We start from the raw sequence: 257,168 nt of genomic DNA on the forward strand, positions 1-257,168 counted from the left end.
ACCCCAGAAGACATAGATATTGATATGTGACCCTAGACAAATCGAAACCTCTCTGTACCTCAGTTAATATATTTGTAAGCCAAGGATAAAAAGATCTATAGCACTTATTTCACACAATCCTTGCAAGGATCAGATGAGATAATACATGTAAGGCATTTGGCCAGCCTTCAAGCAATAGGGCAGCTAGGTGGTACAGTGCACAGAGTTCTGGGCCTGGAGTCAGGAAGACCTGAGTTCAAATCCAGCCTCAGATACTAGCTTTGTGACCCTGGGCAAGTCACTTCACCCTGTTTGCCTCCGTTTCCTCATCTATAAAATGAACTGGAGAAGGAAATGGAAAACCAATATCTCTGCCAAGAAAACCCCAAATGGGACGATGGAAAATTGGACATGACTGAACAAAGCAATATCAAAATCACAGGATCAGGGACCTCAGAGACGTTCTAGAACAGCTTCTTCATTTTAAAGACGTTGAGGTCTGGGGAGGCAGAACACCTGGACTGAGGTCCCACAGGGAATAAACAGAGGAGAAATTCAAACCCAAGTCCTCACACTAAGAGCAAGGATAAGTTCCAGAGTAGCAGAGAACCATGGAATAGTAAGGAGGAGAAAAGGGTGAGAAAGGACCAGAGTGGGAGGTATTTGAGAACCCTCATAAGAAGACCCATATGCTGATCATGATGCTGGGATGATTTATTAGCACATTTGTTGTTGTTGTTCAGTCATGTCTGACTCTTTGTGAGCCCATTTGGGGTTTTCTTGGTAGAGATACTGGAGTGGTTTGTCATTTCTTTCTCCAGGAAAACAAGATTAAGTGACTTGCCCAGGATCACACAGCTAGTTTCTGAGGCCAGATCTGAACTCAGTTCTTCTTGACACCAGGCTTGGTGCTTTCTCTGGTCCATATCCAGATGTTCCTCATCAGCACATAGTAGCTGCTTAATAATGTCTATGGTTTGCTGACTATAGGAGCCTAGAATGTCAGAGCTAGGAGGGACGTTAGAGCGGAGAGGATGAGAGATTGATAGCTGAAAGGGCTCTTACAAGTCATGCAGTCCAATGGGGTCAAACACAAATAGAAATGGAGGGGCCACTAAACTGAACATAAAGACCCCTCCCAGCTGCAGGTTGACTTAGAAAGCCTCATATGTTTATTAACCTCTCAATATGGCAAAATAAGATAGGAACGACATTTTCACCTGTTTAGGGCTCCACTTGGGAGTGGTGTGACCTTCGTGAGTCTTTGACATCTATGATGTAGTCCAACCTCTCCATTTTACATATGACTCAACTGAGGTCTAGAGAAAGTGATTTGCCCAGGGTGATAAATCTAGTAAGTTTCGAGTCTTCGGAGTGAAGCCCATTTCCCTTCTCACTAAACCAGGCTGCTTTTATTAGAAGTCAATACACATCTGTGAATTTACTACTGAGGGTGAGGGGGTCAGGGAAGGGGTTAATTCTGCCCTTCCATAGAGGAATTCCTGCTCTTTCAAAGTCCCTCAAATTTGGATAATGTACTTTAACCTCTCTGACCCCATCTCCCCATATTTTACTATACTCTCTCTTTTGTCTCTCGGGCAAGGGGGAAATGCCTATAGACTCCAAGAACAATTGCATCCTTTTAGGCATAGACCTAAAGAAGGGAGACCACCCTCCTTGAAAGGCTAGTAGGAGCACGACAAAGTCTGAGTGAGCTGCCCAGGGCGCATATGCTTGCCTAATACGACGTACCGGCAGTCCTCCATTGACCAGAAGACTATTTCTCCACCGCGGGTTGGTGACCTTCAAGCCCAGGGGTTACCCAGGGAGGACCAGCTTTCATAGAGGAGAATTCTCTGGGATAACTTCCTTCCTGGGATTTTCTTCACTGTAACTGTAAGGAAAGAAAGATGTTCCTGCCTCCTTTTTCTTCCTTTCAAAATAGCAATGACACACACACACACACACACACACACACAGAGAGAGAGAGAGAGAGAGAGAGAGAGAGAGAGAGAGAAATCATAAATCATGTCTGTGGTGGCAGCATGATGTAGAGGAAAGGAGAGCTGAATGTGAATTCAGAGTTTTGGGTTCCTCACTTTTCTACCAGTGTGACCTTGGACCAGTCACTTAACCAAAGCCGGGCTGTTTGCTCATCTGTAACACAAGGCGATAACACTAGATAACCTCTGAGATCCTTTTCAGTCCTAAAGATATTATCCTACAAACTAGCCTAGGGCACACACCCTTTCTTTTCTTTCTTTTTTTAATCGTGGGCTTCACACTTTTCCCACTCCCTTTTAGTTTTTTTCAATAGTAATCCACAGAGCTCTTCTGAAGTTGTCCATGGGAAGGAAATCAGGTCGATTTCTCTCCACGGTCACCACGGGTGGTGGTGGTGGTGGTGGTGGGGAACAAACAAACAAACGAATGAACAAACAAAACAAAAAGCCTACATGGGACACTAGCAGGTACGCCCTCAGGTGACGAGGCTAGAAACACAAAAACCTCAAGAAGTTGACGTTCTAGAGGAAGGGGCAAAGTGCGCGAAGATGAGCAAATACAAAAGAGAATACCGGAGCCTCATTTTCTCCATCTGGAAACTTGAGGGAATACCTGCCCTGTTCCCAGGCTGTCTGTACAAACTACTTTGCACATTTCGGAGTTCCCGGAAGGACCTTAGGAGGTTGCAAAAGTTAATATGCAAAGAAACTGGCTGTCATGGTCGAGATTATTGAGTTTCCAGAGTTCAGTACAACACTAGGCGCTTCATAAATGCCTACTTAAGTGGTGTCTGTCAGTGCTTCAGTTTTCCCATCCACAGGTCGGACTAATTTAAAGTCCCGCTGTGTGAGACCTGGGAGGGCCACAGGACGCAATTTACCCTCTCGGCTCCTGCTCACTTTAGTGCTAACACTAGCTCGAATTTTTCTGGGTCAGTCCAACGCAGGGCTAAAAGCTGGGAGTCAGGAGCCTGTAGGGATGCACTGAGCCCCACTTCCACTGCCCCCCCCCCTTACATAGAAGTCTCGGGTGGCTCTCTCTCTCTCTGGCCGAGGGTCTGCCTCGGGCTCCTCCAGCCCTCCTCCCCAGCTGGGGCCAGGCCAGGCCACAGGAGGAGAAGTGGCCGCGGCCGCAGCTCCGGCGGAATCTGCCTGGGGGAGCGGGGGGCGGGGAGAAGCAAAGAGCCAGCTCGAATTCTTAGTTCTGGGGTCGGGGGAGCCTTGGAGAAGGGGGACACGGAGGAGCGGAGAGGTCAGTGGGAAAAGACCGCGCAGGATCTCCCAGAAGAGGGGGGAGCTGCGCGGAGGAGTAGAGGGGAAGAGGCGCGGGGGCCCACAGGGGCGGAAGAGAGGACCCGCGGGGGGCGGGCGGGAGGGCGGAGGAGGGCCGGGCCAGGGCCAGCGCTGGGCGGCTCGAGCTCCGGCAGCGGCCGCCCCGAGGGGTGGGGCGGCCCGGCAGGAGGCGTGTCTGCTGCTCTGGGGCTAGCGGAGAGGGAAGGAGTGAATGACCCGGCCCCCACCCGCCCGGCTACCGGGGGTGGGGCATAGGAGTGGCTGCAGCGCCTGCTAGCAGGTGACCCTGGGGGTGGCCCCGGGGCTGTCCGGCTGCAGGCAGGCACCCGGCTGGCTGGCCCAGAGCGAGGCACCGAGAGACAGACCTGCGAACGGACTGACCGACCGGCCGATCGCACGGAGGGCGGGAGGGCGGAGGAGGGGCGTGCCACCCGAAGTTGGCCCCGGGCAGAGCGAGCGAGCAAAGTTTGCGTCCAGAGCTCCCGGGCGGCCGGGAACATGGCGGCAGAGCCCGGAGCCCCGGCGAGTGTGGCGGGCGGCCGGCGGCTACTGCAGGGGTGGCTGGATCTGCGCTCAGAGGATTAGGGGAGCCCAGAGGAAGAGACGCACGCCCCCTTCCCTCCACTCCCCCCCCCCCCCAGCACACCATGGCTCGCTGGATCCCCACCAAGAGACAGAAATACGGAGTCGGTAAGTGAGGATCCTCGGTCCACTGCTCTCTGTCTCCCATGGGCTCCCCGGAGATCGCGAGGCGCACGGGGAGGGTGGGCAAGGAGGGGCGATCCCGGGGCAGCCCGAACTTCAAGCCCTGGAGTCGGTTGACCCGCAGGGGAGGGGGTGCTGCTGTTGGCTTGGGGAGAGCAGACTTGTAGTCTTCGGTCCTTTCGGGGCCGAGCGCAGTTCCGGTTCTGGACCGTGGCTTTTGCAAGCTGGGACCGAGCTGAGTGGATCGCCCCGGGCTAGGGAGATGTTGAGGAGAACACACCCGACTTCAGTCTTCAGGGTTTGGACTGCTGGGGTTCTGGCTTTGAGTTCCCTGCTCGCAGTGGCCCAGTGGAAGGCAGTGGGGATGATGACTTGGGGAGAGCAGGCGTGGGACTTGAATTCCAGGACGTAGCTGGGGTTCACTTGATCAGTAGTTAGACTGGACCTCAGGGACCCCATGCAGTCCCACCCTTTCATTTGACAGACAAGGAAAGTCAATCAGGGGACGTGCCCAAGTTTACAAACCGGCGGCAGTCCGAGTCAGAGGGAGAATTTGAATCCAACACCTCTGACTCCGGATGAGCCAAGGAGGGTTCCCCTCCTCCATTGGGTTGGAGTCCTCCCATTCAGTTGCCCTCACCTGTTCGGTGTTATCCACGCGACTATCACTAACTGAGCTTGGCACGTTTGAAGTAGGATCATGTGTCCCAGCTTTCAGGAGGCTTTGGAGTTTTCAGCACAGTCTCGGCTTTGCTTTTAATCCCCCTGGAGTTGGGGATTTGGGTTTGGAAACTTACACTCCCTGGGTCGGGGGTTCTTGGGCTTTTATGGGTTCCGGTCCTCTGTGGACCCCTTCTCACAATAATGTTTGGAAATGCATAACATAAAATACACGCGTCGCAGAGGGAATTGATTATATGGAAACGCAGTTGTCAAAATGTAAGGATTTTTTAAACGTTCGTGGACCCAGGGTTTGGAACCGTACATGGAAGACAATTGCTCTCCTAGGGATTTTTAAGTGGGGCGGGAAAAGCAAGGGAGGTGAGGAGAGAGACAAGAAGTGTGTATGGGGTGTGAAGGGCGTGTGACTGGGCACCGGGGTCCTGATTCTAAGGCAGTCCCGACCAGCGCTTAGCGACACGAACACCTCTGAGCCCATATGGCTATCTCGGGCTGTTGTGTGCTCAGGGTGGGGATTAGAAGCGTCCTCTGAACTTTGACTGCATCACCGGCTCCCAAACCCTAGCAGTGAACACCTAGGCTCTCCCTCATCACTCCCAGGTGTGGATTTTATCTTTAAAGAAAAAATAAAGTTACCGACTTAATAATTTTGTTGTATCTTAGATCTCTGGAAACCGCTTCCCACCCCCTCTAACAAAGCAAAACAGTTCAACAAAACAAGTTTACTCCCTCCCCGGGGGAGGACGGGGAGTGCTTGTTTCACCCAGTATTGAGATGATCTGAGCATCAGAAAGCTGGAAACGACCTTAGATATTATCTAGCCCAACCCCCTCATTTTAAAGACGAAGACACTAAGGTTCTCTGGGAGGAAGAAACTTGCCCAAGGTGGCATAATCTTCGGAAATCAGCACTGGTCATTACATTCATCAGATGGCCCATGGCTTTTGTCGGCAGGCATTTTAGTCGTGTCCTACTCTTTGTCACCCCTCTTGGAGATTTCTTGCAAAGATACAGGAGTGGTTTGTCATTCTCTTTTCCAGCTCATTTTACAGATGAGGAAACTGAGGCAAACAGGGTGAAGTTGACTCACCCAGGGTCACACAGCTAGTAAGTGTCTGAGTCTGGATTTGAACTAAGTCCTCCCTGCCTCCAGGCTCAGTGCTCCATCTTAGCTTTCTTTTCCAAAGTTGTAGTCATTGTATATATCTAGTTCTCTTGTATGTGTGTGTGTATGCATATATATATATATATAAATATATATATATATATATATATGTTTCTTGCTTCTCCTCCCTTCATTTTGTGTCAGCTGTGTCAGTTCCCACAAGTTTTCCCTAGTTTTTCTCATCATTTCATATCATCATAGACTTAGTGGTTAAATGTGAGGGAGTTAAGCATAGAAGTCCTTGAATCTCTCTTATTTTAGAGATGAGGAAAATGAGGCACAGTAATTTACCAAGGGTCACACAGCCATAGTAGTAGTTGTATGATGAGAGCTGAGCCCAGGTCCAGTATTGTGGCCACTACATGAAGCTATTTCTGATGGGACAAGCATCTTCTCTTCCCTAGTCTGTGGGCAATCACTTGATTTCCATGCTTTGTTTTGTTTTTTTTTTTGCTACCACACAAAGAAAATGCTGTTATTATTATTTTTTTTAACGTAGGAGGCCTTTGCTGTCATTTGGGATTTTCATGAGGGTGTATGTTCAGTAGTAGGATCATTGGGTTAAAGGGCATGACCCATTTGGTAACTGTTCCCTCTTAATCCCAAATTGTTTTCCAGATCAATTGGACTGACTCAGCTTTGCCAACAGTATATTAGTTGGACTCCTGGCTTCTCACATTTACTATTGTCAATGTTGGACTCACTGGCCAACATTGACTATTCCCCTTCATCAATTTGATGGTTATAAGGTAAAAACCTCAGAGTTGTCCTCATTGGGGGTTCCTCATATTAGTTTCTTGGAGCATTTAAAAAAATGATTGTTACTAGCTTTCATTTCTTTGGAAAACTCTTAGCAGCCTAAGGTCATATATTTAGAGCTTTTAAAATTCAATCATTTTATAGAAGTGAGAGTTGGGAATAGCTAGTTTAAGTCACTAGCCTAGGGTCACACAGCTAGTTAGGGTCCAAGGTGGGACTGGAACCCAGGTCTTCCTGACTCCAAGTCTAGTGCCCTAAACTTGTAGGCAGCTTGGTGGTACAATAGATAGGGTGCTGAGCCTGGAGTCAGGAAGACTTTAGTACAGTTCCTGTCTTAGATACTAACTAGCTTTGTGCCTTTGGGCCAGTCACTTAGCCTCTGTCAACCTCAGTTTCCTCAACTTTAAAAGGAGGCTCATAATAGCACCTACCTCAAAGAATTGTTGTAAGGATTAAATAAAATATTTGTTTTTAAAAATACTTAGTACAGTGCTTGGCACATAGTAGGTGCTCTCTAAGTGTTTATTTCCTTTGTTCTTTCCTCTATACCTTAAACATTTAAATCTTTAAAATGATAATGATGAAAAAGAAGCATCAGCTTTCTTTTTCAATGGGGGATCGGATTTACTCTTACCCATAAATTGTGTGTGCTTTTCAGCTTGGGAGAAAACCAGGGTGGTGGAATATGTATTATTAGAGTCGGATTTTTTCTTTTGAGGGGTGAGAGTTTAGGGCATTTGCTTTAGGCTGGTATAATTAGTCCTTCAGTTAATACTCTAAATAATTCTTTAATATAAATACTGTGTGTGTGTGTGTGTGTGTGTGTGTGTGTGTGTGTGTGTGTGTGTGTGTGTGTGTGTGTAAAAGAATTTACCACTTCCTCTTCTGCCCATTCATCTCATCTCAGCCTTCTTGGTAACTGCTCTTTTTACTCATGGAGGGAAGAGGCTGTCTTCTATGAGGCTGTGCTGGGTGGAGACTGAAGAACTCACAGAGCCTGTGTCAGACCCTTAGGATGTGGGGGACCCCAGTCAAACCACCCTCTTGTCCTCAGATTCTTCATCTATAAAAATGGGGGAATTGGACTTAACACCCTTTGAGGTCCTTTTCAACTCTAAACCTTTGATCTGGTGGTCCTAGAAAGAGTGTTGGGTCTGGAGTTGGGAAGACCCAAGTTCCATTTCAAGCCTCAGATTTTTACTAGCTGAGTGACCCTGGGCAAGTCACTTAACCTCATGGCCTCAGTTTCCTCATCTGTAAAATGAGTGTAACAATAGCACTTCTTAGCATCATTGTGAGGATCAAATGAGATTGATTACATATGTGTGGGTGATGCTTCACACCCCTTAAAGCTCTCTTTAAAAGTTAATGCTTGGGACAGCTAGGTGGCACAGTGGATAAAGCACCGGCCCTGGATTCAGAGGACCTGAGTTCAAATCTGGCCTCAAACACTTGACACTTACTAGCTGTGTGACCTTGGGCAAGTCACTTAACCCTCATTGCCCTGCAAAAAACTCCCACAAAAAAAAAATAAAATAAAAGTTAACTCTTATTATTACTATTAATGAGGTGATTAAGTTCAAAAAGCAGGTATTATGCACCAGGCTCTGTGCATAAAGACCAATGAAACTGCCCCAGGCTCAGGGAATTTACATTTAGTGTGCACACCTCATATATAGATAAACCTATCTATATATATGCATACTTGTGTGTATGTGTACATATTGTATGTGTATATAAATATATACATACATACATGTAACTCCTCTGGAATAATGTTCTACAACTTGCCAAGGAAGGGTCCAGAAAGGCTTAATGTGAGGATACTAGGCTGGAAAGTATCTCTGCATTTTAACTGGGGGGAAGTAAGAAGGAAGAGCTCTCAGCACCAGAGGCAATCTGTGCCAAATTTAGGGAAAAGGGCACTACTAGCAGGAAGGGCTTCTTTGGGGGAAAGGGCCTTTGAACAGAGTTTTAAAGGAAACTGGGAATTCTAAGAGACAGTCATGAGGAAAGAACATTCTAGGCACAGTTAAGACAAAAGCATGGAGTCAGGAGACGTTTTTGTTTCCTACAGGGAAATAGCCAACAGGTCAATTATTCTAGAACTTGAAATATATGTGAGGGAGAGATTTGAAACCTATCTCGAATTTGATTAGAAAAATACATTGTTTTTTTCTTTCCTCTTCTACCAGAATCTAGTAGAGGAGCGCATAGTAGGACAACAAATAATCGATTGATTCCATTCACCTGTGTCTCTCATGCCTGCCAACCACTGCACTAAGGCAGTGGGGGAAATAGAAAAATCAAGATGTGTCCTGTGCCCTCAAAGAATTTATCATCCAGTAGCCCATGTGTGAAGGAATCAGTATCAGAGCCACCAATTTCTTTATTGCAGATGTGGTAAGATAATGGAATTTGTCAGGCTAATTGGGATGGGCCACACCTGTCCTGTCCTGAGTGATGTTTGCTGTTGATGTCAACAGGAGAAACCACTCTCCACAGACAGTTTGAAGGACCTCCCCTTTTGGGGGAGGGAGAGTAAATGCTCGCTGAGAGGAGCTCAGTTTTTTCCGGAGTCACTTTCTTTCTGGTGGGGTGAGCTGAAGGAGTGGACTACAAAGAGGTTCTTTCTTAGCACTTTTGTCCTGTGGGCCCTGGCTGTTTCCCATTGAAGCTACAGATCCCAGGTGGTGAGTTAACATATGAGCCCTGCTCTTTTGAATTAGCTGAACTGGACGCAAGTTTGGGGATTGTATAAACTTAGGTTAGAGTTAGGGGGATTATCCGTATTGCTTTTTCCCTATTCCCTTGTCTTCGATTTTATTAACTTCACCTTTGCTGTTTATTTTATTCCCATTAATAAAACCTGATTTGTTTGTGGAAAAGAGGCCGTCAGACTCCTTTCTTATTGGCCTGGGAGAAATATCTAAAAAAGCAGTTCAGAGGGGAGGGAGCTTTGGACCTAGAGGTCCCTCATTATTTCTGGGACCCCAACATTATGGCAAGCCACTCAATTAACTCTCCCTATATTAAATTTGGCCCCCACACAGAAGTTGCATATTTGATGTTCTTTAGTCTTTATCTTTTAATGAATATGTATATTATAGGTAGAGAAAAAAGAAAATTAGGTTACAATCAGGTTAGAAAAGGCTCTAAGTGACTAGAAGAGATTTGGGGGAGACAGGGATCTAGTCAAATTCTCTTTAAGAACAACAACAACAACTACAATAATATAATAATAGAGGATGCTTTCTCAGAGAGAGGAAGGAAGTCACTTGCCTGCAAAAGTAGCTGAGTCAGGATTTGAACCCAGGTCAACAGATCATAGATTTAAAAGGGACAATTGGAGGTCATCTAATCTTAAACTGTGGGTTGCAACACCATATGAGGTTGCATAACTGAAATTGGGGGGGTCATGAAAATGTTGGTAGTAAATGTTGGATTTGTATGCCTATTTTATATAGCTATATACCCAGGGTGGCATAAACATTTCTCAGGACAAAAGGTGTCAAGAGTGGAAAAAGTTTAAGAAGCCCTGATCTAGTCCATCCCCACCCCCACCCCCACCTCCTCATTTTAACCCAGGAAGTAGGATCTCACCTCAGACACTATCTTTGTGACTCTGGACAAATCACTTAACCCCAATTGCCTTAAAAAAAAAACCCAACAAAACAAAAACAGAGAAGTTATCTAGTTAAATGACTTAGCTAAGTAAATGGCTGAGCAGGGATTTGAATTTGGATCCATTGACTCTTTTTGCTTCAGTAAGAACATCTTCTACCAATACTGGCTAGAGAGTTAGGAAAACTTGACCTGGACTCATTTTCCACTTTTGACCTTGGGGGAGAGTGACTTAACTACTGAGTTCTTAATGCAGTGGATAGAGTATCAGGTCTGGAGTCAGGAGGACCTGAGTTCAAATTCAGCCTCAGACACTTACTAGCTATGCAACTCAGCAGGTCAATCAGCATTTTCCTTTGTAAAATGATTGGGTTAGACAGTGTGGCCTTTGAGTTCCTTTCAACTCTGGAATTCTGAGATACTTGATGCATGCTGGGCATGCTGTTCAAGTCAGATAAAACAAGTCATTAACTTTTTAAGCACTGCTGTGTACTCAGTTTGAGAATACAAAGATAACAAACAATCCTTGCCCTCCAGGAACTTACTTTCTAGGCAGGTGCTGTTCTAGGTGCTGAAGACAGACAAAATTGAAAGGTTCTCTGCCCTTAAAGACCTTATATCTGATTGGGAAAACAACAAGTTTTTAGAAAAGTAAGAAATATATACAAAGTACTTTCTTGGCAGTCCAGGAGGCTAGGGACTAGTATAAGGGGGGAGGTGAAGTCAGGAAGAAAATCACTTGAGCTGACTCTTGAAGGCCCTTAGAGATTTCAGGGGTAGAGGTGAGCAAGGAGCACCTCTGAGCAATCCAAGAACAGGGCTGTGGTGGACTTTGAACCCTTTCTTTGATACTATAGTCATCCATTCAAGTTATATTCTGTTGTTCAGAGCCACCCATGGTTGGGAAGGAGAGCTGTTCTCTACATGTAGGCCTTTCTTGCTAGTCATGAAAGTGTTTTTGCTGGACAAAGTGTGAGAGGGTGGAAACATGTTTTTTGTGCTTTCTTTGGAAAAGTCTCAGTTACCAACTGTCCACTTAATATTTGTGGTGCTGAAAGATTTATTTTAAGCCAGCTTTCAAATAGGCCATTTGCATCAAGATTGGGTTTGGGAAATTACTGATTTATGGAGGCTTTGCCGTATAATTCAATGTCTGTGTACCACTGTCAGAAATGTCTCCTAGAGGGTGGTAGAGACAGTCTGGAAAATATTTGCTTCTTTCCCAGTTGTATACCATTCATCTGTCATAGTCCCATTGATCTACTCTGGCTTAGTCTTATGAAATAGTTGTTTAGTCATTTTCAGTTGTATCCCACTATTTCTTGGCAAAGATGCTGGAGTGGTTTGCCATTTCCTTCTCCACCTCATTTTACAGATGAGGAAACTGAGGCAAACAGGGTCAAGTGACTTGTCTAGGGTCATACAGCTAATAAGTGTCTGGGGTCAGATTTGAACTCAGATTTTCCTGACTCTGTGCCCAGCACTCTGTTCATAGGACCACTTAGTTGCTAGTCTTATGGAAAGGATACTATAATTGCTGTCCCATAGGACTAAACATGACTAGAATCACTGCAGGGGTGAAAAATCACCCCAAATGAATTTGACTGTATCTTAATAAACAGGAAACAATGATGTGCGACTTATTTCAGAGTCAGGTAGCTGTGCACGGTCAGACCGTTCCCTAGCTAAAGCAAAGGTCAAAGTCAGTAGCAGATTAGAAGGTTAAAAGAAAAGGCACTTCAGGTTATTAAAATTAATCCACTGGGGGGGCGGCTAGGTGGCGCAGTGGATAAAGCACCGGCCCTGGATTCAGGAGTTCTTGAGTTCAAATCCGGCCTCAGACATTTGACACTTACTGGCTATGTGACCCTGGGCAAGTCACTTAACCCCCATTGCCCTGCAAAAACAAAACAAAACAAAAAAATTAATCCACATTGGCACATTCTAGCAAGCCATTGATGCTGACCAATTGGAAATATGGACAAAAGGTAAAGACATGGACTTGGGTTATCACTGCTAGAAGTTTAATCACTATGTGGCACCACCTCAGCCAGCAAACACTTTCTCTTTGCCCAGAAGAAATACAAGCCAACCAAGGGCAATAGTGGCTTAGACAGGTGGTGTCAAACTCAAATAGAAAAATGACTCTAAGCTACCCATAAGGAATCTTTTGGGACACATATTGATTCAGAACACTACAAATTAACATGATCTATGTCCTATTATATTTTGGGCAGCTAGGTAGTGTAGTGCCAAGTCTAGAGTCAAGAAGACTCTTCTTCCTGAGTTCAAATCTGATCTCAGATACTTACAAGCTGTGTGATCCTGGGCAAGTCACTTCACCCTGTTTTCCTCAGTTCCCTCATCTGTAAAATGAGCTAGAGAAGGAAATTGCAAAACACTCCAGTATCTTTGCCAAGAAAACCCCAAATGAGGTCACAAACAGTCAGATGCAACTGAAACAACTGAACAATTGCATTTTTGTTTATTTTATTAAACGTGTCTTAATTACATTTTAATCTGGTTCAGTTATACTCTAAATGTTATGGGCCTGGATGCCTCTGGCTTAAATTATAAGTGGATAACAGGAGATTTAGAGTATCAGTAACTCATAAAACAAAAATATGCTAGGTTAATAAGTCAATAATTAAGTCATATCATCCCAGGAGGTCATATAGAAGAAATTAGGGCAACAAATAGAATGAAAGTGGGACAAATTATGCACTGTTTCTATGTATCTGTAGTGATATTTTCTTAACTTGGAAAAACAATTCAGCCAACTGCACTTGGATTCTAGCTCAGTCTCCAGTATATTATATAAGGAAATCAAAATGACACTTAAGATAATGTCAACAAGATTGTTCAGATGAAACTGGGTGTGCATTAACAAATACATGCTGGAGACTATGCTTGTATTTTTTTTTTACTGTACTTCTATCATTTTAAATTTATTTATTTATTTGCTAGCGTTCTTTTCTTTTTAAGTTTTGAGTTCCAGATTCTCTCTTCCTCCTACCCCTCCCCCACTCACGGAGAAAGTAAATAATACAATATCAAATTATACATGTGAAATCATGCAGAACATTTCCATATTAACAATACAGCAAAAAAAAAGTGAGAAAATTATACTTCAATTTGTACTCAGGGTTCATCAGCTTTCCCTCTGGAGGTGGACAGCATTTTTTCATCATGAGTCTTTTGGAATTATCCTAGATCACTGTATTGATTAGAGCAGCCAAGTCTTTCACAGCTGATCATCATTACAGCATTGTTGTTACTGTGCACAATGATCCTCCAGTTCTTGTCAGTTCATTTTGCATCATTTCATATAGGTCTTGCCATGTTTTTCTGAAACCACTGTAGCTTTTTACAGTCAAAGTATTTGTTTGTTCATTTGCTCATTTATCAGCCTCTGCTCACCCTGGAGTAGGGAAGCAATGTTTTAAGCTCCAGGATTTCTCATGCTGTTGTTTTTAGAGCTAGTTCTGGAGGTCTGCTAGTTTTCAGTACTTTCAAAGTGGTGTGTTCCTGGCAAAGCTATGGTCACTGCTCTCCTGGTCTATGCTCTGGTCTTTACCCAGGAAGGGCTCCTACTCCCTTGCAGCAATAAGTGTTAATGCTCCTCTTGACCCTGGAACTATGACCATGGCCCCTGCTCCCTTCTGACCAAACATAAGCACTCTTCTCCACCCAAAAGCTACAACCTAAAACTGCTTTCAAATAATAGAGTTGCCAATTAATGCCAGCTTCACCAAGTGCCAGCAAAGGGTCCCCCGTAATCTCTTTCTGATCTGACCCCCTAACTGTCTTTGGGCTGAGCTCCTGAAGCTGCTGCTGCTGCTGCCACTGTGAAGGCCACCTCCAAGACCCACCGCTGGTCCTGTTGCCACACTCTGGGCTGAATCCCACGCTGGTGTCACAGACCTTCCCTGCTGACCTCTCATGTTATCTTAGGCTGGAAAAATGTCCCATTCTGACCTTTTGTTGGCTCTGTGGCTCCAAAACTTGATTTGAGGCATTAATTTAAAGTTGTTTGGAGGGGAATGTTGGGAGAGTTCAGCTGGATTGCTGCCTGTTCTTTGTCATCTTGGCTCCCAATTACCAAGGCTATGATTTTAAAAGCAATCAGGGAATCACTTTATCAATAATTACCAACCCCAGACTCTACTTTCTCAGCTCCATAAAATCTACTTTCTCAGCTCCATAAAATCATTATAAGAATTCTCTGCATATATCAAGGGTATGTGTGGTAAAAAAAACATAAGAGGAAAATAGGTTTTTTTACACTGGACCACAGGAAAGGAAAGGGCTGGAGGCAGCTAGGTGGCACAGTGGATAGAGCATCGACCCTGGAGTCAGGAGGACCTGAGTTTAAATCTGGCCTCAGACACTTGACACTTCCTATCTGTGTGACCCTGGGCAAGTCACTTAACCCCAATTGCCACACACACACACACACACACACACACACACACACACACACACACAGAAAAAACAAAGGGAAAGGGCTAGTCCTTTTGCATGCCTTCTGGAGGTATTTGGCTCATGAATTCTATAAAGAGATATAGACATGCAAATTACTACTAATTTTGTCATCATAACAATGACTTGGGACACTTTGGTGATGTCTTTGCTGGCTGTGTAACCAGAGGTGAGTCATTTCACTTTTATGAGCTTTTTTTAGATAAGTTCCTTTATCTAAAAAAAATGGGGATAAAAATGACTGAACTAGGATCTAGTGAGGTGATATGTATGATGCTCCCTACAAATTTTCAAGCCTTTTATATAGGCAGGCCAGTAAATACAGTATTGATATTGGAATCAGGAAGATGTGACTTCAAATCACTTACTAGTTAGGTGACCTTGGGCAAATCACTTAACCTCTAGCTGCCTCAGCTTCTTCAACTGTAAAATGGGAAAAAGCTCCCCAGAGTTCTTGTGAGGATCAAATGAGATAATATTTATAAAAAGTGCAGTGCCTGGCACATAGTAGGCACTATAAAAATGCTTATTTCCTTCCCTTCCCCTTTTCTCCCTATGCCATGTCTCTTAGCTGTTGCTATCATAAGAGGCAAAATGGTGTAGTCCACAGAGAGCTGGTCTTGGAGCCAGAAAGACCTGGGTTCAAGCCTTGCCTCTGATATATGCAGGCTTTTGGACCTAGTCCATTAAACTCCTTGGTGGTCCCCAGGCAATCCTCTTAGACTGTAAATGGCCAAGAAGATGCAGCAGTGTATAGGCAGGAGTTTCTACACCAAGAGTCCAGTGAAAGTCTCAGGTCCAGTTTTAAAAGGTCACCCATGTCATTTTAAATCTCCCAGTTCCATGTTGGAGCCTCTTGGGCAGTGACCACAACGCCCAACACCCAATTCACATCATACTATAGGAATGACTCTCATTTTCCAAAGTTCAATCCAAAGGACTTTTGTTGACTGTGTTTTGGGAAGCAAAGAGGCAGACTAGAGAGGAAGATCAGTGTTGTGCTAATTGTTCATGGATTTTTTCAGAGTAATGTATGGGCCATGTCCCCTTGTATCCTTGGCCCTTTTCCAGGTCTCATGCTATTGTCAGGATGGTTGGCACCCAGCTCCCAAATCAAGGGACAAAAGCTGGTTTTGTCTTTCCCCAGAGCCCCGTGCCATCCCAGCGTTTTTTTTTTTATGGTCCTGTTGTTCAAATGGCCTCCTGTTATTCCTACTTTTCTACTTGTGCTGTTTTCAACTGTTTTTCCACATTGGATTAAACTTCCTGCCTGGACATGGCAGATGTTGTGAGTGTTCCATCTTGGGCTGCCTTCTTCAGGAGGCCAGGGACAAGCCTTTGATCACTTCAAGCTCTGTTTAACAGGGAAGAAAATGAAGATGAAAATTACTTCAACCTTGAAAATAGCTTTTCTCAGCTAAAGTGAATAAGGATATGTACCAGATGGCTAGAAGAACACGGATGGTCTTGAAGTAGACAGGAGACAACGGGTGGGATCATAGACCACAGCCTGGAGTTGACCTTAGGTTTTATATATTCCAACCCCCTCCTTTTTACAGATTGAGAAATGGAGGCCACAGAGAGGACATTTCTTGCTCAGAGCTACCCTAGTAAACTACAGCAGAGCTGGAATTCAGACCCACATCCTCTGTCTCCAAGTCCAGGCTCTCATATTTTGTTCAATGGATGTTCTCCAGTGTCACTTCTTTGGCTCTTATGCCATTCATGAGACGCGGAAGGGACACAAGATCATGATTTTAGATATCTGAAAGGAGCATGGTATTCCCTTTGTCCAGCCCTATTATTGTGCAGAATATGAAACTTGAGACCCAGAAAGGAGACATGACTTTTCTGTGGCCTCTCAAGTAATAAGTCGGGGAGCCAGGACTGGAACCCAGGTTATCTGGCTCCAAATACAGGGCTCTCTTGATTATTTCCTGCTGACTACCAGTGTACTCATCCCAGGATGAACTGTGCTTTTCTCAAGACTGAAATGATGTGGGCAATCTTGTTGATTTGGAGCATTTATTTTTCTTATTTAAAAAATCTTTCAATGATGCTTTTTTTCTTTTTTGGCTATCACCGTCACCAACCCTCCTACTTTCCCTCCGATCCTCTTTGACTAACCAAAACCACATAGAAAATAAGTATAATTAAGCAAAATGGATTTGCAGTTCTTTCTGAACATGTGGGTCTTATTCTTCACATACAATTCATTGCCATTCCACCAAGAGGGGAAGAGTGCTTCATTATTTGCCTTGAGTATTGATTGGTGACTGCCTTGATCAGTCAGTAAGCACAGAAAGCTTTGATAAAGAACTTTCTTTGTGTCAGGCCCAGTGCCAAGCACTGGGCTACAAATAAAGGAAAAAGATAATCTTGCTCTCAAGGAGCTCACATATGATAGATCGGAGTTCATAAGTCTTTGAAAGTTATGATCCATTATGCTGTTAGGGTCACTGTCTAGAACTTCTAATGTTTCTGATGACTTCACTCTACATCACTTCATACAAGTCTTCCCAGGTTACTATTTCATCATTTCAACTTAATAGGGGTTTCATTGGGTGGGGACCTTCTGAATGAGGAAGCTCATTGCCAGTGAAGATTGACAACTTCTCTACCATTTATTTACCATTTGTTGTTCAGTTGTGTGCAACTCTTTGTGACCCCAGTTTGGGGTTTTCTTGGCAGAGATACTGGAGTAGTCTGCCATGTCCTTCTCCAGCTCATTTTACAAGATGAGGAAACTGAGACAATCAAGATAAAGTGATTTGCCCAGGGTCACACAGCTAGTCTCTGAGGCCGGATTTGAACTCAGGTCTTCCTGACTCCAGACCTGGTGCTCTATCTACTGTGCCATCTAACTGTCCACAACCATTGATGACATCAGAGGTTTACCAAGAGCTTTGAAAACTTAAATGACTTGTCCAGTCAGTATGTATTAGAGGGAGGACTTGAATTCATGTCTTCTTGGCTCCAAGTCCAGTTCTCTCATGCTGCTCTTCCCTCTCATTTCTTAGAGCACAATAATATTCAATTATATTAATATACCATACATTGTTTAAGCCATTGACAAATGATGGGCAGCCACTCATTTTCTAGTTATTTGCGATAACATAAAGTCTTGTTGCAAATGATTTTTGTACATATGAGTCCTTTCCCTTTGTCATTGATCCTTTGGGGATAGAGGCCAAGTAGTGGTCTTGTGAGGCCTAAGGACATCCATATATTGGTCTCTTTGGGTGTTTGGTTCCGAACTGCTTTCCAGAATGGTTGGACCAGTTCACAGTTCCACCACTAGTGCATTAGTGTGCCTGTCAGTCAGTCATCCAGCTAGCCAACAAGCATTTGTTGAGGGCCTAGTGTGTACCAACTATGGTAAATGATTGGGGAACAAAGAAAGGCAAACCCATAATTCTTGCTTTCAAGGAGCTCACCTTCTAATGGTGGAGACAACACACACACAAACAAGATATATACATTGTAAATGGATGTAACCTTCATTGGAAGGTGCTAGCAGTGAAGGAAGGGGCATGAGAAAGGAAGAAAGGCCTCCTGTAGAAGGTGGGGAATTGAGCTGAGTCTTGAGAAGCCAAAGAAGCTGGGAGATAAAGGTGAGGAGGGAGGACATTCCAGGCATGGGGGAGCCAGGGCAAAGTTACAGATTCATGAGCCAGAGATAAGCAGGGAGTCTGTGAATCTGGATTATTGATTACCTGAAGCAGGAGGGGAGTGTAAGAAGACTGGAAAGGTAGGAGGAGGTCAGGTTGTGAAGGACTTAAAAGCCAAACAGAAGATCTCATAGATGATCCTGAAGTATCAAGGAGCCATGGGACTTTATTGAAAAGGAGGTGACAAGGTCACACCAGAGCCTTGGGAAGATCACTGTGACAGCTGAGGAGAGGACGGACTGGAGAGGGAAGCAACTTTAGGCTGAAAGCCCATTGCAATTCTCCAGGCATGAGATGACGAAAGCCCACACCAGGGTGGGGGCAGTGTCAGAGGAGATGAAGGGGAGTATTGGAGAGATGTTTTAAAGGTCAGATCCATAGGACACTGCTACGGATTGGATAAGGTGGGTGGGTGAGAGTGAGGAGTCAGTCAAGGATGACACCTTGGCTGTGAGCCTGGAGGACTGAGAGGCTGGTACTGCCCTCAGACGGGAATTGGGAAGCTGAAAGAGGAAGAGGTTTGAGGAAAGAGAATAAGTTCTATTTTGGACATCTTTGTCAGTTTGATGTGGATGAAGTAGAACCTCAGGGTTGCTTTATGTTAATTTATCTTGTTAACGATTTGGAGCATTTTTTTTCTTATCATTGTTGATGGCTTTGATCTCCTTTGACCTTCAAGACACTTTTTCTGCATCAGTGCTTCTATTATCATGGAATTTTAAGTCTGAATGAGACCTTAGGAATTACATAGTCCACTTCCCTTCCCCCTCATTTTATTTATTTGTTTGTCTGCTCATTTATTTATTAATTTGTTCATTCATTCACTCATTAACTCTCTCTTTCTTTATCTGTGTCTCCATCTTTGTGTTTGGGTGTGTGTCTCTATCCACCTTAGTGTCTGTTTATCTGTGCATTTCTGTGTGTGTGTGTGTGTGTGTGAGTGAGTGAGAGAGAGAGAGAGAGAGAGAGAGAGAGAGAGAGAGAGAGAGAGAGAGATGTTCAGGAAGACAAATGCTTTTCTGCTAATCTCACAGAAAATGTCCATTATCTCACCAGAACAATTAATTACATCTAAGATGCAGTTCCTCTTTATTTTAGAGCCTTTCTGAGAAGGACAGTGTGGGGCCTGGAGGTTGGAACAAGTAAACTGGAACTAGAGAGTTGTGGGTTCTCTCACTGGACCACTAGCTTTTTTGTGGCCCTAGTCTTCACCTCAAGGCCCAGCAGCCTCTGGGGCTGAGCCTTCTGCTATCAGAACATCATTGGTTTGCAAAATGAGAATGTTGTAACTTTGACCACAAAACACCGTGAAGACAAATGACATTTTGAAAGGTGCTGGGAAACCCTTTGCAAAGGTTGGAGACAGGGGATATTATAGAGTGACAACTAGACAGTGAAAAAAATCCTACATTTCACAACTGGGGGAGCAACCCTTTGAGCCCTTCAAATCCAGCCCCTTCGTTTTACAGAGAAGGAAACTGAGGCTTAGGGAGAGTATTTTGCTTTTTCCTCCATTTTTAAATCACAAGACTTGTCTTACTTCTATCCAAGTGAATGGGAACTCCAAGACAGAAATTATTTAATGATGGTTCCTAATTATTACTCCCTTGAATTTATTTTGTATCTAGTCTGCATATATTTGGATGTAGATGTACCTGTTGTCTCCTTACCCATGGATTATAGTCTTGAGTCTGAGAAGCCTGTGAGACATTCTTCTCCTTTTCAAGATGTTCACTAGGTAATTGTTTTGGGTGTTGTCTCCCCCATTAGACTGTGAGCTGCTTGAAAACTAGGATAGCCTTTTGACTCAGTGTCCCTAGCAATTAGCACATACTAGGCCTTTAATAAATGATGGGCGACTTGCTGACACTGAGAAGACTCAGCTCAGCAGAGAGGCTAAATCTGGCTATATAGACCTGAGAACTAACTAACCAAGTCCTGGGTAAACAGAGAAAGGAAGGAAAAAGGCAGTTCCTATCCTAAGCAATTCACAGTATAATGAAATAATATGCAAGCAATGATATACACATCCGATATATAAAGATACATTTTAGATAATCTCAGAGACAAGGCACTAACATTAAAGGCTTCTTCCCATAGAAAGTAGGATTCTAGCTGAGGAATTTTGAAGGGAGCCAGGGAACCCAAGAGATGGAGGGGAGGAGATTGAGAGTTCCAGGATGTCAGATATCCAATGAAGGTATGCAGAGTTGGAAGCTGGAATGTCTTGATTTAGGAACAGCAAGGAGGCTGTTGTCATTGGATCTCAGAGGGGAATAAGGATCAAGAAGAGTGGAATGGGGCACCTAGGTGGCATAGTGGATAGAACACCGGCCCTGGATTCAGGAGGACCTGAGTTCAAATTCGGCCTCAGACACTTAACACTTACTAGCTGTGTGACCCTGGGGAAATCACTTAACCCCAATTGCCTCCCCCCCCCAAAAAGGCATGGAATGGAAAGGTAGGAGGGAGGCAGCATATGAAAGGTTTTAAGTCCCCCATGGCAATAAATTCCCACGAGGCTGAACCAAGATAAAACCCTCAGCAAGAAACTATTTATTATGCTTTTGTTTGGAGTTTCAACTGAAGATAGAACATTTTTAACTTAACTCAGGTCACCCAGGAAACTCATATCAGATTTGGGAATAGATCTAGGGTCTTCTCAAGCCATTTATATACTGGGTGTCATTCGTACTTATAAAAAAGAAAAATCTAACCATAAATGTATGGTTATGCTTGATGTCAGTATACTCCAACGCATCCTTTAATCATTCATTCATTCATGCATTTTTATCTTTTCTTAGTCCAGACTTATGATTCCTGTGGGTATCTCCTGGTAGGGAAAACCACTCAAGTCATTCAGACTTGGAGAGTGACTGGAGGAATGGAGAAGCTGCATGTATCAGAGATAGGACTAGAACCCAGTTCTTCCTGATGATGCAACCTCAAAGTAGTAATAAAAGCTCCCATTTTTGTTTATTGTTGTCATTCAGTCATCTCTGACTCTGTGGCCCAATTTCAAGTTTTCTTAGCAGAGATACTGGAGTGGTTTGCCATTTCTCTCTCCAGCTCATTTTACAAATGAGGAAACAAATGAGGAAAGAGGGTTAAGTGACTTGCCCAGGATCACACAGCTAGTGAGTGTCTGAGGCCAGATTTCAACTCAGGAAGAAGAATGAGGCTTCTTGACTCCAGGCCCAGCACTCTATCCACATGCCACCTAAGTAAATAACCTAATTTTATACAATTATAAGCTAATGCAATTCTTCCTTTCTGGTCAGAAACCCAACCCAGGTTTGTATTTCTCTGTAGTTAGTATTCAAATAAGATTCTGGAAGTTCATGTTATTCTTCTATATTTCAAAAACTTGTGATTTCTTTCATAAGGTTACTCCCTCCACACGTGCTGATTGTAGTTCATTTATGACTTTATGGTTTTTGAAAGTGTTGTCGCCAAAAAAAAAAAATCATTCTCCTGTGGCCAACCTGTCAATGAACCTCTTTCAACTTAAGTGGTCCTGGGGCAGCACCCAGTCCATACTTAAAGCTCTTCTGCCTTGTCTAGGACCTGCTAGAGTTTTACCAGTTTAGCCTTAGAAATCTCAGAGTGTCACTTCCACTGAGCAAGGAATTTAGCAAGGCCAGCGTGGTGTGGTGGAAAGAGCTCTGTGATGATAGCTGTTATGTGGAGGGGGGATTGGATTTGTCTGGTCTCTTCAGAAGGCAGAATTTAGAGATGGGGAAAAGCTACAGAGGTAACATTTGGCTTGATTATAAAAGAAAGCTCCCCCAAATCAGAATTGTCCCCACGTGGATTGGTTTGTCTCCAAATATGTGCTGTGTTTCTCTTTGGAAATCTTTAAGGAGAGCCTTGAAAAGAACAGGTTTCATCATCAGTTCTCCAGAATTGTGGTTCATCATTGTGCGTATTAAAGTTTCTAAGTCATTCCAAGTCATTTGCTTTTGCCATATTGTTTTCCTTGTATAATACGTTTCCTGTTTCCAATTCATTTCACTTTGTGTCAGTTTATACAAGTTTTCCAAGATTTCTCTGAAATAATTTCTGTCATTTCTTACATCACAATAGTGTTCCATCACATTTATGTACCAAACTTGGTCAGCCATTCCCTATTTGATGGATGTCCCCTCCATTTCTAACTCTTTGCTATTGCAAAAAAAAAAAAGAATATTATTATACATCTTTAGAGTTTGTTTGCCTTAGTACTGACCCTTTCATTAATCTATCCTCCCTCTAATTTATGCCTTTCTCTTTTCCCTTTCCCTCCTATTTTCCTGTTGAGTGAAATGTATTTTTTGTACTCAACTCTGTGTGTGTGTGTGTGTGTGTGTGCATTCTTCCTTCCTTTGACCAGTTCAGATGAGAGATGTCAACCATTCTTCCTTCCCTTTCCTCCTTGTTTGTATAGCTGTCAAATTGTACAACCTGATTATGTAAGAAAATATTTCCTAACTTAAAATTTTAATATTTTGTTTTCCCCAACTACATGAATTTGTTTTCTAAAATTTTGAATTCCAAATTCTCTCCCTCCCTCCTTTCTGTACTCCCTCATTTAGAAGGCATGCAATTAGATAAAGGTTTTACGTGTGTAGTCATGCAAAACATTTCCATAATAGTCATGTTATGAAAGAAAACACAGGCCCCCAAAAATAAAAGCATGAAAAATAAATGTGTTTTTTTTTTAAAAGAGTATGCTTTGATCTGCATTCAGACCCAATTAATCAGTTCTTTCTCTGGAGATGGATAGCACTTTTCATCATAAGTCTTTCAGAATTGTCTTAGATCATTATATTGCTGAGAATAGCTAAATCCTTCACAATTGATACAATATTGCAGTTACTGTATACTATGCTCTCCTGATTCTGCTCATTTCATTTTGCTTCAGTTCATTAAGTCTTTCCAGGTTTTTCTGAGAGCATCCTGCTCATCATTTCTTATAGGACAATAGTATTCCATCACAATCATATAGCACACTTTGTTCAGCTGTTCCCCAAGAGATGGGCATTCCCTCAACTTTCAATTCTTTACCATCACCAAAAGGGCTACTATAAATAAGTTTTGGCATATATAGGTCCTTTTCCTTTTTGTTTTTTATCTCTTTGGGATACAGATCTAGTACTGGTATTTCCCTAACTTTTCTCTCTTTTTGTACCACTGATACATTCCTCTTCTTCTTTTCCATTTTTCTTTTAAGATCATTAAGACATAACACAACCACTCCCAGGGCTTCCATCTAATTAGGATCCCTTTGTGACCCCTGTTGATGATAGGGTTCAGAGGGGACCCATATAGCATCTCTTCATGTTAGAATGCAAGCAGTTTGTACTTGCTTAGTCCCTTATGATTGTTTGTTAATGTCTACATTTTTATGTCCCTCTTGACTACTGTGTTGGCATTTCACAGTTCTTACACAGTTCTGGTCTTTTCATCAAGAATGCTCAGAAGTCCTCTTTTTTCATTAAAGGTCCTTTTTCCCCAGTGGGATTATACTCATTTTCTTCTGAGTAAGTTATTTTTGGTTGAAATCTTATATCCTTAACCTTCTGGAATATCATATTCCAAGACCTCTGCTCCTTTATTGTAGTGGTTATTCAATCATGTGTGATCCTGACTGACTTGTCGCAACTTCAATTCTTCTTTTCTGACTACTTGCACTATTTGCACTATTTTTTCTTTGTCCTAGAATCTTTGAATTTGGGTTCCTGTGAGTTTTCATTTGGGGGTTTCTTTCAGGAATGACTGGTAGATTCTTTTTTTTCCCTCCACTTTACCCTCTGGTTCTAAAAGATCTGGGAGGTTGGTTTTTTGGGTTTTTTAATGATTTCTTGAAATATGATAGCTAGATTCTTTTTTTGGTCATTGCTTTCATGTAGTCTAGTGGTTCTTAAGTTTTTTCTTAATCTATTTTCCAGTTAAGTTTTTTTTTCCCATGAGATACTTTCTTCTATTTTTCCAGTGTTTTGACTTTATTTTAATATTGTTTTCTTATGGAATCATCAGCTTCTATTTAATCTATTCTAACTTTCAGAGAGTTTGTTGCTTTTCTCCTTTGTGCTAAGATGTTAATTCTTTTTCCGATTCTTTTCCCCCACCATAACTCCCATTCCTTTTCTAACTCTCATTTTTTTCTTTTCATCTTCTCATTTCATTTATTTATTTTTTAACTTTGAAATCATCTTGCTTCATGTTTTTCAGAAATATTAGTTGAATTTTTTTTTTGCAAGCTGTGTCCTACTTGGAGGCTTTGCTCATAGATGTTTTGGAGTAATTTTCTTCTGCTGGTTTTGTGTCTTTAACATCCTTGACAACATAAAAGCTTTTTATGGTGAGAATCTTTTTTTTGCTTGCTCATTCTTCCAGCCTATCTCCTGACTTCAAATATTATATTAGGGCTGGGTTCTTCATACTTCTTGAGGGGATATCTGGGCTGTTCTTGCTGTTTTTTCTTAGTGTATTGAACATTATGTTATTCCAGGATTTCAGGAATCTTTGGTAGGCTTCAGACTTTTATGGACATTGGTTTAGAGACCTAGTTCTGCTCCTGGGTCTGAGAGACATAGTTGCTGATTTCTCCTGAACTTGTTTTTCTCTTAATATACAGACTAGGGAACAAGTCCTGTCCAAACACAGCTCTCCTCCTCAGTCTACCCTGAAACTGTAACTTGGAACTTGGTAGTGAGTGATAGAACTGTCAGTTGGCATCAGTTCCTATACCCTATGCCAGTTTAGACTCCCCTATGCTGGATTTGGGACTCTGCTTACCCTTATGCACAGCCTCTTCCTGTACTGGAGTACTGTATAGAAATGAACCCTGTCCAGGACATAATCTCAATGTCAACAGGCCTCTCTGTCTACCTCTGCTGACCTGGGCTGGAAAAAATGACTCAGATTTTATTTTTTTTGGATTTCCTGATCAGGTTTCAGTCTGGTGCATTTTCGAGCTCTGTTTGGAGGGTTTGGTGAGGTTTTTTTACTTTTCTTTTTAGGGAGGGGGTGGAGCTCACTGTCCCCCTTTCTTTTATTCTGACATCTTGGCTCTGCCCATCTCTTATTCTTTCTTAAAGGAGTCATTTCATCTTTCGCATGATAACTGAGGTTCAGAGATGTTAGGAATCACAAGTCATTGCCTTTCTTTATCTTATTGACATCCTTGGGGATAGGCTTAGCACTGAAATCGCTGAGTCAAAAGCTATGGACATGTTAGTCACACTCTTTGCTTAAATCTGAATCACTTTCCAGAGTGTTTGGACCAATGACTCCACCAATAGTGAAGTCATGTGCCTAGCTTTCTACAGTACCTCCACCATTGACCATCACTATCTTTAGTTACCTTTTATGTTTCCCTCATACGTGATTTAGAGCAATCTTTTCATATGGCAATTCCTCCTTTGCAGTTTCTCCTTCGAGAATAATTTGTTTTTGTATCTTTTCATCAATCTTCTTGATTTCTGACAGCCATTAAAAGGTTAATAAACTGTCAGGAGAGGGTAATACTCTTCCATCAATCCCTTCACAGCATCAGTTAACCATTGGTGTTCACCCTTAACTTGGTGGAGGAGGAAGGTTTTTTGTTTTGTTTTGTTTTTGAGTTGATAGCATCTTCATCAGGGTAGTTTTCTTTTTTTTTCTTTTTTTCTTTTTTTTTTTTTGCAGGCAATGGGGGTTAAGTGACTTGCCCAGGGTCACACAGCTAGTAAGTGTCAAGTGTCTGAGGCCGGATTTGAACTCAGGTACTCCTGAATTCAGGGCCAGTGCTTTAACCACTGTGCCATCTAGCTGCCCCATCAGGGTAGTTTTCTTAAGCATCTGCATGGCAGATATCAATGATAGCTTCAGGAAGGGGAGATAAGTAAGAGGGGCCCCTCAGTGAGAGCATGGCACAGGTGCTAGGGAACTGGACTTAGAGTCAGGAGGATCTGGGTTCAAATCTCACCCTCAGACCCTTACTATGGTGTGACCCTGGACAATTCACTTCATTTCTCTGTGCCTCAGTTTTGTCATCTGCAAAATGGACTTGGGACTTGATGACTTCCAAGGTCTCTGCTGGTTTTAAATCTATGATCCTTGAACCTGTCTGAGATAATTTGTTTCCTATATTCATAATTTAAAGAAGTTCCAAGTTTCAGTTTGAGGTCAGTGAAGGCAAAACTATAATTTGTTTTTCTCATGAAAGTTCACAGACCCCGCTCCCCCCCCCCCCCGAAATCCATCCATGGACTGCCAAGAAGTCCCTAAGTTAAGAATATCTGGTTTAGGAGAAAAGACTAACTTGACTTTTTTTTTTTTAGTGAGGCAATTGGGGTTAAGTGACTTGCCCAGGGTCACACAGCTAGTTAAGTATTAAGTGTCTGAGGCCGGATTTGAACTCAGGTCCCACTGAATCCAGGGCCAGTGCTCTATCCACTGCACCATCTAGCTGCCCCAACTAACTTGACTTTCTCCTTGAGTCCTATTATTATCTGTGGAATACCATGGTTTCAGAGGAATTTTCAACCACTGGTTCTAGGGCCACACTAAGTCATCTTAACTATTCAGAATTGATCTCTCAGGAAGCTTAGAAGGCATAAGGACTATGAAGACACATGTTGGAAACAGCCAGAGTCCTCTGGGATTTACCTGCATTTTTCCTGTTCAGGGTAGTTGAAAACTCAATGAATGGGTCTTGCCTCTGACAGAGACCTGGGAAAGACCTTGACTTCAAAAGGCCAAGATCTCCTGTTGCAGCCAGGGCCATCTCCAGTCATCTTGGTCTATGTCTTGGTACTGGACCCAGATGACTCTGGAGGAGGGAGTGAGGCTGAGAATTTGCACACCCCTGCCTCATTTCAATTCAATTCACTTGTAACTTAAGACATCACTTCCCTGATGTCATTGGTCCCCTTTGAAAATGAAGGACAAACAACAACAAGCAATCAAAGTAGTCACCTTAAAACCACGCCCAGGTATCTTGGCCTACAGGACAGAGGTCTTGGGCTTGCTGGTATTTGTAGCAAATGTCACTGACCCAGCCTTGTCGGTCCTGTGGAGTAGGACTGCCTGGAACAGAACCCAAAGTAGCAATCTACCAAGGGGTAATTCCCCAAATAATCCTTCTTTGAATCTGTAGCCTGGGCCCAGTGACAGGGGCAGCCTGCTGCCCACAGGGGAGCATACCCAAGAGTTTTTCTCCCTGAGGATTTGAGAAGCTATGATGTTTCTAGCCATGGTCCAGATGACATGATGATCTCTCATCGTGGGTCCTCATTGCCCACTCAAAACCTTTTTAAAAAATGCTTAGTAGCTGGCAGAGAGATCCCTTTCTCTAGCTGGGTGAGTGATGTCATCTGTCTTCTCAGAAAAGAATAACTTTGGTTTCTGAGCTCTAATCTAAACCAAGAGACATGCCCTTTTATTTTAATTCACCTCTTAATTTAATTTTTTCTTTTCTTTTTTTTTGGGGGGGGGGGATTTTGGAGGTGGGACAATGAGGGTTAAGTGACTTGCCCCGGGTCACTGAGCTAGTAAGTGTCAGGTGTCTGAGATCAGATTTGAACTCAGGTTCTCCTGAATTTAGGGCCAGTGCTCTATCCACTGCAGTGCCCCCTAGCTGCCCCCTGGTCACTTCTTTTTGATATAATGGGCTTGCTATAGAGAGGAATGAGTGTTTTTTGCCTTTCTTTGTAGCCTTAGTACTTAGCACAGTTCCTGACACACTAGGCACTTAAATGCTTATTGGCTCATAGAGCCCTCATTGTTAGGAAGGTAGATGTTAAAAGGACCTGGTTTCAAATCCTGACTCAGTTTACATAATACAGATGTGACCCTGGGCAAGTCACTTAATTTCTATTTACCTGTCTTTCCTCCTCTCTAAAATGGGTGTTATAATAATAGCACTTAACCTTCCAAGGTTGTTGTGAGGATTAAATGAGATAATAATTGTCAAGTCCTTAGCACAGGGCCTGGCACATTCTAGTCGCTCTATAAATATTAGCTGTTATTATCTAGTTCAGGTCTTTTCTCCTGAAACCCAATGCTTTCCCCCATCAGGTAGTAAAGAAAGTACTTTATCAATTTTAGAGCATCATAGAAATGCAAGCTACCCATTGACTTGGCAGTGACACTTGAATCCAACTTTTCAAGAGGAAACCAAAAACCTCCCCTTAGATGTTGCCTTCAAAGGCTCTGCTTTGGGCGGGGCAGGGAGGGGGAGATCAGTTAGAGAGAGTTTTTGTTTTGTCTTTTTAGGGGGGTGGGGTGGACAAGGTGATTCCTATTTTCAGTTTGCCATCTTAGGCTGAAAAGCCTCACTGGGAAGGCTTTCATCCAGTTGCACAATCTCCATGTGTGAAATAGTGTATCTGTGGTTCAGTGTTCCTGAGTGTGGAGCCCCGAGCTGTAGCCAAAGGAAGTGGAAGGGCTATCTCAGACAGAGCAGGCTCGCTACTTGCCATAATGCCTGGTTTATCTTCCTGCCTCAATCAACAGCAGCGCTGCTGGGTGATGGAGGCCGCTCATTTCTAGCCATCTGAGCTTGTGTGCTTGCGGAAATGCTCTCTCCACCAGGGCTCCCATGACTGCCTTCCTTTGAAGAGCTCTTGTCCCACCCCGTGATTATCACGTGTTTGAACTGAGATACGGGATTTGGGGTTCCCAGCAAGGTACGGCCCCCACCCCAGGATTATTTGTATTTTTGCATCTAGGGAGGGAAAACAAAGCTATTGAGGAGATATCTCTTGATATTAGAAATCAGAAAGTCTGTGCCGCAAACATTTATTAAACACCTACTATGGGCAAGGAGAGAGACAGCACTGTGCCTAGAATCATGAAGATATGGGTTCAGATCCAGCCTCAGACATTTCTTAGCTTTCTTAGCTTGGACAAGTCACTTTAATTCTGTTTGCCTCAGTTTCCTCACTTATAAAATGAAGGTGCTGTTATCATCATCATTAGCTAGCCTTGAAGTCAGGAGCACGCATTCAAATCCTGCCTTTGACACATACTGACGAGGTGACTGTGGACAGACCCCTGCAGGTCTCAGTGCCCACAGATAATTCTGTAATTCTGTTTGTCAGATGCTACAAGTAATTCACAAGCAGATATCGTTTCTTTTTTGGCCAGGCAATAAGGGTTAAGTGACTTGCCCAGGGTAAGGCAGCTACAAAGTGTCAAGTGTCTGAGGCTGGATTTGAACTCAGGTCCTCCTGAATCCAGGGCCAGTGCTTTATCCACTGTGCCACCTAGCTGCCCCCAGACATGTTTTTTTTTTTAAATGACGACATTTCCCTTTGATTACTTATTAAGCAGCCATTAAATCTTATTAATCAAGTATTTATTGATATCATTAATTAATTATAATCAATGAATCAATTTTGAGCATACATATTAATCGATACTTATTAATCAATTTATTAAAGTTCCAATGATGTGTCAGGCCCTGTGGTAAGTGCTAAGCATACAAAGACAATGTTGAAGACAGTCTCCAGCCTGGAGGAGCTTACTTTGTCCCGCTGGAGAAAGCATGTACATAAAAGGTTTTTAAAAGAACACCAAGTAACCTTCGGGAGGGCAGCATTAGCAGCAGGGAGTGGAGAAGGCGGAGAACTGGGGAAGGCTTCATCTCTTCCCAGAGGTGATGGTTAAACCGAGTCTTGAAAGATTACCAGGCATTCCACAAGCTGGAAGGGAGGAGGAAGAGTGTGCCACGCATTGGGCATAGCCAATGCCCGGGTGTAGAAAAAGCAGATGGAGTCCCAAGTGGGCCAATGGGGCTGAAACAGGGGGTCCAAAGGAGAGAAGTAGCAAGGAAGAGAGTGGGAAAGGTAGCAAGGACCCAGCAGGAAAACAGCTTTGAATGCCCAATAGAGGGATCTAGAGTCGGTCCTAGAGGTGTAGGGAACCACTGGGATTTCTTTTAATGGCAGTTGGGGGGGGATCTACCAGTACCGTTAAGGGTCTTCTCAGACTATATCCTAATCCTAATTTAGAAACATTTGTAAGAGGCATTATTGCAGAGTGAAAGCTTTGTATTCAAGAAGAGCAGGGTTCAAATCCTCCATTCCACGCATACTGGCTAAATGACTGTGGACAAGTCAGTTAACTTTTCAGTGTCCCTCCAGGTCATTAGTGAGTTAAGAGACAGCTAGGCGGTGCAGTGGACAGAGTACTGGCCCTGAAGTTGGGAGGACCTGAGTTCAAATCTCACCTCAGACACTGACTAGCTGTGTGACCCTGGGCAAGTCACTTAACCCCAATTGCTTTAAACATCCACAGCCATCTCTAGTCATCCTGATGTATATCTTGCCACTGGATCCAGATGGCTCTGGAGGAGAGAGCGAGGTTGGTGACTACACACAGCCCTCCCTCACTTAAATCCAATTCACTGCAAATCATGACATCACCCTGACGTCATCGTCCTCTTCAAGAACAAAGAGCAAACTATAATATGTGTAATATAATATAAGTGAGTTAATAAGTCCTGGAAGGGTATAAACCACAGACAGGACACTTACTTGTATGGGCGGAGTTCTGCCAGAGGTCTCTACAGAGATTTTATCAGAGAGAATGGTGGTGTTTAGGAGTTACATATGTTGTGTGTTAGACCATGTGCTGGATGCTGGAGAGACAAAGACAGGACCTAGACAGCTCCAGGCTTTTGGGGAGCTTATGTTGGGAATATTGTGAAGATAAAACATGTTCAAGGATAAGTTAATGTAAAGTCTACAATAATATTAAGACCAGTCCCTTTTGTTACATTATTTCATTTGATTCTCCCAACAATCCTATGAGATAGGTGATGTTATTATGTTCATTTTGCAGATGTGGAAACTGAGGCTGAGAGGAATTAAGTGACTTGCCCAGGGTCATAGAGCTAGCAAGTGTCTGAAATAGGATTTGAACTCATATTGGAGCCCTCAATTTCTGTCCCAGAGCTTTATCCATTGTGCTACCAAGGTGCCTCTAATGCCAAGCAATTTGGAAAGGAAGAGAGCATTGACAACAAGGGGGATAGTGTGGGAGGTACTTGCTAGCCTGTGTTTTAATGAAGCCTTGTATGAGGAGATGTTGATGAGGGAGTCACTTCCAGGGAGTGCTGGCCATGTGTGTAAAGACCTGACTCCATGGGTGTCCCCTTCCTGGATGACTTCCCCTTCCACTGGCATTCCATCTTTAATGCTAGGTGTGGGCATCATTTCTACTAGCTACTTATTTCAGGTTCAGTCACTGATTCAGCGAAGTCACTTTAAGCTGTATGATCCCTTTAAGCTCAAGCTCCCTTTACATATATATAGGTAAACCAAAATGCCTTGGTTTACCTATATGTAAAGGGGGCTCAGGACCCCATTTCCTTTTTGCCCTCCCCTCCCATTCTCATCTCTGTTTCAGAACATTGGAAGGGAATTTTTAGTTTTAAAACAAGGCAGAACATTCCAGAAACTTAATTAGGAAATGTTGATGAGCCAGCCTTGGCTAAGAACTCTTAAACCTTAACATTAAGATGCCAGCAACTTGGGCCAGCCAAAGACTAGCACATTGTGGCCTCCTCTATGCCACTCAAATTACAACTAGATACTTCATACTTGCTGGCAAATGCTAGGCCTTCTTAGCCTGGGCACTTAGCCTTCACCGGAATTGAGCCCCCGATTTTGGCCCATCTGGCTCTCCACCATAGGTTTCTCTTCTAACCCTTGCTCAGATCACATCAATGGCTCAATTTCAGCTCTGGAAGGGATGGAATAAGGAGGAGGAATTTGGTTCATTCTTGGCCATGCCGGTTCTGGCTTCCCCTGGCAGTTTAAGCCCGAGCCCTAGCCCTTCCAACCTCCGTTTCCAGTTAGTGTCATTTGGAACAAATGAAATCCAAATGCCTACCACAGATCATTCACAGAGCCTGCTGGTTTCCCAGAATTCTCTTATTCCTTACCATACCATTCCATACCATAGCAGTATCTACTCTAGCCCCCCATTTTTACAGATTCAGTCCAACAAATATTTATTAAGCACCTACAATGTGCTATGATGGGCATAAAAAATAAGCAGTATCTATCCTCAAAGAGCTTACATTTTATTGGGAGGAATTGACTAGCACATAAAGAATATATGCACAAATTAATTTCTGGGGGGAGTAGATACACTAACAACTTGCGGATAAGAGAATGAATTTTAAAAAGCAAACTTTCTTTCTTTTTTATTTTTTTCAAATTAACAAGCATTTCTTTTCTCTCTCTTACCTCCCTGCCCTACTGGAGAAAGCAAAGCAAAGAAAACCAATTCTCATATTGGCCATGGCTAAAAATGAATGGCTCTCTCTGCCTGTTTAGACCTCTCTGTTAGTAAATGAGTAACATTTTTCATTGGTCCTCAGGAGTTACGGCTTGGTTTTAGGGTGATTGGAGTTCTTTAATCTTTTGAAATTGATTTTTTAATAGGAAATGCCTTTTGTAGCAGGTCAGTCAGCCAGCTAATAAGGATTTATTAAGCTCTTACTGTATACTGTATATGAAGGGAGCTAGAAATTTTGAGGAGCAGAGATAAAAGAGCATTCCAGGTATGGGGTAGGGGAATATTTTAATGGCACGGTGGGGAAATTAAACAACACATAATCTGGTTTGACTGGACTGTAGAATGTATGAAATGTGTTTGTTGCTGATGTTTGTCCTTTGTTTTCGAAGAAGACTGTTGATATTATAAGGGCGACGAGTTGCATTTTAGCGAGGCAGAGTTGTAGCTTCACCCTTTCTTCCAGAGTCGCTGTAATGGCCTAGGCTGCAGTGGGTGATCTTGTCCTTTTACAATAATGTGAAGTCAGTCTCTAAAGATTGGTTGGAACTAGACTATGAAGGGCTTTAAATGGCCAATGAAAGAATCTGGACGTTACTCCAGAAGCAATGGAGAGCCCTCAGAACTTCTTGGGCAGGAGGGTGACATGTTAAGTGCAAATTTAGGAATATCATTTTGTCCTGTTTGGAAAATGGGTTGGAGAGGGGAGAGATTGGAGGCTTGGAGCTCATTTAGGAGGTTATTGCATTCATTAGTCTATGTGAGAGTTGATGAGAGGCTGAATTGTAGTAGATACTATAAGTACTGGGCCTGGAGTCCAGAAGACTCATCTTTGTGAGTTCAAATCCAGCCTCAGTCACTTAATAGCCTTGTGACCTTGGGTAAGTCACTTCACCCTGTTCGCCTCAGTTTCCTCAACTGTAAAATGAGCTGGAGAAGGAAAAGGCAAACCACTCCAGCATCTTTGCCAAGAAAACCCCAAATTGGGTCACAAACAGTTGGACATGACTGAAATGACTGAACAACCACAGCTTTAAGTATTGTCAAGGTAGAATTAACAGGAGTTGGCACTTGATTAGATTTGTGTATGTGTCCTTTTGGGGGACAAAGGATCATGGACAGAGAATGGATGACTCCAGAGTTATAAGACTGGGTGAATGGAAAGATAGTGGTGCAATGAATAAAAATGGAGAAGTTTGGAGGAGGTTCTTGGTATCCTCAGAATGAGTTCCTTGTTTGGGACTGGTTGAATTTGACATGCCAAAAGGCTGGTCCACAGGAGTTTAGTGACTCGTCCTACATCACACAGGTGGCATAGCAGGATATGAACTCAGATCTCTTCCTCCTACATCAGGGTGTTGTCCAGGGCAGAGATTAGCCTTACGTTTCTGATTGTAGGTGCTAGAAGAATGAGATATGCTTCACTGACTGGCTTATGGCCATAGCTTTTTGAGCATTTTTCTTCCTTCCTCTTTAACCATTACAGGCCTGGCCTTGGGGTCAGCAGTCATTGCATTGCCTTTTCTCAGGGATGTTACTTAGAGTGACCTCCTTACTCACTCTAGTTGAATGCAACAAGAAGCTAAAGACTCAGAGCCAAAGGGAGAAAAGAAATGGGGTGCAACCATCAAGGGCTATGTTTGTTCCAGTCTCTTCCCCCATCCCATTAAGAGAAATTTTCCTTTCTTTTTAAAAACTTGTTAGTCTAGAAGTCACTCTGTTGAAAGTCAATTATTAAGTGCCTCCTATACATCAGGGTTGCTGATATATTTCCAACCTCTCAAGAGTGAGGTGGGGAACTACAGGAGCAGAATGTTGCATACTTTATGTTGTTTGGGGTTTTTTTTTTGGGGGGGTGAGGTTTAACTGTTTTTTTTTCTTATTATAAGGGTTTATTGTGTATGGGGGGGATGGATGTCAGGAAATGACTGTGCTGTAAAAAAATCAATAAAACTTTTAAAGAATGAAAAGAAAAGTTCTGTAGAAAGAAGTCAGAAGGGTGTGTTCAGGGTATGGTTGTTTTTTTGTGGACCTTCATTCTGATAAAAATCAGTGGGAGAAGAGGATTTGTAATTTATGATGGGGAAGGAAAATGAGCTCTTTATTTGACCAGAGCATCTGGGAGAGGAAGGGATGTGAAGATGCCCTGGACTGTATCTGGTCCCCAGTGCCTTGTCCAAGAAGCCCTAGCCTGACTTGGGCAGCCGCTCCACCCCAATGGTCTCACCACACCCAGAGGGGAAATAATGGAGTGGTTTTTCCTTGCTGGAAAAGGGAAAAGTCATTCATGGTTGTATTTGCCTGTGGCCTGGTCACATGAACGATGAATTAAATGGTAGAGTCAGGCCTCTTAGTGGAGGAGTAACTGACATTTATAGAGCATGGAATTTATAGTTTGTGAATCATTTTGCATTCCTCATCTCCTTTGTTGATACTCACCCCAGGGATCTCAGCCCCATCAATTGTGGTGTAGTGGGTTCAAATCCTGAGGCTGACACAAGCTGGTTTTATGACCCTGGACAGCCCACTTATCCTCTCAATGTTCAGAGCAAATCGAAGAGCAGGCATTAAGCTACATTGGTTGGGGAATTCCTTCATCTAGAGTTTCTTATCCCAACACAGTTACAAGTCTGGGCCAGATCCAAACTTGAACATAAGAAAATTGAGAGTTGAGGTGGTCACTGCCTATCCCCAAGGCCCAGAGTGCTCTTCCCCCTCATCTCGACCTCCAAAGGCCTTTTCTGGTCCCTTCACTGCCAGGGTCTTTCCTCGGATATTGCCTCTGATTTACGCTGTATGGATGTCACATATGTACGGTTGTTTGCAGGATGTCTCCCCCACTAGATTGGAAGATCCTTAAGGGAAGGGGCTGGGTTTTTGTCTTTCTTGGTATCCCCAACACTTGGCATGTGGCCTGGTACATAGTAGGCGCTTCATCAATGCTTGATAATTGGTTGATTCCAAGGCCAGCATACTCTACATTTTCCCCACAAGCCTTTTGCTATAAGGTTGTACTAGTCCATAAAGACCTAGGGGTGGATTATATGCCCATTGTCTGAGTACTAGCCTAGCTAATTTTGGAAAAAGGCAGATAAAAGAGGTGATAATAATTGCAGTCATGGTGGCGACTGACTCATTCAATACCAAATTGCATGATATATAGAGTTCAAGGCCAAATTGCATGATATATAGAGTTCCTCTTTGGACCCTCTCGACCCTATGAGATGGGCTTCCTAGGCATTATTATTGTTGTTTAAGAGATGAGAATATGGAATCTCAGGGAGGCTAAGTGACCACCCCCCACCAGAGTCACACAGAAGCCAAATTTGAACCCAAATCTGCCTGACCCAAGATCCATCTCACCATCAGCTCTGCCCTGCTGTCTCCTAAGTGGACCAGCAGGGAAGTAATTATTTTTGTCACAACAACTCTGGAAGACTCTGCATTAGTGGGTAGTATGGCTACAATGTTCCTAAGCAGAAGGATGGTAGAGCGGGGAGGGACCTCCCAACCAATCAGTCCAACTGTCTCATTTCAAAGAGAAGGAAACTGAAGCTGAGAGAGATGAAATAACTTACCTAGGCTCATTTGGTTGGCATCTGAGACAGGATTGCTACCCAAGTCTTACCAGGCTAGCATTTTCTCCCTGACCATGCTGCTTCTACTGGTAAACACCATGAAGGTAGGGACGTGCCTTAGCTAAACTCTTCAGCTCTCCCAGAACCTAGCATGGTGCTCCACATATAGTAGGTGCTTAATTAATGCTTGTTGTGCTGAATTGTCCATTCCACATCTGTAATTCTATAGAGGGTTAGAAAGGATCTCTAGGGTTCAAATCCATCCTTTTCTCTCCTTCCACTTATTTCCTGCCTCCCAAGCCAGACCACACCTAAACCACTGCTACTTTTGTTCCCTCAAGGAATGAGGACTGATGAAAATGAACTTGGAAGCTGATATTATCTTGTACACTTATTAACTAATAGTTACTAATTCATCAATATACTTATTATTTCATAGGCATTTTTATTCCTCTCCTTATTCTTACTGTTCCATGAATTTTCCTTCAGAAGGACTGTGGGTATCTGTGTAGGGCCTTTACTAGCTAACTGACCCTAGGCAAGTTAACCTTTCTGGGCCTTTGGGAGGACAGGACTTGAAAGATCTGTTGATTCCAGATAGCTGAGATTGGGAGGAGGGCTAACCAATGTAGACAGCCACCTATACTACAGTGTACAGGGAGATGGGACTCAAGTAACTTTCTATTTTATTTTTAAGAATTTTTAAGCATTTTCATTTAAAGCTCCAAATTCTCTCCCTCCCTTTCCTTCCCCCCTCCCTGAGATGACAAGCAATCAGATAAAGGTTATACTTGCAGAATTATGTAAAACATCTCAGGCAACTTGTTTTGTTTTGTTTTGTTTTGTTTTGTTTTGTTTTGAACTTTGTGTGTGTGTGTGTGTGTGAGGCAATTGGGGTTAAGTGACTTGCCCAGGGTCACACAGCTAGTAAGTGTCAAGTGTCTGAGGTCAGATTTGAACTCAGGTACTCCTGAATCCAGGGCTGGTGCTTTATCCACTGCGCCACCTAGCTGCCCCTCAGGCAACTTTTGAAAAGACCTTTGAAAGAATAAAATCCACATGTTTAAATCCAGTAAATTCTACTGTCTGTGGAATGAAAGTATTTCTTTTGCAATAAATCACAGGATCAGACCTGGAAAGGACTTTAGCAACAATCTAGTTCAATCTAGACCTGAGAATTAACTATTTCTAGATACACAAATATATATATATATGTATATATGTATATGTATATATATATATATATATATATATACATATGTGTGTATATATACTTATGTGTATGTCTGTGGGTAGCATGGTGTGGGACCCTATCATCCAAGAAAATTATCTGAATCATTGGGTAGAATAGATATGGGATATTATGTTGTTAAGTCTCCCTGGGCCTCAGTTTCCTTATCCATAATGTAAGGGAGCTCACCTGGATGGCCCAAGGTCCCTTCCAGCTTTGTCTACGATCTCATGAAACTCATTTTACTGTGGTCCTGTTCTTTCACCCTTCCAGAAGCTGCCTGTGTCCTTACCGCCACCTTCCCTATCCTTCTGCCTGGTAACTTAGTTCCTCCTTCCCCTTTCCTGGAAACCCCCTTTCCTGCATCATCTGTGTCCTGGAAACTTCCAGGATAGGTAGAAATTTCCAGCTCTCTCATAACTCCTTTAGGTTCTTCTTGGACATGGGAAGCCAATCAGACCCCCTTGAGCTGGAGCCAGCCCATGCCCATTAGACACCTGAGCCAGCAGCTGCCCCAACACAAGAGCTGCCAAGGTGCCCTGATGCATGGGATGGAGATGGTGGAATCCCAAGGAGAGCTTGGTGCGATGATTCTTGCCCTATACCATGTGGATCCCTCTTCTTGACCCAACCTGAAGGCCGCTGGTGACAGTCTTAATTTTATTTCTTTCCTTGCCTTGTTTTGGAAGGGTCAGCCTTGACCTCAGAGTGAGGCGCTCAGTGGACTTGCTTAGCTTGGAGGTAGGAAGTGTCCTAGCCCCAGCAGGGGAGGGAAGGGGAAAGAGTGAATGGACTATCCTATCCTCGGAAATTTACCTTATTGCCTCTCCCTGTTTCTGCTTGTCTCCTTGGTCTTTGGATTCTCCTGAAAGACCACTTTAGTCCATGGCCTTTATTCAGAAGAGCTGAGCCTCAGGGCCCTCCTTCTTAAGGCAAAGGGAAGCACTGAGAGGTCACTGCGTTTTTAAGTAACCCCATCTGGCTGGTGCTGGTGATAAGAACTGAAATTTCTATAAGCCTTTGGAGTTTGCAAAGCTTTGCCTTATAACCCTATGATGAGAAAGGCGGTGCTAATCTTAGCCCCATTTTGTAGATGAACAAACTGAGGTACATAGAATCATAGCTTCTGAGCTGGAAAGGACCTTAGAGGCTCTTCAGTCTCACGGCCCAAAGATGGGGAGGGACTTGCCTGAGTCAGATGGGAGAATTGAACCTAGACCTTCTTGACCCCAACACTGTTAACACTGCACTACACTACACGGCAGATCAATGCAATTCCAACAAACAAATATTTATGGGTGCCTGACTATGTGCTACTTTGTGCTCCATACTGAGCCTGCCCTCAACAAGCTTCCATTCTATCGCTCTTGTAAACTCAGATAGATTGTAAACTCCTCGAGGGCAGGGACTGTGATTTTAGCCGACATTTGTCTGGTCTCTCCACAACCTTTCACATCCTAAAACCAATCTGACCAGTTAATCCCATGATTCCCTCTTTCCTCCAGGATCAGATGGGAACTTCTCTGTGTATTTGTCTTTTACGCCTTGGTCCAATCTACCTTTCTAGCTTGGAGCATTCCTCAGTTCTGCCAAATTAGCCTTCTCATTAATCTCTACCCATCTGCATGCCTTTGCACAGGCTGTCACCCATGCCTGGAACACACACACATACTCCCGTCTTATTTCTGCCACTACCTTCCATCAAAAAGCAGCTCAAATTCAACTTCCTCCAGTAGACCTTTCCTGCTCCACCCCCAGCTACGAGTGCCTTTCCATTCATGAATGATCATATATTTATTGTGTTTATTTATTTAGGTGGGGGCTCACTAAATGTGGTTTTCCCCCTAATTGAAGTGAATCATAAGTCCTAAAGATGTTTATCCAGCTTCAAACACTGCTTAGTTGTGTGGCCCTGGGAAAGTCATTTAACCTCCACCTGCCTCAGTTGCCTTATCTGTAAATTGGGGATAATAACAGCACCTACCTCCCAGGGTTTTCGTGAGGATCAAATAAAATAATGTTTGTAAAGTGTTTTGTAAACCTTAAAGTGATACCCAAATGCCAGATGTTACCAAAACACTTTAGCCATCGATGGCTTCTAGTCATCTTTTATGATGTGCACCTCAATTTTAACTGCAAAAGGCTCTTCACCAGTGGTCAGCTGGTTGGGTACCTCAGGGATATACTTTGGCTCTTTCTGAGATCCCTCGGTGCTTAGTTCGGGGAAGGGCTGATTCTCTAAACCAGGCTGTTGGATCTGCCGAGACTTGTGGGTGGGCAAGTTTGTTTGAAAAGATCTGTGACACAGGGCGTGGGGCGGGGGGAGGGAGTGCGGGGCTCAGTGGCTGAGTGTGTGGGATAGGAATGAGAGCAGGCAAGCCAAACGCCAGACTCTATGGGAGGTTAATGAAGAGCAGAGACCCAAAAGGCGAGAGGTTTCCCCTGCTTCCCGGACTGAAATCGAATATGAACGTGGAAAGCCAGGTTTAGGTTACAAGTAGCTTCCCTAGGGTGTCTTCTCTCTTCCAAAGTCCGCATCTCGATTATGTTGTTTATTTCTCTTGAAAAAAAAAAAAAAAAAGGAGGCCCAAAGAAAGAAGTTCCTGTAACAAAGTGAGGCCTATAATCTCAGGGTTTTCTAATCTCCGGGCTGGTGAAATGGCTCTTGGTGATTTTTCTCCCCATGTTTTGGCTATTTAAGGCTTTTCCTCTTCCCTAAAGGTTTTCAGAATGTGGAAAACTGGGGAACATTCAGTGGGGGAAGAATTACTTGTTTGCCCTTGAACTTGATCTCTCCTCTTTTGTCCCAACTGGGTCTCATCTCTCCTTGAGTATTCAATGAGAACCCCAGCCTTCAGAGAAACTGTCTTTCATTTTATTTCCCTCCTTCCCCATCCCCTTCTCCCACCATGAGTTAAAATAATATCCAGAATTAGAACCACCCTAATCCTCAAATCATAAACACATCTGTCTTTTTAAATTGCTGGATTGGGGCTGGACTCTTTATGCCTCCCAGCACACTGTGGTGGTGCATGGTGAGGAGACCTCAAGAGTTTTCATAAAGATGAGCCAAGTTTTATGCTTTGGCCAGCAAACCTTTTCCCCAGCCCCCAAATACCCTGATCTTTGGGGAACGGATTTTTTAGGACTTTGCTCCTTCCTCTTTTGATTTTCACAGTTGGGACAGGAAGAGGGCCCTGAATACAAGCCTGAAAAGAGTAGAAGGACTCCATCAATCAACTAGTATTGCCTAAGTACCTACTCTGTGCTAGGCTCTGGAAATACAAAGACAAAAATGAAACTGTCTCTGCCCTCAAAGGGCTTACATTCTATTGAAGATTCAACATATAACAGAAAAGGGTATATGTAAAGACAAAGGAAATGATCATGAAGCACTTATTAAGCACCTACTATGTGTTAGACACTATGCTAAGGGTTGGGGAGACCAATAGAAAAAGGAAACAGTTCTGGCCCTCCAGAAATTTACATTGTATTGGGGAAAACAACACATACACAGATAAGCATATAAAAATAAAGGCAAAGTAAATAGTCAACTAGCATTTATTAAGCACCCACTGTGTGTCAGGCACTGGGCAAGGCTATAGGGATATTAAAAAACTAAATAATGCATATTCTCAAGTACTTGTAAGACTGCTTCTAAAGGACACAGAGAGAGAGACAGAGACAGAGACAAAGAGAGAAGGGTGGGGTAGAAATTGTTGACCAGAATTCCATCATGTCTTTTGGTATCAGTACTGATAAGCTTTTCTCCTACCATTTCATTCTTTCCAGGAAGAAGGAAGGACAGACAGACAGACCAGGGTTAAAGAATCAGGGTGGGTCCAGAACAGAGGGGCATTCCCCTTGTAAGCTCATACTTTAACAAGAAAGTGTCCCTTACATGGCCATTTTCTGCATATGGATTATGTCCTTTAGCAAACTTGATGAGAACAAAATCCCTTGGGGGTATCATGGAGATAGATTAAAGAAGCTTCAGATGTTTAACCTGGAGAAGAGAAGGATGGGATGGACCTGATAACAAAAGATGGCTTAGATTTCTTTGGTTTGATTCCACCAAGCCAAAACCAAAGAGCCAAATTTCCACACAATGGGCCATCCCTAGAGGTTCTAATTTCTCCTTCTTTGAAGGTCTAGATGACTTCTGAGATGAACTACTACAGTCTGTGAAAAGCTGGGCCCCATTTCTAGCCTCTTTTCTCTTTATCCAGAGAAGGACAGGACACATTAAAAAAACCCAAAACAAAACAAAATAAAAAAAAAAACACCAACCTCCTAGTGATTTTTCTGGTCTGAGACATGATCAAAAGCAGATTTTCTTCCTTCCTGGAAAGAATGAAGTAGTAGGAGGAAGGCTTATCAAGTGATGCCCTTCTCTAACCAGACAGTCTTCTTAGCAAAAGACACATGATAGAATTCTGGTCACCAATTCCACCCCATCCCCCTTTCTCTCTCCATCTAGTGCTTGATGTTACTCCCAGAAAAGCTACCCCAATTTCTATAGCCTTAGTCTTGGTGACTAAGTCCAACTGGGTCTTGAGCTCATAATTCAGTCATGTGCAATTGACAAAATGAATATGCAAAAGTCCCTTCTTGTTTCAGGATTCCAGAATCTCAGGGGCCAAGTGGTCCAGCCCACTCCTCAGTAAGAATCCTCTTTATAATGTTCCCAAAAGGTGGTTTCCCATTGCTGGCTTAAAGACCTCCAGGGATGAGAAGAACCCATCTCCTCTCTAGGCAGTACATTCTCTTTGGGATATGCAGAATTGTTATGAATTTGTTTGTTTGGGTTTTTTTCCTGCTATCAAACATACATTTGCCTCTTCATAACTTGCAAATAATTAATGCAAATAATTGCATCTAGCTCTTTCCTCTGGGACTATTTCAATTCAACAACTTTAAAATGAAGGTTATAGAGTAAAGGATCTCTGTGGTCCTTTCCAAATCTAAGTCTATGATCTTATTTCTTGAACATCCTCAAGAAGAGGCTACTCTCTTTTATTGAAATATCTCTTAAAGGGAAGGTAGGAACTAAGCAGAGGGTCATAGGAGTAGGGGTTGGGAGGAAGGCAAGAAACCTTAAAGGCCATCTAGTGCACCCCTGATGTACCTGAGGATGTTCAGTCCCCCAAAGGTTAAATAATTTTCCCCAGGTCACATAAGTAGGCAGTGACAGAATTGAGGTCCAAACCCTGGTTGCCTTGATTGTTTAGAAATATCAGTATCGGTTTATCATAAGCTCTTAGAATGTCAGAGCTAGAAGAGAATGTTGGATGATCCAGGGCAGGTGGGATCAGTTTTTATATGTGTAAACACATAGGAGGAGGTAGGGTGACTTCCCCAAATACCCAGGGGCAGTCTATAGAAGAAGTGAGGCTTACTGGGGTCCATTGGCATATCTCAGCATCCTTTTTACTATACTGTAATAAGAAAGGGATTTGCTTAGTCTCAAATGGGAAAACAATGTTAAAACTCTATTAAGTGAGGGGGGAGGGAGGGGAGGGAGGGAGGGAGAAAAATCTGAAATTGGAAAGCTTGTATTAAACAAAAGTTGATAACTATCTTTACATGTAATGGGAAAAAATAAAATACTTTATTAATTAAAAAAATCTGTTAAGTGGAGTTTTTTATGTCTTATGGTGTTGCTGAAAGACCTTGGGTCATCTGTGATCAAGGGCTCGAAGGGACCTCCCAGCCCACAAAGATCGACTCCAGCTCAGACGACTTCATCTCCAGAGGCAGGCAGATAATTTGGGTCCAGCCCTCTCGTTTTTCCAATGAGGAACTTGAAGCTAAGCTCAGTGAGCTAATGTGACTTCATGGTGACCACAGAAATAGTAAACACTGGGCCATGATCACTTGCATCCCTCCCAATGCACTGCTCATTTAGCCACCATGTCCTTCCTGGAGCAGATGAGGGACATGACAGCAGATGACATGGGAATGAATGAAGGATGATGATAGTCCTTCTTAGGTACTTTATAGGATTGTGACTGTCAGATGAAATAAAGGAAAATAACCTGTTTGGGGGGAGCCGGGACGAAATCCGGTAAACTGAAGATCTACAGTTCTCTGGCTTGATTCTGATTTCTGTGGGGCCATGTGGTACAAATAGCTGGAACACTGAACTGCAGGTCAATAGACCTGGGTTCAAGGATCAGCCCTGTCCCCAGCTCGCCCTTGTAACCTTAGTCATTTCTTTGCACAGGCCTCAGTTTGCTCATCTTTGGAATAGAGTGACCAATACTGGCTGGCTCTAAGAGCATTTATTACACTATGTTACACTATGTTCCAAGCACTGTCCTAATGCCAGAGGATTCTTGTGTGGATTGACTGAGATAATCTATACAGAAGGATGTTCTAAGTTGTACAATAGTACAGAAATATAGAGGCAGGGGAGATCAGTGGTTAGCGTGTCAGACTTGGCATCAGGAGGACCTGAGTTAAAATCCTGCCTCAGGTGCTATGTCACTGTGGGAAAGTTGTTGAACATCTCCAAGCCTGACTGATTTTTCTTCTTTATAAAATGGAGATAATAATAGCACTTCCCTCAGAGGGTTCCTGTAACCATCAAATGATTTAATGAATGTAAAACGTTTTATAAACCTTAAGGTATCATATAAATGTAGATTGTTATTTTTATTGAAGGAGATTTATTAGTTATGGTTTCCTGATGCTGTTACAGAAATGTGGCAATGGCTGAATTAGTAGCTATAAGGAAGGGAGGAGAGAATAAACACTGTGCTAGGCATTGTATTAAGCACTTTTTACAAATATTCTCATTTAATCCTCACAACAACCCTGGGAGGCAAGTGCTATTATCATGGCCATCTTACAGTTGAGGAAACTGAGGAAAGACAGAGTTAAGTGACTTGCCCAGGGGCACGCAGCTAGTAAGTGTCTAAGGCTGGGTTTTGACTCCAGGCCCAAAGCATCTTTAGCTTTTTAGTGTATATAACTCCAGTAACAGGAAACATGGAGAAGTAGAGAAAGAGTTGACTTTGGGAGCAGGAAGACCTGGGTTCAGATCCAGCCTGAGACGTTGACTAGCAGTGTGATTCTGCACGTCACTAAACACCTCTTGGCCTCAGACTGGGCAAAAGAATAAGACAGTATATACTACCATACTCAGAGGGATCTGTGATCTCTTTCCCTCCATTGATGTTCTGTCCATGTCTGCCCATCTTGTGTCACTCTGGTCCGTGTGTCCATACCTTTGCACCTAGGGATCTACCCAACATATTGGGACTTTCCATACTTTCTTCTGACTTAGAGCAGATATCAGAGAAGCACAGGGATGGTGCATTAGGCATTTCTAAATCTTGCTTAATCAGTGGCCCATCTTTTTTTTTCCAGTCATATATTTCCTTGGTGACATCCCTCACACTGTTTCCCTTTTGTAATTCCTTGTTTGTCATCGTCCTATTCATATCCTTCTCATTGGCCTTTGGTTGATCCTCATTCAAGTCTCATGCTCTGTATTTGTGGCTACATATGCACATAGACACACATATGATTGTGACATGGGAGCATTTCCACTTGATCGAAGTGAAGATTGGTTGCAATAAACATGAGAGAGAGAAAAAGGGGAAAACCAATTATGGGTATTTTCCCTCATGTTAAAAATTTAGGTTTCATTCTATATGTGGTATCTGTAAGCACTCTGTCAAGAGATGGGTAGGCTGATTTATCACTGATCCATAGAGTTGGGTGGCTTTGCTGTTTTTAAGGCTTTCAAAGTTAATCTATAATTATTATCATTATTATATTGTCCTGGTTCTGCTCATTTTACTCTTATCAGTTTATTTCAGTCTTTCCAGAATTCTGGGAGTCTTTCACATCGTTTCTCAAAGCACATGTGTATTCCATTACATTCACATACATACCGACCAAAATTTGTTTAGCCTTTCCCCCAAATGATGGACACTCGCTTAGTTTTCAGTTCTTTATCACAACAACAACAACAACAAAATGTTGCTACAAATATTTTATACAGGTGGGTCCTTTCCCTCTGCCTGATCTCTTTGGGGTATGAGCCTAGTAGTGGGGATTGCTGAATCAAAGGTTAATTGACGTTGGGGCTGAGTTTGACATTGTTTTCCAGCATGGATGGATCAATTCACAGCTGCACAGTGGTGGGTTGCAGCCCTTCCAGCATTTGTCACTTTCCGGTTTTTGTCATCTTTGTCAGTATGGTGGATTTGACTTAGAATCTGGGTTGATTATTATTAGACTAGAGCAATCTTCCAATGTATCTGTCGATAGCTTGGATTTCTTCCTTTGAAAACAACCTGTTTTGGGGGCAGCCAGGTAGCACAGTGGATAAAGCACCTGCCCTGGATTCACAAGGACCTGAGTTCAAATCCAGCCTCAAACACTTGACACAGTAGCTGTGTGAACCTGGGCAGGTCACTTAACCCTCATTGCCCGGCAAAAAAAACCCGAACAAACAAACCAGAAATCCTGTTTTTATCCTGAGCATTTTATCTATTGGGGAAAGGCTCTTAATTCTTCTAGATAATTAAATGAACAGTTTTTATTACTTAAAGTAAAAATTCAGAGGGAGGGAAAAAACCTTATGTTGTTTCTCTGACAAAGGTCTGATATCTCATATCTTATTCAAATATATAACAAGAGCTGTTCATTCTCCCAAAGATTGAATTAAACTTAATTAAATTAATCGATTGAAATAAACTTTTCTTAAAAGAAGAAAACCAACCTATTTGCATATGATAAAATGTCCCAAATCATTAATAATTAGAAACATGCAAATTAAAACAATTTTGAATATTCAGCTTACATCTATCAGATTGGCAAAGATAAAAGAAAAGAAAATGACAATTTTTGGAGGGGTTATGGGAGGACAGGCACAACTAATGTACTTTTTTTTTAAGGCAGTAAAGGTTAAGTGACTTGCCCAAGGTCACACAGCAAGTTAGTGTCTGACACCAAATTTAAACTCAGTTCCTCCTGAATCCAGGGCCAGTACTCTATCTACTTCATCACCTATATTCCCCCAGCTAATGCACTTTTTTTTTGGGGGGGGGGTCAATGAGGGTTAAGTGATTTGCCCAGGGTCATGCAGCTAGTAAGTGGCAAGTTTCTGAGGGCACATTTGAACTCAGGTCCTCCTGACTCCAGGGCCGGTGCTCTATCCACTGCGCCATCTAGCTGCCCCTCCTAATGCACTTTTAATGGAGCTGTGAATGCGTCCCATCATGCTGGAAAACAATTTAGAAGTATCCCTGCAAAAGTCACAGTTTTAGACATGGCCACTGTGTAGATTTGCCTCACTTGACTATTCATTGCTGCTGTTGTTATAAGGAAGATTTAAACTGTTTTTTTTTTTATTGGGGAAATGGTAAGATGGGGTGGAAAGAGTGACTAAGAGACTCAGTGAAGCTTTTTTTTTTTTTTTAAGTGAGGCAATTGGGGTTAAGTGACTTGCTCAGGGTCACACAGCTACTAAGTGTTAAGTGTCTGAGGCCGGATTTGAACTCAGGTACTCCTGACTCCAGGGCTGGTGCTCTATCCACTGCGCCACCTAGCTGCCCCCTCAGTGAAGCTTTTAAAAAATGTACAGAAGAGAAAAGAAGCAGAGGATCAGAGTGAAACAGGCAAAGAAAAAAAAAAGAAACAAAGGAACAGAGTGAAACATGCAAGTGGAGCAACTTTGGGTGATAAGAAGAAAACAAATTCAGGCCCTCCCAAATGGGGGCTCATGATTTCATGAACAATCCTCCTTTTCTGGTCATTGTCTTTGGAAGTGCTCATATTTGTTTGTGTCGGTCAAGTTCAATAACGAATAGTAATTTTGTTTATTAATAAACTTTTTTGAGAAATGAAAGCCGCTTGTGCACATTGGTCCTGGGTATAGGACTATATCTTCTAGAACCACATTAAGGAACCTCAGAGGCCATTTTTATCTGAAGAAAAGTCCCCCCCGCTATGCCACCTCTTACTTGAGTACGTCTAGTGAGAGAGAACTCATCACCTCTCAAGGCTTCCTCTTTCCACATTCAGCTGGATAAGTTTTAAATTTTCCCTTAGATCAAACCTAAATCTACCCCTTTGCCCTTTCCCCTGTTGTTCCTCATTCTGCTTTCTGGGCGAATCCAGTGAATCTAATTTCCTGTTCAGACATCTTATGACCCTTTCCCCTAGGCCACACAACCTCCCCTAGATTTCTCAGTGGATGCCTTCTGCTGTGGACATATTTCTGGATTCTGGAAGGCTATGCTAGTGCAAGAATTATCTTTTTTGCAGAATAACCCTTCAGATAACAAAGGACAAGCATCATCGACTCTCTACTGTGAACCTGAAATCCAGCCTAGGGAGAGGCTTGGGAGGACAATAATGTTCTTTCTCTTTTGCTTCCAGTTATTATTTCACCTCGTTACAGGAAGGTCATTACCTTTCCCCTTACTGTTATGAGCCAAGGAACAGAAGGGGTATTAGAGGCCTTGAAATAAGCCTAGCAAATCCTATTTCACTTCTGAATAAACTTGTCCAAATACAGGATGAAGAGTTTTATTAAATTCCTGCTGTCTTGGAGGAATGAGAATTTGGCCATGCCTATAGACACATTTTCCCGAGGCTGATGATTGCAGAACTCCAGGAGGCTCAGAGCAGTATGCCTGTTTCCCAGAGCCTTTGCTGGAAGCCAGTTGTATTCACAAAATATCAAATTTCCAAATGACTGCCTCAGCCCCTGTCCCTTCTCTCTCCCCAACCCATTTATCCTAACATATGATACCAACTCCTGCATTTAAGCCTCCACCATCTGGCTCAGACTTCCTTTCCCAGCCTCATTTAATAAACTTTAAAGCACCCTCTGTCCTAGCAAAACTGGACTACTCTTTGAACTGGACACCACATCTCCCACCTCTCTGTATTTGTATTTCCGATTCTGGAAAGCACTCCTTCCTCATCTCATAAGATCATAATTTTAGAGCCTGAAGGGACCTTAGATGTTAGTGAATCCAACAGACACCTGCCAGAGTCACATGGTAAAGTGTATGTGAGAAGATTTGAACCCAGATATTCTTAACCAAGTTGTCCCGAGTCTTATCCACTAAACTAAGCTGCCTCAAATCTCCCTTTCTTTGGATGTTGTCAAGAAGATGCTGGTTGTATATTTCTTGGCTGGATTGTGTTGATTATACCCTTTGGGGTATAATTTGGTCTAGATCGTTGGTGTCAAAGTCAAATAGAAATCAGGGCCATCAATCCATCCATAAGTATCCCTATGGGCTGTATATTGATTTAGGGTTTTTTTTAACTTTTTTTTTTTGGTGGGGCAATGAGGGTTAAGTGACTTGCCCAAGGTCACACAGCTAGTGTCAAGTGTCTGAGGTCAAATTTGAACTCAGGTCCTCCTAAATCTAGAGCCAGTGCTTTATCCACTGTACCACCTAGCTGCCTCCTTGATTTAATTCTAAAATGCAATTTACACACAACACACACACACACATATGTATATGTATACTTTGTTGTATTTTTATTTATTTTGTTAACTATTTCTAATTATATTTTAATCCTTTTCTGGCACTCAGGAAAGTTGTGGGCTCCACATAGTTGGATGCAACTAAGTTCTAAGTTGAAACAATCACTGAAGTCTAATCCAGATCTGAGATTCTGTCATTCTTCTTTCAAGACAGCCCAAGTGTCATATCCTTCATTGAAATCTCCCCTGCTTCTGCCTTGCAGGGCACCACTCGTCCTTGGTCAATCCTTCCCCCATGTATTGACTTTTCTAGTATTAGACTATAACTCTCTTGAGGGCAGGGACTGTCTTGCTTTTTGAATTTGGATCTCTGCACTCCGCACAGAGCTATTTCCCAGTAGAATAGAAACTCCTTGAGGGCAGAGACTTAAATTTTTGCTTTTGCACCTCCAGTAGCTAATATAGTCCTTGGCACATGGTAGGACTTTAGTAAATGTTTTTAGAATTAAATTGGATTGAAGATATCTTGTATCCTTTCTGGACGCTGTCTGCTTATTCCATCACACAGTTTGGCTCAATTTTGAATACTTTCTCTTCTCATGAGATAGTCAAAAGATTCAAATGGAAATTATTTTTTAGTTAAGTACATTGTAATCCTGTTGGGCCTGGAGAACAGTCATGAATGAAGCATAATTATACATTCTAGTCTATTTCGCTGTGCTTGGCTCAGAGCACACTTTCCCCATATTGTTTATAACAACAGTGTAGCCAAACTCCAGGTATAGGAGAAGAACCAACACTCTGAAGCCAATGCTTTTAATTCTCAGGTAGCCATAGAATCAGTTGCCATTTTGGTTAGAGAGGTTCATCCAGAGAGATGAATCAAGGGCACTGAAAACAGTGATACTCAGTCTCAGCAGAATGGTTTATCTTCTTTATCGTGGACTAATAAAGAGTGGTATTGACACTTTAGCCACAAAGAGAAATTGAAATAGTTGTGGTCAATTGGTGAAGCCATTGTCTTATAGCTGGCTAGCTGAGTTTTGACTTGCTTCCAACCTTGACCTGTAGCTGTTTCCCAATTAGCGACTCAGTTTATTTTGTTTTTTTGATTAAAAAGGGGAGAATTAATTCTTGGTTGGGATTAAGGAGACCCTAGGATAGAATAAATTGGAAGCTCCATGATAGTAGAAATCATGCAGCACTCATCTTAATATTCCTCACAACTCAATGTCCTGCCCCTAATAAGGACCCTTAAGATTATCTGGAGATGGGATCCTATGGATCTGAGAAGACATCTAACCCAACCCTCTCATTTTACAGCTGAAGAAACTGAGACCCAGAGAAGCACTTTGGGTCACCAAGGAAGCAAGTAGCCAAGTCGGGATTTGTACCTTGGGTCCCCTGGCTCTGAAATCTCATACTTTGTTCAAAGGATGAACCTATGGTCTCCAGTTTTAGTGCCTGGAGTATTATCTCATCTCATCATTTCAGAATTGGGGAAACTGAGGCAACATAGGTCTACAGCTGGACAGGAATGTTAGAAGACCTTCAGGCCAAGCCCCTCAATTTTCAGATGAGGAAGTAGGGCCCAGAGAGGTTATGTAGCTTGCCTAAAGTCACACAGCAAATACAGACCACATTTGGCCCTGGAACCCATGTCCTCTGCCAATCCAGGACTGTCTCTCTGAATTACATTACATTATTTGATGACTCTTACACCTAATTGTCACAGAAGGGGCAGCCAGATGGTGTAGTGGATAGAATGCCAGGTCTGGGGTCAAGAAGACCTGAGTTCGAATCCTCTCAGACCCTTGCAAATCATGAATTTATGGGAAACTCCTTTTGTGTTTCAGTGTCTTCGTCTGTAAAATGAGGGTAATACTGGGGCCAGCTAGGTGGCGCAGTAGATAAAGCACCAGCCCTGGATTCAGGAGGACCTGAGTTCAAATCTGGCCTCAGACACTTGAAACTTACTAGCTGTGTGACCCTGGGCAAGTCACTTAACACTCATTGCCCCACCCAAAAAAGGGGGAAAAATGAGGGTAATGCTAGCACCAGTGTCCCAGGGGCATTGTTACAATGATCAAATGAACTTTCTATAAACCTAAAATTGCTGTATAAATGCTGGCTATTATTATATCATTGTTGTTACTGGCCCTCCCAGGAGCCCCAAGATGAGGACAAAGAAGAAATTAAATTGAATTCAACAGATATTTCTTCTGTCTGATGCAGATAAAGAAACTGAGGCAGAGAGGCTGACTGATTGTATAAGTCTCCAGTGGAGACGGTAATTGAGCTGGGATGAGAATTCCGAACTCGTGGTTTTAGAAGCTCCGTGTTCTTTCTGCAAACAGACTGTAAAATTCTTCTTCTGCCATAAGTCCCCGCTGCTTCTTTCTTTTTCCTCTTTCCTCTCCCTTCTTTTGCCAGCTTTTCAGTCTCTCCCGTCCACTCCCTGCCCTCAGAACACACATGTCCACATCTCTTACTGTTCTGAAAGAAGCTTATGAAAATGGGTTGGCGAATCAGGCCTGAGACCAAGGACTGAAAACCCTCTGAATGCCAGTCATTGTTCAGGACAAACAAGGCAGAGATAGATGGCCATCGCGAAGCCGTTGGATAGAAAGGACTGCTGGGAAATCAGGCGTTTTCAGAGGCTGCTGCTATTATATCCTCAGCTTTAGGAAAACTTTTAAAATCAAGTGAGAAGCAGTTGGCCTGAGTGCATTGAATCTCTCCTTTTTAATTTTTTTAATTTTTAAAAATGTTATTTGTAATATATAATTAAATTTTATGCATATATCAAAAATAGATATAATATACACACATATGTGACATGTAATGTACGTTTTCTACGTTATTACATTTAGATATACCTAGATATATTCTAATACATATAACTTAGTATTTTAAATCCTTCCTCTTCCCTTTTTTTTAAACAGGCAGTTTTCTTTTTTTACAAATAACTATTTTTATAAATAATGTATACATATAATTTTATATAAATAATATATATGACAAATTTCTTTAAATATAATTACTATATAAATCATACCTAAATAATTCATATATGCATATATGCATAACATATATGTTTGTGTATATGTTATACATTTGTATATGTTATATATGTGTGTATGTGTGTATAGATACACATACACATCCTGTACCCTTCCCAGCATACCCTCCCCCACCTTTCTTTTTCCAGGTTAAACATTTTTACCTTTATTTTTCTGTTCCGATCTCTATCCCTTCTTCCCTCCCCCCTTCCTGAGGTGGCAAACAATCTGACATGGGTTATACTTATATGATCATGCAAAACATCACCACATTTGTCACTTAATGAAAGAATGTGAAAAATAGCATGCTTAGGTCTGTTCCATCAGTATCAGTTCTTTCTTTGGAGGTGGATAGTATGTTTCATCAATAATCCTTTGGGATTGTTTTTGATTAGTTACTTTTTTTTCTGTGAGGCAATTGGGGTTAAGTGACTTTCCCAGGGTCACACAGCTAATAAGTGTTAAGTGTCTGAGGCCAGATTTGAACTCAGGTCCTCTTGACTCCAGAGCCAGTGCTCTATCTACTGCGCCACCTAGCTGCCCCTGGATTAGTTACTTTTTAATTATATGTATATGCAAATTAAGAGGTGACTTTTGGTGACTTTTGACCAATGGGCAAGCCGTTAATAAATACTTGCTGTGTACAAAATTCAAATACAAATTCTAAAGTAAGACAATCCCTGCTCTCAGGGAGCTTACGTTCCTACTGTAGGAGAAACACATCATGTTCATACAGAAATAAATACAGAATAGATAAAAAATAAACAAAAAATGATTTAGGGTCAGTTGTGTGTGCTGTGAGGAAGCTAGGTGGTGCTGGGCCTGGAGTCAAAAAGACTTGAGTTCAAATCCAGCCCCAGACACTAGTTGTGTGACCCCAGGCAAGTCACTTAATCCCATTTACCTCAGTTTTCTCATCTGTCAAATGAGCCAGAGGAGGAAATGGTGAATCAATCCAGTATCTTTGCCAAGAAAACCCCAAACACCATCATGGAGAGTTAGATGCAACTGAAAACAACTGAAATGCAACAAGAAAACTGTGTGTGCTGATAATAGAACATCAATCAGTACAGAAGATATAAATACTAATTTGGATACACTGAGTGAAAGAAACGATCAGTAAGCATTTATTTTGCCTAACGAATGGCATTGTTCTGTGTTCTGAGGGTACAAAGACAAAAATGAAGGAGCCCCTGCTCTCAGGGTACTGCTGCTTCATAGGGACAGCAGCATGTACACAGATCAACATTCATACAAATATGCAATGTAATGGGGGGCACTAGTAGTTGGGGGTTGGAAAAGGCCTTATGCACCATGAGCCGAGCCTTGCCAACCTGAGTGACTGGAGGAATGGGGCTGCCCTGGGCAGAAAGAGAACTCAGGAGGAAGGGTGCGTTTTCCATCATTGAATGAGCCCCATGTAAATTCCAGTTTGGGACTCTATAGAGCCTCTGCATCTCCCCAGATTGTGGAACTCAGAGGCCACACAGACCCTCTGGTCTGTAAACTCCTTAAGGGCCTGGACTGCTTTACTTTTATCTTTGAACATAGTAGGCGCTTAATAAATGACTGTTGAAGTGCTATGATTTGAATTGTTGAAACTCCTCCTTTTCCAGTTGAAGAAACAGCAAGGGGAAGACCAAGGTCCTGTGAGCAGTCAGGATTCAACCCTAGAACCTCTGCCTTAAAGCCCAGTGCTCTGCCCATGGTGCCACCACATTATCTCCAGCCTCTGGTCATCTGGCCAAGAGTTTTGACTTTCTCTTGTCAGATTTCTACATATGATCTGAAGAACGAGGCCAGTTTTAGAACATCTCGACTCTGACACTTTTCTGTTGGACAAAAGGCCTTGGAACAGATGTTGAGATTTTAGCTAGGACTTGAATGAAGGCAGCCAAGGAACACCCCCCCCCCACGCTGGTCTACAGTGAGGAGACCAGGGCACAGAGAGCCTAGACAATGTGCCCACAGATGCACAGCTGGTCAGTGACCAACCCAGGGCAAGTCCTTAGTTCCTGACTCTCCATGGCTCTTCTCTTTCCATCTCACCAGTGAATACGGACTTTTAAAAAATAATAGTATCAATCTGTTTATCTTGGGTTCTCTAGAGTTACCAGGAAGAAGAATCAGGGCCTTGTGTGGGGCATTATGTGTGGAAAAGGCATAAACCGATGACCTAAAGAGATACTGCTTGTCACAGGCAGCAGAGGGCCGCTGTCCTGAAGCGTTAGATGGGTTTGGACACAGCCTGAATGATCATCCCAAAGCAATTTAAATGCTTTTAGCAGATTCTCAGTGCCTGGACTGGATGAGAAAATCTAGTGAAAGGGGTGAATAAAGAGACAAAGAATAGGCCTCCTTAACTTTGCCAAGACCTGATTGCAAAAGCCCTTGAGGGGAAGCCAAAATGAGAATAGTAACAATAACGACAATAGTAATTAACAACAATAATATCTCAATATCAACACCTCTATTGGGCAAAAACCCTGGAACAAAAGGTGAGATTTTAGCTGAAACTTGGAAGAAGTCAGGCAGTTGGACCCCTTTGGTTTTTAGACAAGAAATCTTGGGCCCGGGAGGGAAGGTGTCACCACCACAACATCACCACCACCCCACCACTACTACCATCATCATCATGGCAATGGTTAGCATTTATATGGCAAAGAGCTTCACAAACGTCTCAGTTTTATTTTTTTAAATGGCTTGCTTGGGGACAGCTAGGTGGCACAGTGGATAAAACACTGGCCCTGGATTCAGGAGGACTGAGTTCAAATCCAGCCTCCGACACTTGACACTTACTAGCTGTGTGACCCTGGGCAAGTCACTTAACCCTCAGTGCCCCGCAAAAACAAACAAACAAACAAATAAATAAATAAAACGGCTTGCTATCTAGTACTTATAGGTAGAAGAGAAGTCAACTAAAAGAAGCCTCACTGTTAGGAGACCTACATTTTTTTTTTTTCTCAGCGATACACAAGCCTAATTTAACATCACCAGGGGTAGTGAGTGGTTCTTACTTAGCTTCTTCCAAAAAAAAAAGAAAAATCCACTTATCCCATTGATTAAGCACCTACTACTTCAAGCCTTGTGCTAGCTGCAGGTCAATACAAATAAAGTGAATGTAGTAATGCCCACTCTCTGGGAAGCTACATTGTAATGTGGCACACTGTAAGTCTATCTCTTCTGATTGCTAAGTCTCTGGCCTGTGAGGTGCTCCAGCTAAGCTAACTTCATGCTAGGCTCCACTCCTTACTCTCTGAACTTCTCCAGCTCCTTCTGCCCCCTCCTTTCAAGTCCCCCTCTATGTGTTGTTTCCCCCTACTAGAATGTAGACACCTTGAAGGTAGGTATTGTCTTGAGTTTGTATCCCCAGCACCTGGTCCAACATCTGGCAAATAGTAAGTGCTTAATAATTTCTCTCTCTCTCCCTCTCTTTCTCTCTTTCTCTCCCTTTCTCTCCTTTTCTCTCTTTCTCTCTCACACATAAATGTGAATACGGTATGCACTAAATGCTTAAATAATAGATTTCGGAGGAAAGAAGAGAGCAGCTTTGCGGGGAGCAGGGCAGACTTCATGTAGAAGGTGATGCTTAAGCTGTGTCCTTAAGGAGCAGGATTCTGAGGCACAGAGGAGGGGCTATATTCCAGGCACGTGAGGAAACCCAGTGAAAAGGCACAAAGCCAGGAGATGATGGAGCACCATATTTGAGGAAGAAAGAAGCCAGTTTGGCAGGATAGGACGTCATGTCCAGTGAGGCTGGAAAGAAAAGATAAGCGGTGGCCACCTTGTGAAGGGCTTTTAAAACTCAGCAGATGATCATAGAGGTAATAGGGAGTCACTGGAGTTGATTGAGTAGGGCAGTTTCATGGTCAGCCACACTCAAGGAAAATGAATAAATAAAAGCATTTACTATGTCCCAAGTATTTTTTGTTGTTCGGTCACTTTTTAATTGTGTCTGACTCTTTGTGACCCCATTTAGGGTTTTCTTGGCAAAGATACAGGAGTGGTTTGCCATTTCCTTGTCTAGCTCATCTGACAGATGAGAAAACTGAGGCAGAGTTAATTGACTTGCCCAAGGTCACACAGTTTATAAATGTCTGAGGGCAGATTTGAACTCAGGAAAATGAGTCTTCCTGACTCCAGGTCCAGCACTCTACCCATTGTGCTACCTAGCTGCCCCATTTGTGCCAGAGGCACAAATCCAAGAATCCAGTCTCTCCTCTCAAGGTGCTTCCATGCTAACAGGAGCAAAGAACAGATAAAGCAGGGCTGGCTAAGTTGAGAAAGCTACAACTTGAGCTTTTTCTGTTCCCCTGATCGCTAGCATTCCTAACACTTCATCTTCATTTATATTTCTTCTCTTTATATTTACTCTGGATAGATAAAGTGTTCATTAATCACTTACAGTCTGTTGAGGGAAGATACAGAGAAGAAGGGAGGGATAACAGGCATGATGATATGGTTTGCAAATAGCTGGGTAGGGCTTAGCACAGTGTTTGGTATATAGTAGGAGCTTAATAAATGTTTATTGGTGGATTACTATTGGTTGAATGCTATGGAGAAAGCTGACCTATGGGAGCCCAGTAGGTCCCAGGCTCTGTTGGAAGGGGGTTAAGGAAGAGAAGGACCCAGGCAAATTGATTGGGGAGTGTGAAGGAAATCACTGTGGCACACTGTCAGGTGGATTGGCATAGAAGGAGACTTGAGGAGTCTGGGAACCTAAGGAGGAGGCTGGTGCAGTGCTCTGGGTCAGAGGCGATGAGGACTTGAGCTGAGTAGCAACTTCATCCCAGCACACTCCCAGCTCTTTCCTGTTGCTCACAGTGAAGCAGAGAGCAGGGGGATGCACCGTCCCCCAGACTTATCTGTTCCACCATGAAAACACAGATGGCATTCAACATCCTGGGCTCCCCTTCACCCAGGAGAACCAGAGCAAGTGGCTGATTGGTGGACTCTTGGAGGTAGTGAAGCACTTAGAGGCCACTGAGTCCAAACGCCTGCTTTTGTGGTCTAGAAAGTTTCAATGACTTTCCTAAACCCAGAAAAGCAGGAAGGAGCTGGTGAATTAAGGTGTCTCGGTGATGAGGCCAGTCTTCTTTCTAAGGCACCAGTGACCCTGAAGGGACCGAGTTTCTTACCACCAGGGGAGGACAGGCTACCCAGCCTCTTGTGGGTGAAGAGGTCACCAGGGGCAGCCTTGTATGAGCTTTGATCAAAGGCTTCTGAGAGCCATCCTGCTACAATGCCGAGGCAAGGGATCTGATCGAAATCAGATCACCAGCATCAGCATTCTTGCTGCTGGGGCTTATTTACCTAACTGGGCAGGCATTCTTTGTGGGATGTGCTGTCAGCTGATGAGCACTGCTTACTCTGGCTGTCTTAAGCACTGTAACTGCCTTCTCAGGTAGGATTGACAGGCACTAGGTGCATCGATTTATAACAGCAAGGGACCTCAATGGTCATCTTGTCCCCAGTTTCTTAAACTGTGGGTCACAACCTCATGTGGAGTCACATAACTGAATGTGTGAAAAATTTGGCTATAGTCAAAAGTTATGTATACTTAGTTTATATACCCAGGATCATGTACAAATTACTAGGGTGAAAAGGGGTCATGAGTAGAAAAAGTTTAAGAAGCTGTGATCTAGTCCAGCCCTCTCATTTTCCAGAGCATTTCCCAAGCAAATTTGCCCCAGGTCACATTGGTGTCAGAGTTGGGATTTGAATACTACTACAAATGTGTTGGCTACTTCTTTTCCATACCCCCACCTCTTGGAATTCCTAGCTCTCTTCAAGGCATCCAGGTGCCACCTCCTCCAGGAAGTCTTCCCTGATTCCTCTCAGTGGTTAGGACTCTTTTCCTATTAAAATTATTTTATAATTTGTTTCTGAATACCTGCTTTATTCTGTCAGTAGAGTGTAAGCTTCCTGAGGGCAGGGACTGTTTTGTTTTTTCCTCTTTCTTTGTTTCTCTGTTTCCCAGTGCCTAGAACCACAGCAAACATTAAATGAATGGTCTTTGAAGAGAATGACTTGCCCAGAATCCCATGGCTTTTCCATCTCAGGTATGGCCTCCTTTCCATCACCCTGTGCTGTGCCCTGCTGGGCCCTTTGGAGGAAGATGGGACTCTCTGTTTGTTCTGGTGCTGCACAATTCCTGATCTTCTTAGTTTGGAGTGGGGGGGGGGGATCACCCTCATCACACAGACACCGCATGTTTTCCCTTTTTTAGACTGTGTTTTTCTCTCCCAAATATTCAAGCCTTTAATTTTTTTTAAAGGTCAAATGAAAGGGGGAGGAGGGGAGGAGGTGGCGGCGAACAATTCTGCCCTGTGTAGATGTTCACTGTCTTTGTCATCTTGGCTCCCTGAGAAATGAGGCTTGAAGGATCAGAGCTGCAAGCCTGGAGGGAGGAATTCCAGCAACTGGTCTTTCGCAACTCCTCCCAGGCTAGCCTGGAGATTTATACTCCACGTGACTCCCTGCCCTTGTTTGATTTCTTCAGACCAAACAAGAGATTGTGATGGGGCCTGTGGCCCAAAGCTCCCCAAGTTGTTTCCTCTTCCCTAGGATCAACACTCAGTGAATCATCGAATGTCAGGGCTGGGCAGAAAGAATCATGAGCCCAGAATGTTAGCTAGAACTGGGTGGGACCTCAAGCCTAGAAAGTCGGAGCTATAACCTTAAATGCCAGGGGTGGGAGAAACCTCGGAACTGAGGATGGCAGAGCTGAGAGGGCCCTTCGAGATCACTCACAAGCTGTGGGAGTGTGAGCAAGTCACCTAACCTCGGTCCGTCTCACTTTCCTCATCTATAAAATGGGGATAAGAATAGCACCCACCTCCTCTATTGTGAGCACCAAATGAGACACTGTTTGTAAAACGCTTCGCACAGTGCCTGACACATGGTTGGTGCTACATAAATATTAGCTATTATTATTCTGGTCCGAGTCCTTTATTTTACAAGTGAGAAAACAGAGGCTAAGAATGTTCACATGACTTGTCTAAGGTCACACAGCTAAATTAGTGAAGAGCCAGGAGGGCAGCTGAAGACCCATCTTAGGTGAATCCTTTCCTGATTGCAGTTCATTTGTAGGTGTGTGTGTGTGTGTGTGTGTGTGTGTGTGTGTGTGTGTGTGGGTGGGTGGGTGTATGTAGTATATGTATCTATATCTATAGATATTTCTTAGGGCAGCTGTACATCTCCTTTTTTTTATTACAAACACAATCGTCCACAAGCACAAACATTCTGATATACAAAGATAGAGGGGAAAAAAGGATTGTAGGTGAATTCAGGAACTTCTGTTGTGAACGGTTTCTTTTTTTTTTTTTTTTTGGTGGGGCACTGAGGGTTAAGTGACTTGCCCAGGGTCACACAGCTAGTAACTGTTAATTGTATGAGGCTGGATTTGAACTCAGGTCCTCCTGAATCCAGGGCTGGTGCTTTATCTACTGCGTCACCTAGCTGCCCCCATGAACAGTTCTTTTTCAACAAAGTGTATATTAAAATGACCCTGATAGGAACAAAATCACCACGTTATTTTGTTTGTTTTTGAACTTTGGCTTCTGAGTATTTTTTTCAATGTTTTATTGGTGAGCTTTTCTTTCCCTGCATCTTTGTGGCTTCCCATTTAACTCACTCTGCCTTCCCACCATCTATTTGTTATTTGTAGTAAGAGAAGTCAGGAAAAACACATCAACATCTTGTGGCCTTGGATAAAGCACCGGCCCTGGACTCAGGAGGACCTGAGTTCAAATCTGGCCTCAGACACTTGACACTTACTAGCTGTGTGACCCCGGGCAAGTCATTTCACCCTCAGTGCCCCACTAAAAAAACCCCAAAACAAACAAACAACAACAAAAAAAAACCAACCACCTTCTTGTGGTCATACCTGAAAATGGGTGTGTCTCATTCCCACCTCCAGTTCATTTGCTCTCCTTTGGACTTTACTCTCTCTGATGTCATAGTTATCTGGATCCCTCTAGTTTCCCTAGTTGGGTCATAAAATCTTTAAGAGAAGGGTCTTTATCTTATCTTTCTTGGCATCCCTGTACTTAGCACAGTGCCTGGTATGTAGCAAGGCTTAATCAACATTGGTTCAGTGGATTTGAATTCAAGTCTCCTCATTGGTCCAATGTTCTTTCCACTACACAGTGAAACACCCATATAATCTGGTGCTTATTTCTCCCTCTATGAGCAAAGAAAGCAATACTTGGGGGGGGGGGTGAGGAGGAGTCTCTCTTTAGATGGAAAACAAAACCCAGCCCTTTTCCACATGGTTTATCAATTTAGTGGGATTCTAATATGGTGGTGGTCACTAGGATGGTGACATTTGTCTTACCCTGATGTGTTTTTTTTTGTTTGTTTTTTGTTTTTTTGTGGGGCAATTGGGGGTTAAGTGACTTGCCCAGGGTCACACAGCTAGCAAGTGTCAAGTGTCTGTGGCCAGATTTGAACTCAGGTACTCCTGAATCCAGGGCCAGTGCTTTATCCACTGTGTCATCTAGCTGCCCCCATCCTGATGTGCTTTTTCACAGGTGAGGTTAGAAGATGGTTCTGTTGGCTACCAGGGAATAGTTGTCAAACTAAGTAAGTTGCATTTTATAGTTTTTTTAAACTTATTAAAAGTCATATCTGTAGTCCAGAGCTCTAACAGAATAACAAGGAATATGAGAATGAATTTGATGGTGTTTTAAGAACAAGGTCACTTTTTTGGCTTTCAGAGCCAAATTGTGAGGCAACGAGGGTTAAGTGACTCACCCAGGGTCACACAGCTAGTGAGTTTCAAGTATTTGAGACCGGATTTGAACTCAGGTCCTCCTGAATCCAGGGCTGGTGTTCTATCCACTGCGCCACCTAGCTGCCCCTGGTCAGTGACTTCTTGCCAGATGTCCCAAGATCATGGATCTTGAGCTGAAGTGACCTCTAAGGCCATGAAGCCCAACTCTCTGACCCTGGGTGGCCCAAGGGGTCTGAGATTGTAGAAGGAGCATGGGTTTGGAGTCACAGGACCCAGGTTACTACCTGGGTTGTTTTAGGCACATCACAACCTTCTGGGTCTTAGATTCCTCGTTTATAAAAGGAGGAGATTGGCCCCAAAGTGCCCTGCTCATTTTTGTTTGCTTAATCCATGGGATGATGGGGATAGGAATGGGGAAGTTTGGAAGAAAATGGGAGTGTCATTTCCTGCGGCTCCACTCCAACTTCAGGAGCTCTGGAGGCTCCTTAAACCTCTGGGTTATACCAAGGCAGTGACCCACCTTCCACCCTTCCTAGTGGCACATCAGTATGGTGACTCTTCCCTTCAACAGCAAATGTCCAGGTGGACAGCAGTATCAGTCCTGGAACCCAATAACTTAATTACATGTTTGCTGTTCCACCCATTTCCTCTATTGGAAAGCCAGCCAGTTAATGGGTTAAATACATTAGCCACGTAACAGTGAGTAGCTTTGGGGGCAACCATAGAAATCGGAGAATCTGTTAATCCCCAGAATGCACAAACAAACTTGTCTGCATCAAATGCCCAGAGTGGCCACAGCAAGGCTTCATCTCAGAGCTGGAAAGGCCTCAAGTCAGCATCCACCTAACCCAACCTGTACCAAAACAAGAATTTCCTATTCAAATGCCCCACAGGGTGGGGGGAGGGGGGAGAGGCCATCCAGACGTGGCTTGAAGGTGTCCCTGGAGAGAGAAGCAGCCCCACCCCAAGGCAGCACTGGCCGCTTGGAGATAGCCCTCATTGTTGGGCAGTTCTTCCTGTATCCAACCTAAATCCCCCTCCTTGCAAACTCCTTGGATTGCCTCTTCCCTCGGCCATCAGACAGAACAAGTCAAATCTCTCTTCCAGATAACATCCCTGTAAATAATTCAGATCATACTTTTAGACCTGCAAGAGAGGCAGTGGGCTACGGTGAACTTTGAACTGAGGGGCACAGGCCGGATGCCAAATCCTAGCTGCACCGTTTATGATCTGTGTGACCTGGGACAAGACATTGAGCCAATCTGAGCCTCAGTTTGTCTGTAAAATGAGGACATTGGACTAGATGGCTTCCGAGATTCTATTTCTAGATCTGTGGACCTGAGACCCAATACGAAAGGGTTTGACTGGTATTGAATTGCTCAAGGATGAAGTGGGACCAGCTTCTAGATTAATCACCCAAAGAGCCATGAGCTGCCCTGTGGTAAGAAGGGGCCAAAGCCAAGTGAAATGATTTGCCCACGGCCACCAGGTCTCCCCGACTCCAGTTCTGTCTCTTTATATCCTCCTGTCACAGCTTCTCAAACATTTGAGCCTGCTCTAAATTCCTAGTTTCATGAATGACCCTGTCATTGCACCATGGCATAGAAGGAAGAGCACTACATTAGGAGTCAGGAAGTCCTGAGTGTGAATCCCGCCTCAGATGCCAATTAGATGCGTGACTGAGCAAGTTAACTAATTAGTCAATTCCGTGCAATCGGTTTTTCTTAAGTACCTACTGTGTCTGGGAGGAAATTGGGGATTCTTTGAGGAAGAAGCCAGAGAATTCCAGAGTGAGGGGAGAGCCTATGCACAAGTCAGGAAGGCTGGGGAGAGAATGTGGCTGTACAGGAAGGGCCATGTGCTACACAGCAAAGGATGCTGGATTTGAAGCCTGAGGGCTGAGTTCAAATCCCAACTGGGACGTTTATTAGCTGGGCAAGTCAATTGGCTTTCCTGGATTCAGTTTCCTTGATGGTAAAATGAGGAGTTTGGATCAGAGGACCATAATCCCAATTAGGTCAGTTTGGCTGGAACAAGAATAATCCCGAAAGCTGGGCTGAGACACCCTGGGAAGGGCTTTAAAAAAACACAAAGAGGGGCAGCTAGGTGGCGCAGTGGATAAAGCACTGGCCCCCTGGATTCAGGAGGACCTGAGTTCAAATCCGGCCTCAGACACTTAACACTTAGTAGCTGTGTGACCCTGGGCAAGTCACTTAACCCCAATTGCCTCACTAAAAAACAAAACAAAACAAAAACAAAAACAAAAAAACCCACAAAGAGGAGGAATTGGTATGTTTTCTCCCTCAAAGTAAGAGGGAGCCAACTAGAGCTTTTTGAACAGGGAGTGACATTTTGTTCAGTTGTTTTTCCATTGTGCCTGACTCTTCACGACCTCATTTGGGGTTTTCTTGGCAAATCTACTGGAGTGGTTTTGCCATTTCCTTCTCCAGCTCATTTGACAGATGAGGAAACTGAGGCAAACAGGGTGAAGTGACTTGCTCAGGGTCACACAGCTAGTAAGTGTGTGAGGTTGGATTTGAACTCAGGAAGAGGAGTCTTCCTGACTCCAGGCCAAGCACTCCATCCACTGTGCCACCCAGTTGCCCAGGAATGACATGGTCCTTTCCTAATCTAATTCTGTGACCCCTGGATCCTCATAATTCTGTAAACATACATCTTTTATATCTACTGTGATTCTCCTTTTCTTTCAGGCAATCAGCAAGCATTAGTTGAGCACCTACTATGATCCAGCATGGAGTTTGCTCCACTGCTCGGGCTAATTTGGGCAGTAGTGAGTCTCTTTCCTAGTTGTGTGACATCCTCTTTCTTTTTTTTTTTCCATTTCCAGCAATCTACAATTACAATGCATCCCAAGACGTGGAACTGTCTTTGCAGATTGGCGACACTGTCCACATTCTGGAGATGTATGAAGGTAAGACTGCCTGATGACAAAGAACTCTGGAAAGGACATTTACTGATTAATCTTTGGGGCTTGCAGAAGTCAACAGGCTCTTTTTCCTTCCTGAGATGTTGCAATCCCACAGCAGGAAGGATTGAGGTTGTAAGACTTCATGCCTCAAGGGCTTTTAGCTAGACAAGTTGAGCAATTGTAAGGATTTCTGATTCCCTCAGTGTGGCTGCTATATTTACTGTAGGTAGCAGCCCCTCCTAGCCTTTCGGAGGGTCCTGGGTTTCTGGGTAGAGGGAACAATTCATTAGAGGCCATCAGTCTGACTACTTTACAGCCTACGAAAGTGAGACCCAGTGAGCTGAAATGATTCAGTAGGTAGGAAGTGAAAGAGTTTGGATCTGAACCCAGTTCCTCTGCCCAGATAGAGCGGTCTTTTCATTGTACCATACTGTCTCCCTTCTTATGCCTGAAAAATGTATTACCTGGTGTTGGCCAGGCCTCTGGGGAGCTCAGCCAATGGATTCCCCAGCTTGTCCAAGACTCAAAACCTCTCCCACTTGGTAGGGTCTGTCAATGGAGCAGGAAGCTCTGAGAGAGAACCCGGAGCTATGTGCCATAATTAGGCATCTAAGGAATACTTGGGTTAAGGAGCCCACCCAGCCAAGTAAAAGATGTGATCACCAGGGTCCAGACTATGAGGGGGAGGAAGTTATCTGTCTCCTGACTCCTGGGTACATCACTGTTAATATCACATCTGGGAGTGGGTGAGAAATAGCCACAGGCTCATCAAATGCTGCAGGAAACTATTTTTAAGGGCTTAAGTGCCCCAGCTCCCCTCATTCACCCACCACAAGAGGCAGGGAGGTTTATAGTGGAGTGAGTCAGGAAAACTGAGGCTCACCTACTGGCTGTGGGATCCTGGGCAAATAAATGACTCCAAACCTCAGTTTTCTCATCTGCAAGATGGGCATCATAATACCCACTATATTGGGTCATTCTGGGGATAAAATGAAATTATGTCGTTTTAAAGTGCTTTGTAAACCTCAAGGTGCTATCTAAATAGTGCTCATTAATACTGTGATTATTGGAGGCAGCTGGTGCCACAGATACATTCAGATCCTTCCTCAGATACTCCTCTGTGTCACCATGTGCAAGTCATTTAATTTTGCAGAACCTCAGTTTCCTAATCTCTAAAATGAAGGGTTTGGACCCTCTTTCTTCTGAGCTCCCTGCCAGCTCCACAATCAATAATTTTGTTCTTTTCTTAGCTCAGCTAGAAAACATCCCAGGACAAGTTGGTAACCACAATGTCATTCTTTCACATTTCCTGTTTTCTGGCCTGTGGCACCGATGGAGAAAAATCACTGTTTTGTGAATGACTAAAATGATAGGGACATAAGCTCATTGAAAGCATCTCTGAGACAACTTTGGTCGGAGATGGAAAAATACTAATAGGGAGGATGATTATCCTAGTTCCAAAATACTGCAAGGCTGGAAAAGGAGGGAGAATGCCACCCATCTCTCTGTGGGCTTTGGATTTCCCCGGGGGAATCAGATTGGGCCTTCATTGGGTCCACAGAGTCCATAGGTACCCTGGAAAAAAGATCTCTCTTGCTTTTGGATATGAAGAGCTAATGGACAGGCAGAAAGACGTTAGCCATAAGATATACCTGAAAATCCTAATTGACTGAGGAGTTCCAGGTGTGATTTGCACCCCCCTGAGTCCTAGTTACGCTTCTGCAGCTCCAGAGAGGTGTGTCATAATATGAGGGGCACTGGCTTTGAAATCCGAAGTTTGGAGGTTGGATCCTAATTTTGGGTCTTCAGCAAATTGACTTACCTCATAGAAGCTTGAATTTCAGCATTTTAAAAATGATTCAGGGGGCAACTAGGTGGTACAGTAGATAAAGCACCAGCCCTGGATTCAGGAAGACCTGAGTTCAAATCCAGCCTCAGACACTTGACACTAGCTGTGTGACCCTGGGCAAGTCACTTAACCCTCATTGTCCTGCCCCAAAAAACAACCCTCCCCCCTCCCAAAAAAATGATTCAGTGGTCATTGAGGCCCTTTCCAAGTATAAACTCTGTGATCCCAGAACTGCCCTCTTCCTCAGTCATTCTCTTGCTCCAACCCAATGCCCAGGGGCACCTTGGGATAGGAATGACCTTTCCAAGCATTCCTCACCTCTGAGCTAGTAAGCCTCAAGACTCAAGGGAACCAACCCAGGCAGCCCTATAATTCTACCGCTGATCGGAAATCTAGCTGATCAATTGAAGCTCACGACAAAACTGAGGAAGCAAATTAGGTGATGGAGTGGTGAACCACACAGGAATATGAGATCAGCAGGAATATGTTGGAAAGAGGAGGTTGGTAATTAGAGTGAATCAGATACATTCTTCATGGAGATTGGATTCCTACTTGGGACCTTCACCCAGAGAATAGCTGAGGGGAGCTTGTATTTCCATTAAGGTTTGGTAGAAATCGGGTAACCACCAGTTAATGATTCTGTGGATGGGGAAAAGGAGGAGGAGTTCTAAAGACAAAGCTAAATACATATCGAGCAATTCAGATTTTAGGAAGATGCACATGTAAGATAAAAGCCAAGACGGGTAAAAAAGTACTATAAGAGAAGCTTTAAGTGCAATAAAGATCAGAATGAATTAAAGGTGACTCTAAAGGCAACATGAAAAGGGAGATTCACACACACATGCAATGTTGGCAACAAATGTTCCCTGTGCATAGGATGTTGATGATAACAAAAGGCCAAGAGGAAGCAGAACTACTCAGTTCTTATATTGCTCAAATTTTCTTTGCCAGCAAGATGCAGTGGAGATTGTACTCAATTGGCATTCAGCAGGCTTTGAGTTCAAATCCAGCCTTCATTGTTTAAAACCTCTGGGACCTTGGTCACTCCTTTGGACCTCTCTTTCATCATTTGGAAAAGGTGGGAGTTGGATTTGATGACCCCTAATATCTATTCCTACCCTGGATCTATTATCTTATAATCTTTGGACTTAGAATGAGAGGAATCCAAAAGGTTTAATAGAATTAAATCCCAAGAGAAATGAGGAGATAGAAAAATAACAACCAGCTTTCCTTGGTGAATTCAAATGACTAGGCCTGGATGAATTAGACCCTAGACTATGAAAACAACCACCATATGTAAGTGAATGTTGAGTCTCTGTATGTGATCTCTGAGGGATCATGGAGAAAGGAAGAGGAGCCATAGGACTGGAAAAGGACCAATGAACAAGTATTCAAAAAGCCGAAGAGGGTTGAATCTGAATATTATAAATTAGTGAACATGACTTGAATCTTGGTAAATTCTAGGACATATTATTAAAGGGATGCTTACTGAGCATGTCGAAAGGGAAGTAGCAACCAGAGAGCCCGCATGAGTTCATAATTGTCAGATTTATCATTTCCTTATCTGATAAAGTTACTAGAACAGGAAAATACTGTAAACACAGCAGAGCTAGATTGTAGCAGAACACCTGACAAAACTCCCATGTTGTCCTTTTGAAAAGCCTAGAGAGATATTGACTAACTGACAGTGCTGGAACTATATTTGAAACTGGTGAATGACTCAACCCAAAGAGCAGTTGTAATAGGTCAATGACTGCTTTGAATGTCTTAGTACCCCAGGGGTTTGTGTTGGCTAACATTCTTTGTAATGACTTAGACCAAAGCATAGCTAACATGTTTTCAGATAACATAGAGCTGTTGGATGGCACGGTTAACATCTACTCAATTTTGTATATCCCGGAATGACATGTTGAATAGAATTAAATTTAATAGCGATGGATCTAATAGGTTAAATTTAATAAAAATATACATAAATAAAGTCTTACGCTTCTGTTAAAAAAAAACATCAACCTCCCAAATACAAAATGGGGGAGGTATGACTAAGAAACCATCCTTAGGAAAAAGATTTGAGCATTTTAGGAGGCTGCATATTTAAGATGAGTCAGTGGCATGATAAGGCAGCCAAAAGAGCTACTGCAGTTTTAGGCTTGGTGTCTAGGAGGAGGGGGAAGAAGAGGTAATTTTTCCATTATCCTCTCCCCTGGTCAGACCACATCTAGAGAATTGTGTTCAATTCTAGGGGTCATCTTAGTGGCACAGTAGATAGAGTGCCAGGTCTGGAGTCAGGAAGACCTGGGTTCAAATCCAGTTTCAGACACTTACTATGTGACCCTGGGCAGGTTGCTTCACCCCCTTTGCCTCATTTTCCTAATCTGTAAAATAAGCTGGAGAAGTAATAGCAAACCACTCCAGTATCTTTTCTAAGAAAACCTCAAGTGGGGTCATAAAGAGTCAGACACAACTGAAATGACTCAACAACAACAACAATAACTACTACTCAATTCTAGATGCCATATTTTGGAAAGAACAGCAATGAGCTGCACAGTATTCAGGGGAAGTCAGCCACAATGCTAGCAATCCTTAAGTTCATGCCACTTGTATGGACTGAAGCATGTTCACTCCAGAGAAGAGAAGACTTGGAGAAGTAGGGAGGACAGGGCAGCCATCTTTTAATTGGTTTATGAAATTAACACCGACCAAATAAAATGGGTATTTCCACATACATGGGCTAGAAGGAGAGCAATGGCCACAAAGCGGTCAGTCTCTTTTTGTATGGTTCATTGGTCTTCTTAAGTACATGCCAAGGTCAACCTGTCGCTGTCCGCAAGTGTTTTAAGGAAAACAAGTGGAAGGAAGGGTAGGTTTCTTCTTGGCTCCACAATTCAGGAACAATGGAGAAAAGTGTTAGAAAGGAATATGTGGATTTACGGATGAAAGAAAAAGTTCCTCATAATTTGAACAATGGGAAAAGTGGGATGGGCTGCCTTTGGGTGGGGAGAACCTCCTCCACCACCACCAGCATGAAGGATTTTTGTGCAAAGGCTGACTGAAGCTCAATCTATAAACATTTATTAAGTGCCTATTATATGTCAGGCACCATGCTAAATTATGGGGATACAAATAATACAAAAAGACAGTACCTAATCTCAAAGATTTTATAATCTAACAGGAAGAAATCACACAAAAGGAAGCTGAAGGGAGGGGGCAGGAAGGGGGAAAGGTGGACGATGTGGGAACTTGGTGGAGAAGTCAGAACAAGAAGTCCTAAAGTAGTGGCTACAGGTGAGAAATGAGGTGTCTGAACAGGGCATCCTCCTTAAATTGAGGCTTGGAGTTCATGAACTCACCCTCCAACCAGAGAGATAGAGGGTGGTGATGAGGTGGAGTATCAAGGCTGATGAGATCCAACAGGTTATCCCAACAATGAGTGTTCTGGGCCATGGTGGAGAAGTCAGACTGGGGAGTCCCAAAGTAAGGTTGCCAAGTGAGAAATGAGGATTTTCCTGGATGTTGGACAGGGAATTCTGGATTGGACAACAGCCATTGAGGTCCCTTCTGACTCTGATGTACTGGGATTCTAAGAGTCCAGGATTTTTTGAAAAGCATTACAGCTTAAAGACCTCAGATGGAGCCATGATCACTAGGCATGGCCTTTAGCATCTCCCTCTGCCTTAATTTGCTCACCTGTAAAAGAGGCATGGCGTTATTCTGAGTACCCATATCATAGCTATGTTGAAGGGAATGCTTGGTAAGCTTGAAGGTGTCATCTAGAAGTGAGGCATTATTACCATCGAGGAACAGGGTCAAGAGCACTATCTCTGAAGTCCTTGCACCTGGGTTCAAATCCTGCTTCTGATGCTCAATGATTGTCTACCATTTATATGGTAATTTACCAATATTATCTCATTTTATCCTCATGACAAGCCTAGGAGGCAGGCACTCTTATGTTTGATCCCTACTTTACATATGAGAAAACTGAGGCAGACAGAGTTTAAGTGATCTGTCCAGGGTAACAAGGTTAGGAAATGTTTGAGGCTGGATTGGAACTTGAGTCTTCCTGACTCCACATTCGATGCTCTATCTACTATCTTACTAACTCTGTGGCAGGTCACTTAATCTCCCTCAGTTTCCTCATCTGTAAAGTGAGAGATACTGGCTATTACCTATTATAACGTGCTTGTGCCTCAGTTTGCCCATCTTCAAAGTATTTCCTCTTCTTATCTGCAAGTTTTAAGACATTTACAGAAGTAAGAAAGAATGGGGGGCGCATTTTTTAGCTCTCTGATGATTCCAGTGGGTTTTTTTGGACATTATATCCGGAGAACCATAAAAAGTATGTAAGGTAGACACTATCATACCCATCTTTCAGATGAGGAAACTGAGATTTGAAAGAAATTAAGTCATTTGCTAATAGTTATACATCCAACAAACGGTGGGGGCGGGATTCAGACCCAATTTTTCCTCACCCTTTGTGAGACAAAAGAGGGTTTTCCCAAGTAACAAAAGATACTCTGGAATCACATAGAAACACTGGGGTAGGGGTAGTGCTTTGGAATATTTAGCCATAGGAAGGCCAACAGCTCCCTTTGCAGAAGATAGAGGCTACCCTGGTGTTTTAGGCAGACTCACTCTGTGATATGGTGGGTGGATACTCTCTCCCCCAGGCAGAACATTACTCTGTCTCAGAGTAAAGACACATTGGCCACACATAACCAGCCTCTCCAGGGGATGTGACAAGTTTACAGAAAGCTTAGTGTCTGGGATTTGAAGGAAAGAGAGAGAAGCACCAGGCCTGTCTTCTCCAGCTGGGTGGGGCCAGGTGCTCGCCCTCAGCCCTCCGCCCTCTGCCATGGCTGGGCACTCACTGTTCTTGGCTCTGCTCTCCCTTCCTTTTATGACTGCAGGCTCTGTAGGAATACGTGATTTCAGGAGGACTTTGCACACACAAAAAGAACTCTAAAAATGCTGAGCCCAGGTTTGTTTGCAGTCTCTCCACCCAACCTGCTATTTTCTCTTTCCTTTTCTAAAACAGAAAAGTTGCTGAATGGAAACACAGAGAGCACTCAAATGGCCTTTGGGGGGAATCCTGGCTGACTCTCCCTGCTTCTTTCAGCTTCCTTTAAAACCTACCCCTGGGGCTTCTCACTCTGCACATGGCTCCACCCTTCCTTTGGAATTGGTGCATCATAGTTCTACCACTCCTCCCTGTGGTAATTCAATCCCCTCTTTTCAGGTCATCCCAAAGGAGACCTATCCCCCAGGCCAAAAAAGAATGCTGAATATGGAGCAGGTTCAAATTCTGGCTTGAATATTCCCTTACTGTGTGGCTTTGGGCAAGGAAATTCACCCCTCTGGGCCTCCATCTTTGCCTAGTTACACCAGAGTGTTTGGAGTAGATGACTTGGGGTCCCTTCTGGGTGTAAATCTGTGGCTAGGTAGTACAGTGGATAGGGTACCAGGCAGGGAATCAGGAAAATCCATGTCCAAATCTGACGTCAGATACTTAGAGGCTGTGGGATCCTGGGCAAGTCACTGAACCTCTCATTGCTTCAATTTTCTCAACTGCAAAATGGGAATAATAATATCACTTCCCTCCCAAGGTTGTTGTGAGGATCAATTGAGATAATAGTTGTAAAGATCTTGGCACGGTGCCTGTCACATAGTAGGTACTATGTACATGTTAGTTATTATCGAATAGTAGGCACCATATAAATGTTAGCAATCATCATTATTATTTGTTGTTGTTGTCATCTTGTAATAGGTTTATAGCAGAGAGGCCTGTGCTGTGCTGCAACATTTAACCAACAAGAAACTCTGAAGACTAGAAAGAGGAAGGATTTGTCAAAGAAACACATGAGCAAAAAACAAACAAACAAAACCAAGTTGGCTCCTTACCTAGTCTAATACATAGAATGGTGAACTTGGAGTCAGGAAGACCTGGGCTTAAATGCAGCCTCAGATGTTTACTTATTTATTAGCTACATGACTGTGGCTAAGTCATGTGACCTGACTACCTTAGTTTCCTCACCTGTACAATAAAGGCAATAACAGCATCTTTCTCCTCCTTATTGTAAGGATAAAATAATAATGTTTTTAAAACATTTTGCACAGTGCCTGGAACATAGTAGGTCCTTCATAAACATGTGTTTCCTTCTATCAGTCACCCCATCTCCCTTAGTGCTAGTGCCTTCTGGGATTATCCCCTGTTCATTCTTGTATACATCATATTTGTACATGGTCATTTGTCTGTTTTCTCCCTATTAGAATGGAAGTTCTTTGAGGGCAGGGACTGTTTGTCTTTCTTTGTATCTTCAAGGTTTAGCATTGGTCGTCTTAAGTATATACCTGCAGCTGGCACATAGTAGGCACTTTATATCCATGTTTGCTGACTTAACTCTACCATAGATTTTAAAGTCTTTTAATCTCTTCAAATTAGGGTGGTATACTGGATAGTGTTATAGATTTAAAATCAGGAGGACCTGAGTTTAAATCCTGCCTTAGAAAATTAGTAGCTGTGTGAACTAGGACAAGTCACTTCTCTGGGGCTCCATTTCCTCATCTGTTAAAGGAGGAGATTAGACTCTGACCCCAAAGGTCCCTTTCTGTTCTAAGTCTGTGATCCACAAATAATGTGTTGAGGGAGAAAGACCACAGGTGGTCGACCCACATACTCTACTATTATTTTTGTGATATCTTAAGAAATTGAAGAAGTCGCCAGAATGCAAATGGACTTCCCCACTGTGAATTTGTGGGTCATACATGATGGCCACACATCCTCAGTGAAGGAAACTTCTGAATGATCAGTGAGATCACAGATCTATTGGAACTTTCAAGGGTGTTTGGGCAGAAGAAGACAATACATCCATTTCTTGACAATATCACCCCCCCAACCACAGTCCTAATTCACCCAGGAAAGCTTGGCTCCAGTAGCAAGCTAATCTCCAGAAATCAGGATCAAGGGGAGCCAGTCTGCACCTGGCATCTCCCTTTCAGACCAACTTGGAAATGGATGCATTGTCTTCTTCTATCCAAACATCCTAGACTCCCTTGAAAGTGCCAACCTCGGGGCAGCTAGGCAGTGCAGTGGATAAAGCACTGGCCCTGGGTTCAGGAGGACCTGAGTTCAAATCCGGCCTCAGACACTTGACACTTACTAGCTGTGTGACCCTGGGCTTAACCCTCATTGCCCTGCAAAAAAAAAAAAAAAGTCCCAACCTCAGGCCTTGGGATTTTTGAGCACCACTTCCAATTACTAGAATGTTACCTCTGTGACAGAAGTTTCATTTTTTTTTCCTCCTCAGTGCCCAGCAAAGTGTTGAGCATATAGATGGTACTTAATAATTGCTGGATTCATTGGCCAATGTCTTAGGATCAGACTTTTCCCTGCCCTTTGGGCTGAGACTAGGTTAATACTCATTTTTTGGTTCCATCTTGGAAGACTCAAGTCCTAAGGGGAATTTTTTTTTTCCTGGCTGCCCTCTCCTCCTTTGACACTGAATGGTTCATTCATAAAGTGAATGGGTAAATCTGGGGAATAAGCACATACCTGACCTTTAAGAATGTCCTCAAGGACTTCCTTCCCTAGGAGCCTTTCTCAAGGAAATCAAAAGCCAAGAATGTAGAGAACATCCTTACCTCCCCCCCCACCCCTTATACTGAGTCATCTTTCCTGCCTTCAGCCAGGAGCACAGTACATTGCCCTGGGTAAGCTCTTCCTCACCTCTGACTCACTAGTAAGCTCATGGATCAGGAATTAGACAACCAGAGGTGGAATTCTTCCTTCCTTTTGCTAGCTCTGTAACTTTGGGTAGGGCACCTCACCCCTCCGTAGCATACAGTTTCTTTCTCTCTGAAATGAGAAAGTTGGACTAAATGGATGAATTGGGAGTCTTCCCCCTTACAAATTTTTTTTGACAGGATTACATCTCCAGCTCTTAGCACACAGTAGGCACTTCATAAATAATAATGCTTAATAAATTATTTCATTTGTAGATTTATTGATGGGTAGATGGCAGAATGAATGAAAAAGCATGACTCTATCCCCTTAGAATGTAAGGGTAAGGCCTTTTTCTATTTTGCCTAGCATATAGTAGGCACTTAATAAAAAATTCTTGTTGGGTTTTATTGTCTTCTTTGAAGGCTGTTGTAGCCAGGCCAGAAAGACTTCAAGTATAAATAGGAATCCACTTTCCAAGGTGCAGCCAAACTAATTTTGTCTACAAATTGTCTCTAAGATAACAAAGTCATGTCTTATGAGCCAAAAGCGACCTTGGGGGCCATCGAATGTCACATCACTCATTTTACCAAGGATGCAACTGAGAACTAGAGAGGTGAAGGGATTGACCCAGGGTCACGTGGCTAGTATGTGTTCTAGGTGAGATTTGAACCCAGCTCATCCCGACTACAAATCCAGAGTTTTATCCAAGATCGCCCTTTATTTTATGCCCTTATTTGGGGCACTGCAACTTGTGAAGACTCTCTGAGTTCTAGAGGAATTCACATTAGTATGAGTTGATAGACACTCTTACCCATGCAAAGATCATAGATTTTGGAGGTACAAAAGTTTAGGAAGAATTTTAACCTCCCAGAGGTAGGGTGGGGCAGTGGATAGAGTGCTGATTGAGAGGGATTCAGATCTGTCAACCTGAGAAAGAGGGTGTGTGGTTTGGTTTTGTGTGTGTTTTCATTGCATGTATTATTTGTACATATTTCAAGTAAATGCACGTGTATATTCTTCACATTATGTATCTAATATGTGAAAATAGACATTGTATATTATATATAATAAATTAGTACAATATATAATTATTTAGAAAAATAGATTTATCAGTTTCCTCTGATACAATGTAACTTCCTGAGAGTAGGGACTCTGTGTGTGTGTGTGTGTGTGTGTGTGTGTGTGTGTGTGAGTGTGTGCATGCAAAAAGCTTTTTCTGGGAGGGCAGGATTTCTGATTTCATTGGTATAGGAAACTCCAATGAGGAATAAAACAATAACAGCTAATATTTATGTAGAGTTTTAAGATTTGAAATGCACTATCTATCTTTATCTGTCAGACTGACTATATCTGGGTATCATCCATCATCTCTTTTGACACAACAACCTTGTACAATGGACCCTTTTGCTATCCCTATTTCACATAGAAGGAAACTGAGGCACAGAAAGATTAAGTGTCTTGGCCAAGGTCACCCAGCTAGTAATGGTCTAAGGCAAAGATTTGAACTCAGATCTTCGTGATGCCCAGTCCAACTTATTTCCCTTCCCCCCACACACACACACCAGCACCTGCTCTGCCTCTTAGAGTTTTGGAGAATAGCCTATGACATTGGTAGGATAAGTTTCCTGGGATCAGAAAGTGAGCATGTGTCCAAAGTGGGACTTAAATTCAGATCTTGCTTATTCCAAGGCAAGCTCACTGTCCACCAGGCTACATTACTCATCATCATCATTAGTAACTTAGAAGGTTCCATGCCATTTCCCCTAACAGGATGTCAGCCCCAGAAGGCACAAGCTCTTTCTTTCTTTGTTACGTGGTGCCCAGCACATAGTAGGCACCTAACAAATGCTTATTGATTTGAAAACAGTGTGGATTTTGTTGACAGCAAAAGCAAGACAAACTTTTTCCACCTCCCTTGAATACAGATCAACTTGTTATTCTGCACTTGGCTGGGCGGGGCTCGGGTACTTCCCACATCTGTCTGACCTTCACCTTGGGTCCCACTTGTCAGCTGGCTCTTGTCAAAACGGTTCAGATTGCTGATGTGGGTGTTCAGAAAGATGTGTGGGCCAGGGGGAGTATTTATAAGAGAGCTTAATAAAAAATGCCACCAGTATACTGCAGCCTCCCCTCAGAGCTGACCTTGGAAGGAGACAGTATGACCTAACTCTTCTGATCAGGATGCTGGGAACTGGCAAAGTACAGCTTCCCTTCCCAACTTAGAGAAGGAGAAAGACAGACAGAGATAGGTAAATAGAGACAGATAGAGATAGGTAGAAAATGACAGATAGAAAAAGAAAGAAAGAAGGAAGGAAGGAAAGGAGAAAGAAAGAAAGGAGGGGAGGAAGGAGGAAGGAAAGAAAGAAAGAAGGAAAGAAAGGAGGAAGGAAGGAAAGAAAGAAGGAAGGAAGGAAGGAAAGAAAGAGAAAAAAGAAAGGAAGGAAGGAAAGAAGGAAGGAAGGAAGGAAGAGGGGAGGAAGAGAGCACATTTGGGAGTATGGAGAAGTTGAATAATTTGCTTGACCAGGGTTACATTATCAATATATTCCAGAGCTAAGACTTGAAGCCAGCTTCTCCTGATTCTGAGGTCTTGTTCTGTCTCATATTTATTTATGTATTTGTTTGTTTATTTACTTTGTCATTCCCCCCACCCCCATAGAATGTAGGCTCCTGGAGGGCAGGGGTGGTTACATTTTTCTTTTCCTTCTATCCCCAGCAGCTTGTGCATTGTTTTTGTCTGTTTTTCTCTAGGTCTCATTGGTACAGTGGACTCCCAAGTGAGAAAATTCCCCTTACCAATACAGATTGGCATTTACTCGAAAACCTCTAGTCTTAGAGGATTTCTTGGAGTATAGCAGTGAAGTGACTTGCTCAAGGTCACATAGCCAGTATCTCTTAGAGGCAGGTCTTCTTGATTTCTGTTCCTTCTGCACTGTGCTCTGCTAGGCTGCCTCTCAATAGGTGTGGTGCAGAGTAGGTACTAAATACATAATTGTTGACTGATTTGAGCAAAATGTATCTGCTTGTGGTTGTTTGCTCTACATTCTGGAAGAGGACCATGGCAGATGTCATGGCTTGCAGTGAATTGGATTTAAGTGAGGTCACCAACCTTATCTTCTCCTCCAGAGCCATCTGGGACCAGTGGGCAAGATATACATCAGGACAGCTGGAGATGGCTCCAGATGTTTAAGGCAATTGAGGTTCGGTGACTTCACAGGGTCACACAGCTAGTGAGTGTCTGAGGTGAGATTTAAACTCAGGTCCTCCCCACTTCAGGACCAGTGCTCTATCCACTGCACCACCTACCTGCCCCTTGTATCTGCACAGTGCTTTACTAAAAGTAGGTATGGTGGGGGAGGGGTGGTGTTAGGGAATTAGATTTTTTTTTTTTTAGTGAGGCAGTTGGGGTTAAGTGACTTGCCCAGGGTCACACAGCTAGTAAGTGTTAAGTGTCTGAGGTCGGATTTGAACTCAGGTACTCCTGACTCCAGGGCCGGTGCTTTATCCACTGCGCCACCTAGCTGCCCCATGGGAATTAGATTTTTTTAAGGAAAGGTTATTAATTTTTTGTGTACCCTACACTCCACTGTTGTTCTGGTAAGGCCTATGGATTCTAATGTTTGTTAATACCTAAAATAAAATATATGGGATTATACACAAAGCCAGTTCTATTTATATTAATTAGTGAAGCCTGGATTAAAATCAATTTCCTTTGACTTGAAATCCAGCATTCTACTGTGTGGTTTAATGGAAAGTACTGGGTTTAGAGTCAGGAAGACCTGAGTTCAAATCCTGTCTCCCCCAACTTGGTCTCTATGTGACCTTGGGCATCAGATAGATCAGTTAAACTCTTTGATTTTTACAGATGAACAAACTAAGACACAGTCAGTCAACAAGCATTTATTAAGCCCTTACTGTATGTGTGTGCCAGATACCATGCTAAGCACTAGGGATACACAAATGGGGGTGGGGGGAATATGGTCCCTGCCATCAAGGATCTCTAATTCCATTAGGAAAGCTAACATATAAATGACTAGGTCCATATAAGCTATTCACAATGCAAAGGGAAAAGCTATCTCAGAGGGAAGGTAGGAGGTGGGATGGGATGGGGTGGGGTGGAGCACAGAGAGCTGGGAAAGACCTCTTGCCCAAGGTGGGTTTTGAGCCAAGAAGCCAAGATGGATTGATGACTTGTTGGGCCTCCAAGGACCCTCCCATCTCTATCCACTCCCCCCCCCCCCAGCACTGTGTTGCCTTTCTACTTCAGTTCGTCAACATTATTGAGCACTGTTGAAATGGCCAGGACAGGACGGGCTCACTGTTCAATAATAGAGGTTGAGCTCAATCCAAGGGAAGCCATGTTGGGTTTATATATTTTACATGTGGTTATAAAGCCATAATGCTCATCCCGATGTTTAAATCTACACAGGTCAATGCATACATTTAGGGAAGAACAACAATAGCAGTATAAACTAGGAAACAAAAATGTGGCAAGACTTCCAGCCGCCTCATTCATCTCCCCAGTAGCAGTATTCATTTTGTCCAAGGCTCTGTCCTTGAATCCTTTCTCAGTAAACCCAGGGTCTGGGAGTCATCTTTGAGACAGAATCAGAGGACACACAAGAAGGCTCTATTTCAGGGAGTAATCTCATTTCTAGATGAATCCCTCCCCTTGGAAATTCCCAGTCGGCTTTGAGATAATCGGCATCGGCCAGCTTTCTGAATCTTTATTAGTTTCTGTATTTAGTCTTCTTTTAAAGCTTCTCACCCATCAATATCTTCTCCCTGGAATTTCCTCCTGATTTCCTAGGCCCCACCATATGACCTTTCCCTCCTGTGGATGATTCCTTACTTTGAACTTTTTCATAGAGGCCTCTTTTTATAACAAATATATTTAAAATTTCCAATTAACAAGCAGTTATTTTTTCTTCCTCCCACATCCCCTGCCATTAAAAAAAAGATAAACAAAACACTTATAATGAATATGCATAGTCCAACAAAACAGATTCCAAATTTGGCCATGTTTAAAAAACTCCTTCCAGCCCTTCCCCCAAACCAGACCCCAAGTGGCTCTTGGCAAGAGATCCCTGGAGAGGACCTCATCCCACTGAAGAGGCAGCCCACTCGGATAATGAGAACACGTGAACCCTACCAGACCCAGCTGGGTTTTCTCTCCATGTCCACCTAACTGTGCTGCTTTTGGACTTTTCCACCATACACTGCATGAGTGATTTCCTCAGCACTCTTCTGTCCTCTTTTCTCAGATTATGAAGGGCTCTCAACACCAAACAGAGGAGTTTGCATTTTCTCTGGAATATACCAGAGAACCATTGAAGATTCTTGAGTGGAGAAGTGACTTCATCAGATCTGTGCTTTCCAAATATTAATGTAGCAGGTCTATGTAGGATAGCTTGGAGAGGGATGTAGGGAGGCCATTTAAAAGACTATTGTAGGGCAGCTAGGTGGTGCAGTGGATAAAGCACTGGTCCTGGATTCAGGAGGACCCGAGTTCAAATAAATCTGGATTCAGACACTTGACACTTACTAGCTGTGTGACCCTGGGCAAATCACTTAACTCTCATTGCCCCACAAAAAAAAATACTATTGTACCAGTCCAAGGTCTGAAGTACGGTGGTAGCTATCTGAGTGCTGAGAAGGGGACATATGTGGAGGTAGAATGGCCATCTATGACAGCTGATTCATGGGGAAGGGTGGTGAGGGAAAGGGTTAGGACAAAGACCCCAAAACTTTACACCCAGGTGGCATAATAGAGGAAGGAGGAACAAGTTTAGGGAGGAAAAAATCCATTCTCCTTTGCATCTGTTAAGTCTGAGAGGGATGGCTAGCTAAGTAGATTTGGGAATCATTTACCTAGAGAGGATAATTGAATCCATGGAAGCCAATGAGGCTATCCAGAAAAAAATTATAAAAAGAGAAGAAAAGGCCCAGGAGTTAGCCCTGGCCCACACTCGTACATACACGGGGAGTAAGGCATGAATGGGTGTCCACCAAAGGAGACTAGGAGAGGTCCCCATCTTTTCTTTTGACCAATGAAGTACCAAGAGAAATCAATGTCATGAGACCCCAAGCACCTAAGGTGTACGTATGTGTGTGTGTGTGTGGGGGGGGGGGAATGGTCAAACTCCCTTTACTAGAGCAGGTGAGCACTTGCTTTTTAATTTCTAGTCTTGGGGAGTTGCTTGGTTGTGCCACAAGGTTCAGTGACTGGCCCAGGGTCACATGTACAGCAAGTGGCAGAGTCACTCATGAGCTCGTCTTCCTGGCCCCAAGGTCAGATCTCCAGCCACCCCTTCAAGCTGCTTCTTACCAGTCAGACTCATACCCTCTCAAAATCTCCTTCTATACCATACCCCAACCTGGACATCTAGCATCTGCGGGAAGACTTTAGGGATGGAGAACCTGCTGCTTCCCAAGGCAAGCCATTCTGCTTTTGTAGAGTTCTAACCATTCTTCCTTATATCAAGTCTCAATTTGCTTCTCTGTTGATATCACTCATTTCCCAGGGTCCTTTTCTCAGGGACAAAGTGGAACACATATAATCCCTCTTCCATATGAAGGCCCTTCAAATACCTGAATTATATTCATTCTCCTTCTGAGCTTTCTCCAGGATAAATAGTCTCATTTTCTCCTACTAGGTCTCTTGTGTGCATCCCTGTAGGCTCTTCAACCTCTTCGTTGCCTTTCTTTGGACACCCTCCAGCATATCAATATCCCTCCTAAACTGTGGCATCTAGAACCAAACCCAGTATTCCAGATGGGGTCTTAACAGAGCAGAGGAGAGTGGAAGAATCAGCCCCCAATGTCAGGCAGTCTTCCCTCTTTCTCTGCTCATAGCCAACGAGTCCCTAAATCTTGCTGTTTGTATCTCTACATCTCTCATGTTTGCCCCTTTCTCTCTAGTTCCAAACTTCCCCTTCTTTTACTGGAAATGTTGCAGTAGGCTCCCGTGTGGCCCTTCTGCTCCAAGCTTCTTCTTCTTGGACTTAGTTCTAGACAGAGTTGCCACTGATGCATAGACCTGACCATATCACTCCTAAAAAATGCTTGGTGACTCCACTCCCTGCTTCCTCCAGTATAAAATACAAACTACTCAATTTAAAACCTTTTCTCATTTGGGTCCAGACTGTCTTTCCAACCAAGGCTGTGCCGTAACTCTTCCTGAACTTCAGCATTCTCTCTCAAGTCTTTGTGCCTCCATGCTTGGAAAGCAAACCCCCCTCACCTTCCTCTCAAATCTTAAACTTCTTTGGAGACTTAATGAACTATGGGCCCTCTATCCTGAGCCCTCTTCCATCTTGTGATCTTCCCTCCCGTGGTTTCCAATCTCCTCTCTATGCAGACGACTCCCAGATCTATACATACCACCCTAGTCTCTTCCCTGAACTCCCATCCCACAAGTTAATTCCCCCGATGATAGAAGTTTGGTGACATGTCTCCCGCCCCTGCCCCCACAACTGCAGCCCCTCCGGGTGAGGGGGCTCAGAGGATTACTTCAGTGGCTCCATGCCACCAGACCCCTTGAATATGTTTATCTTCCTTTCACTGGCTTGGGGAAGGATTGTTTAGAACATCCTTCAGCGACTTCTGCTCCAGCTGAGAATGCTGGATGGGAACGGCTGGGTTTTGTTGTTCTCAGGACGGTGTGACTGATCTGGGCTCTTCCTGCAGACATTACAGCCATCGTCCATATACATTTACCATCAGACCATGGGGCTGTTACCGAATCAGGTCAGCCAGGCACTTGGAGCACATTATCTCCTTTCTAATGCACAAGGACCCCGTGAAATAGTGACTGTCAAGATTATTATCTCTGTTTTGCAGAGGGGGAAGTGAGACACAGCAAAGGTGGGAGGGCTTCCCCTCTTCACACAGCTAGCGGTGTCCTTGATTCCCAAGCTCAGCCTTCTACCCATTAGGGTGCACTGTGTCTATACCAGACTTCATCAGAGCAATGAATGAAAAACTTCTTATTTATTAAGTGCTTGCTATGTGCTATGCACTTGAGATAAAAAAGAGAAAAAGAAAATAGTATCTACTCTCAAAGGACTTACAGTCTAAGTGGGGAAAACAAGACATAGGGGACCTTTCAGTTCCTAGGTAGATAGAAAGGTCTGGTCCCATTATCGGTCCCTCTATAATTCTTCCCTTGGTGATCTCATCAGTTCCCATAGATCTAATTATCATCTCAGTACAATTGATTCTCAAATCTACTTACTCAACCCAGCCCTAATCTCTCTGCTCTTTCATTTGCTAGATGTCCAGTAACAACAAACTCATTATCTCCCCCCCTCACCCTCCCTACTTTCAAACTTCCCTCTTATTGTTTTTTATTGTATTCTTTTACCTTCTTTTCTTTTCTTTTTTACAGTAGAATAGTATTACAGAATAATCCCTCCCCTCCCCTCCCCGCTCCTCCCTCCCCAAGGCAGCAAATAATCTGATATGGGCCATACATGTATGATCATGCAAAACATCACCATACTTGTCACTCTGTACAAACAAATTTAATCATAAAAAAGTAATAAAGTAACAACTAGCGTGCTTCAGTCTGTTCCATTAATATCAGTTCTTTGGAGATAGTATGTTTCATCAATAGTCCTTTGGGATCGTCTTGGATCATTGTATTGTTGAGAATAGTTAAGTCATTCCCAGTTCTTTATCAAACAATATTGCTGTCTCTGTGTACAGTGTTCTCTTGGTTCTGCTCACTTCCCAATACATCATTTCAAACATGTCTTTCCAAGTTTTTCTGAAGTCATCCTGCTTGACATTTTTTATGGCACAGGAATATTCCATCACCATCTTATACCACAGCTTGTTTAGCCATTCACCAATGGATGGGCATTCCTTTGATTTCCAATTCTTAGCCACCACAAAAAGAGCTGCTATAAATATTTTTGTACAAACAGCTCATTTTCTCTTTTTGGGTATGTCTTTGGGATATAAACCTAGCATTGATATTACTGGCTCAAAGGGTATGCACAGTTCTATAGCCCTTTGGGCATAGTTACAAATTGCTCTCCAGAATGGTTAGATCTTTTCACAACTCCACCAACAGTGGATTAGTGTCCCAGCTTTCACACATCCCCATCAACAACCAATATTTGCCATTTCTGTTATATTTGCCACTCTGATAGGTGTGAGGTGATACCTCTGAGTTGTTTTAATTTGCATTTCTCTGATCAATAGTGATCTAGAGCATTTTTCATATGATTACAGATAGCTTTGATTCCTTTGTCTGAAAACTGCCTGTTCGTATCCTTTGGCCATTTATCAATTGTAATATTCCCTCTTATTGTTGTAGGCACCCCTGTCCTTCAGGGGCTCCATGCTCCCACTCCCATGGCTCTCCACTTTTTTTTTTTTTTTGGTGTTGACTCTCTAAGCCCAGCCCCTCACATCCAAGCTGCTGCCAAAACCTGTTGATTTCACCTTTGCAACAACTCCTGAACTTGCCCCCTTCTCTCCTGATTCTGCCACTGCTCTGATCCTCCTCCCTTTATGCCTGGACTACTATAATAGCCTACTGTTTGGTCTACCTGCCACAAGTTCCCCACCCCCCACCCCCACTCCAGTCCATCTTCCATTCTGACCAAAGTGACTTTCCCAAAGCTCAGGTCCCATCATGCCCCACCCCCTACACCCACCCATGTACTCTTCAATCCAGTGACATTGCCTCCCTTGCCATTCCTCTAATAAGACTTTCTATGTCTGGATATTTTTTTTCTGGCTGATCTCTCTCCCCCACCCCCCAAAGAAGCTCTTTCTCCTCAACCCAACCTTCTGGCTTCCTTCAAGTTCCCACTAAATCTCACCTTGTACAGAAAGACTTTTTGCATCCCTCTTAGTTCTAGTGCCTTCTCTGTAGTGATTACTTCCCACTTGTTCTCTATGGAGCTTGTTTGTACACAGTTGTTTTCATGTTGTCTCCATTAGATAGTAAGGGGGCTGCCCTTTGCCTTTCTTTGTGTCCCCAGTAGTTGACACAGCGCCTGGCACACAATGGGCACTTAATAAATGCTTAATGACTGACTGACTACTAAGGGTACTGTACCATAATGGATGAAAAGCCCAGGAATCCTTAAGATACATTGGATATCTGCCCCCTCCTCAAAAGTAGGGTGCATGTAAGAGAGCAACCCCTACTGGGAAATGGAAAGTGGGTCTAATGGAGTACATATTCAAGGTATCTTTAACTAGAGAAGCATTGAGGCTTGTTGGGGCAGCTAGGTGGCACAGTGGATAGAGTTCTGACTCTGGAATCAGGAGGATCTGAGTTAAAATCTCACCCTAGACACTTATTAGCTGTGTGATCCTGGGCAAGTCACTTAACCCCAATTGTCTTAAATATCTGGGGCCATCTCCAGTCATCCTGATACATATCTTACCACTGGATACAGATGACTCTGGAGGAGAGAGTGAGGTTGGTGACCTTGTACAACTCTACCTCACTTAAATCCAATTCAGTGCAAGTCATGACATTATCCCGATGCCATGGTCGTCTTCCAGAATGAAAGACCACAAAAACAAAAAACAAACAAACAAAAAAAGAATGAAAGAACAACAACAACAATAATCTAATGGAGGGCTGTTGGCGAATGGAGCCAAGTTTGTGTCTAGTCAGGAGGATAAAAAGAAAGGGAAACATTGGGAGGAGGTTTAAGAACAGGCTCTGGATCAGCCTACCATCATCAGATCATAGATTATGGGCTGGAAGCAAACTCAAAAGTGCCTCTAGTCCAATCCCCTATTTTATAGAGGAGGAAATTGAGGCCAAAAGGTAACTTGCCTAAGGTCACACAGGTAATAAGGGAAAGGCCTGGGCCCCTATACTAGGCTGCTTTCTGTTCTCATCTGGTGCCAAGAAAGAGGAAGCCTGTCTAATGAATCAAGTATGGTAATATACCTGTATTTGAAAGGCATTGGGAGGTGGTAGATAAGGAGCTGACCTCAGAGTGAGGAATACCTGGAGTCTAGTACCACCTCCTGAGCATACTGGTTGTATGATTCTGGACAAGTGCCCAGAGCACTCACCTTTGAGTCACTCTTGACAACTCAATAAAAGTTGCCAAACAGTTGCTGTAACTGGGAATATTGAATGAATGAACGAATGAATGATCATTCATTAAGCACCTACCCTGTGCCAGGCACTCTGTTAGGTGCTGAAAATAGAAATACTAAATGAGGAAAATACTTTAGGTGCTTACATTCTAATGACCCTGGACAAGTCACTTAACCCCAAATGCTTCACACACACAAAAAAACCCAAAACATATATGGGAGAGGTGGCTGGGTAGGGAGGAGTTTTTGTATTTTGTTTTGTTTTTTAATTTTTAAAAATTTTTTGGGGGGCAATGAGGGTTAAGTGACTTGCCCAGGGTCACACAGCTAGTGTCAAGTGTCTGAGGCTGGATTTGAACTCAGGTTCTCCTGAACCCAAGGCTGGTTCTTTATCCACTGCACCACCTAGCTGCCCTGAGAGGAGTTTTTTGGTCCTAGCGTTCAGAGGGAGGGCCAGCGGAGCTACAGGATAATTAGTTGGTGTCTCTTTTTCAGAAGCAATGATGATTTTTATATGTTTAGTGTTTCCCAGAGCAAGAGGTAGAGAATGTAGGAGTGGAAGTGGGGTGAGAAGCATGATGCTGATGGGATATGTTGTCAGGGGCAGGGCAGATGGCAAGATGTGGAGGTTCTGAATGCTTCTGTTTTCTCTTCCAAGGACAATGATCCTTTCATAGGAAAGATTTTTTTAAAAAATGATTTTCAGGGAGTGGAAAGCACAGATAATATGCTAGAAGGTCAGGCAGCATCTGGCCGCCCTTATTGAGTTCAGGTCATGATCATGTTTTCATGCCAAGCCAGGATAGCCACATACTGGGTCTGATGTAGAAGGATCCTGTTCATGACTGAGTTGATGATGGCCAGTGAGATCCCTTCCAACTTGGAGATACTTTGTGACTCTTTGTGCCTTGTCTTAAGAAGGGAGAACCCAGTGTCTTCAGAGATTGTGGGCTCTGCTGAGGCAGTGTGGTGCATTGAATAGAGGCAGTGTGGTGAAGTAGATACAGAGAATAACTTCCTAGAAGACCTTGGAGCAAGTCACTTAGCTAAACTAGATGACCTCTAAGGTACCTTCTGGCTTTAAATCCTTGATTGGCTACAGCAAGAGATCTTGACGTGGGCTCTGTGAACTTATTCTTTTTTTTTTTTTTAGTGAGGCAATTGGGGTTAAGTGACTTGCCCAGGGTCACACAGCTAGTAAGTGTTAAGTGTCTAAGGCCGGATTTGAACTCAGGTACTCCTGACTCCAGGGCCGGTGCTCTATCCACTGCGCCACCTAGCTGCCCTGAACTTATTCTTAAAATAATTTGGTTTGGGGTTTTTTTTTGTGTGTGTGAGGCATTTGGGGTTAAGTGACTTGTCCAGGGTCACACAGCTAGTGTCAAGTGTCTGAAGCTGGATTTGAACTCAGGTCCTCCTGAATCCAGGGCCGGTGCCCTATCTACTGTGCCACCTAGCTGCCCCTGTTCTTAAAATAATTTGACAACTGTATTTCAAAATAATTTTGTGGGGTTTTTTAAGGTAAAAATATAATTTATTTTTTTAATGCATTTAAAAACATGATTCATAAAAGGAGTCCATAGGCTTCCCCAGATTCCTAATGGGCCCAGGACTCAAACATGGTTAAGAACTACTTCTGGGCTAGCCAAGAATTTGGAGTTCATCATGGCTCTCCTAGGCAATCAATGTCACCCTGGGATGGTTATTATTATCATTTTTATGATGATATTGTCTTACCTTCTTCATCTATAAAAGCCCTACTTCATTCCCCTCTTTTAATTTTTTTTTTACTCTGCCCTCAGCAAAGCCTAAGTACAGCACACCTTCCTCCATTCAGAGTAGAACAGAAAGAGAGAACCAATCTAGGAAGATGTCACTGAGATCTGCTCACTTTCCTTTTTATACATATAAGTCCCACCTGTGCTTGCCCAGCGGCTCTGCTTAGTTTTGGGATTCTTTCTGAATGCCTCTCCCTTCCTCTCTCCTCCCGTCCCCTCCCCTCCCCTCCCCTCCTCTTCCTCCTCTCCTCTTCTCCTTTTTCTCTTAAAAAAAAAGTCAAATTTTTTAGTAGACTATAATCACTTTGAGGACAGGGGCTGTATTGTATTTTGTCTTCAAATCCCCCATGCCTCACATAGTGCCTGGCACATAGCAGTGACTTAATTTTTTATTGAACTAGATGCAATGACTACAAGAATTTGCATGGAAAAAGTAACAACAAAGCACGGTAATTATAAAGACTGAGGTTGATTCTGGATAAGGAAGTGGAGCTCAACAAAGCAAAGGCAGAGAATTTGGGTTCAAACCTGCCCTGAACACTTATTTAAAGAATGAACTTGAAGTTACAGGGTCTGGGTTCAAATCCTTGTCTTACCTGGATGACCTCAGAGAAGTCACTTAACCTTTCTGAGCCTCAGTTTCCTTATCTGAAAAATGAAGGTAGACTAAATGATCTCGGAAGGCCCTTCCAGGGGTAGATCTCTGATTCCGGGATGCCTGGGCCTCAGTCAACTAATTGGCAAAGTGAGATTGGACCTTCTGGGGTTCCTTTCCTATTCAATTGCTATGAGATCCCATGATCCTTCTCTACCTACCTACATGATTAGAAAATCCCATCCCCCCACCCCTACAGAGACATAGGACTGTTGGTGTGTGGATTGCACCATAACGCTTGTTTGAGGAGACAGCTAGGTGGCTCAGTGGATAAAGCACCGGCCCTGGATTCAGGAGGACCTGAGTTCAAATCCGGCCTCAGACATTTGACACTTACTAGCTGTGTGACTCTGGGCAAGTCACTTAACCCTCATTGCCCCACTAAAAAACAAAAACAAAAACAAAAAAAGCTTGCTTGATGCATTGATAAGTTTCATTGACCTGCTCTTTTCCCCCATCCTCTTTCTTTTTTATTCTTTGTTATAAGTGGTGGCTTGCTGGGTAGGGGAAGAAGAAGGATAAATTCAGAAGTAAAGGTGATATGTAAAAAAAAGAAAAAAAAAACAGTGACATTTTTTAAAAAGTTTGTTGAATGTATTGGGAGGTTGTGAGTCCCCTGCACTTTCCCAAACCAAACCCCAGGGCATTTGGCAAGCTTCCAAAGTGAGAATGTAGAATAAGGTATGGGTATGGCAGTTTTTCTTAATAAGAATACTACTACTAATAATAATAAATGGAGATTTATTTGAATTTTCCAAAAATACATTGCGTATATTTTCTCATTTGAACCTCAGAACAGGTACGTAACATTTGGGTCAAAATCAGCATCAGCGGAGGGATTTCCCATACTAGGACTTCCCTCAGTAATGAGATCTTATATCCTTCATGTCCAGGTATGGTTCCAAGAAAAATGAGCCTTTCAAATTCAGTCCACTTTGTCCAATCAGCTGTTTTTTTGTCTGTGCTCCCTAGTTCTGTGTCAGTATTGGCAATGAAAGAACCAGAATGCTCCTTGCCAAGATTGGGGGATTGTCTTTGTTTGGATAAAGGATTGTGTGTTCTTTTGTGCCCTGACAGGTTGGTTCAGAGGATATACGCTGAGAAATAAGGCTAAAAAGGTATGGGTTTTTATTTGCCTTTTCTCCCCTTTTACCTGAATCTTTTCCTACTCTGCGTTGCTTGTGTTACAGATTGCATTATAAGCTGTCTAGTGAGACTATGGGCTCTGCTTTTTCTCTTCAGGGCTTTACATTATTTAAAAGCCAAAGCAGATTCCCAGATCTCAGTAAAGGCCACCCATAGGACAGCTAAACACAATTCTCATGGGAAGCATCAATTGATCAGCTAGTATTTATTAAGCACCTACTATGTGCCAAGCACTATGCTGAGCTGAGAATTTCCCTTTGTGTCCATCCAGCCAATTTGGGAGGGTGGCAGGAAGTCAGGCCAAGGGGTAAGACCAGGAGTCATTCAAGGCAGAAGATGCGAGGTGTCACTTCTTCCTCTCCATATCCCCTAGAAAAAAGAAAGTTTCAGTAAGAGTTGGAAGAGAGGGGATAAAAACCATAGGATTTTATATCTATGTATATGGAAGGGGCCTTAGCAGCCATTAAGTCTAACCCCCTTCATTTGACAGATAGGGAAACTGAGGCCTAGAGAAGTAAATGACTTGCCTAGGGTCACACAGAATGCAAGCCTTCCTGACTTCCCTCTCTTCCTCCATACCAAAGTGTCAACCTCATTTTTTAGTTTTAACTTTTATTCTCTCACTGACTTTGTACCAAAGCATCTGAACCATCTTTGGGCCCAGAAATGTCAAAATGTGACTGAGGAATCTCCAAAGAAAATACTGATCTTTAATTGGACTCTGAGCCTTGATGTTGGATGTGACACCTGATGTGCCAGGGAGGCTGGCCTGGCTTTCCAGCCACAAATGATGCTGCTGCTAGCTAAACAATGGTGGGGGTTTCAAAGGACAATTAAGATTTCACAGGTTTGGGGTTCTAAGCCTGCTAAGTAATGGGTGTTTCTGCTTCATTCATTTCCAGGTCTTCAAAGAAATTGACTTTTTAAAAAGCAAGCGCAGACAAGAATATATACATCCCAGAGATCCACAAAACTCTTGGCTTGCCATTTCATGTGTGTAGTGTTACCCAGGGAATGGGTCCCCAAAGGATGAAGTAGATAATAAGTGGCCATTTTAGATCATAGGGCAAAGACAGTGCAGGGGTCTTGGGAAGCAGGTGGCTGGGCTTCTAGTTCCAATTCTGCCACTGTCTTGCTGTGCAACCTTGGATAAGACACAGAGCTTCTCTGGGCCACAGTTTCTTAGTATCATGAATGAGTCGAATTAGAAGAAGGGGAATCCAGTTCTAATGTTTTATTTTCTGACACTGTGCTTTATTGCACCTTCTAGCTTTTATGTCTGTCCTAATGACCCCCCCCCTTGTAACTGTATATTCTAAGACCCTCTCCTAGCTGTAACCTTTTACCTTCAAGGGTCCCTTCCAGCTCAGACATTCCATGTTCTAAGGGCCCTTCCAATGGTGATATTCTCTGTTCTAAAGCCCTTCCTAACTCTGACATTCTCTGCTCTAAGGTCCCACCGAGCTCTGATATTTTGTGTTCTAAAGTCCTTCCCAGCTCTGACATTCTCTGTTCTAAAGCCCCTTCTAGTTCTGACACTCTCTGTTCTAAGGGTGCTCCAATCCCTGACATTTTCTATTCTAAGGTCCCTCCCAGCTCTGACATTCGATGATCCTGTGGCTAGTATAAAGTTCTTTTCCCCAAAGTATGGGAAATTAGGGAAACTGCAGAAGGCTGTTAATTTTAATGTACTTTTATTAAACTTTTAATGTTCACTTGCATGTCATTTTTATATTCTCTTCAAGGAAGAAGGGTTGATTTCTAAACCAGGATCAGAGGGAGACATTCTAGATAATTCTTGTTATTTTAGAAGTGTCCGTTTCTACCTTAAGGCCCATTGACTTCTTAAAGAAACTCTGCCAGGGGGAGGCTTTCTTGTTCCAAGGCTGTTTAAGGTGACCTTTCCCTCCCACTAAATTACTGTGACGAAGGGAAGTTCACACACTCCCTTCAGAGTCTTCTCCTGGGAGAGCTGATGCAGGAAAAACAAACTGACGTCCTGCCAACTTCCACTGACAAGATTTATCTGCTTCTACCTCTTCCTTGAGGGAGCGAACCCCTTTGAAATCCTTTTAAGCCCCACAGTGACCAATGCCCTGCCTTCCCAGGCTTTGAGAGCCCATTGGGATGGCCCATTATTTTAATGGGAACTTTGATGTCCTTAGAAGCAGGCCCACTCCATGTGGAGTGGGTGATAAAATGTGGCAGATGTGCCCATTTTGGGAGCAAAGAATAATTCAGGCCCTCATTATTGATCTGAGGTTGGATGGAAAGGATTGCTGGCCAATCTCTAGCTTAATATTTGATTCAAGTGAATGGGTGGCTTCAGCGGATGGGCGTTGAATTGAGATGAGGTAGGATGTAAATCAGAAATATGGCCTGGTTTACTCAGGATTTATGTGGCCCATAATGGCATTCTACAGGGCAGGCTTACCAAGGAGCTCCATAATTGGATGTATGACGCATACAAATGATGTTTTGGTAAGAGAATAAAATATTTTAAAATCCCTTTATGGCTTCCTATCTAGAAGACTGTGGTTTATGGCCTACTTCATCATTGTTGAAGTCACGATGTTGGTTTTAAATTGCCCCCTCCTCTTCCCTTGGCTTTCTCCAAACTAATTTAGGGAATGCAGCCATCAGATGTAAGATGCTTGGCCGAGTTTAATTGACCCAATTCCTTCCTGATATTGAATTTCCTTGGGTGAGAAAATGGACTTGCACTAAAGATGATTGTGTCTTGTTTAACCCCCCTCACCCCTAAGGGCTCCTCAGAGAGTGCGGATTATAAGAGCTAGTTATTGTTGTTGTTGGGTCATTTTCAGTCATGTTCGACTCTTTGTGACCCCATTTGGGGTCTTCTTGGCAAAGATACCAGAGTGGTTTGCCATTTCTTTCTTCAGCTTATTTTACAGATGACGAAACTGAGGCAAACTAGGTCTCCCAAGGACCTGGATGTTCTGCTGCCACAATATGGTGGCATGTCACAGTTGGGGCCATCACATCAGGATCTAATCTGTGTGTCCTCATCTTTAAAATGAGAGGGTTAGATGATGAAAGGCTCCATGTAGTGCTTGTGGGTACCTCATTATTAACCTCCCCCCTCCTTTAGGGGGTGACATACTTGAGGGTAGAGATTGTTTTGGTTTTCTTTTTATCTCCAATTCCTGGTACGGTAAGTGACCATTGATTAAGTGGCTACTGAGAACTTGAGTTTGCCATTTATCTCCTTGCCTCTAGGTAAGTCTTAGACCCAAGTGCCTCATCTATGGGGGCAATAGGTGGATAGGGCATTGGGCTTGTAATCAGGAAGACTCGTCTTCATCAGTTCAAATCCAGCCTCATACTCTTACTAGCTGTGGGACCCCAGGCAAGTCACTTCACCCTCTTTGCCTCAGTTTCCTCATCTGTAAAGTGAGCTGGAGAAGGAAATGGCAAACCCCTCCAGTATCTTAGCCAAGAAAACTCTAAATGGGGGTCATGAAAAGCCAGATATAACTGAAATGACTCAATGACAACAACCTCATTGATAAAATGAAGTATCGGACTCATTGATGCAGAAGGTCCCTTAGAGCATTATACCTGTGAGGCTGTGAACATGAGTTGATGCTCTCCTTTGCTACTGTGAACACGAATCCAAGATGACCAAGGGATGAGTTAGAAGCCTCTATTTTACTTGCATTGACCCATGAAGGATTCTCAGAGTGTGAAGCAAAGATGGGGAGCCTGGAAAGAACCTATCTGCAGCTTCTAGCCTCAGCCAAGCCAGTGAAAAAGGGCTCCTTCCCTCAGGTAGAAGAAAAAAGGGAAAACTTAGGGCTCCATTGCCTCATGTTGAAATTCTACAGAGGGGATTTGTGGGTGGGGGAGTGAAGGGAGTGAGGAGATTTCTGTAGGTCACGGGATATCTGTGTGGGACCCATCGATGAGTTTTCTTGCCAAATTGACCCACTACAAGGTACTGCCAGATCACCATTTGCCTTATTTTCTCCCATTCTCTGTGCTATAGATCTTGTCATATTCTTCACATTCTCTTCCCACCTCCACACCTTTGCACAAGGTTGCCACCATGCCTGGACTACACTCCCTTCTTACCTCTGTCTCTTGGCATCCCTAGCTTCCATGGAGGCTTAGCAAAAACACCACCTTCCTTGATCCCCTCCCACTAACCAATGCTTCTCCCCCACTACCCCACTCCCAGTTATCTTATTTTGGGTAGGAATGGGACTGTATCTTTGATTTCATTGCATAGGGAACTTCTCCATCAATTCACTACAAAAGTCAGAACCTTTTCTGCAACTTAAGAGTCTTAGAGAATTGCCAAGAGCTCTAATAGGTTAAGTTACTTGCCCAGGAGCACGCAGCAATTACATGGCAGAATTTGAATCTAGGGCTTTCCGTTTTCAAAGTTGGCTTTTCTTTTCACCGCATCTTAGCTGCCTTCTGGTTATTTTGTTTCACTTATACTTATATGTTGCCTCGCTGGATGGAATATTAGCTTCTTAATTGGTTTTGTTTTATATGGTTGTATCCCCAGGTCTTAGCACAATGCCTGCCACATAGTAGATTGGGGTTGTGTGTTTCAAGGCCAGGACTTTGCTACCTCTCATCTCATTTCTTCTCTTTGTAGGGGATTTTCCCTGAAACCTACATCCATTTGAAGGAGGCCACTGTGGAGGATCGAGGGTGAGTGTTGGCAAGAAAGCCTGAGAGGGTAGTGGCCATGGGCATGGTTGACCACTGGCAAGGGTTTTTACATCTGTGAGCCTCGCTTTCCTCATGAGTTAGAGGCCTTCTTTATGAGGTGATTGTGAAGGTGATGCACGGAGCCTTGCTTCAGTCCCTACCTCCGACCGGTGCCATGACCTGAGTGACCTCAGACAAGGCAGTTTACCTCCCTGGACCACTGGAAAATGTAGACATTGACTAGGTGACATTCAAGGTCCCTTTCAACTCTATGACTCTCATTCATAAAATGAGATAATATATGTAAAGAACTTTGTAAAACTTTAAATATAATATAAATGCCAAATATTAGAAATTTCTTATCCATTCCATTCTTCCCTCCCACCCCCCCCACCCCCAACCCCATTTCCCTAGTTGAGGAGGGAAATATATAAAGCAGGCAGCCAGGTAGCACACTGGATAGAGCACTGGGCCTACAATAAGGAAGACCTGAGTTCAAATCTGCCCTCAGACACTTACTAGATGGTTGACTTTGAGTGGATCATTTAACCTTTGTCTGCCTCAGTAAATGGGGGTGATGATAATATCACCCACCTCCCAGGGTTATTGATAGGCTTAAATGGGATATTTCTAAAGCACTTAGCACATGACTTGGTATATTGTAGGTACTATACAAATGCATATTCTCTTCTCCTATTCTCCTTTCCCCATGTCCCCTTTGATAATAACCTAGTTAATACAATTTGGTATTCAAGAACTTCAGAGTGGAGAACCTTGGCTATGGATTCTTTTTCTCTCACAGGCTGGGCCATGTTTGGGCCTTTCCTGAGATCTGAGTGAGGTGAGATTTTCTCCAAATGTCAAAGGTTCAGTCGAGTTTCCTACTAGACGTCCCGCAGGGTCCAAGTTTTGTTTCATCCTACCCTAGAAACAAGACCCTTACCAGCTTCCGCTGGCCAGGCCTCCTTCAAGGAAACCCACGACTCAGGAAGGGATCTGTTTCTCTCTCCAGGCAACATGAGACTGTGATTCCCAGTGAGGTGCCACTGGTACAGGAGCTCACGTGTACCCTTCGAGAATGGGCAGTCATCTGGCACAAGCTCTACGTGGTGAGTCTTTTCTCAGAGCAACACTGACATTGTATGCAGTGTTGCACATCCATAGACCCCCACCTCTGCAAAGAAGTTTGGGGAGATGCCATATCAGATCTTCCCTTTGACCCTATACTTGGTTGTTATAATTTTACTATGTTCCATTTCAGCTGTTTTTCAACTTAGAAAATTCCCTGGGATCCCCCATCTCATGCATACCAAAAGTGGAACTAGAACCCTAAAGCAGGTATCTTTAGGTTCCAGACAGTCAAATTTGGGCTTGAACGGCATTAGAGCATCGCAAGTATGGAATGCCTTAAAATGCTACTTACCGTTTTATTTGTACATGTCTTACTTTGCCTTGACTAGAGCATAAGCCCTGGGAAGTCTGGGAGCATGTCTTATACAAACCACATATTTGATGCAGAATGTGGCAGTGTTCTGCATTGAGGTGCTGAGTGACTGTTGTTGTTGGCATTCAGTCATGTCTGACGCTTAGTGATCCCATGGACCACAGAGCACCGGGCCTTTCTGTCCTCCACTGTCTCCTGAAGTCTGTCCCAGCCCATGTTCACTGCTTCCATGACACTTCCTAGCCATCTCATCCTCTTCCGTCCCCTCTGCAAGGTCTTTTCCAATGAGTCTCATCTTGTCCTATGTGACTAAGGTATTTAAGCTTCAGATTCAGTATTTGACCTTCCACCAAATAGTTTGAGTTAGTTTCATGTAAGTACTGACTGTGATTGGACCTCTTTGCTGTCCAGGTAACTCTCAAAAGTCTTTTCCTTGAACAAATGAATGATAAATCAATTAAAGCTTCACTGTGTCTACTAGATAAACATGCGCTACCAGTCAGAGTAGGCAGCAACACAAGCTGATAGGGGTCAGTGGTTCATAATTGTTATAGAATCAAGACAGATCTGGAAGGCACTTTATGGATCATCTTGTTCGCAGTCATAGAGGGGCTGTGGTTTGCCTTTAGTAACACAGCTTATAAGGGTCTATGGTGGGATTCGAATCTGAGTCTTTCTGACTCCCAGCATTCTATCTGTTCTTGGATTGTGAGGCCAGAGTCCGTCCCAGTTGATAAGATGGCAAAAAGCTATAAAACTGTAGGACCAAAATCCCTTCCCATCTAGTCTAGCTCCCTCATTTTACAGAGGCCTAGAGGGACCCACTCACTTGCCTAAAGTTCCTTGGGCAGTAAGAGGGGTTTGAATCCAGGCCATAGAATCGTGAGATCCTAAGGCCTCTGACTCCCAAATGCATCCTCTGTCCTCTGTAGCACACGACCTCTCTACCTACTCAGTTGAGGGTAGATATTAATATTCTGAACTAAAAATGCCCCTGCTAGAAGTTCCCCTTTCCATGAGTCGCGCTGTGTCTGGTAGGAAATGAAATGCCCAGAGATCCCTGGCTCTCCGTGGGGCCTCTTTTTCTTGAAAGGGAACAAGGTGCTTCATGACCTGTCGATATTTCAAAGTGTCTCTTGCCTGCTCTTGATGGACTTATCTCTTGGCTGCTCTCAATGGACTCAATGGAGATAAGCCAGGGAAACTCTTTTAAACCATTACGAAGGACCTGCAGCCTGCTCCTGCTCTTGACACAGGCTCATAAATTAAGCAGGAAACCACGAACGAATGGTGTCCTCCATCTTCCTCGCTCCTTGATGGGATCCTGCCATTTCCATTATCTCATAGAATTATCTCATGGAGTTACAGATTCTTAGGGCTAGAAGATTTTCGGTCAATGGCTAGGCCAAAGCCCTCATCAGACAGGTGACCAAGAACACAATACCAGTTAGTAGCAGACCCGGACCAGACCCCAGAGATTTATATGATCCTGGGCTGCCTCTGTTGCTTGATGATAGAATTCCTTGGCCCTGACACGGCATTAGTCTCCCTTTTTCTCTCGGTTCCATTAGGAGCGCTTTACTCAGAGATACCATACCCAACTCGTACGCCTCATGTTCGAAGTTTCGTCTGAAATTTAATTTAATTTCCCGGTTCACAGCCGCCCATGATGGTTACTCCCTGTGTGACCCCAGGCAACTCTCTTGGCCTCCCTGAGCCTACGTTTCCTCAACTGCCAAACAAGGGGGATCAAGAGGCAGCATCGATCTGGCCTTGGGGTTGTGGGTTCAAATTCTGCCTCCATCTCTCAGCTCCTGGCATTTTCTCTGGCTGTTCTCTGTGTCTGGGTTGCTCTCCTCACTTCTGCCTTCCTTTCAGTCTCAGTTAAAATCCCTCCTTCTATAGGAAATCTTTCGCAATTCCTCTTAATTCTAGTGCCTTCCCTCTGTAGATTATTTACTATTTATGCTGTATGGAGCTTGTTTTTCCATATCTGTTTATGTTGTATGTAGCTTGTTTTTCCATATCTGTTTGCTCATCGTCTCTCTCCCCTTAGACTGAGCTCTTTGAAGGAAGGGGTGGTCTTTTGCCTCTTTTTGTATTCCCATCACTTAGCACAGTGCCTGGCACATAGTAGGCACTTAATAAATGTTCTCTAACTGACTGACTGACCTTAAGTTCTTTGGACCTCAGTTTCTGATAAGGAAACTGAGGCCCAATGATCTAACCAAGGGTACAGAGGTGATCAGTGTCAGAGGCAAGATTTAAGCCTGCTCCTCTACATCCTGAGTCCTTTCCACTGTGCCACACTTCTTCAAGCCAAAGTGGAAGCTCTTACCACCTGATAGGCTTGTCTTAGTCTCAGTGTGACTTGACTCCCTCTCAAGAGGGGCCCAAATTTCTCTCCTAAGTCATCTTCTTATTCAAGGCTGTGTCCCTTGTCTTTAGTAAGCATGACAGTCTCGGTGGCCTTGGGCTTCCAGTAGGAAGGTCAAGCATTCGTCTCTACAGATAGCCTCTTGAGTTTGGGCTCTGGTCCAGGAGATGCTGGTCGAGTTCTCTGCAGGAGAGGCAGGAGATGAGATTCCAGAGTGAAGGGCATTTTTAGAACTAGAGGGTGTCCTGTGTGACCATCCTGGCTGTTTTCCCTCAGCGGCGGCCCCACCATTGTTTGTGGGCATGTTCAGCTGCTGGGGAAGAAACCGGAAATGTTTTGAGATAAGTCTGGCGCATGCCTCCCTTCTTTTGATGGGAAACCTTGAGCTTAAGAAATGTTTGTTGAAGGAAAATGGAGAGAGCCCTTTGGAGCAGAGTATGACTTAAGGGCTCTGGGTGTGTCCTCCACTGTCCACTCCCAACTCCCCCCCTTCCGTGTTTGCTTTGGAGGAGGACCTGATGATAGGAAAGGTGGTTAGGTAATGTCCAAGGATAGGTTGGGAATTTTTTTTTATTGCCCTAGAGATACTTGAGAGCAAATTCCACCCTTCCTTCCTACCTCTCCTTGTAAGAGGCTAGCCTCAGCTCTGCCCAGCAACACAGAACCAGAAAATCTCAGAGCTGAAAGGAAACTGGGCATCCTTCTGTAACCCAATTTGAGTCTGAACAAGAACCCATGAATCCCCTCTGCAACATGATGAGAATGAGATTCCTGCAGGAGATTTAATTTACTTCAACAAATTTCCATTATCAGTGGATTTTTTTTTATCAAAATAAGACTATTTCCAGAGAAACCCTTGACCTATCTGCATAGAACTATAGATTCAATAAGTTGAAGCTGATGAGGTTACTAAGTTACGAGAGTATAAACAGGGGAGGGGGCCCAAGACAAAGCCCTGAGGTTCAGTCACACTTAGGGTATATGGCACAGAGAATGACCTAGCATGGAGACCAAGCTTATAGGTGAGAAGGAGAACCAAGTGAGAACACTATCATGGTATTCCAGAGAAGAGTATCCAGGGGAGAAGGATCAACAAGGGAGATCAAGAGGGATGAGCATGGAGAAGAGATGAGTCACTGGGTGTTTTGGAGAGAGCATTTCCAGTTGAGTGATGACCGTGGGGGTAGGGGTGCAAAATGTTAGGAAGAGAGAGAGAGGAGGGGAAGTCAGGGTGCACTGATGTTTTCTTTTTTGTTTTTTTTAGTGAGGCAATTGGGGTTAAGTGACTTGCCCAGGGTCACATAGCTAGTAAGTGTTAAGTGTCTGAGGCCGGATTTGAACTCAGGTACTCCTGACTCCAGGGCCAGTGCTCTATCCACTGCGCCATCTAGCTGCCCCTCACTGATGGTTTTCTGAAGGAGTTCTGAAGAATAATCAGCAGGGAAGTTTGCCTTTGGTGACTTCCTTTTTAAAAGGAGGAGTCACAGAGACATGGGTGTGTTTGGAGATGATAGAGAAGAAACCAACAGAAAGGAAGAGATTGAAAAATGGGGTGGGGGCGGAGGAGAGAGGTGATTGTGGAGGGAATCTTCTGGAAATGTCCCCAGACTCCCAATCTGGTGTTCTTTTCACTAAATTTCAGGAAGGTTGTTGAGAAGCTGGGCTATGCCCTGTTCCAACAGGAGGGTGACTGAGATGGTGAAGGAACTCATAGACATGGTTTTGATGATTGATTGAACTAAGAATGCTTCAACTGAAGAAGAAATTTAGAGCTCACAAGATAACAGAATCTTATGTTATAGATGAGAAACTGAGGATCAGCAAGAGGAAGTGGCTCACCCACTGTCACACTGATAATAAGTAGTAGAGTCCAGTTTCCAACCCAGATTGTCTGACTCCAGAGAAGGGGAAGTTAGTGAATCAGTGCCCAGGTATCCCAACCCCTCATTAGAGTGCTCTTACTACTTCAACAACCTAGCTGAAGAGTCCCTTCCATCATGGAGACCTAATAAGTTAGCCTTTGCTCTGTTATGGTAGGGGGACCATGCCCGGGTTTAGAGTGGATCAATCTCATACTCATACATTAATCTCATAGGGTGACTAGGTGGCACACTGGATAGAGAGTCAGCCCTGGAGTCAGGAAGACTCCTCTTTTTGAATTCAAATCTGACCTCACTTACTAGCTGTATGACCCTGGGCAAGTCACTTAACTCTGTTTGCCTAAGTTTTCTCCAGCTGTAAAATGAGCTTGAGAAGGAAACGGCCAACCAGTCCAGTATTTTTGCCAAGAAAACCCCAACTGGGATCAAGAAGAGTCAGACACAACTGAAAAACCACTGGCATCTACCAGGGCACTAATATAATTGTTATATGTTAATCCCTTTCACATCGCAGCTTTCCCCATCATGGTTTTGATATATCTTGGGTTGGCATAAGAAATTAAATAGGAATATTTTGGGATTTTTGTGGAAGCTGAAGATGACACAGAAAAAATTTAGAAACTCAGAAATGCATAAAATATATGTATAGTATTATATAATATCAACATATTTTATTTTTTAAAACCCAAATTTTACAATAAGGTACTGTAAATGCCCCATAAAAGAAAAGAAAAATCAGACTTCTCTGCTATGAAGGGAGGGCCAAAATCTTTTACACAAATATTCCAAATCTCAGGGGCAAGCATCCCTAATAACTGTGATGTGGAAGGGATAACTGTATTTGAAATGGAAAGAGAAAAGTTAGGAGGATTCTAAGAACCAGCTTGATCTGGGGTGGGAAGGGGGGAGGTACACCAGTGGTCAGTTTCTTGAGAAAGGGTTTTCCTTTTTATAAAGCTCTAAATGGGTGCTGGAATCAGTCCTAAACAGTTTTCTATTTATTTATTTATTCATTCATTAATTTATTTATGTATTCACTTATTTATTTTATTTATTTTCCTAAACAGTTTTTAAAAGGGAATTCCTAACAGCACCTCTGACAGTTCTCTGCTGTGGTTTCAGCATGACTGTCATTGAGTATCTCCTCTGTGCCTCAGTTTCTCCCTCTGTGAAATTAAGGGATTGGACAGGTTGATCAGTAAGGCTCCTTTGAGCTCTGTGTCTGTGACTTGGTGTGCCCTGTGTCTTCTCTCCATCAGACTCATCACTCCCAGTGATCAGTCATCTCATCCAAGTTACATGAGTTCCCATACCTCATTGCTTACCCTCCTCATTGTTATGTTTTCACTTTTTAAGAACTTTTTCAATAACTCCTAGTAGTTTTAGAGATTCTTTTCTCTCCTGACGTCTCATCTCCCTTTCTTCCAGGCTGGACATCCTCGGTGCTGTGATGTTTAAAATCTAAATATGTGGTAGCCTTAAATTAGAAGCTTTAGCACCAGTCTTTGGGCATTAAGCATTTATTAAAGCATACTAGGTATTAGGAAAAAGAGAACACGTGTAGTTCAGAAAGTTAAGAAAAGGCCTATCTAGCCCAGAGTTCCAGCCTGGTCTGGTTCTTCCTCATGTCCTCTGCCAGGAGCCTGCTTCAATCACAAACTCCCCTCAAACTGAGTGTGGAAGCTTTTTATAGGTCTGGAGCAGAGGCAGTCCTTACACACTGCTTCAAGCTGATTGCTTAGTGTCATCCAAATCCATTGGTTCACTGGACCTGAAGGTGGTCTGGAGTTGAATTCAAAGTCCTTAGCTTCTGAGAGCTATACGTTCTTAAGGGCCAGCCAGGTGTGGTTACAATCTAATTAACTTGAAGTAGGTTAATCAGCAGTCAATCACTCTCACTTAATTCAATCAGTTTATATTAGATTAATATCCAGGTGGGCCTTTGAGTATCTGCCAACTCCCATTATTTTCTCAAATGCCCTCAAAGAAATTCTCCTTTGGCGGGATTTTAAGCCCCCTCCTCATCTTGATTACTTTTGTGTGTGTGTGTGGGAAATGAGGGTTAAGTGACTTGCCCAGGGTCACACAGCTAGTAAGTGTCAAGTGTCTGAGGTCAGATTTGAACTCAGGTCCTCCTGAATCCAGGCCGGTACTTTATCCATTGCGCCCCCTAGCTATCTCCTGATTACCTTCTTATGTACCTTTTTCAGGCGGAGTCTCTCCAGGGCGGGGCCCAGCTCTACCTGTTAGGAAGTTTTTTCCCTGAAGTCAGAATTTAACCTGAAATCTGCCTCCATGCTCTTCCCACCCATTTCCTTCCTCTTCTGCTGCCCCTTAGGATACTTAAAGATGGCTGCCATGTCTACTTCAAGTCTTCATCTCTTTTTGAGGCTAAACAACCCAATGTCCTTGAGCCATTCATTCCTCCTAAGGCCTGACTTCCAGGCCTTTCACCTTCTTAGCCCCTGTCCCGGACAAGCACCTGTTGGCCAATCTCCTTCCTAGAATGAGTCACCCATGACCGAACATGAGACTTCAAAGGAATGTTCCACAGGGGTGGTTGTCACCTTGCAACCTCCAAAGTCAGTTTCTATTTTAAAAGAGGGAGGAACCTTCCTTCGAGAGATTTCAGTAGATAGATGGTGTCAAGAGAACCAGCATATAACAGCTAGAGTTTGAGGTCTTTTCTTTCTGAAAAGTTGCCAAGAAAGTAGACTGAAGGACCAGGTCATAGTTCCACAGAGATCTAGAGGAGAAACATTGGCTGTTGGGTTTGCCCCTCGCAAACACTTAGTAAAGGCTGTTTTGTTCATTTCATGCAAAAAGAAAGCCACAGTGGCAAGAAGAGTGTGATTGATACAGGGGAACGGGACTGGTTTGGGAGGCAGAGAGCCGCTCTGCTGCTTTAAATATCTCGGGGACCTCACTCCGCCTTCTTGGGTCTCACCTCTGCCAAATGACTGGTTTGAAGCAGATTGCCTCTAAAGTGCCCCCCTGCTCTTGATCCATGGCCCTATGAACTTGGAGACCATCATGATTTGTTCTTTCTTTGGTGGTCACATTTCCAGCAGAATTAATCACCCTCAAACTTGATGTTTTTTTAAGCTGATGGTGGTCACTGGAAGCCCAGGTCTATATTCCCAGCAGTAATTTCATCAGTTAAAGAGATCCAAATTAGTTCTGGTTCATGACTAGGAAAAGAACATTCCTATGGAAACCTTCACCCAGTTTTTCAAATATTTCACTTGAGATGTGCAGGCCCACAAGGACCCCCTCCCTCTCATTCCCCCTTCCAATTCTGAAGTTAATGAGAGGGGAGATGTGACATGGTAATTACTGTGTAAAGAGAAAAGTGATGGTTGGATTCCCATTCCCTCCCCCTCCAGTCTGACTTTTCTTGACAGACTTTTTCATATGTGAATAAAACGAGCCCTGCAGAAGTCCTGGGTTCAGATCTCACTTCTGAGGATTGCCATCTGTTTGACTTTGGGCAGATTGTGTGACCTCCTTGGACCTTAGTTTCCTTGTCCATAAATGAGGGAGGGTGCACTGCAAAGCTTCTAAAACCCTTTGAGCTCCAGATCTGTGCTCCAGATACCTCTCACCTCTCCAGGCCCCCAGATGTATTCATCTGTCAAAATGAAGGGATTAAAAGAAATGGCTTCTATGGTCAATTCTCATCCAGATCTAGGAACCAATAATCTTGACCCTGGATAAGCCTGGCCCTTAGTTTCCTCATTTTCAAAATGACTAACTGTTCACTAAAGTTCCTTCTCTATCTAGATCTGTGATCCATCCCAGAGCCTCACTGGACTTTCTCAGAAGTACAGCCTATGATATCTTCCATGTCTCTGGGCATCCTCTTCCAATGGCCCCTTCTTGATGGAACCTCCCTGGAACGAACTCTCTAAATTAATTTCTTTAAAGTAAAGGGGACAATTGAGGCCTTCAGCTCATTTGTTGGGATTTCTGATGGCAGGGGGAAATTAAACAGAGTGGCCGCCCTCACCCTCCTTTTGGGGAGGACTTGGCACACAGGGCTGGCATGCATAGGTCTTCATTAAAGTGCCTTTGACAGGCTCTAATTTAATTGAAAGTAGGGAGGGAGGAACACAGGGCAAGAACAAAGCAGACATTGCCACATGTTCCCAAGGCTTCTTGAACCCATGTTTTGTATATTAAAGAGATCATTCTTATCTAATCACCTTGGAAGAAATGGAGCAGGGGGATTCATATTTGGGCACAATATGGATGAGGTCCCTTTCATCTCAAAGAATCTGGGGTTTGATGAATAAAAAGATTGCCCTTTCTTATCAGCTAGGAATCTCAGATGGCACAAAGTAGGCTGCAGCCTTGATTTTTTTTCCCCCCTTCCAAGACTTCCCAGGAAAACTTCAGCTTGACACCAAAACTGCCCAGCTTTAGTGGGGCTGAATAAGAAGTCCAGATGGGTCTCTGCTTATCAGAAACAAGCTTAAGAAAAAAACAACAAAAATCCTCTTTTGTACTTTCTGGAGCCTGATTGTTGGGCAAGATCGAAAAGGGAAATGATCTGGAATTAGTCACAGAATAGGTCCTCAGAGAACACTGAGTCCAGTTCTTACCCAAATGAGAACCATCTCTCCCACGTGCCTGCCAAGTGCCTGTTCAATTTTGCTCAAAGCTGTCCAGTGGGGGGGGGGTTCACATCTCCCAAGTGGGTTCTTTTCCTTAGGTTGGGTTGGAATCTGCCTCCATCCACTGCTGCTCTCTGGGATCAATCAAAACAAACCTCAATCTTCTTTCATATAAAAACATCTTATGTCCTTGAGGAAATGATTATGACTCTCTTTCCCCCCAAGTCTTATTTAAGTCAAGTACCTCAGTTCCTTCGAATGATCTTTACAAACTGTGAAGATATGGCCTCTCACCATCCTGGTCTCCTACTTCTAGATCAACTAGGACTAATAGGTGTCCTTCCCCAAATATGGCACCCAGAGCTAAAGAGAATCCCCCCAGATGTCAGTCAATCAGTCAGTGAGCATTGACCATGTGCCAGGCTGTGCTAAGCTCTAGGCATGCAAAGAAGGGCAGAACCTATCTACATTGAGGGAAAAGGAAACAAATTCAGAAAAATTCAGTTACACACAACTAATGGGTATCAGAGATTAGACTTGAGTCAGGGCATCCTGACCCAAGTCAAAGGTTCTGGTCCCTCCATCACTCTCCACAAAATGAAGGCTCCTTGTGGGCAAAGATTTACCTCACATGATGTCAAGCACACAGTAGGTGCTTGATAAATAAAGAATGAAAGAATTAGTGAATAGCGACACTTTTTCCAAGCCAAGGGTCAAGTGATTATTGTATGTTATGCATCCCAAATAGCCAAGAGGACTCAGCCCAAGTGGAAGAGGATGATATGAGTCTCTTAAGACCTTAGCACTGTACCCAGCACATAATAAGTACTATGTAAATGCTAGGTATTATTATTATGATGATATTTTTGTTTTGGCCCTCCATATTACACTGCTTACTAGTATTGAGCTTAGAGGCCACTGAAACCTCCAGATTTGTTTTTTGAGAAGCTACTAATTCTACTTTCCTCATCTTTACTTGTGAAAGGTTTTTGTTTTGTTTCTTTTTACAAATGTTATTGATGTTTGCCTTCCTTCTGAGAGTCATTTGTTAATGGACAAACTTTCTAGATTCCTCCTTAGAAGAGTCAGAGTTGTGGAAAGAGCCCTGGGCCTTCTATAAGGTTCTGCCTCTTATCCATGAAACTGGAGGTGTTTTCCCTGTGGGTCTTTTATACTCGCCCTGTGTTCTACAAGGCATTGATTCTATGCAAGGCTTCACTTAAGACAAGAGAGGCCATACTGGTAGAGGTGGGTAGAGTTATGCCTACAGAGCTGACTACTGACTCAGGAAAATCTGGCTTCAAACCTGCCTCTGGAACCCACCAGCTTTGTGACAGTGGACAAGTGGCACACCTTGGAGTACTCTTTGTCAGCCAAGAGTTTGATTTTTACTGATATTTGAGGCCCTGGGAATACAAAGACAAAAGAGAAACAATCCCACCACAGCTGGATCAGAGATTTCAATTTGGAGCAGTCTGGGACCTCAGAGGCTAGCTAATCTAATCTGCTGGTTTTACAATGAGGCCCAGGGGGATCCTTAGGGATCACCTGACCTTGTGCCCAAGGTCACATAGATAAAAAACACCAGGGGAAAGATTAACTCACACTTGCTAATCTTCATTGGCAGCAGCAATTTCTATATTAGGGAATCCCTCCATGGAAGAAATCACAGGTGTGGACCCCCCCTCCCCAGCCCTGAAAAGAATCAACTATGAAGTTCATGCTCAAAACTTGGATCTACAATTCACGAAAGAGAGAGGCAGCATATGAATGGTGGATAGGTAGATTAGTAGATAGATATAAATAGATAGACAGACAGAGATAGATAGACTGATTGATTGATTGATAGAGGTAATTGGTAAATAGAAAGATAGATGATACATAGGTAGATGATAGATATGTAGGTAGATGGATGGATGGATGTTATATGGAGATATGATCTATCAATAGATGTATAGATAGCTAGATATATAGATGAATAGAGGGAGGGAGGGAGGGAGAGAGACTTATGAAGCACTTATTTTGTACCCAGCACCGTGCTAAGTTCCGGGACAGTTCCTGCTCTCTCGGAACTTCCGTTCCAATGGGTGAAAACCATACACAAAAGGTAGTTGAAGAGCTGGAGAAGGGCAGGAGGCTGCTAGGGTGGGCACAAGGTGGGAGAGGAGCCCAAGAAGTCCAGGGAGTTAGGGGCTGGGTGGAGTTGGAAGGGAGCATGGCTGATATAGGTATGACCTCAAGGGGAAGTTCCCAAGATGTACTCAGTAACTGGAGCAGAATGCCATGCAGGTCAAAGAGTTGCCAGGTCACTGGCACAGGGAGCACAGTTCAGGGACCAGGAAGACCTGGATGCAAATCTTACTCCATACACTTAGTAACTGTGTGACCATATGTCAGTCATTTAAACTCTCTATGCCTCAGTTTCTCCATCTGCAAAATATGGAGGATGGACTCAGTGACCTCCTTGTAGCACTGAATCTCTAATCCAGTGATGTGCTGCTAACTCCCAAAAGCAGACATGTCATTGGTCCCAAGGAATACCAGGTCAGAGTGTGGATGTATCAACACAAACCAATCCCCATCACCAGAAAGGAGGTGGTGGTGGGGGGGAGCTCAGAATTCCTGCCCCGCTCCCTGAAGGACAGAATGGCGATAAAGACCATCTCTGCCTCCTTGCCCAGAGTGATGCCAGCCTGGGATCCTCCGAATGCCTTTTTCTTTTCCTTCCTGCAGAACAATAAGGTCACCCTCTTCCGCCAGCTGCAGCAAATGACCTACAGCCTGATTGAGTGGCGGTCTCAGATCCTGTCAGGAACCCTCCCCAAGGATGAGCTGGCCGAGCTCAAGAAGAAGGTCACAGCCAAGATTGATCATGGCAACAGGTAAGCCACGGCGGAACCCCTCGCCGTGGCCACATTTCTGCCTGGGACCCTTCTGGGAGGGTAGTTGACCTTATTAGTGGTGAGTGAATAAGGCTGACAGCCCCACTTCCTTATAAAGTAACAGAAACCCTATTCCTCCTCCCTTCTGTAAGGCCTTAGAGTATTTAACTCAACCACAACTTCCTGCTCTGTAAAATGGGGCAGTAACACAGGTACTTACTCCTTCCTGGAATGGTTGTAAGGAAAGCATCAGGCTAAGCCTCCAGAGGTTCTGAGGTCCCTAAAGATGCCCTTCGTGCCAGGCAGAGTGGGTCCCTTTGGGCCAGACACTGTGCTAAACTCTGGGGCCACAAAGAACAGCAAAGATAGCCCCTGAGGGGATGGATGGTAGAAGCCACCCAGCCCAACCTCTCCTGGTTTTATAGCTGAGAACTGAAAGCCTAGAGAGGGTGAGTGACTTCACTGAGTGCTGACGACACTCCTCTTACTTCCCATCCATGGATCTTTCCATTGGGCCATCCTGTCTGCATCCTGGGGAGTCCTCCCAGTTTTTTCTGAGTGATTACTAAGAGTCCTTTAAGGCTTCAGAAGCACTTTGTTATTATTTGCAAATCATTTGACACATTATCTCATTGGATGGGGGTCCAACAGTGATTATTATCCACATCTTGCAGATAAGGAAACTGAGGCACGGGGCAAGAAAGTAACTGATAGTTGCTGCCAAGCTGGTAGACCCCAGAACTTCTGTCTTATATTAATTTCTGTTCTCCCCACGTATGTAGTGACTGGCATAGTATCCACATCCATAAAGGAAAAAAAGAAATGAATGACAAGGAGAAATAGCAAAACTCTAATAACTGGAGGACCCGAGTGTTACCTTTCAAAGCTATAAAAGCTACTAAAAAATAAAGAGAAAGAAGTTAACGTCCAGAATAAAAATGTTTTCCTACTTCGATTAGTTAATTAATTTTTCAGTCTGTCCTCTCTCCCATGGACTGGTTAAAAGAAAAATGAAAATCCCTGCAGGTTGTAAACCTACATCTTTGGCTTTTCAAAATATCTCATTTCTTACTCTCTCTCCTTCAGAGTGGTAGCTACTCAATTTTGTGTGAACTGCACCGTGGCCCTTCTGTGTTTGAATTCTTTCTTTTTGGCTGCTCAAAGCTTTCTCTTTAACCTGGAAGCCTGGCTTTGGGTTCTAATGTTCCTAGGAGGTAAATGGTCGATTGCTTCTGCCTCTACTTGGCTTTCTGGTTCTGGGAGAGCTGGACATTTTCTTTCATGATTTTGTGAGATTGTTATCTTGGCTCCCCCTTTTTTTTTTTTTTGATTGTAGCTCTCAGGTAGTCTAGCAATTCTTAAATAATCCCTCTTTGATCCATTTGACTGTTGAGTTGTTATAATTGCTTCTATTTTTAATTTTGTTTCTTTGTTGTAATATTTTTCATGGCGTCAACAGTTTTGATCCGTTCTAAATTTCAGCGAGTCTGTTACTTGGGTAATGTTTTGTACAGTTTGTGTCAAATTATTAAATCTCTTCCCAAGTCTCTCCATAAAACTTGTATTTCTTTCTTTCTTTCTTTTTGAAGCAGTTGGGGTTAAGTGACTTGCCCAGGGTCACACAGCTAGTAAGTGTCAAGTGTCTGAGGCTAGATTTGAACTCAGGTCCTCCTGACTTCAGGGCTGGTGCTCTATCCACTGTGCCACCTAACTGCCCCAAAACTTGTATTTCTTATCTACTTCTTTACCTCTATTATATTCAGTTGATTTATTTTACCATTTTAATTCATTTTTAACTCGAATTTTTTTTTCAAATTCTTACTGATCTTACAGTCAACTGTTTTACTTTGGAGCTTTGCTGTTTGTACTTAGTGCCTTGGGCAGCTCTGGCCTCATAATAACTCTTTTCCTCTTATTTGCTTTTTCTATTAATTCTTCCAGTGATATGCTTTGAGTAACCCAGCATTGCTGTGGCCTAATTGTGAACTCTAGGGACTGATTCTAAGATTCTTGCTCCTCTTGGAGATGCTCATCTACAGAAGACTGTGTCCACCTTATGCTTTGAGTAAGTTGTAGCTCAAGGCTCTGAGCTCTTAGGCCCAATTAAGTCAATCATCCAGGCCCTGGACTGTGAGGCTCAGGTGAGGCTGTGTCCGAGATCAGCTCTAGGCATCACTACAGGTCTATCTCTGAGCTCTGGACAGTCAGTGCAGGCTCCTGATCTCTCTGGAAGATCCCTAGCTGTTACTTTGGACCCAGAGAAGAATCTACCTGAATAAAATTTTCAAAAAAACTAGATAGGGTAGATATCTGGTGATTACTATATGGGAATAAAAATGAGTATAGATATTTTTCAACTGTGCATGGCACCTTGGCAAAAATTGACCATACATTAAGGCAGAAAAATGTCATAAGCAAATATAGAAAAACAGAAGTATTAAATGCATTTTTTACTGGTCATAGAGTAATAAAAATGACTACAAAAGGCTATTAATGAAAAGAGTAAAAATTAACTGGAGACTATATAACTGAATCTTATTTCAGTATACTCTCTATAAGGCAGGATCAAACTTTACCAAATGTGCTGCTATTATTCTATAGTAGTATTTGGGGTTTTGGGGTTTTTTTTTGCAGGGCAGTGAGGGTTAAGTGACTTGCCCAAGGTCACACAGCTAGTAAGTGTCAAGTGTCTGAGGTCAGATTTGAACTCAGGTCCTCCTGAATCTAGGACTGGTGCTTTATCCACTGTGTCACCTAGCTGCCCTCTAGTATTTGTTCTTAAACCCGAGGATCCTATCTAGCAATTTGAAATATTATAAAAGTATTAATTTTATGCATGCCTTTTGCTTTTGTATCATAATTATTTTAGTATCTCCTCCCACAGACACACATACAGCATACAAATACATACACATCTACCCAGTGAACATTTCCTTGAAGGAAAGAAGGACAGACAAACAAAACCAATTCACAGGGTGACGATTTTTGACAGTGTATACAACCTTCCCCATTTCTCTTTTTTTTTTTTTTTAGTGAGGCAATTGGGGTTAAGTGACTTGCCCAGGGTCACACAGCTAGTAAGTGTTAAGTGTCTGAGGCCAGATTTGAACTCAGGTCCTCCTGACTTCAGGGCCGGTACTCTATCCATTGCGCCACCTAGCTGCCCCTTTGTTTGACTTTTAAAGCCCTTCACAACAACCTTTCCGACCTTGTTATCCAATATTCCCTGTCCAACACTCTCCCATCTGGCCAAATGTCTCTTCTCTGTAGTCTTCACTGATGGTAGGCATCTCCCATCTCTGTGACTTTGCCCATGCTGTCCCCATGCCTTGGATACACTCTCTCCTCACCTCAGCCTCATAGACTCCCCCTTCAAGACTAAGCCTGCGGGGGCAGCTAGGTGGCGTAGTGGATAAAGCACCAGCCCTGGATTTAGGAGGACCTGAGTTCAAATCTGATCTCAGACACTTGACACTTACTAGCTGTGTGACCCTGAGCAAGTCACTTAACCCCCATTGCCCTGCAAAAAACAAAAACAAACAAACAAAAAAGACTAAGCCTGCCCCCACCCCCTTCCTTGTAGTTAGCCTGTATATACCTATACATGTATTATGTATGTATGTAGCATATGCATATATACACAGTGCATACATGCTGCCTTCCAGATAGATTATATTGGGAATTTGAGAGGTCTTGTTTCTGTGTCCCCCGTGGCTAGCCCAGAATGGATATTTAACAAGTGGTTGTTGGTTGGTTGATCGCTGTTACCTCTCTGTCCCTCACTCCTAGACTGTCTCGAACTTCATTGACAAAATGATTTTCCTAGAGTGTCAGTCTGACTCTGTCACCCCAACACTATTAATAAAGTCCACTACTTCCCTACAACTTCTGGGATAAAATAGAATCCATCTGGGCATTGAATGCTCTTCCCAACCTGACATTTACCAGTTCCTCCCCTCCATACCTCTTTCTTCCCTCCACAGTGGCCTGCTTGCACACAAGTCTCCATCTCTCATCTCTATCCATTTGTATTGACCACCGGCCATGCCCAGGATGCACTCCCTCCTCACTTCTTTCTCTTAGAGTCTCTCTTGCCTTAAAACTTCACCTCAGGTGCCAACTCCTCTGCTGTGCAGAGCTCCTAATTATCTCTCCTCCCCAGAGATCTTGTCTTTATTTCACATATTTTTAGGTACATGTGTTGTGCCCCACCATGGAATGTAAGCTTCTGGAGACCAGGGACTATCTAATTTTTGTCTTTTTATCTCCAGCACAGTGCGCGGCAGATAGAAGATGCCTAATCCATGCCTTTTGACCGATTAAGTGATTAAATAAATAGGGCCCCATTTGTTTTCAAATCCTTTGTGTTCTCTCGTATGTTTTTTCTTTCCTCAATGAGCCAGCTTTGTCCCCATTGTCCATCTTGGTGCTGTGGAAAGAGCATTGAACACAGGAGCAGAAGTGACCTGGAGTCAAATCTTGATTCTTGTACTTATCAACCGTGTTCTCTTAAGCACTTCACTTCTCTGAGACTCAGTTTCCTTATCTGTAAAGTGGATCTCTGACTCAGTGACCTCTAGTGCTCCATCCATGTCAAAAATCTATGCTGCTGTGATCCTTCTTCACTGAGTTATTGGGAGACCCAAAGGAATTCACATATGAGGAGGCTTTTACATACAAAAGAAGGCTCCCGGAAGGCCTGGAAGGATATTTTTTCACCCATTACTGAAGACTTTCGAGATGCCTGACGTATAATTCCAGGTTTCTGAGGCCATTCTGGCCCTGCCCATGACCAGCCCCATCTCCTTGGGCTTTTGACCACAGAGGGCCCGAGAACCTTGGCATCCTTCTCCCCGGCTTCCCTCCAGCCTGTGCCTGCCTGCCCTGGCCAGCCCTTGGATGCCAGTCAGGAAACGAAACTGCCCCGTCACCATGCCAGGGATCAGGCCTTCTGTGCAGCCAAGCCTCGCCATCGTGGGTTTGAGCAGAAATCAGGTGGCCTGTGGGGCCGGCTGACTCAGAGCAAAACCTGCCAAACCTCCTCTGGCTTCAAATAAATTAATGAAGATGCTTGGGCTCAGGAGGAGGCAAGCAAGAGGGTTTGTTTTCCAGCCTCGTTTTCCTTTCCTTCTGTTTGTCATCCATGTTTCCAATAGCCGGGGACCAGTGTATGGGAGGAGGCGGCTGAATTCTGGGGTCCTCTTTGTTCTCCCAGTCCCCAGGCTGCTGCAAGGAGTGGAACACATGATTGAACATCCCTACGGCCCTCATTTTTGGAAGGGGACATAGAACGCTCTCTAGGGTTATAAGGTGGTTTGCTTGGTTTGTGAAACCAAGATGATCTTTGTAGGCCAAAGCTTAAAAAAAAAAAAAAAAGGTGGGCCTGCTCATTGGCTGATCTTTGGAATTATCCTGAGAAGGGAATCATGTTTTGTAAGGTAATTATTAAGCATTTGAGCAGCAATTACATTTTAATCCTTAGAAAGATCTGTAATTGGTGTGAGCTCTCTACCAACATAGAGAGTCATGTCCCCAGATCCTTGTAGGTGGTCTCTTAGGAGGGCAATTATTATGATTTTGTAAGTTATCTCAATAAGGATACCACTCACTGGTATTTCTATTGGATGTCAATAGCTCTTGACATATGCTTGGTGCTTTAAAATTGTGAAATAACCCAGTAAGGAAGGATCAGAAGAGATAGCTAGAAGAGGCCATGGACTCTGAGCCCCTTATTTTATGGGGGGAGGAAACAGAGGCCCACTTGACCTGCCTAGTAAATTACTAAGGTAGGATTGGAATCCATGCTGTCTTCATTCCAAACTTGCAACTTTGTTCGCTATTCCCTTGGAGACTGGGCAAAACAGGTATTATCTCCATATGTGAAGGAGGATCTGAACCCAGGTCTTTCCAGCTCAGGCTCCAGGGCTCTAACCTATATTGTCATAGTTGCTGTTGGTGGTGATGAGTCATTTCCTGAGGCCAGATTTGAACTCTTGAAGAGGATTCTTCCTTATTCCCTACTTGCCTCAGTTCCTCATCTGTTAAATGGGGACACACTGGAGAAGGAAATGGCAAACACCCCTGCAGTATCTCTGCCAGAAAACCCCACGGACGGTCCACGTCAGACACAACTGAACAATTGAACAACAATAACAACAACGATGTGCCTGGGCTCAAGTCTTTCTCCACTCCATTGTGTCCACCACTAAATGGTAAAAGTGATCTTCCTTGACTGCAGATCTAATCCTGCCACTCCTTTACTGACTCAATTCCAATGGCTCCCTATTAGCTTTGGGATTAAATATTATTTTAATCTCCCATCTTTTTTTTTAATTGTGGGTTTCGTGTAAGGTATGAAAGGCCGTGTCTTTCAAAGCACAAACTGAAGCAAGGAGAAATAAAAGCCCTTTGCCCAAAGTCTAGCAGAAAATGTGTGGAAGGACTGGGAGCACACTTTGAGGTTCCTTACTGAGTCAGGACTCCGCCCCTTCTGGTTGAGTGACGGCCACAAGGCTGGCTATCATGGATTCATCTGAACAGATATCCCTTTTTTGAAGGGTCTTTCTCATGCAGGAACATCTGACCACACCAATTCTCCCTCTATCTCTTTCTAGAATGCTTGGGCTTGACCTTGTGGTACGAGATGACAATGGAAACATCTTGGACCCTGATATGACCAGCACGATTGCCCTGTTCAGGGCCCATGAAGTGGCCTCCCAGCGGATTGAAGAAAGGATCCAAGAAGAAAAGGTACATCCCCTGAGAAGGGGAGGGGGCTCTACCCTCCTTGGGCTCCTCCTCTGCATGTCAACTGTTGGTTCCAAAGATGGTCAAGAAAAGACCATTCACAGCATCTGCATCTTGAGCGGCTCAGTAGGACACAACTACAGATAACAAAATCATAGGTCCTATTATTGGATATTGGATCAGTAAATTAAAGGGGTGTGTGTGTGTGTATGTGTGTGTGATAATTACAAGCAGCCTTTATACAGATCTTAAAAGAAAAGCCTTTACATATATTATCTCATTTCATTCTCACAACAATCATGCGAAGTAGGTGCCGTGGTCACCCCTGTTTTACAGATGGGGAAACTGAGGCTGACAAACACCTGTCCACTATTTGCTAAGGAAGTGGGAGAAACAGGCATCCTTTTCCCCTTTTTCAAGAGGAGTTCAGTCACCCAGCTAAGAAGTATCTGGGGAAGGATTTGAACCCAAGCCTTCCTTCCTAGACTCATCTTCTCTCTTTTCTTCTGCTCTCAGTCCATCCTTCAGAATCTGGACTTGCGGGGTCAGTCAATCTTCAACACAATGCACACATACTGCCTCTATGTCAACTTCAAGAACTTTGTCTGCAATATTGGGGAGGACGCTGAGCTGCTTATGGCCCTCTACGACCCAGATCAGTCCAGATTCATCAGGTAACTTGAGTGTCTGAAGCCCCTTCTAAAGCACCCTGCACACCACGCCAAAATCCAATGGGCTTACTCCGACTTCTTCCTGAGGGAAACTTGAAAAGTAATTCTAGATAAAAGAACAGTGGTTTGGACAACAAATGGCTAGGCCCCCACACTGATTATTACTAAATTATAGGAAGGAAGCAAGGAAGGGGGGAAGGAAGGAAGGAAGGAAGGAAGGAAGGAAGGAAGGAAGGAAGGAAGGAAGGAAGGAAGGAAGGAAGGAAGGAAGGAAGGAAGGAAGGAAGGAAGGAAAGAAGAGAGGGAGGGAAGGAAGGAAGGAAGAGAGGGAGGGAAGGAAGGAAGGAAGAGAGGGAGGGAAGGAAGGAAGGAAGGAAGGAAGGAGGGAGGGAGGGAGTTCTTACAGTCTAATGAGGGAAGACCACACCCAAGAGCAGGGGCAGATGGTTTTGAAATCCAGAAAATGAGGAAGGGGCCAGAGAGGGAACTGATGTGTGGCAGGCCTGGCCCATTCCATAAGATGGAGACCCCAAAAGGAACTCCCAAATGGGGAAAAGGGCTAGGTCTTGCAGGGAGCTATTTCCAGCTGAAAAAACCACAAGGATGGCTAGATCTTCCAGGATTGGGCAGCAGCAGAGATGTGGTTCTGAAATCCAGAAAATCAGAAACAGGGCCCAGAGGGAAAAGCTTTTGTTAAAGTCCTATGTAGGGGCAGCGAGGTGACACAACGGATAAACCACTGGCCCTGAATTCAGGAGGACCTGAGTCCAAATCCAGCCTCAGATATGTGACACTTACTAGCTGTGTGACCCTGGGCAAGTCACTTAACTCTCATTGTCCCACAAAAAAAAAATAAAAAGTCCTATGTGCCCAGCACTGTGTTAAGCCCTGAGAATACTACTGCTATTGCTATTACAATGACTACTACTACAAATAGTAACAGTAGTAGTAGTAGTAGTAGTAGTAGTAGTAATAAAATAGCCAACATTATAAAGTTTAAGGTTTATAATATTCTTTCCATACATTATCTCATCTGATCCTCCCAGTCACCCTGGGAGGTAGGTCCTATTATTGTCTCCACTTTACAGATGACAAAACTGAGCCAAACAGAGGTTAGGTGACTTGCCCAAGGTCACACAGCTAGTACATATCTGAGGGCAGGTTTGAACCCAGGATTTCGTGACTTCTTTGGTCTCACACTCAATTTCCTGTGCCTTGCTTTCTTACAAAGACAAGTGAAACAGCCCCTGCCTTCAAGAAGCATATATTCTCTGAGGGACTAGGGAAATAAGGAAGGGTGACATGGTTATTTTTCCTGCTCCCCCTCCCGAGCTACCAATCCCCCTCCCCTTCCAGCCCACACAGTTTGGACCCTCCCAGATATTTCCCTGATGACAAGTCTTTTATTCCTCTGTTTAACATCGCCAGCGAGAACTACCTGATCCGGTGGGGCAGCAACGGAATGCCGAAAGAGATAGAGAAGCTGAATAACCTTCAGGCTGTCTTTACTGTGAGTCCCCCCCAGATTTCTTGGGTTTCCCCCTTTGTTATGTTTTCATTGGGTTCCATGTATTCCCACGGTGGGAATGACAGGCCTCCTGGGAGACTTTTGCCCAGATCCTCCCATCACTTCACTATGTGGCATCCCCCTGATGGACCACTTGATTTCTCTCCTTCCTCCCTTTCCCAATTTATTTACTTAGTTTTCATTTATTCACTTATTTGGGAGGCAATTGGGGGATGACTTGTCCAGGGATCATACAAGCTAGGCCAGATTTGAACTCAGGTCCTCCTGACTTCAGGTCTGGTGCTCTATCCACTGCCCTACCTAGCTGCTTTTCATTCATTTATTTTTGAGTTGGAGAAAGGTTTAAGTTTCACATTTTCTTCTTTTGAAAATAGTTATTATTGCTATTTGTTTTTGTATCAATCATTTCTGAATATTCCCCTTATTCAGTCAACCATTCAATCAATAAACTTTTTTTAAAGCACTTACTATGTGCAGGGAACTGTACTAAGCATTGGGGGTGTAGAAAGAAGCAAAAGACAGTGCCTGCCCTCAAGGACCTTACAATCTAGCGGGAGAGATAACATGCAAACAAATATGTACAAACAAGCTCATTGTAGAATAAGTAGGAAATAATTAACATTGGGAAGGCGCTGGAATTGAGGGGTTGGGGGAAGCTTCTTGTAGAGGGGATTTTGGTCAGGGCTTCCAGGAAGTCAGGGAGATCAGTAGTTGTAATAGGGGAGGAGAACATTCCAAGCATGGGAGACGGCCAGAGAAAATACCTGGGGCTGAGAGATGGGTTTGGGGCACAGCCAGGAGAATGGTGTCACTGGATCCAAGAATATGTACTGAGGAGTGAGGTATAAGAAGACCTGAAAGGCAGGAGGGGGCTGGGTCATGGAGGGCTTTGAAAGCCAAACAGAGTATTTTGTGTTGGATCCCAGAGGCCATAGGGAGCCACTGCAGTGTATTGAGTAGGGAAGGACATCACGGTTGGACCTGTGCTTTAGAAAGGGATATTAGAGGCTGAACAGAGGATAGACTGGAGTGGGGAGAGACCAGAGGCAGGCATACCCCTCAGCAAGCTATTGTAGTAAGCCAGGTGTGACATGACGAGTGTAGCAGACCCAGTGTGCCTTCATTTGTAATAAAAAAAAGTCAAGCAAAACTATCCACTTGATAGATAGTGTGTATGTAGTGTTACATCCCTGTGGTCTCCTACCTCTCTAGCTCCTGGACACCAGTGGGGTTCACTGGCTGTGTACTTTACTACACGGCTGACCCTTCTGTTTTTAGTCTCAACTCAAGAGACTCCTGGAGATATGTCCCTTAAAATTTAAAGTAGGAATGGAGAGGGAAGAAGCATGAGCAGTGAGCACCTGCCTAGGCCTTTGTACTGGGCTTCTCTGAAACCCCCTTTTCTTTCTTCACATCCAGATCAAGTTGGTTTGTATTGGGTTCAGACCCTCCAGGAAATGAATGCTGACACTCTCAACCCGGGTCTACCTTTGGTGATCTGTATTTGTCCTTCAGGTTACTTACTTAATGTAGAATATTAAGAAACAGCCCATCTTTGGCTTCGAGCTTTGCAAATCTCCTGATTTATAAGCATCCTGTTAGCAGGTGATATCAGCCTGATTGTCCCCATTTTACTGATGAGAAGCCTAAGTCTCAGAGACAGAAATGGCATGCTCAGGGTCACACAGCTCCTCCAAGTATTTGAGGGAGAGGGAGGGACCTGGCCTGTGGTGCCTCTGGTAAGGGGAACTATTTCTACCCACTCAGCTTCTCGGAAGCTTAGACTCTTCTGGAGTTTCCTCAGGCCCCAAGGAATTATGACTTATCTATAATCACACAGCTATTATGGGTCTTAGACAGGATTTGAACCCGGGTCTTCTGGCTTTGGGGTCAACTCTCTATCCATTAGGCCACACTGCCTCCAGTGTTGGAGTCAAGCTCACCTTGCCCAACTCCTGTACCCCCCTATTCTTCTTCAAGGCCCACTCGGGGGTCATAGAGATGAGAGCACGCTTTACCCCTGCACCCTGGTGCTTTGTGCCAACTACGAGGAGTGACTCATCTCCATTTAGAGTCTTGGAGAATGTTCTGAAGCTTAGTCACATTAAAGACCTTTATTCACCATAATAAATAATAGGGAGATCCAGGATCCGAACCTAGAATTTCTGCTTCCAAGGCCAAGTTGCCTTCTTGTGCTTAAAAAATAAAACTAGGGGGCAGCTAGGTGGTGCAGTGGATAAACCACCGGCCCTGGATTCAGGAGGACCTGATTTCAAATCCATTTTCATTTGACCCTGGTCAAGTCACTTAACCCCCATTGCCCTGCAAAAAATAAAATAAAGTAAAATAAGATAAAATAAAACTAAAACCAAGCCAGGTAAAATAATGAGGGGAGAATGCCTCAGGGTGGCTGTGACATACGTCCCTTGCTGAGGGGGCACCTTTGGGCCCCTGTGATGGGCCGGTGGGCATCCTGATAACTGCATCTCCCTAGACTCGGGTTTCCTCAGATTAAGGAGGATCAGTTGTTTTGCCTTCTGGTGATATTTGTTTTGTGAATTGGCATAGTAAAGAGAAGTAGTAATGAGTAGGGGTGGGGATTCTTCTTATTCCTGTGTACAAAGCTCTCCATTCTCGAATTCTTGGGTATGTGTGGGGAGGAGTGGGAGAGGAAGAAGCCATTCATTTCAGTTCAGCAGCAGAGGCAGCCACGTACCATGGAGAGAGACAGCGTCCAAAGCGAGAACATGAGCGAAGGAACCCAGTTCTGGAGCTGGAAGGGGCCTCAGAGGGTCTCTGGTACATCTCAAGGAGGCCGAGAGGCTTTCACAGGTTCACAGCTCCGGATCCTGAAGGGACCTTGGGGAGCATGGAGTCCATCCCCCTCAATAAACAGATGAGGAAAATGAGGGCTAGGGAAATGAGATGAGCACATGATTGCTGTGCTCCTTAGCAGGGTCCTTGGGGGAGAGGAAGGAACAGAACAGAAAGCAGAGCTTTCTGGACACCCCCGCCCCTCCTGCCCTGACACAGCTGTCCTCTGTCCCCCCAGGATCTCAGCAGCAGCGACCTCATCCGGCCCAAGATCAGCCTCGTGTGCCAGATCATCCGTGTGGGCCACATGGAGCTGAAGGAGGGAAAGAAGCATACCTGTGGCCTCCGGAGGCCTTTTGGGGTGGCAGGTATGAAGATGGGTGCTGGGAGGAGGAGACAGAAGTGGCTGAAACTGCCCGAGGTCTAGGTGACTGCTCTTTACACAACCTAAGATCAAGGTGCTGGATGAATCCTTTCTACCTAGTAATCACTGAATGAATGCATGTTAATGGTTTAACTCTTCAATTATCTAGTGCCTTGATCTTAGTTAATATAAATAATAGTCAGCTGGACTTTGGGTAGGTCAACCCAACTCTCTGAACTCAATTTCCTCACCTGGAATCAATCACTAGAAGTCTTCAATGAGCATTGATTGTTTCAAAATCACACACACACACACACACACACACACACACACACACACACACACATACACACACACAGTCTTGAAATGCTATACACATGCTCCCATACATGGAAACACACGTGCATGCACACATGAAAATACATGCAGATATATTTGCAGAAACACATGCATATATGTCATGGAAATATATGTACACACCTGTGTATATGGAAATCTATATGCATGTGCATAAGTCATGTGTGTGGTATGTGTATAAATTAGACACACACATGTTCTATTTAGGAGATTTTCAACACATTTCTACACTTTAAGAAGCTCTGATTTCATCAATGTCGGCATCAGATTTTGCTGATCAGAGAACACTCTGATTTCATTAATCAACTCTCATTGATGATAGATTTCTCTATGGATACAGCTCCCAGGTGCATTATTTCTTATGGCTTATAAGATGAGATGCTATATCCAAAAGCCACCTCACCTGGCACCCACCTCACATTGATGAGGATTTCCAAACTTAGCTCTCCTAGAACTTTAGGGACAGATGCTGCTCCATTGTCCTAGTCACGCACAGATCCAGCCACAAGCGCTTGTTCCCATTGTTCATTGTGATCAGGCATCTGGACTCACACAAGCATTCCGCGAGAGCACACGCTGGTGGGAGATGGAGTGAATGCGTCAGGATGTCTGCAGTCTGCTGCGGAGTAAGATTAGGCTGCCAAGAAAATGGCGGTGTCATGGTGGGGGCATTCAGTATGGCCCCTGAAAAGCCCTCTGTGTAAAATTGTGTTTGCGCTTACTGGCTACGGGACCTTCTCTCACTCTTCTATTTCCAATCTCGCCACGGCCTCTTTTACCTGGGTGACCTTGGACAAGACACTTCGCTTCCCTGGGCCTCGATTTCCTCATCTGTAAGATCAAGGCTGTTGGACTCGAGGGCTTTTGAAGTTCCTTCCAGCTCTAAGTCTACCGTGAGATCTTGTTGAGGAGTGTACGGGGGAGGCGACCGCCGAGCTCCCTTTGTGGAGCATCATAGTGTGAGAAGCAGAGAGTCTAGTCCATAGAGATGACCTCAGAGGAAGGCACTTTGGGTTTCGGTCCTGCTTGTGACACGTAGCGTCTTTGGGACCCTGGGCCAAGCATCTCTAAGGCTCTACATCGCTGATCAGGGTCGATTTGTGTTGTCAGAGGGAGCTCCTTATACTAATGGAATCAGAGGTCAAGACCAAGATACGTTTCCCTTCCATTTCAATTATTCTATGACTCTGTGAAGCTCCACCCAACTTCTGATACCAAGTCATTGAAAGGTTTGCACTTCTAGCATCATTGATAACGATGATAGTATGTGGTATCACTTTAAAGTTTGCTTTATAAATAACTCATTTTATCCTAACAATCCCAAGAGGTTAGGTGTTATCCCCATTTTAGAGATGAGGAAAATGAGGCAAATAAAGTTAATTGACTTGTCCAGGATCATATAGCTAGTAAGTATCTGAAGTCAGATTTGAACTCGGATCTTCCTGATTCCTGGTTCAGTATTCTGTACACCACAACACCCAGCTGCTTCTCTGAAGCAGTGACCAAGGGCTTGGCCCATCCTTGACTGTGTAATATGGCTAGAAATCCCATTACTAATGAAAGAAGAGGAAAATACTTGAAGCCAAGTATCTTTCCTTTCCGGTGTTGTGTGTTTGCAGGGAGGGCCGAGGGAAGGGATGAGATCATTTTCCACAGTAATTAATGGTGACATGAAGCAATTCGTCTCGTTAATTGCCCTTATCTCTCTCTTAGTGATGGACATTACCGATATCATACATGGGAAGGTTGATGACGAAGAAAAACAACATTTCATTCCATTTCAGCAGTAAGTACCTTGGCGCAGCTCCCGGCCGACTTGGGCCCTGTCTTAGCCCTTCAGTCATTGAGCCAGCACGGCTGGTGCTCCCTCCATGAAGGTAGGCAGCCCTTAGTCTGGCCAGGACACAGATAGGAAGCGTCACCCAGAGAAACACAAAGTCTTAGAGTTGGAAGGACCTCAGAGCCACTCTGGGCTTCAAGTCAAGAGGTCTCAGTTTCAATCAGCCACATTCCAGGCACTGATCTAGGCCCAGTGCTCTACCCACCTAAGCTGCCTCTAATTTATTTGGAATTCCTTGGTTTTGCTTTGGCACCAAAGTTCTAGAGCCAGAACTCTTTGCCTTCTTTCTGTATTTTATGCTTACTTACCGGTGCACGGGGGATGCCATTTCCCTCCCAGTAGAATTTCCCTCCTGGCTGAATCCCCAGGGCCCCACACCCTGCAGGTAGTAGCATTTAACAAACATTTGTTGAATGGAACTGAATCATGGATTTGGGTTCAGAATGCTACCTCCTGGCTCAGTTTCTTGCTACCTGGATGACTTTGGGCTCAGCCCAAGCTTTCTGTGGAGCCTCTAGGGGGAGGGGGTTGTGTTGAGTGACCTCAAGAGTCCCTTCCAAGTCTCATTTCTGAGAGTGACTCTTTTTCGGGGACTGGCTTTCATCCTCTGCAGCAGGAGAACAATGCCCTCCGTGATCCCTTTGCCTCGCTGTTGTTTTTTTCCGCCCGCTTGGTGTCTGAGCCAGCCATTCTCCCATGGTGAGGACTTTCTCCTCCGTGTCATAATGCAGTCATTGAGTTTCTGGGGAACTCGGCCCTAATCTGATTATTGCTCACCCTGCTCCCAGCGGCCACTGCAAATTGGTCACCAGGCAAATTGCAGTCTCTGGCATTTAACCCACTGACATTTTTGGCAGCGGCCTTCCAAACAGACCACAAAAGCCATACAGTATGCCAGCCTGTGAGAGGGGTCTCTCGGTGTCTTCTGCCAGCCCCTGGAAGCTTTGAAAAGGCCTTGTTCTCTGGGCACGGTTGAGATGGCAGCACTTTTTTGTGAATACCCTGTAGTTTGTTTCTTCTCCTGTTGTCAGACCTCAGCTTTGAGCCCTGCAAAGAAAGTTGGCATGGCTGGTGGCTGGAGAACAAAGCCTCCAGCGCAGAGGCCAGGGGCTGTCGAAGCATATTGGGCTGATGGGCCAGGCAGGGCCGATTGGGGGAGGGGCATTTCTTCACCCTGATGGGATAATTAAAGTGAAGCCTGCTTGCAGGCTGTTCCAGCTGTGTTGATGTCCTGTTCCCAATTGTAACAGCTGATGCAGGAAAGAGGGTTGAGGTTGTCATGACAGGGATGAGGGAATCTGAGAACAGTGATTGCAAACTCAAGAGAGCTCACAGTTATCTGTCATTTCCTAGCTGGCTGACCTTGGACAAGTCCCTTTGATGCTCTGAGATTCAGTTTCCCTATTTGTAAAATGGGGGGAGGGGGTGCCTCCGCATCATCTTCCATGACCATCCCAAGCATAGACATTCTATGTTCTAAGATTACTATAGCTCTGACATTCTATGTTCTAGTTCTCTCTCAGTTCTGCTAGTCAGTGTTCTAAGATTTCTCTAGCTTTGATAGGTTGTATTCTAAGGTCCCATCCAATGTAGCATTCTGGGTCCTAAGATCCTTCCCAGGTTTGATGTTCTGGCTTCCTTTTTCTTTTCTTTTCTTTTCTTTTCTTTTCTTTTCTTTTCTTTTCTTTTCTTTTCTTTTCTTTTCTTTTCTTTTCTTTTCTTTTCTTTTCTTTTCTTTTCTTTTCTTTTCTTTTCTTTTTTTGGGGGGAGGGGTGAGGCAATTGGGGTTAAGTGACTTGCCCAGGGTCACACAGCTAGTAAGTGTAGCTTCCTTTTTCATCCAAGTTGGATGGCCCTAGAGGTGGTATAAGGGATGGAATATGAAATTCAGATGCAGGTGGTTTGCGCTTCAGGCCCAGACTGGCTGGGACTGGGTTTGCCTTTCTTCGATTTCCCTATTGCGAAGCACGCTGTGAAGCTCATCGTGAGCTCTGGTCAGGCTTGTTGACTTGACCATGGACAAATCCCTTAACTCCTCCATGGTCGCCTTCCTCATCCACCAAATGAACTTAGTATGTTCCCTTGTTCTCACCTCTGATATTCTCTGTAAGGTCCCTTCTAACACAGACAGCTCATCCTCTGCTTCTGACATTCTCATCCTTAGGGTCGCTCTTAGCCTTAACATTCTTTGTGCTGAGATTCCTTTGGTATCTGACATTCTATATTTTAATGTCTCTCCTCCATTCTAGTGCCTTCCCTCTGTTCATTCTCTCCTATTTATTCCTCTCTGTGGCTAGTTTGTGCAGAGTTGTGTGCTCCTTGTCTTCCCCATTGGATTGTAAGCTCCCTGAGGGCAGGGAGCATTTTTGGTCTCTTTTTGTATTCTTAGCATTTATCCCAGTGCCTGAAATATAGTAGAGGCTTATTCATGAATGCTTATTGGCTGACTCTTGGCTCACATTTTCTATATTCTTTTTTTGGTCTCTCCGAGTAATGAATTTCTGTGTCTGTTCTAAGGTCCCTCCCAACTCTGATATTCTGAACTTATTCCCCAATATTTCCCCCTAAGCTACACACTGGTACACACAGGCCTAGCTCTAATGGTCTGTGTTCTGTGGGCTAAGGTCACACCCACTACCAGCATTCTTTGCTTTTCTGAGCTCAGGAAAACTTCTGCTTCTGGCTGGAGGTACTGCATTATTGCAAAGAACAGCTAATTCTGCAAAATTGGCCCCCAAGGGGTGGGAGTGCATAAGGGTTAAAGAAATAACAAGAAGATGACCATCCTTGGTTGGGGAGAGTGGGTGTGACCACATTGGTGTTTCCAGAAGTTCCCAGGAGGACTAGGTCTGGGTCAGGTTGGATTTTAGATTCATTCTTTCCTTACTTCTTCCCTTCCCTGTTGTTCTCTTTCTCAGGATTGCTATGGAAACCTACATCCGACAGAGGCAACTTATCATGTCACCCCTGATAACCTCCAATGTGATTGGGGAGAATGAACCCCTCACATCGGTCCTAAATAAAGTGATTGCAGCCAAGGAAGTGAATCATAAAGGACAAGGTACCACAGTGAAGGAGACTGGGCAGGGTGGGGTGGACAGAGGATCCGGGGGAAGTGGATGATGTTCTCAGAGATGGACCCTTGGACTACTTGCTTTCCATTATGTTGGCTTTTTGGTCAAAATGTAAACTATACAGCACAATGACGACCCATGTCTTAGCAACCACCCAGTGAAAAATGAGATTTCATTTATAGTTAAAAACCCCTCACTACCAAGAATGAACTTAAAACTTCCTTAATGCTCTTTTATGTGCTTAAGAATTATTGAGGACCCCTTTAAAAAAAAGCTCTTTAGCTTTTGTTTGTGGTTTATAGCTAGTGATATTTATTAGGTTAGAAATTTAATATCTTAGTATTATCATGACCTCACCAATCCACTTCAGCAGTTCTTGGGGACTCCCAAGAGTGCATTTGGAGAACCACTGAACTTGTGACTCACTTTGTTCAGGCCACTATACTGCAGAATTCAGGCTGGAAGGGAGCCCAGAATCCATCTAGTCCAACTTCTCTTTTTTACAGATGAGGAAACTGAGGCTCTTGAGGTTTTAGTAACTTACTCAAGGTCATCACATAAGCATCACTCTTACAGCATAATCTTGGTCCTTGTGTTTCTGCTTCCTCAGTGGTACCTCTGTGGAAATATGGAAAAGAATTCTAGAATCTTAGATATGGAGGTAGAAGTGACCTCAGGGGTCATCTATTCCGAAGTCCTCATTTTGTAGGTAAGGAAACTTGCCAAGGATCACACAGGAAGTCCAGGTTTCAAAGTGAGAACTGGATTCATGGATAGCAACATCTCAATTACTGGATTTCCACTACACTTGTTCTCTTCCTGGCTTGGAAATGACCCTGGCTTCTTGAAGGATATGCCATTGGCTCCCATCCCAGGAGTTCCTACTGAAATAGAAAGGTGCCTCTCTATGGGTTCTCCAAAGCCCCTTCTAGCTATGCTTGGAGAGACTCATTACCAGATTGACCACAAGGTGACACATTTTGGGGGCCACTACAGGTCTCAAAGACCATCTCTCCAATACCTGAGGGATAATGTACTAGAATGGCTACTTGTATATGAAGTCAGAAAGACCAGGGTTCAAATCCCACCTTAGATACTTACTAGTTATGTGACCCTGGACAAGGCCCCTTGTCCAAAGGAAAAAAATCTCTGTGCCTCAGTTTCCTCATATGTAAAGTGTAGGAGTTGAACTAAATGTCTCTTGTTCTATAATCATTCTGAAAGAGTTTTGACCTGAAAAACAATGGGGAGAATAAATGACCTGACAAATTACTGGGATCATATGCCAATAAAGTGTGATGTTTAAAATCTTTTTTTTTTTGTGGGGCAATAAAGGTTAAGTGACTTGCCCAGGGTCACACAGCTAGTAAGTATCAAGTGTCTGAGGCCAGATTTGAACTCAGATCCTCCTAAATCCAGGGCTGGTGCTCTATCCACTGCACCACCTAGCTGCCCCCTATGTTTAAAATCTAAATGTGTGGTTGTCTTAAATTTGAAGCTTTAGCACCAGTCTTTGGACATTAAGCATTTATTAAAGCATGCCAGGTATTCACATGGAGTTCAGAAAGTTAAGAAAAGGCCTATCTAGCCTAGAGTTTCAGCCTGGTCTGGTCCTCTGCCAGGAGCCTGCTTCAATCACAAACTCCCCTCAAACTGAGTGTGGAAGCTTTTTATAGGTCTGGAGAAGAGGCAGTCCTTACACACTGCTTCAAGCTGGATTAGTTAGCGTCATACAAACCCATTGGTTCACTGGAGTTGAAGATGGTCTCATGTTGAGTTCAAAGTCCTTAGCTTCTGAGAACAATAACTCCTTAAGGGCCAGCCAGGTATGGTTACAATCTAATTAACTTGAAATAGGCTAATCAGCAAAGTCAATCACTCTCACTTAATTCAATCAGTTTAGATTAATCTCCAGGTGATCCTTTGAGTATCTGCCAAATCCCCTTATTTCCTCACAAAGGGGATTGATCCTTGACTGTCCCCAACAGGTGAGAGGAATAGGGGTCATTGATATGCTCAAAATGAGGGCAGGCATAAGATAAATGGATTGATCTTGTATTTTAAAGTTTATAATAAAATTAACTTCCCAAATATAAATAGGAAGAGGCAGAATTAAACAACAGTTATTCTGAAAAAGATCCCGGTGGAATCAGCAGGGTGATGAGCAGTCCAAAAAAAAAAAAAAAAACTAATGTAGAAACTGAGGTCTAGAGATTATTAAGTGATTTTCTTTGTATAGCATAACTAATGTCCCAGGAAGGATTTGAACCCAATCTTTCTAACTCCAAGTCCAATGTTGTCCACAATGTTTTACCACGCAAACTCATGGAGACTGTAAGACAGGAGGGAAGAGTGATCTCCCATGTTGGAAGGTGAAATACTGGTCTGGAAACAGCCATAACAAGGGTGAGGTAACTGAAGCTTTGCTGCAGGGCACCAAAATTTAGAGCACTTGCAATACCTACAAAAAGTTGAAACCACTGAATTTAGCATCTAGTTAGTAAGAATCACTTTTTTTTAGGAGCAATGAAGGTTAAGTGACTTGCACAGGGTCACACAGCTAGTAAGTGTCAAGTGTCTGAGGCTGGATTTGAATTCAGGTCCTCCTGAATCCAAGGCCAGTGCTTTTTCCACTGCTCCACCTAGCCACCCATAAAATAGGAAGCTTCCTTAACTCCAGGTGAGCTCATTTTCTATCCAGCCCTGTCCTGCTCCCTTTACTGGATGCATCCTTCCCAAAAGCAACCTCTGGAGGTATACTCTACCAACAAAAACTCTGTGACTTTGGGATTTGGGCTTTACTGTCCAAATATTGTGTCCCAAGTAGATTTCTTCCCAAGGTCTCTCGACCTCCAACTAGATTTAAAAAAAAAAAGTTAATTTGAGGGAGCCAAGATGGCAGAGTAGAGAAAGCATTCAGCTGAACTCTCCTAACATTCCCCTCCAAGGAACTTTAAAATAATGCTTCAAATTGAATACTGGAGTGGCAGAGTCAAGAAAAGGTCAGAGTGAGACATTATTCCATTCCAAGACAACATAGGAGGTCAGAAAGAGAGATTTGTGAAATGGGTAAGGAGGCTAGCCTAGAGTCCACATGGGACTAGTTGGTGGTGACAGAAGCAGCAGAAGCTTTAGCACTCTCAAGCCAGAGATTGTGAGGGGAACATTCAATTGGTCAAAGAAGCATAAAAAAACACTGAAGAAAATAACACTTTAAAGACCAGAATTGACCAAATGGGAAAAGAGACAGAAAAGCTTACTGAAGAAAATAATACCTTAAAAATTAGAATTGGGCAGGTGAAGCTAATGACTCCATGAGACTTCAAGAAATAATAAAGACAAAGAAATGGGGAAAAAAGAAAATGTGAAATATAGGGGGGGAAACTGACTTGGAAAATAGATTGAGGAGAGATGATCAAAGATTTTTGACATCATATTTCAATAAATTACCAAGGAAAACTGCTTTGATATCTTAGAACCAGAGGATAAAATAGAAATTGAAAGAATCTACCAATCATCACCTAAAAAAGATCCCAAAATGAAAACTCCTGGGAATATTATAGTCAAATTCCAGAACTCCCAGGTCAGAGAGAAAATACTTCAAGAGCCAGAAAGAAACCATTCCAATACCATGGAGCCACAATAAGGTTAACACAAGATTTAGTAACTACCACATTAAAGGAACGGAGGGCTTGGAATATGATATTCCAGAAAGCAAAAGATTTGGGATTACAACCAAGAATAACTTGCTCTGAAAAACTGAATATAATCCTTCAAAAGAAAAAAAAGGAGTATTTAATGAAATAGATCAGAGCTGAAAGATGAAAAGATCAGAGCTGAGTAGAAAAATTTTATTTTCAAGACTCAAAAGAAGCATAAAAATTTAAACATGAAGGGGCGGCTAGGTGGCGCAGTGGATAAAGCACCGGCCCTGGATTCAGGAGTACCTGAGTTCAAATCTGGCCTCAGACACTTAACAATTACTAGCTGTGTGACCCTGGGCAAGTCACTTAACCCTAATTGCCTCACCAAAAAAAAAAATTTAAACATGAAAGAGAAATCATAAAAAACTCAACAAGGTTAAATTGTTTAACCTTTCTATACATCATATCTCCTAAAAATGTTGTCATTGTTAGGGCAGTTAGAAGAATTTTACATAAAATTTAGGTGTGGGAGTGAGTCATTTATGTTGGAATGATGTTAAAAAAATGGATAGATGAGAAAGAGGGATGTCCTGGGGAAAGGGGGAAGGGAGAGGAAGAATAAGGGAAATTATCTCCCATAAAAGAGGTATGCAAGGAAGAAAATTTATAGTGCTTTGGGAAATGGAGGCGGAAGTGGGTAATACTTGAACTTCAATCTAAATTGGTTCAAAGAGGGAAAATATATACACATACTCAATTGGTAATAGAAATCTATCATACCCTTTAGGGATTTAGGGATCAGAGAAAAGGCAGAGGTTTCTGATAAAAGAAGAAAAATAGACTTTAGACAAGGGAGAGGATAAATAGAGAAAAGGATAAAAAGAAGAAAATAGGGTAGAGGGAAGTGTGCAATTAGTAATCATAATTATGAATGTCTTTGAAATGAACTCACACACAAAATGGAACTAGATAGCAGAATAGATTAGAAACTAGAATGAAAAAATATATTGTTTATGAGAAACACATTTGAAACAGAGAAACTCACATAGAATTAAAATAAGGACATTGAGCAGAATCTATTATGCTTCAGATGAAGTAAAAAAGGCAAGTGTAGTAATCATGATCTCAGAGAAAGCAAAAGCAAAAAGTAGACCTAATTAAAAGGAATAAGAAAGGAAACTACATCTTGCTAAAAGAAACCATAGACAATTAAGTAATGTTAAAACTAAACATGTGCATCAAATGGTATAGCATGCAAATTCTCTCTCTCTCTCTCTCTCTCTCTCTCTCTCTCTCTCTCTCTCTCTCTCTTTTTTGGTGAGGCAACTGGGGTTAAGTGACTTGCCCAGAGTCACACAGCTAGTAAGTGTTAAGTGTCTGAGGCTGGATTTGAACTCAGGTCCTCCTGAATCCAGGGCCAGTGTTCTATCCACTGTGCCACCTAACTGCCCCATCCAAATTCTTAAAGGAAAAAGTTAAATGAATTACAGGCAAAAATAAACAGTAAAATCATCCTAGTAGGAAACCTCAAATTGTCCCTCTCAAATCTATATAATTCTAACAAAATAAATAAGACAGAAATCAAGGAGATTAGTAGAATCTTAGAAAAAATAAATATGACAGACCACTGGAGAAAACAGTGGGAATAGAAAAAAGTGTACCTTTTTCTCATTGTACATAATACCTTAACAAAAATTGACCGTGTATTAGGACATAAAAAACACAACCTAATGCAAAAGTGCTGCAGAAAAGAAATACTAAACACACCCTTTCCAGACCATAATGCAATAAAAATTACATTTAATAAAGGATCATTGGGGCATAGATTAAAAGCTAATTGGAAATTTGAAAATCTAATCCTAAAGAATGAGTACTGCAAAGAACAAATCATAGAATCAATAATTTCATTAAAGAAACTGATAGCAATGAGACAGCATTCCAAAAATTTGTGGGATGCAGCCAAAGCAGTGTTTTGGGGAAAATTTATGTCTCTAAATGTGTATATCAATGAATTGGGCATGCAACTAAAACTAGAAAAAGATCAAATTAATCCTCCCCAAAAGCCCACAATAAAATAGATAAACCATTGGTTAATTTAACTTAAAAAGAAAGAAGAAAGCCTAAATTACTACTAGAACCAAAAAATGAAAAGAATTATTGCACCACCAATGAAAATTAAATTAAAGAAATTATCAGGAGTCATTTTGTTCAATTGTATGCCAACAAAACTGACAATCTAAGGGAAATAGATGAATATTTATTAAAATATAAACACCACAGGTTAACAGAAGAGGAAATAGAATACTTCACCTTACTTTAGAAAAAGAAATTGAATGAGGCAACAATGAGCTTCCTAAGAAAAAATATCCAAAACTAGGACTAGGACCAATTTACAAATTCTGCCAAACATTTGAAAAACGATCCACTTAAAGACTCCAGCTTCTGGAATAAAAACTCACTATTTGACAAAAACTGCTGGGAAAACTGGAAAATAGTATGGCAGAAACTAGGTATAAACCAATATCTTATACCATATACCAAAGTAAGGTCAAAATGGATACATGATTTAGACAAAAAGGGTAATACCATAGGCAAATTAGAAGAGGAGAGAATAGTTTACCTCTCAAATCTATCTATGGAGAAGGGAAGAATATAACCAATGATGATACAGAGAACATTATGAAATGCAAAATAGATAATTTTAATTACCTTAAATTAAAAAGGTGTTGCATAAACAAAACCAATGCAACCAAGATTAGAAGGAAAGGAGAAAGCTGGGAAACAATTTTTATACCCAGTGTTTCTGATAAAGGCTTATTTCTAAAATATTCAGAGAACTTAATCAAATTTATAAGAATACAAGTCATTTTTCAATTGAGAATAAGTCAAAGGATATGAATAGGCAGTTTTCAGATGAAGAAATTAAAGCTATCAACATCCATATGAAAAATATTCTCAATCACTATTGATTAGAAAAATATGAATTAAAATTACTCTGAGGTACCACCTCACACATATCAGATTGGCTAATATGACAAAAATGTAAAATGATAAGTTTTGGAGATGTGGGAAAATTGGAACACTAATGCATTGTTGGTGGAGTTGTGAACTGATCCAACCATTCTGGAGAGCAATTTAGAACTATACCCAAATGGCTATAAAACTGTGCATAGCCTTTGACACATCAATCCCACTATTAGGTCTATATTCCAAAGAGATCATAAAAAAGGAAAAGGACCCACATGCACAAAAATATTTATAGCTGCTCTTTTTGTGGTGGCAAAGAAGTGGAAATTGGAGGGGATGCCCATCAGTTGGAGAATAGCTGAACAAGTTGTGCTTGAGCAGGCAGATTTCAGAAAAAATCTGGAAAGACTTACATGAACTTGTGCTGAGTGAACTGAGAAGAACCAAGGGAACATTGTACACAGTAGCAGCAACATTGTGTGATGATCAACTGTGATAGGCTTAGCTCTTCTCAGCAATACAGTGATCCAAGACAATGCCAAAAGACTCATCATAGAAAGGGCTCTCCAGAAAAAGAACTATGGAATTTAAATGCAGATTGAAGCATACTATTTTAACTTTTGGTGGTGGTGGTTTTCATTTGTGTCTTCTTCTTGTGGTTTTTCCCTTATTTGCTGATTCTTCTGACAATATAACTAATGTGGAAATATGTTTAACCTGACTGTAATGTATAACCTCTATCATATTGCTTGCTGTCTTGGGGAGGGGAGAGGGAAGAGAAAGAGGGGAAAAAATTGGAACTCAAAATCTTACAAAAATGAACATTGAAAACTATCTTTGCATGTAATTGGGAAAAAACTTTAAAATAAAATATAAATTTTAAAAATAAAAATAAAAAGGAATAATTTTAAAGACCTGCCAAATTCCTTTAATGACACAAATACAGTTTTGATAACTAAACCAGGAAAAGCAAAAACAGAAAGAAAACTATAGATCAATTTCCTTACTAAATATGAATATAAAAATTTTAAATAAAATGCTAGCAAGAAGATTTAAGAAATATATCACAAAGATCATAGCTATGACCAGGTAGGATTTATATGAAGAATGCAGAGCTGGTTCAGTATTAGGAAAACTTATCAGCATAATTTACCCTATCAATAACAACAGTAACAAAAATCATGATTTTATCAATAGATGCAGAAAAAGTCTTGACAAAATACAAGACCCATTCCTATTAAAAAAATATTAGAAAGTCAAGGGAACTAGGTGATTCAATGTATAAAGTACCAGCCCTGGACTCAGGAGGACCTCAGTTAAAATCCAGCCTCAGACACTTGACACTTATTAGTTGTGTGACCCTGGGCAAATCACTTAACTCTCATTGCCCTGCAAAACAAAAACCAAAACAAAATACTAGAAAGTACAGGAATCAATGGAGCCCTTCTTAAAAATGATAAGCTGCATATATCTAACACCAAGAACAAGCATTATCTGTTATGGGGATAAACTTGAAACCTTCCCAATAAGATCAGAAGTGAAACAAGATGTCTGTTATCATCACTGTTATTCAGTATTATACAAAAATGCTACCTATGACAATAAGACAAGGAAAAGACATTGAAGGAATAAAAATAAGCAATGAGGAAGTAAAACCATCATTCTTTGCAGATAATATAATGTGTAAAGAATTAATTGTTATTTGAGGTTTTTGTGCCTTGGCACGCACTGGCCTGGGGCTCTGCAAACTGTATGGTGCTCCACCCACTGGTTGTAGCCATTGCCATGGTGCTGGCACCTCATGTCATCACCACAATGCCTACATGGGCCTGGCAAAATTATGATTGGAAGCCTAGTGAGAGCAGTCATGTGACTGTCAGAGTGGCCAGTCAATTGGCTGGGGGCTGTGTGGGGTTTTCTGGGAATAGGGAGGAGAATTCGCCATTCTAGCTGGAAGCTGGAAGCTGGAAGGCAACAGGAGCTCTGCTGTGTATTCTTAGCTGATTCCTGGGTGGTGGTATTTTTTCAGGTTGTATAATTTCCCTTTCCCCATTTTATTTCCTTTCCCTTGATCCTACTGGTTCTGTTTATGTGTTGTTGTTTTTTAAGTTTGTTCTTGTTAAAATAAATCCTGTTCTGTTTGAGGGAGGCTGCCGGTCTCCTTCCTTGCCCCAAAATTACAACGAGCTGCTTAGCTAACACTCCACAATTAAAAATTGGTCCCCACAAATGGCATACTTAGAAAACTCTAGAGAATCAACTAAAATAGTAGCTGAAACAATTAACTTCAGCAAAGTTGCAGGATATAAAAGAAACCCATATAAATCATCAGAATTTCTACATATGACCAATAAATTACAACAGCAAAAGATAGAAAGAGAAATTAAATTTAAAATAGTTGCAGATAATATAAAATAACTGAGAGTCTACCTGCTATGAAAAACCCAGGGATTATATGAACACAAATACAAAACACTTTTCACACAAATAAAGACAAATTTAAAGAACTGGAAAAATATTAATTTTCCATGAGTTGGCCAAGCCAATATAATAAAAAATGACAATCCTACCTAAATTAATTTATGTATTCAGTCCCATGCCAAACTACCAAATAATTGTTTTGTAGAGCTAGAAAAAAAATTGTAATAAGATTCATTTGGAAGAACAAAAGGTCAAGAATCAAGGGAATCAATGACGAAATAATGTTAAGGAAGGCAACCTAGCCATCCTAGATTTCAAACTATATTGTTGTTATTTTTTGTTTTTCAGTTGTTTTAGTCATTTCTGACTCTTTGTGATCCCACTTGGAGTTTTTCTGGCAAAGATACTGAAGTAATTAGCCATTCCCTTCTCCTTTTTTTGGTTTTGTTTTGTATCTTTGGGAGGTTTTTTGGTGGGGCAATGGGGGTTAAGTGACTTGCCCAGGGTCACACAGCTAGTAAGTGTCAAGTGTCTGAGGCTGGATTTGAACTCGGGTCCTCCTGAATCCAGGGCCGGTACTTTATCCACTGTGCCACCTAGCTGCCCCCCCTTCTCCTTTTACAGATAAGAAAACTGAGGCAAAGAGTGTTAAGCAACTTCCCTAGGGTCACATAGCTAGTAAGTGTCAGAGGCCAGATTTGGACTCAAGTTCTCCTAACTCCAGGTTTGGTGCTCTATCCACTGTGTCACCTAGCTGCCCTACTATACTGCAAAGTAGTAATCATCAACATATTCTGGTCTTGGCAAAGAAATAGAGTGGTGAATCAGTGGGATAGATTGGGTGCACAATAAATAATAGTAAGTGACCATAGTAGACATCTAAGCTTTTGGGGTAAGAACTGACTATATGACAAAAATTGGTTGGAAAACTGGAAAGCAGTTTGGCAGAAACTAGGCATAGAACAACATCTCACAGTGTTTACCAAGATAAGGTCGAAATGGATAAGTAATTTGGACATAAAAGGTAATAAATTAAGTAAATTTGCAGAACATGGGAAAATGTACCTATCAGACTTATGGATAAGGGAAGAGCTATGACCAAACAAGAAATAGAGAAGATTATGAGAAATAAAATAGATAATTTTGATTATATAAAATTAAAAATTAAAGTTTTTGCACAAACAAAATGATTGCAGCTAAAATTAGAAAGGAAAACAGGAAACTGGGTTTTACAGCAAATTTCTCAAATATATAGGGAGCCGGGCCAAATTAATAAAAATGGGAACCATTCCTTAGTTGATAAATGGTCAAAAAATATGAACAGGCAGTTTTCAGAAGAAGCTATCCACAGTCACATGAAAAATGTGAGAATTGGAACCACACCCCCTGCTGAGAGGGACATTGTGAGAATCAGGCCTGAAAAGAAAACATGTGACTTGGGCATCTGGAAGTGACCTTTCTGGGGGTTTGAAGGTCGGATTGGTGTCAAGAAGTTGTGCCTGCCACCTGTGGGTCGTGTCAATCAAAGTTACTAGCCAATTAGCTTGGAGCTGTGTGTGTGGATGGCCCTGCTTCCTTTTTCACAGAGGGCATCTGGGAAAATTGGCAGAAGAATCGGGGTCTTTTGGTTTAAGAACCGGCTATTGGTGGGAGGCATTTTTTTTTCCTCTCTTAGATAGCTAGGTGAAAGAGGCTTTTCCTCTCTCACTCTCTTTGCTAACTTATAATACACTTTAATAAATATTTAAAAGCCTAAACTCTTGCTGAATTGATCAGTAAATCTTAGCTAATTTCTCCCCCACACTGGAGTCAGGTGAGGTGACCACACATTAGATTTTAAACATCACAGCTAGAATTTTAGGCTTTAAAATGTTCTAAATCACTACTGATTAGAGAAATGCAAATTAAAACAATTCTGGGATATCAGCTCACACCCAAAAGATTACCTAACATGACAAAAAAGGAAAATAACAAATGATGAAGGGGATGTGGAACAACTGGGACACTAATTCACTGCTGGTGGAGTTGTGAATTGATCCAACCATTCTGGAGAGTGATTTGGAACTATGCTCAAAGGACTATAAAATTATGCATGCTCTTTGACCCAGCAATACCACTACTAGGTCTGTATTCCAAAGAGATCAAAGGAAAAGGGAAATGACTTATTTGTACAAGAATATTTATAGCAGCTCTTTTTCTGGTCACAAAGAATTGGAAATTGTGGGAAAGCCTATCGATTGGGGAATGGCTAAACAAGTTGTGGTATATGAATGTAATGGAATACTATTGTGTGAAAAGAAATGATGAGCATGTAGATTTCAGAAAAACCTGGAAAGACTTGAATGAACTCATGCAAAGTGAAATGAGCAAAACAAGGAGAACATTATATACAATAATAGCAATATTGTTATGATGATCAACTATGAAAGATTTGGCTATTCTGATCAAGACATTGATCTAAGACAATTACAAAGGATCCATGATGGAAAATGCTGTCGATTGGGGAAGTTAGGTGGCATAGTGGATAAAGCACTGGCCCTGGATTCAGGAGGACCTGAGTTCAAATCTGGCTTCAGACACATGACACTTACTAACTGTGTGACCCTGGACAAGTCACTTAACACTCATTGCCCTGCCCCTCCCCCCCAAAAGCTATCTAACTTTAGAGAGAAAACTATTGAACTCTGAATGCAGATTGAAGCAAACTTTTAGAACTTTTTTTTATTGTTTTATTTTGTTTGTGTTTTCTTTTGCAACATGGTTGATATGGAAATATGTTTTATGTACTTTCACATGTATTATCAATATCAAATTGCTTGCCTTCTCAAAAAGGGGGAGGGACAAGAGGGGGAGAAGTCGATTCAGAACTTTTTAAAGAGATTATTTTTTTTAATTTATATGCAATTGGGAAATATTTAATGAAATGAATTAAATTAATTTTGAAGGAAAAAAAACAGGAAAAAATTATTTGAGGGAAACTTCCATATTTGCTCTAGGCACAAAGATGCAAATTATAACTCAGCCTAAAAGTGTTAATATTTCAGTGCCAATTTACTATTTATTAAACCATGGCCCTGGGTAAGAAAGAAATCTAGTGACTTGAAATTTTAAGAAGTCATGTTATAAAAAATCAGAAGAAAGATAAAACTCATTGATTTGAGACTTGCAATAAAAGCGTATAATTCTGTAAATAAAGAATCCTTTGTCAGTTTGCTATTAACATTTCTTTTGAGGGATGGGGCACACCTTATGGGGGGGGGAAGGATGAGTGAGAAGTTTTAGTTTATCCTAAAAACTAATTCAGTCATTTCATAAGATCATCATTTTGATGACTAAAGGTAAATTATTTAGTTGGTTTTTCCTCCAGGAAGACTGATTGATTTTGACAAGTTTATGGTCTTTAGACTGTGTGATTATACCATTTAAATCTGAAAAGGATCTCAGAGACCATCTAGTGCAGCCCCCTCCTTGGACATATTAGGAATTGAGGTCCATAGAGGTTCAGTGACTTGTCCAAAGTCACACAGGTAATAAGTAGCAGAAGTAGAGTTCAAATACAGGTTTTGTGCCTCTGAATCCAGCACTCTACCTCTCCAGACACCATAATTTCAAATTTAGCCCTTTTTGATGCCTACATTTTGTTCACTTCTTTCCTTCTAGGTCTTTGGGTTTCTCTGAAGCTGCTCCCTGGTGACCTCACACAAGTGCAGAAAGATTTCTCACACTTGATTGACAGATCCACAGCAGTAGCCCGAAAAATGGGTTTCCCTGAAATCATCCTTCCAGGTAAGCTCTACTTCAACAATGATTCCATTTCCAGTATTGGTTGAATTAATTTGGTGAAGTTACAAGATTGCCAGTGAGAAGAATCCCAATTCCTTTATATTTGTGACTTCTCCCCATTAGGACATTGGAAGACCTAAAATAAACCCCAAACATTCAGGTTTCCTAGAGGTAAGGACTTTCAGGCTCTAAAAGTCTGTCTTTTCCCATCCCCCTATTAAATTTGGAAAAGACTTTTAGTGATCTGTGTCCTAGAATTTCCATCTCAATGACTTCTCCCTTGCCTTGTGCAGAATATTTCTTTCTGTTGGAACATATTCTAAGCTATCTAGGAGTGCTTGTATTGATTCATCGTAAAGTTCAGAAGAGATTTGATAGATGTCTCCCGATATTTGAAGGGTTTTCTATAGCTGTAGAGATGTTAGCAATAGTATCAAAGCCAGACAAAGTACTACTTACTGATGTCATAATGACTTACTTAGAAAGTCCTAGGGAATCAGCAAAGAAAATAATTGAGTCAGTAGCTTCAGTAAAGTTGCAGACTACAAATTAATCCTAAAAAATTAGTGCCATTTCTAGATAGTAACAAAAAACAGTCAGCAACAATCGAAAGGGAAGTCCCATTCAAAATAACTACAAAATGCAGAAAATATACAGGACTCATTCTACCAAAGCACATAAGATACCTGTATAAATATAATTATGTCCCTTTAAGGACATAAAACAAATAACTGGTGAGATATATTCAGTGTTCATGGCTGGGCCATGCCAACATAATAAAGATGACAAAAATACCAAGATTACTTTATAGATTTGGAGTAGTTCTAATCAAACAACCCAGGAAATAATTTGACAAAATAGTAACAATTTATTTGGAGGAATAAAAAAATCTAGGATGCCAAAGGGAACAACAACAACAATAGTAGAAAGGAAAAGGGAATGGTACTTTCACACCTGAAATTCTACTATAAAGCTATAATTATCAAGATTATTTGGCACTGGTTTTTAAAAAATAGAAAAGTAGACCAACAGGTTAGACTTAAGAAGGAAGAATTAAGAACCCATTATGCCCTTGAGTCATAAATTGCCTAGAAAAAACAAATTAAACAGAGATTAGTTTAGCCTCAGTCTGCTTGACCCCAGAGGGCAAGGCTAGGAGCAGTGGATATGGGTTATAAACAGGTACATTTAGGCTCGATATTGGAAAGCTTTCTGAGAATTGGAGGTGTTCAAAAGTAAAATGAGCTGTCCTGGGAAGCTTCCTCCTTAGTTGAGTTCTTCAAGCCAAGGCTGGATAACAATATATTGAGCATGTGGCAAATGGGATTTATTTAGGGGATATGAGCTGCACTATATGACAATTGGGGTCCTCCAACTATCATTCTGTGAATTGATTATTTTGATGATTGAAGCTAGTCCTTTTTTCTCCGGGAACATACAAATCTGATATGTATCTAGTTGAATTAGACAAGTTTACTGTCCTGGGGCTGAGTGAATATTATGGAATGTATAAGGTAGAGGGAGGATCCTAAAATGTCTTCTGATTCATCTCCCCTCTCTAGGCTGGGTGATATCTAGAACACTCAGTCTCTGAAAGAGTAGATGAGGTGCTTGTCCATTCATGTTAATATGTTTTTTCCCTAGACCACTCTACCAATGAATCCTTTTTCCAGAGTTGTTGTCATTGAGCTATTTCTGTTTAAATTCAAATCTACTCATTTTCAACTGACTCCAGACTTCAGCCTCTCACTCCAGCCTGGGTGGTGGTGAAAATCAGCATGCCAACCACAAAAGGAATCCTGCCTCCCAAAAACTTGGTCTGATTTCCAAAACACACAAGAGAGAATTCCTCTAGAGATGGCAGAAAATTGAATCAAGCTGCTTTAGCCTGAAATAAAATACTCTATGGGCTTTCAGCAGAAAGGATTATTGGGGAGAATACAGTAACTCTAGCATCATGCAAAAATGAGAGGCAATAACCACCCGTGGTTCAAGGCGGTATGAAAAAAGATTGTCCCTTATAATTGTAACCAAATGTGCTGGACGTCTTAAATCAGCCAGAGATTATTAATAAAGTAGAAGTGGACAAATGATCCTGATTTGGGGGGGTCTATCAATGAGCAAGCAATTATTAAATGCTTACTGTGTGCCAGGTATTTTCTAAGGTTAGGGGATAAAAAGCCAAGAGGGTTCCTGCCTTCAGTTTCTTCCTATACAAAAAGAAGGGTTTGAGCCATACGACTTCTAAGTTCCCTTCCCCCTCTCAGTCCTGCGACACTCACTCTTCACTTCTATGTTGCAGGCGATGTTAGGAATGACATCTATGTCACCCTGATCCACGGTGAGTTTGATAAAGGGAAGAAGAAGACCCCAAAGAATGTAGAGGTGACCATGTCTGTATATGATGAGGATGGCACGTTGCTTGAGGTATGTTGTTTTTCCCTGAGTTGTGCCAACCCTAATAAGTGATGGCTCCATATCAAACAACAGCAATAAATAGAAACCTTCCTATCAATGGAATGTTCAGTTATTTTCAGTCAGGTCCAACTCTTTGTGACCCCATTTGGGGGTTTTCTTGACAAAGATCCTAGCGTAGTTTGCCATTTTCTGCTCCAACTATTTTACAGATGAGGAAACTGAGGCAAGCAGGGTTAAGTGACTTGCCCAAGGTCACAAAGCTAGTAAGTGTCTGAGGCCAGATTTAAATTCAGGAAGAGAAAGCTTCCTGACCTAGGCTGGTGCTCTACCCATTGTACTATCTAGCTGCCCTAACAATTATAGGTGTTCAAAGAATCATAGTATTATAGGATAGGTCTGGAACTGGAAAGGACCTCAAAACTTATTTAGCTCCATCCCAACATTTTACAGATGAGGAAACAGACCCACAAAGGTTCAGTAACTCACCCAAGATAACAGATGGCAGAGAGTCAGGTCTCAAATCTGCTGGGTCCTTTTGACTCCAAATTCAGTATTTTTTCTTCAACTGTGTCCCCCTGTCTTAGGAGGAAGTGTGCTCCTCCTCATTCTAGGTCCTCAGTCAGGTAAGCACTGGAGGGACCCTTGTCTGCTCTATTGTGGGTGGCATTCTCTTTCAGCTATGGCTTGGTCTAAGTGGTCACTGAAATCTCTTCCAATTGTGAAAACTCTGTGATTTTGTGATATTATCCCAGTATGGCTACAGAATAGAATGAACGAAAAGGAATAATTCAGACTAGTTCTGCAAAGGTAGGTGGGAGCCAGGTCAAGGCATTTAAACTTTACTCTGGAGGTGAAAAAAAAGCCATGGGAGGTTTTTAAATAGGGGAGTGATATGATCAGACCTATATTTTTGGACTGGAGGATAAAGTAGAGAGGGGAGGTGTTAGGGGCAGGGAAACCAGTTAGGAGTCAATTGTGATAGAGTCTCTGATGGGACTTTGGGCCTGCTTTTCCTTGGGCAAGTCCTTAATCTTTATTTACTTCAGTTTCCACATCTGTAAAATGTAAAACCTCCCAGAGTTGTGGTGAGTATCGAAGGAGAAAATAGTTGTAAAAAGCACTTGGTACACTTGGTATACTTGCTCTATTTATTGCTGCTGTTGTTATTTCACAAGTGAGATACTTATTGGTCTTCATAATTGTCGCCTCCAATGCCAGGGTTCCCAGCTTCATGAGGGTGTCTGCAATAACATTGAAAGAAGTATAATTTCTTCTTAAAGATGTGTGCCGGGGCTCCTTCTCTCATATATCCCGGAGTATCAGAGAGTATAATTTCATGTTTCAACTTGAATTCAATATTTTTGAGCCAATGGATCATTTTCAAACATGTCAAATTCCTCAAGTCCTTGAGGGCAGATAATTGGGAACATATTTTTTGTTGTTGTTTTTTAAATTGCAAATAACATATTTTCTACACTTGGATTCCCTTGGGCTAACAGAGCCAAAGGTATTCTTCCCTCATCCAACTCGAGGGCTGAAAGAAAACAGATCCCCTCTTCCAACTCTCCCATTTTATAGATGAAAAACCTAAGACTCAGAAGTTAAGTAACTTACCTAAGGTCACACAACTAGAGCATGTTAAATCAAAATCTTCAGACTCTCATTCCAGGACGACTTTATCAATACCATACAGTATCTCGTACAATACAATTCAATGTCTCTCACAATACAGAAACAATAATAATGGCAATAATAATTAACATATATAGCACTTTACTTACATTATTTTGTTTAAGACTCAGTTCTCTCTAATAAGCAGCAAGTGTCTGCTATATGCTGGGCACTATGTTATGTACTAAGGTGTAATCTAGGCTATATACCTAACCCTAATCTAATTCCCCAAAACACTTTTTTTTTTTAGGGCAATGAGGGTTAAGTGACTTGCCCAGGGTCACACAGCTAGTGTCAAGTGTCTGAGGCTGGATTTGAACTCAGGTCCTCCTGAATCCAAGGCCAGTGCTTTATCTACTGTGCCACCTAGCTGGCCACCCCACCAAAAACACTTCTTGAGTTCCTGTTTTGTACAAGGCTCTGGTGATACAAAGATATAACAAGAAACGCTCTCTGTCTTCAAGGAGATTACATGCTACTATAAATACACTATCCCCATTTTATGGATGAGGAACCTGAAGCATAGGTGCTATGCTTAAATCCAGGGAAGAAAAGGACTCAGGATAGTCTGTATAAGAAGCATGCCCTCTTTCCCATGATCTTTTACAGAGTCATGTCTCTGCATTTCATAAAATGAATTTTTAAAAACATTTAACACTTACCATGTACCAAGCACTAGGGATATAAGTTTCCCATACACACCCTCTGGGAGCTTACTTTCTAATGGAAAAAACCAGCACACATAGGGCAGTGGAAGGCATTGAAGGAAGCTCTAGCCTAGGAAGTTACAAGGGTGGTAGATGGAATCATAGGGAAGTAAATTGACACACCCCATCTAGGAACAATGGTAGAATTGACTTGATCTCAGTTCATGATTACAAAACTATGGGAGTTGGGGGGGGGCAGTGAAAAGTAAAGAGTACATAGCCTTCTCCTAAGGAAGTTGTAGAGGAGGTGGCCGGAGAGGTTTGGGAGGAGTAGTCACTAATTTAGAGAATCAGGCCCCAGGAACGATGTTCAACCACCACTCCTTTTCTGAACACTAGGAGTAAAAAGGAAGAGGTGGGCGGGGGGGGGGGGATAGGAATAGAACAAGCTTCTGAGGAGAATGTGCAATTTTTTTAATGCTGCCATATTTGGGCCTTTGCTGTTATTCAGTTGTGTCCAACTCTTTATCACCCCATTTGGGATTTTCTTGGAAGAAATAGTGGAGTGGTTTCCCATTTCCTTCTCCAGCTCATTTTACAGATGAGGACGCTGAGGCAAACAGGGTTAGATCCTCAGCAAAAGTGGTAGATTGGTGTCTTTGTCCTTTTCACGGTCTTTCCTAACTCCAACCAGGTGCAAAATGGTAGGGAAGGAAGAATGGTGGCCACATGGGGGGGGGGATGGCTATATTATTGGGGGTAAATGGATGTGCCCTTACTGGATTCTCTTATTCACTCTTATTCCTAATTTTTTCTTCTATATCCAAAGAAAGCTATTCATCCAGGTGCTGGCTATGAAGGCATTTCAGAATACAAGTCCGTTGTCTATTACCAGGTCAAGCAGCCCTGCTGGTATGAAACAGTGAAGGTGAGTATGTACCTTGGTTAAAAGAAGCATTTCTGCCATTCAGTTCAACAAACATTTATTAAGCAATTTCTGTGTACCAGACGCTGTTGTGAGATTTAAAATTGGATATTAGATCATAAATCTCCCCTCTTTAACCTTTCCCTTAATTTATCTCCCAGACTAGAAAATGGAAGAAGCTTCTGGTTTTCTAGTTAGAGCTTTTATTGTATGATAGTCACAAGGTGATGTTGATTAGAAGGATAGGAAAGTAGAAACACAATACAAATCGTCTTAAGTCTAAGCTTAGTCTGTATTCCGCATAAAACTCATCAAAAGCCGAAGGCCACCTTTGGGGAGAGAGAGACCGTGTCAAGCCCATGCTGCTGCTAACTGCGAGCCGGGCCCACTCGAACTCTCATCAGCATCAGCCTGTGCAGCGCAGTCAGGAGACCTGCAAAGCAGGAAAAAAACTCCACTTCCATTCTCTCCTTGCCTTTTAAGCTCGCACCCCGGAAGTGGAGTGCTAGCAGGCAGCCTGATGTGCGCAGCAGGCAGACTGGCGTGTGTAGCTCATGCCATTGGTCTCCTCCCTGAAAGGATGGTCCTTAAAAAAACCAAAAAACTGGCATCTTTCAGTTATCCTAACCGACTGTTAAAAAACTTTCATATTTTTTTACCACACTGTGCTAGGTACTGGAGATGCAAAGACATGTGTTAAATAATCCTTGAACTCAAGAAGCTTATAGTCTTTTAGGGGAAAAGAACATGCTCATAGAGAAGTTGATACAAAATATATAAAAAGTGAAGGTGAGGGGGCAGCTAGGTGGTACAGTGGATAAAGCACTGGCCCTGTATTCAGGAAGACCTGAGTTCAAATCCAGCCTCAGACCCTTGATACTTACTAGCTGTGTGACCCTGGGCAAGTCACTTAACTCCAACTGCCTCACCAAAAAGAAAAAAAAAAAGTGAAGGTGAGATAGTTTCAGGAGGCAGAGAAGCTAAGAAGCAGGCATGGGTGATCCTTCCTCAGGCAATTCTGTCCTTCCATGTATAACTGCTGCAATCATACCATTGCGATGGCTAATCCTCTCCATGCTCTGCCCCAACACTTTGCTGCCATCTTGATTTTTCCATGAAAGTCTAGAAAGATATTCTTGTGGTTTTCAGTTTGGGACATGCTGGAAATTCAGACAGTACTTAATGTAAAGTAAGCACAGTACCACACTGGGCGGCCATCTCCTGCCCTGCATTGGAAATGTACAAAGGACAGCTCCTGGCTCAGATGATGACAGTCCAAACTGAAATGGAAGAGGCTCATGGGAAGTACAATTTCAAGCCCCAATCACCATTTCCTGACATTTCCTGTTCTTGGTTCTGGTGAAATTCCCAGAACCTCATGTCAGTTTCAACATCCCATTTTATTTCCCCTGGTGTCCCATAACCTTGATTATTCTGCACATTTGCATTTTTTAAATATCAGGATTTTTTTCATTTGCTGAGCACTTTATGACTTACAAAACCCTTTCAAATCCATCATCATTGGGGATTCTTACAACAGGCCTGTTTGTTAGGGTGGGCAGACATTTTACAGGTGAGGAAACTGAGATTGTTTCCCATAGTCACATAGCTAGAGAGTCACATAATCACAGAGCAAAATGGAAGCCATGAAGACCTGGGTTTGAATTTGGCTCTCTTACTTATTATTTCTATGACCTTAGACAAGGTACTTTTGCCTCTTTGGGCCTCAGTTTGCTCATCTGTAAAATTAGGATATTGGAAGAAAATGACCTATGATGCTTCTAGCTGTAAATCTATGATCCCATGATCCTTCCTAATTACCTGTTATATGTATGACCCTGGACAAGGCACATCTCTCTGACACTGTTTCCCCATCTGTAAAATAAAGGGGTTGGAGCTAAATGGCAACTATGGTCCTTTCAAACTCTAAAGCTATAATCCTGATTCAGACACTTAGTAGCTGTGTGACCCTGTATGAGTCATGTATCTTTCTGCAGGTGTAAAATAGATCATTGTCAGACCATCAACAAGTATTTGTTAAGCACCTTCACTGTGTCAGGCATGATTCAAGGAAGGGTCCTTGAGGAACTCACAGTCTAATGGGGGAGAAATCTATGATAAGGAGCAAATGAGGTTGTGTATTCATATGCTCAATCATTGACAGCAATTAGCACAATCACCATCATTATAAAGATTATTATTAAAGTGTAGATGTTAATCTACCAGCCAATACATGTCTTCCATGGATATTGGGCTCTTGACTCTTCCTTCCCACTTCCATCCTCAGCATAATTAAGTGTCCTTCTCTTTTCCTCTTAAATATTCTTCTCTCCCAATGATTCTCGTCTCCCATGCTCCCTCCTTTATCCCTTCAGTAGCATATTCTGAGAGCACCTCTATAGACCAAAGAAGTCCTATCCTTGTTCTTCTCCAAACCACTCCTGGGATATATGCTCAGGCCTTGCTAGCTTGCTTTCTTTATTTTTACAACATACTTCTTTTTTTTTTGCCGGACAATGAGGGTTAAGTGACTTGCACAGGGTCACCAGCCTAGTAAGTGTTAAGTGTCAGAGGCCAAATTTGAACTCAGGTCCTCCTGCATCCAAGGCCAGTGCTTTATCCACTGTGTCACCTAACTACCCCCCATATGGTATACTTCTGCTGTAGCTCTCCTTTCACTAAACCCTCTCCCCCTCCCCCCATTATAATGAAAATTAAGACTATGAGAAAAGAAGAGGGGCAGCTAGGTGGTGCAGTGGATAAAGCACAGGCCTTGGATTCAGGAGGACCTGAGTTCAAATGCAGCCTCAGATACTTCACACTTACTAGCTGTGTGACCCTGGCCAAGTCACTTAACCCTCATTGCCCCAGGAAAAAAAAGAAAAAAGAGAAAAGAAGTTATACAACCAATGAATGAATGAATGAATGAATGAATGAATGAATGAAGTGCTTACTATGTACAAAGCAAACACTGAGAATACAAAGAGAAAATTCACACTGTTCCCACTCTCATGTTCTAATGGGAGACACAACACATCTGGGAGGTGACAGCTACAGGTTGACTGTTTAGGTCCCATGGTCCTCAGGCATGAAGGCATGAGCAGATGATCAGGCCTCTTTTTTAATATCATTTCTACTCATAAAATGGCATTGTTTTCTGCTGTAGAAGCGTGGGCAGCACCAAGGACTCTGGTGACAAGAACTCTCTTTCGGGCTCTTCAGTAGCTGTGATAGTGGTGCCTACAGAAGTGGTTTCCCAAGTCATGTCTCCATGGGGTCTGGAGGTGGGGACTCCAGGCATTCCTGAGGCCCTTGGACTTACCTGCCCATTGGGGGTTGTCGGTCAACAGTTCCTATTGATGCCAGTGAAGGTGGGGGGTGGGGGCTTCTCCAGTAAACTGGCACTTATTAAGAGGCTGCTATATGCCAGGCACCATGTTAAGTGCTAGAAATAAAAGCAAAAGACCATCCCAGCTCTCAAGGAGCTCACAGTCACTTGAGAAGTTCATTCTCCTCAGTGATTGCTCCCCTCCATGTTGACTGTGTGCCCAAGACTAGAAACAGGGTTAGTGGTCGGGGGGTGGCGGGGGGGGGAGGTACTGTTTTTTCCAAGGCTCTTGGCTTTAGGGTCCTGGGCCGTCTCCTTTGAGTCCAAAGGATCAAGGTGATGACTTGACTTTTTGTCTCTGCTCCCCCTCCTTTTACTGTTAGATTCACACTCATGCTGCATTGATTGGATGGGAGGCTCTGAGTTTGAGGAGCATTTAGATGGGGAGGAGATGACCAGTTTTTCCTGCCCCATTCACTTTAGTGGCAAATGACATTTTCCATCAGCAGCTTTGCTGGGTCTGACTCCAAGGAGCATTATCTTATGTCGTCCCCTCTCCTTCTCCCCCCCTGCCCCGAAAAAGCTGAGCACATGAATTCTCATCACCAGGCAGCCTCACATTTTGATACTCAACACCCTCAGATGCCTCTCTCTTCTCGCTAGAGATGCATTAAAGGATAACTTGACAGCTAGTCAGAGATAGGAATGGGGTCCTATGGGCCTTCATATCTTCATCCAGATGTGGGCGGTGCTAGGGCAGTTTCTTAGATTGGGGTGCTGATGGGTAGTTGATGTAGCTTCTCCAAAGACAACTTCCCAACTTTCCCTTTTGGTATGGAAACACTTCTAACTCTAATATATGTTTGTAATGTTCCCTCATTTGGAGGGGGAGGGGGCATCAGGATGATCACTGACAGGCAGCAAGGTGATACCAGTCACTTCATTCCCAGATTTTTTTTTTCAGAATCTTGGAGCACAATTATTGGTTGAGAGAAATGAGACTATCTGATCAGAATATTTCTTATTATCCAAGGTTACCTAGCAAGAAGGTTTTTTCTAGGATTCTAGGTGTCAAGTGGACTTTGGGGCCCAGAGGGACACTTAGCCATGAAGTCATAATTGAGGGGGGAGGGAGAGAGGGAGGGAGAGGGAGAGAGAGGGGGGGGGAGAGAGAGGGGAGAGAGAGAGAGAGAGAGAGAGAGAGAGAGAGAGAGAGAGAGAGAGAGAGAGAGAGAGAGAGAGAGAGAGAGAGAGAGCGCTAAGCTGGTTTTAGGAGTAATAGGAAAAGAAACAACACTTTAAATGATAGTAATATAATATAGATATATTTTGCTGAACTGTGCATTGAACCAGAACCTATTCCAAAACTACCTAACAAACCAGTTCAGACTAGAACTGAATGATTTTTTTTAATTAACAAAATTTCATTTTTTCTCCTTACCCTCTACCATTAAAGGAAGGAAGGAAGGAAGGAAGGAAGGAAGGAAGGAAGGAAGGAAGGAAGGAAGGAAGGAAGGAAGGAAGGAAGGAAGGAAGGAAGGAAGGAAGAAAGGAAGGAAGGAAGGAAGGAAGGAAGGAAGGAAGGAAGGAAGGAAGGAAGGAAGGAAGGAAGGAAGGAAGGAAGGAAGGAAGGGAGGGAGGGAGGGAGGGAGGGAGGGAGGGAAAGAAAGAAAGAGAAACCCTTGTAACTAATATGCATAGAAAACAAAACCAGCCTCACACAGTGGCCATGACTCAGTCAGCCCCATGAATCCTTTATGTCTGGCACATAGTGGGTAACATGCTTCCTCTTCAGTGGTTTGGTGGCATTGGTCAGAGTTCTGAAATCATCTTTCAAAGGAAGAAACAATAAATACTTGCAGGAATAGAAACTGAGTCAATGATTTCACTTGTATAGGGAATTCCCAGGTGAGGAAACTCCCTTTATCAGTGCAGGTCCACACCTTACCCCTTAGAGTCTTCCAGAGGTGCCTAGATCACAGAGTGAGTAAGTGATCTGGTCAGGTCCCCACAATCAGGATGAATTCATTTCTTTTTGGTTCCCAGGTGACCTGGCTACCCTCCAGACTACTCCCAAGCTAATTCTAGCTAGGTAGTTTTGGGGTGGGGAAAAAAGAAAAAAAGAAAAAAATAGTCCTGGATAATGATAAGAAGGTGCTCATTTCCTAATCTCTCTGCTTTTGGAGAGACCTCATGGTGAAGTGAATAGTATATTGTCTTTGGACATAGAACACCTGGTTTGAATTCTGTCCTCAACTATTTCATAGCTATATACTCTGGGTAATTCAGCTTCTTTCTCTTTAAAACTGAATAGGTTTGGGGGCAGCCAGGTGGTGCAGTGGATAAAGCACTGGCCCTGGATTCAGAAGGACCTGAGTTCAAATCCTGCCTCAGATACTTGACACTTACTAGCTGTGTGATCCTGGACAAATCACTTAACCCTCATTGCCCCGCAAAAAAATAGAACAAGTTGGACTTAATGGTCTCTGGCATCTCTTCTGGATCTCAATCTATGATCCAATGAAATCATGGGTCTTATGAAGGTGCTTTTTGTCCTCCAACCCTCTTGGAATTAGCAATGTTTAACACAGATTCTATAATAGAGATGTGAGAATGAGTTTAAAATGCTCAAAAACTTTAACAGGGGGAGAAAATTTAACCAATCAATAAGCATTTATTAAGAGACTACTTTGTGCCAAGTACCCTTCTGGGCACTCAGAATACTAAAGCAAAACTGTCCCCACCTTCAACAGGTACCCATTCTAATAGCAGAGACAAAATGCAAATATGTGAAGATAAGTTTATGCACATGTATTATTTTCCAGTGAGCAATAGAAATTCATTTATATTCTTTGGAGTGAAGAAGGTTCCAAAAACCCTCTCTATCCTATAAGCATCATTACATACAAGCTGCACACCAAATCCTGTGAGATGAATCATGACCAGTTCCAGTTTCATGACCTGTACAACACTCAGATGTTGTGTATGTGGTCCTCCTTGCTTTACTTACTTCACTCTGAATCAGTTTATAAAAGTTTTTCCATGTTTCTCTCAGTTCTTTCTATTCCATATTTCTTACTACTCAAAAAAACCTTTCCATTACATTTATTTGTTTGTTTTTTGTTTTTTAGTGAGGCAGTTGGGGTTAAGTGACTTGCCCAAGGTCACACAGCTAGTAAGTGTTAAGTGTCTGAGGCCGGATTTGAACTCAGGTAGTCCTGACTCCAGGGCCGGTGCTCTATCCACTGTGCCACCTAGCTGCCCCTACATTACATTTAAATATCACAGTTTGGTTAGCCATTTTCCAATAAATGGGCACCTACTTTTGTTTTACATTTTCTTTGTTATCACAAGTGGCTGCTAGAAATATGTAATATAATAATAATATAAATATTTTGTTATTTAGGTTTGGGGTTTTGTTTGTTTGTTTGTTTTGGACTGCTTTCAGGTGGCAATCCATGCCCCATGTTGGAATCAATAGGTCAAAATGCACAGAGGGTTGTAGCTGGAGAAACCAGCTTTTCATTGAATTTCTCTTGGTTCTAAATGGAAACTTCTTTGATTGGAAATGGATCTGCCTTCTACCAGATTGCTTTCTGTGGGATATAGGGTTACAGTAAGTTTCTGTGAACTGTCTTGTCCTATGGGGTTGCAAGAGGTAGAGAGCTACATTAAATATTCACTCTTTCTCTTCTTATTAATATGCAGGTATCCATTGCAATCGAAGAGGTCACCCGTTGTCATCTAAGATTTACTTTCCGGCACAGGTCATCGCAGGAATGTAAGTATCAAGATGTCTAGAGTGCAGACTTTCTCCAAGAACAATATTTACTCTTGCTTCACAGTACTTTTAGGGGCCCTGGAGACTTATTGTATTTGGAAACTAGACGTGGCCAAGTCCAGCCCTTGGCAGCTTCATCCTTCAAAGCTGAGCTTTCCTTGGTACTAAGGAAGGAGCTGGGACTATTTTTGTGTTTCTGAGTTTCCAAATTCCACATGGTCAAGCTAAAGAAAATGTCATCCTCGGTGGATGAGAAGCTGATGGATTTCAGGCAGCTTTCCAGGTTCTTGCAAGTGTGTTGTTTCCATATGGCGCTATTAATGTTGACATTAGGTGGAAATTGCTGTGTTAATACTCTGCCTCTATGGAATTGATCTCTCCCTCCTTTAAACTCTTCAGAGAACCATGCTCATTTCTTTCCTGCTCAATTCAGTTCAATGAACATTTACCAACCATCTACTATGGGTGAGGCCTTGTGTTAATTGAGAGAATACAAAGACAAAAACAAGCCCAGTCCTGACCTCAACGGACTTCCTTCCTCTGGTGTACTTACCATATTTTTGTTAATATAATCATTGTTATGTTAGAGGTGATGTGAGATAGTAGATAAAGAGTCAGTTCCAGAGAATTAACGGCATGGATAATGAACATGTAGAATTATGATAACTAGAAGTGTTGTGGTCTATTGGTCATTTATTAAGCACTTAATCTGGTACCTATCCTATCTCAAGGAGCTCCCAATCTAATGGGCCAGTCAACATGCAAACAACTATATACACATGAGATCAATACAGGATAACTGGAGGTCATTTCATCCCACTAGCACTTTCCAGGGAGACCTGCAGAAGTTGGGGATTTTAGGTGAACCTTACATAGATTCAAGGAAACCAGGAGATGAAACAAGGATGGAGAACATCGAATGAGTTGGCCACAAAGTTCACATATCCTGGGTTCCAGTCCTGACTGTGTGACAAAGGACAAGCCATTTGACTTCTAGGTGGTCTAAGCAATTCTCTAAGGCTAGGAATGGCTGAGAAGATTTTAACTTGAATTGGTGGAGGCAATTTCCTTTTCCTGGAGTTCCCTATTCTTATGAAATCATTGGACCAAACCCTAATTATTTCCATGCATGTCTTTTGTCCTAGACAGTTAACTCCCTAGGCAAAGATTGTGCCTTACTTATCTTTGTATCTCTTTCAGCACCCTTCCAAGTATTGGGCACTTAATGAAAGAATAGATTGCCCCATGCCCTTCTCCTCAGTACTTAATCCCCACCCTCTAAAGAACATTCATTAAGTATGGGAGAAGTGGGAGATCTTCTAGGTGGACCACCATTACTGGCCTCTCTGCATCACTCAGAAACTAAGTCTTCCTCATTTTGCAGCCAGAGATAAATCTGAAAGAGCTTTTGGGGTGGCCTTTGTGAAGCTGATGAACACAGATGGAACCACATTGCAGGATGGGAGGCATAACCTGGTGGTGTATAAGGTAAGAGCATTAGAACCAATCTCTAATGACTGTCAAAAGGTCTTTCCTTTCCATCAAGGACTAAAAAACCCTTCAGGTTCATGGCTATGATGCCTCAATGGATTCTTGATCTCTTTGACTTGGAATCTTCATGTCTTCTCATCCCACGAACTTTTTGTGCATATCTTTCCAAAAACACTTCGTCTCCGGAACTGGACGTGCATCCTTCTAAGTGGCCAGTGTCTTGTTCTCGAGGGATACAGTTGGGTTCCTTGACTTAGAACAAAAAGGGATCTTACACATCTTCTAGTCCAATGCCTTAATTTTATAGATGAGTAAACTGAGACCCAGAGAGATTAAATGACTTAGAAACATAGAACCATGGACTTAGAGCAGAGAGAGACCTTAGTGATCATCTGGCCCAGCCCTTTTATTTTACAGATAAAGAAAGAATTAGGGTGGCTAGGTGGCACAGTGGATAGAGCACCAGCCTGGGAGTCAGGAGTACCTGAGTTCAAATCTAGCTTCAGACGCTTAACACTTACTAGCTGTTTGACCCTGAGCAAGTCACTTAACCCCAATGGCCTCACTAAAAAAAAAAAAATAGAAGAAAGAAAGAATTAGAGAATAGGATCAACTTAACATCATGTATTTAGAGATGGAAGAGACCTGAGAGACAAGCTAGGTCAACATTCTTCTTTTATAGGTGAGGAGGTTGAGGCCTAGAAAGGTTAAGTGACTTGCCCAACATCACACAGATAGTAGAATTTGAACTCGGGTCTCGTGGCTCCAAATTCAAGTCTTTTCACCTACCGTATAAATCCTAGTTCACAACCCAGTAGTTCTACAATACTAAGGTGACTTTTGCAGTATTCACAAGAGCACAGGTTCTTTTCTAGCACAGGTCCATAGGTCTGGAGCTGCAAAGAACTTCGGAGGCCATCAAGTACAACCCCCTCATTTTACTGAAGAGAGAACTAAGGTCCAGACAACTAGAGGAGCCAATCCTCAGGAAGGTTTTGGCCAAGCTTGTATCAGAGGATGGTCATGGATTGGAATTCCCAACACTCTGACTCTGAAGCTATGATATCATGCACAATGAGTACAGACTCAAGCCGGAACCCCATTTGGTGTGTGAACAATAAATGATTCCTGCTCATTTAGCATTCCCAAGCCACTGGTGTGTGTTTTCTTTTCAGGGGGATAATAAGAAAATGGAAGATGCTAAATTCTACCTGACCCTGCCCAGCACAAAGATAGAGATGGAGGACAAGGACTTCTCCTCCCCAGGCAAGAACACGCACTTGTCCAACTTCACCGCAACCAAGGATAGCACCAAGGACAGCTTCCAAATAGCCACCCTTATTTGCTCCACAAAGCTGACCCAGAACGGTGAGTCAGAGTTGGTTTTCTGAATGTACCCATTGGTTTCCATGCTAAGAAAGCATCATGTGCAGAAAACTGATGACACAAGGACAAAGTTGAACAGTCCTGCCTTTGTGGAACTTAGGGAGATACAACATATCCACTTTAACACCTGGGGTAATATGCAAAGGTCTCTTGAAGGAGATGTCACTTGAACTAAGCCTAGAAGGCAGCTAGGAGTTGCAGGAGGTGGAAGCTGAGAGAGAACATTTGAGGAATGGGGGACAGCCTATGAAAGGCACATGTGTGGGAGATGTAGTGTCTTGTCTGGGCAAGAGCAAGGAAGAGAGTCTGTGAACATGCTACACCTCCCTAATGGAATGGAATTGCTTAATGAGGCATTCAGATGTTTAGCCAGAGTCCCACCATGGACTAGAGGCAGAGAGGCAAGTCAGGAGGACACAGGTCCTCAAGAAGTGAATAAAGACTTGGTCATAAGCAGTACTAAGACTGGGAGATACTCGATCCTAGCCTCCTTGAGGGTAGGCACTGTTTTGGCCCTTCCCTGTTATCCCTAGTGCTTAGCACATGGCCCGGCCCACAGCAGGTGTTTAATAATGCTTGGTGACTTGACTTAGCAAGGTAAGAATGTTATGACAAATCGCTGGTTTGATGCTGAACTTCAGACTCAGCGACAAGTTTGATTCATAAGTCTAAGTGAAGACTCCAAGTCAGGATTAGGGGGCCCAGATGAGGGGACGAGAAAGTTGTAGAGGCAAGCCAGCTTCTGTGGGAAGCGTTTTCTCTACCTGTCGTCAGGTACCCTGGGCCAAGCACCCAGCCACTGAACCCAGCCCCAGCCCTGGGGAAACAAATGTACAGCAAGAGTCCTTGGGACTCAGAGAACTCAAGCTCCATCAAGGTCCCAGGTCAACTTTCCTTCTAGCCCCAAACAGAACACTTCCTGAAGACAGTCACATAGGGCACCTCTGGAATCAAGGACCAGAAGTCACACAGGCAGATGTTGGTACCATGTAGGAAAAAGCTTTTTACCAATTAAGCCTCAAGGTCCTAGGACTTAGATCTGGTGGGGACCTTGTAGATCATCAAGCCCACCCAGTTTGTCTCTTTCTGATGTCAGGCACACTAGGTCAAACACCAAATTGCAAGAACCCCAACTCCAACTCTGGGGAAAAGAAATTTACAGCAAGAATGCCCAGGACCTTAGGCTTCTCCTTAGAGCCGATCTCACCCTCATTTTACAAATGAGGAAACTGAGACCCAGAGAAAAGTCTCATAGCTGCTGCTGCTGCTGCTGCTTCTTCTTCTCCTTCTCCTTCTCCTTCTTCTCCTTCTCCTTCTTCTCCTTCTCCTTCTCCTTCTCCTTCTCCTTCTCCTTCTCCTTCTCCTTCTCCTCCTCCTCCTCCTCCTCCTCCTCCTCCTCCTCCTCCTCCTCCTCCTCCTCCTCCTCCTCCTCCTCCTCCTCCTCCTCCTCCTCCTCCTCCTTCTTCTTCATGAGGCAATTGGGGTTAAGTGACTTGCCCAGGGTCACACAGCTAGTAAGTGTTAAATGTCTGAGGCTGGATTTAAATTCAGGTCCTCCTGACTCCAGGGCCGGTGCTCTATCCACTGTGCCACCTAGCTGCCCCACTCCATGTTTCTTGATTCCTGGTCTAGTGTTTTTTTCCACTCATAAAACCAATTCACATTTTTGTTAACACTTTAAGTGTATAGCATGCTTCCCTCAATACAACCCAACGAGATGAACTACAGAGAGCAAGTTATTGTTATCTCCATTTTGTAGAAAGGGAACTGAAACTCAAACAGATTAGATGATTTGAATAGCAGTCATATAGCTAGTAAGGATCCAAGCCAGGTTTTGAACCCATGTCTTCTGACACTGAGACCAGAGCCCTTAACCATACTCCCTGCTGCCTCCTGTGGTCAATTCCTCATGTAAGGAATTCAAGGTAGTATACAGCCCAAGACCTTGCCTATAAATTCTTCCCAAAAGCCATGCTGGTGTTTGTTCACTCTGCCATCTTGGAACTTGAGTTAGGGGTTTTGTCAGGATGTTTGACCAGAGGAAAGTCTAAGGCTATCCAAACATTTTAGCTATAAAATCCACCCGAGGATCAAATGACAATTTAATCTCCAAGAGCAGCCAATATTGGTTCTATTTTAGTGAATCATTGTTGGCTGGAGGTGAGGGTTAGTATTTCAACTAGGAGAAGTGTCCAGACACAACAGAGGGGAGTTCAGGCCGTCACACAGGCAAGGTAATCAAAACAAGCTCCCCAAGTCCCAGAGAGTGAAAGAATGTCTTTAGGTTATACTGCCAAAAATGCTGTGAAAGTCAGAGAAGACCCCATACAGAGGAATGGAGGGTACCATTGCTCAGGGAAGACAGAGGTAGGATGACTTGTTCAGTCATATAACTAGTAAATGTCTGAAGCGGAATTTGATCCCAGCTCTTTTGCCTCCCAGGTCCACTGTTCTATCCTCTATGTGACCTTGCCTCTAATTAGATCAATTCTAAATCTATGATCTCATAAAAGAAATTATTCTGCTAATGTATATTCATAGCTGTATGTATGTTTAGCTGTGTCCCCATGTCCATTTTTATAGTTTCTTTGTCACTCGTTCTAGAATTTCTGACTTCACCAGGTGGGATGTTTCATTTGAAGCCAAGATACCTGAGTTAGGATCCCACATCTGTAACTTACCACCCATCTGACCTTAGGCAAATCATATCTATTCTTTGAACATCAGTTTCCTCATCAGGAAATTGAGGAGGCTGAACTAGGTGGTCCCCAGGAGCCCTTCTAGCCCTCAAGCTGTGACCTATATCATAACTACTCAATTTCTTTAGTTGGGAGAGGAGACAGAGAGGTTCAAAGGAGAGAACAGTGGGCTACGGAATCAAGAGGACCAGGGCTCTAACATTGGGCAACCAATTCAAGCTCCCTGAGTTTCATTGAGTGATCTATAATATGGGGGGTGGGGAGTGGTTAATGATCTCTAAGGTCCCTTCCACCTCTTAATCTGTGACCTATGATCCTATAATCTTCAGCACTCTGTCATCTGTCTTAGTGACCACCCAAAGCTTAGCATTCACCCAAGGCTCTCCTGGCATAAAGGTTCAAGGTTTTACTTGATAGAACCCATGCATGCCAGGATAACCTTAGTACTTGGTTGAGGGAGCATTTCCCCTCAGGCAGCCTGAATCTGCCTCTCCTGACCTCGAAAATGGGATCCTACTAAGATGTTCTCTTGTGTCCCCACCATGGGGGGAAGTATGTTAAGGGTGTGGGAGATGGAGGAAAAGAGCAAATCCCTTCAGGGACATCTAATACTATAGAACAAACAAATGATTCACTTGGAATAGAGGCTTATATAAGAAAGCCAGTGATGTGTGATAGAGAAAGCATGAGATTTGGAGCCAAGACCTGCCTTGAATCCTGCCTCTCCACAATTCTATAAATGAACCGGGAGAGCTCACTTTCCCTTCAGGTTGAGGGACTTTTTCCCCCACTTTTTTTGTATTCCCAACACCTGGTCCAATGCCTGACAAGTGGCAAGAGCTTATTAGAGTCAGGTCAACAAGAATTAATTAAATGCCTATTACTTTGTGCCAAGGACTGTCAGATAAAGAAGACCAACATCTTCCCTGACTTCAAAGAACTTATCTTCCATTAGGAGACATCCCACGCAGATAACTGTATACCAAGGCTTTGTAAATGCCAACTGAATTGAATTGAATTAACAGTGGGCATGCAATTCCAGGTGACCTGTAAGGGCCCTTATAGCTTTAAAATCCTAGAATCAATCAGCAAGCATTACTAAGCAATCCTATAGTGATCAACTAAAGATAAGCATTTATTAAGCCCCTACTGGATGCTACACACAGTACTAGGCACCTAAGCTACAAAGTCAAAAAATGAATCAGTTCCTTCTCTCAAAGACCTTTAAGGAGGCAATATGCAAATAAATACAGAAGTATTTTTGTTAAGGTAAGTCCATGGGGGAGGGGCCTGAGCAATTTGGGAGATAAAGAAAGAGATAAAGGTTTTAGGGATAGAAGCTGTAAGAGACTGTTCCTAAAACACAGACCTGACCATGGTACTGATGATGATGATGGTGGTGGTGGTGGTGGTGATGATGATGGTAAATTAATATAATTGAAAGAGAGGACAGATAGGTGGGGCAGTAGTTAGAGTGCTGGGCCTGGAATCAGGAAGACCTGAGTTCAAATCTGGCACCAGACACTCATTAGCTTTGTGACCCCAGACAAGTCAACTAGCCACTCCTTGCCTCAGTTTCCCCAGCTGTCAAATGGGAATAATAATAGCACCTACCTCACAGAGTTGTTATAAGGCTCAAATGAGATAATATTTGTAAAGTGCTTGGGATATATTGGGTGCCTAATAAGTGCTTCCTTCTTTCCTTTCTTCACATTGTACCACCTGCCTAGAATTTAAAACCTTCACTGCCTGGTTTCCATTTAACTTTCCAGAATGATCATATATTCTTTCCTCATGTCATCCGTGTTCCAGCCAAACTGGCTTTCTTGTACTTCTCCCATCTCCCACCTCCCTACCTCTATTCGGGCTGTTTCCTATTGCAAGGAAAGTCCTTCCTCTTTATCTCCACATTTTACAAGTCCTCTCTCTGTTCACATGTCACCTCCTCATGAGGCTCTTCCTCATTCTGCTGTTAGTGCCCTCCCCCATTCCCACAAAATCTCTTCCTTGTTTCTATTTGCATTTCACAAGTGTCTGAGATCAACTTTGAATGTGAATTCTCCTCAAGAGAACCATCCTTAACATTCTTAGGAATCAACCGGACATTCTAACATAGAACGTCTTCCTAGGGACTGGATTTAAGGCACCAGTGCAGACCAGCAAAGCATGTTGTGGACTTGGATTCAGGAAAGCTGGCTTCAAGTCATGCCTCAGAACCTAGAGAGCTGTGTGACCCTGGACAGGTCACTTAACCCTCTGGGTTCATTTCCTGATCTATAAAATAAGGGGGATGGGCTTGGTGACCTCTCAGGTCCCTTCTGACTCTAAATCTATGATCATATATGCCCATGCTGAATGACGTTGTTGTTCAGTCATGTCTGACCACGTTGTCCATGGGGTTTTCTTGGCAAGGATATCGGAGGGTTTAGCCATTTCCTTCTCCAGGGTCACACAACTAGTAAGTATCTGAGACTGGATTTAACTCAGGTTTTTTTGACTCCAAGCCCAACCGTCCAATGATAAGAGACATTAACACAATCATCTTCTAAGGTTGACCACTCTTCCAATGTGCTTGGCTATCACTCTTTATAATTGAAACAGATGGATTTGCTTCTTGATTGGTTTCTAATGTCTATGGTTTTCCTTCCTAGTTGATCTGTTGGGGTTGTTAAATTGGCGTTCCAACTCCCAGAACATAAAACACAACTTAAAGAAGCTAATGGAGGTGGATGGGGGAGAGATTGTAAAGGTAGGTGTGTGTATGTGTGTGTGTGTGCACATGCATGTATGCACATGCACACGTGCAAGCTTAGAAATGTCTTTTTCATGACTTGGATTGCATCAACATCTAAATTAATACATTAACTTGAAACCTATGGTTCCATTGTTCTTTGGTTGTACTCATGTCTCTTTTGCAGTTATAAGGGAGAGAGTGGGGAGCTATAATGAGGGTGGGACTGTCAGTCAGTTAATAAACATTTATGAAGCACCTACTATGTGCTGGGCACTGTGCTAAGCTCTGGGGATACAAAGTAAGGCCAAAGACAGTCTCTGTCCTCCAGGGGCTCACAGTCTAATGAGGGACACAGAATGTCTTTGAATGTCATATTTTAAAGATCACTAATAGTATTCCAACAGCATAGAGATAACTCAGTTTAGCACCTAGTTAAGAAAAATTATACGCAAGAGCCTCTCCCTGTAGTTACCACATCCCACATATGCTATCTCTGGTAGCAGGGCCATGTAATTTTTCCAAAGGATCTCCAGCCCCAACCACCACTAAATCAATTTAATTTGTTTTGTTTTGTTTTGTTTTTAATTGAGCCTAAGTTCAAATCCAGGCTCCGATACTGAATAGCTGTGCAAGTTAGTAAACCTCAGTTTCTTATCTGTAAAATGGAGGTAATAATAGCGTCTACCTCCCAGGGTTGTTGTGAGGATAAAATGAGATATTTGCAAACCTTACAGCAAAATATAAATGTTAGTTACATCATCATCTTTATAATAATAACTATTATTATTATTTACAAGTACACTTGAGGGCACTTTTTCTGTTGTTGTTCCTTGTGTGAAGCATGCCCCAGGCACACGCATGCACGCATACACACACATATTACTAATTCTGAATCTGATCCAACCCCATAACTCTATTCCTCAGGGCATCTGGGGTATAACAACAGTAATAGTAATAATAGCTGTTGGCATTTATTTATAATTTACATTTTTCAAATCTTCTCATTTGATCTTCATAATTCAATGTGGTAAATGCAATTATTATCCCACTTTACAGATGATGAAACAGGTTCAGAGAGATTAACTTGCTAAGGATCCCACAGGTAGTAAGTGTCAGAAGCAAGACTTTGAAGTCAGAAGAAACTGACTCTTAAACCCAGCCCCTATACGCAGTCTCACAGTAGTGAGTCAAAATAAACTCTTTTTCTTCTTTTTTCTCTAGTTTCTACAAGATACTCTTGATGCACTTTTTAATATAATGATGGAAATGTCCGACAATGAAACCTATGATTTCCTTGTATTTGATGCACTGGTAAGTGATAAGCATCTGAGGTCATGTGTATTCATAGAAAGGTATGAATCTCAAAGATGGTCCCAGTTGGAACCTTGGCTACCATTGGCTCCTGTGAGAGGTCACTTTTAGCTGCCTCCTCTCCCTCTGCCAAAGGAGAGCACCAAGTTGCAAAACTGGAACTGACCTCAATAGCCATTTATTCTAACTGGTACCTGAACAAGAATCATTCCCCTCTATCCTAGCTTCTTAAACTGTGAGTTGCAACCCCATATAGTGTCGCATAATGGAATGTGGAGGTCATGAAAAATTTGGCAGCAGTAAAAGGTTCTGCATACCTATTTTCTATACCTATTTACCCAGAGTCAGGTAAAAAATTCTTGGTTGAAAAGGGGCTGCAAGTGGAAAAAGTTTAAAAAGCCCTGCTCTACCTCACCCAAGAGCATGGGCATCCCGACCTTCAATATAGATCAGCTATGGTCTGACCAATACAGAGGAGGATCATTGTTTCAAAGTTGAAAGAAGTCTCAGAGTTCATTTAGTCCAACCTCTCATTTTACAAATGAGAAAACTGAGGCACGCAGGAGTGAAATGAGTTGCCCGAGGTCACACAATGCAAAAAAACCCAAAAATGTTACTAAAAGCTTGGGAATTATTTTTTGCTCATTAAGTTTTTATTACATAATAAAGTAATAATGAGTAATTATTTCTAGAAAAGCCTATCTAATAAGCCACAGAAGTCAGATGCTATATTGTATTCTACATATGGACCATTCTTTTCTTCTGCTTTCACATTAAAGTCCACAGGAAATAATGTATGATTTGTAGATTTACTTGAATATGACAGAATAAATTCTTTAAAAAACCCCAACACTAACACAAAAGAATAAAGCCAAGCAAAGACTAATCATTTGCTTACTTTTACTACATGGAATTAGAATTTCTTCCCACTCCATTCCCCACGAGGCAGAAAAAAAGAGCTGATATATTCATCTACAGCTATAGCTTTAATTGTTTTCCCCCCTTAAACCACTCGATAAAATAATTGCTACTGTTTTAATAGGCTTCTTAGTTTAAGGTTAAAACCATTTTTTAAATGAGTTGGAAGAGACCACAGAGGTTATATAATCTAACTTTTCATTTTACAGATGAGTTAAGTGATGATCAGACACAATCCCCTTGCCCACAATCACAGAGGCTCTAAGTTATAGGTCAATGGCTGGATGCTATAAAAATACACATTTAGGCTAAAGTAAAGAAAACCCCCCTAACAACTGGTGCCATCCCAAAGTGAACTGGACTACCTTGAGAAATGGTAGAGTCCCCCTCACAGGAGGCCTTCGATTAGAAATTGGCTTACCATTTGTCAGCATTTTTGGTCTAATACAACTGGACTGAATGGCCTCTTTTGGTCCATCCAGCTCTTAGCTCCTTTGATGGCCAAGTGACCAGGACTGACTAAGTATGACTTTAGAGTATTACTCTTGACTACCTCAATTCAGCAGCTCAGTTGGTGTACTCATTGCCACTGGACCATGTCCTCAGCTCCAAGATTTATACCCTAAGTTCTGTTACATCATCCACCATCCATTTGAGCTTATGGAAATATCGCTGCTGAGTCGCCAGCAAGACTATTTTTTCAATCCTGCTTGTTCCTAGAGTCTAGCACTATAATATTAATGCATCCTGAAGATTACATTAGCTTTCCTGGCCACGACACGAAGCTTTTGGCCCCTCTTCAGTTTCATTTCAGCCATTCACTAAAGCCCCTGGGCCTTTTTCAGACAAACTCAAGTCTAGCTGTGTCTCCCCAAGCAGGCATTTGGGAAGTTGATTTGGGGGTCCCAAGAGGAAGACTTGGAGTTTCATTTCCTAAGAAAATAAAGTGCTCTTTGGTTCATCATGTACAGCTTTGTATTAAATACAAGTACAAAAGCGCACATTTAACTGTTTACTGCATGTTGTTCACTATACCATAGTGGAGATTTAGGGTTTAAAGATACCTTTTTTGAGGTCACAGTCTTGGAGCAACATGTTACCAACACATATAAACTAGTAGGGACGTTTTCTGGAGGTACAGGAACCTCCCTTCAAATCTTGCTTCTGGTGCTTTTTGCACATATGATGTCAACCAAGTCACTTAGCCTCCCTGCTTCTCAAGTCAGCATCTGCAAAAGGAAGATTGAATTAATTAAATGGCCTCTAAAGGAGGCTGCCATGGCATGGGTCTGGAGTGAAAGGACCCGGGTTCAAATCTCTTCTCAGCCTCAGTTTCCCCATGTGTAAAATGAGGACGTTGGACTAGATGGTTCCTTGAGTCCCTTCACCTCAAAATCTATAAGCCTTTAATGTAAGAATTGGGTTCAGGGGGGCAGCTAGGGGGCGCAGTGGATAAAGCACCTGAGTTCAAACCTGGCCTCAGACACTTGACACTTAACTAGCTGTGTGACCCTGGGCAAGTCACTTAACCCTCATTGCCCTGCAAACAAAACAAAACAAAAAAACAAAACAAAAACAAAAACAAAAAAATCCAAGAATTAGGTTCAGCTCCCACTTTGCATGTTCAACAACTAAATGCTCTTGAGCACTTCATAGTCTCTAAACCTTCCCTCATATTTCAAAGGGGGGGGGGGGTTTGAATTAGATGTCCTCCGAGGTTCCTTTCTGTGTTCCTGTGGTCCAAGAATCATCGTGTAATGGGTGGATGGGAGGCAGGGGGAGGGACCTGATTAAAAAGCTCCTTCATGATTGACACAAGGCACTTGCACTTTACTATCCTCACCCAGCACAGGATGGACAGAAAAGAAAACTCACGTTAAGGGCAGTTTATGGGAAAGACCTGGAGACTAGTCCAGATTTGAGGACTAGCAAGTTGCTCGCAGGAGAAAATTACCAGGAACCTCTTAGCAAGTCCTGACCTTGTTGTAACTCGCAAAGGCCTTTAGGTCAGCCCCAGGTTTGGCTTCCCCTCTGTCCTAGAATGGGAAAGGGGAAAGGGGAGGGAAACAATCAAGCCCAGGCAGAGAAAGTGTGGTGCATGACTCCAGCTGGGGGCCAGAATGTCTGATGATTATGCAGGGCGGCCGATCCTTATCATTGTCTCCTTTGGCAGGTATTTATTATCTCACTGATAGGAGACATAAAGTTCCAGCATTTTAATCCTGTACTTGAAACCTACATTTACAAACACTTCAGTGCCACTTTGGCCTATGTGTAAGTATCATTGCAGGGGCTCTGGGAACTCTTCAGTGGCTTGTGGTCACCTTGGATACAGGGGGTGGGTGTGAGCTGAGTGTGTGTGAGAGACAGACAGAGAGAGAATGCAAATTCCTGTTAAAGGCTTCCTGTTGTCAGTAAAAAGTCTTGCTTCCCATTGTACACATCTTCACAAATTACATTTCATCTAGACTGGCCTAGTTTCTATTTCATTCACTATACATTCCATCTCCTGCCGCCATGTTTTTTTCAAAGGCTACATTCCCCAGGGTTGGAGTGTACTCCATGCTTCCTCCATCACCAGAATCCTGAGCTCAGCTCCAGTGCCACCTCTGATGGGAATCTTTTCTTGATCTCTCCTTTCCATGCCCTAATTCTTCATGCTCTCTCCTTCCTCAGATTATCTTTAATTTTACTTGTTTACATAAGGGGCAGCTTCGCAGAGTAGGGTAGAGAGCTAGCCCTGGACAGAACAAAGATCTAGATTGATGTAGACTGCCCAGATGACCGTGGGCAATCTAGTTAACTTCTCAACCCTCCATTGCTGAAAGTGACATAGAAGATGCCAACCTGAATTGGTAGAAGGTTTCTCAGTCAATCAATAAACATTTATTAAGCACCTACTATGTGCTAGGTTGGGGCAGCTAGGGGGCATGGTAGATAGAGCAATGGGATCAGGAAGATTGATTTTACTGAGTTCAAATCTGGCCTCAGACACTTCCTAGCTGCGTGACCCTGGGCAAGTCACTTAACTCTTTTTGTCTCAGTTTTCTCATCTGTAAAATGAGCCAGAGAAAGAAATGGCAAACCCCTCCACTATCTTTGCCAAGAAAACTGCAAAAATGGGGCGATGAAGAATTGTGTACAACTGAAAAAAATTGAACAACAATATTCCAGGAATGTACTCAGGAGTACCTTACACCAGTGAAATAACTCATAGCCTAATCCCTATCCCCATTTGCATATCTCCCCAGAAAAATGTAAGCTCCTTGAGAGCAGTGACTTTTTAGGTTTTTGTCCTTGTATCCCCAGCACCTAGAAGAATACCTGACTACAGAGTAGGCACTTCGTTGATGGATGCTTTTTTTTTGAATTGAATAACATTGAATAAAACTGAAAAAGGTACCATCTCTTTACTCCAATCCTGAGAATAGCAGCAGGGAGATTGCCAAACCTCTGTCCGTATTCTACCCTGTGTCCAACCACTAATTTGATCAAAAACAAGAGTTTGGGTTTTTTTTGTTTTGTTTTGTTTTGTTTTTTGGTGAGGCAATTGGGGTTAAGTGACTTGCCCAGGGTCACACAGCTAGTAAATGTGTAAATTGTCTGATGCCGGATTTGAACTCAGGTCCTCCTGAATCCAGGGCCAGTGCTCTATCCACTGTGCCACCTAGCTGCCCCCAAAAACAAGAGTTCTTAACCTGGGGTCTGTGAACTCTTATGTACATACATTTGCACACACATACATACATACATAGAGGTATGACCATGTGAAGACATTCATGGGCTTCACCAGACTGTCAAAAGGGGTCCAGAACATGGTAGCAAATGTTAAGAACTTTGCTCTAAAAGATAATGATAAATTAGAAAGAATAATATCAAAAGAGATGATGTTTGTAAAGCTCTTAGTTCAGTGCGTGGCACACATTAGGCATTTACTAAATGCTCATTCCCTTCCCCTCATTTATAAAGTCGGGATGACTATCACAGAAGAAGATCAAGTACTCTCTGCCGCTCTCTAAAACCTTTGGTCACAGGAGATGCCAGTCTGTACTGGTAGACAGAGTTTCTTCACCCAGGAGTTACCATAGTAATAAATTAATTATTGGTCAAGTTCCTCTCCCTATCTCTTGTGATTGCTGCAAGAAAAAAAAAATAATTAAATTAAAAAAAATAAGTGCCAACTATGTCCCAGGCACTGCATTTGCTTCTGGGTGTACACAGAGAGAACATGGAACAATACTTGCCTGCCTGCAAGGAGCTTCCATTCTCCTGATCCAGGAGGAGATAACACAGACACACAGCAATCCTTTGGCATTATTCTTTCATTAACGAGGGTACTGCCTGTCACCCACCATGACTCCATGAATGCCCATCTTAGGCAGCTTTGTCCATGCTGTTCCATGAATCCTCAACATGAGATTCCCCTCAAAATGCCTTGGTGGGGACTCTAGTTGGAATGGCTACTAGCAAAGCTCATGGTTCAATCGATAACCAATTAACATACATTTATTAATTATCTACTATGTGCCAGGCACTATGGTAAGTGCTGGGGATACAAGAAGAGACAGAAGGCAATCCCTCCCTTCAAGGAGTTTACAGTCTAATGGGAGTATGTACAATCTGGTTTCAGAGAATCATCCCTTGTAACAAAGAACAACAACAACATTTTTATTTTATTTATTTTTTTGGCGGGGCAATGAGGGTTAAGTGATGTAATGATTGGAATGATGCCACCTACTGGAGACTTGCTGTGGGAAAGCTCCACCAAGAGGAAAATGCCTCAGAGGCATTGTGGCTTTTCCTTGGCGTCAGGAAATGACGTTTGCTCATGGGTGCTGTCTATCAAGGCTACCAGCCAATAAACTTGAGGAGCCTCCTATGGTCTGGGAGGAGACAGGAAGGAGGAAAGGGAGCCTGCGCGGAGAGCTCTGGGGTTTTTTGGGTTCCTGACTGGATGGTGGTGGCGGCAGAGGACTTCACAGGAAATTTGAGGAAAGATAGGAATGCCAGGCTGTTGGAATTCTGTTCTCAATCTTTTTCTTTCTATTTTCCAATAAACCCTTTGTAACGATTGGAATGACGCCACCTGCTGGATACTTACTGTAGAAGAGTTCTGCCCATGAAGCGAAGGTCTTTGAGGGCAAGACCAGGAGTCTTTTCTTAGGAATCAGGAAGTGACGCGGGCTAGTGGGAGGAGGAAGGAAGAGACTGGCGCTCAGTCTCGCACTCTCTTTCCTCTGGACTCGGGTGGAGAAGGGAGCTAGAAATGTGCTCTCCCTTTAATAGATAGGAATCTAGGCCTTTCTCTCTCTCTTTACCAAATTCTTATTCTCCTTAATAAATGCTTAAAAGTCTAACTCTTGCTAAAGCTTGTAATTGATTGGCGACCACTCATTAGATATTTTAGACAGACTAGCTAGAATTTTAACCCTTAACACCTTAAAAACCTAAACTTGTTTTATCAGTGATTTTAGTCAGTTTCCCCCCAAACTGGGGGAACAGATTAGAATTCACATTTAGAATCTTAAATTACACAGTGACTTGCCCAGGGTCACACAGCTAGTAAGTGTCAAGTGTCTGAGGCCAGATTTGAACTCAGGTCCTTCCGAATCCAAGGCCAGTGCTTTATCCACTGCACCACCTAGCTGCCCCAACAACAACATTTTTAAGGAGGAAGAGGGCAAAAGAATGAGAAAAAAATATGCCAAACAAATCCTATGGCATAAGCACTATTCCCCTCAAATAACATAATATGTATTTGTAAGTCTTGAAGTGGTAGGTAGGACCTATCATTAAGGGCCTCCTGGGCCTGGGGGGTGAGGGGGGTAATGCAGGAAGAAGAGAGCAGGAAGCTTTGGGGGAATACCTCATATTATAGTCAGCCTGAATCATAGACTTTGTGAAGAGGAATTGTGTGAAATAAAGCTGCTAATGTGGATCGAACCAGGATGGGGGCGGGGTCTTGAATGTTTGTCTTCTATACCATTGGCAGGAAGGAACTATTGAATGCCTTTGACTTATCAAAGGCAGCAGGATGGTCGGTAGATAGCGCATTAAGCCTAAATCTGGCCTCAGACACTTACTAGTTGTGTGGTCCTGGACAAGTCACTAACCTCTTGCTGCCTCACTTTCCTCCATTATAAAATGGGGATAATGATAGCACCTACCTCCCAGTGTAATTTTAAGGGTTAAATGAGGTAATATTTATAGAACATTTAGCACAGTGTTTGAGTTTACAGGCTGGTAAACTGAGTCCCAAAGACTTGCGCTTGCTTTGATTGCTTATGGCAAAGTCTGTAAGAGATCCTGAGAGTCCAGATTTCCACTATCCAGGGGGCCATGTTTCCTTTTTATCAGGGGAAAAAAGGTTATTCTACATTGCCCTGCATGATGTGTTTTTTCCTTGTTTTCTTGCCTCTCTAAGGAAACTCACCAAAGTACTGAACCATTACGTGGGTAACGCTGAGGACTCCAGCAAAACGGAGTTGCTTTTTGCTGCCCTGAAAGCCTTGAAGTACCTCTTCAGATTTATTGTGCAGTCCCGTGTCCTGTATCTGAGGTAAAGAACAGCACACGCCAGCATGGGCCTAGAAGCCTTGAGCCTCAGAGTGGGGGTCTCACATCTGGCCTTCAGGCCCATGAGAGAATACTTCAATAGGGGGTCTTCCAACCCCTTGGTCCCTTCTCCTTCCTTCCCCTTCCCCTTCTGAAACTTCCTCTTTAATCCATCTTCACTTCAGCTATCACTTCCAATGTCTTTTTCTTTCTCCCTTCTTCTCTCCCCCTTCTTCCCTCTTCTTTCCCTTCTCCCTTCTTCTCCCTCCTTCCTCCTCCCTTCCCATCCCCTTTTCCCTCCCTTCATTTCTACCATCTCCCCTTTCCCTCTCCTCTCTCACATCCGCATTCCTCTCTCCCCTCTGCCTCCCTCTTTCCCCCTTCTCTCTTCCCAGAGAGCTCCTTCCTGCTCAGCCACCCCATGTCCTATTAGATAGTAAACTCCTTGAGGGCAGGGTTGTCATGTTGCCCATGCTTATGAGATGGCCATTGCATCTAACGGGCACTGATTCGATATTCACTGAAATAAAATGGTGGGAAACTCAAGACTTGATAGGCAGCCCCTTCACTTTCTGGAAAGTTAAAGTTATTGGAGGAACATTCCTGTTCCTTGGGCTAGGGATTTCTTGTCATTTGTCCTTCATTCTAGAGGAGGACCATGACAGATGTCATGACTTGAAGTGAATTGGATTGAAGTGAGGCAGGGCTGTGCAAGGTCACCAGCTTCACTCTCTCCTCCAGAACCACCTGGGTCCTGGGACAAGATATATATCAGGCTAGGGACTGAACCTATAGTATCTAGGGAAATCCCCGGTGAATAAACAGCCTCTACCAAAACAGGTCAGCACCTTCCCTGCAACTTGTCACCTTGGAGAGCTTCCTGGAGGGAGCACTGGATAGGCAAGTGACTTGCACAGAGTCCTGCAGCCAGGATGTGTCAAAGGCAAGACTCAAACTCAGGTCTTCCTGGCTTTGAGGCCCACTACCTAATCAGTGCTCAGCTGTCTCTTATTTGTAAAAGGTGCTAAAATCTCCCTCCCTTGACCTTCCAGGAGTTAGTCCTAGATCTGCTTTTGAAACTTCTCAGAGTAAATCTTTTCAGAACTGAAGATGAAGAAGATAGTGGCTAGATAGCCAATTCCTGTCAAATCCTTGGGAAACTTTAAGGCAGTTTGTTCTCAGAGGGTGTCAATGTGCCAGTGCCCATAAAAGAAAACATTTGATTTTGCTTCATATGAATTTTCTCTTGGCCAGAGTTTCTAGTATAGTAAATACAGTCAACAAAATTTGCCTATGAACCTTACCTACCAACCTGGAGGTCCCAAAGGACTCAACAAAACCAGATGTTTTTATTCAAGAGAAATTAATCTCATGATTCTCCCAGTTCTCCTGTTGTGTTGCCAGTGTTAGTGCTTGGCGTGCCATGGACCTTGACAGCTCAGAATCCTCTGGCATCAACAGAGTTAGTGTGAAAACTACTTCTGAAAAAGATTATATATAGCAATGCCATTTGCCATCCTTCTGTTATTTTTATAACATGAGAGTATTGATCAATTGATCACCTGAGCACTTAGCATCTACATTGAAGTGATACTCCCTCAGGGAGCTCATGCTGTCTTTGTCATGGGCTCCCTAAATCTCTTCTTCAGGTGAAGCATCCCAGCTTCCCTCTCCATTATTCATGACACCATTTCAAGCCCCCAACAATGCTAGCTGCCCTCCTGTCACTCCAGTTGCCAATGTCCCTGCAAAAAAGTGAGGCTCCCAGAACTGAATTCCAGAACTGTTTATCATTCACTAAGGGCCTTTGAATTTATCGGGGCTGGGGGTGGTGGGGGGAGCAGTGGGGCAGAGAGAACTCCTTCCACCAAGAGCATTTTCCCACCAGACTAAATTATAATTGTCTGAGGCTCAGAGAAATCGAGTAACTTTGCCATAGTCTCACACCTACTTAATATTTAAGGCAGGATTTGAACCCAGGTATTTTGCAGTGCAAATTCAGTGCTCAATCCACTGTGGATTGATTGAGTTGCCAACAGCTAGTCCCACCCTGCTTTAAATAACCAGCACTTAACACAGGGCCTGGTACATAGTAGGAAGTTTTCTTCCTTCCTTCCTTCCTTCCTTCCTTCCTTCCTTCCTTCCTTCCTTCCTTCCTTCCTTCCTTCCTTCCTTCCTGCCTGTCTGCATGCATGCCTTTCTCTTTCTCTTTCCTTCTCTGGTTTCACTGGTCTAGGAAGATCACTCAGTCTTACTCCATGGCACTCAATCTATGACGCTCTGGACATTGCCCTTAGTAGGACAGAGAGAATACAATGGAATCATTTCATTTGACTGTATTCATTCCTATTTGAACCAGGAGGCTATGATGAGTAATTTAGTCAAATGCCTTTCTGGAATCCAAACATCGTTTGGGGATTTGGTTTTGGGTTTTTAATTCACATACACTGAGTTTGCAAATGAAAATCATGAAGACCCTTTCCCACAAACTTTTATTAACCTTGTGTCTCTCCTCTCTTGTACTTAAGGAGGTGTTGTTTTTTTAAACCTAAGTACAGGACAGAGGATTCACTATTAAATTTCATCTAGTTCATTTCCATGTTAGTATAGGGAATTACCACACAGAATCCCAGGTCTTTGAGCCATAGTTTAAACTCTTTTACCCTCTTATCCATACTTGATTCAGAAGTTCCCATTAAGTGTATTAGGTTTATCTCCCAGATTTATATCACCTATAAATTCGACAAGTCAACTTTCTGTGCCTTTTCGCAAGCCCTTTATAAAAACATTGAACAAGGTGAGGCTGAGAATAGATCCTTGAGGTGTCCATCACAGAACTCTAACCCAGCTTGTGTCAGTTAATGCTCTTTGAATGGGATTGCTGAACTAGCTATGAATCCATCTGCACCTTGTGAGTGACTTTATCAAATGCTTTGCTAGAATTCAGAAATATTATACCCATGAAATCACCCTGATCCACCATGAATAAATGAGTGAGTGGGTGGGTAGATGGATGGATGAAATAATGAGTGAATGAATGAGTGAATGAATGAATGAATGAATGAATTTTATTTAGCAGACACTTATCTACTGTGTTCCCTCTCATTAGAATGTGACTTCCTGGAGGGCAGGAAGCATACTTTCAGAAGCCTTTCTTTGTATCCTACAGTAGTAAGCCCATGATAAGTACTTTGTAAATGTTCATTGATTAATTGATTATAGGTGGAGCTACAAATATATGAGAGACAGTCCCTGTCCCCAATGAGCTTACATTCTATGAGGGCAGACAACTCAGACAGGGAAATCGTGACCTGGGAAGAGTGTTGGCCTGAGAAGGGCCAGGATGGTGAGGGGAGCTGTGATGTGCTCAATTAACACACCTTTCAATAAACCTTGATTGGATTCCTGTACCTTGAACTGCAGGTGGTAGCAAGGCAGCCAAGGGTGGGGCAGGCCCACAATTGAGGGAGATGGCCAGAAGTGACCTCATCACTTAAGTTTATCAGATTAATTCAGCATAACTTGTTCCCGAATGAACCTATGCTGGTACCTGGGTATGATCACCCCCTTTTTAACTTCTCATAAATCGTCTGCTTCACTTCCCTGTCTAGAATGTTCCTTAGGGTGAACATCAAATGCACCAGTCTATACTTGCTGGAATCCACCTTTTTCTCCTTTCGTTTTCCCATGTTCTACCTCCTATTCTCAATAGTTCCTTGTATCAAGTATTCTCATTCCACAACCACACCTGTAAATTCCTTAAGAGTGAGTGGCGAGCATGAGATCATAGAGAAAGTGTTGGAGTAGGGCCGGCCCCTGCCGCTCACTCCTGGTATTCTTGGGCCCTCTCAGCGGTTCAGTTCCTCATCTGTTAAATGGGAAGAGTAATAATCTGTGCCTTGCTGACTTCAGAGCTTCAGAAAAGGTCCTTATGGAGATCCAATGAGATAATGAATTTAAAATAGTTTTTTTAAGAAAGTGTCACATACACTTACTAGCTATATGACCCTGGGCAAGTCACTTAACCTTCATTGCCCTGCAAAAAAAAAAAGTGTCATGTAAATTTGAGGTGATGTTCTTGTAACAATGTAATCAAATCTGTCAGAAGGCATCTGAGAATAATAAGAATAACAATATCTAGCATTTATGTAGGACATTGAAGTTTGCAAGACTCCTTATAAATATTATCTCATTTGAGCCTTATGGTGACCTGAAGAGGTAGGTGCTGTTATCTCCATTTTACACATGAGGAAACTGAGACAAACAGGTTAAGTAACTCATCCAAGGTCACAGCTAGTAAGTGTCTCAGATCAGATTTGAACTTGGGTCTTCCTGATATGAAGAAGCTAGGTGGCACAGTGAATTGGGCACCATGACTGGACTCTGAAGACTCTTCCCGAGTTCAGTTTTGGCCTCAGGCTCCCTAGCTATGTGAGCTTGGGCAAGTCACTTAACCCTGTTTGCTTCAGTTTCCTCATCTATAAAATGAGCTGGTAAAGGAAATGGCAAACCACTCCAGTATCTTTACCCCAAATGTTATTATTACTCTAATTATAATTTTTTATCATTATTGGTTTGGGCCAGTCTTGAGCTAATTTACCATAGTTCAGCCTTCTATTATGTCGTCACCTGTCTTGCCTCTCCAATCCGTCTTAACTGCAATTGGCCAACTTTTTGTTGGTTGCAAAGCTTAGAAGAGAAGCTGAACGGTTTTGCATTCTCTCTGCCAGATCTTGCATCATCTTCCTCAAGCTGTGGGTCTTTTCCTTCTTTGTTATTGTCCTGATCTAAGTTTTTGAACAACCACAAATGCCCATTCGCTGTCCTCGATGTTTTTGCCAAGCCTCCGTTCATTTGAACTTTTAACCTGACAAAATGCTTATGGTTTCTGGTCACCCATTCAGTTCAATACAAGAAGCACTAATTGCGCACCTTCTCTATACCAAGCTGTGTGCTAGATTCTGGGGTTTCAAAGGGAACCAGTTCCAATGTCGGCAACACCAGCAGGGCACAAAGGGTTCAAAGCTGGCCGGGTGACCTTATGTTCATCTTTTCCAAGTGTTGTTTTCAGATGTCACATGCCAGTGTCCCCTGGGCCCCTATGTTAGCCCGTCTCATCATTTCCTTCCTCATCAGGATCATTTGTAGTTTCATTATTAGAATTTTCCTTTGGAAATCCTCCTGAGCATTCTTTTTCCCCTTTTACAGTGTCTGGCTCTGGTGTAATAATTATCATTCCTCTGACCTTTCTGAAATAGGCTTTGCTCAGGTCTAGAATGTGTGTCTAATAATGCTCATCACTTCCTTATCTTCAGATAGGCTGGTCATTTTACCCCCCCAGTACCTATCACCTTCACCTCCCCAGCCAGCTCCTCACCTTGGCTCAGAGCAGTCTAGGGAAGCATGCCATGGCCCTTTTTCCTCTTTCATAGAGGCATCTCTCCCCTATATGTCCATCCCCAACTATGACTGTGGCAGATGAGCAGTGGGTCACGTCACCTCTGGGACAAAGAATTGTCATTTTTACACTAACAGGGGGCAGGGAGGGGGGCAGCAGTAATCCTGCTTTTTCAAAGCTGCTCCCGGGGCAGCTAGGTGGTGCAGTGGATAAAGCACCAGCCCTGGAGTCAGGAGGACCTGAGTTCAAATCTGACCTCAGACACTTAACACTTACTAGCTGTGTGACCCTGGGCAAGTCACTTAACCCCAATTGCCTCGCCAAAAGAAAACAAAACCAAAACCAAAAAACAAAGGTGCTCCCTACAATTTCATAAGCCAACAGCAGGAAGTGATAGAGACAACAGATGCCAGGAATTATATTGATCGGTGGCCAAGGTCAAAGATTTTGTGTACAACCCCAGCTCCTTGTAGCTAAAAAATCCCAAACCACTAAAGGCTAATTCCTTTAAACAACTATCAACTTGCTGAAGGCAATAATAACAATAGCTCATCTTGAGATAGTGTCTTATAGCTTCCAAAACCCTTTTCCCTGAAAAACCATGGGAGGTGTGTTTGTTAGATTTTTGTGTCAAGGATTGGGGATCTCTGAGTCTTGCTATTACTCTCCACTATAGAAATGCATCCCAAGAGCACATGAATACCGTTCTTAGTGAATTGCTCACTTTGTCCTTTCTGCCTTTGAAGCCCTCTCTTTGGCCTTAAAGAGCCCTGATCTCTCTTGCTGCTTTTCATTATCTGGGTGTCCAAACGTGACCACCCCTACTTAGCACCAAGCTATGGCACTGGTTTTCCTTTCATGGTTCAATGCAAGAAAATTGGTGTCAGGAAAAATGTCCTAAGATTTAGAACTGTCCATAAAGTAGAATGTGGGCTGCCTTGGGAGATGGAAGGTTCTTCTTCTTTCATTTGGGGGTCTTCAAGAAGATACTGAATGACTGCTAGTGGGAAGGGGTAAAGGGCAAGAGAATAAGCATTTATATGGTATCTATTTTGTGCCAGGCACTGGGATAAGCATTTTACAAACATCTCATTATGTCAGTTGATTGATCATCTATCCATCCATCTAGCCATCTGTCCATTCATCCATCCATTGATCCATCCATCTATCCATCCATCATCTATCTGTCCAGCCAGCCAGCCAGCCATCTATCCATTCATCCATCCATACATCCATCTATCCATATATCTATCTATCTCTGTCTCTATCTCATTGTGGGTCAGTTTGTAGTGACACTTCTTGTTCAGTACATATTGGTCCTTTCCACCAAGGGGAAGCCCAGTCCCTAGGAGCAGCATGACCAGATGCCATCATGAAAAACCACAGACCTTCCCTCTACCCAACTCAGCTCCCATTGCCATATTATACACTCCCCTCTAAGTGTTGGACAACCCCTCCCAGCTAGATGCTCACTCCCTCATCTCCCCTCCACCCCAACTAGAGGAATCCCCCCCGACTCTGACCCTTGGCACACTTCATTGGGCCACCATCTGTCCTTCCATTGTTTCCTAAGCTGCTGAGGACCTTGCCATCTGCCAGAACCTAGGTGAACCCAAGTATGCTCTGGCCTTTCCATCTGCTGTGAATTAAACCCCCATTTATGTGTGGGCCCCCCAAATTAGATGCAAGCTCCTTCAGATCAGGGACCATCTCATCTTCTCTCTGTGTCCCCAGGACTTGATTTCCCATTCTATGGCTGGCCAGTTGAGGACTCTTGTTACAGAATTGCAGTTATTAAATCATTTGCCTCCTTTCTTCCGGGTTTTAACAATTTCAGGTTATTCAGCTAGATCCTGTCAAATCTAAAAGAATAATATTTAACTCTAAGGTTGGCAAAGTGCTTTAGAAATATTATTACATTTGATCCTCACAACTACTCTAGGAGCTAGCGGCTATTATGACTATCTCCATTTTGTGCATGAGGAAACTGAGTCAGACAAAGGTTAAATAACGTGTCTTCAGTCACACAGCTGATAAGTATCTAAGGCTGGATTTGAACTCAGGTCTTCCTGGCTTTAGGTTCAGTGCTCTAACCATTGCACCATCCAACTGCCTCTTGCTTTCTGCCTAGATAGGAAGAGGAATAAACAATGAGGAACTGGACATGCTCTAGATTTGTTGAGTATATGAATATACTCTAGATTTCCTTTGAGTCTGATTATTCCCTTAGCTCTCCCCTTTTTTTTTTCCTTCAGATTTTATGGTCAAAGTGAAGATGGGGATGAATTTAACAATGCCATTCGCAAGCTATTTCTCTCCTTCAACACCCTAATGGACAGACCCCTGGATGAAGCTGTCAAGATCAAGGTCAGTAAGATATTCCCTGACTTATCTTGTATTATGGACTGGGCATGGTCCTAGAAAATTGCCTAGAAATAGATTTATTTTATTTTTTTGTTTGTTTGTTTGCCAAATGGAATAAAAATTCAAATGTGCCAGGAGAGCCTGGGGAACTTCTATGGGTCCTTCCATGGAAGGAGTGGATAATTTTCCCAGTGCTCCCCATGTTTCATCCATCCGTTTTACACAATTTCTTTTTGATGCATGTAAATTCAGAAAATTGCTAAGTGTGCCTTGCACATCAGCCTCCTATCCTTGGAGAGTCCCAACTTTCCAAAAGGGTCATCACTATTCACTCAACTTTCATTTGATCCATTCATCCATTCATTTCTCTATCATTCATTCAACAAGCAAGCATCGATTATCTCCCTACTATGTGCAAAGCAGTGTACTGGTCATTTGGGGAGTTTAAAGATGGATAAGACTCTTATCTCAAGATATTCATAGTCTAGTTGAAGTGATGAGCAATAGGCACATAAATAAAGATTTCAAAGGAAAATATAAAAATTTCAAAAGAGGGGTATGAAATTCTCTGAGTTTGGTCGTGAGGGTCCAGGAACCTTATACCTGAAGGTCATTGGTGCCAGTTATTCTTTCTTGGTGCCATCCTTTGGAAGGGCCCAGGACTGCAGGAATTAGCATCTTCCTTGGATAAATAGACTTCTTTTTCCAAAAAGAAAATGCTCTCTATAGATTCCAAGACCAACATCTAAGAGATGACCCCAAGGGATGGGAATATTGCTGATGGCCTGGAGAAATCAGACTCAGATTCTTTGTTGGTTCTTTTGTGGTGCAGGGCCCAGGCTGGTCCACAGGATTATACACAGATCTCAGGTTGGGAGGGACCTCAGAGACCATCTAGCTCTACCCCCTCATTTTACAGAGTATAGAACTGAGACCCAGAGAAGTTAAATGGCTTATATAATGTCACACAGTTATAAGCATCAGAAATAGGATTTGAACCCAGGCCCTCTGACTCTTGGGGCAGTTAGGTAGCTCCATAGTGCACAGAGCAGCAGACCTGGAGTTAGAAAACTTAACCCTCTGAGTTCAAATCTAGCCTCAGATGTTTACTAGCTGTTGTGATGTTTAATATCTAATGTGTGGTCATCTTATTCCTGTCCCAAGTGTAGGAAAAACTAGCTAGAGTTTACTTATAAATTAAAAGCTTTAACACCAAGTTTTGGCATTAAACATTTATTAGTGAAAAAGAGAACACCTGGGTTAGAAAGGCAAGAAAAGACCTATCTAGCCTGGCATCTTCAGCTTCACCCACCACCAGCCTGTTCCAGCAACAAACTGCCCCAGGATCCCTCTTCCGGGTCCTGAAGAGAGGCAGTCCTCTCACCCTGCTTCAAGCTAATTGGCTGGCATCACCCAAATCCATTGGTTCACTGGACTTGAGGGTGGTCCCCTGTTCAGGTCAGAGTCCACAGCTTCTGAGAACAATACCCTCTTGAGGGCCAGGCAGATGCAGTTTCAATTGAGTTAACTTTAAATTAATCAGCTAAATCAGTCAATCTCAGTCAATCCAATCAATCTGGGGCCTTTGGGCATTGGCAAAGTCCATTATTTTCTTGCACTGTGTGACCCTACGCAAGTCACTTCACCCAGTTTGCCTCAGTTTCCTCATCTATAAATGAGCCAGAGAGGGAAATGGTAAGCCACTCCAGTAACTTTGCCAAGAAAACCCCAAATGGCGTCACAGAGAGTCAGACATGACTGAAACGACTAAATAAAAACAAAAGCTCTGACTGGAGGTTGCATTCTTTCCACTCTTTCCATGGGCTAAGAGATCTAGAGTTGGAAGTGACCTTAGAGGCCACCCCTGCATTTTTTAGATTGAAGGGCATAGGAGAAAGTAAATGCTGGCACTTATTTAAGCCTGAATTTCAAAGATCTTTTCTTTTTATTTGCTTTTTGGTCTGGGAGTTTTTTAAATATATGTTTATTGATCTTTTGTTTTCACATCATCCACATTTCCCAATATATTCCTCCTTTTACTTTCCAGAGAATAATCCTTTATAACAAATAAGAAAAAAGAGGAATATTCTATGTATTGCTCTGCACACATAGTCCCCCACTTCTGAAAAGATAGGAAGGCAATACCTTTCCATGCATCTTCTTCGGGGTTAAGCCTGATCATTCTAATTTCACAGCATTCAGACTTGGTTGTTTTATTCTTGCTATTCTTTCCATTTACATGACTGTAGTCATTGTGTTTGTCATTTTCAAAATAAAACCCCTTTCTCATCCCATCTCTAGAGCCTATTCCTAGATTCCAGGATCTCACTGATTTTCTCTTGGGAATCTCTCTGGCAGTGAGTCCATCACTGGATTTGTCATTGGAGGACCTAGGCTTGAAGCTTGATCTGGCCCCCCATCATCTGTGTTACCACAAATGAATCACTTAGCATCTCTGAACCTCAAGTCCCTAATCTGTTAGCAGAGGGGGCTGGGCTGGTTCTAGCTCTCCATCTGTCTTCCTTTGTTTTTGCAGGGGGCGGCTCTGAAGTACCTTCCCAACATAATTAATGACGTCAAGATGGTGTTTGATCCTGTGGAACTCAGGTAAAGAGGAGTGAGTTGGCCATCAAGATGTAACCAAGACAAGGCATTGTCCCTAGGGCTGGTAAGGGAGGATGCCCCCATCATTGACTCAGCTGGCATCACGACTGAATACACATATATAAGTATAGGGACACTAAGGGACCAAAAGAGGCACCCCCAGCACTCACAGCTGCCAACAAAAGCGCCAGGAGGGGTCCTATGCACAAGGGCCAAAGGAAGACACAGGCCGGGACCTTCTTGGTGCAGGGAGAGGCAGAAGTGGGGCTGTTAGGGGGAAGGTTTCTGCAAGCACCTGATGGAAGGGGGTGAGCAAGAGAAAGGCGAGTTTGTCCTGAGCCCCCAGGGCAGGCTGCCACTCTGTGCCTTTCCTTGGCTGCTTCAGAGAGTCAGCCCACGTCCCAGGGAGGGCGGAGAGGGCCAGGACGGCCCCTGGCAGGGCAACCTTAGATGGGGGATGAGTGAGAGAAGCCCCTGATAGGCCTGCTTCTTTTTGCAGTGTCCTCTTCAGCAAATTCATCCAGAGCATCCCTGATAACCAGCTGGTCCGACAGAAGCTCAACTGCATGACCAAGATAGTGGAGAGTAACCTTTTTCACCAGACAGGTGAGTGGCACACCAAGTCAACTGAAGTCAACCCAGCGCACTAGAAAAAACCCTCGATTAGGAGTCTGGGGACCTGAGTTCAAATCCTACCTCTTCCATTTACTAGCTGTGTGACCTTGGGCCGGGCACTTAACCTGTCTTGTCCTCACTTTCCTCCTCTTCAAAAGGAAGGGGCTGGACTACATGGCCTCAAAGTACTTTTCTAGCCCTGCTTTTGTGGTCACATTTTACTTGGGTAAATCCTTCACCTCCCTGTGCCTCAGTTTCTTCAAATATAGAGTAATGGCCTTTGGTGTGCTCATTCCCTCTAAATTGAAGCTCTTGACATTTGTACTAGTGGAGGGCGTACCATTATATTTGAGATCATAGAACTATCACTACACACTTACCAGCCTTGTCACCTCCAAGTCACCTTGTTAAGACCTCAGTTTCTTCATCTGTAAAATTAAGGTATTGAGCCAGATGCTATCAGGGTTTTCTTCCAGATTAATCACTTACCATGCACCCAGGAACTCTGCTAAGAAATGGAGATGGAAGGACAAAAATGACAAAGTTTCTGCCTATAAAGTGATAAATTTTAACAAGAAAGAAAAAACATAAGCTCAGTGGCCCCTAGGATAGGACCTCCCTCTGGGGGAATGACCCCGGGCATGGGGTGGGGGGGCGGCATTAATGGTTCAGAGAAAGCATACTAAAATCCGTAGGGGTCCTCACTGGTCCAGAGCTCAGTAGGGATCAGAGATTTATAGATATAGAATTGGAAGGGATGGTATCCCAGGGCAAGTAAGTTAATCCATTCATTTTAAATATTTGGAAACTGAGACCCAAGGACGTTAAGGATTTGTCCAAGGTCATGAAGGTTGGAGTTGAACTGAAGTGATCAGACACTAAAGTCAGGCTTCTTTGCCTAGGGCTGAAATCCAAGCCCAGCCCCTTCTTGGGCCAATGGTCCATTATCCCAGAATGAGCCACCGTTGTCCTGACTGGGTATTATTTACAGGTGCCCCAGGTGCCCCTGGGAACCCGCTTTGCAGGGGAAGCTGAGGTCAGTTCCTGAGTCTCTGTAGTTCCCCAAACATTCAGGACTTGCATCATCTTTCTGAGAACAATCAGCCAGTGTCCTCCCACATTCACAGACCCTCCTGGCTCAGGGCAGAATGGGAAGGAAGGTGTACATGGTGGGTAACCTCTTAAGTACTTTCTTCTTATTCCCACTTAGGTTGTAGCTTCAGAAACCAAGGCAGGGAGCTTCAAGCCAGTCATTTAAATATAAAAGTTTAAACCCTTCCGCACCTCCACCCCACTAGGAGGTATAGACAGAGCCTGGCCGGCAGCGAGGCTGTAGGGCCCAGTGGTCTTGAGGCTCATGAGCCCCACTGCAACCTCATGTACTTGATGGCAGGAGAACCTCAGAGTCGATAGGAGCCCCAGAGGCTGTCTGCTCTAACCTTTCTCCGTGTGTGAACAGGGTCTACAATGTCCCCAAGCAGTGGTCACCCAGCCTCTGCTCCCTCCATGGCAGATCAACCCATGCTGTCCAAGGCTCCCCTTGGCCACGAGTGGAAATCTGCCTCTTGATTGCTCCCCATTCTGCCCTCGGGGGCCAAGCAAAACCAGGCTGGTCCCTCTTCGTGTACTTGGAGACACTCCTCCATCCTCCTGATTCTTCTCCTCCCCAGCCTAAGCCCCGGATCATAGAACTAGAGGAGAGACCTCAGAAACCATCTGCTCATTTTACAGATGGAGAAACTGAGGCCTGGAGAGGTAGGATGACTTACCCAAGGTAATAGACCTAGTAAGTGGCAGAGGCAGAAGATAAATCTAGCTAGAATGGTTCTTCCACTCTAGATGTGGTTAGATGACTCAGTGACTCACTGTTCTTGAAGTCAGAAAGACCTGAGTTCAAACTTAACCTCAAAACTTACCAGCTGTGAAACTCTGGGCAAGTCACTTTACCTTGGTCTGCCTCAGTTTATTCATCCATAAAATGGGGGAAATAACAGCACCTCCCTCCAAAGGTTGTTTCGAGGATCAGATGAGCTCATATTTGTAAAGCACCTGACACATAGTAGGCACTTAAAATGCTTATTTCCTTCCCACTTACCATGATGATGATCTCAGGTTATTATTTAGTGACACAATTGTAGATTTATAGTGGGAAAGAGAGGTTCAAGTACATCATCATTTTATAGGTAAAGAAACTGAGACACAGAGAGGTTAACTGATTATATATACTTACGATCACACCATTTTGTCTGCAGCCATGACAGAGGAATGTTATTGAAGGCTAACACGTGTTCTCCCCTTGCCCCCTGAACCTTCCCGTATGCTGGGTTCTGTGGGCTCTGCCTATCCTGGGCACCTAGCTCAGAGTGCAACTGGTATGAGCTCACAGAAGGCAAGGGTTGCTTCATTTCCATCTCTGTCCCAGGGTCGGGCTCAAGTAAGCATGCTCTGTTGGATTTAATTTTATTAAATTACAGATAACTATGAATGTAGCCAACATTTAAGCTGCACCTACTGTATTTAGGGCACTGGGCTAAGCGCTGAAGGGGATAATGTTGAAATAAGATAGTTGCAGCCTTGGGTAGTTTACAGCCCACAAGGGGTAGAAGACGCCAGCACCAATTGTTATAATACTCCCGGTACTCTGCAAGGTCTGAGGGTGATCTGCACCAAGGTAGTCAAGTTTGTCTGGAGGAGGAAGCACTTGGGCTGGATTCTGTTCATCAATATTCTGCTTAAAATGAATAAACAAAGCCCCAGAAATGCTCTGACCACCGCTGAGGGCGAGACGTGGGGGGTGGCCAAGAAAGAGGGCCTGGCTCTTCTGCAGATGACCAAGACCACATGGGAAGGTCCCACCTTCTGTGGGACCCTCCTCTCTGTCCCATGATAGGCAGAGCCCCTGAGCCTATCACGGAGCTGAAGCAGGACAGGGATGCCCTGCCAGTGGGGTGTGCCATCCACAGGGGTTCCCCAAGCCCTCAGTGGGGGGCAATGTCCTCTTTACCCTCAGGAGCCCATACACAGTTAAAAGGGAATTCTTCCACTGTGACCTTGGAATGGTCTCTTTAGGCTTCAGTTTCCAAAAGATGATTAGACTGGAAGTTGTAAAAAGGCCCCTTCAAACTCCAACATTCCATCAACCTGAATTTATGTTAATTATATTAACATATTAGTTTAGTTTTGATGTATTAATAATAGACTATTAATACATTGATAAATCATCTAATTTAATATATTATCAATATATGTTGTTAATGTATTAAATATATAATTTCATATACTATAATATATGATATATTGTGTTGTATATAATATTATGTATCAATATAGTCATTTATATTAAGTCCCAGCTCTTTTAAGTTATATGACCTTAGGTAAGTTTGTTTCCCTATCTGGACTTCAGTTTGTATATTGATCATGATTTCATTGATCACAAAGTCCAGACTTGCCCTCCTTTCTAAGTATGTGTCTGAATTTATACATTAATCTATATGAAGAATATTTATAAACCATAATCCCACTGGAGCCTCATACTAACTAACCATGTGAAATCAGCAAGTCACGAATTATCCCCATTTTTCAGATGGTAAAAATAAGGTGGAGAGTGGTTAATGATTTTCCCAAAGTCAAAGCTAGTAATCAGTTGAGGCAAGATCTGAACTCAAGTCTTCTCATTCTACATCTTGGATTTGGTTCACTGGCTCTCCACACATAAATTTGATTTGTTGGAGCAAAAAAAGAAAAAAAAAGTGAATAAAAGGAAAATGAGAGAAAGGGGGGAATGAAGTGGGGGCACAAAGGAAAAAATGAAAGAGAGAGAGAGAGAGAACTGAGAAGGAAGAAAAGAAAGGACAAAAAAGAGAGAAGGAAAAAAGAAAGAAATTGAGTAAGGATTTGAGAAAAGGAAGGAAGGAAGGAAGGAGAGAAAACCTGCAGAGATTTGTCTAAGATGGCGTGGCTGGTGAATGACTTAAGTAGGCTTGGACCCCACGGGTGCAGTGCAAGGACTCTGGTTTTGATGGGAGAGCAGAGCGCTTACCTCTTCAGAAAGGGACTTTGCAGCTCGCAGCAGGCCGCAGTGTGGTGTCCCCATTTCCTTCCTCAGAGTGCAGAGATGCTCTGCTACCCCTGCTCATTGACCAGCTCAGCGGCCAGCTCGATGACAACTCCGACAAGCCCGACCATGAGGCAAGCTCACAGCTCCTTAGCAACATCTTAGAAGTGCTGGACAGGAAGGATGTGGTGAGTTGATTCATCCCCCCACCCATGCACTTGTCCTTGTTGCTCAGGGAGAGCGTGACACCAGCAGCTCCCTGGTTCCCCGTTGTTACTGCAGAGACCTCTGTGAGTCTGAGCAGGCCCCACCACCAAGTGCAAAGTCCTCTCAAAGTGGGTTTTTTAAACTATAGCAGGGGCAGCTAGGTGGCACAGTGCATAAAACACCAGCCTTGGATTCAGGAGGACCTGAGTTCAAATCCAGCCTCAGACACTTGACATTACTAGCTGTGTGACCTTAGCCAAATCATTTAACCCTCATTGCCCTGCAAAAATAAAATAAAAATAAAACTATAGCAACTTCCCATGCAACCTTGTGGCTCAGTTCGACTTGCCCAGTCTTGACATGTCAGACCCTGCTCATTGCCAGGGTGAATGCCAGCAGAGGACCCGCCTTCAAGTAGCTTTCACTTTAATGCAGAGAATGGGGCATGACAGGAATGGGTAAATAACTGCAATAAAGTTTAGAAAGTGGAAAAGAAAGGGGAGCCAGAGTCGCTTTGAGGGGGCTGGGAGGGAAAACTTGCTTCTAACGGGGCAACTAGGTGGCACAGCGGATAGAACGCTGGCCCTGAAGTCAGGAGGACCCAGTTCAAATCCAGCCTCAGACACTTTCTAGCTATGTGACCCTGGGCAAGTCACTTAATCCTGATTGCCTCAAAAAAATAAAAAAGAAAAGAAATTGCTTCTTGCAAAGAACCTTCTGTGGAAAACATGATACCTATTATGGCCTTTGAAGGAATTGTGGTGGGATGAAAGGAACTCTAGAGGCCACTGAGTACAACCCATCTCACTTTGCAGTTAGAGAAACCGAGGCCCGGAAAGATTTGGTGCCTTCATCACTTAGGATGATGGAGGTAGAGTTAGAAGGGACCTCAGTGGGCATCTAGCATCACCCCTCATTTTACAGATAATAAACTGCTATACTATGGAAATCACGTTCTCACTGGGGTGGGGGAAGGGAGCGTCCATCTCTAACCAAGGACAACAATCACAACAAACACTTGCCAATTTCATTTTAATCTGGTTTCCACCAGTTGCCAAATGTGGATAACATCTCCTATCTCTAGACCAAACGACCTCTCTGGCCCATCCCAATTCTAAAATCCAGGGACATCTACTAGAGTTTGTATTTGTGACATTCACAAAGGACTGGTTTTCCAGGTCTGGTATTCATCTCCTTTCTCATAAAGGTCATGGAAAGAGATTAGATGTTGGACAGAGGCAGGCCTGTGCTATGCAGAGCCCCTGGAATACAGGAGTACTCCTAGGAAATGAAGTGCCCGGCCTTTCTTTGTGTTTCTCCCTCAGGGCCCTACCTCCGTGCACATCCAGCTGATCATGGAACGTCTGCTAAGGAGGATCAATCGGACTGTGATTGGGATGAGCCGGCAATCTCCCCACATAGTGAGAACCATTTTTTTTTATTCTTAAGTTTATATTGATCTATTTATTAATATAGGCCTCTTCTCCATTTCAGCTGTCCCTTCTAACAAAGAATTTTAAAAGGCTATTGGGGGTGGGAAACTAAAGTATCCACAGATCCTGACAATATCTGCAGTGTACATAACCATAGTCCCCCACCCCTTCAAAGAGGTTTGGCTTTTTAGTGGGGGGCGGGTTGCATTTTTAAAAAATTTTTTGCAAAATTGAAGAAAAATTCATACTGGTCAGTATTTTCTTGGCTTTTCTCAGCTCTCTAGCTTTAGTTCCTGAATTAGGGCTTTGCAGCAAGGCCAGACTCTGCCCCCTTCAACACTTTGGGATGGGGTGATCACCTCTTCTTGGCCTTGCCCTGGGATTCTTGTGCTGACCTCTCCTGGGGTCAGACAGACTCCCCTGAAACCCTTGAGGTTCAGAGTGCCAGATCTCTAGGGATCTCTGGTATCTCAGGCTATGGTGCTGGGGACCTCAGAACCCCAAGGCCTGGATTACCCTGCTCTCTGTCTGGCATCAATATACTAGTCACTGCCTACTACTGCTTCCAAGGGTTGCCAAGTACTTCAGCCAGGGTCTGCCCTCAGGGATTTTACCCAGGGCTGCTTCTGTCTCTAGACAGTCTTATACAGCACACATGTCACATCTCTAGTCAAACTGAATGAGGGAAGCAGATAGAGGGAAGAATTAGAGAGATACAGGGGCGGGGACTTTCAAAAAGAAAATAAATTGACAGAGAGTGACAGATTCTTAGGGACAAAGGCAAATTTAGAATTACAAATACATACTGAGGGAAGTTTCATGGGCTATCACCATTGCGAGGACAGCTGGTGCAGAGCAGTGACTTCAGACATCCACTGATGGCCTTTTCCACCAGCTTTCCCAGTGGTCTAGTGGGCAGGTGTCATGTAGGCTGCTGGGTGATTCCACCACCAGTCACCCAGAGGAGATATCACATCACTGGGATGAGGACAAAGGAGCCAACCCTGCCAAGACCTGAGCACAAACTATGCCACCTTATTTTAGAGCCCTGTCATCTGACAGGTTTCCACTTGAGTAGAATCGCGGTGTCATAAATTTGATGGTGGCGACATTTCCCCAAAGCTTCCTGGGCAGGGCTGCTCACTGGGGGACCCTCAACTGACTGTCCTTTTCCCTTTTCAGGGCAGCTTTGTCGCTTGCATGACCGCCACCCTCCGGCAGATGGATGACTTCCATTATAACCACTACATCAGCACTTTCAAGACGAGGCAGGACATTATTGTAAGTTGTCATCAGCACATCCTGCCCGCCTCAAAACATTGTCCCTGAGGCAGAGGCTCCTTGATCTTTTTTCCAGGCCCATTCCATCCCGTTCAACACCCATTCTTAAAATGTGTATTTATTCCTTTTTGTCTTCATATCACCCTTGTTTACATCTCTCACATCCACCCACCCCTCACCTCAGGAAAGAATAATAAAAACTGCTCCGTATAATTAACCACAAGCATGAAAATGTATTTAACATGTGTGTATGTGTGTGTATATTCATAGATACATACAAATATGTATATATGCAATATACATGTGCATATGTACATACCCAGAAAATAGGTGCAAAATATATACTCAGAGAATATAAGTGCAGAACACACACACATGTATTCACCCATAAGTGTCTGTGTGTGTGTGTGTGTGTGTGTGCGTGCATCTGCACCTATATTCTGCTAAGTATGGAAAGAACAGGGCCACATTTTGTCATCTCTTCTTCAGGGCCAAATACGGTCAGTACCATAATGGAGCAGCGTTGTGTTTCATTTTGTTTTGTGATTCTTTCCCTTTGTGTCATTCTCATCGTGTACATTGTTTTCCTGGTTCTGTTGGAGTCACTCTGCATCAGTTCATACAAGTCTTCCAAAGCTTCCCTAGTTCTTCACATTCAACTTTTTCCTGGTATCTGTTTATGTACATTGATGTGACACATTTGCTGTTGTGATTTATCAACGGGGATCTGCTTTATTTCTAGTTCTTTGCCATTACACAACATGATACCCTGAATATTTTGGTCTAAGTGGAGACTTCCTTTCTATCTTTGACTCTGAGAAGTGTTTCTTGGGCACCTCCAGAACGCCAGGCACTGTGCTGGATGCTAGACATTGTGAACGAATATATTATAAATCCCAGCTAAATTCCCTAACACTGGACAATTATAGGGCACCCCATATAATTTTATTTGCCACAACATATAAGATGAAAGACAAAGCCATCCCATCTCTCAGGAAGTTTATATTTTACTGGAAAGATATAGCCTGTAGACAGACTAGCAAACATCTGATAGAGCGAGAGGGGACTGAGCATGAAGAGCCTAGAGATCAGTGGTAGGAGATGAGCCCTGCAGGATGCTGGTGGAGGATGCATCGAGATGATGGGGAAGAGGGAGCGAAGTCCAGGCAGGGGGGACAGACATCCTTTGCAAAGGCCCATAGGTAGGCAGGCAATGCAATGCTAGGTTCAGGTTTAAGATGCCTAGGGGGATGAGGATGACGATGCATGGGTGCAACTCCAGCAAGGTGGCTAGGATAGCTTGGGGAGTAAGACATCTAGATTCTCTTCCCAAAGTCTTCAACATCTTACCCATCCAACTTTGTACAGGACTGTCAAAAGGAGAGAATTTTTTTGTTCCTTCTCGGCTGCATGGCACTTTGGAAAAAGACACGCAACAAATTCTAAAGGGGTATTGTATATGACTCTGCAATCCTGTATGTCACAGTGGATAGAGTGCTGGGCCTACAGTTGGGAAGACCTGAGTTCAGATCCAACCTCAGAAACTTACTAGCTGTGTGACCCTAGGCAAGTCACTTAAACCTCTGTTTGCCTAGGAGGCAGCTAGGTAGTTCAGTAGATAGAGCACTGGATCTGAAGTCAGGAAAGCTCGAGTTCAAATCTAGCCTCAGAAACTTAGTACGTGTGTGACCCTGGGCAAGTCACTTAAACCTCTACCTTAATCCACTGGAGAAGGAAATGGCAAACCATTCCAGGATCTTTTCCAAGAAAAGCCCATAGAAAGTATGGTCCATGGGCCCATGAAGAGTCAGACATGACTGAACAACATCCTTCCCTATGCTGTCTGAATTACTGACAGGTTATCTAGTATGATCAAGGAAATCTGATTCATTGCTTTGGGATGGAGAGTGGTATCTCCTATTCCACAAAGGACTAAGGCTGTGGAGGAGAGAGGCGTGTGATGTCTCCCAGTGTACTACTGTGAAAAGAGTACTGGATCCGTGTCACAGGTGCTGGGTTCAGATCCTACCTCTGGGGCTTAATATCTGAGTGACTTCGGGTGAGTCAACTAACTTCCAAGGGTCTTGGTTTCCTTATCTGTGAAATGAGCAGGTTGGACACTTTGGCCTCTGATCTCCCTACCTGCCCTAAATATGTGATCCTATGATCACAATGCCATCTCCCTCCCTGGGCATTAGCTAAGTAGGGCGTTAAGTAAGGGTGAGCCCTGCCACCTGGGAGGATTCCAACTCATTTTGTGGAGCAACACTGCCCCCTAGAGGACACACTCGGTATAGCCTCCTACTTCTATTTTGAAATGTGATAGGTTTAATCTGAGCTATGATCTCAGTGCTGTTTCTATTTCAAAACAAAGGGACACAAAGTGCTGGTCTTGCACTGAGGAAGACTTGGATTCAAATCTCGCTTCTGCCATATAACTAGCTTGTAATATCTCTGTGCCACAGTTTCCTTCGTCTGTAAAATGGGAATGAGAATGTCAGTATTAGGTATCTGGGTTTTGAGTCTCCAAGCACTTTACAAACCTTTAAATATTGTAGGAATGGGTCAGATGGGGACCGTTTCATGCTTTGTGTCTTTATCTCCAGTGACTGGCATTGTGCCTGGCACATAGTAGATGCTTAATTCATGCTTGTCTTCAGAATACAGTGTGGTAGAGGATCACAAAGCTGATGATGCATCTTGTTAAGCTGGTAACTTTCTTCCAATCAATTCTCTGTTATCCAGGCGTCTTAGGAGTCATCCAGACTCCATGCCCCTGATGCCTACTCTTAGCCTCTTCTGTTCCTGCTCAGCACCTACATCTGAAGGGAGAAAGCTTGAAGCATTAATGATGATGGTGGTGATATAGTACATTAGGGTTTACAAAGCATTTTTTACACGCTACCATTTTATCCTCACAACTACCCTGGGAGGTGGGTGCTATTATCATCCCCATTTTCCAGATGTGGAAACTGAGGGCAGCTAGGTGGCACAGTGGATAAAGCACTGGCCCTGGATTCAGGAGGACCTGAGTTCAAATCCGGTCTCAGACACTTGACACTTACTAGCTGTATGACCCTGGGCAAGTCACTTAACCCTCATTGCCCTGGGAAAAAAAGAAAGATTCAAATGTGGAAACTGAGGTGGGGGGAGGGTCTAAAAGGCTTGCCCAGTGTCACAGAATCAGCGAGTAAGTGAGGGGGTATTTGATTTTAGGTCAAATCCAGTGCCCTATCCACATTACTACACAGTCACTACCAAATCTGGCCACCTGGCTACTGTTAAAAGAAATCCTTTTTCCTAATGTAAGATCATGGGGACATGGTTTAAGAATTTGAAGGGACCATAGAGGTCATATTATCCAAGCCCCTTGTTTTACAGATGAAGAAACTGAGATGGGGCCAGGTTTAATGATATTCTGGGAGGTCGCACAGATATTTAATGCCAGAATAAGGATGCTGTGGGTTATCAATTTGTTTTTTCAAAGTTCATGAATCTGGGGGCAGCTAGGTGGCACAGTGGATAGAGCACCAGTCCTGGATTCAGAAGGACCTGAGTTCAACTCTGGCTTCAGATACTTGACACTTACTAGCTGTGTGACCCCGGGCAAGTCACTTAACCTTGTTTGCCTCAGTGTCCTTATCTGTCAAATGAGCTGAAGAAGGACATGGCAAACCACCCAAGTATCTTTGCCAAGAAAATCCCAAATGGGGTCACAGAGAGTTGGACATGACTGAAAAACAGCAATGAATTCATGCTCCATTGCCCAAGCCCGTGCTGGCTGAGCTAATCATCTCCATCATGGCATCGTCAATAGAGTACAAGGACTAGATTGAAGCCAATTTCTGACATTTACTAGCTGTGTGACCAAGGGCCTCTATGACCCTCAGTTTCCTCACCTGTCAAATGAAGGGGTTGGATAAGATGGCTCCTAAGGTCCCTCCAATTCCAAAGCCATGAGATAATGAGTGGGTGATTTCCCTCAACCACTCTTCACACCACATGATTTCAAGCCCCTCCCTCTTCCGGTTTCCTTCATCCAGACTCCAACTTCTCTCAGATGAGGTCTTTCGAGAGTCCATTAGGTACAGTGGAACACCCTTTGGATTTTGAATAAGTGATCTTGAGTTTGAGTCATTGAGCCTCTCTCTGGGCCTGTTTCCTTCCATGTAAAGTGAGAGGGTTGGGCCAAATGCCTTCTGATGTCCCGGGGGTGGATCACTGCATTAGAGGGCCCCTAGCAGGCTCAAGCAATGGCTCCATGTAAAACTCCCTAAAGGTTTAGGAGCGCTATAGACAGATAGGTCAGTGCTTACCCTGAGTGCTAGAAGTCATTTGGGGGGTGGAGCACAGAACTACATTGGGCTGCTTTGGGGAGGAGGAGGGGTGAGATTCCTAGGCGCAACTATTTGTCATACATGCAGTCTAATACCAACATATGACATATTTATGAGAATTGTGTGCCGGAGAAGCCTGTAGGTCAGAAGAAAGCAACATTGAAAAGTCAACGATTTAAATATTGCCTCTTCTCTTTTTTAATTAATGCCGTGTTCTTGTTTGAATGTAAGCTCTTGAGGGCAGGGATGGGATTTTTGTTTTTATTTTGTCTCTTCAACACCTGGTACAGTGCCTAGCACAAAGTAAGATATTAATAAATACATAGCTCATCACCACAACAGAGGGTGTATGCCTCGCTCCATACCCATCACCCCTAACTTGTGCGATGAAAGGAGGAAAGAAGGTGACTTTTCCTCACCTCTTCTCTGAAGCCAGCTTTGGTCATTATAAAGACCCACAAACACTGACTTCTGTGGGCCTCTGTTTTGTGTAGGACTTCCTGATGGAAACCTTCATCATGTTTAAGGATCTCATTGGGAAGAACGTGTATCCCCCGGACTGGATGGTCATGAATATGATGCAGAACAGGTAAACGTGGGCTGATAGCATGGCGGTCTGATGGGGCCAAGCCTGGGCTGGACTTCAGTGGTGATACAACCTCCTACCACTCCCACCAAACGGGATGAGTCAAGGTCTGATGATGGGAACTCAACACACTCTGGCGTCATGAGACCTGAGTTCAAGTCCAGTCTCTGACCCATACTAATTGTGTGGTCCTGGGCAAGTCACTTAAACTTCCAATGCCCACAAGCAGCTCTTAAAGATGTTAAATTACACTAATAGTTATCAATCTTTGATAGATAGAAATCACTACACCAAAGAAATCACACTTCCCCACTCCCTTTCAGAGCTGGGGGGAGGCGGGGACTGGTTTCATTTTTGTCTTTGTATCTTTGGCAATTAGCCTTGCATATAATAGAGACTTAAGAAACGCCCACTGAACTAAATGATTAATAAATCCCTATTTTAGGCAACACAGTGCACAGAGCACTGGGCCCAGAGTCAGGAAGACTTATCTTCCTGAGTTCAAATCTGGCCTCAGACACTTAGTAACTATGTGACCCTGGGCAAGTGACTTAGCCCCCTTTGCCTCAGTTTCTTCATTTGTAAAATGAGCCAGAAAAGGAAATGGCCAACCACTCCAGTAAAAGAAAACCCCAATTGGGTCACAAGGAGTTGGACACAATTGAAATGACTGAACAGCATTTTAATAGGTGACATAAGCCTTTCAACAGGCTAAGTGTAGGTTCATTGGATATTATAATTTTCCTCATTTTGCAAACGAGGAAAGGGAGTCTCAGAAAAGTCACACGACTCATCCAGGGCCACACAGTTGGTAAGCGTAGGGACCAGATTCAAAGCCACATCTTTGCAGCCACCAAATATAACTGCCTTTCTCCTAGACCAAGACTGGCCTTCGAACCCCAGAGGATCATTATGAAGATTGCAAGGCAGTTAGGTGACCCCTGGGCTCCATTCCTGTAGAGTTTCCATGGTGCTGTGTCCAGCAGCACCCAGCTCTACAAAGACTGTAGGAGTCTTGGTTTGGAGCAGAGGGACAATATAGTATAGTGGCAAGAACCCATGAACCCTGTGATTCTAGCCAAGACTTGCTCTCTGAGTGTAGGGAGGCTGAGGCCTAGTAAGTTCCCATGATTATGAGGGTCCTTTCTTGACAAGGCTGCTTCTTCCCCTAGGGTTTTTCTCCGGTCTATAAACCTATTTGCAGAAGTTCTCACAAAGTTCTTCATGGACCAGGCAAGCTTTGAACTCCAGGTAAGATTCTGTCCCTTCATGTTACTCCTAGGTTGTCACCAGGATCAAGAAAGCAATTTTCATGAGGAGACATTTCCCTTTCAACTCTCTTCATACACCCAGGAAGCATATTCTTGTTTCGTCATCCTCTGAACGCAGGGATCCACCTACTGCATCCCCCTAATGCAGGAAGTGATCCCTGGGTTTGGTTATCTTTGGTCTAAACTTCTCTGGGCCTGTAATCTTCCAAAGCAGGAAGAATTTGACCCAGGAGGTTGGGGGAATATTATGACTTCTATACACTTAGTTATTAGAGGCAGTGTGCTATTGCCGGTAGCGTCCTGGGCTTGGAGTCAGGAACACCTGTGGTGGAAATCGTCCTCTGCTACTTTTTCCCTGCATGGTCCTGGGCAAAGTACTTTCTGTAGAAAGCATTGCCTGTTGCCCAGCTTCTCATGTCCCCCCTCCCAAACATGCCTTGTATGTATTTGCTTTATTTTCATGATCTACATGTATGTTTATGTGTGTGTTTATACACATATGTATGTAATTATATTCCAGATAATACAACATAACAACATACTTATATCATCTAGAATATAATAATATTCATTTTGCTGTATAATTTATTTGTAATTACTATATCATATATCATATACCTTATGTGGTTATATTATCAATAGAATAATGTATATCATATTAATAATATAATGTATTGATATTATCTATATTATAATTATACTATATTGTATTCTCTAGACTATAATAATATACATTATTGCATTATATCTTCTACTATACTCTATTACATACTATATAATATACATATAATGTTAATATACTCTATTGTATAACATTAGTATTAATGCTATTATGGCATTAATATATTGTTGTATGTTCTAATATGCTAAATTTTATCACAATACTGTTATATTGTATTAACATAAACATTAAAACTATTATATTGACACAAAATATATTATATTGAAATATGTCAATTACATTATATAATGTGGCATAGTATAACATATCATTAATAGGAATCACATCATATTAATTATGTGTACTTGTCTCCCCCATGCCAATGTAAGCTCCTTGAGAAAAGGCAGAGTTTGATCATTTTTGCTTGTGTCTCTAGCACCTAGCACAGTGACTGGCGCATAGTAGGTGCTTGATAAATACTTGTTGATTGGTTGGAAGTTGTAGCGGTCTCTCAGAACAATAAGCTACTCTCTGCACTTTGTCTCTCAGTCATAGCTGGGTTGGGCAGGGGAAGGAGGGATGGAGTTCCCACATGCCTCCGTTCCCTCACCAAACAGATCAGGATTGTTCATTCATACAATCTAGTTCATAGGGTCAGAAATCTAGAGCTGGAGAGGGCCTCACAACGATCTGCTGTAAATCCCCTCATTTTGCAGATGGGAAACTGAGACCCAGGGAGGTACTGAGTCACCCAGGTATTAAGGAGTGCCAAAATCTGAATTCAGATCTTTTAACTCCAAATATAGCATGATATTCCCCATGACCAGCCTGGTTCTACAAATCTCAACCCTTTCAGCAGAGAGTAGAGATCAGTGCTGGTCCAATGAGGAATGGAAAGATTTACAGACTTGGGGTGGCTTCTTCATGGATGCTCAGTTTGTGTCTCTCTCCCATGTTTGGTCCTGATCCTCATTTCTTGGTTTTTTCTCTCCGCCCCCCCCCCCACCTGCTGAATCCTCTGTAGCTCTGGAACAATTATTTCCACTTGGCCGTGGCATTCCTCACCCACGAATCTCTGCAACTAGAAACGTTCTCTCAAGCCAAACGCAGCAAAATGTTCAAGAAGTAAGTGCCCTTTGAATTACCATCGTGGTGGGAGGGCAGAGGCTGTCACCCAGAACGCAGAGCTTTCTTCTTTGGCCAATGGGCATTCCTTCTCAGCAGTTCTCCCATGATGTGGTCCCACTGTGGGACATAGGAGAGTTTCCGTTCTTTCCTTCCATGACCTTTCCCAGTGGGGCTGGGAATAGAATGCCTGGTCTTGGAGTTAGAAGAATTCGGATTGCAGACAACGTCAGTATCTCAAGGATCAAAAGCAAAACCCTTTGTTTGGTTCTTGGAGTCCTTCACAACCTGGTTCCAACAGAGACTTTTCTTCTTAAAAAGCAACTTCAACAATGGGTAGGGAGGAAGACCTCCCTCACATTGAATACATCGTCCATGGAAGAGTTATGGGAGAAGAGGGGCAAGAATCACCCCAGACAGGAGGGCAGGGCTGGGTTAGGGTTAGTTAGCCCGGGTTAATGAACTCACATGTTCTTCCATGCAGTGAGCCAGGACCCCCAACTCCCACCTACCCCCGTTCTGTTGTGTCCCTAACCACCACTAAATGTCATGCTAACAGGACTGAAAATGGTCAGCAACTAGGCAGTGCCATAGCTACAGTACTGCACCTGGAGTCAGGAAGCCCTGAGTTCAAATCCAGCTTCAAACAATTACTAGCCAGTGACCCTGGGCAAGTCCCCTAACCTCTACCTCAGTTCCTCATCTGTAAAATGGGACTGATAATAGCACCTACCTCCTAGGGCTGTCATGAGGATCAAATGAGAAAACATGTGTAACGCATATATCACAGTGCTTGGCTCATAGTTATCATTATTATTGATATTGGTAGGAATGGTAGTCATCATAACTGAAGGTGAATAGAATTGTTTATACAAATGAATTCATGGGCCTTACCCCCAGAGACTTCATATGATCCATTGTGGGGCGTTTTTGTTTGTTTGTTTGCTTTTCATGGGCATCAGGCACTGGCCCTGCAGTCAGGAGAACCTGAGTTCAAATCCAGCCTCAGACACTTACTAGCTGTATGACCCTGGGCAAGTCATTTAACCCATCAGCCTCAGTTGCCTCATCTGTAAAATGGGGGTGATAATAATAGCACCTATCCCCCGGGGTTATTTTTTTTGAGGCAATTGGGGTTAAATGACTTGCCCAGGGTCACACAGCTAGTAAGTGTTAAGTGTCTCCCTCCCAGGGTTATTTTGAAGATAAAAGGGAACAATATTTGTAAAGCCCTTTTCAAACCCTAAAGCTCTATATAAATGCTAAAGATGATAAAACCACAGATTCCTATGTTCAAGTTGCTTCCGTTTTCAAGGAAATCCTAAGTTCAGCCTGTAACATTTCCAGCCATGCTGCTTACCTGTGCTTCTTTCTGGCCAAAGTCTTCTGAATTTTTTTTTTTAAATATGTCTCGGGGGCAGATAGGTGGAGCAGTGCAGAAGGACCTGAGTTCAAATCCAGCCTCGAACACTTGACACTTACTAGCTGTGTGACCCTGGGCAAGTCACTTAACACTCATTGCCCTGCCCAAAAAACAAACAAAAAAGGGGGGGGCAGCTAGGTGGCACAGTGGATAGAGCACTGGCCCTGGATTCAGGAGGACCTGAGTTCAAATCTGGCCTCAGACACTTAACACTCACTAACTGTGTGACCCTGGGCAAATCACTTAACCCCAGTTGCCTCACCAAAAAAAAAAAAAAAAGATTTCTCAGTGTATTTTCTATGTTTGTTTTCCCTAAAAATATTTATATTGATCTTCCTTCTAGATATGGGGATATGAGGAAGGAAATCGGCTTTAGAATCCGGGATATGTGGTATAACTTGGGTGAGTATCTCTTCTTGGCAGACTCGTCTTCTGAGCATCTCCTCATTGATCCAAGTGTTGCTGATGCCTTTTGTCATCATTTTTTTATCTATAGTCATTTCCTGGCATCCCTTTGTTCTCTCTTCCCTTCTCCCCATCCAATGGGGTCCCCAGGAAAGCCCTTTAATCAGAGCCAAAGGCCAGAGTGACTGCATGTGCAGCAACCCCCAGCCCAAGGTCTCCTGGGAGGCAGGAGGGTGAATCCCAGCACCTGTTCTCCTCTATTCATTATTTTCATAACCAAACCTGAAATCCGGCCATGGACGGGCTGAGGTGACGGCTTTCATGCCTGTGGTCTCTGTTGGTGCACAGCAGACCAGTGGCCCCGTGCCATCTAATACGGCCTGTGATCACTCCTTTTCCAAAATGTGTTGGCTTAGGCCGACACTGTCTTCTTGTCTTTGGCTCCAGACCTTGACGTTGATGTCATGGGTGTATCTGTCTCTGCCCCTTCATTCAGGGCCTCACAAGATCAAGTTCATTCCCTCCATGGTGGGCCCCATCTTGGAGGTGACCTTGACCCCGGAGACAGAGCTCCGGAAGGCCACAATCCCCATCTTCTTCGACATGATGCAGTGTGAGTTCAATTTCAGTGGAAATCACAACTTCCAGATGGTAAGGAATGCTGGGCCCACGAGCCAGGCCAATTACCACGCGGTCACCCTTCGGCCAGCCCCTTTGTCCATTTGGGTCCTCAGTCTCCCAAGTTACAAGAAGTGGTAGCCTTTTGTAAGCATGGAGGTCAGCAGAAATGGTGCTGCTTCAAGGGCAGGCCAGACACACACTGTGAGGGGGCACGGGAAGTATGAGGGACGCAGACATGTCAGGGGTGTGTGTGTGTGTGTGCGTGTGTGTGTGTGTGCACGCATGTGCGTGCACATGCATGCCTGTGCATATGGGGAGGGGGGTCTGGGTGGAAGGGGGGATGGATGTCCATCAGTGTGTGTTCATGGGTGTCCGTGTTTGTATGGGTGTGGGCGTGTGATGATACATTTGATGCTTGACCACACACACACACACACACACACACACACACACACCCTTTAGTCCAAGGAGAGCAGAGCCTAAGATGGGGACCAGGAAAGTAGGAGGGGAAGCAGTCCAAGTTAACTAGGGCAGGTTACCAGGGATTTCTGTTACTCTTAAAGTATGTATAATAGAATAGTTACTCACACACATATGTGTGTGTGTGTACATGTAAATACACATATATCCATAAATACACTCACCTGTATTATGTTATGTATATGTGTATATATGGTTTATCTGCATACGGAGGCATATGCACAAATAAGAATGGTCATGAGGGACAGCTAGGTGGCTCAGTGGATAGAGCACTGGCCCTGGATTCAGGAGGACCTGAGTTCAAATCCGGCCTCAGACACTTAACATTTACTAGCTGTGTGACCCTGGGCAAGTCACTTAACCCCAATTTCCTCACTAAAAAACAAACAAAAACAAAACAACAAAAAAAGAATGGTCATGAGTTTGGGTTATATTTTAAATGTTTGTATATAAATATATTAAATGTGTATATATACACACATGCACATGGTTGAATACATGCATGCATACATACAACCATGCAATCATATGATAGAGAAGGCTTGATATACTGTGGATAGAGTACCAAGCTTAGAGTCAATGAGACCTGAGTTCAGATCCTGCTTCAGCTACGTGCTAGCTGTGAAATGGTAGAAGTGATGAGGATGAGGATGAGAATGAAGAAGAAGAAGAAGAACACTTTTCAGGTTTGCAAAGACCTTTACAACGATATCTCATTTTGTCCTCACAACAACCCTGAAGGTCGGTATCCTCCTTGTCTCCATTTCACAGATGAGGAAACTCAGGTAGACAGATGTTAAGTGACTTGTCCAGGGTCACACAGCTAGTACGTTTCTGATGGGATTTGAATTTAGGTCTTCCTGAATCCTGGTCCTGCCCTCTATCTGCTGTGCCACCTAGCTACCACCTACCTGTTGGGTAACTCACTTTACCTCACTGGGCCTCATTTTCCGCCTCTGTAAAATAAAGCAGTTGGACCAGATGATTTAGAAGCTACTAGTGGAGCAGTGCACATAGTGCTGGGCCTGGAGTGAGGAAGATCTGAGTTCAAATGTGGCCTTAGATACTTACTACCTGTATGACCCTGGGCAAGTCACTGTACCTCTGTTTGCCTCAGTTTCCTCAACCATAAAATGGTGGGGGTTGGGGGGGGGTGCTAATAATGGCATCTACCTCAAAGGTTCATGAGGATACAATGACATAATATTTGTGAAAAGCACTTAGCCCAGTGTCTGGTACGAAGTAGGCACTATATAAATGCCTACTCCCTCCCTTTCTTCACACCCATGCCCATGCCACCAAGGGAGGCATTCTTAATTTTTTTTTATATCATGAATCCATTGGCAGTCTGGAGAATCTCCAAGCTCCTCCTTGGAACATTTTCAGTACGTTTTAAATGCATTAACTCGGATCCATGGGATTACAAAGGAATCTGTGTCTATTGAAAAAGTTCTCACGATATTTTTTCAAAAACCCACCTTCACGGAGCTCAGTTTAAGCAGCCCTGCCCTCAGGGTCCTTCTAGGGCTGAATCTCTGAGGTCGTGATACTGAATTCCATCTGATTCTGGAAGCCCGGGTGAGGAATTAGCTGAAATGTGGGGGTGACGAGGTGTGGCCACTCTCATTCTAGGACCCTGATCACAGTCATCAGCTTAGGCTTTGGAGCTCATCTGGTTCCCCGGTGACGCTTGCGATGGACTTGGATGTGGGGACTGGGGAGGGATTCCAGCCCCTCGGGGTCTCACACTGTTCCCTCGTCTCCTTTCAGTTTGAGAACGAGCTGATCACAAAGTTGGACCAAGAGGTGGAAGGAGGCCGAGGGGATGAACAGTATAAAGTCCTGCTGGAGAAGCTGTGAGTGTCCCCAGCCCCCCAACCTGAGGTCGGCTTATTAAGGAATTTGGGGCCACACTCAAAATCACGAGAGTCATGAGGCTGAATGGTCCTTGCCCAGGCCGGCGGGAGCTTACGCCATCAGCTGCTGCCAGCCTCAGGGAATGATCATGAGTCAGAAATTCCCTATTTGTCCCTCCCCGGGCTGGCTCAAGAGGCCTGAGCAGATGGAAGAGGGGGCCAGCCTCAGGTCATGCCCCACACAGGAGATGATGCTGACACTGAGCCTAGAGGGAGCCTGGGGTTCTGAGAGGCATTAGTGAAGGGGGCAGGCATCCAGGCAGGCAGCACAGCCCGGGCAAATGCCTGGAGACTTGCTCTTCGCAACAACCCTGTGAAACAGGTGCCCTTATTTTAGAGATGGCAGAGGGGTCTCTTCCCCCAACTTTACTGTTGCTGTTTGGGTAGGATTCCAGTGCCCATGATGACCATCCTCAAACAGCAGCAATAAAGGAAACAAAAGAAAGAGAGCGAGAGACAGAGAAAGAGACAGAGACAGAGAAAGACAGAGAGAGAGACAAAGACAGAGAAAGACAGACGGAGACAGAGAAAGACAGGGAGTGCTTGAGAGACACAAAGAGAGAGAGAGACAGAGAGACAAAGACAGAGAAAGACAGAGACAGTGCTTGAGAGAGACAGTGACAGAGAGAGAGAGACAGACAAAGACAGACAGAGAAAGACAGAGACAGAGTGCTCGAGATAGACAGTGACAGAGAGAGAAAGAGACAGACAGAGAGCGCTTGAGAGAGACAGTGACAGAGAGAGACAGACAGAGACAGACAGAGAGCGCTTGAGAGAGACAGTGACAGAGAGAGAGAGAGACAGACAGACAGACAGACAGAGAGCGCTTGAGAGAGACAGTGACAGAGAGAGACAGACAGAGAGTGCTTGAGAGAGAGAGACAGAGACAGACAGAGAGCGCTTGAGAGAGACAGTGACAGAGAGAGAGAAAGAGACAGAGAGCGCTTGAGAGAGACAGTGACAGAGAGAGACAGACAGACAGACAGACAGAGAGTGCTTGAGAGAGACAGAGAAAGACAGAGATAGAGACAGACAGACAGAGGGAAAGAGTGTATAGAGGCATTTAACTTCACAGAGCCCCCAGGCAGCTCTGTTGGTGGAGGGACTTTTCTCACTGGGAGTGCCCTGTACTGATCAAGTCACAGCTCTGGTTTAAAAAAATTAAATAAAAGTGGTAAGAGCATTGGACCTGGGGACATACAAAATGGGGCCAATAATACCCTTTTATTTAGTTCACAGGGGCGTAGTATGGCCATGTGCCTCAGGACAAGTCACTTGGCCACTCTGTGCCTCAGTTTCCCCATCTGTAAAATTAGGTGGGACAATTGGCCTCCAAGGATCCTTCCAGCTCCTGGCCTGTGATCCCACATCTGTCCAATTCTTTTCAAACATAACTGTCAGCTATCATTATGATCACTTGTAAAGTGGGAGCCTCGACCCTATTCTGGGGTTTACAGAATCTTCCTCTATTTCCCTTTGCCCCACCCTCTCTGCTAGAAGCAGAGCAGTAAAACACACACACACCCCTGGAAGGCATTTAGCAGCTGATGATTTCAAAACAAAAGCCTCCCCCAGCTGCTCTGTCCCTTGGGGGTCCTGGCTTGGCTTACTTCAGCCTTCCTAGATTATTGACTTCTGAGGGCTTTGTGAAATGGATTCAGGGGAGCCCAGACCAACCCCCAAAACGCCCTCAGTGAACCTCAGAGACCAGAAGGATTCCTGTCCTGAGCTCTTCTTGTTTGTAGGAAAGAACAGGGGTCTAGAAGGGCCCACGGCGCTGCCCCAGGGACCTTGGGGCCAGTGCTACTCATTCTGTCTCCACACTGGCTCTTGGGCTGACCTGGCTTCTCTCCACCGGCTCAGAGACCCCCGGGCTTAGGGCTGTCACCTGCATTCCTCTGTTAGCCCCACAAATGCCTCCACACATCCATCTGACCAAACAGTTTACACTCGCAGTGTTCCCCAATGACACTGTGATGTCGCTGATGTGGCCATTCCCTCCAGTGTTGCACATTGTGACCCATTCATGCTTGGCTATCTATCATATGTGACCCATAATAACATTTAGTAACATTTGTATAGTGCTTTAAAATTTGCACACTGCTGCACAAATGTTGTGCCACTTTTCCCTCACAACAACTCTGGGACATAAATAGTGTTATTATTCCCATTTTACAGGTGAGGGAACTGAGGCAGACAGATGTTTCCCCTGCGGAGTCACACAGCTAGTAAGTGTCCAGGGCTGGATTTGAACTCAGATCTTCCTGCCTCTGCACTCCAGTCACTGTGCCAGCACACTGTTAACCACATCCTTCCATAAGTTTGCCATAGGGGTTCCACCCATTATGTTGGAGCCATTTCTCCTAAGTACAAGGAGGAGCCCAGCATGGTGGAAGCACCATTGATCCCACAGGCTTGCGTCTGCTTTCTGACCTGCTGAAAGCTATTGGCTCTATGTATACCACATGTTAGGTGGCTCTGTAGCCTGGGCCTGGAGTCAGAAAGATTCATCTTCCTGGGTTCAAATCCAGCCTCATACACTATCTGTGTGACCCTGGGTAAGTCACTTTGCCCTGCTTGCCTCGGTTTCCTCCTCTATAAAATGAGCTGGAGGACAGCACAAACCACTTCAATATCTTTGCCAAGAAAACCCAAATGGGGTCATGACTGAAAAATGATGGAACAGCAAAATGTCACACATTGGGTCTTCAGCTAATGCTTTTAGATGAGGATGTCGTGGGGTGGGAGGGAGGAAGTATAGGAAAGGCGTGACTGGAGATAGCAGCAGGACCCTCCCTCTCACGGCGTCATGGCATTTTTCCCTTCCCTCCTCCCCACCAGGCTCCTAGAACACTGCCGGAAACACAAATACCTCGCCAGCTCTGGAGAAGTCTTTGCCCTCCTGGTCAGCAGCCTCTTGGAGAACCTGCTGGATTACAGGACCATCATGCATGACGAAAGCAAAGAGAACCGCATGAGCTGTACAGTCAATGTGCTGGTACATGAGGCCACCCCCTGCCCCTGCCCCGGCTCCTGGGGCCCATCAGCCTGCCATCCTCGAGGATGTATGTGTATACCTGTACATCTAGGCATACACATGCATACATGCATGCACATGTGTGTAGGCACATGTGTTACTGTATGTGTCGTGTGTGTTATAACTACATATTAAGGTGTACACCAAACAAATACCTAGGCCCAGGAGGCCTTCCTGTGTGCCCGGCTCATTCCTCCAGGAGTCAAAACTACCACTGACCCTGGAATGACCATTCCCTGGTCCTCAGCCCTGCTGAGTCCAGTCCGGCAGAAGCAGCTGATTCCAGCACCAGCTGATGGCTGAGAACACTTGCATATTTTTAACTTTGAAGATAAATTAAGAAACGGGGATAGAAACCTGCACTCCAAACTCCTGACCCAACTCTTTTCCAAAGGCCATTCCTCCGTGGTCTGACTGGGTGTATTCTCCACCTGAGCCTCTGACAGGTTGGCTCAGCATCTGTGTGAAGGAGAAAGATGGAGGGAGGGCAAACACTCCTTTTCGGTGTTTGGTGAGAGATGAGGGGGTGCTTATTCCCTCATTATGATGAGAGTCTGTCAAGAATCCCATATTTATAATCCAATTTTGTGACTTTGTTTTGGCAGAACTTTTATAAGGAAAAGAAGAGAGAGGACATTTACATAAGGTGAGCTGAAAGAGATGGGCATTTGTCTCTGGTCAGCTTGGCGCTGCTCTTCTGTGATTTGTGAAGTCCCTCAACAAGGGGATGTTGGGGGGCAGCTAGGTGGCGCAGTGGATAAAGCACCGGCCCTGGATTCAGGAGGACCTGAGTTCAAATTCGGCCTCAGACACTTGACACTTACTAGTTGTGTGACCCTGGGCAAGTCACTTAACCCTCATTGCCCCACCCCCTAAAAATAATAAATAATAATAATAACGACAAATGGATGTTGACCACCAGACATATAAATCACGGTGGGAAGCAAACGCAAAAATAGACGCGATATAGTCTGTGTCTTAAAGGAGGTTAAACACTCCTTTTATTTCTTGGTTTGAAACTAGAATTTCATCCATGTAACAAACTCCCAGCCTAGAAACTGCCTCCCTTGAAGAAAATCCTCAGATCTTCCGTAAATTATGGCATTAGATGAATTGAGAGGTTAGGTTACTCACCCAGGATCACACATCTCTCTCAGAGGTAACCCAGGCTCATCTATAGAATGAGAATGATACTATTTGTTTTAGCAAACTCATGGGGAGTTAGTGCAGTGGATAGAGCAAATCCTGGGAGCAAATCCGGCCTCAGATGCTTACTAGCCATGTAAGACCCTGAGCAAGTCACTTCACTCTCTTTGCCTCAGTTTCCTCCTCTGTAAAATGAGGGTAATAATAGGTGTTAAAGAAGACCTGGGTTATTGTGAGGATCAAGTGAGATAATAATTATAAAGCACTTAGCACAGTGCCAGGCACATAGGGAGTGGTGTATCAGTGTTAACTACTAGCCATTATTAACCCGGCCTCTGATGCAATTCATTTAGCGCTTCCCATTGAATATTTCCAGTTGTTTTTTATTAATAATATTTCTCCTCTTGGAATTCAAATTTTAAATAAAAATGTTTATTATTAAAATAATTAATAATTATTAACAATAATAATAGTAATTGCCCTCAAAAAAAGAAGTGGTAGGTGAACAAGGCCTTGAATAGTTGATGGCGTCTTGACTGGCCAGACTGGAGGCGGAGGATGAACTGAGAGGGGGCGATTCCAGCGTTTATTTCTCCATTGAGAATGGTGATAAATAGTTGACAAGGTGTAAGGTAAAGTCAGGCAGCAAAGGATTCCAGGGTTTCAATTAGTCGATCAACCTTCTGTATGCCAGATGTTGTACTGAGCACCAGGGAAGTGATGAGAGGCAAAAAGCAAGGCCTGCCTTCAAGGAGCTCATTGTCTAATGGTGAGAGGCCTTGAAGGGTGGTCTTAGCCCCCTCCTCGTCCTCTTCTCCCCCAGGTACTTGTACAAGCTTCGGGACCTGCATCGGGACTGTGAGAATTACACGGAGGCCGCACACACCCTTCTGCTGCACGCGGAGCTTCTCCAGGTAGGGGGACCCTGCGTGGAAAGGGCCTTTACAGATCTTAAAGTGCTCTCTGTGTGTTTGTGATCATCATGACTGTTGTTATAGTTGTCATCGTTCTGAGGTCCCACACAATTTGGACTCGGCCTCCACTGTCCCGGCCGCCTGTAAGTCCATAGTTCCTCTGATGATTCTCATGTTGTTATGAGAAAGCCAGAGCCAGCCTCAGAGCCAGACAGGCCTGGGTTCAAATCCCACCTCTGACCCATCCTGTCCATGTGTGTGACCCTGGGCGGCTGTTGAAGAAAACATGTCACTGGGGAGATGTCTTAGAGCTGAATGGGAAGTTTGTGGTCGCTGGGGCCATTTTCAGAGGAAGAAATTCATTCTCACTAATTTGCCCAAAGTCACATTCCTCAAAGCAAAGCAGATACCAATGAACTGGAAGAACAGACACTGGGCATCTATCCAAAAAGGGGGTCCCAAAGGCATCAGCAGTCACCAGCCCAAAGCCTCCATTAATTCTGTTTTGAAATTGATTTATACATATATCAAAGGTATCCTTGATGAAGAGGGCAGGCAGGTGGTAAAGCGGATAGAGGTCAGGAAGACCTAAGTTCAAATCTGGCCTCAGATACTTACCAGCTGTGTGACCCTGGGCAAGTCACTTAACCCTATTTGCCTCAGTTTCCTTATCTGTAAAATGAGTTGGAAAGGGAAATAGCAAACCACTACAGTATCTTCACCAAGAAAACCCTAAATGGGCTCATGAAGAGTTGAGCATGACTGAAAATGACTGAACAACATCCTTGATGAAAATATGAGAAGGAAATAGGCACAGATGAGACATCTGACCCACCTTCAGTCACTCAATTGACGGGCACATGTGGAGAATATGCATTTGCCGTTTGGTGATTGTATTGTTTGGTATTTGTTCACGTCTTATTTTTTTTCTTATTTTCCAGTGGTCAGACAAGCCCTGTGTGCCCCACTTGCTCCAGAGAGATAGCTACCATGTCTATTCCCAGCAAGAGCTCAAAGAGAAGCTATACCAAGAAATCATCTCGTACTTCGACAAGGGCAAGGTGAGTGTCTCTTTGAAAAGGAGTTAGGGTTGCAGTCCCAGCCTGGCTTCTTCTCTTCCTTGGGTCACTTGATGTGTTTGGACCAGGCGGCCCATAATTCAGTTCAATCAGATGAGCATTCATAAGGCACCTAGGCTTGGCCAGGCTCTCTCCTAGGGCTGGAGATACAGAGACTAATGTGACAACAGCCCTTCTGCCTTCCTATGGATCATTCGTTAATTTTCATTCATTTCTCAATTGTCTCTGAATCTTTTTATTTTTAATCCCCTTAAAAACACAAGTGACACAAGCCCCTTGAAAAACGAAGGGGAGAAAGGCCTGAGGGATCGTGATGCTGGGGCCAGTTGACCAAATCTGGGAGGAGAAAGGGCAACTTTAAAACCTCTCTGAAGCTGGACCATGAGCCAAAGTGGAAGGGACATTCTTCTTGGAGTCAGAAGACTTGAGTTCTAATTCTGAATTGACTTTAGACTTTAAGGTTTAATCGGGTTAATTAGCCCTTTAGGGTTTGCAAAGCACCCGATACACTGATGACTCCCACAGCAGCCCTCTGGAAGAAGTGTTATTACTGTCATCCCCATTCTGTAGATGAGGAAACTGATGATTAAAGAGCCTTACACACTTGTCCATGGTCACACAGATGTTAAGTGGCTGAAGCAGGATGGAAATAAGATAAGAAGCAGTCACTGTGAATGTGCTTTCTTGGGTCTGTAACCCCTGATACTGACGAACAGCCACGACATGATAAATAAAGAGCAAGCCTTGAAATCAGGATGACCTGGGCTTGGCTCTAGATGCATCTGACACATATTATCTATGTGACCCTGGACAACTCACTTAACTTCTCTTGGGGCTCTAGACCAGGGGCATCAAACATATGGCCCCCGAGATCTGCACTCCTGTATGCTGCCTGAACTGGTTTAAAATGTACTTGGGAAAAATTTCACAAAATAAACAAAAATACATTGAAATGTAGATAATGTTAATATGCAGTTTTCTAAGCCAACACACAGCAACAGGGTTCTTTAGTTAAATTTGACCTTCTGCTCTAGGAAACTATGTAAAGACTTCAAGGAAATCATTGGTCCAGCCTCATTCTCAGTCTCTCAGATTGATAGAGAATAGGATATTTCCTGATATTTTTATAGTGCTTTAAGATTTTTTAAAAAGCAACTTAATTGCATTATCTTGGATACAAAGAAAAACAAAAAGACCCTGCCCTCAAGGAGTTTATTGGATAGTCTGTACATACGAGTTCCATACAGAGAGGAGGTAAGGTAGCCTTTGAGGGGAAGAGCATGATCTAATGGATAGTGGGTTCAGATTTAGAACTCAGGACTCTTGTCCCACCGTGTTCCTTCTCTCTTTGTCATCTCACTCACTGAGCCAAAGCTGGCTTTCTCATCAAATGGACTTGGCCACTGTGCAGGTCCCAATGCCTCTTTGTACCTTGTCCTCTAAACCCTTTCTGACATTGTTATGGGAGGTATGGTGTTCCTCAGAGTCTGGAAGGCAGAATTTAGAGGAAGACACCTCCTTGGCCAAACGGCCAAGAGACATAGAAACTCAAATGTCAGCGAGGGGTCAGGCCGATCCAAGGGAGCCAGGCAGCCAGGAATGTCGGCAGTAACTCAACCCAGCTGCCGGCCTGCTGCTTCTCCTGGATGCTCATGAATGGTTTTTGCAGCTGATACAATCGTTCTCTTGTTTTCTATCCCCATCCTGACCTTCACCTTCCGGAAGATGTGGGAGAAAGCCATCAAACTCAGCAAGGAGCTGGCTGAGACCTACGAGAGCAAAGTGTTTGACTACGAGGGGCTTGGCAACCTCCTGGTGAGTCCTGGGGGCGGTCACTCTGGGCGAGGCTCTAGAGGGTCACACAAGTCAATTCCATTTGGCCCCCAGTATTCAGGAGGGCTTTAGGGGTTGATGGGCGTAGCAAAGGTCTTACCTTGCTTTGTTTTCATTGAAATGTTTTCAAAATTAGGCAAACATTTCGGTGGAGGCAATGTCCTGTTCTTTGTGGATGGAAGAAAAGTTAGACAAGATGGAAAATGAGAGCAGTAGCCAACCTCAAACTTTGAGAGCCATCCCCTTTGCTCCAAATGTCCCTAAGCCTACACCTCTGAAGGATAAGGACGCTAGCTGGCATTTATATGACACTTTAAGGTCTGCAAAGTGCTTTGAATATAACCCTCAAAATAACCCTATGAGCTAGTTCCTACTATTATCTCCATTTTACAGGTGAGGAAACTGAGTCTGGTAGAAATCGTGATTTGCCCAGGGTCACACAGCCAGTCAGTATCTAAGGCGAGATGTAAACTCAGGTCTTCCTAACTCCCAAATCAAACTGTCTTCACTGGGCCCCCTCACTACTGTCTTATGAAATTGAATTAGGCCTAATTTTCCCCAATATCCTTCCCCTCCCAGAAAGTCACCCTATCTAACAAACAAATATATTCCTTTAATTTTAAAGATTAAAAAAAAAGAGAGAAAAAGAAGAGGAAATTTTGGTCTTTTTTCTTTTAAAAATAAATTTTATGGGGCACCTAGGTGGCGCAGTGGATAAGGCACTGGCCCTGGATTCAGGAGGACCTGAGTTCAAATTCGGCCTCAGACACTTGACACTTACTAGCTATGTGACCCTGGGCAAGTCGCTTAACCCCAATTGCCTCACCAAAAAACAAAAAACAAAACAAAACAAAAAAATCTTTATTTATATCTACATTTCCCATTCAATCTTTCCCTCTCCATTACCAGAGAGTGAATAATAAAGAATAAAAAAGAGAAAACAACACAGAATGGTATAATAAGACAGTGTTCCACACCCATAGCCCCCACCTCTATAAAAGGAGAAGCCACGGGCAGGGGAGAATTCTCTTCTCAGGTCTCTTGTTTGGGACCATTATAATTTCACTACATTCAGTTATAATGCTGTTCTATCCATTCACATCATTCACATCCTCCTCTCTGAGCTTCATGGAATTCTTCTCATGTGTCTCTGAATTCTTCATATTTGCTGTTTTCTAAAGCTCAGTGATATTTCATAACATTCACAGATCACACTCTGTTTAAACATTCCCCACTTGTTGGGCATCTACTTTTTCCCCTACATCTCTGCTGTTACAAAAAATCTCTTGCAAACCTTAAAATATTTTGTAATAACAATTAATATTCCCTGCCGAGTGAACCATGCTGTTTCTACTTTTATACTGCTTTTCCCTTCTTTTTTGAGGTGTTTCCCTTGTGCTCTGATTCTTTTTTTCACAAGATGACTAATGTAGAAATATATTTAATGTCATTGTACATATACAACCTATGTCAGAATGCTTTCCATCTTGGGGAGGAGGGAGGGAAGGGAAGGTGGGAGAAAAAAAATTGGAACTAAAAATCCTGTGAAAACAAATGTGGGAAACTATCCTTATATATAACTGGAAAATAACATAATACTTTTTTAAAAAATAAATTAAAAAAACAATTAATATTCCTGTATAGTCTCCAAGCTCCATGGCTATTTATTCTTTTTTAAAATAAATTTTGATTTTGTATCACTACATTCTCCCAAAGAGTCATCTATTATAATGAAAATTTTTTTTACAAGAAAGAGAGGAATAGAAAAACAATTCAACAAAATTGATCAGTATATTGGCAAAATTTGACATTATAGGCAATGGGACACACCTACGGATCCCCTCCCTCACTTCTACAAGGACTAGGGTGGGTGTCTCTTTCTATGTCTTCTCTTGGGACAATTGTGTTCTTTGTCCGTTTGCAACATTGATTTCATGGTGGTGGTCTTTACCATTTACTTCATTGTGATCTTTGTATTTATTATCTTTTTGGCTCAGCTTCCCCTTGTTCATGAACGTTATCTGTGAGATCTCTATGCTCCGTGACTCCTACTCTCAGCATTTCCATTCTCTCTTTCATTTCAGAAAAAACGGGCCTCGTTTTATGAGAACATCATTAAAGCAATGAGGCCCCAGCCAGAGTACTTTGCCGTCGGTTACTATGGACAAGGCTTCCCGTCATTTCTGCGGGTAAGAGATCCCAGTGGGCTCAGAGGCTGTTGGACATAGCCAGTTCTGAAAAAGAAGAGTTTATTCTCATCTTCCCCAGTTTGCTCCCCCCACGGCTTTGTGTTAGCATCTGTGCATGGTTCATTCTCAATGTGGGTGGTAGGGGAGGAAAACATATCCGGAACTCTCCAGAATCTCTACCCCCTCTTCACCTCCCATCCCTAGACACCACCAACATTCTGGCAGAACTTTTTAGCAAATGGTTTGTCCCAGGTGGAATGAGATGGAGAAAACAGGCCACTGCCGTGTCCGGCTGGAAAGAAGGGAGAGCCAGCTAATTGTTTGTTTATTTATGCCGTTTCTAGCTAGAATTGAAAACAGCCTGACCTCCGGTCTGGGGCTGAAATTGGCTAAAAATACATAATCTACCCACTCCCTTAAAAATTGTGGAAAGTACACGGATTTCTCCAGGGTTTTCCATACCCTTGATGAGAAATCAGTGTGGTGATGTAGGAGTATGGGGTCTTCTGATCCAAGCCGTGCCCCTTCCCTTCTCTGACTACAGCCAGGTGTTTAATATCTCTGAGATCTGGTTGGTTCATCTTTAAAATAGCCATAATTCAGACCATCCTACTCCCTACTTTATGGAGACTATTGTGAGGATTGAATTAAATTGTACTTTAAAATGTATATATGAGTGAGTGCAAAGGCAGTGACTTATCTATGGTGCCTTGTCTCTTAAATTCAATTTCAATGAGATTATTATTATTAACATCATTATTATTAATTTCATCAAAATTGTATCTGGGAGCCAACAAAGCACCATGGATAAGGCACTGCTTTGGAGCTGAGGACCTGGTTCAAATCCCACCTCAGACAACTACTATTTGGGTAACCCTTGCTTCCCTGTGCCTCAGTTTCCTCATTTGAAAACTGGGGACTTAGACTCCAACTCCCCACCTGGAATGAGATGGTCTAACTCAAATATTCCTCTTGTCTTGTATCATCCTATTATTATGAGAAATGGTGTGATACAGAAGTTACAGAGCCAGGAAGACCCACTTTCAAATTTTACCTCATCCACCATATCTCTGTGACAAATTTCCTAATCTCTCTATGTTCTGGACAACTCTTTTTTGGTTTGGTTTTTGTTTGGTTGGCTTTGTTGTTTTGTTTTGTTTTGGTGAGGCAATGGGGGTTAAGTGACTTGCCCAGGGTCACACAGCTAGTAAGTGTCAAGTGTCTGAGGCTGGATTTGAACTCAGGTCCTCCTGAATCCAAGGCCGGTGCTCTATTCACTGCACCATCTAGCTGCCCCCTGGGCAACTCTTAAGTTTTAGAGAAGGTGCAGACCTGCACTAGTAGAATGAGTTCCTCACCTGGGAGTTCCCTATTACATTGAAATCACAAGTTTAATCTATCCTCATCTTCATCAATATCATTATTATTGTCTTATTAAATGGAGTTGAGATGAAAGTATCCTAGGACAAGTCTCTGGTAAGTACTCTAGGCACTAGGGGATTAAAACAAAAAAAGATGGAACCATTTACAATCTATCAGGAGACAGCACATGTGCCTTTGTAAGTACATGCAAAACATACCCAAAGTCATTTTTAGAGGGGGAGTACTGGCAGCCATCATCTTTCCTATTTAATGTCCCACGGTCTGTTTCAGAGGTAGATAAACTGTAATTGAATAAAGGTACTGGAATCTTCTGTGGACTCAGTTCAAGCATTGTTGGGACAACTCCAGTAGCAGACAGGCATGACAGTCCATCGCTTGGCCCACACTCAAAGCCTTTGTCCCTCAGGAGAATCCAGATTTATCAATGACCCTATCTCCCAAGAAATGGGCTTGATGCTCATTGTTTCCATCTGTATTAACTCTTGTAAAGTCTGAAACAAATCTCCACAGGCCTTTATAAAACCTCCCAGAATGACGCAATGTTCATTTAACATTTTCTAATCCATTTCCTTCCCAAAGGGGAGACCATCTCATCCTTAGAAGCTATTCCAAGGTAAAAAAAACTACCTCTGGGATGGAGATGAGCAGCCACCAGTTGGCTGGACGGTGTGACCGCTGGCTCTTGGCCTAATCTTTTTCTTGATGGAAACTCCTTTCTCTCATTGACCCCCACTATCCCCTACTCTCCAAGCTTAGATCCCTCAGACATTTGCATCCTTCTTCTTCTTCTCCTCCTCCTCCTCCTCTTCCTTCTCTTCCTCCTCCACCTCATCCTTCTCCTCTTCCTCTAAGAATCAAAGAATCAGAATTGGAAGGGACTTTGATGATCATTTAATCCAGCCTGAATCTGAAAATAGAATCCTCATAGTCAGTCAGTCAAAAAAAATATCATTAAGATTAATATCATCAGCTAGGTGGCGCAGAGGATAGAGCACCGGCCCTGGATTCAGGAGGACCTGAGTTCAAATCCGGCCTCAGACACTTAACACTTACTAGCTGTGTGACCCTGGGCAAGTCACTTAACCTCAATTGCCTCACAAAAAAAAAAAAAAAGAATAATACAAATTCCATGTAATTTACTGGTGGTCCTCCAGTCTTTGCTTATCCCATGATCCTCACACTCAAGCAATCGAGTCATGTAGATTCTTCCTTTTTAGTGTGTCCTGCCTTGGTCATTGCCACTCTGTTGCCATCTTTGTCACCCTCGTCACTTCACCCCTGTATAATGGCAGTAGCTGAACTGGCCGCCGCCTTCCTTCAGTCTTTAATTCTACCGGACGCTTTTACTAGAACACCACTCCTCTCATTCCTCTACTCAAGCACCTTAGCAGCCTTCTCTGGCTTTCAAGCCTCCATCCCACTTACTTGGCCTTATTTTATGTAATAAACCCTACTTCTCACCATTTCCCCACATAGTTCCTCTTCTCCAGATGGGCCAGACGTAACTACCGTGATCCTTCTTATCAACTTGCCTTCACTCACATGGTGGTGGTGGTGGTGGTCAGTTCTTTCAGTCCTGTCTGACTCTTTGTGACCCTATTTGGAGTTTTCTCAGCAAGGACACGGAAGTGGTTTTCCTTTTCCTTCTCCAGTTCATTTTATAGATGAGGAAACTGAGGCAAACAAGGTGAATTATCTTGCCCAGCATCACACAGCTACCGTGTGTGAGGCTGGATGTGAACTCAGGTCCTCCTGACTGAAGGGCAGCTAGGAGACACAGTGGGTAGAGCACAACTAAACAACACCTTGCTGATGCCAGGCCCACACTCACTGTACCAACTGACTGCCTCATTGCTGCCTGGGATATTTTCCTCTTTATTTTACATCTATCCTGTCTGGTTCCACCATGCCTCCAGCCCTGTTTCATCCTAACCCTCCTGTCTTCCTTGAACATCCAGAACAAAGTCTTCATCTATCGAGGAAAGGAATATGAGCGGAGGGAAGACTTCAACCTGAAGCTGCTGACTCAGTTTCCCAATGCGGAGAAGATGACCAGCACAACTCCTCCAGGAGAGGACATCAAATCATCTCCCAAACAGTGTATCCTTTGCTATGGCTTTCGCTTGGCTTGGCCAAGAGGCCAAGTGATGTCTTGGGTAGACCCCCTGTGACCATTAGCTCCTTGCTTCTGCTCTCTGCATAATTTTCCCTTTGGGTCATATATCTGAGTCCCTGTAAGTCAATTCAGTTTCATTCAATAAATATTTATTAAGCTCTTTTTATGTGCCAGAGACACCGTACTAGGTATTTGATATACAACAACAAGACAAAACATTCTCTGCCCTTGAAGAATTTGCTGGCGAAAAGACAATGTATACAGATAATAAATGTAAAACAAATAAGTTATTTTAGTGGGAGGAGATGATGAGTAAGCACCAACATGGGAGGTGCTTTCAGATGAGAGAAGGAGCATAGCACTTGGAGCCAGAATTTCTGGCTTCTAGTCCTCAACCAACCCCAGCATGGCTGTCTGGGACTGGGCCAATTCACAGAACATCCAGGAGCCTCAGTTTCCTCATTGTGAAAGTAAGAGGATGGACCAAATGGCCTCAAAGATCCCTTCCACCTTTCAGATTCTGATTCTTTGAAATTCCAAGTATAACTGAAGGAGAATTAATGGAGAGAACACCTTCCCAGGTCCTCTTGCCCAATCTAGCAGGGTACCATAAGTTTACTAAATCATGTGGCATAGCAGATAGAGAGCTGGCCTAGAAACTAGGAAGACCTGTGTTCAAATCCTACCTTGACAAATACAGGCTGTGTGATCTTAGACAAGCCCCATAACCTCTTTTTTTTTTTTTTTTTTTTTTTTTTTTTTTTTTTTTTTTTTTAGTGAGGCAATTGGGGTTAAGTGACTTGCCCAGGGTCACACAGCTAGTAAGTGTTAAGTGTCTGAGGCTGGATTTGAACTCAGGTACTCCTGACTTCAGGGCCGGTGCTCTATCCACTGCACCACCTAGCTGCCCCACCCCATAACCTCTTAATGCTTTAGGTGAAGCTCTAAGATTTTAAGGTACACCTGCACAGGTAGAGGGAGTTTCCTCACCTGAGCCATGCCTATAACAACAGTAAGATCACAGATCTAGCTCTTATCCTTGTCCTGTTCTTCCTCAAATATTTGACAAGAATTGGACAATTTCTAAGAACAATAACCTAAAATTCATTATCTAGTGGCTTCTTATGTAACCTCTCCCCAGTTTTAGGCTCCAACAGTCTTCCCAAAGTAAAAGAAAGACAAAACTATTATCTATTATGAGTCATGAATAGAGCAAAGGCCAAACTTTTAATTGAACCAACATTTATTAAGCACCTACTAAACAGAAACAAAAACCTGTTCCTGGACACAGAGAGCTTACTTCCCATTGTGGGGATGGGTAGGTAATAGAGCAGTATGTGGCTAACTAAACACAGGGTAATTTGTAGGAGGAAGACACTGACAATTAGGGGAGTCAGAAGACCTGAGTTTAAATATGATCTGTGCCACTTACCACCTTGGGTAAATCATTGAACTTCTCTGGGGCTCAGTTTCCTTCTCTTTAAACTGAGCAGACCGGATTAAGTGATTTCTAAGGGTCCCTCCCAACTCAAATTTTATTGTCCCGTGTTCTTCATTACGTGTGGCAGGGGAAAAAAATGTATGATTGAAAAAGGAGATGGGCTGGTAATGGGCTAAGAACAAGGGATAGCTGATGAATGCAGGTATGTGTTCCATTGGCATTCTCATGATTCTGGGAGAAATATCCCAGAAGTCACTAACCTGTTTAGCATGACCAGGCATCTACCACAAAGAGGTCAAATACAAATGGTAAAGACCCCTATGTGTACATAAATGTTTTTAGAAGCATTTTGTTGTTGTTGCAAATAATGAAAAACTAAGTGAGCACTCATCAACTGTGGAGCATCACCGATCAAGTTGTGGCATATGAATATAATTGGAGTAATGCTGCCCCATTAAAAATGAAAGAGAGAATTCACCAATATCAAGAGAACTCAAGGAAGACCTCCAATGTATTGGTGAACCACATTGGTAAACTACAGGAGATATGGACAAGGGTTTCACTGGGTGAACTGCCATTGAAATGATTGAAGTGACCACCCTGAGAGATACTAGAGCCAATGGTGTCTTGAAGTCCCTCATTAGTGACTTCCCATTTGTTCTGGAGGCTCTCTGTAGTACAACAGAAGCATGAATAGACATTGAATCATGGTCCCCAGTGTTTGAACTCGACAGTCTACAGACTGGGAAAGTCTAGGAACCAGTGATGCTTCCCACTTGTCAGCTCATTAAAGCTCAGCTTGGCCTAAGCCAGCTTAATGTATGGCCCTCTCCAATACTCTTCAGAGCACACCCTGAAATGCATCAAAGGCCACCTTCAATTCCTCTGTTTTTCCTTCCCACTCAGTCCTGAATGAAAGCAGCTGCTCCCTCAATTCGGAATCAAAGCCCGAAGCTCTTTGATTTCATATGTAATGACTCTTGGCTAGGCCACTGCCAATCTCAATGAGTCTTGATCCACTCCCAACTGCTTTCCCAAGCTGGACCGAAACCATAATAATGTGTTAGCATTTTCCAGCACGTTTTCTTCCCCCAAAGGAAGGATCTTATAATCCCTAGGACAGGCTCCACAGTCCAGCTAACCCGGGTTGGAGACTAGTGACCACCTGGTATGCCACAGTCCAGGAGGTGTGACCACTGATTCTTTGTCTTAACATCTTTCCTGCTGCTAGATTCTAGGGACAACTGGGCCTTTCCACCCACCCTGCAGCTGAACCCTACTGTATATATTGCCTCTTCCAATCAGAAAATAAACTCATTGAGAGCAGGGACTGCCTCACTTTTCCATCTTCTCCCCTGTGCTTGGCTGAGAGTCAGTACTCAACAAATGCCTTCCTTCTTGGAAAGGCCTCTAGGAATAGACTGATCTGGGTGCTGGAAATAAAGTGTTTGATTGATGAGCTTTCTTAAGAGGCAGTGGGGTATCATTAATGGAGTGGTTGATTTGGAGCCAAGACTTAAGTTTGAATCCCAACCTCTTAATACTTACTAGTTGTGTGACCCTAAGCAAGTCATGGATAAAGTTCTGGTGCTGGAGTCAGGAGGACCTGAATTCTAATCTGGCCTCAGAAATTTACAAGTTGTGTGACCCTGGGCAAGTCATTTCACCCTGGTTGCCTCATCTGTAAAATGAACTGGAAAAGGAAATGGCAAACCACTCTAGTATCTCTGCCAAGAAAACCCCAAATGGGGTCACAAACAATCAGACATGACTAACTGACTAAATGACAAAGTCATACCACTTCCTTTAGCCTCAGTTTCCTCATCTGTAAAAGGATCCAAAAGCAGCTGTGCTCCCAACTTCATGGGGTTGTCATGTATGAGAGAGACCTTAAGAAAACAATGCATGTAACACAAAAGCATTGGCAAATAGTAAATATTTAGTAAGTGCCTATTGTGAACTAATGTACTGGTCATTGTACCAAGCGCTGGGAATGCAAAGAAGACAGTCCCTGCCCTCAAGAAGCTCACACTTAAAAGGGGGAGACAACAAACAAACTACACACAGTTTGAAAATAATCAATAGGAAGATGTTAGGGAATTAAGGAAGTTTGGGAAAGGCTTCCTATAGAAGTTGGGACTTGAGCTGAGGCTAGAAGGAAGATGGGGATAGGGGGACAAAGAGGGAGGGAACTCTGTTCATGGGCGACAGCCAGTGAAAATGCCCGGAGGTGAGAGATGGAGTGTTATTGGAGGAGCAGCAGGGAGGTCAGTGTCTGGACTGAAGAGTACGTGGCTGGGCAGGTGTAAGGTGTAAGAAGCCTGGGAAGGTGGGGGAGGGGAGAGCAGGTAGTGAAGGGTGTCAAGAGCCAAGGGTGTTCTTTGAGATCTGTTGATACATAGTTATCCAGACTGGAGTCTCTGCTGCCAGACCCTCCTCCTTCAATGTTTCTCTTGGCTGAGGTCCTTGGAATATTCCTGTCCCCAACAAGAGGTAAAGTATAGTCACCCCTCCAACTCCTGACATGAATAGGAGGGCTTAACTGAAGGAATGAACTGGGATAATGGGCCATGTGGCCTTTCTTTGTTGTTTTATTGATGTCTAGTTTTCTTTGGAGGCTTTTGAGCCAAGGGTACAAAATCCTAGGGTAGGTTGATTAATAAGATATGTCAGTCATGAATAATAGAGCACCCTTTTAAAAGCTGTCCTGTTGGGGCAGCTAGGTGGCGCAGTAGATAGAGGACTGGCCCTGGATTCAAGAGGACCTGAGTTCAAATCTGGCCTCAGACACTTGACATATTACCAGCTGTGTGACTCTGGGCAAGTCACTTAACCCTCATTGCCCTGCCAAAAAAAAAAAGCTGTCCTGTCATTTGGGGAAAAGAGAAGAACTGAAGAATGGGCATTTGGGGAGGTGGAGGCAGGGGAGATGGACGGATGGACCAGGCTTCCACGTTGCTTCCTTAACTGAAGCCTCAGATATGCAGTGCTTCACGGTGAAGCCTGTGATGAACCTACCTCCGAATTACAAGGACAAGCCCGTGCCAGAGCAGATCTTGAAGTAAGTGACGACAAGCCCAGTAAGATGGAATGATATTTGTATACTGTTTTGCCAATTCTTTTTACTGTGGGGTGGAAGGTCTCTAAGCTCTCCTGCTACCCTGACGTTCTACTGAGTCTATGAATTTATGGAGGAAAGGTGTTACCTAGAAAGGGAACAGATTTTTGGTTAATCGAGGCAGTTAGGCAGTGATGCGGAGCTGAAGTCATGAAGACCAGGGTTCAAAACCTTCCACAGCCTATGCCATCCCAAGCAAGTCTATCTGCCTCTCTTGGTCTCAGTTTCCTGATCTATCAAAAGGGGGATAACAATAGCAATGGCCTCACAGGGCTGTTGTGAAGTGCTTTGCAGACCAGAAGATGCTGTGTAAATGATAGCTGTGGTGTGTGAGCTGTCCGTGAGGCCAAAGGTGACTCTGAGTGCTCTGCCCTTCTTCTCCAGTTACTATAGGGCCAACGAGGTCCAGCAGTTCCAACATTCTCGGCCCTTTCGGAAAGGAGAAAAGGATCCCGACAATGAGTTTGCTGTGAGTGCCGTGTTCTTTCCTCACCTGACAAATAGCGGCCCCCCAGGGCTCTACCTGCCCCAGGTCCCATTGTCTCTGCTCTCCTCCCAAGCCTTCAATGCACAGGAAAAAGGAGGGTGGTTCTCTTGTTGATTTCTATTCCCCACCCCTAAGGCCAAACATTCCGAGTTTCTGTGTTTTGAAGGTTCCTTCATTAGGAGGGTCAGGGTTCAAGTGCATTTCACAAACTAATATTCTATACTTTCAAGCCCCTTTAAACCATGACGTTCTCAATTCCAAGGTTCATCATCTGTATTCTAAGGGTCCTCCCAGGTGCTACATTGTATGTTCTAAGCCTGCCAGCTCTCCCATTCCATGTTCTAGAGTCCTTCCCAGCTCTCACATTCTGCCATATGAATATTTTAGGGAAAACTCACTCCCATTCTCTGGGTAGGCCACTGGGGAGCTGGGAAGGCTACAATTTTGTTAAATAACCTCCATGGTTTTTTGCTACCTTCTGCTTCCAGACCATGTGGATCGAGAGGACCACCTACACAACCGCCTACACCTTTCCTGGGATTCTCAAGTGGTTCGAAGTCAAGCAGGTTACCGTGGTAAGTCCTCTGCGAGGCCCCTTCAGGAACGTCTCTGGAGACCCCAGGTGTGACCAGGGGCCTCATGAAAGCTGCCTAACCCTCTCCCTACCCTCTTCATTGTTCTAACAGCCTGCTTTTTCACTAAAGAAAGACATGAATTGTTTGTGTCTCTAGAGTGGAGAGAAAGCCATCAGCAATCACTTCATCCTCTAATTTCCCTCAGCTGTAATGGCAGTGACTGACTGACCCCATCCTGCTAGGCTGACCCCAACAACAGTCATGTCCACAGTAGTGGCAATGGCTGTGTTGGGCCCTGCTCACTTGTTGGTTCATATGGATTAATTAAGTCAAAGAAAAAACTCCTTCCAATAGTTTCAGGCCTTCCTTTTTGTGTCCGGAGGCTTAACAGGGCACAGTCCACCTGGGGGTCATTGTTGGCTACCACCCTCTTCAGTTACCTGACCGTGCCTCTGAACCCCCTACGTCAGCGCCATCTCTGGCTCTGTCCTCTGGGTGACTTTGGGCGAGTGACTTCTGTCCGGGCCTCACTTTCCTCCTCTCTAAAATGTGGGGGTTGGTCTAGACAGCCTCTGACATCCTTGGGTGTTCTGACGTTCTAGGTTCTGTGGCCTCTCCCACCTCTTCCGTGGTACATGTAATATCGATGTACACCATATGTTCTGCTAGGAACATCCCATGTTCTACTATCTGCGTTCTTTGAACATCCCATGTTCTACTATCTCAGTTCTACTAGGAACGTCCTGTGTTGTATACGTTCTACTACGAACATCTGTTGTATGTTCTGTTATGATTCTCTGCTTCATAGAAAAGACTGAGGCCAGTGCACATGGTGACCGAAACATAGGGTACAGCTCTGAACTTGTAGTCAAGAAGAGCAGGGTTCAAATCTAGCCTCAGATGCTTCATATCTCTCTGAACCTTGGCAATTCGCCTAAACTTTCTGTGCCTCAGTTTTCTCATCTGTAAAGTAATGGGCTTGGACTCCATCTCTAAGGTGGTACCCTTCTAACTCTCAATTTCTGATTCGAGGATCTTCCTCGGCATACACACTCATGTCCCATTCCAACTCCCAGCTTCTGCATTCTTCAAAGCTTCCCAGGGTCGTTCTTATCTGCTTTATGCTTTCTAGCATTCCTCCTGGGAAAGGATTTCCTTCCTCTGGGCTAAATATGATACCTCTGCCCATATCCTCGATCCAATCCCCTCCCAGGACCTCAACAACCTTTGCCGAAGCAGCCATCTCTTCTTTCTCATGCATCATCAGCCTCACTTTTTCTGGGACTGGCTGTGTCCCACCTACCAACCAACATGAGGAGTTCTTCCTAGGTCTAAAAAAGACTCCTTTTGACCCACCAGCCTACCACTGTGGCATCTGTCAGCCCTCCCCCTCCCCGACTTTGCTCTCAAAATCCTTTAAAAGTTATATGATAGGGCAGCTAGGTGGCACAATGGATAAAGCACCGGCCTTGGATTCAGGAGGAGAACCTGAGTTCAAATTTGGCCTCAGACACTTGACACTTACTAGCTATATGACCCTGGGCAAGTCACTTAACCCCAATTGCCTCACCAAAAAAATAAAAAAGTTATAAGACATGCCCCACTTCATGTATTGCTGCCCACTTTCTGCTCTACTTCTATCCACATGACTTCTCTCCCCACTGTATAGAAACCATACTCTGACCCCACCATTGAGCTCCCAATCCCCTAACACAAGGGCCTTTTCTCAGTCCTCATCCTGCTTCATCTCTCTGCAGCTTTTATCACCCTCTCCTAGTGGATCCTCCTTCCTCCTTTGGATTCTAAGATGCACCACACCCTTCTGGCTCTCCTACTCCTTCCCTTAGCTACAGATTCTGTCTTCTGTACTGGCTTCCTGCCTTCTTCTAAATCCCCCAAGGTGGGTATTGTCCAGGACTCTCTTTTTCTCTCCTCTTCCCTCCCCTTCCCTCTTCCCTCTCTACACTCCATCCCTTGGCAATCTTATTCATCATCATAACTTGGTATACATTTCCTATCCAGTCTTCTGGCCAGGCCCATCACTTCTGCATCCACAGAATCTCTCACCTGCTTCATGTTCCCTCATTCCCCCAAGAGATGTCCTTATTATTCCCCTGGAGTGGTGGCCTTTTAGCCAGGTATTCCTGGCCCTACTCTCTCCCCACTCCAGACCATCCTTGATGCTGACTTCTCTATTGGGATGTGCAGGGGTCCTGAACGTGGGGCTGCTCTGTGCATCTTTTCCCAGGCTACCTCCTACCCAGGACAGTGCTCTGTACACAGTAAGGACTTGATAAATGTCTGCTGGTTTTCATTCCATCAAATCCCCTTTCTGAGAGCTGTGCTGCTTTAGCACTGTTGTGTTGTTGTTGTTGTTTTTTTTAACAAACACATCAGAACTGTACGTTCAGTTTTATATCTATTTCACCCAAAGTTGCTATTGCTCAAAACGTGGGTGGCAGCTGCTTTCAGACTCCATAGCACATTGTTTTGAATATTTTCAAAGGTTGCAGATGTTCATCCTTTGCGGGTAGATTTAATTTTGGGAAATACCCAGAAGTCTTCCAGGATCAATTATGATAAATAATTCAGTTCAATTCTAGAAATATTTATTTCTTTTAAATAAAATTTGGTTTTGATATCTCTTGTTTTTACATCAGCTACATTTTCCATTGTATCCTCCACTTCTAGGGAGAGCAATCTGAAGCGCGCGCATGCGCGGCGCGCGCGTGTATGTGTGTGTGTGTGTGTGTGTGTGTGTGTAAGAAAGAGACAGGGAAGGAGGATGAAGTAGGTTCAAATTCTGCCTCTGACACTTATTATCTGTGACCTTGGGAAAGTCATTTTCTTCCCTGGATCTTAATTTTCATTCATTGTCAAATGATGTGGTTGAACTCAATTGCAGATGACCTTTGCAATGCCTTCCAACCCTGACTGTTTTGCTCATCCCATCATGCTGAGGTCTTGCTGTGTGTCTCACAAACCGTCTTTGGCCTCTTTCTTGCTTCTTACTGCTCAGGAAGAAATCAGCCCCTTGGAGAATGCCATTGAGACAATGGAGCTCACCAATGAGAAGATCAGCAATAGCGTCCAACAACATGCATGGGACCGCTCACTCTCCCTACACCCACTCTCCATGCTACTCAATGGCATTGTAGACCCTGCTGTCATGGGTGGATATTCCAACTATGAAAAGGTAGGCGTGGGTCTTCATGGAACTGGGATGGGTGGATGCATGAATGGATGGAGGAATGGATAGCTTTTATGACATGCTTAAGCGCTCTGAATACAAATACAAAATCAAGATAGTCTTTGCCTTCAAAGAGCTTCCATTCTCATAGCAAAAGATAACATATATAGGGCAGTGGGATCAAGGTAAGTATGTTTTGGTTTGAAAAGACCCAGCTGGAAAAGAGAAAAGGGAAAAGAAATTATACAACAAATATTTACAGCAACTCTTTGTGGTGACTAAGAATTGGAAATCAAAGGAATGTCTATCAATCAGGGATTGACTGAACAAGCTGTGGTATATGATTGTAATAGAATATTATTGTGCTATAAGAAATGACAAGCAGGATGATTTCAGACAAATCTGGAAATACTCATATGAACTGATGTGTAGTGAAGTGAGCAGAACCAAGAAGACACTGTGCACAGTGACAGCAGTATCGTTCTATGAGCAATTGTGAATGACTTAAGTACTCTCAGCAATACAATGATCCAAGACAACCCCAAAGGGCTAATGATGAAGCATACTATCCACCTCCAGAGAAAGAACTGATATTGATTGAACACAGACTAAAAAAAGAAAAAGAGTACTTGTGGATTGTACATATATAACCTATATCAGATTGGTTGCTGTCTTGTGGAGGGGGGAGGAAAGGGAAGGAGGGAGAAAAATTTGGAACTCTAAATCTTATAAAAATGAATGCTGAAAACTACCTTTACATGTAACTGGAATAAATAAATGAAAAGACACAGCTGGGGCAGCTAGGTGGCACAGTGGATAAAGCACTGACCATGGAGTCAGGAGGACCTGAGTTTAAATCCAGCCTCAGACACTTGACACTTACTAGCTGTGTGACCCTAAACAAGTCACTTAACCCCAATTGCCTCACAAAAAAAAAAGAAGAGGAGGAAAATAAAAGACAGCTATGGGCAGTGGTACCACGGGAAGTGGATCGATATACTAGTTAGGAGAAATGAGGGAGTTGATTGGATTATGTTCTCAGAACTAGAAAGCAGGGAAAAGGAGGGTAGACATGTGTGATAGCATGATAGTAGACAGGAAATGGCCAGGGGAGTAATGTGTGGCTAAAGCCCAGGTTTAGATGAACCAGGTGATTGAGGTAAGCACTAACCATGGCATTGGGGACCCATAGCAGGAGGTCCAGGCATGTAAAGGTTAATGATCTGTAGGATTTAGCATGTTTCCTTTGCATTATAGCCTGGCACATAGTAGGTGCTTAATAAATGTTTATTGACTGACTGACTCCTTCCCCCCTGCCCCCAGAAGATAGGAGAGTATTTTCATTCTCTCTACTTGCCAGTGGGCAAACAGAATTATTAAAGGGCTCATCCCCAGGCACACAACCGATCGGTATCATGGTTAAGGCTAGGAACATGGGGCCAGAGTTAGAATCATTTGGGACCCTGAAGGTCGAGAAGTTCCATTCTCTTCATTTTACAGAGGTAGAAGCTGAGGCCCAGGGTGGTGAAATGATTCGCCAAAGGTCATGGACGTATCCATTGGAAGAGCTAGGATCTGAACCCAGGTTCTTCAGGAATCTCACAAATGCAACTTGTTAATGTACCTAATGAAAACATCCTCCAACTTTCCTTCCCCCAGGATGAAAATTAAGTGAAGTCAACAAGCATTTATTAAGCACCTACTATGTGTTTGCACTATGCTGAATGCCTAGGTAACAAAGAATAGTAAAAGACAGTCCCTATCATGAAGGAGCTTTTAGTCTAAAAGGGAAAATAACACATACATAATAGCACAGGTATGTTATACAAAGTAGATGTATACAAAAATGTATACAAGATATATACAATATAGATACAAAGCGATACTAAAGGGGGAGGCACTAGCCATGGCTTCCTGTATGTAAGCTGAGTCTTAAAGAAAGCCAGACACTCTAAAAGGTAGACATGAGAAGGGATAGTAGTCCAAGCCTGGGATACAGCCTGTGCAAAAGCTTTGTGATGGGAAATAGAGCACTGTGTGCAGGGTAGCAAGTAGACCAAGAAGACTGAACCATAGACTGTGTAGGGGGGAGTAATGTGTAAGAGACTAGATGATTACTTGGTGGGGATGTTGGAAAGGCTCTTGTTTTTCCAGTATGGGTTAGACTAAATGATCCAAGCTCCCTTCCAATGCCTGAGGTTCTAGAATGTTGTGACATTTTAGAGGCAGATGAGGATCTTAAATTAAAAATAAAAAAGTCCCCTGCCACTGGAGATGAGAGAATGGAATGATCTGGCTTAGCTATTTTCAAGGTTTACAATCAGTCTGAGATTTGTCTTCCTGAGCTGCAGATATTTCCATTCTCTGCCAAGTCACAGAAAGAGGGCTTAGAGCTGTTTCCCACATGAAATGCATCATCTACTTTCATCATTTCATTCTTTTAAAAACCCTTTGCTCTTAATAACAGGGTGGTTTTCACAGCACTGAAAAGAAAAAATGAAGGGGACTTTGAAGTCAAAAGCTCCTTCAGAAATGAGACAGGCAGGGAAAGGAGACAAGTTTTGTAATAAAATTTTAAGAATAAAATGTTTAAATCTAAGGTAGGGATTTCCAGGCATAGACCCTGGCTTCACTGTGGTTTTCCTTCATTTGTGTTTTAAATCCTCTATTTCCCCATAGAAATCACCACTTTCCCCAACCCTCCCCTCTTCCTAATTTCTCTTTTCCGTTGATGTTAAATCCTCAGCTATGACCCCTAAATTAACAAGCATTTATTAAGCACCTACTTACTATAGTCCAGGAGCTGTGCTAAGCCCTGCTGGGGGCCCCACCATTCTTTCCATCACCCAGATTTACAAATTTAGAATCATCCTCAACTCTTCTCTCTGCCCAGCTCTAGATTCTGTGATCCCTGACATTCCCCGATGCTCACACAGCAATGGGCCTATGCTTTCATTGTTCCCCACTCATTCACAGGCCTCACTGCCCACCTTTGGAGAGACATCCACAGCTAGGCTCGTCTCACAATTGCTTCTTCTCTGTCCTCTACCCCCAGGCCTTTTTCACAGAGAAGTACCAGCAGGAGCACCCTGAGGACCAAGAGAAGATTGAGCTGCTCAAACGCCTAATCGCCCTTCAGGTATGCACCCCAAAACTGCCACCCTCCAGAGGAACACAGCGACTGATGGGCAGAGCACCAACTCCAGCCAGGGGACCAGCACTGGGCATGCTGTGGATACCTCAATGATCTTAGAAACCAATAGGCAATGGCACAATGAAGGGCACAGAGCCTGGCATCTGGAGGGCCTGGGTGCTCCACTGGCACTCTGGCCAGTAGTGACCCAAGTTTTAGACCCAGCAACAGTGTATTTTTATCCTCTGTTGAGTTTTATTGACATCATTTTGACACAGCCATGTTCTCATGTAAGACCAGAGGTGCTATGTCTGCAATGAAAAAAGTTGCCTGTAGTTAAAGAGCAAAATCTTAGTGGGCCAAAGAAGCATCGTGCAGACCTGAGTTCAAATCCTGCCTCAGACACTTAGTAGCTGTGCAACCCTGAGTAAATCACTTTAGCACTCTGTGCCTCCCAGTTGACTCCTTTGTAAAATGTGGAGGCTGGACTAGGTCCCTGAGATCCTCTCTAGCTCTTCATCCATGACTCTTTGGTAGAGTATGGGATTAGGAATAGGACCCCGTTTGGTCCTTCCACGTGACAGCCTCCATTCTTAAATCATCCCCTTCCCTGCTCCCGTTCTCACTTCTCCAGATGCCCCTACTTGGAGAAGGGATCCGAATTCATGGGGAGAAGCTAACAGAGCAGCTGAAGCCCCTGCATGACCGGCTGACCACCTGTTTCCGGGAGCTCAGGGAGAAGGTGGAGAAACTCTATGGAGTCATCACTCTGGTAAGCTTTGTCTGAGAACCAAACGATCTGAGCAGTCAGCTCCAGGCTCTAGGCTGACTTCATACCCATCCCCTGATTTCACTCTTTTGTTTAATGCCTTTATTGCCTTCTAAGAGATTTTATTTCTATCTTTTCTATATCTTTTGTTTTCACTGCTAGATTTTCTCATGTATCTTTCCTATGTCTTAAAAAAGAAACAAAAAGGGGAAGCTAAGTGGCACAGTGGATAAAGCACCAGCCCTGGTTTCAAGAGGGCCTGAGTTCAAATCCAACCTCAGACATTTGACACTTACTAGCTGTGTGACCCTGGCCAAGTCACTTAACCCTCACTGCCCTGCCAAAAAAACAAAAACAAAATAACAAGAAGAAAAATATTCATCAATGCCAATCAATACATGGGAAAAAATGGGCATCAGTATGTAATGTTCCATACTCATGAACTGCCCCACCTCAAATTCTTCTAATTCTTCAAATGAGCATGTTCTCATATCTCTTCTTTGGGGCCAATCTTGTCTTCTCTAACTCACAACATTAATTTTGATTGTTTTGTGGTTTTATTTTCTATTTTCGTTAGTGTAGATCGTGTCTATATTATTTTTCTGGCCCTTCTAAATTTTTCCTGCATCCATTCATGGAAATCTTTTCAGACATCTCTGTATTTATCTTTTCTCACAATAATGGAATATCACCATTATATTCATGCACTGTAGTTTGTTTTGTCATTTTATCATAAAAAGTGCTGCTATAAATATGAAGATTTTCTTTTTGTCAATGACAATGACAAGAGAATCTCTGGGTCAAAGGATATGGATATTTTAGTCACCTTATTTACATAATTCCAAATTACTTTGCAGAATAGTTATACAGTCTTACAGCTCCACCAACAATACATCAGCGTGCCTGCTGTCTATAAATCCTCCAACATTAATTCTATCATCTGTTGTCATCTTTTCATGTCATCAAGATAATCTCTTTTAGCTTTTTGTAATTGTCTCTATCTTTTATTTGCTTAAGAACTCCTATCCCTCCTACCTCCCCTACCCTTACTCTAAAAGATACATAATTAACTTCTTACCTAATTTTTTTATGACATGATCATAAATTCACACATTCCAGATGTGGTCAGTTTTGAATTTACTGTGGAACATGGTATAAGATTTGTCTAAGCCTGATTCCTGACAGGATGCTTTCCAATTTTCCCAGCAGATTTTATTAAATAAGGAATCATTTCCTAAGTAATTTTTGGTTTTGATTTTAACGGAACACTAGGTTATTAAGTGCTATTTTTTATTGTCCCTCTTTGTCTGGTCTTTTCCATTTTTCTATTTTCTGTATTTTAACCAATAACAAATATCTAGAATATCAAGGGAAATGATGAAAAAGGGTAGGAATAAAGAGGGGCTAGGCCTCAAACTATATTATAAAATAGTAGTCATCAAGAGCATTTGGTAGATAGTATAGTGGATAGAGTGACCTCGATGACCTTTGACAAATCATCACTTAACCCCTGTTTGATTTGATGGTCCCTACTAGGTCTAAAATCATGACCCTATGAGATTCCATGTTATTCCATAGTCGACAGCCCCTTGTGAACTAGTAAAGAACAGAAAACAAAGTGAGTACCCAGGAATCAGGGAATGTCTCTAAACAGACTGTAAGGTGAAAGTAAGGGGATGTCAATATATGATAAGCAATGAGAAATGTGCAGAATTCAGAGAAATATGAGAAGATTTTGTCTTAATGGACACAAGGTCAAGTGAGGGGAATAGTATATGCAATGACCACAATAATACAGATGAAAAGAATACTAAAAGGAACATCACCTCTGAATAATTGTAGTGACTAATTTTGCTCCCCAAAACAGGTACTGAAACTGGGCTTCTTCCTCTTGGCAGAAAGGTGGGGGGTTTTGGAGGAAGGATGTTTTATATACTGCCATATTTCATCCCCCTGTCAGCTGTTAGCTTAACTCACTTTCTGGATTACAAGTGAGAGCTCAGAGCAGACAATGGCTTTGACCTAATGGGGACCACCAGGCCCTTCTCAGAAATATCCAGTGTATTCAAGCATGCTTCACAAACAGGTATTTGTAGATGAGTGATAATCAGGTTATGCTATCGACTTACAACATCCTTTATGGCATAGCACCTGCCTTTTTTTTCCTATTGGAGACAGATGTTGTTTCATTACCATAGCTATAACTGAAGGGGTCCATCCTATAATTTGGGTCCAACATTCTTCCTTTCTACCAGTAGTCATTAAAATACATTTAAAAGAAGCAAGACTGGGGAATTCTATGGCTCGACCAGTAGACAAGGATATTGTTTTGTTTTGTTTTATGTGTTATTGATGCTTTTTAAAAATTTCACTCTCACTTTTCAGTAACTGGCTTACCATACACACCAACTTTTAACAAAACAACAGCTTAGGGGACAGCTAGGTGGCACAGTGGATAAAGCACCAGCCCTGGATTCAGGAGTACCTGAGTTCAAATCTGGCCTCAGACACTTGACACTTACTAGCTGTGTGACCCTGGGGAAGTCACTTAACCCCCATTGCCCTGCAAAAAACAAAAACAAAACAACAGCTTAGCTGACCAAAATGATATCTGGTGGAGTATGTAACACTCCCCACCCATAGACCCCCACCTCTCTACCAAAAGGGGGAAATGTGTTCATCATCATCAGTCCTTCGAAATCAAGATTATAGATCAAGGTTCTTGCTGCCGGTTCTTGACCCTTTCTTTGGTTTCCTTCCATGGAAGGGATGCATTTGCCTCTGTTTTCCTTCTCCTTGGTACCTCCTGGAAATTGATCTCAACCTGTCCAGCCTTGGACATTGAGATGAGTCTTAGTTAGACTGAGCCCCTAGACTTGATGTTTCTTATGCTCCTCAGCCTCCCACTTTGACGGAGAGGAAGCAGAGCAGGACGGGGTCTGTGGTGCTGCCCTACATCATGTCTTCCACCCTAAGGAGATTGTCCGTCACATCCGTGGCTTCCTCAGTGGTTTCTACATCTTCCACCTCCTCAGATAGTGCTCCCTCCAGGCCAGGATCAGATGGGTGAGTAACTACTTTGTATAAAAACTAAGCCTCTTGTTACAAAGACTGTGAATAGATCCATCCCAGCCACTCACCACAACAGTGTGTGGCCTCCTTGGGCTATAATATCATCTTCTTCTTATAAAGAATCTTTTTTCCCTAATTTTTTAACATTTTTATTTAAAGTTTTGAATTCCAAACTCTATCCCTCCTTTTCTCCCTCCCCACCCCATTCCTAATTCACACACCTCTGACTAGAAGTTTCAATGGCTCCCTATTGCCTTTAGGATAAAAGAGTCCTCCCAACTTGGCACCTAAAAAGCCTTTTGCAATCTGGCTTCCACCTACCTTTCTATGCCTATTTTTTTTAATGAACAAAAATCTATTTTCTCTTCCTCCCACCTCTCTCCCTCCCACTGAAAAAGACAAAAACAAAATGTTCGTAGCATTCTCATTTCACATGATGTCCCTCCCAGCAGCCCAACTGTTCTCTTCATTGTTCCCTGTCTGGAGAATTCTCTTGCCTGCCTTCATGCTTCTCCTCCTCAAGCACTGGCCCCTGCCCCAAATTCTTAACTTTTTCATGTTATGGACCCTTGGCAGGTCTGATGAAACCTTCAGGCAGTTCTAATAGTCAGGCTTTTACATGCATAAAATAAAATATGCAGGATCACAAGGGAAACTACTAGAGAGAAATGTAATTGTCAAATTTTTTTTTTTTATAAAAAACAAGTTCACGCCCCGGTTGAGCTTCCCTGCTCTACAGGAAGCCATCGTGCTTGTTGATGTTCTTTGTTCTTACTCACTTTCCATTTCCCTGTGTCCATATCATAGCCTCCTGGAAGAATGTAAGGTCCTTGAGGGCAGGATTTCTTTGGGGTTTGGATCCTCTTTGGCGTGCTATTGTTGTTCAGTTGTTTCAGTCAAATCCAGCTCTTCGTGACCCTGTTTGGGGTTTTCTTGGCAAAGACTTGTCTTCCTGAGTTCCTGACTCCAAAGCCAGTGCTCTATCTACTATCCCACCTAGCCACCTCCCTTTTTGAGTATTTTACTACCACATGAATGAGACAAAGAAAGTGTAAGACAACTTGGGGTTGACTTAGCTCAATCCTATTGATTCGGTTCCATGTAACAAACATGCATTAAGCACCTGCTCTGTTCAGGGTGCTGCCACTTCTCATATGAAGGACCCCTTCTGAGGTGCCTCCTTCCGGGTGATGATCATCAGTGAGACTGACCTGGGATTTAGGGAAGGGGATAATAGCTGAGATTGTGTCCATTTGCCTGGGTGCCAGGTCTATTCTGGAGCCCCTCCTAGAGCGGAGAGCTTCGTCGGGTGCCAAAGTTGAGGACCTGCCACTCAGAGAAGACGGCGATAATCGTATCGGCAAGTTCAAGCGGAAAGACTGGAACATTAGCAAGTCTCAGGTCATCGCGGAGCGAGAGCCGGAAGATGACCTGCTGGTAAGGTCACAGGGCGTGGGTGGGTGAGGGCCCCCCACTTCTCTGCCGGAGTCGAAATTTGGAGTCAGGGATGGTGCCCCCATGGCTGTAACTTCCAGTTGGAGCGCAGACCAACCATAGTGTGCTTCCAAATGTACTTCCTGGCAGGCAGCTTGTGATCTGCCATGGAATCTGAATCCAAGCTGAGGGCTCTTGGTGGGCACCAGCTCATTACTCATGCCGAGGTGTCAGCAAGTGGCCCACACCCTAGCCTGTGGTCCTTTGCATTCTTCCTCCATGACTCGGTCCCCAAACTCTGTCCTCCTCTCTTAACTGGGGCCAGGGGGAAGATATGGGATTTTATGGTCTTGTCCAGAGGGAAGTGCTCATGGAAAGCCCTTTTGCCTCCCCCTGAGCATCGTTGCTCCTTCTGTTCCTTGTCTTTTCCCTCCTTAGACCTCTGCCAGCAAAGTACAAAGACCCAAGAGCCTCCAGTTGGTGGACAGCCGGCTGGCATTGTTCCACGGCTCGCCCCTGCCCTCATCAATGCCCCTGAGCCCACCGCCACTGACCCCCAAAACACCCAGGACCCAGAGTAAGTGCTCTTCACACATGCGTTTTTTCAGTTCTGGGGGGACAGAAGAATCCAGTGTTGTGTCTGGGTCTTGTCCACTCGCTTGGCCTCACTGGCAGCAGGTGCGAGAGGAAGAGTAACAGGAAAAGCCAGAAGACCTTACATTGATGTCGTGTGTCCGGGTCCCAAGACACTTTGATAGCCATTAAGGCATCTGATCCTCAAGCCAACGTGACCTTTGACTCTCTGGAGAGGCGGGATCCAGGAGAAAGGATGCCCTGCCCACTTTCTCCCCTGTCCCATTCACTCCATTCCTGTGCCTTGTCTCTTGTACAGGTTTGAGTTAGGTAAGTCCCTTGAAGGGGGGGCTGTTTCATCTATAGTGTGGAGCATGGGGCCTAGCACTCAGCAAATTACTTCACCCCCTCACTGGTCATCCTATTTCAATTTAATTCAAGGATTTATCCAGGCCCCACGATGCCCCAAGCACCATGAAAAGAACTTGGATACAAGTACAAAGACCGGAATAATCCTGACTCTCAAGGAGCCTATTAAGTACCTACTGTGTGCCTGGCACCGTTCTGGGCTCCAAGGATGCTTCTCTTCTAAGGGAAGGGCCTTGCTCTCCAGTCTGCTGCCTTACCCTGCCTTGATCGCCTTTCTCCTATCACCATTGTCCATGAACTCTATGCCCCATGAAGATGACGATTACCCTGTGTTGTCTGACCTCCAGGCGTCTGCTCCCACTGCTTCCTCTGCCTGAAATGCCCTCCTTTGCCCTCTTCCCCTCTTGAATTCTTACCCTTCCTTTAAACCCCCACTTAAGAGCCACTGCCTCCATGAGATTTCCCAAAGGCTGTCAACTTTTCTCTGAGAGCCTTCCACAGAACTTGGCCTATGCATCCCCAGTCCACGTACCATGGATGGTGGTGGGGATGGTATCTAAGGGTCATGATGGTATCGTTTTGGAGTCTCCCAATATCTAGCATGTTATTCTACACATAGTAGGCCCTTTATAAATGTCTGTTGAGCTAAACTATAACCTATAAATTTAGGCAGCATAGGTATCATTATTCCCATTTTATAGGTGAAGAACCTGAGTTTCACAGAGGTAAAGAGACTTGACCTAGATTGACTTATTAAAGTGCTGAAGGGGCAGCTAGGTGGCGCAGTGGATAGAGCACCAGCCCTGGATTCAGGAGGACCTGAGTTCAAATCCAACCTCAGACACTTAACACTTACTAGCTGTGTGACCCTGGGGAAGTCGCTTAACCCCGATTGCCTCACCAAAAAAAAAAAAAAAAGTGCTGAAGCCATAAGCATTCTGGTTGGTCAGCTCTGGTAAGGTTCAATTTAAACAAACAAAGAGCAAAGTACTAACTTGGGAGTTTTAATGGAGATGAGTAGAAAGGGGTCTTCTGAACACCAGTACTGAGGCTTTCATCTCAGTGCTTCTTTTCTCCCTATTTTACCTTTGATTCTCTTCTTTCCAGGCTCTCCAACATTACAGGTAGATGGACTGATGTCTTCTAGTGCTACTACAACCCCGCCCCCACCACCTCCCAAGAGCAAGCCCTACGAGACCAGCAGCCAAAGGAAGTCAGCAGAGGTAAGGGATGGTACTCAGAAAAAACCCAGCTCAAGAGTGATGAGTTTTCTGGGCTGCTTTGAGGAGAGACAACCCTACCTGACTGGCTCCTGTTTCACTGAAAATGGAGCCCAGATCACCCATCTTCTCAAGACAGGGTGGCAGGGGCAGCAGGACACATGACTTGATGGGTTTGGGGAAGGTCCTGGTGGAGAGGTTCTGGTGCAGACCAGAAATTATGCTGAAGTTTACAACGTTGGAGACTTGTCTAGAACTCTGAGTGGTTAATAGAAAAGGAAGGCAGGAAGGAGGGAGAGAGGGAGGGGAAGGAAGGAAACGTTTATTAAGCACTTACTATGTGCTAGGCACTGTGCCAAAAACCATGGATACAAATAGGCAGCCAGGCTGGTATCTGCCCTCCGGGAACTTGTTCTTTCCCAGAAAAAGACAAGTTGGCTAGGAGAGGTACAAAGGAGAGAGAGAGAGAGAGAAAATTCACATGGGGGCTTGGTTTGAAAATGAGTGAGAACTGATGTGGAAACTAAGCTTGAGCGAGTAACTTGTCTGGGGTCACACAGCTAGCGTGTATCAGGGACAAGGCTTGAATTGAAGCCTTCCTGACTCGGAGGCCGTCTCTCCATCCACTGTTACATTCTGCCTCCCCAAAAAGAGGAATAATGTCTTACATTTCTATACCTCAGAATGACAGACGTTCTGGGTGATCCCCTCAGGTTTAGCTCTATGCAAGCCTCAGTTTACCAATCTGTAAAATGGGCACAAATGCACTAGCTACTCTACCAGGTTGTTGTGAGGAAAGTGCTTTGTAAACCTGAAAGTTTTATCTAAATGTGAGTGATTGTTGTTGTTGTTGTTGTTGTTGTTGTCATTTGTATATGTGTGGTTGAGTTGCCTGAAGGTGGAAAAGGCAGTACTGAGGAGGAGAAATCCTTCTTGCTCCTTTTGTTGTTCAGGCAAACCCCTGCAGAGGGGCACTGTGTTCCATAAGCCAAAAGCTAAAAGATGCACAGTAGTGAAAGAAGGGCGGGAATGAGTGAGAGTGACTGAGTGAGTGAATGAATGAATGAATGAATGAATGAATGAGTAGGTAAGTGATTGAGTGAGTGAATGAATGAATGAATGAGTAGGTAAGTGATTGAGTGAGTGAGTGAGTGAGTGAATGAATGAGTGGGTAAGTGATTGAGTGAGTGAGTGAGTGAATGAATGAATGAATGAGTGAATGGATGAATATGTGAGTGAATGAACAAACAAATGGATGGATGGATGGATGAAAAGCATTTTATTAGGCAATTATTAGGTTTCAAGCTCTGGAGATAAAAAAAGTAAACTCAAGACAATCCCTACAAGAGTGATCAAAGAAGGGAAATTTGCTCTGGGGAATCCCAAAGGTGATAAACAACATTCTAGAGAAGGCATGATTAATTTTTAGTAATGTTCCCAGAGCAAGTGAGAAGTGCCGGGTTGGGGGGGAGGCTATGCACATGACAAAAGTCATGCCAGGCCCATCTTAAGAAAATGGCTGGCACGGATTGTGTGTGGCCATGTGCTATTTGAAGCATGACCTGGTTGGTCTGCAACTATCAAAATAACATAAAGAAATAACTGACCTTGGGTTAGGAATAAGGAAGAAAAATCCCTTTCTCTTAACTCTGCCCTCTCAGGTCGCACCCCCGCTTCCCATCCGGCGAGAAGCAAAGGGCCCGCCACCTCCACCTCCCAAGACCCGCAAGTCAGGAGTCCTCTCATTGGAGCCAGCATCACAATGAAGACCCTGCTGCTCCTTGGGGCCCGTCTAGTATTTTGAGAGCTGCCAACAAGGACAGCCTGTCTCAAGACCAGCCTCCAACAGGCAATGGCGCCATTGGCCTTGTTTTCCCTCCCCTTGCATCTGGGATGACCTTGAACTTGGATTGATTCTTCTGAAAGTTTTCCTCATGGGCCTTGTTGAAAGGCCATTTCATGCCTTCCTTACACACTTGGAGAATTCCAAAATCGATTCTAGCCTGGATGTGATCCTTAAGCACGGCCAAAGAGTTTCTGGCCATCTGGTTACTCAGAGTGACCCTGGATTCTTTTCTCTGGCTACAAGAGGCATTTCTTGCTTTGCTTCTGAAAAGCAATGGTGGAGTTTGAGTTCCCTCTCTTGCATATACCCCATCCCTAAACGAGAGCCCTACATGCAGCCCATTTTTGTTACCAAACAACAATGATTCATCAGTAAGGATGACGTGCCCTTTGAGCAAAAGGAATATGTCCAAGGTAAAGCTGGATCCATCTCCTTTAGGTGATGATGTAAAAGGCAAACCTGTGCAGGTAGGATTGCACTGGAGGCCTACCGAGGTGCCTCTACAATCCCATCATTCCATGAGTTTGGGGCATCTTACAAGGAGCCATGGTGATAGTGGCTGTGAATTGGAATGAAAAGATGGGTGCGCTTGCCCCACTCCAATAACCAGAAGAACTCAAAGACTTTTAAATAGTAGAGGTAAGATTAAATTCTGATTTTTCCAAGAGCTAAAAGCAAAGGATTTCTCCCAAGCCCACTGTTTTCAGGATGATCTGGTCATGCTGTGGGTCTTATCTGCTCTCCTCAGAGTCCATGTCCCTTGTCTGACCGGTGACCTTCAGTTTGGGGGACTCTGTCAAGTCAACAAACATCTATTAAGTGCTTCCTGAGCACCAGACATGGTGCCGACTACTGGGAATGTTGTTGTTTGTCCTACGTTCTCAGAGAAGGCCGTGATATCAGAGTGATGTCATGACCTGCACTGAATTGGATTGAAGTGAGGGAGAACTGTGCAAGGTCACCAGCCTCACTCCTCCAGAGCCATCTGGATCCAGTGGCAAGATATACATCAGGACAACTGGAGGTGGCCCTGGATTTTTGAGGCACTTGGGGTTAAGTGACTTGCCCAGGGTCACACAACACCGGGAATGCAAATACAATTAGAGAGACTGTCCCTGAATGCAAGGCTCTTAGGTTCTAATGGGGGAAGAAAATCTTAAAAGTGGAGAGGGAGGGACAAGAGGACTTGGCCAACATGGAGGAGAAAATCTAGAGTCAGAAACGGAGCCTGGAGAGTCAGGTTCTCTCCCTGTAGCCCCCATTTTATTGTAATGATCTCCTCTTTTCTCACCTGTGACACAGCCAGTCTCACACAACTGTCCTTCGGGGTCATGGGAAGTCCTTGGAGGTGCTGAGAAGTTCCATGATTTGGCCCTGGTCAGTATGGGTCAGAAGCAGGGCTTGAACCCCAATCCTCTGGCTCTGAGGTCAGCTCTCTTTCCAATCAGAGACATTTCCTTTCTCTCTCCACATTGGCTCTGATACTTTCTTAGCTGTGTAGCCCTGGGCAAGTCACTGATCCCTGAGCAAAGGAAACGTTTTGACCCCAGAAAGCTGGCCAGTTGTTGGGACAAAGGGTGCTTCCTTTGAATCAAGCAAGCAAGACCATTTCCAATAAGGGTGAGGAAGGGATCAGAAGAGGCTTCATGAAGGAAGTGCACTTGAGTTGGACTTGGAAAGGAGAGATTTCAACAGGTAGAGACTAAGTGTGCGTGCTATTGGGATGGGGAGGTGTCCCACCCACTCCTGGGTTTAGCAGAAAAACAAAAAGGGCATGATTTTGATCACCTCTGCAAGGGACTCTACCTTGTCACTCCCATCCCATGTAACTGGGTCTTTCTTAGACAAAAAGGTTTTTAACCTGAATCCCGTGAACTTAGATGGGGGGAAAATTACATCTTCATTTTTACTAACTTCTAAAATTTAGCATTTCCTTCAGTGATGAATATGGACAGGTGCTCATAGGCTTCACCACCCTGCCACAGTGGTCAGGACATCAAAAAGGGGAAGAACCCTTGCTTTAAAGGCCCAACAAAGGGCCTTGGGCACAGAGACAGTGGAAGAGAATTGATGATTTGGGTCTTCCCACCTGACTTCCTTTAGGATCATCCTGCATCTTCTCTTCCCTACCCCCAGAGGGAAATGAGCCTGGATGACCTCTTTGATTTTAGAGGTGAGGAAACTAGAAAAGCAAGAAATTGACACAGTCTCAAGCCCCCACCCCAGGAAATTAGTCTTCAGCAGGGGGTCTGTTGTTAGTCCTTCATTCTCAAAGAGGACCATGACATCAGGATGATGTCATCCCTTGCACTGAATTGGATTTAAGTGAGGGAGGGCTGTGCAAAGTCACCAGCCTCACTTGCTCCTCCAGAGCCATCTGGGTCCAGTGGCAAGACATACATCAGGACAACTGGAGATGGTCACAGATGTTTGAGGCAATTGGGGCTAAGTGACTTGCCCAGGGTCACACAGCTACTAAGTGTTTCAGGTGAGATTTGAACTCAGGTCATCCCAACTTCGGGGCCGGTGCTCTATCCACTGCACCACCTAGCTGCCCCATAGTAGTGGTAGATATCATGGAAAGATCCCTGAACTTGGAGGCCTGTCTCTGCCATTGCCTTTGTGACCTACGACAGTCACTTCCCTTCCCTACACTTCAGTTTCACCATCTGTAAAACGAGGGGGTCAAATGAGATGCAGACTTTCAGCAGGGCAGGTAGACAATGCACGGTTGGCACGCGAGGGGCAAGAGTTCTCATGGTTCCTTCTAGTCCTAAAAGTCTCCACACCTCAGTCTCTCACCAAAAGGGGGAGAATTGGTTCATGCAGGAAGCAAAAGAGAAACTTGGATCACTACCTTGCAAAGCATTGAGGGGAGACCCCAGCTGTCTGCTGGGCAGACTGTGGTCCTCTGCAGCCTGATGGATCTGTGCTCATTCTGCCTGCCTTTTATCTGGAAACCAAGTGTGTAACATATTCATGGAGATTGTGTTCCCTAACACACACACACACACACACACACATACACATGTTGTAGTAATCTTTTGGGAGTAGGGAATGAATTAGGGGACTAGAGAAGTCCTCCCCCAGCTCTGTGATCCTGTGATTTCATGCCTTTGTCCCTCCTGAACACCCATAGTTAGGAAAGATGTTTTGAGAAGGCTGGGAATTTTTTGCTGAGATTTATTGTTATTTATTTATTTTTAAATTTTGAGTTTTAAATTAAACATGGACTTGATTTTCTGAACTGTCCTATGGCTTTGGTTGACTGGTAGCTTTCCTTTAGAGAAGTGACACCTTCCCCACCCTTGTCACTCCCCTTTTCCCAGGGTTGCTTTACTGGCAGACACCCATCATGGGTATCTCCCTGAAGCTGTGGTCACTGGCACATAATCTCCCTCTCTCCTCTTTATTTTTGTCATTCTCTCTCTCTGTATCTCTCTGTCTCTGTCTCTGTCTCTGTCTCTCTCTCGCTCTGCTTTTTAGGCTCAAAACAGCCTGTCCACAAAGGCTGTGAATGTTTTTGTATAGATCCCATGGACTTTCAGGGGAGGATATATTCTAAGAGGAGATACAGGATTCTGTCACCCCTACCTGTCACTTAACTGCCTTGGGCCTTAGCTTCCTACTCCACAAAGTGAGAAGTTCCCACTAGACGGCGCTTTGCAGCTTAAAACTGGTGCGTATATGAGCATAGTTGGTACTTGGGGCCAGTGGTGGCAGGTGGAAAGCCCACCCAGGCCACAGCCCAGGAGAAGGAAGTGCATCCCAGGATGATGTCAACACCCTCAAAATATCCCGCCCTGGTGGCAAAGTACTGGTGACCCTACCCTAGTTACATACAAATCTGGCTCCCGCTACATCTTCAATCTTGGGGATTGTATAGGATCCAAATACCTTCAATAATAATTTATATTATTTTTTCAAATCACTCTAATTCCTTCTGTAAATTTGTATTGAATTTTTTTTAACATTGCCCAAATTTCCCCCTGTATTTTTCTCCCTCCTCCCACTCAGAGAGCTAACCTTTTTAATAAAATGATCTTTTCAACAAAATCAGCAAAACCTCCACCAGTTGATCACGCAGTCCAATTGGGAATTGGCAGGCATGGCTTCTAGGCCTGACCCTGCCATGAATTTGCTGTACCACTTTGCCTAAAATTCCTCTATTTGTAAAATGAGGGGCAGCATTACATCATCTCTAAAGACCTTTTTGATGTTAATGTTCTATCATGGTTTTTTTGTTTTTGTTTTTGTTTTAGTGAGGCAATTGGGGTTAAGTGACTTGCCCAGGGTCACACAGCTACAACTAGTGAGTGTTAAGTGTCTGAGGCCAGATTTGAACTCAGGTCCTCCTGACTCCAGGGCAGGTGCTCTCTCCACTGCGCCACCTAGCTGCCCCCTAAGTGGCTACCTGCCCCATTGGTAACCATTTCATCCATCATTCATGTGTATAGACATATGCATATATGTGTTAATATATTCACATGTATATATCTCTATATATACATGTATGTGTGTATATTTATATATAAAGCCAAACCCTTTGGGGATCTATAAAGATCTTAGGGGGTTATCGAAGCAGCCTGCTACAAAGGGAAGGAGCTGGCCTTGGGAATGTACCGTCAGGGTGGTGTTGGGCCAGTCCCAGGACTTCCTTGAGCTGCCCAGTTGGGGTAGGGCAGTAGGTGCTGATCTGCTTTGGGAGGATGTCTCATTATGGAGAAACTCCCAATGGCAATGAAGTCACCAGACCATCGCCGGGGGCTGGTATCTGAAATGGTTTCTACATTGTCAGAAGAGGAAAAAATACTGTTCCAGTGATGATAATCCACATTCCTCTGGCATTATAAAGTGCTTTTCTCACAATAGTCCAGGTGGTGCCAATGTTATCGTCACATTATTATCCCTAAACTGAGATTTAGGGAGATGAAGGCATTTGCTCAGATTCTTAAGGTTTAGGAAACATTGGACTTCTCACTTTTAAAGGGGCATGGGGGCGGGGCAGGATGGGGTGGGACCAGATGGTGCCTAAGGTCCCTCTCATCTCTAAACCCTTGATTCTAGAAGTCAGTCCAGCCTGCTCTCCAGTGCCATCTACAGTTTCTCAAGGGAGTGAATGCCTTTCTCTTAGATCCGTTGGACCATTTGTACATTTGAAGCCACTGGAAGCCAGCCCTCTGAGGCCCAGGGTTGTAGTGAGAGGCACTTGGCTGGGCAAGAGCTGTAGGGCCTAGGATGTTTCTCCACTGGCAATGCCAACCTCCACTTGGGCAAAGAGAGCCCACATCTTTGGGAATCCAAAATGGGACTTCCTGGGATGGTAAATAAGGTGTATAAACTAAGTGGGTGCGGTCTTATTTTTCTTTTCTGAGAATCATATTAACAATTAAACCATTTGTAAATAATGCCATTTTTAAGTAAACAAATAAATAAATAAATGTAGTTTTTGAGTGAATAACCAATGAAAACTCTGTTGCTCTCCATTCTGCTGGGCCCAGGATGTATTCTCATTCCTTTTTGTCCTTTATCTGTTCTCATTAAAAAGTGAAGTCAACGAGCATTGATTAACCACCTACTATGTGCCAGGGCTGTGGGTATTTTTGTTCTCAATGAGCTCACAGTCTATTGGGGAAAGCAAGATGCAAATGACTATACAAAGAAGCTATAAAAAAGATTACTTGTGGATAATCTCAGAGGGAAGGTACTAGCATTATGAGGGATCAGAGAAGCCTTTTGACACAAGGTGAGATTTTAGCTGGATCCTGAAAGAAGGCAGGAGGCAGAGTTGAGGAGGGAGAGAAATCAAGGCATGAGGGACGGCTGGTGAAAACGGCCAGTCAGGAGATGGAGTGTCTTGTGTGAAGAACAACAGTCCATGACTACATTCCTGTAGGATCTGAGGTCACTGGATTGCAGATGACACGGAGGTGAGTAAGGTTGTGAGAAGACTAGAAAGGTAGGAAGGTGACAGATTATGAAGGCCTTGAAAAGCCAAAGAGAAGACTTTCCTTTTGATCTTGGGAGTGACAGGAAGCCTCCGAAGTCGTATGAATTAGGAGGTTTTGGGGAGCCTTGGTCAGACCTGTGTTTTTGTCAGATGAATTTGGCAGCTAAGTGAAGAATGGACTGGTGTTGGGGGGGGGCGGAACTTGAGCCAGAGACCAACTGGCAACTAAACCGGCACAAGTCACGAATACTCCCTGGGCCTCAGTTTCCTTCTCTATAGAATGAGAGGTTTGGACTGAATGGCCTCTTAGAATCTTTGATCCAGTTTTCTTTATCACGGGGAAGCCGTATATGGTCTGACATGCATCTCAGATTGTGTGAGAGCAGCTTTTTCAAAAGATTCATTGAAAGATGAATGAGGTAGGACTTCATACACACACAAAGAGGAAGTTTTTATTTTTTTAGTTGTTAGTCTCTTGGGGCTTTCTTAGGGGAAATACCAGAGTGGTTTCCCATCTCCTTCAGCTCATTTTACAGATGAGGAAACTGAGGCAAACAGAGTTAAGGGATTTATCCAGGGTCACACAGCTAGTGTCTGAAGCCAGATTTGAACTCAACTCTTCTTGACTCCAGGCCCAGCCCTATATCCACTGTATCATCTACCTACCTCCAAGGGAGTTGTTTAAAGGGACCACGAAGACAACTCATGGACCAGTTTAGGTTTAGACATTTTGACCAGGATCAACACATTTCCCATGATTTCTAAAATGGCCACCTGGAGAACAGTACCTGTGTGGGACGCCAGATGGCGCTCCTTCTCATTTTCACTGCAATCTTGAGCAGCACTTGCTAACCATGGGGTCCTCCCTGACCCCAGTCCCCTAGGGTAACTACTTCTCGGTTTCTGTATAGGTTTTTCAATTTAAACATGTATGATTTAATCCCATCATAATTAATAACTAAATTAGCCGATGCTTCCAGCTCATAGAGATTCGAATTTCCCAACTTCACATGGTCTAAAGGATTGCTCACACACATGTAGATTAAATGCATGCTTTATCAAAACGGGGGGGGGGGGGGTTCAAAACTCTCCAGTGGTGGCAAACATGCCGGGCCTTGTTATTCTTACATCTGCCCTGGAGCCACACCCCTACTGCTTCTGGGTCTTTCTATCTACCCTGCAGCTGGAGCCTCATATATGTACCATCTACTCCAATTAGAAGGCAGTGAGGTGGCGCCAGAGTGCATAGATTGCTGGGCCTGTAAGCCAGAAGACTCATCTTCCTGAGTTCAAATCCAGCCTCAGACACTTACTAGCTGTGTGAACTTGGGCAAGTCAGTTCACCCTATGTGCCTCAGTTTCCTCCTCTGTAAAATGAGCTGGAGAAGGAAGTTGCAAACTACTCCAGTATCTCCATTGAGAAAACTCCAAATGGAGTCACCAAGACTCGGACGTGAGTGAATAAGAACAACAAATTAGACTGAGTTCTTTGATAGTTAGCACTGTCCTGACTGTCCCACTCCCATCTCAAACACTTTAATCTTTTTTTTTGGGGGTGGGGGCAATGAGGGTTAAGTGACTTTCCCTGGATTGAGGAGGACCTGAGTTCAAATCTGGCCTCAGACACTCACTAGCTGTGTGACCCTGGGCAAGTCACTTAACCCCCACTACCCTGCAAAAAAAAAAAAAAAAAGTAAAGGGTGCATGGTAGCTCATCACATTCCCCTCTGAAGGTCTAGTTGATCCTGTAACCACTGACTGTTTACACATTTCCACTTTGGTGTCCTTCTAGTTTGGTGTTGATAAAGCCCTAGACTATATCTTATAGGTTAGTCTATCAGAGGCCCAAGATTAGGATTAATCTCTGTGGCTCCTGTCTCAAGTGCAGCAGGGGTGTTTCTTAGATGTCACCTAGTATCCCTCCAGACCCAGTGGGGGGTTGGGGGGTGAAATAGTTAAATCAAAAATGGAACCACCCTCCAAATAGATTCTGCAATTGTGACACTATGGAGTAATGAGAGAAGAGTCTCTTGAGAGAACCTTCCAGTTGTTAGAAACACCTAAGTTCTTCCATGTCGATGAGTCCTTCTGTAACCCAACATATGTGACTCATCCTGACACTCCCTTCCTCTCTGGGACCCCAAGATGTACTATGTGTGGAATAAACAAAGGCTACCTTTGGCTCACTGGGGGCTGGGTGGTGGGCACCATATGCAGAAGGTGGTGGGCACCATATGCAGAAGATGGTGGGTACCATATGCAGAAGATGGAACAAGAGTTGGCAATGAAGCAGGACGACAAGAGGACATTTTTGTCTTTTATATCCTGAGCACTAAACATTGTGCTTGACACAGAGCAGGTGCTTCATATATGTTTGTCGATTGATTGACCCATCATATTAAAGTAAATCTTGAGACATTACAGATATTGGGAAGATAAGTAAAGATATGAGTGTGAAAAAGGAGCGTAACTTTTGACAGGATGGTGAATGATCCGTAAGGATTATTGATGATCACAGCATTGCCCCCCCAAGTCTCTCAGTCCATCTTAAAAGAGCAAAACACTCTACCTTCTAAAGCCCACTGAGAAATGGAACTTCCCAGCCCTGCAGAAAAACCGGCAGTCCTTACCTATTTAGATTGCCAGCACACACACACACACACACACACACACACACACACACACACACCCCTCTGGCACCTGAATTGTAGAATCAGATGAGATGAACCATTGGTAACCACTTTATTCAAAAAGGGACCCTCCATTCCAAGATATTTTCAATGCAGAATCATGCCTTGGATTGGAGATGCTTCCAAACGCATCACGACACATTTTGACAATTGTCATCCAAAAGGTCACTGATTCAACTAAAGATATACGTTGGGGAAATTCTTTTGGTCACCTGAGTTAAACCTTCTTCCTCCCAGCTTCTCCTTCAATCAGGCTGGCCTGAAAACGATAAATATGTGTACATTAAACATAGCTGACTTAATTGGCTTCTCTGACCAGTTTCTTCTTGTATCTCTGGAATGAGCCCCGTATGACAGCTCTGCTTTGTGAAGTGTCATAATTTAATTGTAAACTAAAGGGAAGCAGAACAGCCTGAGATAGTAAGGGGAGGGCTGGATTTGGAGTTAGGGGGCTCAAGTTTGACTCCTGCTCCTGCCAGTAACTATGTGACATTAAAACCCTCTGGGACTCAATTAGCTGGGAGCAAAGAAAACCTGGGGATGGGGATAAGATGCCAGACCTGGAATCAGGGAGACTGGACTTTAAATCCTGCCCTAGACACTTAACTAGCTGTGTGTCTCAGAATAAGTCACTTAACCTCTCAGCCTTGATGTGAAATGGGGATAGTAATAACTACCTCCCAAGGTTGTTGTGAGTATCAAATGGGATAATATTTGCTAAGTACTTTGCCAAATCTGAAGCTCTGTATAAATGCTGGGGGTTATTCGATGTGACAGCTCTCTTCAAACAATATTAAGGTTTGCAAAGCATTTTAGCCAGCAAGTAGGATTTGAATCCAGGTCTTCCTGACTCCAGGTCCAATGCTCTATTCATCATCTTATCTAACTATCTCTAATAATTCCACACACCCCATGAAATCTAGCCATGAACCCCAAGTTCAGAATTCCTGATTTAAGAAGACTTCCTGCCTCCAAACAGAAACTGGAGGATGTCATGGGTCCCTTTCAACTCTGGAATTTGAGAATTCTGTTCTTCACTCACCAAAGCCCCCTTCAGATCCCTCAGTGGTGAACGTGGCTGGTGAACGGTGCATTCCAAACGCTGAAGCTCTGCCGGCTGGTTCACTTCACTGGCCATCTGAATGGAAACGACAGAATTCTTGGACAAGGAGAAAAAGAATTTGGGGAAGTCTCTTCCAAAGGGATGGGACCAGACCCATGAGATGGACATAGGACCATTCAATGGAAAATCACATCGTATGAAGGGAATGGTTTCAGAAAAACTTAGGAAGACTTATATGAACTGATGCAAAATAAATTGAGCACAACCAGGATAACAATGTAGACAGTAATAGCAATATTATAATGATATCCAACTGCAAAAGACAAAGCTACTCTGATCAATACAATGATCCAAGGCAATTCCAAAGGACTCATGATGAAAAATGCTATCCACCTCCAGAGAGAGATCTGTTCACTCTGAGCACAAATTGAAGCAGAGTTTTAAAAAAAAACAAACAACTTTATTGTTCTTGCTTTTTGTTTTTGTTGTTGTGCAACATGGCTAATATGGAAATATATTTTGTATGTCTTCACATATATAGAAGGTATCAAATTTCTTGCTTTCTCAATGCTTGGAGGGAGGGAGAGAATTTGGAACTAAAAATAAAAATAATGAAAAAGAAAGCACACAGGCAATAGATGAAGTATATTTCCAGTGCAAAGAAATCACATGCTTTCAGGGAAAGTAAATCTTAAGGACACCTAAGGAGAATAGGAAGTATGTCATAAAGGTAAGAGGTATGTACTGATTCCAACCTTGACCCAAGGCTGATGTAAAGAGAACTGAGCTTGTAAATTTCATCAGATTCCTTGGGTTCAATTATCTCTATGCAAATGGCCCCCAAATACTGTCCTTGTTTAAACATGCTACCTCTCTGTCTCTATTTCTGTCTGTCTCTGTCTCTCTGTCTCTGTTTCTCTCTGTCTCTTTCTGTCTCTGTCTCATATACATATATATGTGTGTGTGTGTGTATACATCTATCTATCTATCTATCTATCTATCTATCTATCTATCTATCTATCTATCTATCTATCTATCTATCTATCTATCTATCTATCTATCTATCTATATCTTTATCTATATACCTAAAATCACAGAATTTCAGAAGACTCCGGTGCCCATCTACTCTCTAAGAGTTTCCCATCTACATCCCATGGCTGACAAATGATCGTCCAGGCTTCTCTTCAAGAGTCTATAAGTGGAGAAGGACCCAAGACTTCTTGAAGCAGTCCACTGCATTGTTAGGAAGAGTCTCTCCCCACCCTTTATCTATCCTCAGTTTTCCTCTCCATCTTCTCCCCATTCCTCCGGTTCCGCCCTCTGTGGCCAGCAGAACAAGGCTAATCCCCTCTTCTAGCCTCCAGATACTTGAATTTAGTCTCCCCTGAGTCCTCTCTTCTTCAGACTAAGCTCCTCATACAGCATGCCCTTAAGGGTCTTTAACATCCTGTCTGCCCTGTCCTAGGCAATTTTCACTTCATCAGTATCTTTCCTAAAATGTGGCAACAATACTGTGGTGTTGCTCAGTCACATTCAACTCTCCAAGACCCCATTCAGAGTTTTCTTGATGAAGATACTGGAGCAGTTTGCCATTTTCTTCTCCAGCTTATTTTGCAGATGAAGAAACTGAGGCAGACAAGACGAACTGACTTACACAGGGTCACACAGCTAGTAAGTGTCTGAGGCCAGATTTGAACTCAGGTCTTTCTGACTGCAGGGTTGGTGCTTTAACCACTGCACCAGCCCAAAATGTGGCAATCAGAAGTGAACTGAACATTCCAGGTCGAGTTTGACCAGGTCACACCTCTGGACTGCCTGGCTGGGTTAGAAGAATCTCCAGGAAAGGACTGTGTCTGACAGAGCTGAACCAGCTTTCCTGATCTACCCCAACCAGTACCCAAGCTGCTCATGCTCACCCTGCTTTCAAAATAATGGCTCCTTGTGTATCTACTTCTGGGGGTCCATTCCCCCTGCAGTAGAGTGTGAGCTTCTTGAGAGTCCCAGCACCTAGTACAATTGTTGACACATATTGGGTATCTAATAAATGTTTGTTGATTGATAGGCCTTGGTAAGTGCTTAACAAATTTTGTATAGGCGCTATTTTTGAACCACTTCATTTTCATTAACAATTTTTTTCACTCAACTAATATCTATTTTCTTTCTTTCCCATATTTTCACCCTTCTTAGTGCCAGGGGGACTGGGAGAGGAGAGAAAAATAAAGTTCTTGTAACAAATATGCATCGAGCACTTAAGTGGTGCAATGGATAGAGTGCTAGACCTGGAGTCAAGAGGACCCGAGTTCAGATCTGTCCTCAGATACTTAATAGCTGTGTGGCCCTGGGCAAGTCACTTAACCACATTGGCCTCAGTTTCTTCATCTGTAAAATGAGCTGGAGAAGGAAATGGCAAACTACTCCAGCATCTTTGCTAAGAAAACCCAGAATGGGGTCACAGAGACTTGGAACAACTGAAGCAATTCAACAACAGGAAACAAATGTGCATATTCAAGCGACTCTGAGTTCTACACTGGCTGTGTCCAACAAGCTGTGCCTCATCCTGCACCCCGAGTCTGTCACCTCTCTGACAAGAGGTTAAGCAAACACACCTCTTGGAATGAATCGATCAAGTTATCAGCATCCCTCTTCCCTCCTGGGCGAAGGCCATAGGACCAGTGTTGACCGGAGCTGATCATCACGCATAGAGTTAGGAGAAGGCATCCGGCTAAAAGCTTCCGGGTCAGTTCCATTCTGCTGGACATTAAAAAAAAAATGAACAAAAACAAACTGGAAGAAGTAGGATTTAATGAGAGGAAAAAACTAGTTGGGGCTGGCAAAGAGCCCAGAAATGAGTTAAGCTAACCTTGCAAGACAGGACAAGGTCTTCCGCGTGTTTGCAGAGAATAGCAGCCAGGCACTGAGACATGCAGTAATTAGTCCTTGTACAGCAAGTGGGTGGTAAAGTCTAGGTTGGAACTCAGAAGCCCAGCATTTTTCAGCAGCCTCCTCCCCACAATCCCCAAATTGTTAGTTCTTTTCTTCTCCTCGGATCTCCAAACCTTACTCCTCTTTCCTCCTCAAACCGACCTTCTTCCGCCACATCAGTGTTCTCTAAATCAATTTAGCTATGCCTACTTTGGGTCTAGAAATCCTTTGCTAGAATCTATAGATTTATAGTCAGGGGGGCAGCTAGGTGGCGCAGTGGATAGAGCACCGGCCCTGGAGTCAGGAGTACCTGAGTTCAAATCTGGCCTCAGACGCTTAACACTTACTAGCTGTGTGACCCTGGGCAAGTCACTTAACCCCAACTGCCTCACTAAAAAAAAAAAGAAAGAAAAGAAAAGAAAAGAAAAGATTTATAGTCAGGTTTACAAATCTATGTATTTATAGATTCTAGTAAGAGGTGAATAGTGTAAGTTAAAAACTTAATTTTCCATGTTCCTGAAAATGACCCGGTCAGTATTTTTGATAAAGACATTTTATTCTTTAAATTTTTAGTTAAAAAGCATTGTCAGTGTCAAAATGCCCTCTAAGACCCCCGATTTGTACACTGGGGTCCACATCCACCTTCCATTACCTGGGGAAATCCTCTGTCCATTGGAGGATGCATTATATACTGGAAAGAGGGCTGAAACTAGAAGGATGGACTAGGAATTGTGGGACTTAAGTTAAAATGAGGGTGACCTTGGGCAGCATACTCCACCTCCCTTTACAAAGACCTCCAAAGTCCCTCCCACTTCTGATGTGCCATGATTCTCCCTTTACAGGTCAAACCTCTAGAGCTAGAAAGGACATTGGAGGCCATAAAGTCCAATCCTTTCATTTTAGACAAGGAAACCGAGGCCCAGGGAGGTTAAGTGACTTGCCTGATGTCACACAGATAGTAGGTATGAGAGGTGAGATTTTAACCCGGGTCCTCTGGCCCCACTCCTTTGCAGGTCATAGGTCTCATCATCTCCATCCTGAACAGTGGCTCACAGGATGAGATCCCATATCACTTAACAATTTTTGCAAATGCAGTTAAGGGTTAATCACACATAATTACACCTAGTCATATCTGCGAGGCAGGTGGTATGATATGATTATCTTCCCTTTACAGAGAAGGAAACTGGGGCTCAGAACTTGTCTATGATCAAATAGCTGAGTCTGCAAGGAAGAAGTCATACCCCTGTCTCCTAAAGCCAAGAACAACATTCTTTTAACTATCCCACATTGTGTCATACCGTATTCCTTCCTGTTATCAAAAGAAATGTAAGGTGTGCACATTTAGAGACATCTCCACTCCAAATGCCCCTGTGAACTATTAGTGCCCAACCTGTGACAGAGCCTTATGAGCTCATGTTGGTCTGATCAGCCACGGTCGGACACACTGTACCTTGACCCCAACGTAGGGATGTCATTTGGGTCCTCTTTGAGAAGGAAGGACAGGGGCAGCTAGGTGGTGCAGTGGATAAAGCACGGGTCCTGGATTCAGGAGTACCTGAGTTCAAATCCAGCCTCAGACACTTAACACTTACTAGCTGTGTGACCCTGGGCAAGTCATTTAACCCCAACTGCCCCACAAAAAAAAGAAAGAAAAGAGAAGGAAGGACAACAATCCAATCATCCCCCAACTCAGCACCAAGCATTTCAAATACTGGACCTAAGTTCCTGTATAGTATCTGACAGAGAAAGAGAGGACTCAGTCAAAGGAAAGCTAAGTAATTAGCCTGGAACCATAATGTTTTCAATTATCTAAAGAAATGGAATGGAATGGTCGGAAATTTTTTTAATTAGAATTTTAAGTCTTTTTTTGTAATGGGACCAACAAAAGCCCAGGCCTGGGAGCAGACGCATTTGGTGAGAGCGCCTTTGGCAGGTTATGCCAATGTGGAAGGCTCTTCAGAGCACAGACTACCGGTCTGTCAGCCTGGGAGGAAGGGGTGGGGGGATAGGGGCCAGAGGGTGTTCCTCCCCTTCTTGGTCACCCCCTACACTTGCGTGGCTTTTAGCCCTGTTGCGTCTAATCTTTCCTGCTCTTGGGTGAAGGTACATCAGAGAGGGCTTTGACCTCAGGAGCTTTGAAAGTCTGCAAGAATGAGTTGCCAGAGGTCTGGGAAGAGTTTGCCAGCAGCCAAGCCCGATACGCCCTCAAAGTTTGATCTCGTCCAGGGGCAGATATACCAGTAGCTTAGACTCTGTGTCCTAAAACAAGGGGGTGACTTAACCGTGGTTATGCCATATTTGGCAGTGACCTAGATAGGGTTTGTAGCAAGCTCTTTACCTTTTGAATCCACTCTCCTCCAGGGATGGAGGCAGTAGGGGGAAGAGTGTGTCCCTGGTCCAGGGTGGGGGGCATGTTGGTATATAAAAGCTTAACTGATACAAATTGGCTAAAGGAACTTGAGGTGCTCATCACTGGTATGAATTCTATTGAGGAGATCCTGGCAGAGGCGGGGGTGGGTGGGGCTCAAGCTGATAGTATTAGAGAAGGCCCTTCCCTGTGCTTAAGGGGGACCCCTAGAACTCTGACTGGGACTTGACTAGCTGCCCTTTGGGGATTCAAATGGTGAGTGCGAGGGCATTTGATTAGGTCTGTCTACACTTTGGATTCACCTTAAGTTTTAGAGAGTCAGCCTTGGATCTCTGAAGACCTGGGTTCAAATCTCACCTCTGACACTACTTGTGTGAGTTCAAGCAATTCAGTTACCCTCCCCAAGCCTCAACTTCCTCTGTAGTGAAATTAGGAGGAGTTGTATCTAGGTTCTGATCATGAAGTTAGTAAATGGCAAAGCTTCATGGCCCTAGAAACACCCAACAACCCCCCCTTCCCCCAACGCTTACCTTCCAGCATTGTTTTGTTCAGCACACACTCTGAAATCAGTGACCTTTCATATAGTACCTCACCTCCCCAAGGACCTGCTGCCTTACATTACCTGCTTTTGGAAGGCAAAGACTGGGATTGATTCTGGACGTCCTTCTTCCTTCGAGATTTGCTCTAGGTATATTGTTCCTATCTTCCTCCTCATCCCCTTTTTATAAGAGCGTCTTCCACAGCACAAAAGTCATTATTTTTGGTAAATTAATTTAATCTTCATACACAATGGCTATGCAGTGTTTCCCCCCCACCCTTAAATCCCTCATCCAGGTTTTTAATGGCACATTTAATTGTAGAACCCCTGGCGAGACAGCTACGTGCACTCAAATCCTGATGCTAAAACCCTACCTAAGCCTTTTCTAGTCATCATCACAAATCAAAGAGATTGAAACCACACTGAGTGGGTTCAGAGGCTCCTCTGTCCCCCCTCCCCTCAGCCAAGGAAAGTGCCTATTTTTGATTAGGTGAGGCGAATATGCAATTTTTTAAAGGAAAGATTTTGAAAATGTAATGTGGTTTGGGAGCACGTTAAAGTTAGCATCTTAGAATATAACATATTTGTTACAAAGAGGGAAATTGAGGCTCAATGTCAGGAAAAACTTTACGACAGCTTTCCCAAAGAGTAAGTGCTGCCTCAAGCAGGGCAGGGGCGGGGGGATGGGGTATCCTTCCTCTTAGAGGTCTTAAAGCAGGGTCTGAGTGACCACTTGTTGGCATTTTATAAGGGAGATTCCTTTTAGTTATGTATTGAATTAAATGATTGAAAGAATCTTTGTCATCTCTGAAATTCTCATTCTGTATAGGATCCAAAAGAATTGCCTAATGTTGAATCAATTAAAGGCAGCATCAAAGCCAGAAAGACTGGGTTCAAATCTTGCCTCAGACACACAGAGTGACTGTGTGACTTTTAGCCAGTCACCTAACATCGATGTTTAGGGTAACTCTTTGACTCCAAGTTGCAGAGATGCTGGCCTGAATTGGTAGAAGGAGCTTCCTTATTCCTGTGAAATAACAGATCTAATTCCTATCTCTTCTTCCATCCACTGAAATGGGTTCTAGCAGTAGAATAGGTGAATCCTGATTTTCTTACTCTCTAGACACATAGCTTCCACTCAGAAAATGGATTTTCATCTCTCCAGTGGCAAGTACCCACTTCAAAGAACTTATTTTGTTGGGTTGGGTTTTTTTGGTTTTTGGTTTTTGGTTTGGTTTGGTTTTAGGGCAATGGGGGTTAAGTGACTTGCCCAGGGTCACACAGCTAGTAAGTGTCAAGTGTCTTAGGTTAGAATTGAACTCAGGTCCTCCTGAATCCAGGGCCAGTGCTTTATCCACTGTGCCACCTAGCTGCCCCTCCAAGGAATTTATTTTGTAGTAAAGTTTGGAGGAAAGCAGAACAGAGGGTATTGAACGAATGGCTGCTCATCCTGAGGCTGTAAGCAAACCCCAGAATTGCAGTCAGAAGGATGAGGGCCTGCTAGTCACCAAAAGACTAGTTGGGGTTAAATGCATGGGAAGGATGAGGGTAGGGACATGAAGGAAGCCAGTAGCATGATCCTCTGGGAGAGCTAAGATGGAAAGGAGAAAATCCCCATAACATCAGTAATTCCTTAAATTGACATCTGCCTGGATTGTTGAAAAATATACATTTTACAATAGCTTAAATTTCTAGACGGAAACAAATGGTAATATAGTTAGGTCCATTTACAGATATGGAAACAGAAGAGTCACCGATTTTCTGGATCACAAAGCCAGACACAGCCAAAGTCTTTCAGCTGACTTGAATGTTGATGGCCTAACTGATGGGAAATATAGGTGGGTGAACTGGGAGATGACTAGGCTGGAGATGAGAAAGTTCAGTGCTTAGGACAGTAGACTTGGAGAACTGGAGAATCAAGAAGACTAAACCTGAATCTTGTCCCACATACCGTGTGACCATGTAGCTTCCTGGGCCTCAGTTTCCTGATCCGTAAAACAAGGGGATTAGACTCAATGGCCTTTAGTGTCTCTTTCAGGATTAGATCCATGATTCTAGGTCTGGGCTGTGGGTAGGAGTCCTTTTTAGCCTGACATTTTCAGCCTTAGGAAGGAGAAAGAGAGAGGTGTATTCTCCTTCCTATTTACCACTCTTTTTCATGGTAAGGAGATGGAAATTGGTGTGCCCTGTGTGAAGAACAGAGGCGAGCAGATGATATGATGTTATACTCAGAGAAGAAACTAAAAAACTAGTTGAAATAATTAACAACTTTAACAAAGTTTCAAGATATAGAATAAAATCACATAAATCATCAGAATTTTTATATATTACCAACAAAGTCCAGCAGGAAGAGATAAAAAGAGAAATGCCTTTAAAAATAACTGCAGACATGGGGCAGCTAGGTGGCGCAGTGGATAGAGCACTGGCCTTGGAGTCAGGAGTATCTGAGTTCAAATCCGGCCTCAGACACTTAACACTTACTAGCTGTGTGACCCTGGGCAAGTCACTTAACCCCAATTGCCTCACTAAAAAAAAATTAAAATTAAAAAAAAATAACTGCAGACAATACAAAAAACTTGGTAGTGTACCTGTTATGGCAAAACCCAAACTGTATGAACACAATTAACAAACACTTTTTTATACAAATAAAGTCAGATCTGAACAATTGGAGAAATATTAACTGCTCATGGGCAACCTGAGGCAATAGAATAAAAATGAGCATTCTACCTAAATTAATTTACTTATTCAGTGCCACACCAATCAAAGAACAGAAAGAATTATTTTATGGAGTTAGAAAAAAGTCATAACAAAATTCAGCTGGAGGAATAAAAGGTCAAGAAATATCAAGGGAATCAATGAAAAAAAGTAAAGGAATGTGATCTAGTTGTATCAGATCTCAAACTGTATTACACAGAAGTAATCATAAAAATATTCTGGTACTGGCTAAGAAATAGAATGGTGGATCAGTGGAATAGATTTAGGTACATCATACAGAGTAGTAAATGACCATAATAATCTAGTGCTTGACAAAACCAAAGATTCGAAATTTTGGGACGAGAAATCACTATCTGACAAAAATTACCGGGAAAACTGGAAAGTAGTTTGGCAGAAACTAGATATAGACTGACATCTTACTCTGTATATTGAGATAAGGTCAAAATGGGTACATGATTTAGACATAAAGGGGATATCATAAACAAATTAGGGGAGCATGGAATATTTTACCTGTCACATTTATGGATAAAAGAAGAATTTATGACAAACAAAAGCAATGCAGCCAAAATTAGAAGAGAAACAGGAAACTGGGGGGAAAATTACAGCAAGCCTCCTCTCTCAAATATATATAGAGCTGAATCAAATTTATAAATATATGAGTTATTCCTTAACTGATAAATGATCAAAGGATATGAACAGGAAGTTTTCAGATGAAGAAATCAAAACTATTGGGGCATATTTTAAAAATGTTTTAAATCATTATTGATTAGAGAAATGTAAATTAAAACAACTCATACCTATCAGATTGGCTAATAGGACAGGAAAAAATGAGAAATGTTGGAAAAAATAGGGACACTAATGCACTGTTGGTGGAGCTGTAAACTGATCCGACCATTCTGGAAAGCAGTTTGGAACTATGCCTAAAGGGTTATAAAATTGTGCATACCCTTTGATCCAGAAATAGCACTACTAGGTCTGTATACCAAAGAGAAAAATTAGAAGAAAAAGGACCCATGTGTACAAAAATATTTATAATTACTCTTTTTGTGGTGACAGAATTGGAAATTGAGGGGATGGCCATCAATTGGGGAATGGCTGAACAATTGCGATTGAATACTATCCTGCTATAAGCTTTTAGAAAAAACATAACTGGGAAGCCTTATATGAACTGATGCAAAGTGAAGTGAGCAGAACCAGTAGAAAAGAGTACACAGCAATAGAAATATCATATGATCATCAACTGTGAATGACTTAGGTATTCTCAGCAGTACAATGATCCAAGACAGTTCTGAAGGACTCAGGATGAAAAATGTTATCCACCGACAGAGAGAGAACTGATGGAGTTTGAATGGAGATTGAAACATATTATTCTTGTGGGGTTTTGGTCTGCATTTTCTTTTGCAACAGAGCTAATATGGAAATGTTTAATATGACTACACATGTATAATTTATATCAAATTGTTTGCCTTCTCAAGGAGGGGAGAGGGAAAGAAATGAGAAAAAAGTTTGGAACTCAAATTTTTTAAAATGTTTAAAATTTTGTTACATGTAATTGATAAAAAATAAACATTAAGGTTAAAAAAGGAATCATTTGGAGCAGCTAGGTGGTAGTCCTTCAATTATTTGATGGTGAGGAAGATGGTCAGAGATGACCAGGAAGGGAAGTAGAGGCCTGTATAAGGGTAAAACCTCATGAAGCAGAGACCAGGGAGTCCTGGGAGTAGAATCCAAGTTTTCTGTGGAGAGGAAGGGAGATGATGGCTGGAGAGTATGGAACATGGTTTAGAGATGGCTGGGAAGTATATTGATTGAATATGAGTGTTCAATTGGCTTCTGCTTGAAGGGTCCTCAGGGCTCCCACCATTCCCACAACCTTCTTGTCAAGTGGTTGTCCTCACTCCAGTATTTCAAGGATTTGTGTTTTCTTTCCTCCTAGTACTTTCTCCACCAGCACAGGCTGTAAATTTTCTATGACCTGGTACATGACTGTTGAGAAATGCTATGGTTGGAAAACACATTTCCTTGTGCTGTTGTTTAGGGGCAGCTAGGTGGGTGCAGTGGATAGAGTGCTGGGCCTGGAGTCAGAAGGATCTGAATTCAAATCCAGCCCTACACACTAGCTGTATAACCCTGGTCAAGTCATGTAACCTCTGCCTCATCTGTAAAAGAAGGAGAAATAATATCACTTACCTTCCAGGCTTGTTGTGAGGGTCCAATGAGATAATATTTATATAGTACCTGACACATAGTAGGCCCTATTTAAATTCCAGCTATTATTATTATTAAACATGATCAAGGACCATGCTCTTTAAAGTGTGGTAAAAAAGTGAAAGTTTTTTAACAGTCGGTTAGCGATAACTGAAAGATGCCAGTTTTTCAAAGGACCACCCTTTCGGGAAGGAGACCGTGACGGACCGACAGTCCGTCTGCTAAGCACTCCACTTCCAGGGTGCAAGCTTAAAAGGCAAGGAGAGAACGGAAGTGAGGTCTTTTTCCACTCTCCTCGCCCGCTGGCTTGCTCTGCACACACAGACGCTGACTCAGGTTCGACTCGGCCTGGTTCTCCGTAACAGCACGTGCTTGACGCGGTTCTCAGCCTCAGAGGTGGCCTTGGGTTTTTGGTGAGGTCTATACGGAATATAGACTAAGCTTAGATTTAAGACTATTTGTTTATATTTCTACTATCTCTCTAATCAACATCACCTTGTAATTCCCAAATAATAAAAGCCTTAACTAAAGATCAGAGGCTTCTTCCACTTACTGGTCTGGGAGATAAATAAGGGAAAGGTTAAAGGGGAGTTTAATGCTCTTGTATCCAATTTTAAATCTCACAAAAGTCACCCTCTCCCAGAGGGTTGCTCTAAAATTATAATGACCAAAAGGATTTATAAGACAACTGCTTCCCATTATCATTAATCATCATCATCTTCTTCTTCTTCTTCTTCTTCTTCTTCTTCTTCAAGGGCAATTGGGGTTAAGTGACTTGCCCAGGGTCACACAGCTAGTAAGTGTCAAGTGTCTGAGGCTGGATTTGAACTCAGGTCCTCCTGACTCCAGGGCTGGTGCTTTATCCACAGCACCACCTAGCTGCCCCCTCCAATCTTCTTTATAGAGGTGGGGACCATATATGTGGAATATTGCAATTTTGATGGCTTGTTTAGCTTTTGTGAACTTCACCACCCCCAACCTGCTTTCATATTATCTATTATAAGGAATGGATCTCTGGGAGGGAGAGGGAAAGGAGACGAATATGTTGAGAAGTATAAGTGATGTAAAAAAAAAGACATCACTGAAAATTTATTCTTTAGAAAATTAAATTATATCTCCTAAAAAAATATGTGCAGGTCCTTCAGTTTATTATTCTGATATGTGCCTTGCATACAGTAGGCACTTAATGAATGCCTGTTGATTGCACGATGATCCCTACAATCCTCTTTGTCTTAGCCACCTTTTTGGGCACATGTTCCAGCTCATCAGTGTCCTTCCTAACATGTGGTGCTCCCAACTGAGTACAGCAAAGCTGTGATCTGAACAGGGGAGCACCATTCCCCTCCTTAGACTGTCAATGCCATCTAACATTAAAATGCTTTTGGGGGACTGTCATGTCACACTCTGGATTAATAATGAACTTGTAGTCTTCTAAAAAATATGATCCTGGATGTAGTACTGGAAGGGCCATCAGAAGCCATCTCTTCCAAATCCCTCATTTTACAAATGAGGAAACCAGGGATCAGGGAGATTATGTGACTTGCCCAAGGCCATACAGTTGGGATGAGAGGTGGTATTTGAACCCATAGCCACTGACTCTCGGATTGGATCTCATTGCACTTGACAATATTGACTCCCACAGCCTTAAGCTCATACCTCCTTCCAGTCCATATGTGTACGGTGGATATAGTAGAAAGAGCAGCACAGCTCTGGAGTCAGAAAACCTCACTCCTGCCCCATCGGTGACATTCTTTTGTGTGACTTTGAGCCTCCACTGGTCTCTAAAATGAGTGGGGCCTCTGAGGTCAGGAAGATATCCTCCCTCTGTTAGGCAAGTCACTGAAGAAGAGCCTCAGTCTTGTAAGCTATGAAATAAGAGGAATCCCTTATATATCCAGCAGGGATGTTGTGAGGCTCAGATAAAATCGGGTATGTAAGTATTACGTACGTGCCAATGATTTTTTATTAAAACGCTTCTCAAACCCTTAGACAAGACTGTGCATTCATTCATGGGGTGCTCTCTGTAGCAGCGTGTTCAGGCCCTTCACATCTAGACGGCAAAGACCAGATAGGTGTGCGTTCTCTCGTTTTGTATGGCCTAACAACCAGTACCAGGATTTGTGCTTTGATGATCCTCATGGGTAAATTCTCACTCTTGTCATTTGACATTCGGGCATTGAAGTCTATCATCAGCTACGTTATTTGCAATAAATCCACAAAATCAGGTTTGACATAGGCAGTGGACCTATGATTTTATTGGTACATGATGCTCTCAGTGACGAAACTCCTACCAGTACAGGTAGGTATATTCTCTGCAACCTAAGGATTCTCAGACAGTGCCCTGGGGGCACTAACAGGTAAGAGACTTCCCCAGCCAGTACTTATCAGAGGTTGGACTTGAACCTAAGGGGAACCTTTTAAGGACTCCAAGAAAAGAGCTACCTGAGTTAGCTCTTTGCCACGTGTTCTCTGGCCTTGAGCCCACATTTCCCTGGACTCTGCTGATGGGGAGTATGTGAAAGGCTTTTGGGATGATGTTTTGCACTAACAGATATTACTCTAGTACACAAATACTTCTTTTTAAAAGCTATTGGAGTCGGACTGACTAATCAGGTTTCACTGATAAGCATGGTGCGAAGCACACAGATTGGGGCTCATGGACTATCCTATGAGAAAACAGCCCCTAACCCTTCCAGTGTGTAGTAGCTACACTCATCAGTCTGAGTAGGAGTAGGGCTAGTCACTACACAGCAAGTGCAACCTGATAAACAAGAGGCATTCTTAAAGTGAATTTGAGAACTTTGGTTTTATCAGCTACCACATACCATTTCTAGGAAGTTGAAGTAACACAGAGGAAAAATGATTTCACTTTAAGTATGTCTACTTCACTCAGATTAGAAATGGATTTAGGGGGGCAGCTAGGTGGTGCAGTGGTAAAGCACCGGCCCTGGATTCAGGAGGACCTGAGTTCAGATCCAGCCTGTGGGGACCAATTTTTAATTGGGGAGTGCTAGCTAAGTGGCTCGCCGCAATATTGGGGCAAGGAAGGAAATCGGCAGCCTCCCTCAAAACAGAACAAGATTTATTTTAACAAGAACGAACTTGAAGAAAAAAAAACACAAACAGGAACAGTAGGATCAAGAGAAAGGAAATAAAAATGGGGAAAGGGAAATTATAATACCGGAAAAAATACCACCGCCCAAGAATCAGCTGAAAATATGCAGCAGAACGCCTGTTGCTTTCCAGCTTCCACCTAGAATGCCCAATTCTCCTCCCCCAAACCTAGAAACACCCCACACAGTCCCAGCCAATGGGATGGCCGCTCTGACAGTCACATGACTGCCCTCACTAGGCTTCCAATCATTATAATTTTGTCAGGTCCATGTAGGCGTCGGCAAGTGGTGATGAAGTGAGGTGCCAGAGCACTGGCAAGGGCTACAACCAGTGGGTAGAGCACTGTGCGGTTTGCAGAGCCCCAGGACAGTGCGCCGAGGCATAAGAACCTCAAATAACAATTCTTTACAGGCCTCAGACACTTAACACTTACTAGTTGTGTGACCCTGGGCAAGTCATTTAACCCCCATAGCCCTGCAAAAAAAAAACCAAAAACCAAAACAAAACAAAAAGAAATGGATTTAGAGAAATTCAAAAGCGATTAAAAGACTGTCATGACTTAGTGATTTCTAAATGACAGATGAAAAGTCCTTTCTGCCCTAATGGAAAATCTCAGCAGGAAGAACATGTCTCAATCCTGCTAGGTCTAATTAAGTTGTTAAAGGTTTTCAAAAAGAAATAGTCTATGGTAGAGGATGCTTTATGCAGAAACAAAAATTATGTAACCAATTTATTTTGCAATTACTGTTACCCTAGGGGATCTAAGAAAAGGTTTAGAGGTTTGTCATGTTTTAAGGAAGGTAGGAAGTATAGTAGAAGGTAGATTTAAAGTGTAAATAAGTTGGTAACCAGGACAAATATTCCAAATCTTGATTTATGACGGCGACACTAGTAAAATTTTTAAAAATGAAATTAACGGCTACTGTTTGCTTGATGGAATGGAAAAAGGTGATATGAGGAAGAAAATAATTCTCTTACTCCTGAGGAACTGACAAGTTATCTGAATTTTACCCATGTAGAGAATCACCTAATGGTGGTAATATGGATACTTCAGGGAAAAGACTCTGTATATTTGTGTGTGTGTCTATGTAGACAGTTACTAGTGGAAACAGTGGAAATCCACTTTATTGGACCTTTCTTTTGGATGCTATAGGCCTGATGCACTGCTGTGAAAACAAACCACAGGTCCAAGATCATCCTCATGTTCACATCAGCCCCAAACATCCTCATGAAGGAGCTTGAAATGACTAATCTTGGGGCAGTGTAGAGGAGGAATTGATTGCAGCAGAGGAATGGGTGAGCGAATGAATAAAGGAAAAAGCTTTTCTTAGGCACTTATTCTGTGGCCAAGCATGAAGCTAAGCACTGGAGATACTGATAGAAAAAGGTTTGTTGGTGATCTCAAACAGCTTACCCTCTAATCAGGAGTTGCAGAAGAGTAAGAATTCGGGAGCAGCAGGGCAGATGGCAAGGCCAAGCACACATCAAAGGTGGGTCTGTTTCATAGGGCAGGGAGTGTGGAGGGGAGCAGCCCTCCATCAATAAGCAGGTAGGAAAGAGGCTAAGCTAAAGGACCTCTCCCAGGGAAGGAGAGGGGTCTGGGGGAAGGAGTCAGTGAGAGGAAAAGGGGAAGGGGGTGCATTGAGAGGAAAGTTGAGGGTGGGCTCTAGGGGGAGTAACAGTGATTGAATCCCCCTGCGTCTCAAGTCTGGTTAAGCTGGAGCAAAAAGGACACAGGATTGAGAGCCTGAAGGGACTTTAGAGACTCAATGGTTGAAATAGGAAACTGAGACCCAGAGAAGGGAAATGAAAAAGAAAAGAGAAAAGAGGAATGTCAAAGGGCTCAACAGAATTACAGATGGATAGGAGAACAAGTCAGAAACTAAAGTACTATAGCCAATGAGAAATTTTTAAAGATTTTATTTATTTTTATATTTTTGTGTAGCCCTGGTCACTACCCTTAATGTTACGAGGCCGATCAGGATTATGACGGAAGCTTTAAGGAGAGGGAGGACAGCATCCTAACAGAGGAGGGATGGACTCCAAGGGCAGGCAGAGACACATTTCCTTGG

General features: G+C 43.4%; 2 protein-coding genes across 3 annotated transcripts; one reads left to right on the forward strand and one right to left on the reverse strand.

Annotated features, from left to right (window-relative positions):
• Positions 1-3,603: 3,603 nt before the first annotated feature.
• DOCK5 (dedicator of cytokinesis 5) lies at positions 3,604-233,900 on the forward strand. The gene is made up of 52 exons (XM_043988287.1): positions 3,604-3,965; positions 63,557-63,640; positions 87,796-87,836; positions 92,495-92,550; positions 93,563-93,659; positions 105,601-105,749; positions 112,364-112,499; positions 113,013-113,170; positions 114,596-114,677; positions 117,748-117,877; positions 119,944-120,016; positions 122,989-123,131; positions 135,837-135,962; positions 138,262-138,386; positions 141,525-141,623; positions 148,657-148,729; positions 150,114-150,217; positions 151,396-151,588; positions 156,957-157,054; positions 158,261-158,350; positions 161,442-161,542; positions 165,693-165,827; positions 173,477-173,588; positions 176,122-176,192; positions 176,689-176,795; positions 180,910-181,046; positions 182,391-182,486; positions 183,681-183,779; positions 188,611-188,705; positions 189,875-189,953; positions 191,659-191,759; positions 193,526-193,584; positions 194,084-194,238; positions 196,459-196,544; positions 199,446-199,602; positions 200,247-200,287; positions 201,611-201,701; positions 202,643-202,762; positions 204,506-204,595; positions 206,698-206,802; positions 210,144-210,285; positions 214,722-214,803; positions 215,245-215,329; positions 215,836-215,922; positions 218,942-219,118; positions 222,168-222,251; positions 222,880-223,017; positions 225,914-226,080; positions 227,355-227,523; positions 227,959-228,097; positions 229,570-229,685; positions 231,344-233,900. The coding sequence occupies exons 1-52, from the start codon at positions 3,923-3,925 to the stop codon at positions 231,446-231,448; spliced, it is 5,628 nt and encodes a 1,875-aa protein (XP_043844222.1). The 5' UTR covers positions 3,604-3,922; the 3' UTR covers positions 231,449-233,900.
• Positions 233,901-240,237: 6,337 nt separating this feature from the next.
• Positions 240,238-247,186, reverse strand: GNRH1 (gonadotropin releasing hormone 1). 2 transcript variants are annotated; one of them, XM_043989257.1, is made up of 4 exons: positions 247,144-247,186; positions 243,838-243,979; positions 241,211-241,306; positions 240,238-240,427 (listed from the first exon to the last, which is right to left on the reverse strand). In XM_043989257.1, exons 2-4 carry the CDS (start codon positions 243,976-243,978, stop codon positions 240,386-240,388), a joined length of 279 nt encoding a protein of 92 aa, XP_043845192.1. In that variant the 5' UTR covers position 243,979; positions 247,144-247,186; the 3' UTR covers positions 240,238-240,385. The 2 variants fall into 2 exon arrangements, with proteins under 2 accessions (XP_043845192.1, XP_043845191.1); XM_043989256.1 differs by lacking the exon at positions 247,144-247,186 and having other exon boundaries at positions 243,838-243,990.
• Positions 247,187-257,168: the final 9,982 nt, after the last annotated feature.

This window comes from Dromiciops gliroides, chromosome 2 (genome assembly GCF_019393635.1).
Source record: "Dromiciops gliroides isolate mDroGli1 chromosome 2, mDroGli1.pri, whole genome shotgun sequence".
NCBI classification, from domain to species: domain Eukaryota; kingdom Metazoa; phylum Chordata; class Mammalia; order Microbiotheria; family Microbiotheriidae; genus Dromiciops; species Dromiciops gliroides.

Coding starts and splice junctions, on each gene's coding strand:
- DOCK5 (XM_043988287.1), top strand. CDS start 3,923: ATGGCTCGCTGGATCCCCACCAAGAGACAGAAATACGGAGTCG. Junction 165,828..173,476: donor TCCCGTGTCCTGTATCTGAG/GTAAAGAACAGC, acceptor TTTTTCCTTCAG/ATTTTATGGTCAAAGTGAAG. Junction 226,081..227,354: donor TCCAGGCCAGGATCAGATGG/GTGAGTAACTAC, acceptor CCTGGGTGCCAG/GTCTATTCTGGAGCCCCTCC.
- GNRH1 (XM_043989256.1), bottom strand. CDS start 243,990: ATGTCCAGCAGAATGGAACTGACCCGGAAGCTTTTAGCCGGATGCCTT. Junction 241,307..243,837: donor TGATCGATTCATTCCAAGAG/GTGTGTTTGCTT, acceptor GTTTCCATTCAG/ATGGCCAGTGAAGTGAACCA. Junction 240,428..241,210: donor GGGATCTGAAGGGGGCTTTG/GTGAGTGAAGAA, acceptor TATCGTTTTCAG/GCCAGCCTGATTGAAGGAGA.